General features: G+C 39.8%; 5 protein-coding genes, 1 long non-coding RNA gene and 2 pseudogenes across 9 annotated transcripts; 5 read left to right on the forward strand and 3 right to left on the reverse strand.

Moving 5' to 3' along the window:
• The first annotated feature begins 621 nt into the window (after positions 1-621).
• LOC141411316 (uncharacterized) lies at positions 622-2,810 on the forward strand. Its single transcript, XR_012436087.1, has 3 exons — positions 622-723; positions 1,176-1,283; positions 2,755-2,810. It is a non-coding gene; the product is annotated as an uncharacterized lncRNA (long non-coding RNA).
• A 33,344-nt stretch (positions 2,811-36,154) lies between these two features.
• On the forward strand, positions 36,155-42,966 carry LOC141410448 (phosphatidylinositol 3,4,5-trisphosphate 3-phosphatase TPTE2-like). The gene is made up of 5 exons (XM_074042851.1): positions 36,155-36,684; positions 36,802-36,865; positions 37,617-37,681; positions 42,067-42,200; positions 42,918-42,966. Exons 1-5 carry the CDS (start codon positions 36,481-36,483, stop codon positions 42,964-42,966), a joined length of 516 nt encoding a protein of 171 aa, XP_073898952.1. The 5' UTR covers positions 36,155-36,480.
• Positions 42,967-59,678: 16,712 nt separating this feature from the next.
• On the forward strand, positions 59,679-81,497 carry LOC109693353 (phosphatidylinositol 3,4,5-trisphosphate 3-phosphatase TPTE2). Its single transcript, XM_074043493.1, has 7 exons — positions 59,679-59,844; positions 61,369-61,446; positions 65,185-65,290; positions 70,404-70,483; positions 73,525-73,617; positions 76,178-76,248; positions 81,222-81,497. The coding sequence occupies exons 1-7, from the start codon at positions 59,761-59,763 to the stop codon at positions 81,400-81,402; spliced, it is 693 nt and encodes a 230-aa protein (XP_073899594.1). The 5' UTR covers positions 59,679-59,760; the 3' UTR covers positions 81,403-81,497.
• LOC141411471 (Y-box-binding protein 1 pseudogene) lies at positions 78,505-79,917 on the reverse strand (annotated as a pseudogene).
• A 3,756-nt stretch (positions 81,498-85,253) lies between the features above and the next one.
• Slc25a15 (solute carrier family 25 member 15) lies at positions 85,254-102,913 on the reverse strand. Of its 3 annotated transcripts, none has more exons than XM_020174623.2 (7): positions 102,796-102,913; positions 100,352-100,467; positions 96,049-96,307; positions 91,304-91,441; positions 89,880-90,049; positions 88,660-88,818; positions 85,254-87,659 (listed from the first exon to the last, which is right to left on the reverse strand). In XM_020174623.2, exons 2-7 carry the CDS (start codon positions 100,404-100,406, stop codon positions 87,535-87,537), a joined length of 906 nt encoding a protein of 301 aa, XP_020030212.1. In that variant the 5' UTR covers positions 100,407-100,467; positions 102,796-102,913; the 3' UTR covers positions 85,254-87,534. The 3 variants fall into 3 exon arrangements, with proteins under 3 accessions (XP_020030212.1, XP_073899593.1, XP_020030213.1); XM_074043492.1 differs by lacking the exon at positions 102,796-102,913 and adding an exon at positions 102,220-102,348; XM_020174624.2 differs by lacking the exon at positions 102,796-102,913 and having other exon boundaries at positions 100,352-102,211.
• Positions 102,914-129,384: 26,471 nt separating this feature from the next.
• Positions 129,385-151,062, forward strand: Mrps31 (mitochondrial ribosomal protein S31). Of its 2 annotated transcripts, XM_074043494.1 has the most exons (7): positions 129,386-129,593; positions 134,252-134,539; positions 141,131-141,289; positions 142,760-142,900; positions 145,507-145,586; positions 146,863-147,006; positions 150,767-151,062. In XM_074043494.1, exons 1-7 carry the CDS (start codon positions 129,466-129,468, stop codon positions 150,994-150,996), a joined length of 1,170 nt encoding a protein of 389 aa, XP_073899595.1. In that variant the 5' UTR covers positions 129,386-129,465; the 3' UTR covers positions 150,997-151,062. The 2 variants fall into 2 exon arrangements, with proteins under 2 accessions (XP_020023103.2, XP_073899595.1); XM_020167514.2 differs by lacking the exon at positions 134,252-134,539 and having other exon boundaries at positions 129,385-129,593.
• Positions 151,063-170,609: 19,547 nt separating this feature from the next.
• LOC109688922 (tRNA dimethylallyltransferase pseudogene) lies at positions 170,610-171,833 on the reverse strand (annotated as a pseudogene).
• A 20,564-nt stretch (positions 171,834-192,397) lies between these two features.
• Foxo1 (forkhead box O1) lies at positions 192,398-283,906 on the forward strand. Its single transcript, XM_020167516.2, has 3 exons — positions 192,398-193,475; positions 278,847-280,195; positions 280,669-283,906. The coding sequence occupies exons 1-2, from the start codon at positions 192,855-192,857 to the stop codon at positions 280,179-280,181; spliced, it is 1,956 nt and encodes a 651-aa protein (XP_020023105.2). The 5' UTR covers positions 192,398-192,854; the 3' UTR covers positions 280,182-280,195; positions 280,669-283,906.
• The last annotated feature ends 4,452 nt before the right edge of the window (positions 283,907-288,358 follow it).

Genomic DNA, 288,358 nt, shown 5'->3' on the forward strand with positions numbered 1-288,358 from the left:
CCTCTGAATGAGCTCCCTCTAAATGCCACAAGTAAGCAGGCCTTCGCTTGTTTCTTTCTACTGAACACAGCAATGCCCATTGGTACTGCTGAAGCAGAATCACATCTTAGGTTGGTACTTCTCCAAGTAAAGAACCTGTTTGAAATTGAATGCTCCCCTTCTTTTTGGTCTTACAAATGCCAGTGCATCATTTTTATTAGACCTGAAGCTTTATATGCTAGTAATGAATATATTAAGCTCACATAGTTACCCTTCCAGGTTCAGGAATAGTTCTTTAGTTTTAACTTAGTTCCAGTGAATGGCACCCATCTGTGGTTTCACTGCTCTGAATTTAAATTAGTTTGTAGGTACACAAAGTATGATTCTCAAGTCCCTCCATCATTTTGTATTTTCATCCATCATTTGTGTCTTTTCTATCCATCAGATAGGGTTACTTCACTGCAGGCTTGAGTCTGGGTTCTCTCAAACATGGTGGCCAGGGTTGGATTTGGTTTTGAGACTCTAGCCTTGCTTGGTGACAGAGCTCTGCATTGTGAATGACACATCTTGGCTGCATCGGCTCAGGCCATTTCTGCTGAGGAGTCCACTGCTCTTACTCTGGTGCTATCTTCTCTTTGCCACAGGTAGAGTCCTCTCTAATTAAGCCAATGGACTGCCTCTGTACTTCTATCCACCCTCAAGGCTGTCTTTCTACCTATGGGATAAGATGAAGTATCTGCAGAGGTAAGGCAGGGGCTGTGAAGGCTGAAAGACCCATCTAAGACAATTCTCTCCATTCATTTCTGCTGAAGTCTCCTCTGCTCTCTGACCACTGTTACCTCATCCTTGCTCCAAACAGGATTGTCTTGTCCTTTTACCCAATCTAGTAAAATCTCTTACACAGGCATTCTGAAAAAAGAAAGAGAAAAAAAAGCAGTGGCATATATATATATATATATATATATATATATATATATATATATATATATATATATATTATGATCCAAGTGGTTTCTAGTCTTTACTGGTGATGGGGTCTTCATGTTAGTTTCTTTTCCTCAAAGCCCTGATCTAATATTAGGCAAAGGAACCAAGAGCCTTTTGTTTTGGTAAATTAGTGGGGAAATGGCATTTGAAGAAAAGTCTGCCATAGAACTTAACTGAGAGTATAATATTCTCTTTCCCAACTAATGAAGCTGAGTGGGTATCCCAGAAACTTGTTTTCTGAAGAGGACGACTCCAGGTCATCACTAAAGATGTGTTCAGGCAGAGAATTCGCACACTTCCTACAAACTGTAGAATTGGTGAGTTATAGCACGATTCTGACTTTCTGCCTAACGATGTCAGAGAATGCTGATAGCTTCCAATTGTTTTAGGACTTATTTGTAGTCTGAGTTTTCAGAAACAGTCAAAAGAGTAACAGCAAATTCACAGTATTTTCGTCTTGAAAACTGCCTGTGGTGTTTACTTTCTAAACTGCTCCTGTATGTACAGTTCAGTTTAGCCACCAATTGCCTTGTTATTTCCTTACTAGGTTCTGTTTGTGAAAAAAAAAATCGCTGGTTCAGAACCACCAATGCCTAGTGTGTGTCCACAGGCTGTAACAGGGTAGGAGAGAAGTCAAGCAATACAGTGAGCAGCAAAGGGATTGTGCTGCTTGTGGAGGGATGTGGTAGATTTTTGCAGATTGTCTTCTGGGCTCAATGTGCTCATCTAGAAAAGCTGTTTTTCTCACTTGTAGAAGGTAGCTATAACCAGACCTCAAAGCAAGTGGAGGGCCATCCATATGCCTAAATGCACTCTTTTCTCCTAACTGTTACATACTTCCAGTGCCCTGCTCTACAGCCCAAATAAAGGGTTATAGTCATCCATCTGTGTAGAGCCACAGTTTCCCATTTTTTAGCATCAGCTAGGCTGGTAGGAATGGACTGGGACCTTGTCTCCCAGTGATAATAGAACCTCAGACATTGGCTGGCTATGTGAACTGCCTATTTCTTATTGCCGGAGTTGTTTTGATTTTGACTAAATGCCAATCTATAGATTCTCTCTTCCCTCATCCCAGAAAATGAAAAATAATGCCTTTGACATTGTTTCTAGAATTTTAAACTAAAAATGATGGTACTATCCAAAGTTCTTTTACTTCACAACATGACAAAAGATTCCTTCCACATAGACTCAGGATTAGAACATCTTACCCTCTAAGTTTACTTAGACTGTTGACTCCAAGGTTTCTGATCAATAGCATCAGAGGGTTTTCCTTTTGACCTGCTCCACATCGTGTGGTACGGCGGTGTTTGGTGCACACCCGTGTGTGCACACAGTGCCCTACAGTCCCAGTGCCTGCCTAATTTAGGAGGATTACATTCCTGGCTCTGTGGGAGGAGAGCGGTATAGAATGCAACATGAAACAGTAGCCCTCATTTTGTTTTAAATGACAAATTAATGTTAATTGTTCTCAGAGCTGGATTTTATTCTTAAAATTAAAACAATTTTTCTCCTTTGGATTTAATGAAGTATTGTGAGTGGAAGCCAGTGTGACATGGTGAATGATGTCAGACTAATGAAAGGTGTGCAGCCTAATTTAAAACCAAACCTGAACTCTTTTAAAGAGCAAGAAACATATTGTACATGCAAAAAAATGATGCACTAAATCCACACGGCAATATGCACATGAACAGTTAAAGACAAACAGGTTCATATCTACAGTAACTAACATTTGACACAAAAAGCTAAAATTGTGTTTCCATCTGATTTTATACTTTTTAAATCCCTTAGGTTGTTCGTGAAAGAAGTGACAAAATTACCTCCTGTGGAAACTACCAGTGAAACGTGAGTTTAAAACAAAATTAAAGCTATTTATACATATATATGTAATATGCATATATACACAATATATAATACTTCTATCAAAACACCCACATGTGTACAAATAGACACTGAAATTTAAAGAAAATAAGAGCTGGTCATGGTGGAAACGGTAGGGTACTCATGTAATTACAACTACAGGGAAGGCAGAGACTGAGAGGGTCAAAGTTGAAAGCGATCCTGTGTAAACAGTTAAAGAGACCCCATCTCACCAAACAAGCCAAGTCGGGTATGGTTATACACTACCCTAATGCCAGTTACCCTGAGGCATAGCTAATAGAATCATATTTGAGGCTGGTCCCAGGTAAAAACAGGACAACCAATATAAAACAAAGAAAGTGTGGGAACCCTGGTTCAAGTCTGTTAAGTGCCTGCATTGGGAGGCCCTCAGATCAAGCTCTTGTACTGCTATAAAAGATCCCCATCCCAAGAAAAACCCATAAAAAAGTAAGGTCATACAAGGAAAGAAAAAAGAGGCTGAGATTTATAAAAATTTATCCTCTGGATCTAGATCTTTTTACTGAGAGATCTCTTGAAAACTGAAAACTTCCATCTTGTTTAGATCAAATTGTACAAGAAAGGAACAGGTCATGAAAGTATGCATCTTCTAGTCCATGTATAGGTGATCTTAGTCACAATCTCAGGAAACTCAGGATTCCTATTTATGCGTCTTTATGGAGCAGATCAAAAGAGAGACGCCTGTATGGAGCAAAGACAAGGAGAAAGCACGAGTGCCTTCATCATAAAAGATCAGAGATCATGGGTGTGGTCCTTATTATCCAGAGCTCTGTCACCACGTGAGGCTGGTTCCCAACCCAAACACACAATGCACTGATCAGAGCACCTGCCTCAGGCCTGCTGCTATTGACTTCTTGTTCATGCAGAGAAGAAATTTATGATGGAGAAAGTAAGGAGTGGATGCAGGGACTTGAAATCAGGAACTTAGGGCAGAAGGAGTCCTTCCTAGAAACCTCACTTGAATTAGAAAAAAAAAGAAGCTGACACTTTGCTTATATTTAATTGTAAATATCTAAACAGAAATCTTGAGTTGTTGAACTGTTTGCCCCCAAATATTTTGATTACAAGTACATAAAATGATAGACGAATTTTAAAATAACTGATTTATGGACTGGGGGCTTGGCTCAAGTAGTAGAGGGCCTAGCAAGCTGGAGGCCTTGAGGTTAAACCCCAGTATTGCAAAATAATTTAATCAATTAATAGTAACTGATTTAAATCTGAATAAAAGTCTACTAGTTTATAAGCTGCAGGCAATTTGAGGCAGAATGTGAAGTCATGTGCTGTCTGACTAAACGTATTTTTATTTTTATTTATTTTTTTTCTCAGTGGTTTTGGTTTGTAAAACATTTCTTTTTTTTTTTCATTTTTCTTTTATTATTCATATGTGCATACAAGGCTTGGTTCATTTCTCCCCCCTGCCCCCACCCCCTCCCTTACCACCCACGCCACCCCCTCCCGCTCCCCCCCACCAATACCCAGCAGAAACTATTTTGCCCTTATCTCTAATTTTGTTATAGAGAGAGTATAAGCAATAATAGGAAGGAACAAGGGGTTTTGCTGGTTGAGATAAGGATAGCTATACAGGGCATTGACTCACATTGATTTCCTGTGCGTGGGTGTTACCTTCTAGGTTAATTCTTTTTGATCTAACCTTTTCTCTAGTTCCTGGTCCCCTTTTCCTATTGGCCTCAGTTGCTTTAAGGTATCTGCTTTAGTTTCTCTGCATTAAGGGCAACAAATGTTAGCTAGTTTTTTAGGTGTCTTACCTATCCTCACACCTCCCTTGTGTGCTCTCGCTTTTATCATGTGCTCATAGTCCAATCCCCTTGTTGTGTTTGCCCTTGATCTAATGTCCACATATGAGGGAGAACATACGATTTTTGGTCTTTTGGGCCAGGCTAACCTCACTCAGAATGATGTTCTCCAGTTCCATCCATTTACCAGCGAATGATAACATTTCGTTCTTCTTCATGACTGCATAAAATTCCATTGTGTATAGATACCACATTTTCTTAATCCATTCGTCAGTGCTGGGGCATCTTGGCTGTTGCCATAACTTGGCTATTGTGAATAGTGCCGCAATAAACATGGATGTGCAGGTGCCTCTGGAGTAACAGTCTTTTGGGTATATCCCCAAGAGCGGTATTGCTGGATCAAATGGTAGATCGATGTCCAGCTTTTTAAGTAGCCTCCAAATTTTTTTCCAGAGTGGTTGTACTAGTCTACATTCCCACCAACAGTGTAAGAGGGTTCCTTTTTCCCCGCATCCTCGCCAACACCTGTTGTTGGTGGTGTTGCTGATGATGGCTATTCTAACAGGGGTGAGGTGGAATCTTAGTGTGGTTTTAATTTGCATTTCCTTTATTGCTAGAGATGATGAGCATTTTTTCATGTGTTTTCTGGCCATTTGAATTTCTTCTTTTGAGAAAGTTCTGTTTAGTTCACATGCCCATTTCTTTATTGGTTCATTAGTTTTGGGAGAATTTAGTTTTTTAAGTTCCCTGTATATTCTGGTTATCAGTCCTTTGTCTGATGTATAGTTGGCAAATATTTTCTCCCACTCTGTGGGTGTTCTCTTCAGTTTAGAGACCATTTCTTTTGATGAACAGAAGCTTTTTAGTTTTATGAGGTCCCATTTATCTATGCTATCTCTTAGTTGCTGTGCTGCTGGGGTTTCATTGAGAAAGTTCTTACCTATACCTACTAACTCCAGAGTATTTCCTACTCTTTCTTGTATCAACTTAAGAGTTTGGGGTCTGATATTAAGATCCTTGATCCATTTTGAGTTAATCTTGGTATAGGGTGATATACATGGATCTAGTTTCAGTTTTTTGCAGACTGCTAACCAGTTTTCCCAGCAGTTTTTGCTAAACGTATTTTTAAATCCTATAGCACTTAACCCATATGAAATTTCATTTGTATGTGGTGATGGATGAAATGTGAGATATAAATATGCCCATAAGATACATGGGTAGACATGTATGGATAGATGTAAATTTATGCTAATTACGTGTACACATACATGAGCACAGATACATGGATACACACACACACACAGAGGAAGGTGGATGTTGTGATTTGGGATGCTCATGAGCAGGAACTGGTGCAATACAGAATGTCATTGTCAGTGCTTCTGAGTAGCCTCGTGGTAGCATGTGGTAGCACCTTGCTACCTTTTTGGATGAATTTGGATAAAAGAGGAACATGTTATAAGTGGTATACTTCTTTCTCTTGGTTCATTGAAAAAAATATTTCATTGATAATTGACACATGGTAAAAATTCACATTCGTAGTGTTTAGTACAACATTTCAAAACATGTATATCATGTGTGATAATTATATTGGATAATTAGCATTTCTCATACCTCAGACTTGTATCATGTATTTATGCTGTAAACATTCAATACTCTTTCTACTAGCTATTTTTAAAATAGTCAATTAATTATCATCAATCATAGGTATCTTATGGTACTGCAGAACTTTAGGAGTTATTCCTGATGAATGAGCTGCACCTCTGTGCTCTTTTACCATGCCCTGTCCATTCCTTCTCTCCCATACTATTCCTAGGCGGTGGTAGCCACTATTCTCTCGTGTATTTCTTTGAGATCAACTTGTAGCTTCCTCATCTAAGTATATTCAGAATATTGCTCTCATTTTCACTTCTTTCAAGAATTTTTTGCTTTCTCTTATAAGTGTCTTGATGCTCTTCTCTTACTGTTGTTAGAATTCTCTTCCTCTTGTACTTTTGATAGTGAGACTATAATATGCCTCGGTGAATATCTTTCTGATTGAATCAATTGGGAACCTTTGGATGTTTGTATCTTTGCCAAGATTTGAACGTTCTCAGCAATTGTTTAATTGCTTTCTCTTTTTCTGAAATCCTCATGTTGGAAATATTTGCTTGCTTAATGGTTTCCCATACATGCCATGTTCCCATACATGTTTTTTCTTTTAAAACATCTGACTGAGTTATTTCAAAAAACTTATCTCGAAAATCAGAAATTCTTTCTTCTGCTGATGAATTCCCCTGTTGAGGTTACACTATGCTTTAAATTTTCATTTCTGAGCACCTTAGTTCCAGTACTAATCAGTTCCTTACTTATTGGTTATTTTAATGATCTTTCAAACCATGAATTATCTTCCTAATTTTGTTGAATGTCTGTCTGAGTCCCTTGTATCTTAGTTTCTTTGAAAGCATTCTTTTAAGTTCTTCCTCAGGCAGTTTGTTGGTTTTCTTGTCTTTGGGGTCTGTTATTAGAGAGATTGTGTTACATTATATGTATCATGTTACTGTATTTTATGCTCTTTGAGTCCCTACATTGAAAATTAGGCATCTTCATGGATCAGTTGCCTCTATCAATTTTATAGGGTGACTTTTACAGTAAAAGTCTTCTGCTGCTGATGAGTTCTAGAGTATTGGTTGAATAAGCTGTATTGGCTTTGGTTACAGAAGGTTACAGCTGTGGTGTTCACTCAACTTCTTCAGATATACTCACTGATGGAGATGTCTGCATTTGTCTAGTGGCCTGAGCTGCGTGAGATTTCACTACTTGTGTTCACTATTCAAGTTCACTGGCAGCTCTAAGCTCAGTGTGCCCAGATATGGGCATGGGACAACCATGTGTTTTCTCAGGACCTGGGAAGGTGGGGCACACCAAAGACATAGATGGGTGTGGGTAGCATGCCTGGTAATGGGGTGAGGAGTCTATTAGCATCTGAGGAACACATAATGTTAGGTTGTACCACAGGGCCAAGAGAGGCCTTCTTTCAGTGTCTTAGGACTGCACATGTGACTTTGGAGGGTCTCTGTGCTGACATATTCAGGGAGGTCAGCCCAGCTGCTTCCCGGAGTTAAGGGTTGGCAGGTGGGGCAGACCGTCTTTCTCAGGACCTCAGTGGATAGGTCCAAGAGCTGGCAATTCAAGTGTTTGTTCGGAGGATGACTAGGACCACCCAGTTGCTTCCTAGGCTGGCAGAGCCACCCAGGAAAGGATTTTCATCTGCTTCTCTGGACCTCTGGGAACCAAGCTTTTTTGGGAAGCCTTCCTGGCTATACTCTGGGGCAAAGTGTGGAGGAGCAGGTCCACTTACCCTCAGTAGTCTAGGTCATTCAGGACTGGTTGTGCAACTGCCTCCTCTCTTGAGACTATATAAGCATGGTATTGGCATCGCTTTGGGAGTTGTGGAAAAATAGGCAGGACACTTGACTATTTTCTCTAGGCCTCTGTAGGCTGAACTGCTCAGGGTGGGCAGTGTGGGTGCTTTTCAGGGAAATGGGAAGGTAGATAGAGCCTACTGATTGGTTTCCAGGTTTAGGAGAGGAGGTGATGCTGAGGGTTGTTGCCTTATTCCTTTACAGAACCTGGGAGGGTGGATTGTCAAGATAGCTCTTGGTAGTAAGAGCATATGTGGGGGAGGGCACCTCAAGGGTTGGCTTTTTCTCTGAGGCAATACAGAAGGGTGGTAAACTAAGAGTTCTGAAAACTGTAGTCAGGCCATTCATAGGATGCAAGATTCTTCAGCAGTAAGTACACAGACACCCACCCATCTGTGGCATGAGTAAGGACTCCTGGAGGCTTCTTGCTTACTCTTTCCTTGTTAAGTGAAATCCCTCTTGTTCCAAGGTTAAATATCAGAGACCAGATGTTCTGGTGTGTTTAGTTCCCAGCAGTAAAAGGCCATCATTTGTCTCCATGCTCTGTGATATTCCCATTGGCACCAATGTTCTTCCTCTAGTACACCAGTGAAAAACCTGTTCTTGTTTCCTTCTTACCATCCTTTGGTGTGCAGGGAGGCATGAAATCTACCTCTAGTTACCTGCTACATGTTGGAGTTAAGTTAATGGCTATTAAACAAGGATGTATCATGTTTGTTTTTTTCAGAATCTTAAGATATTCTTTACCACCACATGAAGACTCATTTCCAATTTAAACAAATACTGTATTTGAATTTGTGATGCACACATGAATAGTCAAAGATTAAGTCGTACATAACTCATTGAATAAATGTAGTTATTTGACACAAAAAGCTAGTTATATTTACACATGTAGCTTTAGAACGTACTGGCATCAATCAACAACACCCACCTATGATGGAGCCATCAAAGAGAGGTGAAGTATAAATTAATTTAAAAAGATAAATACCTACTTGTTTATATAATGAAAATGCACATTGATATACACACATGCACATATACATATTCTATATGTACATATTTATATGCAAAAATACATCTAGCAACACACACATACACATACTCACACCCCTCAGATTTCCACAAACACATAAAACCATGAAAATAAAGAAAGGTAGAGCTCTGTAAAAATCTACTCTCGGGAGTATCCTCAGCAAGAGGACTCTACCTGTGGCAAAGAGAAGATAGTAGCAGACTAAGAACAGTGGATCCCTCAGCAGAAATGGCCTGAGCTGATGCAGTCAAGATGTGGTGTTCACAATGCAGAGCTCTGTCACCAAGTGAGGCTAGAGTCTCAAAACCAGACCCACTCCTAGCCATCATTTTTGAGAAATCCCAGACTCAAGCCTGCAGAGAACTAACCCTATCTGATGGGTAGAAAAGACATACATAATGGGTGAAATAAGGAAGTGATGGAGGGGACTGTGGATGTAGCTCATGTGGTACAGTGACTGTTTTGCAGCATGAGTTCAAACTTCAGTCCCACCAGAAAAAGAAATCAGGAAGTAATGGATGGACTTGAGAATCAGAACTTTGGGTAGGGTGCTGGCACCTACAAACCGAAGTTGACTTTGAGACAAATGCACCACTAAAGGCTGTCCTCACTGGGATTAAGGTAGAAACTTAAGAATTGTTCCCAAATCTGGAAGTGTTACTATTTACACATGCTTAAAATAAACATAGACAAGCATAGAAGGGCCTTGGTTCTAATAAAAACTGACACACTAACTTCACCTGGCAGTATGCCCAAGAACAGTTAATGATCAACCTGTTCTGTCTATAATAACTAGATATTGACCAAGATAATGTGCTAAAATTATGTGTCAATCTGACTATATGTTTTTATAATCCTTTAGCTTGCACATGAAAGAAGTGACAAAATTATCTGTGGAACCTACTAGTGAAATATAAGTAAAAGAAAAAAGAAATCTATACATATATGTATAAATACGCATATATTGCAATACATACATATATCTATCATGAAAAATATACACAATGCATACACAAACGGACACAGAAATGTTAACAAAGATTGAGGGTATGTCTTTTCGGGGTGTAGAACACCTGCCTAACAAGCATAAGTCCCAGAGTTCAAACTCCAATAACATCAAAAAAATAAAAGAAATTTTAAACAAGAGGGAGTGGACATGGTGTTGCACACCTATAATGCCAGCTGTATGGGAGGCAGAGATTGAGAGGGTCATAGTTGGAGGCCAGCCTGGGCAAAAAGCTAAGGAGGGACCCTCATCTCAAACAACATGCCAGATGTGATGGCTTATAATTATAATTCCAGCTACTGGGAGGCATAAGTATGAGGATTGTGGTATGAGGCTGGTCCTAGGAAAAAATGAAAACCCATATCCAAAAATATAACTAAAGCAGAAAAGGGTTGGGACCAAGTCTCAAATGGTAGACAGCTTGGCTACCAAGCAAGAGGTCCTGAGTTCAAATCCTAGTACAGACAAAAGAAAAAAGTCAAACAAGGAAAGAAAAAAAATAGAGGTAGAGATTTGTACAAATTATCCTCGGGGGTCCCTCAGCAACTTTGACTCTGGCTCTAGATCTTTTCCCTGAGAGATCTATAGATAAATTCTGTCTTGTTTAGATCAACTTGAGTTAGAGAGGAACAGGTCATTAACTGTATGTATCTTGTAGTCAGTTAGTATATAGGTGATCCTTAGTCACAGACAATCTCTTAGGGAAACTCAGGATTCCTGTTTATGAGTCTCTAGTGTGGAGTAGACCAAAGGGGAGAATCCTGTATGGAGCAAAGAGAAAGAAGTAGTGGATAGGAGGACCCTCATCATAAAAGATCAGAGGTCATGGGTATATCCCTCACTATCCAGAGCTCTGTCCCATGTGAAGCTGATTCCCCAGAGCACCTGTTTTGGGGGTTTGTGTTAGAACAGGAAAGACATTTATGATATACATTTATGATGGAGAAAGTAAAGAGTGGATGCAGAGACTTGAGAATCAGGAACTTAGATAGGTTAGAAGGGACTCCTACCCAGAAACTATGGTTGAATTTGATAAAAACAAACAAACAACAAAAGCTAACAGTCTTTGGTATTTAGTTTTAAAGACTTGAACACACATCTTGAGTTGTTAAAGTTTTTACCAGGTCAATTATATCTATTACAAATACAAAAAACTCATTTCTATGGAAAAATTATATACAAGTTTCAAAATAACTTATTTACATGTGAATAAAAGTCCACCAGCTTATAAGCTGCAGAATAATTTGAACCAGAATGTGAAGTGTAGGAAGTCATATGATGTCTGACTATATGTGTTTTTAAATCCTATAGCTCTTCCCTATACGAACTCTTATCAGTGCCTCATGATGGATCTTTCCATGAAAAGTAAGATATAAATATGCCATAAGATATATGGATAGATATGAAAGAATAGATATAAATTTATGCTAATTACATATATATACATAAATATATGTACATGGACATTTACACACACACAGAAAGATTGATACTGAGATTTGAAAAGTTCATAGTGATGAGTAGTACAGTACAAAATGTCATTGTGAATGTTTCTAGTAGTCCTATTGAAATGTGATATATATATATTTATCAGTAATGAGTTATAGATAAATAGATGCAAATACATATAAAACACATATCATTATGTTCACCCACCCATACATACTTAGCATGAGCACCCATACATATACACGCAGAGAAAAGAGAGATTAAAACATGGGAAATTCAGAGTCTGGAGCATCCATGGCATACAGAGCACCTCAGACAGTGTTCCTAAGTGATCATTAGAATACATAAAAGGGATGTGCAACAAGAAACAAGGTTGAATTTAAAATAAACAACTATGCAAAAGACTGTTAAGTATTGATTCAGGTTCAGTAGCAAGTAACTGCTCCTAAATCTTGAGTCATCCTTTTTCCTTCCTTTCTTTCTTTCTTCCTCCCTCTGTCCTTCTCTTCCTTCCTTCCTTCCTCCTCTCCCCCTCCCCTTTCTCTCTCTATCTTTTCTTTCTTTCCTTCAACAGACTCTCATTATATGGCCCAGAATGACCTCAAACTGCCAATATTCTTCATTCAGATTTCATAGTGCTGGGATTAGAGTACCCCTAGGTGAATTCACCAATGAGGCATAAGATATAGATGAAAATATTTATATGTGTATGTATATATACATGCACATGTATGTAAGTTTACACACAGCATACAGACAGATTGAGATATAGTATAGTCACTACCTGAGCATCCATGTGTATACAAACACTCCTCAGTACTCTTTCAAATGCCCTATCATGGAGAACTTTTTTATGGAAGTTCTTTTATTTAAGGTAGAAAAGAGGTAAGAACCCATGGAGGTATTTAAGATGGACAAGCTCCTAGGTCCAATCCCTAGAACCAAAAAAAATGTCATTGTTCTTACGCCTGGAATTTGTCCTCCTTAGTTTTTGCAGATGAGACCCTCAAGTCACTGAGGGAGTGGAGAATCCTATTTGGAGGCAAGAGGAGGTGGAAGTGGGTAGGGAACAGAGGAACCTTAAGCACACAAAGTGAAACTCAGAGTTCTGGAAGTGTTTCTCACTTTCTAGGAGTACTGCCACCATGTGAGGCTTGATGGGACTCCTGCCTGAGATCATACTTTTCTGATACTGTGTGAGAACAGAAGAGACAACTTTGAAGGTGGAAGTGAGGAATGTATGGAGGGACTTGAGAATCAGGAATCTAGGTGTTTTAAAGGGATTTGCACCCAAAAACTGAAGCTGGATTTAAAATAAGTCAAAGAAACAACAACAAACAGTCTTTAGATTCAATTGTGAAAACCAGAGCATAAATCTTTAGTCATTAAACATGTACAGAGGTCAAGATATTAGTTAAAAACATCAGGAATCATATCCACAAAGAATAGACAAATAAGCTTCCAAATAACTGATTTAGAGACAAGTTAAGGGTCAACCTGTTTATGAGCTGTACAGAAATTGTAGCTTATTTGAACCTAAAATTTAAGATTAGTAAATTAATATGTTTTAAATTCTCTAGAACTTCTGCATATGAGCTTGTAGAAATACCATCTGATGAAGCCACCAGAAAACTGTGAGATATAAATATATAAAGATATATCAGTATTAATTGTAAATACACATACCCACCTATACATCTAACAATTCATGCACCCTGCACATATACTCAGAGAAAAGAGAAATTAAAACATGAGCAGTTCATAGTCTGGATCATCCATCCATGGCCAAAGGGAGCATCTTTGATAATGTTTCTAAATGGTTATTAGGTCTGATAAGAAGGATGTGTAGCAACAAACTGAAGTTGAATCCATAATAAATTACAACACATAATTTATGCACAATACAATTTACACATTGATTCAGATTCCATAGAAGTGAGTGCAGTTAAATCTTAAGTCATTCCATTTCAGGACTAAAATGTTTATGAGAATCATATTCTAAGGAATATGACATGTCAGAATCCAAGTAACGGAGTTACATGTGAAGTTCTAAAGAGCAATCAGTTAGTGTGTTGAAGAGTAATTATAACTAATTTGAGTCAAAATGTCATATCTTACCATGTACCTTTTAGTCCTTTAGCAAGGTTCCATATGAAATAAAAACACAATCCTTGGGTGAATTCACCAATGAAATGTAAGGTAAATGAAAGAATGTTTATATGTACATATACACACACGCACACACACACTCACATGCACACATGCATGTATGCGAGCCTACATATATAGCACATCAACAGATTGAGATAGGGGATAGTCACTGCCTGAACGTCCATGTGTATACAAACCCTTCTTGAAACTGTTTCAAATGCCCTATCATGGTGAACTTCTTTATGAAATATTCTTGTCTTTCAACTTGAGGCAGAAAAGAGGTAAGAACCCATGGAGGTGTTTAAGATGGGCAAGCTCCTAGGTCCAATCTCTGGTACAGAAAAAAAAGAAAAAGGTCATTGTTCTTACTCCTGGACTTTGTTCCCCTTTGTATTTGCCACACACACACAGAGAAAAGACAGATGAAAACATGACAAGTTCATAGTCTGGAGCATCCAAGACAAAACAGAGCATCTTGATATTATTTCTAAGTGTTCATTAGATGGGATAAGAGGGAGGCATACCAATAAACTGAAGGTGAGTTTAAAATAACAAAAGGCTGTTAGTATTGTTTCAGCTTCCATAGTAAAGGAATATAGTTAAATCTTGAGTCATTCCATTTTTTCCTTTCCCTTCCTTTTCTTTTCTTTTAAATTTGAGACAAGACCTCACTATGTAGCCCAGGTCATCCTTGAACTATTGATTCTCTTGCTTCAGCCTCTCAACTATTGGGATTATAGACATGCCCCATTATACCCAGCATGAATAATTATATTTTCCACAGGACTAAAATGTTTATTAGAATCATATTTTAGGGAATATGACTTGTCAAATTTCAAATAACTGAGCTACATGTGAAGTTTTTAAAAAACAGTTTATAAGCTGAAGACTAATTTGAACCAAAATGTCACACAATATCTTACTATGTACCTTTCAATCCTTTAGCAAGTTTCCATCTGAAGTTAAAACAGTACTCCCAGGTGAATTCATCAATGAAACATAAATTATACGTGAAAAATGCTTATATGTGTGTGTATATATACATATGTACAGGTATGCAAGCATCCACCCATAGCCTTCTACCCATAGCATATGGGTAGATCAAGATACAGGATTTTTAGCTGCAGAAGCATCTGTAGAATACAGACTTCCCTTGATACCATTTCTAAAGTCCTCTCATAGCAAACTTCTGTTTGGAATATTCTTTGTCTTTTAACTTGGATTATAAAGAGGTAAGAAAAGAATTAGGGATTACATACCTTTTAATAATAACTCTGGTGTTAATGATATCAATTCTCTAATCAAAAGACACAGATTGGCAGATTGGGTTAAAAAACAAGACCCCACCATTTTTGCCCACTAGAAATGCACTTTACTGTCAAAGACAAACACAGGCTTAAAGAGAGAAGATGGAAAAAGATACTCCAAGAAAATGGGGCCTGAAAGCCCAGGAATAGCTATAGTCATACATGACAATGTAGACTTCAAAATTAGTTAGAAGAGATAAAAAGGTCTTCATATTGATAGCAGGTACAATCCATCAAAAGGAGATAACAATTGTAAACATACATGCACCAAACTTCAGCACACTCAATTTCATAAAATAAACACCACTGGACATAAAAACACAAATAGATCCCAACACAATAATAGTGGGTGAGTTTATACCCACTCTCACTAATAGATTGCCCAGACAAAAAAAATCAATAAGGAAACTTCAGGATTAAATGACAGTATAAATCAAATGGAGTTAACAGACATCTATAGAATATTCCATCCAACAGCTGCAGAATAAAATTTATCTCATCAGCCCATAGAAATTTCTCCAAAATAGATTATATTTTGGGACATAAATACTTTTTATTTTTCTTTTTCTGCTGTTTTCTTCTTTTCTTTTTTCCTCTTTTTTGTTAGTGTATAGTAATCATACAAATGGGTTTTATTGTAGGATATAAAGGAAGTCTTAACAAATATAAGAAAGTTGAAATGACTTTCTATATTTTATCAGGCCACAGTGGAATAAAACAAAAAATAAACAGCAAGATAAACTATAGAAAATATTCAAAAACATGGAGACTGAATGATCAGGGGGTCACTGAAGAAATAAGAGGGGAAATAGATATGATCATGTTGAATCTACACACAAAGACATATACACAGAAAAAAAAAAGATTGAGATCTGGGAAATACATTAGGTGACAAGAGTGTCTTTGACATTATTTTCCAAATTTTTCTTAGTGTAATATCTGTAGGTACCTTTCTCTCTTAGTTGTATAAAGTTGGAAAATGTCTTAAGTACACTTCTGAGCTGGAGGTATGGCTCAAGAGGTAGAGTGCTTGCTTAACAAGTGTAAAACTCTGAGTTCAAACTCAAGTATCACCAAAGAAATCCAGAATGTTTCTTACTCCTTAGTTAGTAAAAGCCAAAAAAAAAAAAATGCTAGGAGAGTATGTAATGTCTTATGATACTACAGTAGGCAAGAGAGGAGAGAATCCTATTTGGAGCTAGAAGAAAGTAATAATATATAGCACAGGGAGAAGTGGAATCCTCAATAGTAAGAATGGGATTAATAGACCTTGAATCTATCTGTCACCCTCCTGAACTCTGCCACCATGTGAGACTAGTGCTTCAAACCCAAATTCACTATCACATTGAATGAAGTCCTTGTCTCTCCCCCCATCCAAGGCAGGGAAAAGACACCTGTGATATGTGAAAACTACAGGGTGGTGAAAGGACTTGTGACTCAGGAAATTAGAAAGGACATGATTTATGAGTGCTTACAAACTCAAGTTGAATTTCAAAATAAGTTTAACACATTAAACTTATTTTGATTAGTTGCAGTAATAAAAAATTGCCATTCACACTGAATAAAAATAACTTCAACCCTAGGATACTCTACCCAGCAAAACTATCATTCAAAATAGATGGAGCAATAAAAGTCTTCCATGATAAGCAGAAAGTAAAACAATATATGACCACCAAGCCACCACTACAAAAGATTCTTTAAGGAATTCTGCACAAAATACCAAACAGCAGGAGAAGAAAAGGCAGGAAAGTAGAGAGTAACATAGATCCAGCTGCTTAACACCCACTATCACCAATAGATAAGTCATCCAAGCAAAAAATCAATAAAGAAATTCTAGAACTAAATCACACCATAGATCAAATGGACCTAGCTGATGTCAACAGCATATTTCATCCAACTTCTTCACAATATAAATTCTTCTCAGCAGCCCATGGAACCTTCTTCAAAATTGATCATATCTTAGGGCACAAACCAAGCCTCAGCAAATATAAGAAAATAGAAATAATCCCATGCATTCTATCTGATCACAATGCATTAAAACTAGAACTCAACAACAAAAACAACAATAAAAAATATACAAACAATTGGAAGCTGAACAACACATTGCTCAATGATCAATGGGTCATTGATGAAATAAAAGAAAAATTAAAAGGTTTCTGGAAGTTAATGAACATGAAAACATGACCTACCAGAACCTATGGGACACAGCAAAAGCAGTCCTAAGAGGAAAGTTTATAGCCATGAGTGCATATATTAAAAGGACATAAAGATCTCAAATCAATGACCTAATGCTACATCTTAAGCTCCTAGAAAAACAAGAACAAGCAAATCCCAAAACAAGCAGGAGAGAAATAATAAAATCAATGAAATAGAAAGAAAAACCCATACAAAGAATCAATGAAACAAAAAAGCATGTTCTTTGAAAAATAAATAAGACTGACAGACCCCTGGCAAACCTGACTAAAATGAGGAGAGAAAAAAACCCAAATTGGTAGAATCAGAAATGCAAAAGCGGAGATAACAACAAACACCACGGAAATCCAGAAATCGTCAGAGACTACTTTGAGAACCTATATTCTAATAAATTTGGAAATCTTGAAGAAATGGGCAGATTTCTAGATACTTATGACCATCCAAAATTGAACTAAGAGGATATTAATCACCTGAATAGATCTATAACACAAAATGAAATTGAAGCAGCAATAAAGAATCTCCCAAAAAAGAAAAGTCCAGGACCTGATGGATTCTCTGCTGAATTCTATCAGACCTTTAAAGAAGAGCTTATACCAACCACCCTTAAACTGCTCCATGAAATAGAAAGGGAAGGAACACTGCTTAACTCATTTTATGAAGCCAGTATTACACTCATCCGAAAACCAGACAAAGACACCTTCAAAAAGGAGAACTATAGGCCAATCTCCTTAATGAACATTGATGCAAAAATCCTCAATAAAATAATGGCAAACCAAATCCAACAACACATCAGAAAGATCATTCACCACAACCAAGTCAGCTTCATCCCAGGGATGCAGGGGTGGTTCAACATATGCAAATCTATAAATGTAATACAGCACATTAATAGAAGCAAAGACAAAAACCACTTGATCACCTCAATAGATGCAGAAAAAGCCTTCAACAAGATTCAACACCACTTCATGATTAAAAACTCTAAGAAAACTAGGAATAGAAGGAAAGTACCTCAACATTATAAATGCTACATATGACAAACCTACAGCCAACATCATACTTAATGGTGAAAAACTGAAACCATTTCCCTGAAAATCAGGAACAAGGGTGCCCACTATCTCCACTCCTATTCAGCATAGTACTGGAATTCCTAGCCAGAGCAATTAGGCAAGAAGAAGAAATAAAAGGATACAAATTGGTAAAGAAACTATCAAAATATCCCTATTTGCAGATTATATGATCCTATACCTTCAAGACCCAAAAACTCTTAGACACCATAAACAGCTTCAGCAATGTGCCAAGATACAAAATCAACTTACAAAAATCATTAGCTTTTTTATATACCAATAGCAAACAAACTGAGAAAGAATATATGGAAACAACTCCATTTACAGTAGCCAGGTGGACTGATTCTCTGTCCTCATGGATTGGTAGAATCAACATAATAAAAATGGCTATACTACCAAAAGCGATCTACATGTTTAATGCAATTCCCAATGACATTCATCACAGAGATTGAAAAATCTACCTTAAAGTTCATTTGGAAACACAAGAGACTGCTAATAGCCAAAGCAATACTCAGTAAAAAGAGAAATGCTGGAGGTATCACAGTACCTGACTTCAAACTATATTACAAAGCAATAGCAGTAAAACCAGCATGGTACTGGCACAAAAACAGACATGAAGACCAGTGGAACAGAATATGGACCTGGATATGAATCCACACAGCTATGCCCACCTTATTTTTGACAAAGGCACCAAAAACATATGATGGAGAAAAGACAGCCTCTTCAACAATTGTTGCTGGGAAAAGTGGTTATCCATCTGCAAAAAACTGAAACTAGGTTCATGCCTATCACCCTGTACCAGTATCAACTCAAAATGGATCAAGGACCTTAGTATCAGACCCAAAACTCTGAAGTTAGTACAGGAAAGAGCAGAGAATACTTTGGAATAATAGGTTTAGGCAAGGATTTCCTCAACAGAACCCCAGTAGCTCAGCAACTAAGAGAAAAGATGGACAAATGGGACTTCATAAAACTAAAAAGCTTCTGCATAGCAAAAGAAATGGTCTCTACTCTGAAGAGACAACTCACAGAATGGGAGAAAATATTTGCCAGCCTTACATCAGACAAGGGACTGATAACCAGAATATATAGGGAACTTAAAAAACAAAACTCTCCCAAAATCAATGAACCAATAAAGAAATGGGCAAGTGAACTAACCAGAACTTTCTCAAAAGAAGAAATTCAAATGACCAAAAAACACATGAAAAAATGCTCACCATCTCTAGCTATAAAGGCAAAACCACACTAAGATTCCACCTCAGCCCTGTTACAATAGCCATCATCAAAAACACCACTAACAACAGGTGTTTGGCGAGGATGTGGGGGAAAAGGAGCCCTGGTACACTGCTGGTGGAATGCAAGCTAGTGCAACCACTCTGGAAAACAATATGGAGGCTTCTTAGAAAACTAAACATAGATCTGCCATATGGTCAAGCGATCCCATTCTTGGGGATATACCCAAAGGAATGCGACACAGGTTACTCCAGAGGCACCTACACACCCATGTTTATTGCAGTGCTATTCACAATAGTCAAGTTATGGAAACAGCCAAGATGCCTCACTACTGACAAATGGATTAAGAAAATGTGGTTTTTATACTCAGTTGAGTTTTACTCAGCCATGAAGAAGAATGAAATCTTATCATTTGCAAGTAGATGGATGGATCTGGAGAACATCATTCTGAGCGAGGTTAGCCAGGCTCAGAAGACCAAAAATCATATGTTCTCCCTTATATGCGGACTTTAGATCTAGGACAAATACAGCAATGTTGTTGGACTTGGGTCACATGATAAGGGGAGAGCACATACGTGAGGTAGGGGATAGGTAAGAAACCCAAAATATGAAGGTGTTTGATGTCCCCACTGCAGAGGAACTAATACAGAAACCTTAAAGCAACAGAGGTGAATATGGGAAGGTGGTCAAGAACTACTGAAAAGGTCAGGTAGAGATGAATCAACTTGGGTTGTAACACACATGTTCATGGAAGCAATGCTAGGAATCTCTCTGTATAGCTATCCTTATCTCAACTAGCAAAAACGCTTTGTCTTCCTTATTATGCTTATGTCTTCTCTTCAACAAAATTAGAGAAAAGGGCAGAACAGGTTCTGCCTGGAAGAGAGAGGGGTGGGGGAGATAGGGAGGGAGCGGGAGGCAGTGGGGAGAAATGGCCCAAACAATGTATGCACATGTGAATAAATGAATAAAAAATTTTTAAATAGCCCTTCAGTCTTGATTTACTAGGTTATAACAGAGTGACAGCTCAAATGAGGCTGAAGATCATCTTTACATCAGATGAGGCTTAATTTTAAGTAAAAATGACAGGCAAGTTCCCAGATAACTAAGTGTATATAAGTGTTTAGAGTTCAACCAATTTATAAACTATAGAGTAATTATACATAATTTGACCCCAAAAAAGTTAGTCTCTGAAGCCACTTAGCATTCTCTCTAATACTGATTGAATAAAATTATATCAATAGTCTTTATCTACCTTGATAGATCTTTGATATATCATCTCTCAATGATGACATCATCAAAGACCAGTGATATGTGTGGCTGTGTGTACATGCATATATAGAGTCAGAAACAGAGTAGACACAGAGGGACACAAAGAGAGACAGAGAGAGAAGTTTGCACAATTAAGTCTTGGAATGATCCATGGGAAAACAGTTTTCTGGACAATGATTCTAAAATTCTTTCTAAAATGTTATACACTTTAGATTTCGGGAATTCTTCTTTAAATAATTTCTCCCATTGCTGTTCAATATAGCAAATCTGTAATGATGTATTTTTGCATTTGTCGGTGGTTAAAGTATGCTGGAACACCTTTCAAAGATTGATGATGGTGATGAATATGTTGACTTCCACACATTTCAGTAAGTCTTTTACCTTTGGAAAACAGAGTTATTACTGAAGCAAAAAGAAAAACTATAGAAAGATACAAAATGTATGGAGAATGTATAATAATGACTAACTGAATTTGCAAATGTATTTTTCAAATATTTCCATGTATTCACAAATAATTTGTTTGTAGTTTGAAAGTTCACATCATTCACGGATAGTAATGTTACTATAATTTTCTTAACAGAAGCATAGAATGCTACTTATTTCTAAATGCCAGTTCTTTCTCAGTTTTCCTGGATACCATCTGATTCCCGTTTTGTAGATTTTTGTCTATGAGCAAATGGGACTGACAGCACACTCAGTGAGATTTTATTAATTTTGACTTGTTTTTGAGTAATCTTACCTGGGGTACTTCTATTGCTCTGATCTGATTGCATTTTAAATATACTCATTATCATAAAGCAATATTCTTAAAATCACTTGTGTCTGAATCTCAGATATATTCAGATTTTACTTTTGTTTCTCTCTTGACCAGTTATTCAACTACTCATAAACTTGTCAGTACTGCCAAAAAGGAAATTAGCTAGACAAAGATTACAAGGGAAACAAAGAGCCAACTTGGGAAATAAATAATTCTTTCAATAACCTTGAATTTCCATTTTCTATAACTTTTATTCAAGGACTATAAATGAAGAGTTCACACTGCCACTTTGTCATATTACATGTCTGTATATTAGCTATATATTTTCTGTAATAGAGCTGTCCAGGACTCTGGCAAATTTTGAACAGATTGAGCAAAGCAAGCATTTCCTTCTTCTTACACTACCTGAAAAAAATAAAGTGGTTTTTTAAGTGCAAAAGCTTATTGCATAGATATAGGAGAAATCTGCAATAATTCCATAGAGAAACACTGGTGCTTCAGACAAAGGGAATGGTCTTGGATTTGGAGAAAGGACTGGAATCAGTTCAAGTCTACCATCTCATATTCACTTGAGACCCAGCAAATCTTTAGATTTTTCAAATGTAAACTGGTAATAATGATATCTATGATATCTAGCTCCTTATATAATAAAAATTAATAACTTCATTATTTGTGAAACAATATTTATGAAAATATAACTACATCATATTTATGAAAGCATAATTACAAATAACAATGCTTTGAAAACTCTAAAGTTCTCTTTTTAGGTTTTCTTCTAAAAACCAAAAAGAGCATAATGAAATTCATTATAGAGATTAGGAATTCATGATTTTCAAAGTGCACTTACTCATTTAAAATTAGGCCACTTATGTCTGTTATTGGATTGAAATGTTATTTCTTCTGTATAAAATCCAAGTAATTTCCCCAGGTTATTTCATTTTGATGGGGAGAGAGATAGTCCCTCTAACTTCCTTAATTCTGGTATTGATTCTTTGCCTAGATCTAGAAACCCAATTAATAAATAGCTTATTTACAAGAGAAGCATAAGTTTTATTAAATTATATGTACATCTTCATGAGAGAGCATTCTAAAGAAATGACGAAGACATGATGCTTTTATACATTTTAGATGAGAACCAGCAGATTTGTGATGGAATGACAGGATAAATGGATTTCTTAGCCAAGTTAGCAAGTTGTAGGGATCTTGCCAGCAGATGTATGGGGGTGGGAAATGTAGAAGGTAGTAGAAGATGAGGATTACATCAGAGGTTATTTATTCTGGTTCATTGTTCCCTAATTACCAGTATGTTGATCAAGGCTATTTTTCTACCCTTGGCATAGGACATACATCCCTCCCAAAAGAATCTTTATGGCTTGTTGCATGTATAAAAGACAGGCCAAATTGCCCTTTTTGAAGTTACATTCCTCAAGTGCTTCAGATTGAAATAATCAATATACAAATTCAGCATATTTTGAGATGGTCTTCTTTAACGAAGTTCCTTTTTCACTATATGGAAATTTATAATGTTCATATAATCAAATATGTCTTACTTTATGATTTATGCCACTAATATCACACTTATAAGTCCTCTCTACCACCAAAATTGTTTAAAAATTTTTACTAGTATATAATAATCGTAAGGGTTGGGGGGAGGATGCTTACGGTGACATTTCCATGTATGCTTCAGTGTACCTCGGTTGATGAGGTCCATCGTCACCATCATCCCCCCTCATCCCCTTCCCCCTTCCCTTCCCCCTTCTTAAAATGATTTTGGCAGTTTTCAATGTTAGATCTTTAAACACATATAGAAAGTGCATCAACCGTATTTGCACTCTTTTACTGTCTCCATTCACCGTCTTCCTCCCACTGGCACCCTCCCCTTAACAGGACCTGTTTTTCATTCCTTTCCTTCATTGTTTAAGTATAATGTTCATTGTTCAATGGGAATTTTCCTTAGTATTTCACCTATGAATATGTTATACTTTAAGCAATCTAACTCCCTCCATTACTCTTCCTTACCCTTTCCTCCTACTCCATATTATTCAACAGCTTTCAGTGTGTTTTGTTTTGCCTTATTCCTACACAGATGTGATGTATTTTGATATTACTCATTTTGTATCACTCTTATTTTCCTGTCCCTCCTCCTCCTAGTCTCCTCAAACAGTCCCACTATTGGAAATATGTTCCCTGTATATATATATGTGTGTGTGTGTACATATATGATCATATTTATATTTATGTATACATTTATCATTTGTATCTTACACATATGAGAGAAAACATACAACCTCTATTTTTCTGAACCTGTTTTACTTCACTTAGCATGATCCAGTTTCATCCATTTACCTGCAAATGAAATCATTTAATCTTCTTTTTGGTTAAATAATATTCCATTACACACACACACACACACACACACACACACGTATGTCACATTTTCTTAATTCATTCATCAGTTGTAGGACATCTGGCTGTTTTCATATCTTGGCTACTGTAAATAGTGATTTAATAAACATGGGTGTGCAAGTGTCTTTATTGTATTCTGACTTATTATTTCTTCAGACATATGCCCAGGAGTGGTGTTGCTGGGTCATATGGTAGTTCTGTTTTCAGTTTTGTGAGGAATCTCCATACTTATTTCCATAGTGTGTGTACTAATTTACATTCCCACCAACAGTGCATAAGGATTCATTTTTCCCCACATCTTCACCAACATTTGTTTCTTGATGATAGCCATTCTGACTGGAGTGAGGTAAAAATATTGATGTCATTTTGATTTGCATTTCCTTTATGGTAGGGATGTGGAGCATTTCTTCATGTACTTTTTGGCCATTTGTACTTCTTCCTTTGAAAAATTTCTGTTCAGTCCTACGTTAAGATCTTTGATACACTTTGAATTGATATTAGTACAGCATGAAAGACAGGGGTCTAGTTTCAGTCTCCTACATTTCTACATGCAGACATTCAGTTTTCCCACCAACATTTATTGAAAAGCCTGTCTTTTCTCCAAATTATATTTTGGGCCCCTTTGTCAAAAATCAGATGACTGTAGCTATGCAGATTTATATCTGGGTCTTCTGTTCAATTGATGTTTATGCCTGTTTTTGTACCAGTAGCATGTGGTTTCTGTGGCTGTGTAGTGTAGTTTCAAGTGAGGTATTCTCATATTTACAGCATTGCTCTTTTTGCTCAGTTTTGCCTTAGATATTTGAGGGTTTTTGTGCTTCCACCTGAAATTTAGGATTGGTTTTTCCCTCTTTCTGAAGAATATCATTGGAATTTTGATACAGATTGAATTAAACATAAGTTGTTTTGGTAGGATAACCATTTTTACAATATTAATTCTGCTGATCCATGAACATAGGAGATCTTTCCATCTTCTTATGTGTTCTTCAGTTTCTTTCTTTGTGATTTATAGTTTTCATTGTAGAGGTCTTTCACTTTCTTGGGCTTTTTTTTTTTCTTGAGACCACTATAAATGGGATTGTTTACCTAAATTCTTTCTCAGTCTGTTCACTGTTGGTATATAGGAATGCTACTGACTTTTACATAATGATTTTGTACCTGTGGTGGAGTTTTTAGAGCCTCTTAGTTATAAGACCATATCATTTGCAAATAAAGATAATTTGACTTCTTTCTTCCCTGTTTAAATACTTTTTATTTATGTCTCCTGTTTTATTGCCCTGAGTGGATACTCCTGTCTCTCTCATTCCTGATTTTAGAGGAGATGGCTTTAGTTTTTCCCTATTTAGTATGATGTTGGCTATAGATTTGTTATATATAATCCTTATTATATTGAAGTATAATAGTTCTTAGTTTCTGAAGAGCTTTTATCAAGAAAGGATGTTGAGTTTTGTCATAGGCTTTTTCTGCACCTATGAAATTGTCATGTAATTTTTTTCCTTGCTTCTATTTAAATGTAATATAATAATTATTAATTTGTGTGTTTTGAACCATCCCTGCACCCCTGGAATGAAACTGAGTTGATCATGGTGTATAATCTTTTCAATGTATCATTGAATTCAGGTTGCCAGTATTTTATTAAGAATTTTTTCATGTATGTTCATTAAAGAGATTGAATGATAATTGTCTTTTTGTGGTATCCTTTCCAGTTTGGGGATTAGTGTAATACTGGATTCATAGAATGAGTTTGATAGTGTTATTTTCCTTTCTAGTTCATGGAACAGTTTGAGAAGTGTTAATATTAGTTCTTCTTTAAAGGTCTGATAGAATTCAGCAGTGAATCCATTAGGTCCTGAGCTTTTCTTTTTTGGGACACTCTTTTATTACTGCTTCAATTCCATTGCTTATACAGATCTGTTTAGGTGATTTGTATCCTCTTGGTTCATTTTTGGTTGGTCAAATGCATCTATAAGTTTATCCATTTCTTCTAGATTTTTCAGTTTATTTAAGTGTAGGTTTTCAAGGGATTCTTTAATGAAATCCTCTGGATTTCATTGGTATTTGTTGTGATATCCCCTTTTTCATCTCTAGTTTTATTAATTTGGGTCTTTCCCACCTCCTACTGTTCAGTCTCCATGTGTTTGAATATTTTCCGTAGTTTCTTTTGTTGTTGAATTCTATTTTTATTCCATTGTGATCTGGCAGGATACAGAAGTTATTTCCATTTTCTTGTATTTGTTAAGACTTGCTTTATGTCCTAAAATATGATCTGTTTTGTAGAAAGTTCCATCAGCTGCTGAGAGAAATGTATATTCTGCTGGTGCTGGATAAAATACTCTGCAGATGTCTAAGTCCATTTGGTCTATGTCATTTAATTCTGATGTTTCATTGTTGATTTTTTTGTCTCAATGACCTATCTATTGGTGACAGTGAGTTATTGAAGTTTCCCACTATTATTGTGCTGGGGTCTATCTGTGCTTTAAAATCCAGTAGTGTTTGTTTAAGGAAGTTGGGTATGCCAACATTGGCCACATATAAGTTAACAATTGTTATTTCCTCTTGATGTATTGTTCTTGTATGTGACCTTCTTTGTCTCTTCTGACTGACTTAGGTTTGATGTGTGTTTTATCATATATAAGTACATCTACTCCTGCCTATTTTCTGGTTCATTTTCTTGGAAAGTCTTTTTTCATTCTTTTACCCTAAGCCAATATTTGTTTTTGTCAGTGAGATGCATTTTTTTGTAGGCAGCAAATTGTAGGGTCTTTTTAATACAGCTTGCCAATCTATGTCATTTGATGAGAGTCAAAATCATTAGCATTCAGTGTTTAATATAAAGAAGTATGCGGTAATTCCTGCAATTTTGTTGCTTGTGTGTGTGTGTGTGTGTGCGCGCATAACTGATTCTTTTCTACTCTTCATTTGCTTATCTGCTCATCTCATGAGACTTACTTATTCCCATACTTTCATGGATACATTTATCATCTTCTGTGTATAAGATTCCTTTGAGTATCTTCTAGAGGGTTGGTTTAGTGGTCATAAATTGCTTTAGTTTCTATTTATCATGGAAAGTTTTATTTCTCCTTCAATTGTGAATGATAGCTTTGCTGGGTAGAGTAATCTAGGTTTGAAATTATTTCCCTTCAATGCTTAAAATACATCATTCTATGCCCCTCTTGCTTTTAATGTTTCTGTTAAGAAATCTGCTGTTATTCTGATTTTTTTTTCTTGCCTTTATGGGTAATCTAGTGTTTCTCCCTGGCAGATTCCAGTATTTTTCCCTTGTTTTCTGTACTTAATGTTTATAATATGCCACAGAGAGGTTGTTTTTTAGTCATGTCTGTTTGGTGTTCCAGAGGCCTTTTGAACCTGGATGGGCCTCTTTTTCTCAAGATTTGGGAGGTTTTCTGCTATTGTTTTGTTCATATGTTTCCTTTGCCTTTTGGATTGTACTTTTCCTTCTTTGATACCCATGATTCATAGGTTATAGAGTTGCAGAGTTCTTGCATATTCCATTAACATTTTTTCGTTCTTTTTTCTATTTATTCATCTGCTTTTTATATTGTATCTACTTTGTCTTTAAGTCCTGAACTTCTGTTTTCCACTTGTTTCAGTCTGCTGGAGTGGCTTTCAAGTGTATCTTTTATTGGACTTATGGAGTTTTTATTTCCAGAGTTTCCATTAGGGTTTTTTTTTTTTTGAGAGTTTCTATCTTTATTAAGTTCCCCTTTCATATCTTGTATTGTCTTCCTTATTTAATTTGTCTGCTTTTTTGTCTTCCTAGAATTCATTCAAATGCTTGTTTGTGTCCTCTTTTAGTTCATTTACTTATTCTTTGCCTTCTCATTAATTCATTTAGCAGTCTATTCATATCCTTTTGGATTTTGTTGATATGTTTTGACATGACTACTTTAAACCCCTTAGTCACTCTTATTATCATTCTTTTGAGCTCTGAAATTAAGGTTTCATCACCTGAACTATCCTTCAGATCCTTTGTTATGTGATTGTTCACTTTTTGAGGAGTCGTGTTCACCTGCCTTTTCCTATTTCTCATGCTTGTATTTTGAGATTTGCTCATCTTTGGTTGATTAGTTGTTTGGGGGTTTTAGTCACCAGAAGTCTTTCCCTTGAATTAATTTCTATGTTCTGGAAGGATTGGTTATTGGCTAGGTGGTACATATAACCATAGTCTGTTTCTTTTTATTGCTTGATATTTTTTCATGATATGAATATGTAAAATTTTCATATACATTCACTCATTGATGAACACTGGACTATTCCCACTTTGAGCCTATTACAAATAATGTAGCTGCAAGTCTTTGTGTACACATTTGTATCCATATCTTTGTATCCAATACAAGCTTTGTTTATTTTTGACCAATTCTGAGGAATAGGATGGCTGGATCTTATGTTAAAAGAAAGTTTCCAAATTGATTATACCATTTCACATTCCCACCAGCAACAATTTATGAGGGTTCTGGTTGGTCTGCATCCTTACCTGAACTTGGTATTACACTGTTATGTTTTGTTTTGCTTTGCTTTGGTTAAGCATTGCAATAGATGAGTAGAAGTAGCTTTTAATAATGACTAATGATCTTGAGCATTTTTTCTTGTACTTATTGGATACCTATAAATTTTCTTTGGTGGAATATCTATTCAAATCATCTGACCAGGCTGGTCGCTGGTGGCTCACACTTGCAATCTTACCTACTTAGGAGGCAGAGATCAGGAAGACATAGTGCAAATCCAGCCTGGGTGCACAATTCATAAGACCCTATCTTGAAAATAGCCAACACAAAACAGTGCTAGTGGAGTGGCTCAAGTGGTAGCATGCCTGCCTAGCAGTACTTCCAAAAAATTTAAGGAAAAAAATCACCTGACCATTTTTAAAAATTGGTTTTCCTTATTGTTGAGTTTCAACAGTTCTTCATATAATCTGGATGTAAGTTCTTTATCAGATAAATGTTTTTCAAATATTTTTCCCAATCTATAACTTGTTTTCATTATCTGAACAGTACCTTTTCCACAGCAGAAACTTTTACTTTTCATGAGGTACAATTTACCTATTTCTTCATTCATGTTTTTGGGATCTCATCTAAGAAAACTCTGCCTAACCCAAGGTCACAAATATTTTCTCCTGTGTTTTCTTCTAGATATTTTATAGTTTTAGGTTTTACATTGGTCTGTTTTTATTTAACATTTGTTTGTGTGCTTGATGATATAGGTTGAGGCACATTCATTGTGCATATGGAGGCCCAATAAATCCACTACGATTTCTTGTAAGATCATCTTTTCTCCTTCAAATTGCCTTTACACCTTGTTGAAAATCAGCCGACTATATAGGAAGGTCTGTTTCAGTTCTTTGTTCTGTTTACCTGATTTATATGTCACTCTTTATTCTACATCACATTGTCTTGATTATTTAGCTATGCTTTTTTGTGGGACTGGGGTTTGAACTCAAGACCTCAAGTTTGTTAGGCAGGCACTCTACCACTTGAGCCACTCCACCAGCCTGATTATTTAGCTTTATAGTAAGTCTTTAATATCCGGATTCTAGGTGGGTTTGAGAATTGGCCTCTTAACAATTTTTAAATCTATGAATGTGGTGTACATCTTATCTTCAGATCATGTTTTATAATTTTCAGCCACCCTAATGTTTTAACTATAATATGCATTGGTGAGGTTTTTTTCTGGTCTTAATCTGTTTGGAGTCTTAAAGGCCTCATATAACTGGTGACCATGTCTTTCTCAAGATTTGGGGAGTTTCTGCTATTTATTTAATATGTTTTCTATGCCTTTAGCTTGCACCTCTTCTCCCCCTTCTGTGCCCATGATTCATAGGCTTAGTCTTTTATGATGTCCCAGAGGACTTACATGTTATGCTTATATTTCATTATCTTTTTATAAATATTCTAAATACCTACCTTGTCTTCAAACTCTGATATGCTGTCTTCTACTTGATCCAGTCTACTAAGACTTTCAACTGAATTTTTATCTAACTTGTTGAGCTTTTCATTTCCAGAATTTCAATGTGATTTGTTTTGAGAATTTCTATATTTTGATTGAATTCCTCTTTCATATCCTATATTGTCTTCCTTGTTTTACTCAGCCATTTATTTGCATTTATTTTTATTCTCTTGGAATTCAACCAGATGTTTATTCATGTACCTTTTAATTTCATTGATCATTATTATAATCATTCTTTTGAGTTCTTTGTCTGAGATTTCTTCCACTTCACTATCATTAGTGTTTCTTATTGTGGAGTTGCTGACTTTTGGTCAAGTTGTATTGTCTTGTTTTTTCATAGTTTTTATGTTTCTGCACTGAGATTTTCATATCTGAGACCAAGTCATTGGTTGAAAGTTTTAATTACCTGTAGACTTTCAGCTGACATATTCTTAATACTCAGGCAGGATAATGTAGTGGTAGGGTTGAGATGCTATTTTCCACCACTGGACTGGTTAAGAAATAGTTCAATAGCCAAGCATATGTCCTCATGCTCAGGGCACTAGGTCTGATCCCTATCCTGCTCAGATTGAGGTAAACTAGCTGGAGTCTCTTGTAGAAGGGTTGATTGTGCTCTTCTGGGCTGCTTTTCCTATTGAAGTTTCCCTTCTTTGTGTCTAGAATCTACTGTTGGCTGAGGGAGATTCAGAGCCCCTGGACCAAACAGATTCCCACTTGTTCTACAACCTCCCTTTTTGCATTCTCAGGAACAGCCAGTGTCCAAGCCTATAGATGTCTCCCAAATGTGGGGGTGGGGGTAGGGGAGGCAAACAGAGCACTGAAAGGGGGAGAACTTACCTCTTGTCTCAGTGCCTTCAGATCCTACCCAGAAGTTCACCTCCCTATGGTGAGGAGGAGGCTAGGGAAATCATGTGATTCAGAGGGTCTAGGCTCCAGACTCTTAATCCCACCTGGCAGCAAATACACACTGGCATGGAGATCCCAGAGGTTGGTCTCAGTGTTTTCACATCCCACCCAACAGGTTACCACCTTATTGGGAGAGGAAACTGTGGGAATTGTGTGTTGTGTAGGGCCTAATGATAATTTGAAGAACACTGAAAGAGATTTGGGGGGTGGGGCTAAAGCCACCTTGAGCCACTCCTTTGTGCCTCCATGATTCTGTATGGTCATTTAGTCAGGCAAGTTCAGATTTGTTATAACACTTTTTCACTACCCAGATATCCATCATATGTGTGGGATCAGAAGGTACTTGTAGTAAGAGAATGGCAGCAATGGGTGAAGAATTCACATCATTAGTCAATTGTTCCCCATCCACATCACCTAGTTCACCAAGTCTGGTTGGAGGTGAAAGATGCGGGTGAGGAGGGGAAGATTAGATTTGGGAATTCCTTTATATTTCAAGTTAACAGTATTCAACCATAACCTACTTTAGCAATGCCTCAGTTCTGCTCAATATCTATCCTCTCCATTTTCCAGTTTGGGCCATAGGTTATGAGCATTGTCTTGAGATTTATCCTATGTTGGAGGCTTTAGCAGGGCAAGAAATGGCTCCTCAATGGCTGCCATATGGCAAAATGAGCCATTACTGTCCAGTAACCAACAGCTCTCCTTCCTTTGCTTGATGGGAAAAGTCCAGGCTTTAAGGTATTTTTTCTTTGAAATAAATCTCACTAAAATTCCTTACCTCAAAAGTTCATTTGCAACCCCAAATGAAACTCTCATTAATTTATATTCACTGAGTTTCTAGTTTCAAGAGATGCATAGAAAAGGACAAGAGAGTCATTTTCTGCCTATGCCCATCCCTGAAATCCCTTGTGCTATTGCTGTGGAAACTGAGATCTGGACAAAGTTTGTTGACTTGCCCAGGATCCCAGTTTTTTACTGTAAGAACTGGAATTGGAATGCAGTTCTCTTCTACTAGTCTCTTCCATCTCCATACCATGTTGCTCTAGTTGATTACCCCAAGTTCAGTATTACCATAAAGCTGGTTTTGGAACTTCACATATGAGGGAAATGTTACTAAATACCTAGTTCAGTGTTTTATTTACATGTATTCTAGATAGGAATGTGAAAAACTCATGAAGCAGAAATTAAAAAAAAATTAGTTATTGGTAAAAAGCATTGTGTTATCCTTTTGAGGAATTTTCTTTTAAATTTGTAGTTAAAAGGTCTTTGATTTTTTTGTTAAATCCATAATGTGTATTAGAGAAAATATGTGATTGTTTTATTTTTACTAATTTTTATAGTGGCAAGATAAGGAAAATTTTGATTTCAATTGCATCATCCATTACATTCAGGTACGTGAAACTCTAGACATTGAAGTAATTAAATACTTATGACATTTAATATAAATATTTTTAATGAAAAGAATCTGAAAAAGCAAAATGAAGAACATTTCCACTGTCAATATGTTGCTACATTGTTCATGTGCCCACATTTAATGTAATCTAACTTATCTTGGAATTTTGGTTTAAGCTGGACATTTAAACTTGCAAAAAAATAACATTTGCCCAAGTCTAAATAGTGGTATATTAATTTTTTCTACCTATGAAAATAAAAATAACAAAGCATGCATTTTAAAATTCTGTAGTTATAGGTTAAGTGTTCTATTAAAAACCTTAATACATTTATAATTACTCCTTAATTCTGGACATATTTTACTTAGGCTTCTTCTCTGCTTGAAAGATTTTATACTATGATTTAGACTTACACAAGGTAATTTCTTCCTTTAAAATTAGTAGTATTTTAATTTGAGTTGCAATTATAAAACAGCACTTTGCAGTATAATTGATTCATTTTCATGCAAATAATTCACTAAAAAATTATGAATTTTTTTATGTAGGAGAAAGTTTTAGAAGGCACTTAAGAGTTCCATCATGTAAATATTTATGGAATTGAATTCTTTATCATGTGCCTATCACTATATTAGAAACACACATGAATATATAATCATATATTTGTTGGAATTCTCACTGATTAAATAAAGAAAATCTTACTGGTCAAAGTGATTTTTTAAGGGCTTATGTTAGTCATGGCTTCACTTGTTTTTTATTACTAAATTCTTAAAAATTATTCTAATGAGATTTTATCTATTATAAGAAAATGATAGACAATCTTCATAAAATTCTCAAAAATTAAGAATTTACACACATGGACTTGTCATTTTAATTCAGTTATCTTGTTCTACCTTGGAGTATTAATCTGATGTATATACTGTAGGAGAGCATAATATGACATTCTCTGCAATGGTTTGGTGGGAATATTATGAAAACTAAGTAATTTTTTGAGATTCTAAGGCACCACAGTTCTTACTACCACTGGACAGTTTACGCTTAAATAATGACATTTTGGTGTCTGATCAATGGTTTTAATGTTGTCTAACCATGAGGCAAACCCCTCATTATCTTTATTTATTTATTTTAGAATATTTGGAATTTTGCTGGTCTTTGTGGATATGTCTCTCGTCATTACAGACCTAATTATCACTGAGAGCAAATTTTATATTCCTTTGGAATATCGTTCAGTTTCTTTAGCCATTGCTTTATTTTTTGTCATGGATGTTCTTCTTCGAATATATGTAGAAGGGTAAGTTCGACTTTTTTCCTAAGCCTAAAAAAGCCATTTTGTGCTGTTATAAGAAGTTTCCTGAAATAATTAGCAGGTCAATCCAACTAAACGTGTCTGTCTTCATCAAAATTATTCCCCTTAAAGTCATGGTCCACAAAAAACAACCAAAACTTAGTTTTTCATAGATTGACTTTAATAATTTTATTGTTGCAACTGGCACCCAGTTTTCCACAATGTATTCTAGATGGCTCCCTTAATAGATGAAACTTATAGGGACTTCAGAAGGGGCCAATCAACCAATGTGTCTACATGTACATTAATAACAGGACCGTGTATGTGACTTGAACCCTAAATGAGATTTGATAGTAGATTAAATGTTAAATAATAGATTATGAATAAATCAAAATCCATGAAAATGAACTTTGGATAAGGTGCAGAGGACATCAGTGATACTTGGTAGAAAGACAGCAGCAGATTTTTTGCGTTTGCTGGTTTTCTGAGAAGGTAGGTGGGAGAGCCAAGCCTTGGGGCTGAACTGCTGTGGGAGTCAGGGACTAAGTCTCCCAGCCTTGCTTTTTCCAGAGCTTCTCAGAAAGCAGCTTGTCTCCTTTTCTGGTGATTTTTTTTATCCTCATCCTTTGATCTAAGAACATTGTCCATTTCCAAGTTACTCAGAGCCTGAAAGAGGCTGCCCCAAAATAAGAAGCTTTCTCTGGAGGACCAATGCCCTTGTCTGAAGGAACCAGTGTTGGGGAGGATGGTGTGGTGGATAGAAGTCTTCCTTTGCCCCAGGGAGGCCATACCAGCTCACTGGGATTCCAGTATGGGTGCAAGGCCAGAACATGAATTCAAAATAATTTGTTCTCCCTCTCATAAGCTCCGTATACATTCTCACAGTCCCATTTGCTCTAAGGCTGTGACATATTCAGCTTCTGTTACCCAACAGTACTGCACCGCATCCCACTTTCCTTCTTCCACTAGCACAGAGAAGGCAATGCTTACCTCTTGTTCAGTAGTTGGGTTATATCTCTTACTTACTAAACTTGAATTGTCACACCATATTTATGTACATATGTTATATATATACATATATATAGTGAATATAAATTCACTAGTTGAAAACTTCCCATTAGTGTTATAGTTTCCCTTAGTCTAAACAAAGTGTTTTGAATGATCTATTAAAGTAGAATTACTAATGAAGATTCAAATGACTTGTATTCTTAAAATATTCCTATCTCCTCTTGAAGAGGATAAACACATTTTTTTATTTTAAATTACAGGACAAGGCATTATTTTTCTAATTTACTTAACATCTTAGATGCCATCATCATTGTGGTCATTCTGCTGGTGGACGTTGTTTACATATTTTATGATGCTAAGTTTCTTAGAGAAATCCCCAGGTAGGAAACATATAACTTACCTCTCAAAGTTTCTCTGTTCTTTCTTTCTTGTATTCTTCTTTTTTGTATTTTCCATGGCATTAATTTTATGTAATATTTTAACTTTGAAAGTTCTGGTTCTATACCAAATAAGCTACTTCAAAATAAAATATTTAGATAAACTTTCATACATTCCGAAACTAAAAGATGGTGGTGTTTAGGGGCTAGTGAAGAGTGTATATACTAAGTAATTTTAGTTGAAGAAAGAAAATGGAGGGCTGGCGGAGTGGCTGAAGCAGTAAGAGTGCCTGCCTAGCAAGTGTGAGGCTCTGAGTTCAAATCCCAGTGCCACAAAAAATAAATGAATAAGTAAAATAAAGCATCCAGTGAAGAAACTGGGACCTGGACCTCTTCTACTAACTTTAATTTTGAAATTAAACATTAATATTGAACATTAATATTTTGAAATTCTGCCTAAATTTCCATTTGTGCTTCAATCACAAATGCATTACACATGAAATTCTATCTATCTGGGGTTTTCCTATAACCAAGAGAGTATTGATTTAAACACATGCAAAATTTGAGTGACTCCAATTACCATTCCCTAAAAAGTAACAAATAGAACAGGAAATCAGGAGGTGACATGTATAGCCACACAGTGAAACAGTTTGCATTACAGTCGTGGAAATGAAGGAAGCTGAGGTAAACTTAGAATTGTCAAGTATTAGGAAAGTAAAATGTGTATGAGATCGATCTCTCTCTCGAGAAAGAAGAAAAGAGGACATGATATGAGAACATAGATATTGCGGGGGTTGCTAGGTTTATTCATCAGTCAGATAACTAGTTTCTTTCTGTACTCTAGTTTCCCAGGGCTCAAAATCAGGACCCAACTAAATGTGTTACATTATGGGCTTTTTGTGTTTGAAAATAACCTGAGCCAATGTGGCCCTTCAACTGGCAACCTCAGCATCACTTGAGAGTTTGCTGTGAATGCAAGGAAAACACCTCAAGTTCCAGCCTAGATCTCTTAATGAGTATCTCTGGAGCATGCAAACTGTAGTTTACCATGCTCTTCCAGATGACTTTTTTGCACATGTTCAGACTAGAGATGCTCTAGTCTGGTCCAGCAGTTCTCTGCTATGGTGTTTCTGATGGTTGGAAAGTATCTCAGTCTGCTGCCTGCTGATAAACATTTAGCAGTTGTAGTAAACCTCTGTTACTGGTAGGAATAACACAGGTGAACAAGAACCTGCAGCTCATTTTGACAGGGGAATAATGAAAACTGCTGGTCTTAAACCACAAAAGTTAAATCTATAAAATCTAAGAATCTGTCTTATTCCTATTTCTCTAGACCAGACTTTCTCAACCTTAACATTATTGACATTATTTCATATGGAGAAGGGCATTAACATTTTGAAATTCTCCTTAAGTTCCCATTTGTTGTAGAGTTTAGCAGCATTCCTGAGTCTATGCACCAGATCTGAGGCACACCCCATCCACACAACAATTATGACAACCAAAAGTGTCTCCACACATTGCCAAGTATCCTCGGGGGAAAGGGATGAGGCAAGCTAAGAACCACTGCTCTAAACTTAACCCAGGCTGGGGATATAGCTCAGTGGAAGAGCACTTGCCTAGCATGCCCTGGGTTTTCTCACCAGCAACACACACACACACACATATGCATGCACGTATGCACACATATGTATAAAAGCTTAATCCATATTGACAAACTTCTATTTCTGAAGCAGAAATGGGTCCTTTTATATTCATCTATAAATTTATTTAGATTAACAGTTTTATTTCGACCTCTACGACTTATCATTCTGGGAAGAGTTTTTCAACTGGCTTATCAAAAGAGACATCTTGAAAAGCTGACTAGAAGGCTGGTGAGTGGGCAAAATATGTTTGTGTTTCATGAAATACTAGAAAAGTGGTGTATATATAATGTTCTTTATTTTTGTGGTGATTTATGTTTTACAAATTAATGATTTTTAAACTCCCAGGTTTCAGGAAACAAAAGGCGATACAAGAAAGATGGATTTGACCTGGACCTTACTTATGTTACTGGTTTGTGAAGCTTAACTTTGACTTAGCATATTAATTTCACACTTTTCTTATAATTATAGTTTTTTGGTTTTGCCGTACCTAAGCCGTGTTCTTTTTTTAAAAAGCCATACTCCTTCAAAGTATTCTTCATACATGAAGACATATGCTAGATGGTACTGTGACGTATTTGTAGGTTAGCCCTGCAATGGAAAATTTCATGTCATACCAAATCCAGGCTACTTAGTTGCAGTATAGGATGTGGAATGGATTTTCAGATGATTACATCTGAATTTCATTTAGAACTTACTCATTTCTGGTAGTTATCATAGATCAGAAGTATCCCAGAGAGACCTCTTATCTTCCTAGAACCCCAGAAAATGAGGTCACAACTTTGTAGTTCTTGGGTTTTCTAAGCCAAGAGGGTTGGAAAGCACTCTGGGAGTTCCCATCACCAGTGGAGCCCAGATGTTTCCTTTAGTATATTTAAGATAAGAAATCAATTCCAAACACAGGGAGAGGAGCGCCAACACAAATCTGTGGCATGTGGATAGAACCAATTGAGTCTAAGGAACACCATGCCAGTTTCATGGTTATTATATTGGATGATTTAATATATCATCTTGGTTAGCCTGAGAATGTTACTTTTTTCTGTCAATCTCTATCTTGAAAGTTCATTTCTATAAAGAAGAATCTGATTATATGTAGATTCAATTTTTGTATATTGTTTCACATCTATAATGATACTCATAATAGTGATTATTTTGACTTTCAGATCGTATTATTGCCATGTCATTTCCATCTTCTGGAAAGCGGTCTTTCTATAGGAATCCAATTTCGGTAAGAATATTCATGTAACAAGTATACATTTCTCAGTGAGCATATACTGTGGAGCAACAAGTGTAATACTGGCCCAGAGGTGGCATTATTCTAAAAGCATATTCTTGCAGGTGAAAAATCATAATGAATTTGAATCAATTTGCTTTGGTCATTTACAAACCACTCCAAATCTTACTGGTTTATAACAGCAACTATTTATTTAGCTCATGACACTGAGCTGGGTGGTTCTAGTGATCAGGAAAAGGACTAGCTATCTAATCTGTGCTCATCTGGGCATCTATGGACAGCTACCAAGTCATGTGAGGACAAGATTTAGCTAGTTGGATCTATATGGTGTCATGTCTTTAAGCATGCTAGTTCACTCTGTTCATGTGATGCCAATGGCAAGGATCCCATGAACAGTAAGCAAAAGAATGCAATTAGGTTAAGATGCAGGCTCAGGACTAGTATGATGTGGTATCTGACTCATTCTATTGGACAAAGCAAATTACAAAGGCAGTCTGGATTCAAGGAATCCAAGAAAATGGACTCCATTTCCTTATGGGAGGAATTGCAAAAAACTGTGGCCATTATTTGGAAGAAGGAAGGAGATGCTGATTGGGATGCTAAATTATAGTGGAGGAATAATGTTTTAGGCTCTGTGGACAAGTAAATTAATTTCAAACATACAAAGCTGTTTACTATGAAATCTCAACTAAAGGTCATTGCTTAAGAAGCTAGCATATATGTGTACATGTACATTAGTACAATTTACAGTATTCACTATGCCTCCATAAAAGTTTAATTATATATCTGTTTATGTATGCCTATACACAAGCGCAGTCATGTGTCACTTAATGATGGGATGCATTTTGTTGGGTGATTTTTATCATTGTGTGAGCATCATTAAGCTCCATGGCCACTAGACAACTAATAGGACCTCTACTGCATAAGTTTTCTGTCATTGATAAAAAACATCATTATGTCTAAATATTCATTCCTCAAAATAAGACATAAATGGCCCACAGATATGTGAAAAATTCTCAACATCAGTAATTATTAGGGAAATGCAAAATCCAAACCCCAATGAGATATCACTACATTACCAGAAAGACAAAAGATAACAAACACTGGCAAGGAAACACATACACATTGTTGGTAGGAATGTAAACTAGTACAGTCATTGTGGAAAACAACATGGAGGTTCCTAAAAAATCAAAATAGAACTACAATATGATCCAGTAATTACACTTCTGGATTTTTATGCAAAAGAAATGAAATCAGTATGTCAAAGAGACAGCTGCACTCCCATGTTTATTGCAGCACTGTTCACAACAGCCAAAAAATGAAAACAACTAAGTGTCTATAAACAAATGAATGGATAAAGAAAATGTGGTACATATATGCAATGGAATACTATTCAGCCATAAAAAGAATGGAATCTTGTCTTTTGCAACAATGCTGATAGAACTAGAAGTCATTATGTTAAGTGAAATAAGGCAGGCACCAAAAGACAATTACCACAGGCTCTCACTCATGTGAAATATAAAATTGTTGATCTTAAAGAAGTTGAGAGTAGAATGGTGATTACCAAACACTGAAGAAAGTAAAGGAGAGAGAAAGTTGGGGAAGGGTTGATTAAATGAGTAATAGATCAGAGTTAAATAGGAGTAAAATGTCCTGGTGTTCTATTTAACAATAGGATAATTATAGATAATAATTATGTACTGTGTATTACAAAAAGAAGAAAAGATTTTGAATGTTTTCACCAGAAATAAATGAGATACATTTGACTTGATTTAAACATTATACAATGCATATGTGTAAAAAACCTCTCATGGTAACCCACTAATAATACAATTTTACATTCCCAAAATCAATAAAAATGTAATTTCAAAAACATCACTATGTGGCACATGCTTACACACATATTCCTCCATACAATTATGCTTTTATCAAGGGATGCTGTAAATTTTGTGCATCGTGAAGTGCAAGTATACATGTGTATAGTTGACCCCTGTCAACGTACTGGACATTTCTTAACCCTTTCCAGTCATACCTCAACATACCAGAAGCAGTTGCTATTTTTCACTTCTGTCACAACACATTAGTCTTACTTTTTCTCAAATTTCACATAGTAGAATCATATAGTAAAACTTTTATGACTAGCTTTTTAGCCTCAAAATAAATTCTGTCAGATTCATTCTACATTGTTTTGTGTACTGGTAGATCATTTTAAACTAACATCAATATTTATTGCTTTATTAAAAACTCAGGCATTTACACACTGAAATTGTACAAATAGATGCCGCTTTGAAAAGTCAATCCACTTTTCAGAAATTAAAAATTCTAAATATTAAAAAGAATAGCTATGAAAGAGGAGGTGTAAATTTGGAAGTCACAAAATTTGACAGGGAAATTGCAGCTCACATGATTTTAAATATATAAATTTGAAAATATTCAGTTTAGAATATTCACTGTGCTTTGTGTTGATCTATTTATAACACTGGTTGTCCAAGAAATATTTAATTCACTTCCCAAATTGCCATAATTTATCTTTATGGGTAAAGCTTCCCTAGATTGCTAATACTGTTTTTCAGTACCTTGAGCTGATGGGGAGTTAATTATAGCTTACCTAAATCTTATTTTTATGCTTTGGTGATGATAAATATCAATTAGGAATATTTAATATTAGCTGGAATGTTCTTTAAAAGTCAAAACCTTCATTTAACATGTGAAGACATAACTTTTGACTTCTGGAGTGACCTCTAGACTTTTGGTTTCTGTCAGTTATTCAACTGTTATCTCCTTGAGGTACTGACAATAAGTCATTGATCCCTTTACCATTGTAAAGTATCCAAAAACAAATGATCTGCTTTCATAAAATCTACAAATCACAAACCACCCCAAGCATACCTGCTGGCTGAATTAATGTTTAGTCTTTCATCTTTGCCATAGTGCAGGCTCAAGAAAAAACTTGTAGTTCAGCTACTCAGGAAGATTGGGAATTAGGCCATGAAGCTGCTTCCGTGGTGGCATGTTCAGTGAGAACAGCATGTCCTGCACAAGGGAAGCCTCTGTCATTTCATAGATAAGAACGATCTGCAAACTATTTTAAGTCAAGGTTGACCAAAGGGGCAAGATTCATATGTGAGCATACTTAACTCCTAAGATCTGCTCTGCAGTAATGTGGTTCCCTTTATTCTTAAAAGGAAGAATATTTCAGGATTATATTTTGAACAGCACTGAATACATAATGCAGAGGCCAAAATTTCATGAGCAGGAAATTTACCAGCAGAAAAGTGTTAAACACTGCCTTGAAATAGCAAAATTTGTACAGATGTGGGACTCATGTTTGTGGGGAAATAAGCGCAATGCCTCTACTGCCACCTCATGCAAGTAGAGAGAATGTATCTTTGTCTCTAAATCAAGCAATGTGCTACAATGGGCAGAGAGAAGCACTTGGAGGATTTAGGAAAGCTCAAAGCTAAAGCTTGTGGCAAGAAGGCTTTCAAAGAAGTAGACAGCATTTTCCACTTTTCGCATCCCAAGGAAGAGTTTCGGGGATGGCGAATCTAGTAAGCCTGTGCAAAAGCTGAGAAAATTCAGCTATGTCTTACCTACAGTCCTAAAATTTTAGCTGTCTTTAATTTTTGGCCTTGGTACAATTAAATATACTTTATTCTGGCCAAAGGCAGAAACTGTCTATCTGGTAACAGATTGTAACTATTTTAGATTCTTTATGTCCATCTCCTGCTAATTTGGCTAGTAAGTATTTGAAGTCATCAGGTAAACTACTTTGGAAACACAGCAGCAAAGCAGCTACAGGTTAAGGGTGTATGTGTACACATGCATATACTTGCATATATAAGCATATATATACACAAATGTAATCATTTTTAAACATAAGAAAAGACATATGAGCTAAAAAGTCTCCATATTACCATAATTTATCTAAAATTTATCTTTTTTCTATCATGTGTACCACACACAATTATATATTTTCACTTTTATTTATTTATGTGGTGCTTAGGTAGACTGTGATATCCAAGTAATATAAAAGACATCTATTGAGACTTAGACTTAACAACCATATATTACTTACTGTGAATTAATGATTTGTAAGAAATTTACTTAAACTAGTTAGACAGCTAATTTCCTTCTCCAGTAGCATTAAACAGTATAGAAGCTAATTTGAGTAGCCAAGCATATTTAGGGGGTTATTTGAAAACCAACAGGTTACATGTGATTTGGAATGCACCTACTCTTATATTCCTTGAATTTCCCCTATAAGGTGCCAATGAGAGACAAGTGAAAAAAACGGTAATAGCCATGTTAGGTTACTCCTGGTAACTCCAAGGTTGTTCTTGAGTTGTGATGGATAAGACATGTGTCTGTCTTTTTAGGAGGTAGTGCGATTTCTAGAAACCAAGCATCCAGACCACTATCAAGTCTACAATCTCTGCAGTACGTACATGACTCAATACTTTCCTACTATAGATAGGAAACAACTCTTCATTTATGTTTCATTTAATCATAAGTATTCAGTGGAGGGAGTTAAATCAAAAATTCTCTCTTGTGCTGGCCCTGTTAGGTAGGAAAACTTAGCTAAACAGTTCCCTAAGAGAGAGGCAGACCGGTGGGACCAAAGAGGCAGAGTAGAGATGAAGGATTTCAAGGAGCACTAGTGGTATTGAGCTTAGGAAAATCTTTGTTTTTCCTGCTTCGCATTGAAGACATAGACAATTCAACAAGTATGTTCTCTAACCCACCAGGAATGGGTTGTGACGAGAACAGAAAACTTGATGGGAACCAACAACAGTAACAAAAACCCCAACCCTGTAGAAAACAGGTTAAGCCCCAGTTCACTGCTGTGTCTCTCTTGGTTTTCTTTGTCCCCGAACATTTTCAGGGCACAAGCATTTTGGACAGACACATTGACCTCTGCTCCTTGGTACAATGAGCAGTCTCCTAGAAAGTTAAATGTGAGGTCTAGTAAAGAAAAATAAGTCGAATTCAGATTACCTGAGGTGCATAAGTCACTATTACCCTTAGGTTTTTGAAACTCTTAATGATTATTTTGGAGCAGAAGGAGCCACTCAGAAAGCTCCTTTTGAAGGAGGATAAGGAGTTTCTAAGAGAACAGTTTAACTTATTCATAACTTCATTACTTTCTATGTTATTAGGCACAGGATATGACATATGTATCATTTCTTTTAGGTGAAAGAGCTTATGATCCTAAACACTTCCATTATAGGGTCCGGAGAATCAAGATTGATGATCACAATGTACCCACACTTGAGTAAGTTTCATGCCATACTAACTGTCAGAAGAAGGCTAAATATACTGGGCTTGACTTTTTGGAATTGGGGGTGGGGAATATTTTAATTCAACTAAAATATTAATTCAACTAATATATATATGTGTGTGTGTGTGTGTGTGTGTGTGTGTGTGTGTGTGTATTCAACATATATATATGAGAGAAAAAGACTGGTGTTTGGACTCAGGGCTTCACACTTGCAAAGCAGGCACTCTTCTGCTTGAGCCCCACCTCAAGTCCATTTTGCTCTGGTCATTTTGGAGATGGGGGGTGTCTCATGAACTATTTGCCCAGGCTGGCCTTGAACTGTGAACTTCCTGATCTCAGCTTCCCCCCAAAAAAATTTTATATTTGCAATCAGGGAAATGCTGTTATTCTCCAAGGAAGTAGAGGAATGGATGGCTAAAGATCCTGAAAACATCATTGTGATTCACTGTAAGGGAGGCAAAGGTAATAATGCTTTTCTTTTTTATTTCTTTCTTTTCTAAAGACATTCAAAAGAAATACTGAAGTACAAGAACAGGATACATACTGCTATTACTTAGTATTAATAGTTAACTTTTTAAAAAATATTGGCTTTAAGACTGAAGTAAGGTATGGAAGAAGGATGGGGAGGAGAAAGGGAGAGAATAATGAAGGGAAGAAGGAAAAAAGAGCTAAGGAAGGTTGAACATTTTTTTTCTTGATTACTGATGATTTGAGTTTCTTCATTTTTTATTTTCTAGTTTATATCCACCAAAATGAATGTGTTTAACTTCAGAATAGCAGAGCATATTTATTTAAGGATTTTTTAAATTTCTTTTTCAACTGACAAAATTTATGATGTACATGATGTTTTGAGATTCAAATACATTGTGGAATGACTAACACAAGCTAATTAACACACATGTTATCTTACATTCTTTTCTCATTGTGTTTTCAGTTTGCTTTTCTCTGATGATTATTGATGTTGAGCATTGTTTTATATACCTGTTGGTCAGTTGCATGTCTTCTTTTGAGAAATGTCTTTCTAAGTCCTTTACTTCACCCTACCTTTTTATTTATTTATTTATGGCTTTTTGAGACAGTATTTTGTTATGAAGCCCAGGTAAGTCTTGAACTCCCTCTGCAGCTCAGGCTTTCCTCCCTGAAGGCTGTGATTACAGGCATGGCCACCATACCTAGCTCACTACCCTGTTTTTTTTAAAAAGGTAATTTGTTCTCTTGCTATTATGTTGATTGAGTTCCTTATATTTTTTGGATCTTCTTCCATTCCATAAGTCATATCTTCACTCTATTGATTATTTCATTTGCTATGCAGGTATATTTTGCTTTGATGCAATCCCATTTGTCTATTTTTGCTTTTGTTGCCTATGCTTTTCAGCTTATATCCAAAGAATGTTTGCCCTAGACCAATCTTATAAAGCATTTCCATTGTTTTCTTCTAGTAGTTCTGCAGTTACAGGTCTTAAATTTGTCATTCACAAGTAAATGGACAGAACTGGAGAACATCGTCTTAAGCAAAGTTAGCCAGGCTCAGAAGGCCCAAAATGATATGTTCTCCCTCATATGTGGATTATAGACTTAAAACAAATGCAGTAATATTATTGGACATGGGTCACACACTAAGGGGAGAACACATACAGGAGGAATAGGGAAAGGGAAGGAAACCTAAAACTTGAAAGTGTTTGATATCCCCACAGTAGAAGAGTGAATAAAGTAATCTTAAAATGACAGAGGTCACTGTGGGAAGGGGACCAGCAAGTAGTGAACAGGTCTGGTAGAGATGAACCAATGCAGGTTGTAATACACATGTGCATGGAAGCAATGCTAGGAATCTCTCTGTATAGCTATTTTTATCTCAAGCTAGCAAAAATGCTATGTCTTTCTTATTTCTTATTAATTTCTTCTTGATTTTCCAGTTTTCTGGAGTATAAGTTTTCAAAATATTCCCTTATAATCTGAATTTCATTGGTGTCTGTTGTAGTATCCCCTTTTTCATCTTTTATTTTATTAAATTTGGTCTCCATTTCATTAATTTGTGCCTTTTTTTTTTTTGCTGCACTGGGGTTTGAACTCAGGGCTTTGTGCTTGCTAGGCAGGTGGTACTCTACTACTTGAGCCATTTCACCAGCCCAGAGCCCTAATTTTTATGATTTCTTTCCATCTACTACTTTTGGGATTGGCTTGTTATTTTTTTCAAGAGTTTCAGGTTATATGAAATCGCTCTAATTTTCTTATATGAACACTTATGGCTATAAATTTTCCTCTTTTGATCACATCCCAGAATTCTTATATGTTGCAATCACAGGTATTCTTTTTTTTTTTAATTTGTGATCATCTGAGTACAATAGCCCCTGATCTTGTCCTCCAACTCTGATATTCTTTCTTTCTACCTTGTCTATTGATAATATTATCCATAGTGGGGTTTATTTTATTTATTCAGATTTTAACTTCTAACATTTCTAGCTTTTTTCTTAGTTTCCATATCCTTACTGAATTTCTCATTTATGTTGCTGACTCTCTTATCTAGATCTTGAATTGATTTCCTAATTTTATTTATCTGTTTATTTAAATCCTCTTTGAAGCCATTCATTATTTTTAAAAGTAGGATTCTGAATTCTTTCTCTGCCACTTCAGCCAATGAGTTGTCTTTGGACTCAACTATTGAGTTGTTTTGAGGTTTTAGAAGTGTCATTCTCTTGCTTGTTCATAATTGTGTTTCTGCACTGTGATTCGTACATCTGTTGAGATGAGTTTCCGTTTTATGTCCTCTATGATGGGAGAAAACAGACTGCAGTATCAAAGTCTGCAATTGAACAGTAAACCAAAGAGTTGAACAAAGTAAGAATCAAGGAGAAACATCAACTACCTCCCCATTACGGTTGTCTCAGAATGAGACTTGAGTTGTTAGGGGATTGTTGAGGAGCTTAACAATAGGTGTGAACCATTGTACCCCAGCTGATAACAGTGTTATTGAGTTGTGAATATTTTTCTTTCCTATTACTATCTAAAATAATTTATAAAAGACAGGAAGTATTACTTTCTTATACACTTGATAAAAATCTCATCTTGTCTTTTTGAGAGGTAGGTGGTGAGAACACTAATTATAAACATAATATTTTGGCAATAATAAATATTTTTTTGAATGTAATTTAATGCAATTTGCTGCTCTATTTAAGCTTGGTATTCTTTAGCCAATTTTAATAGATTTTTTCATTTAAGTTTTAAAAAATGATTAGCATACTTATTCTTGTAGTGTTTTAAAGAATGAAGTTTTAAGGATTGTTGTAAAATATCATAAAAACTGCTAAGAGGAGATAAAAATTTTGCTTTTGCCTTTTTAGGATTTTTCATCTGGGCCTGAGAATTAAATTGGCATAAGATAGATCAATAGAAGAAAAGCATATAAATTTATTTAAAGCAAGTTTTAGATGACATGGGATCTCTCATAAAGAAATGGAGGCTAACATGCAGTTAGAGATGAACACTATTCCATTTATGTGCTATATTACATTTGTTGATTTGCAAATGTTGAGCCAACCTTGTATCCCATGACCGAAACCAACTTGATCATCATGTATGGCATTATTAATGTGTTGTGTAATTCTGGCTTCAAAAAAATTTTTTTGGAGGTGCTGGGATTTGAACTCAGGACATGACACTACTGCTTGAGCCATTCTGCCAGCCATTTTTTGGATAAGTATTTTCAAGATAGGGTCTCACGAACTATTTACCTGAGCTGGCTTCAAACCATGATCCTCCTGATCTCTGCCTCCCAAGTAGCTAGGTCTACAGGCATAAGCCACTGATGCTTGGCTGTCTTCAAATATATTTTATTGAGAATGTTTGCATCTATGTTCATGAGGGAATTGCTATATAATTTTCTTTTTTGTTATGTACTTATCTGGTTTTTGTTTCAGGGTAATGCCTGGAATGAATTTAACAGCATTCTTTCCCTTTCTATTTTTTGGAATAGTTTGTGGAGCATTGGTGTTATCACTTCTTTAAGGTCTTGCACAATTCAACAGTCAATTCATCCAGTCTTGGGCTTTTCTTTGTTGGGAGACCCTTGATTACTTCTTTAATTTCATTGCTTGTTATGGATTTGTTTGGGTGGTTTTATCCTCATGATCCAATTTTGGTGGGTCATATGCATCTAGAAAATTATCAATTTCCTCTATATTATCCATTTTATTAGAATGTAAGTTTCCAAATATTACCTAATGATCCTTTGGATTTCATTGGTATTTGTTGTGATGTCCCCTTTATCATCTCTAACTTTATTAATTTGGGTCTTCTCCCTCTTTCTTTTGGTTAGTTTTGTTAAGGGTTTGTCAATCTTATTTATCATTTTAAAGGACCAACTTTTGTTTCATTGATTCTTTGTATGGTTCCTTTAGTTTCCATTTTGTTAATTTTTCCCTGATCACCATTATTTCTTTCCATCTACTGCTTTTGAGTTTGCTTGTTCTTGTTTTTCTAAGAGGTTGAGGTGCATCATAAGGTTGTTTACTTGGGATCTCTGGTTTATTTTAATGTAGGCAGTATTAGCTATAAACTGCTCTCTTAGCACTGCCTTTGCTGTGTCCCCAAATTTTTGGTTTTAAGAATTTTTTATTTCCCACCTTATTTCTTCAGTGACCTCCAATAACTGAAGAGTGAATTGTGTTTTCTATAGTTTCTCTTGCTGCTGATTTCTAGTTTTATTCCATTGTGATCTAATAAAATTTAGGAAATTCTATTTCCTTCTATTTGTTAACATTTGCTTATATGCTAAGATATGATCTCTTTTGGGGAATATTTTGGGGCTTCTGAGAAGAATGTGTATACAGCAGTTGTTGGGCAGAATATTCTATAGATGTCTGTTAATTGCATTTGATCTGTAGCATCATTTAATTCTGAAGTTTCCTTATTGAGTTTTTTGTCTGGATGACACAGCTATTGGTGAGAATGGGGTGTTAAAGATACTCGATATTATTTTGTTAGAGGGTCTATCCTTGTTTTTATGTCCAGTAGTATTTGCTTTATGAAATCGGGTGCATACACATTTGCTGTGTATGTGTTTACCATTTTTACTTCTTCAAGCTGGATTGTCCCATTAATCAGTATGAAATGACATTGTTTGTCTCTTTTTACAATTTTTGTTTGAAGTCTGCTCTGCCTAATATAAGTATAGCTACTCCTGCTTGCTTTTGGGTTCCATTTGCTTGGAAATTTTTTCCCCATCTTTTCATTCTAAGCCTATGTTTGTCTTAGCCAATGAAGTATGTTTCTTGTCAGCAAACAATGGTCAAGTTTTGTTTTTAAATCCAAAACATCATTCTGTGTCTTTTAATTGGAGCATTGAGACCATTAACATTCAGAGTTATTATTGAGGGATATGTAGTAATTCCTGTTATTTTATTGGTTTTAGAGTACTTGATTCTTCCCTTCTCCTCATTGTTTATCTACTTGTCTAGTGAGATTTATTCTTTCTTATATTTTCATGGTTGCATTTATTTTCCTCTTCTGTCTGTAGGATTCCTTTAAGTGTCTTTTACAGTGCTGGTTTAATGGTCATAAATTGATTTTGTTTTTATCATGGAAAGTTCTTATTTCTCCTTCAATTATGAAGGACAGCTTTGCTGGATACTGTAATCTAGGTTAGCAGTTATTTTCTTTCATGGTTTGAAATACATCATTCCATGCCCTCCTCACTTTTAAAGTTTCTGTTGAGAAATCTACTGTTATTATGATGTCTTTGCGTTTATACTTGATGTGGTGCTTCCCTCTTGCAGCTTTCACAACTCTTTCTTGCTCTGTATGCCTAATGTTTTGACTACAATATTATACGGGAAGATTCATTTCTGGTCTTGTCTGTTTCGAATCTAAAAGCCTCCTATAACCAGTTGACTATCTCTTTCTCAAAGTTTAGGAAGTTTAATACTATTATTTCACTTAATATGTTTTCAGTGCCTTTAGCTTGCACCTCTGCTTCTATGCTCATGATTCATAGGTTTTGTACCCCAGAGGTCTTGCATCATCCATTTGTACTTCTTTAGTTTTGTTTATCTGCACATTTGCTAATACATTTGTTTATTCTCCAAGCTCTAAAATTCTGTCTACAATTTGATCCAGTCTACTGGAGAGACTTTCAACTGAGTTTTTTTTTTTTCATCATTCATATGTGCATACAAGGCTTGGGTCATTTCTCCCCCCTGCCCCCACCCCCTCCCTTACCACCCACTTTGCCCCCTCCCTCTCCCCACACCCCCTCAATACCCAGCAGAAACTATTTTGCCCTTATTTCTAATTTTGTTGTAGAGAGAGTATAAGCAATAATAGAAAGGAACAAGGGTTTTTGCTGGTTGAGATAAGGATAGCTATACAAGGAGTTCACACACATTAATTTCCCATGCATGTGTGTTACCTTCTAGGTTAATTCTTTTTGATCTAACCTTTTCTCTAGTTCCTGGTCCTCTTTTTCTATTGGCCTCAGTTGCTTTTAAGGTATCTGCTTTAGTTTCTCTGCGTTAAGGGCAACAAATACTAGCTAATTTTTTAGGTGTCTTACCTATCCTCACCCCTCCCTTGTGTGCTCTCGCTTTTATCATGTGCTCAAAGTCCAATCACCTTGTTGTGTTTGCCCTTGATCTAATGTCCACATATGAGGGAGAACATATGATTTTTGGTCTTTTGGGCCAGGCTAACCTCACTCAGAATGATGTTCTCCAATTCCATCCATTTACCAGCAAATAATAACATTTCGTTCTTCTTCATGGCTACATAAAATTCCATTGTGTATAGATACCACATTTTCTTAATCCATTCGTCAGTGGTGGGGCATCTTGGCTGTTTCTATAACTTGGCTATTGTGAATAGTGCCGCAATAAACATGGGTGTGCAGGTGCCTCTGGAGTAACCTGTGTCACAGTCTTTTGGGTATATCCCCAAGAGTGGTATTGCTGGATCAAATGGTAGATCAATGTCTAGCTTTTTAAGTAGCCTCCAAATTTATTTCCAGAGTGGTTGTACTAGTTTACATTCCCACCAACAGTGTAAGAGGGTTCCTTTTTCCCCACATCCTTGCCAACACCTGTTGTTGGTGGTGTTGCTAATGATGGCTATTCTAACAGGGGTGAGGTGGAATCTTAGTGTGCTTTTAATTTGCATTTCCTTTATTGCTAGAGATGGTGAGCATTTTTTCATGTGTTTCTTAGCCATTTGAATTTCTTCTTTTGAGAAAGTTCTGTTTAGTTCACTTGCCCATTTCTTTATTGGTTCATTAGTTTTGGGAGAATTTAGTTTTTTAAGTTCCCTATATATTCTGGTTATCAGTCCTTTGATAGATGTGTAGCTGGCAAATATTTTCTCCGACTCTGTGGGTGTTCTCTTCAGTTTAGAGACCATTTCTTTTGATGAACAGAAGCTTTTTAGTTTTATGAGGTCCCATTTATCTATGCTATCTCTTAGTTGCTGTGCTGCTGGGGTTTCATTGAGAAAGTTCTTACCTATACCTACTAACTCCAGAGTATTTCCTACTCTTTCTTGTATCAACTTAAGAGTTTGGGGTCTGATATTAAGATCCTTGATCCATTTTGAGTTAATATTGGTAGAGGGCATGGATCTAGTTTCAGTTTTTTGCAGACTGCTACCAGTTTTCCCAGCAGTTTTTGTTGAAGAGGCTGCTATTTCTCCATCGTATATTTTTAGCTCCTTTGTCAAAGACAAGTTGGTTAGAGTTGTGTGGCTTCATATCTAGGTCCTCTATTCTGTTCCACTGGTCTTCATGTCTGTTTTTGTGCCAGTACCATGCTGTTTTTATTGTTATTGCTTTGTAATATAGTTTGAAGTCGGGTATTGTGATACCTACTGCATTGTTCTTTTGACTGAGTATTGCCTTGGCTATTCGTGGCCTCTTGTGTTTCCAAATAAATTTAACGGTAGATTTTTCAATCTCTTTAATGAATGTCATTGGAATTTTGATGGGAATTGCATTAAATATGTAGATTACTTTTGGGAGTATCGACATTTTTACTATGTTGATTCTACCAATCCATGAGCATGGGAGATCTCTCCACTTTCTATAGTCTTCCTCAATCTCTTTCTTCAGAAGTTTATAGTTTTCCTTGTAGAGGTCATTCACATCTTTTGTTAAGTTTACACCTAGGTATTTGATTTTTTTTTGAGGCTATTGTAACTGGAATTGTTTTCATACATTCTTTTTCAGTTTGCTCATTGTTAGTGTATAGTAATGCTAATGATTTTTCTATGTTGATTTTGTATCCTGCTACCTTGCTGTAGCTATTGATGATGTCTAGGAGCTTCTGAGTAGAGTTTTTTGGGTCTTCAAGGTATAGGATCATGTCATCTGCAAATAGGGATATTTTGACAGTTTCTTTACCTATTTGTATTCCTTTTATTCCTTCTTCTTTCTAATTGCTCTGGCTAGGAATTCCAGTACTATGTTGAATAGGAGTGGAGATAGTGGATGACCTATCTATTGATGATAATGGGGTGTTGAAGTCTCCCACAACCACTGTGTTGGCGTTTATATATGCTTTTAGGTCTTTCAGGGTATGTTTGATGAAATTGGGTGCGTTGACATTGGGTGCGTACAGGTTGATAATTATTATTTCCTTTTGGTCTATTTCCCCTTTTATTAGTATGGAATGTCCTTCTTTATCTCGTTTGATCAATGTAGGTTTGAAGTCTACTTTGTCATAGATAAGTATTGCTACTCCTGCTTGTTTTCGGGGGCCATTGGCTTGGTAAATCTTCTTCCAGACTTTCATCCTAAGCCTGTGCTTATTTCTGTCGGTGAGATGGGTCTCCTGTAAGCAACAAATTGTTGGATCTTCCCTTTTAATCCATTTCATCAAGTGGTGCCTTTTGATGGGTGAATTAAGTCCGTTAACATTAAGCATTAGTACTGATAAGTATGTGGTGATTCCTGTCATTTAGTTGTCTTAGTTCTTTGAAGGTTTGATTGTGTGTACCTAAGTTGAGGTTACTGTCTACTGTCTTGCTTTTTCTTTTCCTGTGGTTTGGTGCTGCCTGTCTTTTCATGGTTAAGTTGGGTTTCACTTTCTGTGTGCAGAATCTCTTGAAGAATCCTTTGTAGTGGTGGCTTTGTGGTCACATATTGTTTTAGTTTCTTCTTATCATGGAAGACTTTTATTGCTCCATCTATTTTGAATGATAGTTTTGCTGGGTAGAGTATCCTGGGGTTGAAGTTATTTTCATTCAGTGCTCGAAAGATATCACCCCACGCTCTTCTTGCTTTTAATGTTTCTGTTGAGAAGTCTGCTGTGATTTTGATGGGTTTACCTTTGTATGTTACTTGTTTTTTCTCTCTTACAGCCTTCAATATTCTTTCCTTAGTTTCTGAACTTGTTGTTTTAATGATATGTCGTGGGGTAGTTCTATTTTGATCTGGTCTGTTTGGTGTCCTGCAGACCTCTTGCATCTGTATGGGAATATCTTTCTCTAGATTTGGGAAATTTTTCGTTATTATTTTGTTGAATATATTATGCATTCCCTTCGCTTGCACCTCTTCTCCTTCTTTGCTGCCCATGATTCTCAAGTTTGATTTTTTGATGGAGTCAGTGAGTTCTTGCATTTTCTTTTCACAGGTCTTGAGTTGTTTAATTAATAGTTCTTTGGTTTTTCCTTTAATTACCATTTCATCTTCAAGTTCTGAGATTCTGTCTTCTGTTTGTTCTATTCTGCTGGATTGGCCTTCTGTTTTGTTTTGCAGTTCTGTTTCATTCTTTTTTCTGAGGTTTTCCATATCCTGGGTGGTTTCCTCTTTAATGTTGTCTATTTTTGTCCTGAGTTCATTTATCTGTTTATTCATCATGTTCTCTGTTTCACTTTGGTGTTTATACAGTGCTTCTGTGGTTTCCTTTATTTCTTCTTTTGCTTTTTCAAATTCTCTATTTTTGTTGTCTTGGAATTTCTTGAGTGTCTCCTGTACATTTTGGTTGACCTTATCCAGTATCATCTCTATAAAATTCCCATTGAGTACCTGTAGTATGTCTTCTTTTAAATTATTCTTGTGGGATTCATTGGGTTCTTTGGCATAGTTTATCTTCATTTTGTTGGAGTCTGGATCTGAGTATCTGTTTTCTTCATTCCCCTCTGGTTCCTGTACTAATTTTTTGCTGTGGGGAAACTGTTTTCTCTGTTTTTTCTGTCTTCCCGTCATTGTCTTTGGTGTTGTTACTGTCCCTGTACTGTGTGCAATTAAGTATTTTCTAGCTTGTAATAATAACAATGGTAATATTTAGAATGGAAGGGTGAGCAGAGATGGAAAGCAAGAAGTTAAAGAAAAGGGAAAAACAAATAAACAGACAAGAAGGAGAAAACAGAACAAGGAATCAGACAAGAAAGTTTCAAAGGTATAAACAGGGAGCATTAGTGTACTATTAGACAGTAAGCTGAACAGGCATTAGAGAGACAGAGAGAGGATTGAAAATAAAAAATAAAAAAAAAGATAAGAATAAAAATAAAAAGTAAATGAAAGAAATATCTATATAAAAAAATAAAATAAAATAAAATGAAAAATAGAAAATTTTAAAAAAGCCAAAAAACCAAAAAACCAAAAAACCTCCAAATTCAAATGCAATGAAGTTTCAGTCTTAATAATTTGGGTGTCTGTCTCAGTTTCCAATCCTGGAATGGTGCCTCAGATGTTGTTCTGTAGTTGTCTCATCAAAAGGGACACATAAAGTAGAACAAAACTACACACACACACACACACACACACACAAAAACCCCACCAAGTGTCCCAAGTTCAAATGCAATACAATTTCAGTAAGTTTTTCAGCATGCAGGTGTAATTCAGTTGTTCTCTCATCAAAGGTAGGGAGAAAAAGAGGAAAAAAAAAGTCTGGAGACAGTTCTGAGAATGGTATCTGCAGCTGTGGCTTGCCTGCCCTCTGCTGTCAGCCTGCTGTTGCTGGAGGCATTATTTATGCAGATCTCTGGGGTAAGCTTAGCACTCACCTGGCCCTGCAGGCTTTGTTTACTCAGAGTTCTCCTGTGCGTGAGCCTCTGCTACAAGCTTTCCCCTTTCCAAGCACACTGGGAAAGGTGACACTGCCCCCACTTTCTCAGGCCTGCGTGTTTATTTACAGTTCATGTGGGAAGTGGGTCTGCCCCCCTTTCCTGTGCAGTTTTCCTCCCACTGCCACTCTTACAAGCTTTCCCGCTCCTGGCTGCTGGGCGCATGCCCCCGCTCCCGCCAGAGCCTTTTCTGCCCGCCCAGCTTGTTTTTTTACAGTTCCGGGAAGGATTCTCTTCCCCCAATCTTTGGCATTGAGTGCACCCCACTCTCTTTCCCGTGTGTCTTTATTGTTCTTATTGCTTATTAGTGAGTTTCTCTTTTTCCCCCAGGTGGCGGTCAGTCTGTCCAGGGGGCTATGCTGCTCTGGCCCAGGGTTGTCTGTGGGAGTACCGTGGTACCGTGAAGCTCACCTTGTTCGCGTCTTCCCAAGCCATCTGGGCATGGGCGACTGGCGACCAGGGGGCCTTCCTTGTTTCTCTGTTTAACGTGAAGTGGAGATTCTCTGCGTGGGCTGGAGGTGTGGAGGGGTCAAAATTTTGCCTCTTCTCGGTGATTTTGCTTGCCAAGTGTGTCTCCAGTGTCTCTCCAAGATTTCACTATAGGAGGCTCACTTTCTGCTTCCTCCCTCTAGCTGCCATCTTGGAATCTTCTCCACACTTACTTTTTTTTAAAAGCAACAGAATGGTTTCATGAGATGAAATGTTTTCAGAAGCCTAATCCTGCCTCTTCCCATGGCTTGTCTTGAGCATGTAATAAATCTTGCTCTGTCACACTTAGGGCAAACAGCTCAGCTGGTGTCTCTTCAATTCATCGTCCACTGGAAAAGGTTTTCCTAAAATCTCAGGTTTCCTCATGCTCTTCTGTACTTATTACATAAGCAACAGATGAAAGAGCTTTGGCTAATTGACTAGAAAAAAAAAAGGATTAACTTGGGGAGGTGAAGTAGCAAGAGCTGTAGACAAGGTGAGACTAGGTCTGGACCAGGAACATCAGCACCTCAACTGAGTTTTTATTTGACTTACTGAGCTCTGCATTTCTAGAGTTTCAATTTGATTTTTCATAATTTCTATGTCTTTCTTCTTTCATGTCCTGCATTGTCTCCTTTATTTTATTCAGCTCTAGAGAGCTGAATTATTTCTTAGAAATAATTCAGGCATTTATTTGTGTCCTCTTTAATTTCATGATCATTCTTAAAATCATTTTTTTGAATTCTTTGAAATTTCATCCACTTCATCATTATTTTGACACTGCGTGGTTATTGAGTTTAAGAACAATCATGTGGCCTTATTTTCTCACATATCTTGTGTTTCTGAATTGGGATTTGTGCACCTGAGTCCAAGTCATTTTTTGGAAGTTTTAATCACCTAGTCTTTCAGTTGATGTATTCTCAGGAAGGTCAGTGTAGTGGCTGGGTTGAGGTGCTATTTCTCACTACTAGACTGGAGATATGGCTTAGTACCCAAGCATCAACACAGTGCTTGGGGCACTGGGCCTAATCCCTAGCACTGCTGAGACTGAGATAAACTAGCTAGAGTCTCTTGTAGAAGGGTTGGTTGTTCACTTCTGAACTGCTTGTACTGAGGAAGCTTCCATTATTGTTTTTTTTTTTCATTTTTCTTTTATTATTCATATGTGCATACAAGGCTTGGTTCATTTCTCCCCACTGCTCCCACCCCCTCCCTCTCCCCCCCCAATACCCAGCAGAAACTATTTTGCCCTTATTTCTAATTTTGTTGTAGAGAGAGTATAAGCAATAATAGGAAGGAACAAGGGTTTTTGCTGGTTGAGATAAGGATAGCTATACAGGGCATTGACTCACATTGATTTCCTGTGCGTGGGTGTTACCTTCTAGGTTAATTCTTTTTGATCTAACCTTTTCTCTAGTACCTGTTCCCCTTTTCCTATTGGCCTCAGTTGCTTTAAGGTATCTGCTTTAGTTTCTCTGCGTTAAGGGCAACAAATGCTAGCTAGTTTTTTAGGTGTCTTACCTATCCTCACCCCTCCCTTGTGTGCTCTCGCTTTTATCATGTGCTCAAAGTCCAATCCCCTTGTTGTGTTTGCCCTTGATCTAATGTCCGAATATGAGGGAGAACATATGATTTTTGGTTTTTTGAGCCAGGCTAACCTCACTCAGAATGATGTTCTCCAATTCCATCCATTTACCGGTGAATGATAACATTTCGTTCTTCTTCATGGCTGCATAAAATTCCATTGTGTATAGATACCACATTTTCTTAATCCATTCGTCAGTGCTGGGGCATCTTGGCTGTTTCCATAACTTGGCTATTGTGAATAGTGCCGCAATAAACAGCTTCCATTATTCTTTGTTTACTGGGATAAGCTACTTCTTTCAGGGAGTTTTAGAGTCTGTGGGCCAGGCAGATTCCTACTTGCTTCACAACCTCCTCTCTCCCACCCCATTTTATGTCCCAGGAGAAGACAGCATCCATGCCTCAGTGTAAACCCTGAATTCATCCAACAGTGGGAGGAGCAAATAGAACACTGAGTTCTGCCATGGCTGGGAGAGAACTGAGGGACCTAGGTGGTCTTCCTGTTGCTCTCAGTGTTTACAGACCCCATCCAGCAGTTCACCTGCCTGTGGTGAAGAAGAGGCTGTGCAGTCTCATGATTCAGAGAGTCGAGACTCAGACACTCAGTCCTGGTTGGCAGCAAACACACACCAAATACAGTTCCTGGAGATGGCCCTTTCAGACCCTGCCCAGCAATTCATCTCCCTATGGATGTGGTGGAGGAGGCTGTGGATATCATATGATTTGGAAAGTCTGGAATCAGAGTCCTCTGACCTACCTAGCAGCTACTAGCCTATTGGCTAGTAGGCAGGCCCTGGAAGCCAAATACTATGCACAGCCACAGGCTTAGCACTGTGACCCTCGGTGATGAGACTTGTTCCTAGCCCCCTTGGTGTGTGGGGGGGAGGATTCCCCAATGACCTTATCCTTTGCTGCCATATCTCCTCACTGCTTGTGGGACCTCGTAATATCCTCTCCCTCCCTATGATCACCTCCTGAGATCATCTCCCACCCAGACCCTGTGGCAGGATGTCCTAAGACTCCCTGTGCAGTGATTGTCCTTTGTTTTCAAACCCCCAGTGTTTCTCTGTTTCAAACAATATTCCCTTTCAAAATGTCTCTCAAGATGGCATCTTGCTATAACTCTCAAAGAAGAGGGGAGCAACAAAATGTCTTTCTTCACTAAAGCTAGATTCCACACTGAAGCAGTCACTGTCTCACCAACCCCCCCGCCCCTACTGAGTTTAAGGCTTGTGGCAGGTGGTTTTTGTGCAGCTAGAATTGCCAGTCTGTCTATAAGGCCATCTGGTTTGCCTTGTTACTGTTACTTCAGCTTCCCCACCCTCACTTCTCTGCCCAGGGATCCCAGAATAACTTGGAACTGTTTTCTGCTTTTCTCTGTTGCCTGTGTTTCTCCATGCTTTTCTGCTGTCCTGCTGCTTCTTTCTTGATTCTAAATACTCTTTCTCTCTTCATAATATAGTCTCTTTTGTAATAATTGACTTCTCATTAGAGTCAAAATGGTGGATGCTTCTAATCTGCCACCTTGTCCCCTGTTTCCAGAGTGATCTTGGATCTTCTATTTTTCAAGTTCTCTTAACTTAAAATAATAAATATTACAGAGTGATATAGTTTTAACTTCTCACTGGCATTAAGAGATCTTACTATATTTGACTAAGTGAAAGTTCTTAAACCTGTAGAACCTGGGTTTCTTCTTCCTAATGCCAAGATTATGTGAGATCTATGAGTCAATGGGAAAATGTTAGTTATTATCATTGTAAAGGCCAAAAATTATATTATATATAGAGATACACCATGGTTCTGTAAACTTTAGGATAACAGAAGCTGTCTTACTGATGTCAATCTAATCAACTTAGTAGATTATCTGATGTTTTCCATTCCCTTTATAAACATGTTGATTTGTCTTCATTGGCATGACAAAAACTTACTGTTACTAAACTTCTCCTTAGTATACCTATGTGTTTTTGCTTCCATTAGTGTCTGAAATTTCTATTCATTATCATAATCATGTCAAATAATGAAATGTTATGTAAATCTGAATAATGTCAAAGTGAACCAAAAAAATTTTAATTTTATGATGATTAAGTTGAGTGTTTCAGGAAGATTCAATGAAGTTAAGTGGCTATAACCAAAATTATAGCTGAATTCAATCCAACTATGACCAGTATAAAACACTGGTAGAAAGCTTTTATTAAGAAAAATCTAAAAGGATTCTGCACCTAGATTTCTCTAAATAATCTGAAATAATAAATTATAGGTAATGCAATGGTCTTTATACAATGGACCTGACTTTTCCAAGAAAAAAACTCCAGTTGGAAACTTAAAAAGTTGAAGCTTTTGTCTAATATCAGTGAATGAATGTATATTTATGATGTAAAAATAAAATACTTCAGGCAAGTATGTAGCACTTTATGGTTCCCCACTTCACCTGGATGAGAGGACACCTACTGTCTTTACAGTTGTACTTATCCATAGTCCCAAGGACATGAATCTGCCCAAGGTTTATCCATAACTGGTGAAGGAGCTTTCCAAATGTTTCTTTCAAATAGTAAAAAGTCAGTTACAGAGACCCAAAGATGTCTTCTAAAACTGAATAGTTGAGATACCTGAGAGATAGGTGGTTACAGAGACCCAAAGATGTCTTCTAAAACTGAATAGTTGAGATACCTGAGAGATAGGTGGTTAATGGTCAGTAACCTCTTTTAATAGGAAGCTTTTATTTAGCATAACAAGACATGATATAATCTTCCCTTTGGAAGTACTTGGCTTAGAATAGTGTTCTTCAGACTTATAGGCAGCAAAGTTAGGTTAGTGGTTCATTAAAAAAATAATGGATAGAACAGAAAATGTTGTGCTTTTCAGGTGAAAGGGTATGTTTGAAATTTAAAAAAATAAGTTCTGTATATACCAGGTAAACCAAAAGCTACAGATTACTGTAGACATAATAAAGAAGCAACATATTTTCTGAAACCTAAATTTTGTTTGACAGGACAAAAATATAAACTGGAATAAAATGTAAAAGATTTTGAGGATGAAGAGACATTAAGCATGAAGTCAAGGGTGAAGAGACATTAAGCATGAAGTCAAGGGTTTAGTTTAAAATACTTCAGCAGAAGAAAAGAAAGGGAGGAGAGAAGGAAGAAGGCAGGAAAGTGAATGGTGGAAATTAAATAAGTTCCATAAAGTATTGATGATTATAGAATCTGGGCAATGGATATATGAGTATTCATGATACTGTTCTCTCTATATATGTCCAAAATCATTTCTAATAGAATTAAAAACTCTAACTAAAATGGGAGGAATAATAGGTATTACAAATGCTAGATGGTGTTTTGGTTTACACCATGTTTTAACTTTTATAGGCTCTTGTTTATGTTAGTTACAAAAACAGGGTGTATAATTAGTTCACAAATAAGTAGCACTGTAGCTAGCACAGAGCTGATACTTGTGCCTTTACTGCAATGCCCAGCACTAATGATTGAAGAGAAGTATATATGAGCACACGTGCATCATGCCTGCAGTAGGACACCATGTTCCAGGTACAGCCACAGAGCAGTGAAACATCTCTGGCTATTTCAGAATAAGAAATTTGGGACAATCACATTCAGAATGAAAGAAAACTAATACAAAATGCATTCTTTGAGTAGTTCTGAGTATATTTTTACACCAAGCACTACAATGAATAAAGGTTTCTTGGATGAAATTCTTTTCTCTTCTAGGAAGAACTGGAACTATGATTTGTGCCTGTCTTATTGCCAGTGAAGTATTTTTAACTGCAAAGGTATGAAATATGTTACTGTACTTTCTGTTATACTGATTGAATATACTGGCTTCGAAACATCACTGGTAAAATGTTAAGATGATTCTTTGAGTCATGGTAATTAAGTGAAACAAGAGGTGGTATTTAGAAAGCCTGATTTGGGTACTTCCTTGTTTAATGTTCAGTTAGTAACTGACCTAAGTTACCTCTTGTTCTGGGCCACAACTAGGGTGAGGTCAGTGAGCCACAAAATTTAAGGGAATGCCAAAAAGCACAGTAATTAAGATAAGTAATATTTTGTGCAATACTTTTAAAAATGAATGCAAAGAAATGTATGACATATACAATATCAGCATTTTATATAGAGATAAGACCTGGTAGGTGCAGGATTAAAGTAAGATGAGTAAAGCCAAGATATGCAAATGCACGAACCTTCAGCTGGGTGTACACATTGTGATCCCAGCTCTCAGGAGGCTGAGGGAAGAGGGGCTCATGCCTCCTGACAAACAAACAAACCTTCAATAATCAAGATGCTCCCCTCACCTCATCACAAGAATAATACCAAGATTAATGATGTAAGTTCACCAAAGGCTCTTGACCATCCTTCGCATTACTTAGTAAGTTATCACATTCCAACTCAGAACATAGCCGCTCTTGTACATTGTTATTTCTGCATAGTCAATATATAAGGAGTCTGTGACCTTTGGAAATTTCTGAGAAGGCAGATGGGCTGTTTCCACTTCTTAAAGCCTGGTTCTCAATCATTTTACTACCATGACCCTGATAGGAAATTACCCACTTACAGAACAGACCCCAACAATTGTGCTCATCTCTTAGCCTACAGTCTAGAGAAGAAAAGCTGAGAATTCTGCACCATGTCCAGCTCTCTAAGCTCACCACCTTCTGTTTTAGTAACTTGAGACATGCAGATTTTGAAAATGGGTGTTCTAGGACAGTGTTTTTTAACTTACAGATCGTAATTGATGAGTTATAAAATCAACTTATTGGATTGTGACCAACATTTTTTCTAACTAAAAAACAATAGACCAGAATAGAAAATATCAAGATAAGTACTGGCATGTATGTGAGCATGTGTGTGTGTGTGTGTGTGTGTGTGTGTGTGTGTGTGTCCTAAATTTATTAATGTGTAATGTGGCTTGGCTTTAAAATAAAATATTTAATAGCCATTAAATCCAGAGTCATCAAATGGGAGCCAGGGATCTATGCCACAGGCTCTGCTGCCTCTAACTGGCTGTAACACATGTCACTTAGCTTTTTTTTGGCCTCAATCTTCTCATTTGTAAAATGGAAGGTAGAAGAAAAGGTTGGGCCAGATGATTTCTAAGGGCTTTCCATCTCTAAAATTCCATGTCTTTATGAGTCTTTGAGTAGGGAAGTACTTGGTATAGCTTTATTAATTTTGTTGTTTTGGGTAACCACTGCCCAAAGACTGCTGGCTTAAGGAAATTAGAAACTTTAAGAATGCCTAACATAGGAAAGAAAGAATACATGTGAAACATGGTTTCATTGCTCCCTTTTCTGCAGGACAGCCTTTCTTATTTTGGGGACCGACGAACAGAGAACAGCAACAGAGAATTTCAAGGAGTTGAAACTCCTTCTCAGGTAAGTTTTCTTTTTACAAAAGGGGACTTCTTTGTGGGCAGTGGGTTAAGCACCTATGATTTGGCTTCATCTTGAACTCTTCTCTGATGATCGGGTAGTTACACTTGTGTGCTGCTTGAAAGGCCTAAGAGCCATGCCATAGGTGCTGCCTGTGCTTGGTGAGTGAGTGTTATGGTCTCTCCAGAGCATTCTATTTTCCATTGTATATTTATTATTATTTACATTTTTCAGGAGTTGATTAATTGCCCTCCCCAAATAAGAATATCCAATTCCTAAGAAGATTATCTAAAGTCCACCAACCTTTGAGTTCCCTGTAAAGGGAAATGAGTGTTTCACAAACCCTTGAATTTGACCTCTGTAGACCCCTGTTTCTGAATGACTCCCAGGTATACGTGTAAGTGAGCAAGGGGGTTGTTTGAAAGAGAATGAAAAGCCTGGTTCTTAGTCCTTTTACTGCCATGACTTTGCTAGGAAGTTACCACTAACAGGACAGACCCCAACACCTGTGCTCATCTCTTGCCCTACAATCCTGAAAAAAGAAGTTGTGGGTTCTGTGTCATGTCCAGCTTTCTAATCCCATCACTTTCTGTTTTTCTAACTTGAGTCAAGCAGGTTTTGAAAATATGTTTCAAAAGTACTACTACATAGCAGATACTATTGTACTTTTTCATAATTCTCTCTTAATACTTACAACACCCGTGTTTCCCTATTTTCCCTTTTAAAAATGTTTTATTATGAAAATTTCCAAACATACTATGTTAGTCAGCCTTTTCATCACTGTGACAAATACCTGAGAAAACAACTTAAAGGGAGGAAAGATTTATTTTGGCTCACAGTTTAAGGGCTTTAGTTCATGGTCACTTGGTCCCATTGGTTTAGACTTCAGGTGAGGTTGAATATCATGGCATGGTGGAACAGAGCTGCTCACCTCGTGCTGGCCAGGAAGCAAAGAGAGACTCAGGGAGGGGCAGGGAACAAGTTAGATCCTTCAAAAGCACACTCCCAGTGACCTGCTTCTTTAACTAGGCCTTACCTCCTAACAGTTCTACCACCTCTCATTAAGGTCATCAAATTAAGAATCCATCAATTGATTAGTCCATTGATAAACTGAGAGCCCTCATGAGCCAATCACTTCCCAACAGCCTCACCTCTGAACACTGCTTCATTGGAAACCAAGCCTTCAACACATAAGCTTTTTGGGGACACACTTCATACCCAAACCATAACACATATACAAAAGTAGAATCCTACAATAAATCCCTTACCATACCACTTCAACAGTCATTTTAACTATAACCAACATGCTTCATTCATTACCTCCCTACTCTCCTCAATCCCTGAATACCACTCTCTACTCTCTTTCCCTAAACCATGATTATTTTGAAGGAAATTCCAGTCATCATTTCATTTTAGCCCACAAAAATTTTGGTATGACATACAACAGAAGGACTCTTTAAAAAGAAAAACACTTAATGCAATTTATCATGTCCAAAAATGTTGTATTTTAATAATGCCTATATAATATCAAATTTCTAGCTTACGTCTAAATTTTCATAATTTATCTTAAATGCCTTTTCAATTTAGTTTATTTTCATCAGGATCCAAATAAGATCCACACATTTAATATGACTGCTGCAGCTTTATCTCTATGTTTATAGGTTTTCTACCTCTTTTTTATTTCTTATAACTTATTCACTAAAGAAATCATGATATTTATCCTATAGAGTTTACAACAATCTAGACTTTGTTGAATTGTGTTAAGAACTTTCTATTCATTATCTCATGTAATATTCTCTCTAACTCTATGAATGGGCACTATTCTAATTCCCATTATACATTTTGGGAATTTGAAGTTCAGAGAAATTACCTTTTGGAACCAAGAACTCAAGTCGAGATCTATTAGACTCTTCAGCCCATTATTTCCCAAGCTGTGTGCAGCTTCTCATCTATATTGCCTTTCTTATGATGCCCTTTGAATCAAGTGAGAGCTGGTTGCAATTTATTGAGTATGGATGTGGCTATGAAAGAGTTTTTCTTTCAGTAAAGTTATGGACGTTAAACAGGAACTCTTGGCCTTGTTAGTAGAACACTGCAATTACTGGTATTTAGTTTGAGCAAAAGGACTCAGCCTTATCCACCAATATTTTTCTCCCATATCCAAGTCCTCCCACACAAAATGGCCATAGACCCTAGGCTAAAAGTAATATATAATCTTACCAAAGTCTATCATGCCATTTCCATGCTCAAAATGCATATTGGCTCCCTGCTGCCAATGGCAACAAACTAAATGTTTTAAGCTGGCACTCTAGGTCTTCTACAGTTTGATTTTTCCAATCCTTTCTCCCACTATGCACTAAAGCATATCCCATGCTCTAACACATTTAGATGTTTTGCTGTTTCCCAGCCTGCCAACACATTATGCACTCATGCCATTGCTCATGTGGACCATTTGCTGGTCCCTTTCCCTTCCCAACATGAAGTATTCTCTTCCGTTTTCATTTCTTAGATCTCTTGTGTTTCTTTTAGGGACTAAATCACTTTATTCCCTACTTGTTTCAACTGGTGACTTTTGTATCCCTTTTAAAGGTAAGGCCCATGTCTTACCAATCTTTCCATCCTTTGCATTCCAAAGTGCCTTGCCTGTTTCATTATATCATCATCTAGTTGTAGTGAGGGATTACTGTCAGTTCTGTTAACTTGTGTTACAAGCCCTTGTTGCTTTGAGCTGCTGCAGAAGAAGGAATTTGAGAGCAAAAGCAGTTTGAGGATTCTTGAGTGGAAGGCGGAGCTTCTGTTGGCAGGAGCCAAGCTGCTGTTAAATGTATCTCCTTTGACAGCCCTCCCCAAACATCTCCCCTTCACCTCTTCAGTCATGCTGGGTTTCCCTAACTTTAGTCCAGAACTGGCACACCGTATGTCATAATGGCATCTTTTTGAGTCACTGAGATAACAGTGGAGGTTAGAGAGCTGTGTTGGCAAGGTCACAGAACAGAGTCCCTTCTGTTGGGTGGTCCTTCTTAGACCCTGACACATTGTTCTATTCTACTGACACATCCACCCCAGAGTTAGGAACCTGGAGGAGCCTTTCTCATGACTGCCCATTCTAATGGAAAGTGTGGCAGTTAATTTGATTAGCACTTCCTAGTTTGTTCAGCACCAGAACTCTTCAACTCCATGAAGAAATTTCCAAGAAAAGGAAAACTCTTGTGAGCAACTTGCTGTAGGGGAAGGATGAAGCTAAGAGAAATCCAAGAATTCTTGCAAAACAAAATTAGGAAAATGGAACGTGAAGGAACTCTTGCCAGCAGGGACAGAAAGAATAATATGCAATCTACTGCTGATGTATGGGGGTCTTCCTGTGGAGTGTTCCCATTCTCCATGACCAGGGAGTACTTTCTACCCAACCATAATCCTTCTGTTAACTCAGATACAAATAAGCTTCTTCCTCCACACTGAACTTCCCTGGCTGCTCTGGTGTTGGTCCTGATTAAATGTCCTATAAGCAACAACTAGCTCCTTTCATGTTACCTTCCCAGAGTGCTGAATTCATTGCTGTCCCCATGGTAGGTATTCAATCATGGGCAACATTCACAAAAATGCCTAGCCATGCAATGGCATGCTGTAGATGTTTCCTTAATTTCTTACTGCTCTTAACAAACTTGTTGCAAAAACAAAAAAGAAAGGGGGGGCAACTTTAGACTTTCTTCCCCACTTACACAGGCTTCTGTTGCTTTGCAGAACAGATATGTTAAATATTTTGAAAAACTGAAAATTTTCTACAACTGTTCTCTCCCTCCAAGGAAAGTACTCACAATAAAACGATTCATTATTTATTCAATTCATGGTAAGTGCTTTACTAATAACTGAAGGATTGGGCAGAAGGACGAGTGTTCCCACTATAGGGGGGTGGGAGGGGTTGCTCATAGCTACGCCTTTGTAAGTTTCATTACGCATGAACTCATTGCTGTGGAATTCGACTGGTCAGGCAATGTGTGGCCATGTTGATAGCTCTTAGATGTTCCTTTCCTTCCCTTTCCCATCACCAGTTGTGGAGAGGGCTCCAGCCCCTTGCCTTCTGTTCTCATTACTCCTCTGGCCTCAGCACAGGGTAGAGCTTCTAGGATGGAACCTCTGGTGGAGAAGAGAAGGACTTGTGAGCCCTCAAGACGGCTTCTTTCCTATACCCTCTTCTAGCTCAGCATTCATCTTGCAGAGGCATCCCATATCATTTTCTCATCTACTCCTTTCAGAGACACTTTTTGCTCATCACACTCATCACTCTCTCTCCCTCTTTCCTCCTCCTCTAACCCTCTCCCACCCAGCATCTCCATTAAGATGCCTTAAGTTAAGTCAGCAAATGTTTTACTTTGTTACTGAGTGCCTAGTCACACCAGGCCTTGTGGTAGTGTCCCCTGCTTTTAAAGTCCCTGGGTAATCAGCAGAGGAGAGAAGTAAGTACACAGATAAAAAACTGACCACAGTGTTGGAGCACAAAGAGTTGGGGGCTAAAGAAAAGCTTCCTAAGAAGTATCACCTGGGTTCCCTCTACCTGAATCTACATGAAGATGAAAAGGGTTGGGAGAAAAATGAGGCTTCCATCCCTTTAGCTGCTACCAAGTATTACTAGTAATAAAAATCCTTACTAATGTCCAAAGAGTTGACTGTTTGTTTCTAGAATGTCAGGAGAGAGAAGAAGCTGTGACTGAGATTCACTTCACCCGGGAATGCAGAAAAATTGGTCAGATTGTCCATCTCTGGGACATGAGAAAAAAAGGAAACAAGGACATCTATCCTATGTGTGTTTCTCCATCAACCACTGTGCTAGTCTCAGGGGAGGTGGAAAAGCAGAGATATCTCAGCTGAAGGGATGGGGCCTCACCTCTTCCACTGTCATAGAGGCAATCAGGGAACAGTGCTTCTGAACCTTTGAAGCAAAATTCTTGTATCAGCAAGGTCATGGCCCGTGGGGAGGTGCTGACTGCTGAGCACGATGAGTGCAATGGTGCCAGAGCACTAGTGTCCACCCAGACAACCCAGGATGTCTAGCCTCCTGAGGAATCACACAAAACAAGATCTATACATATTTTCTTTGATATTTTGTCCAATTAAAAGGAAACTTTCACAATATAAATAAAAAACGCCTTTTCTAAATTATTTACATAGGCTTAATTTCCTCTAGAAATTTTAATGGATTACCACAGAATTATCTAGGTTTCTGGCTTTTGTAAATAAACATTAACCCATTGAACCCATTGTTTTTGTGGGAAATTTTGATCTAGATTTCCAAAAGAGCAAGACTTGTTTGCAAATCTGTGCAAGCAGACACTTCAAATTCAGCCTGTCCTAGCAAGAGATTGCCAGGGTATATAAATGATCAACTGTTTGTGAAAAGGCTTTGTAGACTTAAAGGTAGGTCCTCTACAAAATCCAGTGGCTGACCTCAACTAGAACTCCAGCTGTGGACATCTCAGGAGGAGAGATACCATGCTTGTCCTACAGGTGGTAGAAGGTTGGGGATAACAGCGACTCATTTCGCTTTCCTTTCCAGACTCAGTGGGGCCCAGACTCCACCCCCAAATCCATTCTGCTATATTCCACACCTTGAGAGGCAACCATTTTGCTGTTGAAGCACTTTCTTACACTAAGAAATGCAAAACCAAGTTTAAAACCAATTTGATGATGTGACAGCTTATATTATACCTGAGCCTGTATTCTGCCTCTGTTTCCTTTCTGTTCACAATAGATATAACAGCATCTGTGCAAACCTCTGCAAATACTAAACTATTCCACACAGCAAGAGCCACTTTAATGAAGTTTTTTTTTCTTTTATTATTCATATGTGCATAGAAGGCTTGGGTCACAGCACTGACGAATGGATTAAGAAAATGTGGTATCTATACACAATGGAATTTTATGCAGCCATGAAGAAGAACAAAATGTTATCATTCGCTGGTAAATGGATGGAATTGGAGAACATCATTCTGAGTGAGGTTAGCCTGGCTCAAAAAACCAAAAATCGTATGTTCTCCCTCATATGTGGACATTAGATCAAGGGCAAACACAACAAGGGGATTGGACTTTGAGCACATGATAAAAGCGAGACACACAAGGGAGGGGTGAGGATAGGTAAGACACCTAAAAAACTAGCTAGCATTTGTTGCCCTTAACACAGAGAAACTAAAGCAGATACCTTAAAGCAACTGAGGCCAATAGGAAAAGGGGAACAGGTACTAGAGAAAAGGTTAGATCAAAAAGAATTAACCTAGAAGGTAACACCCACGCACAGGAAATCAATGTGAGTCAATGCCCTGTATAGCTATCCTTATCTCAACCAGCAAAAACCCTTGTTCCTTCCTATTATTGCTTATACTCTCTCTACAACAAAATTAGAAATAAGGGCAAAATAGTTTCTGCTGGGTATTGAGGGGGGGAGAGGGAGGGGGCGGAGTGGGTGGTAAGGGAGGGGGTGGGGGCAGGGGGGAGAAATGAACCAAGCCTTGTATGCACATATGAATAATAAAAGAAAAATGAAAAAAAAAAAAAGAAAGTCTGATTTGGACCACCATAGACAGGAAAACCCTTAGCAAGCAGTCAAGGTTGCTGTGTGCCTTGAGGATTATCATGATCAATCCCAATAAATGTTCATTTATTGTTAAAAAAAAAAAAAAAAGAAGGCTTGGGTCATTTCTCCCCCCTGCCCCCACCCCCTCCCTTACCACCCACTCTGCCCTCTCCCTCTCCCCCCCACCCCCTCAATACCCAGCAGGAACAAGGGTTTTTGCTGGTTGAGATAAGGATAGCTATACAGGGCATTGACTCACATTGATTTCCTGTGCGTGGGTGTTACCTTCTAGGTTAATTCTTTTTGATCTAACCTTTTCTCTAGTTCCTGGTCCCTTTTTCCTATTGGCCTCAGTTGCTTTTAAGGTATCTGCTTTAGTTTCTCTGCGTTAAGGGCAAAAATGCTAGCTAGTTTTTTAGGTGTCTTACCTATCCTCACCCCTCCCTTGTGTGCTCTCGCTTTTATCATGTGCTCAAAGTCCAATCCCATTGTTGTGTTTGCCCTTGATCCAATGTCCACATATGAGGGAAAACATACGATTTTTGGTCTTTTGGGCCAGGTTAACCTCACTCAGAATGATGTTCTCCAATTCCATCCATTTACCAGTGAATGATAACATTTCGTTCTTCTTCATGGCTGCATAAAATTCCATTGTGTATAGATACCACATTTTCTTAATCCATTCGTCAGTGCTGGGGCATCTTGGCTGTTTCCATAACTTGGCTATTGTGAATAGTGCCGCAATAAACATGGGTGTGCAGGTGCCTCTGGAGTAGCCTGTGTCACAGTCTTTTGGGTATATCCCCAAGAGTGGGATTGCTAGACCAAATGGTAGATCAATGTTTAGCTTTTTAAGTAGCCTCCAAATTTTTTTCCAGAGTGGTTGTACTAGTTTACATTACCAACAGTGTAAGAGGGTTCCTTTTTCACACACACCCCCCCCCACCCCCCCCCACCCCCCCCCCCGCATCCTCGCGAACACCTGTTGTTGGTGGTGTTGCTGATGATGGCTATTCTAACAGGGGTGAGGTGGAATCTTAGTGTGGTTTTAATTTGCATTTCCTTTATTGCTAGAGATGGTGAGCATTCTTTCATGTGTTTCTTGGCCATTTGAATTTCTTCTTTTGAGAAAGTTCTGTTTAGTTCACTTGCCCATTTCTTTATTGGTTCAGAATGAAGTTTTAATATGAATAATGAGGATAGAAATAGTTTCTCAAAATTCTAAGCTTACATTTTTTTTTTTTTTTTGGTGATACTGGGGTGTGAACTCAAGGCTTCACACTTGCTAGGCATGTGCTCTACCCCATGAGCCACACCTCCAGCCCAAGATAAAGACTTTACACTTCATTTTCTTTTTTATGATTTAAATTTCTTTTGAGTGTGGGGAATTTAAGTGTTTACATCAATACTATTTCCTTGCCATTGTCATATAAGTACTTGACTTAGTTTCGATCTACATTTTATTAGTTTCTTTACCCATAAATAGAAAGCATTTCTGCAACTGGAATGGGACAGAGGGAAGTGAGCTGAGAAACTATGTTTCCTTATGGAAATTAATAACAGAATGTTAGCTAAACAGACTTAAATGAAAACAGAATTTAAGATGAGACATCAAGAATGATTAAGATATTACTATTAGAATCTTAGTGCATATTGGTGAAATATACAGGGTTGAAAGGAAAGAAAAAAGTTAACTGGAGGCTTCTGAAGCAGGTCTTTGAGAAAATGCTAAAGGAAGTGGGGTCTTTTGAACTGAAAAAGGGGCACAAGACCATTTGTCTGAAATGTATACTGAACACCACAAGAATGTATGGATTTGGGCTGTCTTGTATTTTCACAGAGATTGCTTTAGGGACTGGACTTAAGTTGAGTAAGAAGAATTTAGACTACTTATTTTAAAATACCACAATTAGAAGTCCAAAGAAAGCAACATGTCAGCAAGAAGGCCTGCAAGTCACCATCCCTAATTTGTGAAGGGTTTTTCTTTGAGATAGGGTCTTGCGAACTGTTTCCCCAGGTTGGCTTCGAACTGCGATCCTCCTGATCTCTGCTTCCTGAGTAGCTAGGATTATAGGCGTGAGCCACTGGTACCCAGCTATCCCTAATTTTTTTTAAAGGTAAAGCAGTGGGTTTCTATCTCAAAGAAGCTGAACTACACGAATTTTTTTTTCTCTTTCTCTCCAGTCTTATAAATTACAATTTAGGAGACAGATTTGGGCTTGAGGCTTTGTCTTTCAAAGACAAAAAGTCATGCAAGACCAAATAATTATATTTTACCCCATTGTTAGCTGGGATAGCTTTCTCTCCTTTTAATCCATAATGTTAATTTGCAAGACATTTTTGATCTTTGCTCTAACAAGTATGTCTTTTTAATTTTATTTAGGCGTTGGAAAAGGTGATGGAAGTGATCTAAAAGTGCAAATAATAATGCAGCACAATATTGTCTTTTCCTGTTCTTCTTGCAAAAACTGTATGGTAAGAGATGGCATATGAACTGAAAATTTTGGTGTTTGTTTTAAAACATGTTGACCTCCCCCAAACCATCGCTCGCCACAAAGAGATGCCATGTTGCTTTGTGATATTGCTTGGTTTAGTTGTGAACCAGAGCTAAATTTACCTTATTGTTCAAAATAATTTCTGCAAGACATTTTCCAGAATAGGCTTCAGTTAAGTCTTGCTTGGTCTTCAGTTTCTCACAAATGCTGAGCATGTAACCAGGAATCTGGAGGTTTTAAATTGATGTATCTGGTCAGTTTTGCCATATTATCTTCTTGGTCATTTTTATCTTTTATTATCATACAGCACTGAATCTCAAAATTTAGTCTTCATGAATATCACCTAGGAGCTGATAAAGGGTATTTAGTGTACTAGGTTGTATCCCCAAAGTATGATTGAGGAAATCTGGAATGGGGCCTTGAAATCTGTACACTTAGCAATGTTCTAGGTGGTTCCAACTCATGTTCTGTGAGATGACACACTGAGACACGATGGAAGAGCACATGGATTGGGGAGAAACCTCTTTACCCAAAGCAATGAGGACACAGAGGCAAGGTTTAGCTAAAACATTGAAGAAATGATTAAGACTATAGACCTCTTCTGAAATAATAAGAAAGTTTCCTTCATGGCTCTGAGAATTTTTAATCTAAGGTTTTAGAATTCTCTCCCAGGTTCTTTTGGGGAGTACTGAGGTTTGAACTTAGGGCCTCACGCTTACTAGGCAGGCACTCTACCACATGAGCCACTCCTCCAGCCTGCCTTCCAGGTTCGTGTTTCAAGTTCTCTTTTACCAAACTATACCTACACACACACACACACACACACACACACACACACAATTTTTTAAAAATATTCATTCATTCATTCATTCTTGTCCTTCTCTAGCTAAGAGCATTTGTCTAGACCTGATCCTTGGCTTTCTGTTCTTACCTTTGCAGATACTCTGTTCTTGGTTATGCTCATCCATTCCCACCTGTAAACTAGCATTTGTTCTTCCGGTCATTGAACAGCTACTAAGGTACCCACTGTGTGGAAGATTGTGAACTAGCAGTGGGCATTCTGCACTCCAATAATTCAAACACATTAGCACATCCTAATTTGTCAAATAAGATTTGACAAATGACTTCTGCAAATGACCAGTATTCTCCCACTCTGGATTTAAAAATTGATATTGTCTTTGATTCTTTCTTTGTCTTGGTTCCTAAATCTAGTTAACTACCAGTTCCTATTGACTACGTCTTTGAAATTTCTCTTCGCTGTTTCTTATGTTCCCAATACTATCTCATTCAGGGCTTTTTTTTTTTGCTCCTATGGAGGTTTCTACAATAGTCTCTTCACTTGTCTTTCTCCTTATAAGACGCAGTGTGTGGAGTCCTGTGTATGCATCCTGAAATATTGCTCTTGCTGTGAGCAGAAGGTAGAACAGAAGACACACTGTCCATGGTCAAAGCCAGTAACCATCTTTGGCTTAACATTCTTTTCTGTAAAATAAAGATCACATCTCAGATGTTGTGAGAATTAGATAGTGTGTGTGTGTGTGTGTGTGTGTGTGTGTGTGAAGTTACTTTATAAACTATAAATTACTAAATGCTATAGGTAATAATTATCCAGCCACGTTGTCATATAGGAAATGTTTCACCATTTCACTCTTATTTGCTGGCTCTCAGACTCTCAAGATATAATAGCTGTTACACACCTGAGCTTATTTCCATGAGTGTAACTTTACCTACACTCTCCATTCAGGTAGAAGGGATCATCCCTCTGCCTCTTGGAACACAACTCTAATTTCTAGTTAGTGGTTAGCTGGCTTTTTTTCCCTGTCTGGACTAGTCTTCATTTATCCAGATTCTTTCATGCCCAACTTCAGTTCTACTTCCTAGATGAAGTTTTCCTATTCAGCTGCTGGTGTTAACATCCCCTGCTCTGCCGTGCATAACAGCACACTCTGTCTTTATCACAGAGTTTGACAATTATATTTCATTCTACTATTGTTCCTTAGGTATAAAACTCGCTGAAGAGACTGGAGAAATCTGAGCCATCTTTTGTGTTTTCACAGGACCTAGCAGAGCTGTTCTCTTTGTGGGTGCTATTATATAAGTTGGTAAATCAATAACAAAGAAATGCTTAGCATAGCTTTAAAGATGCTTATCCCAGAAACTTGACCTATTTTTGTTCACTTCATTCAGCAGCCTGCAGTTGAAAAGGCTAAATGATCCCATTGACAACATAAGATTTTGATAAAACATGATCAGTTATGCATTTTTTTAGCAAAAACAATAGCAAAGTTTATTAGGAGAGAAATTTAGTATAGGATAAAAGTGAGGAGAAATGGAGGGAAAAAAGAAACATTTCCTACTCCACATACAGAAAGTAGTACTAGAGGCTCAAAATGGTGGCCCCCATCTCTTAGTCTTATACTAGAGAACTGGGAAAATACATGTGGTCAAAGACAATGGATCTAGGTGGCTGAGGTAGCTGTTAAAACAAAGAGGGGTCATCCTGGCCCACCCAATATACATTGCTTTTTTTAATGTCAATACAAGCTTCAAAATTGAGCTTCCTGAATCATTCTTAAAAGAGACTCCAACAGGGACTGGGGGGTGTAGTTCAAGTGGTAGAGCAACTGCCTAGCAAGCTTAAGGTTCTGAGTTCAATCCCTACTACCACAAAAAATAAAAGAGAGAGACAAAAACAGAGAGAGGAGAGACAGAGAGAGAGAAACACAAAAGTCAGATGACTCATTATTAATTAGTAATGTTTACTTGGTTAAACATTTGTAAAAAATTTAATACTTTGCTCTTCAATGGTGTCCCACTGTAGCCTTCAAACATGTATGATTACTTTAAACAACAGTATTACAACTTTGTAGAAAAGAATATTAATATTTACTTATATATGAAATGACTAGGCTGAGACCAAGAAAATGTGATAAATGTGCTTAGGTAAGTGAAAATTAACTTCACTATTATACTTATCATCAGCTAGGTTTATAGTTCTTAATTCCATGTGTTTATTCACAGATATTTCATGACATTGAAATAGACAAAGCAATAATTAATTTAGTCAATTGTCCAGAACTGTATGATGATGTGAAAGTGAAATTCCTCTCTAAGGTAAGTAATCAAGAAAACTCTGCCATTGTTACTGTCTTTACTTTGAATGATTTGAAAATTCCTTGGCTGTAATTCCCAACAAGAGAAGGGAATGTTAAGCCAGAGAAGGGAGAAAAACAACAAATCAAAGCTATAACAATGGGTTTTTTAAAAAAGAAGAACATATGAGATTTAAAGATTTTTGTTCACAATTTTCATATAAAAAATACAAAAACCAAGATGCTTTAAAACAAAGGTGCATGTTCCTGTACAGCAGTGATATTTTTATTTTGTATATTTAAAATGCAGTGCTATCAATAAGTTACAAAATAAAGTGAAGAAGATTTTACTTTCCTCTGAATTGGTACATGTTATGAATAGTATTTATCTAGTGTTTACTTTATGAAAAAATAGAATGCCTGCTATTGTTATTACTTTGAATATCATGAGTGCATAATTTTTACTGATCAGTTGTAAACTGAGTATTTTCTGTATAAATTCCGTAACAAATTTCTAAACCTAAGTAGTTTCATTTTCCTATTAAATTATCAACCAGAACTACCTACAAGTATCTGTGTTGGTAAACTTAAATTTTATTTTCAGTGCCTTCCTTCATTACCTGCTTACTCTGCTGAAAGAGAATCTAGTAGGTATGGAAATGATCAATGTGTTGAAGCAAGTGACTTGGGTAGTTCCCATCTTGGAAGGTTGCCCCTTGAATAACGGAGACACTCTGAATTCTTGCCACACAGTGGTCTCTAAGCAGAAACCATGGTGTAAAAGATTACTGGCCCAGGGACAATGGGAATATCCTTTCTTTGTGATTATCAAGAGCTATGACATGAAAGTACTTTCAAAAAATTAAGCTATGTCTGTGACATCAGTTTGGATGGCTAACTATTCCTGAGGTCTCTCTCTGGAGAGTGGCTATATATCCTAGCCTTGCTGACAGGGCTCTAGGTGCAGTGATGTGTCTTTGACAGGATAATTCTTTATCCTGGTGGACAACCTAATACCCATGTGCCCCACTGGTGACCAGGTGTCCCTCTCACCATCTTGTTTATACAAGCAGAGGCCCTATGCCTCTTGTCTAACCTGTTGTGTTTCCAGTTTATTCCTATCAAGATGGATACGCCTAGGAAAGCCCTGAGAGGAGAGCTAGGTCTGGGTGCGCTGGTCATATAAGGCACAGAAAAGGCTACACAACAAAGCACATGAAATAACAGAAGCAGTTTTTTATTACTTACAACCCCAGAGAGAGAGAGAAGCAGCATACCGCACAGAGTCATGGGGAAGAGAAAGCCATCCAGCAAATGTACACTCATCCAGTGGTGGGGATGAGCTCACACTGTAGCTGAGAGGTAGTCACTGTGACATATCCACACAGGTTCCCTGGGTATGGCGGTCAGGAGGGGCAAGTCAAGTAGTTGTATCTGCTGTACCATAGGAAGGCGATCACTAGAAGGTGGGTACACCAGGCAGATATGTGGATCGATCACATTGAGGAACTGGAAGAGGCAGAGGAGGGGACACTGTGTCAAGGTGACTGAGCCCTACTTCTAGTATGATACTGTGCAACTTCCATTCAAAATGGATGCCAAGGCAGTATAACATTGTAAGAATTCACTACAGTATGTTTGATTACAAATGGGCATAGGTCTTTAATACATTCTGTTTAGCACTATGTAAACCAGATTAAAAGACCAATGTCTATATGTATAAATCTATCACGGAAAAAACACTTTTCTAGAAGTGGAACTGCTGTCATATGGTAATTCTATGTTTGCCTTATTGACAGAGTGGTTGTGTCATGTCACATTCCCACCAGGAATATATGAGAGACTCCAATTTTCTGCATCCCCACTGACACTTTTCTTCTCTGTTTTTGCTTATTTTTGTATGGTAATCCTAATAGATATGAAGTGGTATCATTGTGACTAAGAATTTTTTTATGTGGTTGCTGGTCATTTGGATATATTCTCTGGAGAAAAGTCTGTACAAGTCCTTTGAGAATTTTTTAATGTGGCTTGTCTTTTGTGGTTGAATTGTAAGAGTTCTTTATATATTCTGGATAAAAGACCCTCATCACATGATTTGCAAATATTTCCTCCATTATCTTTTCACTCTGTTGATAGTGCCCTTTTCAATGCATGAAAATATTAATGAACTATAATTTACTTATGTTTTCTATTTCATTGCACTATTTTTTACCTTTATATTTTAGTTGAAAACACCAATTAAATAAAGAGATACATTTTCAACACTTAAACACATTTCTGGGCTGGAGGCATAGTTTGAGCAGTAGAGCACCTGCCTATCATGAGTTAAGCCCTGATTTCAAACCCCAGTACCACCAAGAAAAATAAATTCCTTGGAATTTTTGATAGAAAAAGCAACAGAAAACAATAGCATTCTCTTAAATGCTTCCTTTGTGTCTTGATTGTATTGTTACAAACTGTAGAGTTCTGCATAGTTAATACAATTGTTTGATAAATATATAAAGGAATAAAGGAAGGAATCAGTCATTGTTTATATCAATTTTATTATGGAAATAACCTTTTTATTTAACCATGTATTTTAGGCTCTTCCTGCTTACTATGATGACTGCCCTTTTTTCTTTTGGTTTCATACATCTTTTATACAATATAACAGGTAAGGGTAGAAAGTAATCCAATAGGAACAACTTAATCTTCTGTGTAAGGTATAATGGAAAGTTTTTTTGTCCTCTGTCCTAAGTTCAATTCATAGAAACCAAAGGGCTGGAGCTATGGCTCCAGTGGTAGAGCACCTGCCTAGCAAGTGCAAGGTCCTATATGGGAGCTATCAAATTAACGATTTCTAGGTCTTTTAATACTTTCAGGTCTAATAACTTCTGCCCTAGATGTAGGTGTGCCGATCAGTTTCTAATCCAGCCAAAGCCTCCCTTGATTGCACCATACTTTGGTGTACAATTTGGTGGTTGGCCATCAATAAATCCACACTGACTGAGTACCTGCTGCATTCACAGTACTGAGCAGATGAATATTAAACTTCCACGGGAGGATTTATCACACTCAAGACTTGAGTATAATGCATTTTAACTTAGGACACAGTCCTATGATATGGACCTTAAGGCTAGTACAACAGTGAGTTTCCAGAACAACTGTATTTTTAAAATAACCACATTAAGATGAATAAGGCAATGAAATGGTCACTCATTCAAGGATTTTTTGGTTTCTATGTCTTTTTTTTTTTTGATGGACTGAGGTTTGAACTTAGGGCTTTGTGCTTGCAAAGTGGATGTTTCTTAACCTCACCTTTAGGTTTTTTTAACCTTCTAGAAATATTTTATTTGGGATTCTTTTTATTTTATAATTTTTACATTTACTTACATTTGTATACATTATTTAGGCCACCTCCCCCTACCCCCAAACAGGTTCTGACCTCTCATTCTCTGATTTTGTTGAAAACATAAGACATAATAAGAAAGACAGCATTTTTACTAGTTTGAGATAAAGATAGCTATACAGAGAGATTCCTAGTATCGCTTCCATGCACAAGTGTATTACAACCCACATTGGTTCATCTACTTCCCGGTCCCCTTCCCACTGTGGCCTCTGCCAGTTTAAGATTACTATATTCACTCTTCTACAGTGAGCACAACAACCACATTCAAATCTTAGGTTTCCTTCCCTTTCCCTATTCCTCCCGTGCACGTTCTCCCCTTAGCATGTGACCCATGTCTAATAATATTACTGCATTTTTGGGGAGTCTACAATCTGCATGTGAGGAAGAATGTGCGATTTTTGGCCTTCTGGAGCCTGGCTAACTTCGATTAAGATGATGTTCTCCAGTTCCATCCATTTACTTGTGAATGACAAAATTTCATCCTTCTTTGTGGCTGAGTAAAATTCCATTGTATATAAATATCACATTTTCTTAATCCATTCATCAGTAGTGGGGCATCTTGACTGTTTCCATCACTTGGCTATTATGAATAGTGCTGCAATAAACATGGGTGTGCAGGTGTCTTTGTAATAACCTGAGTCGTATTCCTTCAGGTATATCCCTAGGAGTGGGATCACTGGATCATATGGCAGATCTATGTTTAGTTTTTTAAGAAGCCTCCATATTGTTTTCCAGAGTGGTTGCACTAGCTTACATTCCCACCAGCAGTGTATGAGGGTTCCTTTTTTCCCACATCCTCGCCAACATTTGTTGGTGGTGGTGTTCTTGATAGTAGCAATTTTAACAGGTGTGAGGTGGAATGTTAGTGTAGTTTTGATTTGCATTTCCTTTATTGCCAGGAATGGTGAGCATTTCTTCATGTGCTTTTTGGTCATTTGGACTTCCTCCTTTGAAAAAGTTCTGTTTACTGCAGTTGCCCACTTCTTTATTGGCTCTTTGATTTGGGGAAGTTTAGTTTTTTGAGCTCCCTGTATATTCTGGTTATCAGTCCCTTGTCTGATGTATTGGGGGGGGGGAGTGTTTTTTCACTCCCTCCTTTTTTAGAATGAGCTTTCTCTCTTGCTCCTGGTTATTACCAAACCTAACTGGGCTTAACTGGGGACAACTGGAGATTCAGAAAAGACAGGATAGACAGAAAGTGGGGCCAGGTGTGTTCGGCACTCGGATGAAGATGCCCAACCCTCATTGCTTCTTTTCTCTATGTTTATTCTTTAAGGCCTTACTCCTTGCTGCTCTTTTTTTTTTTTTTTTTTTTTATTATTTAAGACCTTTATTAACAGGTGCTTGCAGTTTGTTGACTTTTTTGAAAAAATCAAGTTGTAAACTTTTATTACAAATTAAAAATGAAGTTCTTAAAAATCTCAACTTGACCAGATATGAAACAATTTCAAAACCTTTAAAGGTGTATTGAGAAAAACCAGGCTTTTCTTTTTTTTAAAAAACACGTTTGTCATTACCAAAAAGAGACGTCTTTAGGTAAAAATAATAAAAACCCCATGCTGCATAGATAATGCAGATAGTTCTAGTTATCTGGTCAACGGGCAAAAAGCAAGCACTTAAGGTCTTCAGCTCCAATCTTTTGTTCATTTCTTATTGCTGGAATTTCATATTCATTTCTTCTTGTTGGATGACTAAACCGGATGATGGTAGAGATGGTAAGCCGGCATTTACTCAGCCCCGCCCTGCTCAGCCTCGGGAGCGGACGAATTCTCAGCTGGTGGATCGGCTGCTTTTGTCTCTTTGCCATCTTGTGGTTTAGGGTTTTCTGGGCGTCTGCGTCGGTAATTGAAGTTGCGGCGGTACCGACGTTGAGGTGGCTGCTGACCTTGGGTATCATCTCTTTGGTTTTCCTTATCCTCTTCGTTGCCATCCTCTCTAGGCTGTCTTTGGCGAGGAGGGCCCCTGCGGAATCGTGGTCTATAACCCCGATACATATTCTGTCTCACCGGTCTACCTTGTTCTCCTGCACCCTGGTTGTCAGCACCCTCCATCACTTCTCCTTGCACAGGAGGGTTGGAATACTGTGGTCAACGCCCATAGGGTCTCCGCATATAGTAAGGTGGGAACCTTCGCCTGCGGTAGGGCCGGCGTTGTTGGGCCTGGCCTTCGGGAGCGCTCTCCGATCCCTCATTCTTTTCCCCACTCTCACTATTCTGGTAATTCTGCTGGTAATTGCGTGGAGGACCCCTACGACGTGGATAGCGTCTGTAATGGTTACGGTCTGCTGCATATTTACTGCCTTGAACTGGAACTCCACCAGGGCCTGTAACGTTTGCTGCCTCCGCACCCTTTTCTCCTTCAACAACATCAAACTCCACAGTCTCTCCATCTCCTACACTGCGAAGGTACTTCCTGGGGTTATTCTTCTTTATGGCAGTCTGGTGTACAAATACATCTTCCTTGGTGTCATTCCTGTTGATGAAACCATATCCGTTTCTTACATTGAACCATTTTACTGTTCCCAAAACCTTCGTTGCGATGACCTTCTTGTCCCCGCCGGCAGGCGCCGCCGATGTGAGGCCGCCCGGGCCGCCGCTCCCTGCGCCGCTGCCCGTGGTGCCGGGCTTGGTGTCGGCAGCGCTGAGGGCGGGGGCGGCGGGGGCGGCGGGGGCGGCGGGTGCGGGCAGCGGGCGGCTGCTGGGTCTCGGCCTCGCTGCTCATGGTTGCGGTGATGGTGACTGGGGCCGGCTGCGGCAGCTGCGGCTCCTCCCGGGGTGTGATGGTAACTAGGCCGGCGGCGGCGGTGGGGCTGCTCAGGGCTCTCTGGGGTCCGCTCTCCGCTCCCGCTACCGATCGAACTCCTTGCTGCTCTTTAAAACCTTGCTTAAAACCTCTTTCCTGAGACTCACACTGTCCCATGTTTTCTCTTAGCTTATCTTTAGCCTAATTGCTCCTAATTTGCCCCAAGGCTTGCAGCTTTTCTTAAGCATTCTCTCTTTAGCTTTCTTAAAGCCTCAGAGCTCAGACTTGTGAACAACAGCCACACCTAACAAACTGCATAAGCATAAAGTTCCTTCTTTGGCTTTGCTTTTCTAAGGCCTACGTTAAAGTTCTCAGTGCAGGCTTTCTATCAACCCCTCTTTACCTATTCTTTTCCCTTCAGCAATTTCCCTTTAGCAATTTTTTTCTCTTCCAAAAGCTTCCCACACCAAGAAGCCCAAAGCAAAAGAACCAAGCCAAAACCCAAACCAAAGCCCTGCCCCCTTTCGGGGTCATTTTATACCCAGTGGTAAACAGGGTGGAGCAGAGACTCTTGGGGAGGGGTGTGACATTGCAACAGGAGAAACCTACGTTCCTGCTTCTCTGAACAGAAACAACTTAGGAGAAATAGCTGTTCAGCTATTGGCTATGCCAATCTTGGAAAAGCAGGTGAGCTGCATTTTGACTTGCTTGTGTCCAGTTCTCATAGGCTTTAATCTGCTCTCCACAATGTATAGCTAGCAAAGATTTCCTCCCATTCTGTGGGTGGTCTCTTCAATTTAGAGGTCATTTCTTTTGTTGTGCAGAAGATATTTGTGACATTTAAGTTTATATACTACTTAGTAAAGCTGCTTTATAATTATGAGATTGTTTAGCCAAAAATACCAACTGTATCACTTACAATGACACAGTATTTTATTACTGGGTTTTATTACACAGCTAGTCTTTGGTTCATTTCTTTCACCCATCTATTTAGATATTTCATTAAACATGAATATCACTAATTCCAGAAGAGGCAATGTTAAAATAATCAGTAACCTGTTGTTACTAATATGTTTGTTACTGAAGATTAAGGTATTTTATGTCATATCAGAGAGGTGGTAGGAGCCAATTAACACACACAAAAGGGGGAAAAGAGGGTGCCAGTGGCTCACGCCCGTAATCCTAGCTACTTAGAAGAGAGCGATCAGGAAGATTGCAGTTCAAGCCAGCCCCAAGCAAACAGTTTGGAGAATCTATCTCAAAAATACTCAACACAAAAAAGGGCTGGTGGAGTGGCTCAAGCAGTAAGAGCACCTGCCTAGCAGGTGAAGCCCTGAGTTCAAACCTCAGTGCAACCAAAAAAAAAAAAGGCAGGAGTGGGGGTGCTGAGGTTCTAATTGCAACAAATCTGTTTGTAAAGCTGCAACAAGGGTGCTTTTTTGGATGACTTTTCTGTTAGCTCTAAAATAAAATGTATTTTTTTTTCCTATCCGTAGGCTTTATCTGCCAAGACATGAGTTGGACAATCTCCATAAACCAAAAACATGGAAAATTTACCCTACAGAGTTTGCAGTAGAGGTACAGTTTGATGAGATAAGCCAGAGTTCTACTGCAACTAGTACCCAACTAAGTAGAGTTTCCCTTGTTGGACAGAAAGATGCTGTTGGAAGTCCCTGATGCATACTTATGTCTTGTAAACCTACACCCTTGCTCTGGTGGATCTATATTTTTATATATTTGTACATATGTTCCTGAGAAATCAATTAAATATATACAGGTAAAATGTAAATGGTGATTTCTTTTTTGAAGGTATATACTCCACACAGTTTCCCTCTGATATTTGGGTAAATTTGGAACACACAGTACATGGGAATAATAAGGAACCATTTTTAAAGAACTTTGAAATAACTTTCATATCAAAATAATTGAGCTATCTATAAATTGTGATCCTACCAATATCCATATACTTACATGTTTTGGAATAAGTATTTGTTCCCTACTTTGCTATACATTTGTCATTTCAGATTAGAAAATGAATTCCTGTTTTCTGCCTCTGTTTGATTCACAACTGTTAATACATCAACTTGGCAGCAAAGTTTTAAAGCCAGAGGAGAGAAATGTTTCACACCCTAGTTCATGCTTCTCTCTTGTTCTAGGCCTTCGTAGGTAGCCTATACGACAAGCTGTCTTTAATTACACACACATACAGGGTGGGTCAAAGGATATTGATAAACATGAAGGATAAAAATCTTCAGTAACTTTTGCTTTAGAGTAACATCATAAATGAAGTTGAAAGAAATATTGAGTAATCTAGGTTTAATATTTTAAAACCCACAACCTCAACCAACTTTGCCTAAGCTTGGAAAGCTCTGTGAAGGAAAGTCACCTTTCATTATAAACACACACTGGCTATTTTCTTTTTGGTACTCAGTGGAACTTGATTCCAAGTACCTTCACTGCCACTGTATCTTAAAACCATGATTGGCCTTGAAAGGAGTTCTCTTTTGGCTTTATTAAAATTATTCTAACTTGAATGATTTTTTTTCATTGGCATTGCTTAACAGGGACACATTCCAAGAATTGTATCTTTAGGCAACTCCATCATTGTGCAAACATCATGTGTTAGTATAAACTAAAACAGCTACAGTGTCACCAGGCAATATAATCTTACAGGATCCTGGCCCCTCACTGACAGAAATGTTATGACGGCAAGGCTACACAACTCGTGTTCCTAAAACCCCCTGCACTCTGCAGAAAGCACATTCTGAAAACAAGTAATTCATGAAAATAAAAGGATTTGGGGGTTTGGACAAACCACTCAAACTAAGCAACTTTGTTACCACCACACTAACCACTTAAACACCAGTCAATAGGTCAGCAGTCTGGGAGTTGCCACAGTGGCTTTTTTAAATGGAACAGAGAAATGCTGTAGGTGCTTAAGTGACAAAGATGGAAGTAAAGGTCTGAGCCCCTGTGGGCATGGAAGATCAGCAATCTGCACAAAGCTGGTGGGCAGTCTAGCTCCCCACCCACAAATATCTCAAGTGTCACAACTGCCAGTGCAGCAGCCCAGCTAAAGGCATTTTCTTTCCTGTCCCTAATCTGGCTCCTCATGGAGGAAAAAAAAAAAAAAGATCAGCATGCTTTCAAATTCCTTCCAGTTACAGAAACATACACTGTGGTACAATAGGTGGTACACTATTGTAACAACAGTGAATATGCTGTAAAAATGGCAATGATCAGACAATGATGGCAGGCTTAGGTGGCCCATGGAAAAACAGCTGGTTCAGTGAACTCTTTTTCAAAACTGGCATCAAGGAGGAAAGGAAACTCCAACTTTTTTTGTTATTGTTTATACATTTATTCATATGTGTATACATTGTTTGGGCCATTTCTTCCCCTGCCCCACCCTCCATCCTACTCCACTTCCAGGCAGAACCTGTTCTGCCCTCTTTTCCAGTTTTGTTGAGGACAAAACATAAGAGATAATAAAGACATAGCATTTTTGCTAGCTTAACATAGTTATTTAGAGAGATTCCTAGCATTGCTTCCATGCACATGTGTATTGCAGCCCATACTGGTTCATCTCTGCCAGACCTCTTCACTACTTCCTGGTCACCTTCCCATAGTGGCCTCTGCCAGTTTAAGATTACTTTATTTGCTCCTCTACAGTGAGCACTTCAACCACATTCAAGTTTTAGGTTTCCTTCCCTTTCCCTATTCCTCCTGTGCACATTCTCCCCTTAGTGTGTCCATGTCCAATAATATTACTGCATTTGTTTTGGGTCTATAATCCACATATGAGGGAGGACATGCGATTTTTGGCCTTCTGAGCCTGGCTAACCTTGCTGAAGATGATGTTCTCCAGTTCCATCCATTTACTTGTGAATGACAAAATTTCATTCTTTGTAGCTAAATAAAATTCCACTATGTATAAATACATTTTCTTAATCCATTCATCAGTAGTGGGGCATCTTGGTTGTTTCCTTAGCTTGGCTATTGTGAATAGTGCTGCAATAAACATGGGTGTGCAAGTGCCTTTGGAGTAATCTGAGTTGCATTCCTTAGGGTATATCTCCAAGAGTGGGATCGCTGGATCATATGGCAGATCTATGTTTAGTTTTTAAAGAAGCCTCCATATTGTTTTCCAGAGTGGTTGTACTAGTTTACATTCCTACCAGCAGTGTAAGAGGGTTCCTTTTTCCCTGCATCCTTGCCAACACCTGTTGGTGGTGGTGTTGCTGATGATGGCTATTCTAACAGGGGTGAGGTGGAATCTTAGTGTGGTTTTGAGTTGCATTTCCTTTATTGCCAGGAATGGTGAGCATTTTTTGTGGTTTTTGGCCATTTGAATTTCTTCTTTTGAAAAAGTTCTGTTTAGTGCAGTTGCCCACTTCTTATTGGTTCATTGATTTGGGGGGAGCTTAGTTTTTTGAGCTCCCTGTATATTCTGGTTATTAGTTGCTGAGTTGCTGGAGTTCTACTAAGGAAGTCTTTGCCTATACCTGTTGCTTCCAGAGTATTCCCTGCTCTTTCCTGTACTAACTTCAGAATTTTGGGTCTGATATTAAGGTCCTTAACCCACTTTGAGTTGATACTAGTACAGGGTGATAGGCATGAATCTAGTTTCAGTTTTCTGCAGGCAGATAATCACTTTTCCCAGCAACATTTGTTGAAGAGGCTGTCTATTCTCCATCATATGTTTTTGGCACCTTTGTCAAAAATAAGGTGGGCATATCTGTGTGGATTCATATCCACGTCCTCTATTCTGTTCCACTGGTCTTCATGTCTGTTTTTGTGCCAGTACCATGCTGGTTTTTGTTATGGCTCTGTAGTATAGTTTGAAGTTGGATATTGTGATACCACCAGCATTGCTCTTTTTGCTAAGTATTGCCTTGGCTATTCACAGTCTCTTGTGGAAACTCTGACTTTTAAGAATATTTGTTTGGTGGTACCAGGGTTTGAACTCAGTGCCTTGTACTTGCTAGGCAGATGCTCCACCATTTGAGCCACACCACCAGCCCAGAATCTTGCTTTTTGAACTAAGAAGGATGAAGCTGTGGTTTCTCTATCCTAACCTTCAAGACTCAATTTCTCACTGATGATTTCTCACACTATTTTGGTTTTGCTCACAGAAAGAAAACTTAGACACTGCTTTCTTTGAACCCAAAGTGAATAATTCTTTGAACTGAGAAACTTACATCATATCAAAAGGGTAGTTGTTTTCTTAAACAGAACTTACTAACTTGAAATTGAATTATCCAAAACTTAATAGCAAGTAATTTAGCTATTTTTTAAAAAGAGTGAGAGGTAAAGTGAGTAATTCTGATGGGCAGTTTCATAACTTCAGGGTGTATAACCAACATGTGTTTTGTCAACTTGTTTATAGTGAAATCACATTCCAGCAGGAATCTTACTGATGAAAAATGCTTGTTGCAATAAAACCGCCTTGAGATATTACTAAGCATAACTAACATTTCTGATTATTGGTTCTTAGCATGGATGTGAAATACTTAAAACTCATCATAGACTCATAATAGGTAAATAATTTAATGACAATAGAGCACTCAATTTCTATAAACAAAATATTTCAAATTATATTTTTTGTCTGGAGTACAGATCTGAAATGGTACAAACTGTATCCAAATATTGAACAGATTAAGAAAACAATGAAAAAAAATTCAGACTTAAGTTTCCATTCCTTACTTTCATTTGCTTCAGTCTATTTGAAAATATTTAGCTAAATCTTTAATGGATGGCCTGTGAAAAAAATCTACCAACAGGTAAGTTGGTTTAACTCCCAGACACAGGGCAGCAGGACATGGACTCTCAGCAAGTCCCTTCCTGCAAAAGGCCAGAACCAATTTCTATTTTTATTTTAAAGCAGGCCTGCTCAGATGAAGCACCACTCATGACCATGAAATACGGGGAGAAAATTAAAGTAGAAAAATGGTTTTCTCATAAATAAAAAGCAAATGGAGGACCAGCTATGGCACCGAAGCAGATCAGCCATGACAGGAATCAACCCATTCCCCAAAGTCACAGCTCTGCCCGCCTGGTTTGGCAGCACCTTGCTTCCCTGACCCACCCTCATGCTCCCAGCACTATGGCTAAGAATTGCCAGAGGCTTGGAAATAGCAGAAAGCTTAGGGAGACTGAAGGTTTCGCCCAGTGTTTACATTCTGCCAACAGGGACAGATACACCAGGCGAGGATGGACGCATGAACACGGTCGCCTGCTTGCACCAGCTTTACAGGCTGTGTAAGAACACTTATACTGAGCGCACCCTGCAGGTCTTGGAGCAGCACAGAACACCGAGGCTTACTTGTGTAGTGACAAGAATGATCCTCTTACACCACATGACCAAAGAACTGCCCACTCCAAACCCAGGGGGATCAGAGGAACTGTGGGGTTTGCTTGCTTTTGAGGGTTGGTATGTATGTTAAACCTAGTTTTAAGAAATTGCTTTTCATACATTCCAGTGCTTTATAAAGTCATACTCCATCTACAGGCATTAAAATTCATGAACTGACTGCCAGCCCTAAATGTAGAAGGCTCCACCACTGAACAAGTATGACAAGGAGTTATGGGTCCTGCGGTAAACTTGAGGATAGGTCAGCCTGGACACCACACACTGCAAAGTATAAGCACTAAGTTCTTTCGAACTCAGAAGAGAGCTTCATCCATGAATTCTAGCACTCCATTACCAAACAGGGAGCCACAGCTTCTCTTGGCTTTGGCTTTCTGTTCCCTGCAAGGGCTTCTAATGGATGACGGTAGAGAGGACAATGAGTGGTCCAAAGCGGATCAACATCTCTGGACCAAGGGCCAAAAGAACTGACGTCCTACCCCTGCTAGGACCAAGAGATGGAATTAAGTAAGAGCTGCCATCAGCCACATGGGTCTTCACCAAATCACAGCCACGCAGCTCATCTCTAGCCCCTTCCTCAATCTGCAGCCCAGCGCAGAGGAAGCTCTTTGGGAAAGAAAAGGGAAAGTTGGATGAGGGTTGTGCTTCTTCCCAAAGACTTGATCCCTTGGTGGAGTGGCTCAAATGGCAGAGTGCTTGCCTTAAAAATGAGGCCCTGAGTTCAAGTCCCAGTACCGCCAAAGGCCTGATCTCCTGGATCACACCTAGCAATACAGTCAGAGTGTGGAATAACAGCACACTTAGAAAATGAATGGCACTATTTTAAGAGCAGAACATCTTGGGAAAATCCAGAATGCCTACCTGAAATTTCATCAAGAAAGTAGAAACCACACCAGTATGCAGGTATGTTCTCTTTAAAAATCTAGATATTCTAGTTTAAGAATCACATAAAAACTTTAACCTCTTTATGCACAGGTTCAACAGATTTTAAAGAGAACCCTACATCTAGAATAGGTTAAGCAGTCACGACATTTATAATGAAAAATGGTCACTCCTGGGTTTTCTGCTATTTGTCACTAAACATGGAACTAAGTCATGCTTCTCTCAACACATAACTATCCAAACTGCATGTTTACATACAGATTGTGCAGAAATCATGCCCTGACAGAACTGTATTCGCCCTTTTAACTTAGGGTCCCAACCAGTTACCTTATGCAGTCTATCAAGAGCAAGAGCAGCGATTTCTCTCTCTGAATATAATTTTAGGCAGAAATGATATTATGTAAAGTGAAGGTCCTTCCACATAAAGTTTAAGATTTGGGGTAGAAGATGAAATTCCCAAGAAATCAAGTAATTCCACATTGTTCTTGTAGTCCATGAAACCCTGAGATGAACAGTCCTCAAATGCCTGGGCTTGGATCCAGACCCACCACGACACTTCAGTAAGCTTCCAACTGACTCATCATCAACTTCCTGCTGTATTCATAGGCCAAAAATAGTGACCCATTGGCAGGGAATGCTCGAATCATAGTAGGTTTTAGTCCAGAATATAAGGCTGTTATTCCTAGAAGACAAAAGGGCAATCACAGATTGTGACAATCTCTTCCTTGGGCAGACCCATGCACAGAATAGGAATATTTGTACTTACAAATCCAGACAACAGCACTAAATCTTAACAAGTGATGGAAGAACTTACTTCCAGCCTCTTCTAAATAGAATAGGAACAAGACAAGTATCAGGTCACCTGGCAAAGCTGACTGATGCTCAGGTAACAGAAGCTAATTCCATGCCTGGACAACTCCTAGAACATGGATGGGACACAATGAGACCTTACACGGCTACCCAGAGGCAACCGTGGTGCTAGAGGCAACAGCAAGAACACAACATTGAAGTGAGAGAGCTGGTTCTAGAATTAGCACTACCCAGCACAGCTATGCAGACAGAATTAGCTAAGGAAAAGAAACATACTTTTGAAACTATAAAGCATTGTGCAAACTTACAGGAGGTTACTAGTAGTAATACACAAAATTTATGTGCTCTGCTTGGGATATGAATTAAACAACTTTGTCTCTGTGTTACTGTGCTCTCTTTTTTAAAATTAAAATAGTTCATAATCCAAGTTTCAGGATGTACAGTGGATGCTGGAAGAATAGGTACTTACAGATGCATAAATTGGCTTTATACAAATGCTACTTAGAAAGTCTTTATCCTCCTGCATAACTCTGAAAGGTGATAGCAAATCATCTTCAGAAGTTGTTCAGTCCATTTCTAATTCCAGAAATCTTACCATGAAGGATGTTGTGCATTCTTTTAATGCCCTTAGTAGTGCTGTTGGAGAGCATATTCTGACAGTACTATACTACCTAAAGCTGATGATGCTAACTTCAAAGCATTTGTCCCTTTAGTCAAAGTCCACATCTTAAAAATTCCCTCTAGGCTATTTAGAACAAAGGATCCTGCCAGGTAGCTGGCTCATGGGTGAAGAGTCAGATCAAGTCTCCAGAAGACCAGTGGTGAAGTGACAAGTCCACTGTCTACACACCTACTACATTCAGCAGACTCACCTTCAGTTTTCACAACACTAAGAAAGGTTCCAACAAATCCTGCCTGTTTGCCAGACATGGAAAGAACTTGGATCCTGGATTTGATACAATCCACTGGATATACAGCCAGCCATAGGCAAATTCCACCAACTCCACCACTTAGCATCAAAGGAACAGGGCCTAGAGAGGAAAAATAGCAAACAGTATTTTATCTTTCTTTTTTAACAATTCTTATTAGGATATATTTGTTGTACAGGGGGGATTCATTGTCACAATTCTGAACAGGCTTACATTGTACATTGGCTAGATCGCCCCCACCATCTGTCCCCATCAATCTCTTCCCACCCGGTATTTTATCTTAAGTGACATTTCCAGAGGTCACCTACCTATGGGTAGGTGAAAAACACTAATGCTAGAGAGCTCAATTCTTTGAGAAAACTGTTGAAACTAACCACCCAAGGTTCCATTTGGTAGTCAGGTCTGCTTTGGACCTCACCAGGAAAAGCAGCCCTAGTAAGGGTTGTGTTAAGCTGGTCACTAAGGTGCTGTGCCCTCATCTCTGGCCCTATCCTCCAGAGGGCCTGGCCCACCTAGAACCAGAGGGCTTCAGGGCATAGGGAACGAGAAGACAGGCCACTGAAATGCAGTCCATGTTTTCTTCAATGGTATTTTAATATTCAGCATCCCCAGTTTTTCCTTTGCCACAAAAAAATCAAAATTGGCTTATTAAACACATCAGTTAAGTCTGGGAGCTTGACTAACCACAGTACAAATCCAACACAGTGAAGTGAGATGCTAAAGAGGAATTAACTCATGCATGTGAGCCAAGCATTGCACACAGCTGTGTCAAGCAGTTCAAAAGAATAAATCAGAACTAGGCTTTTCCACATGGCTCTCAAAACACTACCAAGAATTATTTCCAGTAAGATGTATAGATGATTTCCTAATGGGGAAAATAATCTCTGCATTTCATCTCCCCCTAAAATGGACCAGGAATAATAAATGTTATTCCAATAAAGAAGTTTACAATTTACTGCTTCAACCCATACTGAGAAAATTACTCTCCCTTGGGAGGAAACCATTAGCAATTCCTGCTGCCATGTTACTTCCTGGCATCCAGACTTCCTAGTGCCAGGTAGATCCCCCACAAAGGGGCACATTAAGCAGGTAATACACAGGAACCATGCCACCAGAAAGTGGATGTCATCAGACCCAAATGCTGTCCACCCAGACTTATTTACCTAGTTCATCTTTTGACCTCCCTGATGCAAAAAATGACCGGCTCAGTTCATAGCCACCAAAGAAGAAGAAATAGCCTGGTACTTCTCGAAGTAAAGTGCTGGAGAGTCCATGGTAGAAGCCCAGGGGGCCATCCTTCCGAAGGATGCTCTTCACAACAGACCAAACTGTACTGGGAGGAGATGCAGAAGGCGAGAAGAAAGGAAAAGGGCATTCATACCCAATTAACAGACCAGCTGCACAAGTAAGAAGTAGCTGGTTTTGTAAATAGAGGAACCAGGAGTTCTAAGAATAAAAGGTGTCCTGTGGGAAGGAAAAATCTTAGAGAAGCAGGATCATCTATTATTGGCAAATTTTAAAATGAATGCATACATTTATAGAAGTCACATTATCAAAGACATAAAAAGAGCTACTACCCATTTTTTTCAATAGTAAATAGGTGAAACCTAGAATTACAATAAGAAATCATCAAAAAAAAGATGGCGCTGTTATCTGCCCAGCAGCTTGTCTCCCTTGATTCTTGGTTCAGTCCTTCTGGTGTGTTTTATGAGAATTTGCTCAGGTGGTTACCCACTGTTTTGTTTTGTTAGTACAGGGAAATGAGCAAAGGAGTAAATATTACCTGAGGGCAAGACAAAGGAATTCTGAGGGCTGAGCCACAGCTTCCATGATAAGAACAGCACCCAGAACTGAGTTGCTGGAGTGGCAGGACCACAGCGGACTCCTTTCTGAGATTAGAGTCCTGCTCCTAGAGCAGCCAGGGACACTTTGGCCCACACTCTCATCAGGATGCTGTGCACTGAGAACGGAAGGAAACCATGCACTCATACCAGCTCAGTGTATCCCTCTCCTCACTTTGCCATCAAGAGAGCAGGGGACTCAGCTCTGGGAGATGATCAAGCCCCAAGGTGCCAAAGGCCTCAGCCAATGGCTTTCCTTCTGAGAGCTTTGGAAGGCTCCATCAAGCCCTTACTGCAGCACTGCTCCTTCCACATACAAATGTGATCCCAGGTGCCAACACAGTTGGCCTGCCATCCAATCCAGGTCTCAGCCCAAGCTGCCACATAAGTCCTTTGCATATAATCATAATGATCTTTAAATTACCTTAAACAACTTCCAAGGCACGTGACGGTAACTTCCTTGGTGCTGTCAAGTTTCTATTTCTTAATCCAGGACTAATTGCACTCATGACTTCACTTCTGTTTACATAACTGCACACTTACGAAATGTGGGTGTATTCACAACACTGATGCTATAATTCAATAATAAAATGTTTTCAAGGCTTACACTTTTGGACTTCCAAGCAATGAATAACAGATTTGAGTCGGCTGGAATGAATTGAAGGATGCAGAAAACAGGGCACTGTTACAAACCCCATTCATGTAGGGAGCACGTGGGTAGCTGAAAATGACCAAATGGTGCTTACTTCTGGCTTTTGGCTATCCTTCCCGATGTCTCCATTTCATACATGGTCTGGAGCCTGCACTTCACGAGCTCGGTGGGGCAGAGCACCAGCGCGGCAAAGGCAGAGGCGAAGGACCCAGCAGCTGCATTCTGCAGATCACTAAAAACAGAGATGACCACTTACCATCAGCTTCCTCACTCCTCCAGGTCTCACCTCGCCAGAAGGGAGTGTAGGATAAGAGCAGGGAACTTGCATGAGTTGTCACATCTAAGGATCCCATGACCCTGTGAGGCAACAGCAATACCCCAGATCCAATATGGGGAAATGATACTTAGAGATGACACACAACATGCCCAAATTCACACAGCAGTGCTAGCAATCAAATCCAGGTCTGTCCAACTGCAACATCCACGTTGGATTTTTTTCTTAATTGTTGGGTTTTGTTGGTGGTGTTCTAGCTCTGGAACCCAGGGCCTCATGCCTGCTGAGCAAGTGCTCTACCACTGAGCCACACCCCAGCCCTGTGCTGTCTTTAGACATAGTGCTACGGACTGAATGCTCATGTCCCCACCCAAACTCGTATGTTGGAGGCCTAACCCCCAATGTTATGGCAGTTGGACAAGGTATCTTTCAGCATCAATTATGCATAGACGAGGTGATGACAGTAAGATTAGTGTCCTTATAAAAGGGGACCAGAGAGGACCAGTGAGGATACAGCAAGAAAGGACCAAATCTGCCATCACCTTGATCTTGGACTTTCCAGTCTCCAGAATTATGAGCAATGTTTGTTATTTATACTTCCCAGTCTATGGTATTTTGTTATAGTACCCCAAGCTAGAACACATGGTGACATATAAAGAAAAAAACCCAAAAAACACAAAGGAGAGGGGGAAAAAATTACCCACAGTTCCCATCGCCCAAAACATGCATTTTCAGTGTATTTTCTACTAACTTTAAATAAAGTTAGAGTCTGAGGCATTTCTTCCTGCCCAAAATAAGTACCACAGATGAAAACCCAGAATAAATTTTTAACCAAAAGTTCCTACATGGCAAAAAGATTTCCCAATTTGGCTGATGACCTCCTGCTGTGGTTTGATATGGCTTGTGTGGTCCCCCCAAAGTTTGTGTGCTGGAGCATGGTCCCCACTGTGATAGTGTGGAGGTAGTTACAGAGGTGGGGGTTAGTAGAAGGGGGTTGGGTCGCCAGGGGCACTGCTACCCTCAAAAGGGATTAATGTTCTCACAGGGCTCTAGTTTGTTCTCACAAGGACAGAATGTTATAAACAGAAGACACCTCACCTCTAAATCTCTCTGGCTTCCTGCCTGGCATGTGATCTCTCCCTCTCACACACACCATGTCATCCACCATGTTGTGATGTAGCCAGAGGAGCCCACCAGAGCTGAAGAGATGACTGTGTCATGATCCTGACCCTGCAGAACCATGAGCTAAATAAACCTCTTTTTTTATACCTCACTCAGCCTCAGGTATAGCAACAGAAAATGGATTAAAACACCTCTTCAGCCTCAGCAACACAGAAGGAAGGAGGAGCAGGCAATGGGACCCAGAGGTGAGTGAAATCAGTACAAGCCTGCATAGCCAGTAGTTTTAGGTGGAAAGGCTAAGCTGGAAATCCAAACTAGACAGGGGATGAATGCATACAGGTACAAAGATAGAAGCATTCCTCTCCTCTTATATAGGCCCAGTCCCACCAGCCACAGTCACCACAGGGTTGGGAAACTAGAACCCAAAAAGAGGGGGAAAGTATGAGCAACTTTTCTCAGGAGTCAGGAAGACTCCTCAGAGTTTGGGGAGGAGAGGGGTCAGAAGAGACCTCTTGCAGCCCCCAAGAAAATGTTTGGGTGGCACAATCCTTCACTGGGCAGGAAAGACTGAATTAGTCCCCCAACTCACCCATTTAGTTTTGGAAGCCCTCACAGATTTCCAAAAGTGCCTGAGGGGAGTCCCCTCTCCTGACTGCCCCTGATCCCCTAATAATTTCTCTCCAGACTGTGAGCAAAAGCACAGTGGATCTACCACATTCAAGGCTAAAGTTTCGCCGGTGTAAACGTTAGTATAAAAACCAAGGGCACCTCCTGCCTTGGCCCTGGTTTCCAATTTCCTGTGGTCTAGCTTCCACACAAGGGGGTGTCAAGTGCTGAGCTGGCCTCTCATACCTGGTCTCAGAAAAGCTGGCTGGAGTGGGTTTGCTTTCAGGAGGCCACTCCTTGCAGTATGGACTTTCTTTTGAACTCAGAACTAACTGCAGGCCCATGAACGGAGGAGAGCCAGCCAGGGACACAAATGTCCTTGCACATAGCCTCTGGTATGTAGAAACTGTCAGGTATGTTCAGGTCACTCTTTGCTCCTCACAACACTCCTTGGCTCGTTTGTTGAAAACCAAAGCTTTCAATGGTTTTTGCTGTCTTTCAGCCAAACTGCAGATCCGTACTTGGCGTCCCTCAGGGACTCTCTATCAACCTGCTGACAGGCAACCGTCAGTTGGCGTCATTACCCAACTTTGCTGGAACAAAGGTAGCAGTCAATAAATGTGGCAGTCAGTTCAGCCTCAGACGCAGTGATGGCCCAGATGTCTTATCGAGCACAAAGCACCTTAGAGTGCAAGGACAGGCCAAATGAGATTGGCTGTGGACTTTGGCTTTCTAATAAATACCATCATCTACCAGTGTAAAAATGAGGCAACTGGCCCCAGGTCCTGCGTCTGGTATAAGCGTGTAGAACTGGAATTGAAAGGGCAATAGGTGTAGGATAGGGGTTTTGAAGAATCAACTGTTTGTCATCTGTTCAACAAAAAGCACCTGAATACTCCCACTGTGCAAGAGCCTGCCTGGCCAGAGGTCAAAGCTGACTCTGGGTCATGTTCAAACCTGGAACAGACAAATATTTACAATATGATTGCAGAACTTCACAGCAGGCTCTCACAAGCAGTTCTTTCCTTTCACTGCTCTTGAAATATGTCACCCCCCTCCATGAAGTTATTTCAGACCTCGACTGGTCCAACATGAGACTGGCGGGGAGGGGCTTAGAACACAAGGGCTGAGTCCTTGGTCTGGCGATTGGGAGCGGTGAACATCTGCACCTCACTTTCCCCATCTGTAAGACAGATGACAGCATCTGCTTTGGATCATGGTGAAGGACACATGAACACATGTGTCATAGCTTGGTCAAGAATCCAGGCAGCATTTCCTCAATAAGTAACAGAGTGGAACAAAAAAGACCCAACATCAGGAGACTCTAGTGTTGCATTAGACCACATTAAACAGGTCGTCTCTTCACTGAGGAACGTCTAAGGATCCTTAAACTAAATGCCATGTGTTCTACCCAGAGCCCACACGAGAGATGCACTGAAGTATTTCCCAACCCTTTCTTGGGGATGTCAACAGGGCTTCTGGGGACAGTGTGGGGAATGGTAGCCATATGGCATGGATTCACCCTTTACCAGAAAAACACTATGCTTATACGTCTTCACTTTGTTCACAGCTAAGAAAGGGGCAAAGTGGGGAAGGGTACACAGAGCCACATCTCTAATGGCTTTGCTCTTGTGGGAAGGTGAAAGTCACTGCTGAGCCAAAGGAACTGCACAGTTCTTCCACAAGACCCTCTATTTCCCTGGCTTCTCTCCCATGGTGTCCTTTGCTAAGAAGGCTGAGGGAAAGCTAAACCCACGTCTCCTCAAGTAGTACATCTCTCCCTCAGCTGGGAGAAAGCTAAAGTCATCAATCATTTTGCTTCTGTCCAGCCTTCCCCGTGGTGTGCCATGCTTTCCTCGTTTGCTCTCTGCTTCATCTCTCCTTCCTGCCCTTTCTGTGCTGGAGGATCAGAGCTCAGCCCTCTCTATCCTACGCTGTCTCTTTGGACCATCTCATCTAGTTCCAAACCTTTAAAGTACAAGTTCCACCCATCACAACAGAATTCCTACCTAAAGAGGGACTCATCCAAGTCCTCTAGACACTTCCAGAGAACGCTTCCGTTCCCATGGAAATGGCTTTAGTCACGTGGGATGTACAGTTGAATTGTGGTTCCAATTCCTACTAAAACAGTCAGCAAAACTGTCTCTTGAAAGCAGGCAGATGTAATCATTCTAAGTCATTTCAAATAAATCCGCGTTCCGAGGATGGCTGAACATCCCAGTGGTTTCCTAATTCTCTGTATGATAAAAATCCTGGAGAAGACCAAATATGAGCCAAAGTCAGATGTCTGAGGAAGACTTGGCCGAAGAAAGGTGGGTCATGGGCTGGTGAAGTGGCTCAAGCAATAAGAGTGTGTCCCTAGCAAGTGTGGGGCCCTGAGTTCAAACCCCAGTGCCATCCAAATAAAAAAAAAAAAAGTGGGTTCCTCTGTCTCTGCCTTCTCACACATTTCAAACCCTTCCTCAAGCTCCACATTTCTCCTCAAACCTACTTAGCTTGGGCAACTTCCGCCAACACTTCCGTTGATGAAGGGGAACCTAAAGCTTGGGTCCCCAACAGCACCTATGGTTTTAAATGGACACTTCAGCCCATGTGAAAAGCACCCTCCTGAAGAGACCAAAATGCAGGGTGTTTCATTCCCAGTGATGGGCTACAGGCAGTCATCCTTTATGAAATGCACACGCATGGTTTGTACCCTGACAGTGTGTGGCATCAGAATCAAAAAGAAGGTAGATATTTTCTAAAAGGAAATGTTCTTTCCACTAAACCTTACTGAAGTCAAGGCCATGCAACAGCAATAGTTTTAAAAAGCACACAGTGCCAGCGTCCCAACTCACCTCAGCTTTGCCCCCTTGTCCAATCCAAGCAGTCTCCGCACCACCTGCTGGCAGAAGCCGTAGCACATGAAGAGTACAGAGTTCTCAGCGATGTTGGCGATCAGGGCTGGGCTGGTGCCCTTGTAAAAGCCCCGGAGGCCCACCTGGGAGTAGGTCTTCAAGCAGCAGTTGGTGAAGCCTCGGTACAAATGGGGGAACGTCTGCATTTTCACCTTCATTGTGTCGAAGGGCTGCCCGGTCAGTACGCATGCTGTGCCTCCTGGAAGCAGGACACGCAGCATGAGTCTGCGATGTGTTCAGCTGTCCAGGGATGTGAGGGACAGGTGGCCTGCCCTGTGGCTGACCTCCATTTCAGTTCCTTCCCTCTTCCCCCCAAAACCTTCTAGTTGAGTCCAGTAAACAACATTCAGTGGGTCACTACAGTGAAGCCCACCTTAAGGGGCTCAGGCTCCCAGGGAGACACGTGTACACCACAAAGTCCCAGGCTGTGTGTGGGGGGGGGGGGGTTGACGTGTGTGTGGGGGGGGGGGGTTGACATGTGTTTAGGGACCTGGGCTGGGCTGGCTTTGCTGTGGTATTCTGGACAGGAGACACACCTCAGCCTCTGTTCCTCATCTATGCCCACCTCACAGGCTTAGTGCAAGGCTAAATAAAAAATGGAGGAGAGGGCTTAGCACATGGTGGCCACACAGTGGTTACTACAGAGCAGGTACTTTGTGTAGGAGACAGGAGCCACAGAGAGAAGGGAGAACCTGGGAGGAGGTAACCATGCCTCTTCACCTAATGCCTGGAAGTATGTTAATGATAACAGCATGCTAGGCACCAAAGAAAAAAAGAAGCCTGGCTAATTAGTCCCCAAAGAACAGAGCATCCAACCCTCCCATGGAAAACCTCATCCACAATGATGACTCTAGCAATTATGATTCACATTTACTGAAATTTGCCTTTGCTGAGACACATGGACTGAAGTTTACCTGTGCTTAGCCTAAGTCCCCGTGTGTATCTGGTTTTACACTTTAAGAATAGCAAAGGCACCAAGTCTAAATTGCATTAGATTGCTTCGGTAAGAATTCTGAACAGAAGGAAAGGAATGAACCAAAACCACCCTGTAAGATCTCCAGACCTTAGACTGGGGGCATCTTAGGAACTGTCACTGGTCAATGTTCACCACCCCTTCACTAGGCAGATCTCCAACATCTGCCACATGGTGAGGCTACGAAAGCTTTATGAAAATTGGAGAGAAGGCCAAGGCCAGGTGCAGTGGCTCACACTTGTAATCCCAACTACTCAGGAGGCAGAGCTCTGGAAGTCTGAGGTTAAAGGCCAGCCTCAGCAAAGTTAGTGAAATCCCACCTCAACAAACAAGTCAGGCATAGTGGTTCATGCCTATAATCCCAAATATGCAGGAGGCATAGGTAGGAGAACTACTGTCTGAGGTTTGGTAGTAGGCAAAAAGCATAAGATTCTATCTGAAAAACAAAAAGTAAAAAGGGGCTAGAGACTTGGCTCATGTGGTAAAGTGAGGCCTGGAATTAAGAAATGCAATTTCACAGCTTTGTCATTATACAAGGTTACTCCACCTAAATTGTAGAGATGGGAGAATGCCACTGAGGAAGACTCGTTTATTGGCAGGTAAACTAACATTTCTGAAGAGTCTGAGAACTGCTTGGTCTCCTCTTAAAACAACTAAAAGTATCATCTATGTGATTCCCTCACTACCATTTGCTGTTTCTGGGGGAAACATGGCACACTTCCATTTTGCCTTACAAAATTATCTGAATTAGCAGAATATAATTTTATAGGATTTTTAGAGCCAGGGATGGTAGTACACGCCTATCATCCCAGTTAAACTACTGACTCAAACTACTGCCCAGGCTTCCCCTTAAAGTCATTTAATTTTCTGAATCCTCATGGCCTCAGTTCAATAACTATCCAATTATCTTTAACGCCTGTCTGCCCAGGGCTCCAGATCCTTTCCTGGAACTTCTATAGCGAGTGTAGACAGGGACAATGATAACTTTTTGGCACTTTAAAAGAGATGAGCTGGATGGAAAACCTGTTGAGTGGGAAAAGCTTTTTTTTTTTTTTAAGAAAAAAGGAGACACACAAAGAATACCACATTTATGCTGCACTCATGACCCCCTTGGACCACAGCTGGCTCTGCACTTACAGGTGAATCCCTTCTATGGGTGAGCTGTGACCGTGAGGTGCTAGGGGTCTTCTGCTTCTAGCAGAAAACTCTCAAATCCCAGACTCAGGATAGCAAAGGCACCAAACTATCCCTCACCGCTGGGAAGGCTGCTGCCACGTTAGGCAGCAGTAAAACAAAGACAACAACAACAGAATGGTATGAGGAACAAGGAAACCAAGGTTCTGAACTGTGCACACCACCCAACTGAGTAACCCTGAACCAGTCCACACTCCCTCTCTTGGACTCTTCCTATATGAATAGTGAGCATCAAAGTGAACAGTCCCTGAAGGTCCATCTAAGCCCCACTCTGCTTTCCATCTGCATACCAGGTGCCTCCCAGTAGAATGGAGGTTCTTGTGTCACTGGTGGGCACCTCCTCTGCCCAGCCCCCCCACTTGCAGAGCCCCTGCATCTGCCAAGGAGTTTGCTGTCCTAGGCAGTTGTGGACCCCAGCAGCTCTGCATCAGAGAGGCAGCCCTGTGTTGCTAAGCACAGGGAGAAACTCCCTGCCATCAGCAGGGACACTAAGTGTCAATATGTAGAAGGGCCCTAAATATGTTTTTATCATTGTTAAACACGCCCACTAGCAAATGTCCTCTATGCCAGGCTCTCAACAACACTGTTGCAATTTACATTAAAAACTGACAAATACCTGAATGCACAAAAAACAGGAAAGGTAAGCTTTTTAATAAAAATAGATCTCAGCTCTCTGGTAAGACTAAAGGATACAAAGTGTCCAAAGCTGAGAATCTCTGGTGTGGTTACATGCCCTCCTACTGAGAGACAAGAGCTGTGCCCAAAGCATTTGCATGATGCTAACAGGGGACAAGAGGCCAGCGGAGCAGTGCCATTCTCAGTCAGCATCCTCCACAGCGTGGCATGGGGAGGTGGGGAAAAAGGTGCCTAGAGGCCTGGGGAGCTGAAGCTCCCTTCCACAGAGTGCGAGGGTAGTGCTCCACAGGCATGCGGTGGGCAAGAGCTTGCCGGAGAACAATCCAGCCAGCTGTCCTCCAGCCAGCTGTTAGACCTGCTCATTGGGCTGGAACACTCCTTGTGGTCTCTAACCTGGAGAGGTGTCCTTGCCCAGGGATCCTTATCAGTGTCTACAAATGCTGTCTCCAGCCTTCCTCATTAACTATTTTGACAGACCTTTGATTGATGGGAAAAACTTTGTTCTTCTCTGAACAAGGATTGGTTTTTTTTTTTTTTTTTTTTACAGTTGGGCAAAGGACAGTGTGAGGTGGTGCGTACCCGCCTTCTCCCCCCAACTACACTTGATCTGTTGACCCAGGAGGTCCCACTGGATAAGAGCTCATTGAGCAACACACTCCTCTGGCTTCCACAGCCCAGTAACTGCAGCCATTATGACAGTCAGTGTGGGAGGCCAAGGTAGAGCAGGGGTCTGCTGAGGAAACATGAGCAAAGCTGCACTCCTCTGGCCCTCAGGTAGCACAGGGACTCTGGAAAACCAAGCAATCAGCATGGGTGCCCAGTCTCATCATTGCCTCAGGCTGAGCTTCCACTATGCCTGCATCTTAAAGGTGATCTTTCTACTGAGTGGCCTGATGTCAATAGTGCTGGCTCCAGTCTGCCCTTGGGCTCAGGCCCCAAGCATCAGTTTTAGCTGCTAGTTTCCACCAAATCCTAGGACCTCTTTTAAGGCACAGTGAAATGTCAGTCTCATTTTAATAGGGGACTCTCCTTCCTTTCCCAATACCAATAGGAACAGTACTTGGTGCTTCTGGAGAGGTGGCATGGTATTTTTGTACTACAAAGAATCTGAAGATTGCCAAGCTTGGGGCAGAAGTCCAATGTCACCTCCATACCCTAGCCATGAGACAATGAACATGTGACTTCATCTCTGAGCTGTTTTCTGGCAGTATTGGGGACATTCCTACCCTTCACCCTGACTCAAAGTTTTAGTCCAACAGATACTACTCTACCTTCTGCCTTGCTCTGCACAATATCACACCTCCATTAAATGGATTCATTCCAAGGCTACAGCACATTACTTCTAGGGAGACAAAAGGATTATTTTCAAACCACTTTCACTCAATCTCGCTGAGAAGCTACTTACAAAAATACAGAGGACAGAGTCTGCTCTGGGATTACCTGCGGCCCCTGCCGTGAGGTCGATGGCAGCTTGGATGGCAGGATTGGACTTCATTATGCAGCTGGGTTCCTCGGAAGGCAACTCTCCACCAGCCTATGACAGGCACCACATATCCCTAGGACGAGGCAAGGGCCCACAGTTAGCTCAACCCCTACAGCCCTCATTCTCACACCTGCTGCCCTGGCTTAGTGCTAAGTTTGGAGAGCAATCTGTGCCATGAGCCCAAGAGGCCTGGAAAGACACATGTGGCAGATGTCAGGAGCCCTGCAGTCACCCACACCTGGACACAACTGGGAGGTCCTCATCTGCACAAGGTGAATTATAGAAATATAACATAAAGGCAAAATTTACAAAAAAAAAAAAAAAAAGCACGTGGGACCGAAGCATCACCCATCCTCAGAACAAGCCCCAGCATGGAGCGCCAATCCTGCTCTTGTCACCATCATCCACTTCAGCATTTCTCAACAGTAAATGTGTAGATTCACCTGTGGGATTGTTGCAGTGTGGATTCTGATTCAACAGGCTGCAGGGGGACCAGAAATGCTAAAGATTTAAGCAAACCGGTGAGGCTAACAATGCAGGCCTACCATCCACACTTTGAGGCACAACACCTGTACCACTGAGTCCCAAATTTGCTTGATCAGATCACCTGGGGGCACATTTTAACTATTCAAATTACCAGTTCTCTCTCCAGGAAATCTTAATTCAGTTTATTTGGGTTGGAGCCTAGGGAGCTTGGGAAAACTCCACCTTCATAAATACTATCTACAAAAAGGGGGCTCCTTAACATATAAGATTAAAATACCAATTCTGTATAGTTTTCAAACTATGGAATCACTTAGTCATGAATAAAAAGGGACACTTTTCATTCCTTATCACACTGAGGAGAATGGTGCAATGGACTTGAGGCCAAGGTCCTTTCAAATACCATCATCAGCAGGAAACAATGGCAGCCAATGAGAGTCTTTTAAATCACTTGAAGAAGTTTGCTGATACACAAACTCCAAGACTCTTTACCCAAAAAAAAAAAAAAAAAAAACTTTAGACCAGCAACACTAGTTAATAAACAAACAAATAAACAAAAAAAACCTAAGTTCCAAGGACAAGACAATGATTCCATAGTACTGACAGACCTGGAGAGAGAGTTAACTACTAGGTTGGTAAGAGGTAGCTGTTAGGGTCCTATCATTCTCCTCCTTTTCCAGAAGAAAAACTAAGGCCAGAAGGAGACAAAGTCTTCTCCAAGGGAATGAAACTAATCAGTAGCAGAGATGATTCAATGATTCAATTTTAAAAAGTCCATTTTCACATCTGTGTACAAACCCATACCTAATTCCAGGGTATTTCAACCTGCCCAATACAAACCTGATACACCCATACACCCAACCCTGCATTTTGCCAGGAGGGAGGCGGGGAAGAGATACACGGATGTGACATATTAAGGTGGCCCCTCAGATAAGCCTCTGAGTCGATTGCTTTTGATGTGGACACATTTAATTTGGAACGAAAGAAAAGCACGTCAGATTATACTACTTCATCGGTGCAAATTCAACCCTTTACATATACCAAATTTAAATGCATTAAATCCGACAAATAACTTGTAGAGCTATAGAAAACTGTGATAGGTACTAACAGGTGAACCCATAGCATGGCTATGGCTTGGAGAAGTCGCACAAGAGACAAGTCAGCACAAATTTAGGAACTTGCGGCAACTTGGAATAGAAAAGCTGAATCCCCTCAGCATCCCATAGTCCCTGTCAAACTACATTGGGGTCCAAGCAGACAGAAACAACAGTGCCAATCCCACTTCTTCCTTGGGGAAGTTAATTTTTCGGGTGGGAGACTCGCAGAAGGCCGCATTTCCCACCAGGGCAGGAAGATGCCAGCTCCACGCAGAAGCTGGGCGGCAGAAGGCCGCTGGTCCCCAGCCATCGGAGCCTCTAAGGCGGGCGCAGGGCTCTGCGATGCAAACCAGTTCTGCAGCCGAGGAGCCCGGCAGGGCGAGTCCTCCTCCAGGCCTGGCGAGCAGCGCAGGGGACCAGGCCAACTCTCTCTGTCCAAGCTGTCCGCCCGCTGACCCTGCTCGCAGCCCACCCGGTAGCCTGAGGGCCTCCCATTCACAGGCACGTCCCTCCCCGCTCCCCGACGCAGGCGCAGGCAGCGCGGAGGCGGGAAACCAGGTGACACGACTCGGGGGCAAAGGGGGACAAGGTTTTCCAGCAGGCGGGACCTGCGGGAAGGAGGCCGAGCAGCACGGGAGGCTCCGCCAGCCCCGGCCAGCCACCGTGGCATTGCGCGGGTCCCGTTGCACGTGTACCGGCCACTTCCCTGGCCTCCCGGGAAGGTCACGCTGCCCCGCGCCAAGGCCCGCTCCACGCCTGGCGCCCCGCTCCCTCCTCCGGCGGGCTCCCCGAGGCCGCGGGGCCGCGCTGGCTGTGCTCACCGACGAGCTGGTGTGGCCGCGTCCGGCTCCCGCTCCGCTGCCTGCTCTGCAATCCCACTGGGCGGCCCCGGCCGCTGCTTAACACTGGCTTGGGCCACAGCCAGCCCTCCGCCCCGCCCCCGCAAGCCCCGCCCCCCGCAAACCCCGCCCCGCTCTCCCGCAAGCCCCGCCCACCCCTCTCCTCCGCCCCGCCCTCCCGTGAGCTCAGCCTCGCCCCCGTGGCTCAGGAACGCGGCTGCGGCGGGGAGCGGCGCGCGCCGAGAAGGCGGAAGTCTGCGCGGGTCCTCCGCGCGCTCTGCGGCCCCCGCCCGCCGTGGAGATGGACGGACTGGCTGCCAGGACTCACTGCGGATCTTAAGTCGTCATCCTGCCTGGGAGGCTATGGTTTAATGTTAAATTATAAGCGATTACGAAAATACTGCGATCGTTGGGAGGAAAAGCAAATTCGTTTCTTGCGTGTTAAAAAAAAATTTTTTTCCAATCTCCCTCCCCCAAGGAAATCCATCTCCAGTGACATTTCAGAAAATGCACGGATGAAAACTCTAAGCCGGCCGGAATGATCTTGTAGTTCCCAATGAATTAGCATATGTATCTATGGTTCAAGGAAGCTGTTGTAAAGCGGAGTGAAGAGATTTTATTTAGAGCTAGCACTTACTTAACAGGAAGGGTCTTGCTCTTTGGACACGTATGCGATGTGACATTCAGCCACCGTCTTCCCCTTGCTTTGCTTCAGCCTTCTTAGATTTATTTTCATTTTCTATGGGTTTTTTCTGCTATTGTTTTTGTTTGAGTCAGGATCTTGCTAGGTAGCCTTGAACTCAGATCCTGTCACTCCTGCAGGCGAATACACACGTGCTCCACCATGCCTGGCCATATCTGCTTCCTTAAAACATTAAACTTTAAGCCTTAGTATTGGATTGTTGCCTATTAATTTAAATGATTTGGGGCATGGGTCAGTGATTTAAATATTTGACATGATGTGTATTAGTGCTAAACTTGAGTGCACAAACAAATAGACCTTCCTGGCCCTGGTATATGCTATAAAGACATCAGAAAGCCAGATAAGTGGGGCCCTTGTCAACATCAGCACTTTAGAACTCAAAGTTACAGAACACATTTTTAATTACAGAAACAAGCCAGGAAGTTTGGATGGCTTGCCCAAAGTGACACGTAATCTAACAAGCTGGAACCTTCAAAAGCCTGGCAATGCTGCCTGGCCCAGTGGCTTTGCAGACTAGGAAAAGGAGGCCAAAGAAAACATAGTTAAGGACAGACCCAGATCTCCTGTTACAGATTAGAAAGAGCACTGGACTTGGAGCCAGGATGCTATATTGAAGTCTGTGTGTGACCTTTAGTGAGTCACTTGGCCTTCTGAAACCCCAGCCAGTGGGATGATTGCATAGCTGTCACTGACTGTTAAGTTCCTTTGCTCCATAGGGCAGCCAGAGCAATCCACCACATGGTGGCTGCTACTCCAGATAGGGTTTGCACATTTGCTGAGGCACCAGTCTCCAACTTAATACTTTGTCTTTTCTGCCTTCAGTACTTCCTGTCCTGTCTTCTTCACACTCCCAAGCCCAGCCTTTTACCTTTCTCCTCTCTTCCACGTCCCCTTGGGAACCCACAGCCTCAATCTCTTCTGCAAACTAAGAAACAAGCAGGATTTTGCTTAAAATTTTAACCCCTAATCTACAAAATTACCTTTGCTAGACAAATTCACACCCATGTGTCCTCTGGTTGGCTTGTGTGCTAAACCCTCATGCCTAGCAGAATGGCTGGTACAGATATGAACATCTAAGACTGAGAGGCACATGAAATCAGGTCACTTGCCTGATACAGAAGCTCCTTATACAGGATTCAACAAAGATCTGTCCAGCTCAAAAAGGCTGTACTCTAACTGCCACACTATGTGTGGTACCACCTCCAGGAAGGCTTCCTGTTCAAAGCAAGGGAGCTGCAGGAACTATTATTTTATAAAAATCACCCCAGTAGCTTCGAATTCCTCCCAACATTGGCCCTTTCTGCTATCTTTATTTTAGGAATAGAGAAGCAAATATAGAGATGTTCAAATGTTTAACATCCTTGGGAGCTCAGAGACTGACTGAATAATCGCCTGTCGATACTAAACCAAGAAAGGATCTGGGTAAGTTGTCTGAAGATAATTCCCTAGGAATCTTACAGCTTCTTGAGAGCAGTATTTTAGAAGTATGGATCACCACTGTCAGAATACATTGATCAGAGGTATTTCAGAGCTGAGTGCAAAACAGCAATTGAGGTAATGCACTGACCTCCGTGTTCCAGGAGGCTGTTGGCTACACTTAGAATTGTGCAATCCTGGGATAGCATGCAGTTGATCTGGCATGGGGGCAGATGTGACGCAGGTGGAAGGACAGATTGGTGACATGCAAAAGTAATGCTTTGCTAGTGCAACAGAATTTCACAATGTGCTGGTTAATGACAGCATTAGGAGAAAAAAATTAACAAAGTATGTTAACTGGAGTTGCAACTAAATCATAAACACAAGATATCTTGGACTGAAATGTACTTTTGGTTAATGACAAAGCAGAGAATAATGCTTTTAATTACACAATTTCAATGGCCATTAAATGTACTTGACTGCTAATACAACTTTTGTTGAAGAGTCCCTCGAGTACTTTTTCTTTGCAGTAGGAGGATTGAACCCAGGGCTTTGCCCTTGCTAGGCAATGCTACTCTACTACTTGAGCTATGTCCCCTGCCCAGTTCCTCGAGTCTTTTTTAGAATCAGATAGAATTTATATTTGAAATAAATAAACAAGGATTTGGATTTCTGTCTAACTGGAATGAAGATGTTTCCAATGGAATAGTTGTTAGAACTATGTTTTAAATAGGGAAATTTCTTTTATGTATCTTCCTTGGTAGATTTTTTTTTTTTTGGTGTTTGTCTTGTTTTGTTTTCATTTCATTTCTTTTTTTTTTTTCTTTTCTTTTGAGCAGGGTCTTACTATTTAACCCATACCGGCCTTGAACTCTACATAGCCCAGCTGGCCTTAAACTCACAACCCTCCTGCCTAGATCTCCAGATAGCTGGAATCACGGATATGTACCACTATCCCCAGCTTCCTTAGCTTTTTTATGATCTTGCAAAAAAAAAAAAAAAAAGATAGAATGAAAGTCACCTGATATACATATTCATGAGCCTTAGTTTATAAAGTATATGTAACTTACAATAGCAAAAAATTTAAGGTTAATGTTAATAAATGGTTACATTTTTAAGTTATCAATAACAGGAAATACTATGCCAACATTTAAAAAATGGTTTCCTCATATCTATGTTTTATGACAAATTTGGCTGTAATAGAGTGCCCAACTATCAGTATATTAATTTTGAAGATCAAAAGAAATTTAGAAGTAGGAAGGTCCAGGGTTAGTTTACCAACTACCAGCTCAACTGTTTGTGGGACATAAATTCTCTTGACTTCTCTTGAATTCTCCATAATTCTCTTGACTTTTTCTTTTCTTTTCTCCTCCCTCCCTTCCTTCCTTCTAGTCTTCCTGCCCCATCCTCCCTGACTGCTGGGCTTAAAGTCATGTGAACACCACCACACCAGGCCTAACACACCACTGTAATAATCCATCCCTCTGGGACCCATAGACAGTATCCAATTTTCCATGTGTCTCTTCACTTTTTTCTTTTGGTGCCATGGATCTAACCCAGAGCCTCACGCATGCTAGGCAAGTGCTCAGGCTGGGGATGTAACTCAGTGGTACAGCACTTGTCTAGCAAGTGCAGGGCCCTGGGTTGGATAACCAGCGCTGCAAAAAGAAAAAAAAAAGTTATAATCAATACACAATAAAATGCATCCATTGGGCTGAGGCTATAGCTCAGCAGCAAAGTGCTTGCCTAGTAGATGCAAGGCCCTGGGTTCAATCCCCAGCACCACAAAAAAAAAAAAAGTAGAAAGAGAAGAAGGAGGACGAGGAGAAAAGAAAAGGCAAGCACTCTATCACAGTACCCCGGCCCCTTCTTGGCTTTTTTCTTATGATTACAAGATGGCTGCCATAGCTCTGCCTATCACATGCTCACATGCAACATCCAAGCAGAAAGGAAGCATTATCTAATCTCAGCTTCAAGGAAGACAGAAGCAGAAAGATGGGGAGCTGGAAGCTAGCCCGGGCAAAGTTAGTTAGCAAGACCCTATGTTAAAAACACAAAATTTGAAAACAAAAGTCTAACATGAATAAGGCCCTGAGTTTGATCCCCAGTAGTGTGCACACACACACACACACACACACACACACAAACACACACACAAAGACATTCCCACATAACTTTCACATATCTCCTTTTCATCCGAGAAAAAAGCTCCTCCTTAGCAGGTCTCTGTCATACTTCCTTTGTGTTTCATTGGCTCAGACTGGGTCTTATTCCCCACACACACCCCCCCCCACAAAAAAAAAAGGTATGCTGGAAGGAGAATGGAGTTGCCATGATTGGTTTAGAACAGGGGACTGCAAAATTCTGAAAAGCACCAACTAGTGAGTATTTTAGTCTTTGCAGGGCATGCAATCTGTCTGGCACCTATCCATCTCTGCCACCATTGAGGCACAGCAGCTACAGCTATGCAATGAGTAAGTTGGCTGTGTTCCAATAAGACTTTGAACTCTGAAATTTCAATTCTATGGGATTTGGCTCTCTCACAAAATACTATTCTTCTTTCGATTTTTTTCAACTGTTTAAAACTATGGGGACAAGCATGATGGTTCACACCTGTAATCCCAGGTACTCAGGAGGCAGAAATAGAAGCATCCGGAAACAGACCAGGGAAAAGCTGGAAACTATCAGAGAAAACAAGCTAAAGCAAAAAGGGCTGGAGGTGTAGCTCAAGTGGTAGAATGTTTGCATAGCAAGTGGGAGGCCCTAAGTTCAAACCCCACTGTCTCACAAACACACACATACACACACACACACACACACACACACACACACACACACACACACACGAAAGAATCCTATTTAAAAAACAGCATTTTGTGTGGTTTGGGGCCATAAAAGCAGGTTTCAGGGCAGACTTGGCTAGCAGGATATGGTTTGTCGACCCCTGGTTTAGAACAGTTATGGTTTGTCCCTTGGGGATGTGGGCGAGGTCCACCTTCCCTTGACATCACCCAATCTTGAAAAGTCAGCACAAAGAGGGTCTGCTAGGCCACCAGGAGCACCTCTGCCGTGTATTAAGGATATGGGAAGCGCTCAGGAACATTAACAAGTTTTAGAAAGCAGATCACATGTCAGTGAGGACTAGAAACAGGGCATCCTCCCTTCCTGCCCATCACTAAGGGTCCTGGCTGACCCCCCTCCCTCCGAGACACAGGTTAATAGAGAAACGCACAAATTTATTCACGTGCATGACAGGCATAGGGTCATACAAAATGTCAAACTCCAAGGAGGGGCCCAGTGGCCAAAGTGCAAATGCCCTCTTCACAAGGAGGACTGCAGACACTTTTATTTATTTTTTTTTTTTTAATTTTGGGGGGTTTTTTCTTCCCCCTGCCACCTCCCTTTCCCCCCACCCCCTCGCTTCCAAGCAGAAACTGTTTTGCCTTATCTCTAATTTTATTGAAGAGAGAGTATAGACATTAATAGGGAGGACCAGGGGTTTTGCTAGTTGAGGTAAGGATAGCTCTATAGGGAGATTCCTAGTTTTGCTTCCATGTACATATGTGTTACTTTCTAAATTGATTCTTCTCAAACTGACCTTTTCTCTAGTTCCTGGTCTGCAGGCACTTTTAGAGGGGGAGTAAATGATTCTGAGGGGACAGAGTGAGCCTGGGGCACACTCAGTGGCCTGGCACAAGGTTCTCCTGGGATCTGGGTGTGGTGTTTGACTTTCAGTTTTCCTCTCTGATAAGAGTTAAATCTTCCCTGATTAATGAAATTTCAGGGAGAAGATCTGAAAGCAATTGTGTGTTCTTTGGAGCACCTGGTTTTGTTTTGTTTTGTTTTCAGTACTTGGTTTTGAACTCAGGGCCTCCTCTTGCTAGGCAGGTGCTCTACCACTTGAGTTCCCCTTCCTTTAGTTATTTTTCTTTGAACAGGGTCTTTCTCATACTTCTGCTGGGGTCAGCCTGGACAGCTATACGCCTATTTACGCCTCCACTTGGGATTACAGGCAGGCACCATCGCCATGAACAGATTTATTGGTTGAGATGTGCTCCTGATAACTTTTTGCCCAGGCTGGCCTGGAGCATCGTCTTTGGGTGATTAAGGGAAATTCAGGGAAGGCCCTTCCCTGCAGTTACTGCTCCATGGATGTTCTCAGTTTGACATCTAAAGTGGCATAACTTGGAATATTATTTTCTGAGCCCTGATAACCAGGTGAACAGGGCAATCTATATCAATTCTGTTTATAGAAACCTCTGCTATGCAACAAGACCTAAATTAGACACAGTGATCTGGTAACGTTTCTCTATCCCTGGTTCTTCATAAAAGTCAGAGCACTGCCTCCCGACAGAGACAAACTTTTCTTTAGCATCTGTCCCATGCTAGACATTATCTCAACCCAAGCTAAATGCCAGGAGTACAGAAATCTCAGTCCAAGCAGAGAAGGAAGAAATAAGTAATTATAATTCTGGGGGCATACAGCAAGAGGGGTAGGTAGGGTGGTGTCATCTTTCAGTCACTGTGACAAAATATCTGAGACAATCAACTTAAAAGAAGTTTCAATTCATGGCAAGTTGGCTCCATTGCATTTGAACCCATGGTGACGCAGAACATCATGCTGGGGAGTGTGTGGTGGAGCAAAGTGTCTCACCTCATGGCAGCCAGGAAGGAGGTGGGGGGCGGGGGGCAGTCCCAATATCCCCTTCAAGGGTTCTCAATAGTCCTATGACCTGACTTCCTTCCCCATCTCTTAAAGGTTCCACCACCTCCCTGAACATGATCAAAGTACATTATGTGCATATATAGAAATGTCATGTACAAATTAATACATGCCAACAAAAATAAAGACAATTGCAAGAAAATAAAAATAGGTCATTCTTTATCTGAAAATGATCAAAAAGTAAATAATAACAAAGGTTCCACTACCTCCCAATAGCACCATGGGCTAGAGACCAAGCCTCCAATCCATGAGCCTTTGAGGGTCATGTAAGATTCAAACCAGAACTGGCAGATCCCAGAGGGCATCAATGAAGGATGGAAAAGAGGGTCTCAGGGACCTACTGGAGACCGGGTGGAAGGGTGGCTTTTGGAAGGCAAATGGCCCTTCGTTAGAAGAATGAACTTGGATTGTCACATCATTTAGCTCTTAATTACAACCTCCAGAAGCTGACTCTGCTTGATGAGGCACAAAAGCAGTTGATTAGAGGGGTATTGGGTGACTCAGGATCGCTGGATTGCCCAGCAAAACTGGCCTGCCTTAATGCCTCTGCCAAGGCCCCTGAGAGCTCTGGACACTACAGTTCGTGCCACTGTCCTCTTTTGTGCTAGGACCTCAGCCTTGTAGCTGCTGTTCTTCCAAAGCTGGCCACTTCTGTTACCCACCTTACCTAATAAGCCACTCCCACACTGTGTCACTGCCTCATGGTGCTCATTTCCAAGTGACATCTCATGGAGATGGAGCCAGTAGATGGTGGCAGCCTGGGTCTTGAGCCTGTATCCTGTTCCATGAAGGGGGGTGGCAAGGTGGGATTTCTGGCTCCTGTTTCAGACAGGCAGGGCCACTCTGTGTTAGGAAATTCCCTGAATGTAGACAGGGTGTTTGTACAACGCAAAACAGCTAGAAAACATGACGCAAACTCTGGACCAGTGGAGCGTTAGGGATTGGGCGGGGTGGGGGCGGTGCAGCAAAGGAAAGAGCACAGGCAAAGGCAGGGTGGTGTGAAGCCTCCAGAGACCTTAGCAGTGTGGCTCAACAGGAGGACATAGCAGGAAGCTAAGAGCCACCTGCTCAACTGTCATGACCCTGTGGTTCCAACAAGAGCCAGTAACTACTTGTAGCCTACTCAACATCCCCTGCTAAGACTCAGAACTGTGACTCGCTCTTTTACCAGGCCCTGCCCTGGTGGGTTTTAGTCACTATCTGTCAAAATGAATCACTGCAAGAAATATGTTGGATTGCAACATTGTAGCGTTTACCAGTATGAAAGTTTCCTGTGTACAGTTCTCTCTCTTTCTCTCTCATTCTCTCTCTCTCTCTCTCTCTCTCTCTCTCATTCTCTCTCTATTGTTTTCCAGAGTCTCTTTTGCTTTAAACACAAGAAGTATAGAAGTAGTCGATGACTAACTCTTATGCTGAGGATTAAAGTTTAGGGGAAAAGTGCTAAATACCATGTGTTCTAAAGAAAACCACCACGAGTGAGCTAATAATGCCTTCTTCTAGGCTTTTTCAAAAGTGGCAGAATCTGCGCCCCCCCCCCCATCTGTCAGCCCAGCACTGGCTGCCCAGGCTCTCACCACCACCAGTCCATGGTTGGAGAGGAGCTGGGTGGGTGTGGGAGGTATGTGTCCTTAGTCAAAGGCAAGGTATGTGGAGAAGGGACAGTTAAGGACTATGTATTTACAAAATCCAGAGGGCCACCCAAAGATCAAAAGGGTACATTTAGTTCTCTCCCCAGCTGACACTTGAGTGGCCAAGCCTGTAACCTTCTGTAGGTATAGTTACTGTCTGACCAGAGCTGAGCACCAGAGGAAAATCCTGGGAGAAGATGTGGGGGTCTTGGGACTGCTGGAGTAAGGGGTCTTGTGGATGTAAGAACTGGTGCTTATGTCTCACAGAGAGATTTGTGAAGGTGGAAAGGCGTGAAGGTCCAGTGGCCTGGTAGACTGTAGCATCAGAGCTCTTGGTGGTTCCAACAGCTCCACATGAAGGAGAGAGTGTTGGTAAAAGAAGAGGGGAGCCCCGAACTGCCCAAGGATCCAAACAAAGTAGGTGGTACCCACCTGAGGAGGGGCCTGGGTGGGCTAAACGCTGCTCTTCCCTCAGCCATGGAGGGGCGGAGTGAACCTGCACACTACCCCCTGAAAAGCCTGCACCTCTGTCTCTGAGGAGCCCTCACCCTGGCCAACACTGCAGTGGCAGATGGACCCAGAGAAAGGCCAGGTGAAAAAGCAAGCCTCCTTTCCCAGCCCCCTGCCTGCCCCATCTTAGAGGAGCTGAACTCTGAAGAGAGGGCAGGAGGAAAGAGATTGGAGTTGAAACTATTACGCCAACTCACAAAAACCAAAGGGTCAGGAAGTTCTTAGCTTGGTCTGACCACTCTATTTTCAAGTGCAGCCTGGCCCCTCCTTACCCTATGTGCCTTTGCGCTTTTGGTAGCACTCTGCATGCTACATAATTTATTATCTATCACTTCTTGTTTATTGTCTACCTCTCCCCCTCTCCCTGCTACCTCCACTTCCACAGCTAATTCGCACCCAACTACATGTGGCTACTTAACTTTAACTTACAATAAAATAAAGCTTAAAACCAGTGTCTAATTGTGCTAGTTACATTTCAAGTGCTCAATATCCACACGTAGCTAGTGGCTATTATACTGAGCAGAACAGATATAGAATAACTTCATCATCACCAAAACTTCTGTTGATTATTACCGATCTAGAACAATGCTGGCATGTTGCAGCAATGGGTAGGTATTTGTAGAATGGAGGTTCTGGATTGTCTTTGAGATAAGATAGTCTAGTGGTTAAGAGAACAGAGGCAAATTGATCTTCTACTAGTGACTGTGTAACCTTAGGTAAATTGTAAATTGCTGTCTCTTTCTGTAGCTCTGTTTTCTTATCTACGGATTAAAAATAATAGTAGTGTGCCTATCATGAGGTCTCGTGAAGATTCATGAGTTAACAAATTTGAGAATATAGAGCAGTGCATTGCACAAGATGAATGCTCAATAATGGCTTTCTTTTTTTTTTCTTTTTGAGACAAATTTTCTCTATGTAGCACAGGCTGATCTGGTATGAATGACCCTCCCACCTCAGCCTCCCTAGTGCTGGGATTACATGTGTGAGTCACCACACCCAGCAAAGGGAAAGAGATATTAAATACAGAAAGGCTGAAAGCAATGACTGGGAAAAAATGAAAACCATTTTTGCTTTTCACTGAGTTGAAAGTCCTTAATAAGGTCATTACGAAAGGAAGAGATAGGAACAAAAATTTTTAGATGTTAGCATTAGCCCGGAAGTAACATTTATCTGATTCTATATTCTTTATGCAGTTTCAGTGTAACATGTCAATGAATTTATTGTTACTTCGGAACAAAAGTATGTCCAATCTATTTTTTTTTTTTGAGATTGGGTTTTGGAACTCTGCAGTTTCAAATTTCACAGTTCATCTAAGTGATCTGTTTGATTCAACAAATCAGTTTGTCGAGTGCTTGTTAGAGACAGGATCTGCACATGTAGATCACGCTGGCCTTGAGCTCACTATTCTCCTGCTTCCAGCTCCTGCCTCCACAGGAATAGTCTATTTTTTATTTATTGCCCTCCCAGGTAAGAGTCTCTTACACTTTGCTAAAGAGATGAACCATCCACCGTAACAACTTGTCAAGGGCTAGGTACCATGGCCAGGTACGGGCATATATATAAATCCAAATTATTATAACTCCACTTCAACTTTTGTTGCTGTTGTTTATTTGTTTTCTTTTTGAGACAGGGTCTTGCTACAAGCCCAGGTTGGCCTGAACTCGCAATGCTCCACCTCAGCCCCCAGAGTGCTGGGATTATAGGCATGTACCACTATGCTTATTTATAGGAGAATTTCACACATCCACTGTGTTCTATTCTGTCATTTTACTGAAAATGTTTCCTCCAGAAAACTAACTGGATTTAGATAGTTTGTGCTTAAATATATGTATGACACCCATTATTAGATACTTAGGTAACATGACAGACTAGAAGTTTCTGTGTGACTGTGAATAAGAAGAGGCAGGGTATAAAGGAAAGTCTATATTCTGAGGAGAGGACAAGAAGAGCACTGGAATAAAGAAAAGAGTGACAAGCTAGGCACGGTGGACAGAAGCTCATGCTTATATTCCCAGCTACTCAGGATGCAGAGAGTGAGAGGATCACGGTTCAAGGCCAGCCTTAACAAAAATGAACTGGGTGTGGTGGTGCATGTCTGTAATCCCAGCCATATGGCAGGAAATACACAGAAGGTTGGCCCCAGGCAAGATAATGAAAGCAAAGAGTTGGGGGCATGGTTCAAATGGTAGAGCGCCTGCCTAGCCAGTGTGAAGCCCTGAATCCAAAAATTCAAACTCCAGTACCACAAAAAAAAAAAAAAATGGAAATTCAGAGAAAAGCAGGAAACAGCCTGCAGCTCCAATCTTGGCTCCCTGGGACAGAGAAGAAGCTGAAGCCACAAACATTATGTAAGTCCTGGAGGAACAGGATGTTAGTCCTAGCAACAGGAGAAAGAGTAGTACAAGCCTTAAATCCAGTGCATGAATTTGGTGTGACAACTTCTCCTCCTGCATGGCAGGCTAGCTATTGGAGAAGAAATCCATTCACTCTGCATCTCTTGGAGTGCTAGAGCCAGGTGCCATTTTGGGAGAGGACCTATCTATCGTTTGAGACTAAACTACTCTGGGGATCTGAAAACCAGGGACAATCTCAGGTCAGGGAGCCTGGGGACACCTGCAACAGTATCAGGCTGGGAGACAGCCACAAGAGGCAGAAGAGATGGGAAGGGTCAGACTTGGACCCACTCAAGTTTAAGCAGTGGGGGATTTGGGCTGGTGGTCCTGCCTTCTGTCCCAAGGAGATGCTCCATCACCTGAGGATTACTGTGGAGGCTGAGAACTCATGGCTCATGGCGAGCAGATTACTCAGCCTCTGGTGTTGCCTCCCAGCAGTGTGTGGTTTGCTGCTGAGAGCTCTGAGCCCAGATCCAGCAGAGAACTGAAAACCCGCAGTCTCCTCCCTCCTGCAGCATGGTTCACTGCTGAGCCGGATCTGAGAGCCCTGAGACTAGCAGGCAGAGTGCAGGGTTACACAGAACTCAATGCTCTGTTTTTTTTCCCCAACTCTCCAACACACTCAGAGGACACCCCTTGGCTTGAACATTTGCCTCCTGTGGATAACACACTTGGGGTGGTTCTGGAGCAAGTGGGAACCTGTTGCAAGGTGGAGCCCACCAGGCATACTCTGGGGCCAACAAAATGTGAATGTTACTTGACTGGCCCTCAGCTGGCATGCAACCAGTATGGTAGGAACAGAGAGGAAATAAAACAGACACCAACTACCACCCACTTCCCACCCCACCACCAGACCTGGAGGATTCCAATAGTAGAGGACTCAGAAAGAAGCTTTGTCAGATCCTCTTTGTTTTAACTTTTTAAAAAAATGTTCAGGGCCCCTATATTTTAGTATTGTTTTTACTTTATTTTATTTTTTAGAATCTTTCATTTTTTTGTCCCTTCCTGCTATCTATTTTATGTCTTTGTCCTTATTTCATGATCAGTTTTTTGTCTCTTGCACCTTTCTCTTCCTTTTCTTCACATCTTCCTTCTGATTCTCTTTTATTTAACCTTATTCTTTCTGTTTCCCCTTTTCCTGCCCCATCTTTTACTTCATTCTGTTATTTTTACCTTTACCTTATCAATCTTTAACTTCACAGTTTATTCTACATTACTTTTGACATTTTATTTTCTATAGTTATCGGTGTTGTTGATGTTTTGAATTGATTTGTATTTTCTATATCTGTTTTGGTGTTGTTATTGTTACAGTACTTTGTACGATACTCTGACAGCACTAGGACTGAACCCTCAGGTGAAAGATGCTCACTAGGACAATCCCCATGTATAACCAAAGGAAATAATCGCAATAAGTATGCAAGTCACAATATAGACATATAAAAAATACATGAAAAGTCAAGGCAACCTGACTCCCCCAAAAGTGCATAACTCTTCAACAACTGAATCCAAAATATTGAAATGATTAAAATAGCAGACAAATAATTTAAAAGTCTAGTTTTAAAAATGATCAGCGGTCTCAAAGAGGATCCAAATAAACAGAAGAATGAAGTTAATGGAGTCAATTCAAGACTTCAGCAAGAAATTCAACAACTTGGATAAGAAATTCAGCAAACAGAGATTCTTAAAAAAAAAAAAAAGAAAGAAAGAAAGAAAGAAAAGAAAAAAAGCAGAAACCTTGAAAGGTAATAGCTCAATCAATCAAATTTAAAAACTGAGTGGAGGGCTGGGGGTGTAGCTCAGTAGTGGAGTGCTTTAGTAGCAAGCACAAGGCACTGGGCTTGGTCCCCAGAGCATCAAAAAACAAGAGAGAGAGAGAGATAACTCAATGGAAAGCATAATCAATACATAATACCAAGCCCAAGAAAGAATACCAAGGATTGAAGATAAGGTTGAGGAACATTAAATTCTGATAGAAGTAAGGAAAAAAAGCAATCATGACTACATGATTACTAGACCAAACCTACAAATCTATGGTGTAGAAGGGGGAACCAAGATGCAAACTAAAGACACAAAAAATCTATTCAATGAAATAGACAATTTCCCAAGCCTATGGAAAGAAGTAGACATCAAAGTACACAAGACATTTAGAAGGCCGAATCAACATGGCCAAGAAATAACTTCCTTATGCCATGGAAAGTTAAAATGCCATGAATACAGAACAAAGACAACTGGAAGCTGCTAGAGAGAAGTGCCAAGTTACTTACAAAAGTAACTTGTATACTTAAAATGTATCTGAATAGCAGTAGAGCTCTTAGCAGAAACACTAAAGGCCAGGAGAGCATGGACTGATGTATTTCAAGCCCTGAAACAAAATAACTGCCTGCCAAAATTGCTATGCTCAAGAAAGATATCCTTTAAACTGGGTGTGGTGGCACATGCCTATAATCCCAGCACCTGGGGGACTGGAGAATCAAAAGTCTGAGGCCAGCGTGGGCTACATGGCAAACTGTCTCAAAAAAAAAAAAAAAAAAAAACCCAAAAAAGCTATCCTTTAAAATCAAAGGAAAAATAAAGATCTTCATGAAGAAAAAAAAAAAAAAAATATATATATATATATATATATATATATAACCACAAGCACTCCATCCTAGTGCTGCTCAGAGTGTAGTACTGTAACAGTAACAATACCAAAACAGGTATGGAAAATACAAATCAATTAAAAACATCAATAACACCAGTAACTGTAAAAAATAACTATAGTGCTGGCGAAGTGTAAATCTCACCAGTAGGCTAGATTAATGAATGAGAATTAGGAAAGAAACATTACTTACTCAGTAAATCACTAAGACAAAGAAGGGGGAAATTAGTACCTACATTTCAATAAAAACTCTAAATGTAAATCATTTTAATTCTTCCTTTAAAAGATGCAGGCCAGCTGAAAGGATTAAAAAAACAAGATGCAACTGCTTTTCAGTCTGCAAGAAACTCACCTCATGGGCAAAGACACACAGAATGAAAGTCTTCCAAGCAAACAGAATCAGAAAGCAAGCAGAAAGAGAGAGAAATAAAAGGAATACAAATAGGAAAGAAAAATTCAAATTACCCTACTTGCAGATGATATAATCCTATACTTAGAGGACCCTAAAGATTCCACCAAAACAGTCTTAGGTCTGATAAACAATTTTAGCAAAGTAGCATGATACAAAATCAACAAAAATCAGTAGCTTTTTTATATACCAATAAATGAGCTTGCTGAGAAAGAAGTCAGGAAAACAATTCCATTCACAACGACCTCAAAAAATAAAAGTACTTCAAAATAAACCTAACCAAAGGAGGGAGGCAACCATCCCATTACAAGGAGATGAAGGAAGGCACAGCCACTCCATCTACTGCAGTGGCCCTGAGCAGGACAGGTGGAGAGTAAAGAAGGGAGGAACCTTGCAGGGGGAGGTGGGGTTGATATGTCTGCATTCTTCAGGCCTTGCTAAACAAATGCTGGGTTTATTTAGCGGGCGCTAGAGGGAGCCATTGAGTCATGTAGACTAAGGCTGTGTGCAGAGGTAGCAGGGATTGGAGGTGAAGGCTTGGAGTCTGGAACTGACTGTGTGGTGCTCTCAGCCCTGCTGTCCCACTTCACGACTTTGTGATGGTGGACAGCTAGGGTAAACTTCAAATTCCTTATCTTAAAGTAGGGAAAACATGTAGGACTGTAATCCAGTGGTTCAGTGCTTGCCTAGCATGTGTGAGTTCCTGGGTTCCATCCTTAGCCAAACAATAAAATACACAGATAATACTCATAAAGTACTTATTAAAGTGTCTGACACATACATAGTAAGTGGTCAATAAATGCTATATTATTATAATGAATAATTAAGAATTAGGTTTATTGTTTGTCTCATTTTTTACAGTTAAGTGATGGCTGAATGAATTAATCTTCTCACAGCAAAAGGAATTTTAAAAGTAATTTGTGTTTCCTAATAAAATACTTGGATTGAGGGTGTAGCTCAGAAGTAAGAGTGCTTACCTAACATGTGCCAGGCAGAGTTTGATCCCCAGCACCACAAATAAATAATTTTGTTAAGTATTAGCCTTTACACTGTCTAGACTCTGAGGATAAAGCCCTAAACCAGGCTGGCAAAAGTTCCTGCCCTCATACAGCTTCCATTCCATTGGGGAGGCTCACAATAAATAGTAAACAACTTGAATAACAAGATCTAGAAATTCTACCCTAATACATCCCAAGTCCACAGGACAGGACCTACTATTGGTCAGTCATATGAAGTGTTGAGTGAGTGGAAAGACGTGATTTCAGAGAGTGTTGAGTGCTAGGAAGACGAGGAAACGGGGAACAAGACAGAGTGGGAAGGTGGCTCTGCTAGATGTGGTGCCTGCCAAGAAAGGCACAGCAGAACTGAATGAGGCTATCACAATGGAGCCGATCACCCGATCACAGGGCAATCTTTGGGAAGGATATTCCCAAATTTGAAGGTCCAAAGGCAGGGCTGTATGTGCCTGTACAAAAGCATGAGGAAAGGACTGGCAGTGTGGCTCAAGTGGTAGAGTGCTTGCTTTGCAAGCCTGAAGCTCTGAGTTCAAATTCCAGTCCCACAAACAAACAAACAAACAAAAAAAGCAGGAGGAAGGCCCAAGCACTGAATTTAGTGAGCCAGAGGAGGAGGTCAGAGCAGCAGCAAAGCTTGGTCACTTCAGGTACATAGACCAGGGTAAGGGATTTTACTTTTGTTCTAAGTGCAACAGGGAGCTAGGATGGCATTATAAACAGGTGAAAAAGAGGATTTGATTTGAGTGTTTTTTTTTTTCTTGGAGTGCTGGGGATCAAACCCAGAGCCTTTTGCATGCTAGGCAAGCACTATACCACTGAGCTATATCCCTACCCCCTGATTAACATTTTAAAGATCACTGGCAGTTGGGTAGAGAAGGATTTGTAGGGAAGTGTAAATGGGTGTAAGGGAGCCAGTTGGCTGCTGGAAGAGTCAAACCTGGAGGGCAGAGTGGCCTAGACTGGAGTTCTAAAATGGTAGGTGATGGACAAATAGAATTCAGCAATGCAGGTACCATTTGTGAGCCATTAGCACACATGTGTGTATGTACAGACACACACACACGCATACATGATATGTCTATCATATAACATGAGATTATTTTTACCTCCAGAAGGCACTTGAATATTACAAATGCATGTACAGGTCAGCATGAATTCACAGTCAAGGCTGAGGAAGCAGTTCCCGAGGGCATAATTTATATAACAGCACAATGAACACAATTGCAGGGGAAGCTACAGCCTTTTCTTATTGAAATTTAGAAGGACCTCTTTCAAAAATGAAACTTTCTTTTTTAAAATGAAATTTTCTTGACATAGGATAATATTATAGCCTGCAACGTGGGCATTCATGCATTACTGTTAGTGAATTATCTATCTTTACTGGTGGGCAAGTGGAGAGAGGGTGCCAGGTGGTGGGGAGGATAATTCGGAGAAGAGCTTTTGGCCAGTGAGCCAGGCTTGAGTGAGAACTGATGCTCGGAGGCTCCAAGAATCCAGAAACTCAACATAGAGAAGGGCATCAGGGACAGGAGAGGATGAGGACAAATGGCAAGGACCAGGGCACCTTCCGATACTTCAGGATTTGCCATGAAGTTACTTCTGCCTCAAGACATTTCTGTCGTCTCCAAACAGCCTTTGCTCAGCATAGCTCTTTGTGAAATGATGTACGACTCATTAGCGTGACATAATCCTGGTCTTTGATGAACTTCAAACCCAAAGCCATTTTGCATATAAAGGTACTGAAAATGAGTCACCTTACGCAGAAGGGAAAAGACAAGTGTCTAGACAGCCCAATTTGAAGAGCTCTGAATCACTTCCTCCTCGGTCCCATTTCCTGGAAGTGCCTCTGCTTCAGAGTTCTCAGTGTCTCCCCCCTCCATTCTTTGGCTTTGGGTACTAAAGACATGTAAAGCACCTAATGTGGTCTTGGAGACTCCTTCATCTAGGTGAGACCTCTCTGGGTCCCCACAGGAGCCTGGGGGTGGAGGGTACATCTGCATTACATATCTTGCTACCTTACCTGTTACGTAACCAGTGCCTTCAAGCAGGGAAGTCATGCTTGACTATGTAGTCCAAGGGAATTAAAACTTCACTTTTCATGTAGTAAGGTGGTTATTATACTAATATCGGGTTTTAATTTTGTATGAACATGTTCTAGGATATGTGAGACATACTGCCACCCCCGTCCCTCCCCCAAGTCAGGAAACTTCATGACAGGCTGTGCCCAAGTGAGTCCTTTGGCCTCATTCTCTCCTTTGGAAAAATGTACATTATAATTTAGTATTTGTGCTAGTGTGGCCATAAGTAAATTGAAGTAGTTAGCTAAAACTACTGGATAAGCCAGGTACCAGTGGCTCATGCTTGTAATCCTAGCTACTTGGGAGGCTGAGGAAGGGGGGATCATGGTTTGAGGCCAGCCCGGGAAGATAGTTCACAAGAGCCCATCTCAAAAATAACCAGAACAAAATGGAGTAGAGGTGTGGCTTAAGCAATAGAATGCCAGCTTTGCAAATGCAAAGCTCTGAGTTCAAACTCCACTCCCATAAATAAATAAATAAAAACTGCCGAATAAATTAGTCTATTCCACTGGCTCACTTCACAAAGAGCAAACATCAAGGTATCAACACCTTTACTGGCCTAGCCAATTAGATTTCCAAATATTGACTGTTCCGGGCTCCTTGGTACAGGGCTGCTTCCATCTGCTGTGACACAGAATTATCATGTTAGATAATCCTGATGTCATCAAGAAAATACTGTGAGAGAAGGACATAAATTGCTCATTATGCAATTGTGGCATCTTGTGTTGTTATCATTACGACATTGCAGGGATCTATTATACCTCCAACCTTGATAGAAAAAAATTGTGGTTTTTTTTTTTTTTACATTGAGGTATTAAAAGTTAATTTAGAGTTGATTTTAGGGAAAAGGATTATTTTGCACATAAAGTGTATTAATTCTATGAAATGGAAATATGAAATCATAAATTCTGGCTGTGTAATAAGTCTATTCATCTTAGAAAAATATGAATCATTTAGTTAAAAAATACATTGTTATAAATAAATCCTGGCAAATAGATAACAAAGCAACATTTAGTGAAGATGTAGTCACACATACTGGTGACTCAGAAGCAATTCACAGTATAAATGAAATGTGATTGCCTATGGAAAGTGGACTAGAAGAGGCAAAATAGGATACATTTTGGTGAATGCATAAAAAGTAGCCCCAGTACCTATAAAATTCTCCTGTGCTGTGCCATGTGTGTCCCACTACCCTGCCGACAGGGAGAGTAGCTTCTTTGTTCACTGTATTTGGTCCACGAACTTGAATACAAATGGCAGATCAGCAGAATATTTCTAAGCTTTCCAGCATCTTTCTAGCCGCATTTTCATTTAGATTTGTCCAAGATGTACAATTCCTAAATTTAAAGCAGTTCTTGGGATTAGCATAGCATAGAGGTGGCAGAGACATGTTCTGAGAGCTGGATGGTTAGGTGGTTTCATCCTTGAAAGTGCATCACAGTGAACTTACACCAACATTCACGGCAGAAACTTCTACATACCTAGGCTTTATGATAGAACCTATTGCTTATAAGACAGCATGTTACTGTACTGAATACTATAGGCAATTGTAAAACAGTGGTATTTGTGTATATAAACATAGAAAATGTACAGTAGAAATTTGACATAAGAAATAAAAATCAGTGCATCCATTTAAGACACTTATCAAGAATTAGATATCAGCTTTCAATGATGATTTATTCATAGAGTGACTTGGAATCAGGTAGTACTTTGTGATGATAAATATAACTATCACTCTGGGCTTTAAATATTGGTCAGCATAGGCTTCAAATATTTCATTCTGGCAGCAGAGCCAAACTCCTCTTAGTGGTTCTTCTACCTGGGTATGGACCAGCAAAGGTATGTTTGATTCTTGGCAGTGATTGCTCCTGTCTGCCTGCTGTATTCAACCTAGCATGCTTGCCTACATCTCAAGTCAGGACCCTTCTTAAGCTCCTGTACTGGCCTCATGCAGACATACACTTAAGTAGAATATAGGGAAACTCTTCTCAGCATCCATTACTAAGAAAACACATTGCTTTATAGTAGAGTTGAATGCAAGGACCACACTACACTTAGATTTCTGCCTTTGATTCACAGATTCAAGAGATTGGAACACCATTAATTTATTGGAAATAATATTCTCATTATTTCTTAAAATTCTTCCATTTGCTTCAATACCTGCATGTAGTAATACAGTAACATATTTTTTAAAACATACATTAATAACCAGATTGCTGGCATATTCCTGTAATCCTAGCACTCAGGAGGCTGAGTGAGGAGGGTTGTAAGTTTCAGGCCAGCCTGGGCTACAAAGTGAGAGCCTGTCTCACAAAACAGACAAAAAGACAAACACATACATTAGTGAAGAGACTATCTCAGAAATCCAATTGAGACTACCTGCAATGTGATCTCAACCACATGAGAGACTCCAAGTAGGAACAGCTCAACCTTAGAACTATGAACCATAACAAATTGTTTGAGATAAGTTTTAGGGGTGATCCATATGTAATACTTGATCACTGGAATATAGGACGATTTTTGACTTTTCATTTTCATGGAAGGTTCATTGAATTAATTAATGTAGAATTTCATGAGACATCCTGGGGGAAAGTTGCTGATTCCTATCAGGTGTGATTTCAGCTGATTTGCTGCTTCTTGTCAAAAGTGCACTGTTTCTAGAAAGGTATTTCAAAGGGGCACTGGGAAGAAATGACTGGCGAAATGAACACCAGAATAGAAAGTGGGAGGAGGAAAAACATCTTCCACTTTCAGGCTTTCTTTTTGTCCTTCATAAATGATTGTTCTGGACAATTGCACAAGTTACAGTTTTTCAAAGGAAGGACTTTTGGAATTTATTGAAGTTCTTCTTGTGGTTTAATTTGTGGACAGTTAGAACTACCTCCATTAGTTATCATTTTGTTAGAGTCAGGTTTATTGAGATATAATTCATGTACAGTAAGAGTCACACTTTTTAGGTGTTCAAGGCTATGAAATTTAGTAAGTGTGAAAGGTCAGAGAATATGTCAATAACATCCAAAAGTCCCCCCATGCTCTTTCTTTGTCCATCTTCTCCTTTCATCCTTACCCACTCCTTGATTAATCACAGATCTGATTTCTTCCCTGCTGCTCTGTCCTGTTCACAATGTTATATAGAGGAACACACACTGTGTGATTTCATTGTATCTGGCTCCCTTCACTGAGAATACTGCTTGGGATTCATTCATGCTGTTCCACATTAGAACTTACAACTCTGTACCAACTGTAACTCTCTCCCTCTCTCTTTCTTTACTTTTCTTTCTTTCTTTTCTACTTCTTCTATTTTTTTTTTATTTTATGGTGCTGGGGATCAAACCAAGGGCCTCATACATGCTAGGAAGAAATCTACCAGTGACCTGTACCCTCCACCCTCAATTTTTCTTTCTGTATATTTTAAGAGTGTAAATGGGTATGAGAAACAGGCCATGTTTTTCAGAGCTGTGTCTGAGGCCCACCTGCAACAGAATCACCTTGCTAAGATCTATTAAGTTAGAGTGTCTGAGCTCCTCAGTAATGTGTGAACATACACCTTCCCACATGAATTTTAGGAGTGACTAAAGTTAAAGACCCTGAGGGAATCCAGAATAAATAAGAATATCAAAGTTAGATGGGCCTGAATTTAAATCTAATTATGCCATTTACTAAATGGATGAAATTGGGCAAGTTACATGATTTCTGTGAAAGCATATCTTCCTTTGTACTTAGAAATAATTGATTCACCAGTTATTTTTTGAGCATCTATTATATGCCTAGAATGGTTCTAGAATGAGAATTGCAGCAGCAAATAAGGCAAAGGCTATGCCTTCATATGAGGTAGGAAAATAGGGAAGTACAGTTTGGCCAAAAGGGTAAAAACTGACTAAATAAAATGTCATAAAAGTCCCTGCTAGGACATGCCCCCTTCAGGAGACAACTGGTTGGGAACATTCTTGAAAAAACCCCTTTCTATGGTTACCTCAATAGTTACTACATCATGATAAAAGAGGATATTTGTGCAGAAGGGAAAGTCCCAGAGTCAGACATGTGCCAAGGGCTGAGGAACCTGTCCTCAGATGACCTTTTAAGCCATTCCCTTACTTAAATTTTCATGTAGGTGGACTGAATCTCATGCATGTAATATAATAGGATGCATTATGGGTAGGGACACACACAGTCAAAATAACATCCTTCTGTTCATCAAAGTTGTCAATCATAAGAAGGATGCCCATTTAAACAAACAAACAAACAAACACCCTTTGGGATTAAATGACAACCCAGAGAATCAGGCCCTTGATCTTCTTCACTCAGGTCCACTCCCATCTGTGGGAGTATATTCCACTTTCAATAAATCTACACTTTGCTTGCTATCACTTTGTGTTTTATCCAAATCTTTGTTCAATTTGCCAAGAACCTGGAACATTCATAATCAAGAGGTGCCCAGACAGTATCATCTTGGCCAGCCAATCAGGAGGCAAGCCTCCCCAACCCCTCCCCCCCAGTGGTATTAGTTGTTTTCCTCCATCCATCATGCCTTCTGCCTTTTCTTCTCCCATCTTTTCTGCTGTTCTGGGGCTCACACATGAAAGTTTTCCTTCTTCACTTGGGAGAGTGGCAAACAGAACCTTGCTTTGCCTGTGCCCTCCAAACAACCCTTTTTTAGGCTCATAAAACAGAGGGAGGATTTACCCCAGGCTTGGATAAGTCTCACGAAGCTTTTTTTTTTGCCTGTCATTAATGTTATCAAAGTAACACTCCTTGAGTGGCCTTGGTACACAATAATGATTTAGACAGTTTGGAAACACACTATGGCTTTTTCTTTCTGGGGTGGAAAATTTGGGAGACACCATTGTCCCTTTATTGAGAATGACTGGATTTTTGTTTGCTTGAGTTTAGTAGGCAAGAAAAAAATTATAATTGGGTAGATGCCAAATATCAAGCCATTCATCTGGGGAATTTAAGATTAGAGGTGGAACATCACGTATGGAGGCCATTTTAGTCAATGGCTCATGCTTGTAATCTTAGTTACTTGGGAGGCTATGATAAGGAGGATGGTGGTTTGAAGCCAACTCAGGTAAATAGTTCGTGAAACCCCATCTCCAAAATAACCAGAGCAAAATGGACTGGAGTTGAGAATCAAAGTGATAGAGCACCGACTTTGCAAGTCCAAAGCCCTGAGTTCAAATCCCAGTCCCACCAAAAAAAACCTCAGCTCAAGTGGCATTGATGTCTACCATTAAGGGTCAGGGATGCCTGGCCACCTAAAAACAGGAATCATAGGGGAATGGTCCTAAACCCAAGATCTACACCACTGACTCCCTAGGGGGAGCTACTGGGTCCATTCTGGAGATAGCTAATGGGTCCTTTCTAGCCTCTGTAGAAATCTTCCTCCCTCCACTGATCACAATGGGAGGAACCCCTCTATCGCAGCATATTCTTCACTTGGGTGCATTCTCAACCACTAAGACTTTGAGCCTGCTAACTAAAAGAAAAAAAACCACTTCATTTTTCCTGTAATGTTGCCTGACCCCAAAATAAATTAAAAGACCAAGAACAGTGGCCCAATGAATGGAAGCTTATCCTAGAATACTATCCTACAGTTGAATTTATATTGTAGAAATCTGGTAAAATGGTCCAAGATCCCCTACATTCAAGCCTTTATTGCCTTATGTCAAAAATTCTCTCTGTGCAAGAGACTAAAGGAGCCCTCATTAAAAGAGAGCTTAAATGGGGATCCTACCATCATTTATAATCCTACCCTTGAGGGACTACCTCCTGTCTCTCAGGAAACCCCAAACTCCACCTTATCAAAATTTCCCTTCAACCCCCAAATCACAAAGTCTCCTGAGCCCACTTCACACACATAGGGGGACTTCCTACTACTCTATTCAGTGTCTTACCCTTGGGGAGGGAGGTAGCAGGAGCATCTTCTGTTCCACACACTGGCCTGTTTCCCCCAATTCTTCTTCCTCTTCTCTCCTGTGTCTAAAACGACCAAATAACTACCCATTGATTTGCCTTTTGTATCCTAAACTGCAACTATAAGGTTAACATGTAAAAATCCTGGGCTTTTTGTATATTTTTTTCTGCTGTTCAACATCACCTAGAAGTTTTGGTATCTTAGTGAATATAACATTCTGTAAATTTCATGTGAGACCAAAAGCGGGGAGGGAAGGAATGCATAAACTCACCCTTTAAAAAATCCAAGCAGCAGCTAGGTGCCAGTAACTGAAGCCTGTAACTCTAGCTTCTTGGGAGGCTGAGATTGGGAGGATCACAGTTCAAGGCCAGTCCTGGCAAATGGTTTGCAAGACCCCAACTCCAAAATAACAATAGCAAAGTAGACTGAAGGCATGGTTTAAGAGGTAGAGCACTTAGCAAATGTGTAAGTTCTGCGTTCAAACACCAATCCCACCAAAAAAAAAAAAACATTAAAAATCTAAGCAGTTACAAAGTTTGTATAATATCTGCAGCCATTTGGGGACAGGTGATAGTTACTTGTTTTATTTTGTCATAAATATGGTTTGGGTTAAAATGGTAAAGCAAAGAGGAACCAGTAAGTAAAAGACAAGGAGATATAAAAGTGTTATAAAGAAAAACAGCATTTTTTGGATGTAAAAGAATTCTTTATGTAAATAAGGGTTTGTCCTGAAAGCATAGGATTGTTCAAGGCAGGTAAGACAAAAATCACAAGCTAAAATCATGAAGGGTTTTGTTAGGGTTCATACTGAGATGCGATTGATGGAATATGGTAGGGTGTATAAAGGTGTTAAGAAAGTTATTAGAGGACATTCGCTGGATAAAAAGGTTTTTTGCATGGTAAAAATAGGATTTTTGTCTTAAAGTAAAGGATTGTTCCAAAGCGTAAATAGACAGAGACAGAACCAAGAGGAGGGATTCCTGATATGGATCATCTGGCTGTTTCTATGCCTTCTTCAGACTCATCTCTCAAACTCCACTATAAAATACCACTTTTGACTATAATCACTTTCCTTTTCATATACCAATGAGGATTCTTCACTCACACCCCAAGGTCCTCCAACCAATTTTCCCCAAATCAAATTGATTCTCTGATGGCAGTGGTTCTCTACACAATCACTGCTGCTCAAAGGGAACTTTTGCTATGCTTGGTGAAGACTCTTGCTTTTCTGTCAATAAATCAGGATAGGTCCAAACTAATATTCATAAATTAACCCACCATGCTTCTAATCTAAGGGATCAGGCTGGCTACCCAAGGGTGGCTTTCCTAGGAAAACACCTGGTCATGGTTGTAGTGGCTTCTCCCTTTTTGGAAGAAACCCTTTTTGATACAGTTAGTATCAAATTTTCTTCTTTCTCTTTTGGTCCTTGTGTCCCAAAGGCTCTAACCAGAGTTGTATCCTCTCACATCCAAGCTGTACAAATAGTGCTCTAACCTAAATACTGCTCCTGCCAACCTCCACCTAACTCCTTTTGGACTCACAGAACAAGCTCCAGTACCACCTGCTCCACAGGAGACCTTGTGGACACTAGATCAACTGAGACAGGACCTTTGGGATCTTTGACATGAAAACCATTCCTAGGATTAGGTTTGTCATCCTCTTGGCCAACCTAAGGAATAAGAACAGAGCTCCATGATCTGTGAGGAGGCAAGACTACACCTATATTCAACAATTTGAGAGAGAGAGAGAGAGAGAGAGAGAGAGAGAGGGAGAGAGAGAGAGAGAGAGAGAGATCTCCATCCCTATTCCCCAAAAGAGTTCAGGGATCTTGTCTCTTAGGGAGAAAATGAGGCAAGAAAATAGGGAAGTACAGTTTGGTCAAGTGGGGGTAAAGATTGACCAGATAAAATGTCACAAAAGTCCCACCTATGACATTTTCAAGTCCCTACTAGAACATGCCCCCTTCAGGAGATAACTGGTTGGGAACATCCTTGGAACTCCCTTTTTGAGGTTAACTCAAAAGCCACTACATCATGATAAAAAAGAGGATGTTTGTGCAGAAGGGAAAGTCCCAGAGTTAGTGCATGCACATCCCCCTACTTAAAGCTCCATATATATGGACTGAATCTCATGCATGTAATTATAACAGAATGCATTATGGGTAGGGCCATGCATAGTCAAAAATAAGTTGTATAGCATCCTCCTGTCCCTCAAAGCTGTCAACCATAAGCAGGACGCCCCTCTCCAACCCCCAACCCCAGCTCCAGTTTTGACCTTAAACTACAACACTGACAGAGAATTGACCCTTAAACATCTTCGCTCGGGCCTGCTCCCATCTGGTGAGAGTGTACGCCACTTCAATAAATCTATGCTTTGCTTGCTACTTCTGTGTGTTTTATCCAAATCTTTGTTCAATTTGCCAAAAACCTTGAACACTCACAACTGAGAGGTGCATGAGACACCTCCCCACAGATGGTATCAGTGGAGCATGTATTCTATCAATAAGCACTTAAACCACATAAATATGAGATAATTTCAGATAGTAATAAATACACTCGAGAAAATAAAACAGGGTTTCAGACAGAGGTAGTAAAAGACATAGGTGAGATGGCTCTGTCATCTTTATCTCTGCAATCTTTCATCTCTCAGCTCTCTAGGTGCTTTGGCTCCTAGCAACTTGTTTACATTCCAACTAGGAAGAAGGACAAAAAGGTTGTGGCAAACACGCACACATTTTTAAAGGGCACATGACTTCCATTATTGATTAGAACATAAACATAGAACATTTATGTTCTACTGATTTTTTTTTTTGTCGGTATTGGGGTTTGAACTCAAGGTCTCAATGCGCTCTACCACTTGAGCCACTCTGCCAGTCCTTCTTACAGTAATTTTTAAAATTTCTTTGGCAGCCAAAGTCATTTTGAAAATACGCATGCTGGGAATCCTTTCCCCCAAAAGCACACTAGCGCCGGTTCTCCGCTCCTTCTTGCTGGCTCCATACAACTGATCGCTCCACCTGCTCTCTCTGTTCTAGGAGCTGCACCGTATCTGAACTCAGATGGCAGCGGACGGGCCCGGAACGCAGTTTCCGGCCTCTGTTTCCTACCGGTATGCAAAGGAAGGGAACAAGGCAGGCAGCAGAACGGAAGCTAACGCGGGGGGCGTGTTTGGCTGAGTGACGCCGTGTTTCTGTAGCGTTCGTAGGGCGGCTCAGTTCTTCGCGATGTTCCCTAGGGTGCCCGTGTTTCTGCTACCTTTTCGTCCTTTCTCCTGCCGTCCTTTGTCCTCTGGAACCCCGGAGGCTTCGGTGGCTGCGATTGTGCCACTCGCTACTCCTCCTGGAACAGTCAGGTACCACTTTTCAATGGCGTTGGCCCCTCAGGACTTCAGGCAACCCCATCCCCTCCCGCACTTTTGGTAACTGCTCGTGGGTCCGTATTAATAACCTGAACGATCAAAGGCGCCATTGCGTTAAATCTGAGGAAAGAGAAATCCTGGAAAGCTAAGGTGTCCTACCCAAGGTCGCAGTGTGCGCGGAAACTGCTAGAATGACAAGCCTGGTCTGCTGTCCCGGGCTTTCTTCTCCATATCCCGCTCCTTGCCCCCCCCCCGCGCCACTTTCTTATCTCAGTCTATTCGGAAGTTATTTTCTTTCTTTGCTTCCCCATACTCTTTGGTCTCATTCCTCCTTCCTTCATTTATTCTTTTTTTTTTTTGGTACTGGGGTGTTTGAACTCAGGCCTGCTGGCTTGCTAGGCAGGCTCTCTACCACTTGAGCCACTCCGCCAGCCCTTCGTTTACTCTTTACTTCATTATTGAAAAGACTTGTAGTGTGCCGGTTACTGGTGCAAGCCCGGAATAAGACAGGCCTGCCATTCCGGAAGTATGTAATTCAAGCTTGGTGAGATAGTGTAGGTAAGCATAGAGTGCTCCAAGTTCACTAAGCAAACAGATGATTGCAAAGAGAGCAAACAGGACCACGTAACCATTGCAGGGAATCCTTTCTGGAAGGGAAATCTTTAAAATCGGAAGGAAGACCATCGGTTGGTGCTAGCCAGAAAAGAAAAGGAGTTGTGGCATACATGTTTTGGTATTTTTGCTCTAAGAACGTAATGAATATGAAAACCTAATTCCACTATGCGGTGGAATACTCCATGGAAAACTGGAACCAGTTCGATTTAGTACAGTGCTGAAGCAAGGTGACAGCAATGACGATGGGAAGGATCGCTGGGTGAGGAGGAAACTGCACAAGGTACAGTTAATAGGATGTGACATATGATAATGGTAGAGTTGTGAGAGAGGGCAAAGATTTCAGCTGACTACCTCGGAGGATTAGGAGATCATTAATGTTAGAAGAATGAGAAGCAAGTTTGAGAAAGACTCATAGTTGTTGGAATACAAAGTGATCTGTTTAATGGTAGGAGGCCCATTCAATACAGAGCATGAAAAATGGAAAAAACCAGTCTCAGAGGGAAGAGGATTTTTGTTGGTTTTTGGTGTTAAGAGATTAGAACCCAGGACCTCTTCCGTGCTAGGCAAGCACCCTGCCTCTCAGTTACATCTCCAGCCCATGTGGAGAAAGCTCTTGAATGTGATTTTGGATGTGTTGCATTTAAAATGTTGACATGTTCCTAGTGGAAACAAACTCAAGTGGGAGATTAGGGCTAAAGTTTTTGTTATTTTAGTATTACGGCGTTCACATGATTTTCCTACAGTAAATACAGATTGTTTTCTGAAACACTATAGCACTCTTGGAAGGAAACATGTGGTAAAGGTTTTCTGACTGCCACCTTCCTTTTAAAAAGTTAAAATACCTTTAATACTCTGTTACAGTACCCTTAATATTAACTTCCAGGTGTAAAATAATTATTAGAGCATTTTCCTAATTTGAATTGTGACATACATAAGGTGATATTATAAGGGTCCTGAGTACTGATCATGAAGATACCAGTTGTATAATTCACTTTTTATTTTAATTTCAAGTTCTCGTTGTGGTAAGCACTGACATTTTTGTAGTGTTTCAAATAGTTTCAGCATTTTAGGAAACTGCTATTTCTGTTTCACTTCAGTGTCCTTAGCCTAGCACTGCCATTTGTTAGCTGTGAGAACTTGGTATATTATTTAACCCAGGGTCTGATGCAGGGATCAGACTGCAGCAGGATCACTTAAGGTCTTAGTTAAAATGCAAATTGCCAAGCCCTCTTTCAAACTTACAAACTGAGAATCTCAGGACTCAATGTCTTATATCCTCTAGCAGTCAGAAGCACTAAACTTTTTGAGCAGCAGTTTCTTCTTTTGTAAAATGGGAATATTAATATCTGTCTGTAAGGATTAAATAGCTTAGCTACTCAAAGGAGGTCCTCTGGCTAGGAATGTGAGCATCATTTGGGAACTTGGTAGAAATGCACGTTTTCCTGTCCTTCCCTAAAGCTACCGAATCAGAATTTTTTGGTGGCACTAACACTGTGTTTTAGCAAGTAGCGTAGATAATTTCTGTGCACATTAAAGTTTGAGAAAGTGCTCTAACCTATTAGATTCCTAAATAGAGGGACCATTGTTACTGGACCCAAGTCTGGCTGCACAGAAGGCCAGTTAAGTAAAGAAACTAGGTGTTAGGGCAAGGAAGACCACTTTATTCAAAAAAGCCAGTTAATTGAGAAAATGGAAGACTCTTGTCCAAAGTCCATCTTGGTTGGGAAGCTGATTATAGGAGGTGGGTGATCAAAGGCAGGTGGTTGTCTTCTTGTAGGAGTTGTTTGTGGCCAAAAAGAGACAAACCTGATCCTCAGTCAAGAGATGCTTCAAGCACTACGACCTGAGTTCAAACCCCAGTCCCACTAGAGAGAGAGTGCAGTAGAGAGAGATGCTTTTCAGTTGTGCAAATCTCAAGAATAAAGATCATCACATCATTATTTATTTGGGCCTTTCTTGTCACTATCTTGCCCAGTGTAGTTCCTGGCTTGCTACCTAATGGACAGCCTACTGGGGGTGGCTTCCTTGAGGCCCTCTTGCTGATTGGCATACTCCATAATGAAAGAAAACATAGCTCACCTGATTATTGGAAGGCACTGGATAGGGGGAGGTTAAATAGGGAATCAGGCAGGAGATCTGGTCTCAGTGCTCTGCCTTACCATGAAATTCTCATTTACTAATATATTGGCAGTGCTTATTTATTCTGTGCTGGGCACTAAACTATCACTGTATTTAATGAATGACTTTTTATATGTTATACCTGTTTTCTATTTTTAAAGTTATTCAGCGGCAAATACCAAAAAAGAAGTTTTCAACCCCTAAGAGTCAAAGTAGATGCTTGAGTTATTTAAAAGTATAAAAGTAAAAAATAAGCATGAAGCCTTGGATTTCACCCTCAGCAGCACAAAAAAAAAAAAGAGAGAGAAAAGAAAAAAATCTTTGCATGGGTCCAAAATAGATGCAGTCATTTGTTTTCCTTTTCATAAATGGTCTAATAAAGAGAACAATGACAGTCAGTAGCCACTGAGTGTTCTTTTCTGTTTCACTTTTGCCTAGTGAAATGTGCAGGATTTGGATTGAGCACCTGCGCTGGGCCCAGCAGGTCAAACCAATAGAATTTAATCATAGTAACTGTACTCCGGTGGGTTGTAGGAGGCCTGTAGCAATTTAACTAAGGTGTAAACTAGTTAAGCTGTAACCACTTGACTGACTAAGCTATAGTCAGTTAAGTTCTTTTTTTAACCTCAGTTCTTTTTTTCTACAAATTCTATCTGATTACATTGTTGGATGGAGTTCTCAGAATCTGCTCTGATTCTGGGAGCTGCCCAATTTGTTTATTGGTTTGGTTTTGTTCTGCTCTGCTCAAACTCTACTAAATTTAATTGGTCTAAGGAATTTTCTTTTTAATATTATAAATAGTGATTGCTTAAACAGCATGTACTTTGGTGAGAAAGACGATGAGCTTAGAACAACTCCCAGTAGTTTTTGTAAGTAACCTTTTCTCATTAATAGGAATTTCCCTATTTTCATATAACTTGTGACATTTTAAAGAGGAACTATATCATGTTAAGAGTAAGGACCTGAAGCCGGGTGCTGGTGGTTCATGCTTGTAGTCCTAGCTACTTAGGAGGCAGAGATCAGGAGGATTGTGGTTTAAAACCAGCCTGGGCAAGTAGTTCGAGAGACCCTATCTGAAAAAAAAAAAAAAGAACCCTTCACAAAAAAGGGCTGGTGGAGTGCCTGAGTACTGTTTAAAAAAAAGGACCTGGCAGTCAGTCATACTTAATTTGAGAATAATAAATCATCATTCATTAACCATGTCAGTGTTTACCAACCTCTGTATGTCATGAAAACAGAAAATGGTATTTCTACTGAACCCTGGAGTAAATGGATGGTTATAGCCTGGGAAGCATCAGTCTCACCCAGCCTCTTCAAGGGCCAGGTGATCAGTATCTCAGTGCACCTGGACCTATATATGGTACACTATTTGGCTTAGGCCTAAGGAACTCTGAGCTGCATGGCCTTGGGTAAGTTACTTCTCTGATTTTCAGTTCCCTTATCTGCAGGTGAGGACTATGCCTACTTTGTGGAGTTGATACACACATATGAGAAAATGCACATAACTTGTATATACAAGGCAAGAGCCATGTATAATACATGGTAAACTGCTGATGTTGTGGTTGTTAATAATAATAAAAAGCAAAAGCAAATGAAAGGAGTTGAAAAATGCAAGCTGTGTGCAAGTGGCTCATGCCTGTAATCCTAGCTACTCAGGAGATAGAGATCAGGAGGATCGAGAGGCCAACCCTGGCAAAATAGTTTTAGAATCCCTATCTTGAAAATAACCAACACAAAAAAGGACTGTTGAGGTTCAGGAGGTAGGGTACCTGCCTAGCAAGTTTGAGGCCGTTAGTCAAACCCCAGTACCACCACCACCACCACCAACAAAAAATTCAGAAGCAGTTTTTTTTTTTTTTAGCTATTGCTTTATTTTGCATTGTGTTTTTCATTTTTTTTTCTTTAATACATTGTTCCAGAACAGAAAATAATATCCAAAGATATTTTGGCACCAGCAGCGTGATCTATAACAAGAAAGATGAGCAGTCTGTTCCAACTGGTGAAGTTTCCAAGACGACTTCAGAGAGGCAAGACAGAGTCAAGGATAAGATGAAAAAAGACTTGCTGGACATTATTAAGGATATGAAAGTTGAATTGAGCACAGTAAATGTTCAAACAACAAAGCCACCCAGCAGAAAACCTTATAAAAGTTTGGAGGCTATAGCTGGCAAGCTTCAAAGAGCTACAGAAGATGCTCCAAGGAAGGGGTAAATGAAATTGCAATTTGAATGTTCTTTGAAACCAGTTTTTGCCACTTCAGTAAGCCTTTTCTTTTATAATTAGTAAGGGATACTGAAGAATGTTACTGTTTTATATTTAACTAGCAGGATATTTGTATACAACCTAGAGAAGGAATTCCAGCATTCTCTTAATATATTCATCAGTGTTATTAATTGCCATTTAGTTGCCTCTTGAAATTGTTAATATCATGTACATCTTGTTTCGAATATTGCTTCATGACTGTAAAGGACTTGCTTTTTTGAAATTTTTTGTTTTAAAATTCCTTTTGGACTAGGCACTGGTGGTACCTGTCTATAATCCCAGCACCTTGGAGGCTGAGGCAGGAGGATCCTGAGTTTTAGGTCAGTCTGGCTACATAGTGAGACCTTGTCTCAAAAAACAAAAACAACAAAATTCCTTCTGGAATAGTTTAAACATGTTGATTACAACTTTAGCCAGGAGTTATCAGTGTTTTCAGCTTCCTTATGTGGTTTCCTAGGAGTTTTTTAATTGTATTTGCCAAAGAATATTATGTCTTAAGTGGTTCTGAGGACAATCAGTAGTAGTGTTGTATTATAGTTAAAATAACAGTGATACTTAAAATGGATGCATTCTACATTGATGAAGTCATCCATTCAAGTAATAAGGTTTGTAGCTTTAGATAGCCATCAACACTGAGCTGTCAGAACAAACATAATGTAGATTCCTGTGATCCAGAATGATTTAACATTTTTATGCAACTTCTTGGATTCTACATTGTATCAAAAGTACCCCTAGAATTTACAATTGAGTGAAGGACAGTAACGTGATTCAGTGAGTGCCCATGTATATTTCCTCCTTTTCCTTTTAGAAACAATTATATGTAAGTATTTAAAAACAAGTCATACATACAACCATGCACATATAAATACTTAACAAGTGTTACTTTTGGACTAGGCATGATAGTGCATACCTGTTAATCCTAGCATGCAGGAGTAGGAAGCAGGAGGATTATGAGTTTCAAGCCCTCCTGGGCTACATATCCAGACCCGGTCTCAAAACAAGAGCAACAAAAAGAGTGACTTTTATTCTTTTTTAGCTCCCAGGCCTGTTTGTGGCCTGCATTTATTATAATTGTGTAATTTATTACAGAAATGGCTAAAATGAGTCAAATGCTTTGAGGAGATTTGATAAAGGTATTTTTTAAAAATTGTTTTCTGATTAGGTATGAATGGAACTAATATAAAAATGTAGAATTCTGCACTCAGATTGCTTTGTAAGTCTTTATGTTCTTGCTCTACTTTTCCATTTTAAAGGGACTGAAATTAGAAATGTTAGACTATGTGCTTTGATGTGGTATATATAAAAGTTACGTCTTAGAACCTTCTGTCATTGGACCTGTGTTCAAAGAAAGACTGTGATCCTTCATCAAAAGGCTGATAAATGGGGTGCATTTGTTTTGAGTTTATTTTTAAAGTTATCTTTTAATGATTTTTTTTTTGCCTGTTTCTCCCCGCTTTTTTAAGGAATCACAGAATTGGATGAGTCACAGTATTTGCTTCATGGTGTATTGCCGTCAGTGTGCATATATGACCTACTTGTATTTTCTTTTCATTACAGATTGAAGCCCGTTGATATGGTTATATTACAGATTGTCCGAAAACATAACTGCATAAAAGAATCTTTTTTTTTTTTTTAACTCATGGATTCTGTGGGGCAACATTGGACAGCACACAGCAGAGCCAACTACTTTCTGCTCTGTGATATCTGAGGCCTTTAGAAGTCTCAGGGCTAGAATCATCCAAAGTCTGCTCCCTCATGGGTCTGACAGTTCATGCTGCCTGTCAGCTGAGACTTTAGCTCAAACTATTAGCAGAAACACCTATAGATGACCTCTTGTGGCTGGGCTTTTTCCCAGCATAGTGGCTAGGTCCCAGGGACAAGTGTTTCAAGGGAAAGTGAACCAAAAGGAAATTGTATTTTTAATGACCTAGCCTTAGAATCAGGTTGGACATCACCATCTCATCTTGTTCCACATTTATTTTTGCAGGGTACTTATTTTTTTTTAAACTGTTAAAAAAAATCCACCTTAACAAAGATGCACCATCGTAAGCAATCTTCAGTGAAAATTGAAGTACCCTGAGGTACTAACTCACCTGGGTATTTCTGTGAGTGGATTTCTCTGTAGTGCCCCAGAGTGCCTTGGGGCATGGTTTGGGAAGAAGGACCCAAGGGAGAATTTGTGACTGGGGTCTAGAATCATCTGAAGTTGTGCACCTACATTTCTAGTGGTTGATGGTGGCTGTTGGCTGAGACTATAGTTAGAGCTTTTGGTTGGTCCATTTAGCCATGACCTTTTTATGTGGCCTGGGCTTTGTCCAAAGACAAACATCTCAAGAGATCTTAGTGAAAGCTGAATTCCGTTGTGCAAACCTAGCCTCATAAGTCATGGTCTGTCACTTCTATCTCATTCTATTCATCAAGAAGTCACATAGTTTCCCTTGGGGAATTGAGAGAAGTATGGTAGTGTCTTGGAAGAGCAAGTGGGACCAGAAGTACTGTTCTCTCTTTCCTGAAAATACAATATACCACACCTGGTAATCTGACTTAGGAAGTCAGCTGTGTTGTAGGCAGTGTTATCAGGATAAAAATCAAACCCATTTGATAGATTATAAGATTATATCTGGCCAGAGAGAACTACACGTGCCTGGTAAGGACACCATACTTAGGAATTCCCAGTTACTTTTGTCACTGCATGTCCTTTACAGGGATCCTGGAAACTGCTCCTGGCCTTGTGACCCAACTCCTGTGGGTCCCTAAGCCAGGCAGCCCCTGGGCCTGCATGATGCAGACCTGTATCCTAACCCTTGCATGATTGTGTAGTGTCACCTGCATGAATGCTGCCAGGACTTTTGCTGAGGACAGTGGAAGCTGCCCTGTCAGCCTACTGTGGGCCTTTTATCTTCCTAATAGCCTGAGCCAAGTATGTCTGTGGCAGTCCTATGGATCTGAATGTTTGGTGGACTCTAACAAGACACCGGGTTGGTATAGCTTTTGCTTTAACTTTCTCAACCAAGCGACTACCTTCCCTAGTCATCCAGTAAAAGATTTCAGCTGTTATTCACTATTGCTATTAGTTGATTCCCTGCTTGAAATTTAAATTTCTGAGTTTTCACTCAGAAATAATGATGAAACGATGTTATGATTAACAATGTTCATTCAGCAACTTTCCTTTGCCATTATATCTCAGAGTCCAAAATGCTGGAGGTAGAAAAGCACAGTCTCTGCTTCCTCCATTAATGGGGGAGGCTAGGTGGTGGCACATCTTGTAATCCCAGCACTTGTTGGGAGGCTGAGACAGGAGGACTGAGAATCTGAAGACAGTCTGGGCTACATAGCAGTTTTCTCTCAAAAAACAACAACAACAAAAAACTGACTGGCAGCATGGCTCAAGTAGTAGAATGTCTGCCTAGTAAATATGAAGGCCTAATTCAAACCCCAGTATCACCCCCCGCTAAAAAAGGAGGGAGGGTATAGGTGAGGGGGATGTATATGTGCACACATATGTGTGTGTACGCACATGTTGTATCAGGTAGCGAAACATGAAGAAAAATAAGAACCATGGAGCTGGAGAGGTACTATTTCATGTATTTGTTTTCTTTAGACAAATACTTCTAGAAGTCAGATGACTTGGTCACAATACTTCCATGTTTTGTAAATTTTAGGCTTTGGCTTATGTTACTAAATTGCCTGCCAAAAGTTGTGCCAATTTAGATGTCTATTTAGTGCTCCCTGTTTTCTCATCTGAATTCCTTTTCTGAAATTGTATATCATGCGGTTTATTTTAAAGAAAGTACAGAAGACTATGAAAGGGAAAAGTATATTTATGAAATCTGAAATATAGGATAGAATTGTTAAGGTATTTTGACATGTTCTCATGTTAAAATAAATGTAGAAAGATCCTGTTCCATAAAAAATTATTTTTTCAATGACAAGCTATTTCATGAGTTTTTTTTTTAATTAGACTATTTCAAATTATAAGTTCAGAGGCTATGAGTACAAGGGAAACCATTCCTATAAAATGCCTTTTTTTTTTTTTTTTTTTTTTGGTGATGGTTCTGGGGCTTGAACTCAGGGCCCCACACTTGCTAGGCAGACACACTACCACTTGACACACACCTCTAGCTCAAATGCATGATTCTAGACAATGAATAGTCACCTTTGTTATTGTATATGCTGATCAAATATATATATATTAAAATTTGAAAATGTAGTTCACAGCTAGTTATGAAGGAAATCAGGAACTTGAGATGAGGTTTAAGCTTTATTCACAGATCAAAATTTTTTCTTTTTGACTAATTGTTGTATTTTCTTTTTTCACTTTTCTATTTTCTTCTAGTCTTATCTGATCCTTCATAGCTTAATAAATTCCTTATAATTTTTATCCAAATATTTCAGGAATTTTGAGACTTTAATTTGCATAGTAGGCAACATATATTACAAAAGGCCAAGTATAATAATATATTAATTTGGATCCTACTCATTGAGGTGGTAGTTCTCAGTGAGTTAGATAGACAGACAGATAGATATAGATAGATAATAATTTCTTTTTCTGGCATATTTTAATCCATTTAACTTACTCTAACTTACTTAGACGTAGTTTTGCACATGATAGGGATGCACTGAGCTATGCTTCCAACCCAGGATTAGCTTTTATTTTGAACCTTGTCTTATGAAAAATTTCAGACATGCAAAATAAACAAGATTATGTAATGAGGCTCTGTGTACCTATCATCCATCTTCAGCAGTGATCAATGCCTTACTGTTCTTGTATCATCTATACCTTTTCTTTTTTCTTTTACAGTGCTGGGGCTTGAACTCATGAACTGCACCTTGAGCTACTCCACCAGCCCTTTTTTTATGTTAGGTGTTTTCAAGAGAGGGTCTCATGGAACCATTTGCCTGGGTTGGCTTTGAACTGCCATCCTCCTGATCTCTGCCTCCTGAGTAGCTAGGATTATAGGCATGAACCACTGGCACCCAGCTACCTTTTCCTTTTCTATATCTTGTGTGATGATAATGATGGTTTATAGCTTTTTTTTTGGCTAGGATGGGGGAGATACTGCCTCATGCTTGCTAGGCAGGTAGTCTATCACTTAAGCCACTCCACCAGCCGCTCTCTATGGCTTTTTTTTTTTTTAAGCTTACAGCTCTTGGTATTCCCTTGCCATCTCCCATCCAAGTACTAACCAGTCCTGACCCTGCTTAGCAACCTAGATCAGACGTGTTCAGGGTGGTATGGCCATAGACCTATAGCTTTTTTTTTCCAGGTAAAATTCACACGTAGCCAGGTGTACAAATTTTAGCCGTAGAATTTTGACAAATGGATATGCCCCATTTGTAGCATTATCATGATACAGAGTTTCCCATTTTCATCTTTCTAGTCAGTAACCTTCTGTCCAGAACCACTGTTCTGATTTTTTCAACTCAGACTTTTTTGCTTGTTTTGAACTTAATATAAGTGAAATCATACAGTATGTTGGTTTTCTCTTAACATAGGGATAAATTTAATTAGCTATTAAATTTCTGATTAGTAAATATTAATTGTACGAAGAGGTGGGTCACCATGGTATGTCACATGTGCATGTATTATTCTTTGATTAGATTAACCTCCTCTATTCTCTTTTCCCTATTGTCCCCCACATTTTTGCCAACTTTCATTGAGTTTCCTGTGTCATCTTCATACATAGACACAATATATTTTGATATTATTCACCCTCCCATCATTGTTTCCCTTTTCCCACTCCCCATTATCCCCACCAAATGCTGTTGTGTCTAGTTTCTTCATTTGTTCTCATGTCTATGAGTTCATTCATGTTGTTGGTGGGAGCCAAGTACTGTTCCTAGCATGCACATATTACAATTTGTTTTATGCATTTGCCTGATGATAGACATTTGGATTGGTTCCAGTTTGGGGCTATTACAGGTAAAGCTTCTATGACAGATTTAATTTTATAATCGCTTGAAGTATATACTGGTTTTGAAATAATATTGCATGTGGTTAAATTCCATCAATTTTTATATGTATTTTATCTTTTGGTGGGACTGAAGTTTGAACACAGGGCTTTGCATTTGCAAAGCAGGTTCTCTACTGCTTGAGTCACATACCCAATCTGGCCTTGAACCATAATCCTCCCACTCTCAGCCTCCCAAGTAGCTAGGATTACATGTGTGAGTCACCAGTGCCCAGCTAATTTATAATTTTTGAGGTTTGAATTGTTAACTGTGCCTGAAAAAGTAACTAAAACTTTAGTGATTCAAAGTTATTTAAACCCAGTCTCTGAAGCTGAGTGTGGTGGCACACCAACCCTTTGGAGGCAGAGGCAGGAGGTCTATGAGTTCAAAGCCAGCCTGGGCAACGTAAAGAGACCCTGTCTCAAGTAAATGAATTAAATCGCGTAATTGATTTTGTCAGCAGTTGAATTGAATGATACTTGCAAAAGAGTTTTCCTCTTCACTTCATCTTAATTTTCACTTTAAACCAGCGGCACAAAGTCCACCGTTTTTCTCTCTCATTTCTTTTTCATGTTCTTTCCCAGGAATGAGTCACTGAGTCCTGAGCTGGTAGCAGCTGCATCTGCTATTGCAGAAGCTCTCCCTTTTGACAAGCAGACAACAAAGTCAGAACTACTCAGGCAGCTCCGGCAGCATGAAGAACACTCAAGGACACAGAAAGATGTAAAGAAACCTAAAATTAGGTCAGTGAGTAAAGTAGTTATATCAGTAGTGCTTATGTCTAAAAGTAGGCCATTTTCATGTGGCTGATGGTAGTACACATGGCATACCCATTTTACTCATAAGTATTACCTCAGAAAAAGAATTTTAGCAATTTTATTTTTTTAAAAAAACTTTCATCTTAGGTTATAACTTTAAAAAAAAAATCAAATGGTTATACTTTTAAGAGTTATAAAGTTTCTTGCTTTTAAAAAGGAAATAAGTTTAGTAATGTTATTAAAAATAAGTAAACAAACTACCTTTATGAACATGTTTTATATCCCATTTTAGGCCTATCCTTAATTTTTTTTTCATGTCTGCCTCAGAATGTTGAAGCTTTTTTTTTTAATTCACTTTTTATTTATTTTATTATTATTTTATTCATATGTGCGTACATTGTTTGGGTCATTTCACCCCCTCCCCTCCTCCCCCACCCTTTGCTCCATTCCCCGCTCAGTTCCAGGCAGGTCCTGTTCTGTCTAGGCCTATCCTTTAACATGAAATTCTGTACCTTCTTTTTGGCTTTTTCATCCTGAGATCTGAATCTACTTCCATAGTCTCAATTTTCCTGTTAGCTTTTTGTAAATGGTACACAAAGCCAACTTAGTTCAGTCTGATCATATTGGCCCTTCAGATGAAAAATACCTTTTCCTTTTCTGATTTGGTACTCAGTTTTAATCTACCCATGTCTTGTGAAAGTTACAATGTAGTCTAGATAGTTTATGGCATCTGGATTTCGTGGCGTTTTGTGTATAATGTGGTATTCACTTATTTATGTGACTAGATACTTTTCCTTTTTACTCAAAAAAAAAAAGCCTTGCCAATTTTACAGTTTTATCTCAAATATATAATGCTATTTTTTCCAAAATTGAAAAAATAAAAATAAGCAAATAAATAATGAAATAAGAGTTTATCTCAGAAACTGTTTTCCATTTGCTGGTTTTGTGCAGTGTGATACTCTTTAGACATGTTTCCTTCCCTTTCTCTTATGTTTAAGGGGAGTGATCTAAATCAGACATTCTCAGTGAACATTGTACTAGGTTCTTGAAGGAAGGTCAAAGCACTCATTTGGTGTTAACATATACAGTGCAACAAGGAAATAGAGCTATATTTCAGTTTTATTTTCATTATCGATATAGGTGACAGGTATACAGATATTGATTGTATTTTCCTATTTACTTCTTTGAATATGAATTATTCTTATGTAATACACTTTTAAATGAAGATTTCTTTCTGAAGAATATCTTTAAAAGATAGAAGTAGACATAAATCTTAATGGTCTGTAGTATGTGAATGTTAGCATGGAATGTATTTTTTTATTTAAACAAATCTTTATCCTTCATAAATGCACAAAAGTAAAATAAGAATTAGTGATATAATTGTCCTGTTTAAGAAAAGTTTACTACTATTGTGTAGCTAAGATTTGTAATATACTTGGCCTGCTGTTGTTCCAGCTTCAGTAGCATAATATCAGATATGAAAGTTGCCAGACCCTCTACAGCTCGAGTCAGCACAAGACCAGAGTATCAGATTCAGTTTGATGAAGGAGCTGATGATTGTCATGGCCAGGAGAAGACAGCCGATCGTAAAAAACGGTATTCAGGCTTTGCAGTCTATTGGGTTTTTTTGGTTTCTTTTTATATTAACTGTGGATTTATTTCACTCCTTATATAATTGCTGATAGTATCTGAGCATTTATATCTGTCTTCTTACCCTTGTGAACCATTTCCTGGAAAGGGAAAGATGTCCATAAATGAAAATGGGGCCAGGTGCCACTGGCTCATGCCTATAATCTGACTGCTTGGGAGACTGAGACCAGGAGAATAGTTCACAAGACCACCATCTCCAAAATAACCAGAGCAAAATGGACTGGAGGCATGGCTAAAGCAGTAGAGTGCCTGCTTTGCAAGCATGCAGTCCTGAGTTCAAACCCCAGTTCCACCAACAAAATAGAAAAAAATATTTGAAACAACTGTGCCTTGTGTAAACTGAAAGTTGTTACATATTTTCATAAAGCTTTTGTCTTTCTCTCCTTTAAGCCTAGTTGGAGAGAAGAAACCAGATATTTGCCATGGTCTGACAAAAACTAACTTGTCTTTAATAGCAAGATAATACTCAGAATTGAAATATCTACAGTATGTTGTACATTCCATAGATTTTAAGTAGAATCTCAAGAACTTGACTTAGCTCCTTCCAGGTGTTAAATTACTTTTTTGTGCAGGAAAATGAGAAAAGATGGTCACCATTTAACACAGGAAGTTCAAGATATTAGCAGTGACTTTGGATGATTATTTGAATTACTAAAGCAATTTGTTATCTGTGACATGTTATTGAACAAAGTGGAAAGTGTACTAAGGATTTTACTTAAAAATATTAACTAAGTCTTCTTTCCATTTTCAATGCAACTGCTTTGAATATCATAACTTTTATTTTTAGTACTGGGGATTAAACCCCAGGGCTTATGCTCATAACTTGATTTTTAATGTTGTTCTGCTGCCATTAAAAAGCTAGGGCTGGAGGTGTAGCTTAAGGGATAGAGTACCTGTCTGCTACGTGCCAAGCCCTGAGTTCAAACCCCGAATACCACTAAAAAATATAAATAAAAATAAAAAGGAGCCAGGCATGATAGCATATGCTTGGAGGATGGAGGCAGGAGGATTGCAAGTTCAAGGACAGTCAGGGCTACATAGTAAATTCAAAGGCAGCCTGGGCTATCTGGAGATACCCTGTCTCAGAAAAAAACAAGGCCTGGTGATATAGTTCAGTGGTGGAGCACTTGTCTTACATGCTCCAGTACCTGAGTTCAATTTAAATAAAATAAGCTTTAAAAATAAATAAAAAGCAGCAAGAGAGAAGCTTTAAAGGATAGGAAAGGAATTTCTGTGTATACAATAAGTTAAAAAGCTGACTAAAAGGGAATTGGGGAAATAAGGGGGAGAAACCAAGTTGTTTACCTTGCCATGACTTGGGCAGGATTTGAGGCAGCCTGAGAAAACCCACCTCTGAAATGATTCAGCTAGAGACAGGTGTGAGTCACAGAGCACTGGCTTTGGAGTCAACGGTGGCCTGCTCCAGATCTTGGCATTGCCACTGACTAGTCCTATGACTGGGCAACTTTTATAGCCTCCATCAGACTGTTGCCCTGCTTATGAAAGGTTGAAAGTGAAACCTAGCTTAAATGCCTGCCTTTTAAATGCATTTTCCACATAGGAAAAAATATGCATCAATTATGTAATGCATAATAGATGTCTTTTGTCAGTACCTTCCTATTAAATTCCTATACTTTACCAAGGCATTCCATTTTTACCATGAGTTACTTTAATCTCTTCTCCTGTTTACCTGACTTGCAAACGAGGAAATGTTGAATAGGGAAAAGGATGCAAGGTAGTAGTGAGGAGTGTTCTGGAGCAGAAAGGCCCATGTTTACAAATGCATGGGAACCTGCTAGAAGGAAGGTTACATGACTTGTCACTTTGCCTAATTTAAATAAACTAGTTGCATTTTTCCAATTTCAGTTAGTAGAGGTAATCGTTTTGATCCAGAAAAGAATTGAAAGTTATTTTTAAAACTCATGCTCCAGTATGTAAACTGGTCTTTAATCTGCCAGTATTTTTGTTCAAGTAAATATGTGAATTGATGCATAAAGTAGTTGATTAAAGTATACCAGAAATAGTTACCTAGTACCTCTCATTAATTAAAAATAGTTATGTAAAGAAAGTTAATTATTTTTAAACTGCAGATGATTACTTTATAAGAGAATGTTTTGATTTATCTGTGTAACATTTTATAAAGCACTGTAGTGTTTTCTGACTTTAAAGACAAATGTTGATTTTAACAGCTTCTATTTTTGCATATTTTTATATCTTTACAATAGTGAGTTTTCTAAAAATTTTTATATGAAAGGGATCAAATAAAAATCATGGCAGATAAGCAATCTTTTCATTTTCAATTAGGTATTTTGAAAATTAAACCATTTTAACTAGTTTGTCATGTTGTAAAGCAAAAATTTAAGGGCATATAGGGCATATGTTTCTGGTTTTTTTATGAGTCCTAAAAACATGGGCAATTTAATTTAAATGTCTGGTGTGGACAGTGACATTAATTTAATTTAATACAGAATATTTCATGTAATTTTTTTCCCATAATCAGTTTTGTTCACAATTTATAAACATGGTCACTAAAATATGTTTTCTGTTTTTAGTCTTAGGAAAAATTTATTCATGGGGAAAAGACTTAATATTTTTGACATTAAAGCATTTGCTGAAGAAGCACCTGAAACAGGTTTGTTAAGAATACTATTTCTCAAGTGTAGAAATGTTCATTCTTCCAAACATGTTCCTGGTGTTTTGGTTGCATAGTGGTTGTGTATTTTGATATTCCATCCTGTCATCACTGGATTCTGCTTATGAATGTCGCTGTTGATACTGCTAGTCTTGGTCATATTTACCCCTGAAAATGCTGCATTCTGTGGGACCCTGTGAGGTCAGTATTAGCAGCTGAATAATCCAGAAGTATAGACTGACTACTAATTTAGATTTAATAATCATCTGTCATTTCCAGTGCAACTCTATGCTCTTACATAAAGATAAATAGGCTATGGTTCCTGCTCTTGGGTGCTTACTATTTAGAACAGGAGAAAGCATTTGTAGAAGTAACTTGTTGAAATCCTTACTTGTTGTAAGGATTGTTCATGAGGTAGGAAGAAGAATATTCAGGTAATATGTACAGCAGATTTTTGTAGTGTTTTGTCTTAACACATTGTTAGTTTTCTCTGTTCTCCTGTTCTTTAAATAAAAGGTCAGATCTCAGCCAGGCAGCTGGCTTCTTCCTAGCTACTTGGGAGACTGAGATTAGGAGGGTCACTATTCCAGGCCAGCACACACAAATAATGGAGAGATCCCATCTCCAAAATAACCAGAGCAAAATGGACTGGACTTTTGGATCAAGTGTAGAGAAGTATGAAGCTCTGGGTTCGGTACCATCACCTGGCCTCCCCCAAAAAGATCAGTTAATGTGTTAAAAATATTATCACAGAATTAAGTGCTCAATGTAACATCCCTTAGTATTTTTCGTTAGCTTAACTTCTTTGATCTCAGTAGTAGTATTATATTAGTGGCTAATTTTTACAAACTAAAAATAATGTGTGGAGTTTAAAGATCAGAATCACATGTTTGCTGGTGGAATGGCTCAAGTGGTATAGCACCTAAGTTCAAACCCCAGCACCACAAAAAAAAAAAAAAAAATCACATATTTAGGAAAGATGTTCACATTCATAAAACTACCCTTAAAAAATACAAATTTTTTCCTTTGTGGTAGAGAAGACAGTAATTACCTGACATTGCAGTAATACAAAATTAAAGGTTTACCATTATTGTAATTACAGGTTTTACATATTATTATTTTTGCAATTTTAGCTCTCAGTAACTTTTTATTATATCCTGTTTAATTATGAATATTGAGGTCTGAAAACATTATCAATTTGAGTTGATTATAACACAACACTTAAGAAAGACATTTATATTGCTTTGTGCTTATTTAAAATATTTCTGTGATACAGAGACATCACCTTCTCTTTGGGAAATAGAATTTGCTAAGCAACTAGCCACAGTAAATAAACAGCCCTTTCAGAATGGGTTTGAGGAGATGATCCAGTGGACAAAAGAAGGGAAGTTGTGGGAGTTTCCCATTAACAATGAAGCAGGTAAGTGTTAATTTCAGAGGTTTATAGCATTCATTGATTAGATGTTATTTCTGGAAGATGTTCTGTTTTACAGTCTACATATTTATGTGAATCTCAAAACACCTTAGATATCTTTTTAAGTGTTAGAATTTTTTTTAATTATAGATATTTGGTAAGTAAAATAAGGAAGTAAAACTACATGACAAAAATGCATCATGAATTTCTGTGACAAAAAAATTGAGAACTACAAATAAGAGATTTCAAGCTTATAAACAAGACATTCCTTGGTGCATCTCAAATGCTGGATTTGATATTATAGTTAAACTGGGGAGAGCACTGCAACTCTTAAAGTCTTACACTGGTGTCTACTTCATAAACCAGTGTCTTCATGAGATGAAAGGTACTTACATAAGCTGCTCAAAACAAAAGTGTGAGGAGGCTTTAAAACCTTTGGCTGCATGATATAGATGCTATTGGAATACAGTCTGTTGTCCTGGATATTTTCTGGAGATACTATCTTCCTCAGTCAAAAGGAAAACAGTATCAGTATGCTGGGGTTTTTTGTTTTGTTTTTTTATTGCACCCATTTTGTCATCAGTTAAACATTCTCATTGAGTTTTTCTAGGTACAGTTTTAAATTAGAAGAGATCCACTTATTTTTATGATAAGATTAACTAGAAGTTGCAAACACCTAAGTCTTAAGAAATGTAGTCTAGGGCTGGGGACATGGCTCCAGTGGTAGAGAGCTTGCCTAGCAAGCCTGAGGCCCTGAATTCAAACTCCAGTACCACCAAGAAAGAAAGAAATGCACTCTATATTCTTACCTTTGTGGTGTTAATGTATCATTGTAACATCTTTCTTTTTGGAGGAGGGAGTGGACTGGGTTTTAACTCAAGGATTTATATTTGCAAAGCAGGCACTCTACCGCTTAAGCCACACCACCAGTTTGTAATGTCTTAATTTTTGTTAACTTGTCCTTTGTTTGAATTTGTAAGTAGAATGGAAGCTTAAATATCAGAAATAGTCTAGTTCTTATTCCTGAGATGCTGGGATCATACCCAGGGCATTGTGCGTGCTTGGCAAGTGCTCTATCACTGAGCCCATCCTCTAGCCCCAATACTTAGCCTTATATCTTCATAAAGTATTACTTTTTTTTCTTTTTTTTGATGATGCTGAGGATTGAACCCAGGACTTGTGCATACTAGGCAAGCATTTTATTACTGAGCTACATCCCCAGACCTAGTATTACTTTCTATTGGAAAACTTCAGAAACTTAAAAATTCTTCAACAATTTCTTAATATTTTGTATGTTCATATGGTATATGCAGCAACATAACAGTCTGTGTTTCACTATTATATAAAAAGTGTATTTCTTAAAGTATTACAATTTGTGTGTTCTGGAAAGTATCAGAGCAAGATAAAAAGAACAGACTTGAATTTTGCAAATTGAAGTACAAATATCAGGTGTCAGTTATTAGCCATTTACCTTTGAGTAAATTATTTAACTTCTGAGCCTCACTTTTCTCCTCTGCAAATTAAGGAGACCTAATTGGAAGAATGAGAACTTAACAAAGTTGCTGAAGTGCTCCACACAGTTTTGGCATATAATACATATGAATAAATGTCAGGTTCTTTCCCCTTTTTTTTTGATCATAGAATTTTAAAAGGAGCAAAAATGAAGAAAATACAATGTGTGATATTAAGGAAACATAGAATTTATTCTTAGAACATCTTTGGATTTCATTATTTGATGAACTTAGATTTCATTATTTTGATGAATCAAGTTCTCAGAAATATGAGTAAAAACACAGTATTAGCTGGACGCCAGTGGCTTACACCTGTAGTCTTAGGTACTCAGGAAGCAGAGATCAGGAGGATCAAGATTTGAAGCCAGCCAAGACCCCCATCTTGAAAATTCCCAAAACAAAAAAAAGGCTGGAAGAGTGGTTCAAGCACTAAGAGTGCCCGCCTAGCAAGTGCAGGGTCCTGAGCCTGAGTTCATACCCCAGGGCTACAAAATAAAAATAAATAAATAAACAAACAAACAAACAAACTAAAAACAGTATTGAGAGGTAACATGAATTTATTCTGGAGACACATGAAGCATAGTACTTAGGAGTTTAAGTTCCTGAGCCTTAGACTTACCTTTCCTTGCTTCCCTCATATCTAGCATGACGAGAATATTAATAAGACCAACTTTATAGAAGTCTTGTGATGAACAAGTGAAGTTATACAAATAAAATGTAAAGTATCCCAGTTTCTACAGACAGGTTTTGTTGGGTTTTTTTTTTGTTTGTTTTTGTGGTACTGGGATTTGAACTGAGGACTTTGCATTTGCTAGATAAAACTTTACTGCTTGAGCCATGCTTCCAGCTCTACAACAATATTGTAAGCAGATTTGCTACTATAACTGTTTTTAAATACTATATTTAAAATTATTTATAGTGTATCATTTTTAAATATTATAGCAAGAATATTATGGATTATCTAGGAACCACAAAATAAGATGACAGGAAAGCATGAATTGATAGTAAGAAACACTAAAGTCATCAAAATCTTGAGTGTCCAAACTTCAAAAGAATTTATCTTTAATTTGATCTGATTTTCGAGAAAGTTTAGTTTCTAAAGGAAAGAGACTTTTTGTAGTCAGGTTGGGGAAGTCAGTAGTTCAAGTATGCATCTACATTGTTCATGTTATTGGTGGATCATGGTTGAAAAGGGAAGTATCTCATTTCTAGCTCCTCAAGGTAGTTGTTATATCTGAAGGAAAACAAGCAAGGAACTGTGGAAATTCTCACCTGGGTTCCTTCTGTCAGCATGCACTTAGAAACTGAATACTTTGAGAGACTGGCATTGTAAACCTGGAACTTGATACCATTCTTTTATAGTTCTCACATTTAAATTTTAAAAATAATGAAATGTCCTGCTTTCATTGTAAGAATCAGCTTGATGAAAATTTATTTTTTGATGATTTTGGGGAGAGACATTTTTGTGGCTCCCAATATCAGATTTGGAACTTAATTCTGAAAATAACAAAATGGTATGTTCTATTTACATTTTACTTCCAAGTGTTGTGTTTTTCCATTACATAAAAAAATTAAGGTTTTTTGTTTTACCACTTAATGTATATAAACTACTTTTCAAATTTACAGTAGCTTTTTTCCTATTCTCTTTTTTCACTAAGTTTCTGAAAAGAAGCTTAGCTTACTGATTTGAGACCTTTCCTCTTCTAGTGTATGCATTTTTCTTGTCTTTTGATATATTTAGGCCATTTAAGTTTATAGTAATTGAAGATTTGTTAGTATTTAAGTCTTTCATTTTATTGTTTTCTATTCATTTTCTCTTTCTCATTGTCCTATTTGTCTTTTTTGTGCTACTTGAACATTTTTTTAGTCCATCTGGTTTGATTTACATATTTTTAAATATACTTTGTGTGGTTTTCTTAGTGGTTGCCCTAGATATTAAAATATTTTTTTTGCAACAGTTGCTTCTATACTTTGAAAACTTATTGAATGCTTTACATAATTTGTGTCTGTTTAATATTTCCCAAAATGCCACAAAGATGCTCCTTTCATCCTCATGCTATACTTGAGGAAACTAATGCTCAGAACTGTGGCTTTTTTTTGCCAAAAGCCACAGTTGTTACATTGGTGGTCAAACTTAGGTGTAACTCCAAAGTTCATGCCTTTAACAGTGTCTTGTTACATGATTGATACTAACTTTATGATGTATAAGCTTTACACCCAAAATTTTAATGTAATTTTTTTGTCTTATTTCCTAGGTTTTGATGATGATGGTTCAGAATTTCATGAACATATATTTCTGGATAAGTACCTGGAGGGTTTTCCAAAGCAAGGACCAATTCGCCACTTCATGGAGCTAGTGACTTGTGGCCTTTCCAAAAATCCATATCTGAGTGTTAAGCAGAAGGTTGAGCACATAGAATGGTTTAGAAATTATTTTAATGAAAAAAGGGACATTCTCAAAGAAAGTAATATACAGTTCAATTAACATGATAGAAATTTTTTATTTCGAACTGTTGGATATTGTAACTAAATAAAATAATTTTGCTACAAAGTTTTTCTGTTCATTATTATAGCTGATTTGCTTGGTATAAATGTTAAATTATATTTTTTAGTATAATGGTACCTGAAAAATATTTTTTTGTTGTTGTTGCTGTTGTTGATTTATTCACATGTGCATACATTGTTTGGGTTATTTCTCCACCCTGCCACCCTCCCAACCCCCCCCCCCACCAGTTTCAGGCAGGTCCCGTTCTGCCCTTGTGACTGATTTTGTTGAAGAAACGACATAAGCATAATAAGAAAGATAAAGCATTTTTGCTAGTTGAGTTAAGGATAGCTATACACATGTACCCATGTGTTATGACCCATGTTGATTCAACTCTAACTGATCTTTACATTGGTTCCTGATCCCCTGCTAGTGATAACCTGTCGTTTTAAGGTTTCTGTATTAGTTCCTCTGGAGTTGGGACATCATACGCTTTCATGTTTTGGGTTTCTTACCTATCCCAATACCTCCCGTATGTGCTCTCCCCTTAGCATGTGACCCAAGTCCAACAACATTGCTGTATTTGTCCTAGATCTAAAGTCTGCATATGAGGGAGAACATACGATTTTTGGTCTTCTGAGCCTGGCTAACCTTGCTCAGAATGATGTTCTCCAGTTCTTTCCATTTACTTGCAAATAATAAGATTTCATTCTTCTTCATGGCTGAGTAAAACTCCATTGAATATAAAAATCACATTTTCTTAATCCATTTATCAGTAGTGGGGCATCTTGGTTGTTTCCATAACTTGAGTATTGTGAATAGTGCTTCAATAAACATGGGAGTGCAGGTGTCTTTGTAATAACCTGTGTCACATTCCTTTGGGTATATCCCTAAGAGTGGGATTGCTGGACCATATGGCAGAGCTATGTTTAGTTTTCTAAGAAGCCTTCATATTATTTTCCAGAGTGGTTGCATTAGCTTGCATTCCACCAGCAGTGTACCAGGGCTCCTTTTCCCCCACATCCTCGCCAACACCTGTTGTTAGTGGTGTTTTTGATGATGGCTATTGTAACAGGGCTGAGGTGGAATCTTAGTGTGGTTTTGATTTGCATTTCCTTCATAGCTAGAGATGGTGAGCATTTTTTCATGTGTTTTTTGGCCATTTGAATTTCTTCTCTTGAGAAATTTCTGATGAGTTCACTTGCCCATTTCTTTATTGGTTCATTGATTTTGGGAGAGTTTAGTTTTTTAAGTTCCCTATATATTCTGGTTACCAGTCCTTTGTCTGATATATAGCTGGCAAATATTTTCTCCCATTCTGTGAGTGGTCTCTTCAGTTTAGAGACTATTTCTTTGGCTGTGCAGAAGCTTTTTAGTTTTATGAAGTCCCATTTGTCCATCCTTTCTCTTAGTTGCTGAGCTGCTGGGGTTCTATTGAGGAAATCCTTGCCTAAACCTATTATTCCAGAGTATTCCCTGCTCTTTCCTGTACTAACTTCAGAGTTTTGGGTCTGATACTAAGGTCCTTGATCCATTTTGAGTTGATACTAGTACAGGGTGATAGGCATGAATCTAGTTTCAGGTTTTTTGCAGACAGATAGCCACTTTTCCCAGCAACATTTGTTGAAGAGGCTGTCTTTTCTCCATCGTATGTTTTTGGTGCCTTTGTCAAAAATAAGGTGGGCATAGCTATGTGGATTCATATCCAGGTCCATATTCCGTTCCACTGGTCTTCATGTCTGTTTTTTGTGCCAGTGCTGTGCTGTTTTTATTGCTATTGCTTTGTAATATAGTTTGAAGTCAGGTATTGTGATACCTCCAGCATTTCTCTTTTTGCTGAGTATTGCCTTGGCTACTCGCAGTTTCTTGTGTTTCCAAACGAACTTTAGGGTAGATTTTTCAGTCTCTGTGATGAAAGTCATTGGGATTTTGATGGTAAGTGCATTAAACATGTAGATTGCTTTTGGTCATATAGCCATTTTTACTACGTTGATTCTACCGATCCATGAGCACGGGAGATCCTTCCATCTTCTGTAGTCTTCCTCAATCTCTTTCTTCAGGAGTTTGTAATTCTCCTTGTAGAGGTCATTCACATCCTTTGTTAAATTTACTCCTAGGTATTTGATTTTTTTTTTTTTTGAGGCTATTGTGAATGGAATTGTTTCCATGTGTTCCTTCTCAGTTTGTTCATTGTTGGTGTATAGAAAAGCTAATAAATTTTGTAGGTTGATTTTGTATCCTGCCACCTTACTGTAGCTCTTTATGTTGTCCAAGAGTTTTTGGGTAGAGTTTTTTGGGTCTTTAAGATATAGGATTATATCATCTACAAATTAGGATATTTTGACAGTTTCTTTACCTATTTGTATTCCTTTTATTCCTTCTTCTTGCCTAATTGCTCTGGCTAGAAATTCCAGTACTATGTTGAATAGGAGTGGGGAGAGTGGGCATGCTTGTTTCATTCCTGATTTTCAGGGAAATGGTTCCAGTTTTTCACCATTAAGTATGATGTTGGCTGTAGGTTTGTCATATATAGCCTTTACATTACTTCTATTCCTAGTTTTCTTAGAGCTTTTATCATGAAGTGGTGTTGGATCTTGTCTAAGGCTTTTTCTGCATCTATTGAGATGATCAAGTGGTTTTTGTCTTTGCTTCTATTGATGTGCTGTATTACATTTATAGATTTGCATATGTTGAACCACCCCTGCATCCCTGGGATGAAGCCAGCTTGGTCATGGTGAATGATCTTTCTGATGTGTTGTTGGATTCGGTTTGCCATTATTTTATTGAGGATTTTTGCATCGATGTTCATTAGGGAAATTGGCCTATAGTTCTTCTTTTTGGAGGTGTCTTTGTCTGGTTTTGGGATGAGAGTAATATTGGCTTCATAAAATGAGTTAGGCAGTGTTCCTTCCTGTTCTGTTTCATGGAACAGTTTAAGGAGGGCTGGTATTAGTTCTTCTTTAAAGGTCTGATAGAATTCAGCAGTGAATCGGTCAGGTCCTGGACTTTTCTTTTGTTGGGAGGCTCTTGATGGCAGCTTCAATTTCTTTTTTGTGTTATAGATCTATTCAGATGATTAATATCCTCTTGGTTCAGTTTTGGGTGGTTGTAAGTTTCTGGAAATCTGTCTATTTCTCAAGACTTTCAAATTTATTAGAGTATAGGCTCTTAAAGTAGTCGCTAATGATTTCCTGGATTTCTGTGGTGTTTGTTGTTATCTCTCCTTTTTTCTGATTTTACTGATTTGGGTTTTTTTCTCTCCTCATTTTAGTTAGGTTTGCCAGGGGTCTGTCAATCTTACTTTTTTCAAAGAATTAGCCTTTTGTTTCACTGAGTCTTTGAATGTTTTTTTGTTTGTTTGTTTCTATTTCATTGATTTCAGCCCTTGTCTTAATTATTTCTTTCCTTATGCTTGTTTTGGGGTTTGTTTGTTCTTGTTTTTCTAGGAGTTTCAGCTGTAGTGTTAGGTCATTGATTTGAGCTCTTTCTGTCCTTTTCATGTATGCATTCATGGCTATAAACTTTCCTCTTAAGACTGCCTTTGCTGTGTCCCATAAGTTCTGGTAGGTCGTATTTTCATTTTCATTAACTTCCAAGAATCTTTTAATTTCCTCTTTTATTTCATTAGTGACCCATTCATCGTTGAGTAATGTGTTGTTCAGCTTCCAATTGTTTGTGTGTTTTTTACTGCTGTTTTTGTTGTTGATTTCTAGTTTTAATGCATTGTGGTCAGACAGAATGCATGGGATTATTTCTATTTTCTTATATTTGCTGAGGCTTGCTTTGTGCCCTAAGATATGATCAATTTTGGAAAAGGTTCCATGGGCTGCTGAGAAGAATGTATATTGTGCAGAAGTTGGATGAAATATTCTGTTAACATCAGCTAGGTCCATTTGATCTATGATGTGATTTAGTTCTAGGATTTTATTGATTTTTTTTGTTTTGATGACCTATCTATTGGTGATAGGAGGTATTAAAGTCTCCCACTACCCTGTGTTGGGGTCTATATCTGCTTTTAGGCTCTTCAGAGTATGATTGGTGAAATTGAGTGCATTGACATTGGGTGCATATAGGTCGATAATTGTTATTTCATTTTTGGTGTATTTCCCCTTTTATTAGTATGGAGTGTCCTTCTTTTTCTCATTTGATCCGAGATCAAACAAGAAGTCTACTTTGTCCGAGATAAGTATTGCTACCCCTGCCTGTTTTCAGGGACCATTGGCTTGGTAAATCTTCTTCTAGCCTTTCACTCTCAGCCAGTGCTTATTTCTGTCGATGAGGTGGGTCTCCTGTAGGCAGCAGATTGTTGTATCTTCCTTTTTAATCCAGTTTGCCAAATGGTGTCTTTTGATGCCGGAATTTAGTCCATTAATATTCAGTGTTAGTATTGATAAATACATGGTGATCCCTGTCATGTAGTTGTTTTTGTTGATTAAGGGTTTGATTGTGTATAGCTGAATCAGTGTTACTCTTTGCTTTCTTGTCTTTTCTTCTGTGATTTGGTTTTGCCTGCCCTTTCATGGTTTTGTTTGCTTTCATTTTCTGTGTGCTGAATTCCTTGGAGAATCTTTTGTAGTGGTGGCTTGGTGGTCATATATTGTTTTAGTTTCTGCTTATCATAGAAGACTTTTATTGCTCCATCTATTTCAAATGATAGTTTTGCTGGGTAGGGTATGATAGGGTTGAAGTTATTTTCATTCAGTACCCAGAAGACCTCACCCCAAGCTCTTCTTGCTTTTAATCTTTTTGTTGAGAAGTCTGCTGTGATTTTGATGGGTTTGCCTTTGTAGTTGTTTGTTTTTTCTCTCTTACAGCCTTCAGTATTTTTTCTTTGGTCTCTGTACTTGTTTTAATGGCAATATGTTGTGGGGGTAGATATATTTTGGTCTGGTCTGTTTGGTGTTCTGGAGGCCTCTTGCATTTGTATGGGAATAGTTTTCTCTAGATTTGGGAAGTTTTCTGTTATTTTTTTGGTTGAATATATTACTCATTCCTTTTGCTTGCACCTATTCTTCTTCAATGCCCATGATTCTCAGGTTTGGTCTTTTGATGGAGTCAGTGAGTGCTTGCATTTTCTTTTCACAGGTGTTGAGTTGTTTAACTAATAGTTCTTCAGTTTTTCCTTTAATTGCCATTTCATCTTCAAGTTCTGAGATTCTGTCTTCTGTTTGTTCTATTCTGCTGGAATGGCCTTCCATTTTGTTTTGTATTTCTGTTTCATTCTTTTTTCTGAGGTTTTCCATATCTTGGGATACTTCCTCTTTAATATTGTCAATTTTTTACCTTAATTCATTTATCTCTCTGTTTGTTGTCTCAGTTGTAGTTTGGCATTTATTTAGGGCTTCTGTGATTTCACTTACTTGTTTTTGTGTTTTCTCATATTCTTTATTTTTGTCCTCTTGGAATTTCTTGAGTGCCTCCTGTATGTTTTGGTTGACCATGTCTAGTAACATCTCTATGAAATTCTCATGAATTACTTGTAGGATTTCTTGATTCAGGATGTTCTTGTGGGCTTCGTTGGTTTCCTTGGTATAGTTTATCTTTGTTTTGTTGGAGTCTGGGTCTGGGTATCTCTTTTCTTCATTTCACTCTAAATTCTGCAGTACTTTATTTTTGGGGGGAGAACAGTTTCCTTCCCTTTTTCTTCCCATATTTCCATTTCCACTAGGTAATGTTTCTATCCTTGAACCTGTGTAGTTTCGTATTAGCTGGGTAGCAATATTAATACTAACAAAACCAAGAGAGAAGGATAGAAAAGAGAGAGATGGAAAGATAAAAGGAATAGAGAGGAAAAGAGAAAAATAATGGTAGAGATGGTGGATGATCAAACAGTAAACCAGGCAGCAAATCCCTTAAAAAAGGGAGAAAAAAAAAAATCACCAGTTCTGGAGCAAAATTGCAGGCTTAGTTGTTCTGATGCTAGTTCTTTAGCATCCAGACCTGTCTGTGTGTGTCTCTTAGGTAGGTTTGGAGCCTTCCTGTGGCAAGTGGACAGTGGGTGGGGTCCCACAGGCCTTCAGGTGGAGGCCTTTAGCTGAGGTGAAGTAGTGGGCCTTTGGAGCGTGGGCTTGGCATGCCTAAAGGGTGCAGGCCAGTGGAGTGGAGATCCTGCATGTCTATGGATCCCTGGCTTGACAGGCTTGAGGACTTGGTGGAGCCGGAGGGGGGGTGTGTGTGTGTGTGTGTGTGTGTGTGTGTGTGTGTGTGTGTGTGTGTGTGTGTGTGTGTGTGTGTGTGTGTGTGTGTGTGTGTGTGTGTATAGAGGGGGTGGAGCAGAACGGAGATGGAGTGTGTGTGTGTGTGTGTGTGTGTGTGTGTATAGAGGGGGTGGAGCAGAACGGAGATGGAGTGTGTGTGTGTGTGTGTGTGTGTGTGTGTGTGTGTGTGTGTAGAGGGGGAGGTTCCCGGCTTGGCAGGCCTTAGGGGCACAGGCTTGCAGAGTGAATATTGTGCAGTGCTGTGCAGACTTTGGGGGCATGGCCAGCAAAGCAGAGAGAGTGCAGGGCTGGGGAGCACCGACCAGCAAAGCAGAGCTCCTGCAAAGCTATGCAGGCCTTGGGAGCCTGGCCAGCAAAGCAGAGATCGTGCAGGGCTGCGGAGCGCGGCCTAGGGAAACGGAGCTCCTGCAGGGCTGTGCAGGCCTGGGGGGCAGGGTGGGGCTTGGACTGGCGGAGATCGTAAATGTCTGTGGATCCCTGGCCTTAAGGGCTTCTCCACGGGAGATCCTGTGGGTCTGAGGGGTGGGAGTTTGGGGGAGCACAGTCCTGGTGGGACAAAAGAGCAGGACCGGAGGATCGATGGGAGATCCCACGCGTATGGAGCAGCGGTTCCGTGGGCCTATGCGGCGGGGCTTGGCGTGCAGCGCCTGCTGTTCTTTCAGTGTATGGTGGCGTGGAGAGGCCTCTCAGGAGCTAGGGGTTCACAGTGCTGATGTTTCAGCTCTCCCTGGTGTTTTACCTCATTTAAGCAAGTCTCCAGCTTCTTGTCAAAGTCCCTGGATCACAGAGGTCAGAAGGTCTGTGGCTGTGTTCTGGTCGGCATTTTAGATCAGCGCAAAAATATTAAGTAGAGAAAAATGAACAGCATTTATAGCTCAAAAGAGTATCTGAGGGACTGGGGATGTAGCTCAAGTGGTAAACCACTTGCCTAGCAAGTGTGAGGTCCTGGGTTCAATCCTCTGCACTGCCAAAAGAAAAAAAAATTACAATAATAACTCAGAATTAGTAATAGATGTAAAATAACTCCCCTAATTTTTTTCATTCAGTCACCCTACTTCTCTGAAATACAATTCAATTATTAGCCATATATCTGATGACATCAGCATGCTTACATTAGTCCACTTTTTGTTACACTAACAAAATACCTGTTGTAGGCTAACTTTTATAGAGATAAAAGGTTGCTGGACACCAGTAGCTCACGCGTGTAATGCTAGCTACTCAAGAAGCAGAGATCAGGAGACTCGAGGTTCAAAACCAGCTGGGGCAAACAGTTTGTAAGAATTTATCTTGAAAATACCCAACACAAAACAGCTGGCAGAGTGGCTCAAGTAGTAAAGTACCTGCCTAGCAAGCATGAACCTTAAGTTCAAACCTGAATTCTACTCTAAAAAAAAACAAGCCAAAGGGGTAGAGTCCCATAATCCTTTCTAGTAGCATACCCCAAATGACCATAGGACCATCCCCAACCAAGCCCCACTTCTTCAAGGTATACGTCTCCTACATTAAGGACCAAGCCTGTAACGCATGAGCCTTGGGAATGCTGTTGTAACAATTGAGAGGTGATTTATAGATTGATTTATGTACGTACTTATCTGTATGATGTGTAAGTCCTATTTACATATATACAGATATGTTTTTATCCATTTCACACTAAATTAGTCTCACCTAAGTTTAGCTCACTATAAAAAAAAAAAGCTTGTTCCAATCCCTTCTAGTACTTTTAAGTGTTCGTGCCAAAGTTAGAACTATTTTCCTTTTATGATACTCAGCAATGTGACTCTCCTTTCATACTCAAAAGATTATAAGAAATCTCAAAACAAGATTTTGTTTACATTGGCCCTGGGCTAGTTGTGTTTACAGGTGGTAGGACAAGTCCCCAGGACTCATATGGAAAAATTAACTATAATCCAGATTGCAAATTATACAACACACGAAGTACCATGAAAAAGAAAGTACTGTGAATGTGCACCAGAAGAAACAATACCAGACTCAGGCTCATATAACCTTCAAATACTGGGCTTAGATTCTGGATATAAAGTATGTGTAAGATGGAATAAATACTCCTAAATACAGTTTAGGAGTGGCCAAACCAGCTGGACATGGTGGTATATACTGTAATGCCAGCACTCAGAAGGCTGATGAAGAAGAATCATGAGTTCATGGCCAACTTGGGGTACACTTGGTGACCCTGTCAAAAAAAAAAATGTGATCAAGCAAATTTGAAAAAAATTTGATTAAAAAAATTTAAACTCCTTCACTAAATTTTAATTTAAAATTAACAGCAGATTAGACAGAAAAGAAATATGAAGTTTTTTGAAAAGTATTATCTGTGCAGGTTGCCAGAAGAAAAGGAAATTTAGCTCAGAGACTATCTTTGGATAACTAATGGGTAAGAATTTTTTTTTTTTACAATTAAATATCAATTCACAGTTAAAATGGTTATCTTTTGATTGTGTGTAGAAGCTGCTTTGTTGGAAGTAGTTCAGAATATATACTGATATATATATATATCCATATATCCATATGGAACACTTAAAAATTTTTATGAGTCAAATGTGGTGATTCACACCTATAATCCCGGCACTCAGAAGGCAAAGGTAAGGAGGATCAAGTGAGGCCAACCTGGCTACATAGCAAGATCTTTTGATCCTTCTGCCTCCACCTCCTGAGTGTTGTGATCACAGGCCTGCACCATCATACCCAGCCATTTATTACTATCTTAAAAGTCTATTTTGTGAACTTGTTTTTGCATGGAGGAAAATGGGAATAGTCAGAGACATTGAAACGGATTTGTTGTCTAATCTCTCTGTAGATAATCTAATACCCATAGCTTCAAAATCACTCCTAGGAAACAGAGAGAGCCCCAGGTATGTCCAAATGAGTGGATGCCCTTAATTTGCTAAGCATTTACTGAGCTGTACTGTTTTCAGCCTCACTAGACACCAAAATCTAAATACACCAATTGAGGCACTGCCTGGACTTGAGGTATCGTCTTAAATGTGATATCCGAAGAAGAGCCTCTCTCCCTGCTTTGAAAGTTACTCTTTATTGTACAACACAACACTGTTTCCTTTACAGTATTTCCTATCCTGATCTTAAAGCCAGGGTGGGGGGGAGGGGAAGTTCAGCTTCTGTCACCTCTGAGGTCCTGTACAAAAGACATAACATATTGCTAGCCCCCAAACAGGCATGCAGTAAAAGCAGTTAAGTAGCCAGGCATGGTGGGGCACACTTGTAATTTCAGCACTCAGGAGGCTGAGGCAGAAGAATCACAAGTTCAAGGCCAGCCTGGCCTACGTATCATGACCCTATCTCAAAAAAAGAGAGAGAAATTGCTGTAGAATGTAAGATACAATAAAATCACAATTGCCAAAAAGTAGAAACCCAAAAGTTCCTCAACAGATGAACAGATAAACAAAACATGGTACATATGTATAATTATTATTTAGCCTTTAAAAAATGAAATGTTGGTATGCTAGAACATGGATGAACCTTGAGTATATTGTGCTAAGTGTACAAGCCAGAGGGCTGGGAAGGTAGCTCAGTGGTAGAGGGCTTGCTTCACATGCATGAGGCCTTGAGTTCCATCCCCAGTACCATCAAAAAGATAAATGAGTTCTGGAGATGGATGGTGGTGGTGGTTGCACAGCTACTATATTTCTATACTTAACACTAAACTGTATATTTAAAAGTGATGAACATGGTACATTTTTATATATTTTACCCTGGGTTACAGCTAAGAGGTAGAGCAAATGCTTAGTATGTGCAAGGCCCTGGGCTCAGTACCCAGAAACTCCCCTACAATTAAGTATGCTAGGGCACAGATCATGTGTATAATAAAGATAGTCCAACCATGTGAGAGGGAGTTCTCAGTTCTCAAGCCAAAGAAAGGATCACACACAATCAGAGCAAAGAGCACATGCCGGCACAGAGTGTGAGAACATGGATGGGCTGGTGTTTGGCAGCTGGTGCAGGAGAGGTGAGGTGATTCTCCACTCATGACAGTCTGTGGGTTCTTAGCCTCAGCACCACCAGCATCATTGTCATCATCAACGTGGTCCTTCTCAGCAGACTGGCCCCATGCTGTGTACTTCATACACATTATCTCACAGAAGTTTTGAAACACCCTCAGGTAGGTAAAATTTCCATTTGTAGGAATTTAATAACTTTCCCAAGGTTGCTAAGTAAATAAGTAGGATTTAAGCTTGGACCAGCAGACTCCAAAAACTTAATACTTTTTCTAGTACACCTCAAGATTAGCTTTTAGGAGGGTAGGGGATGTAGCTCAGCAGTAGAGCATGCCTGAGGCTCTGGGTTCAATCCCCAACATAATCAAAAAAGAAAAAGAAAAAAATTAGGATCTAAAGAGTGGAATAACAATGCAATCAAAGATTTTCTAATGCTAATTTAATTCAGAAGGACTTTGGGGGGATGATTGGGAGAGAGTTAGAGATTAAAACCAGAAAGCTCCATGGAGCAACATCATAGTGGCCACAGTGAACAAAATGTAAAAATGAGATGGTAAGGGCAAGCTGCCCCTGAGAAGAAAGGTGATTTTCCCAGGATCGTTATGGGTGCCAAAAAAAAATAAGCTTGTTCAGTTTGTAATAATCCAGGGATTGGTGCTTTAGGTCACTGGTGTCTGACTTAAGTATACCTTAGACCTTTACCAAGAGGTCTAGAAAAAAAAAAGGGGGTGTTGGGTGGGGAGAGATTGCTAAAATGGGAAGAGTTAGAAATGTTGTACTAGGGTTGGAGGCATGGCTCAGGTGGTAGAATTCCTGCCTAGCAGGCATGAGGCCCTGATTTCAAACCCTAGCACTGAAGAAAATAAAAAAAAGATAGCAAATGTTCTAAAGTGAATTTTCTGAAATGCATGGATTGAATTTCACCAGGAACTTGCTGCTATTCATTTCTGTATAAACACAAGAGATTTAAGTGAAATTAAGATCTTCATTTAACTTTCTGAGATCTTAAAATTAAGAATCCAGTTACTTTTGGATTTACTTCAATTAGTGAGCTGACTTGCTGAGCCACAAACCAGCACACACTCTGGCCACTTCACCACAGCTGTGAGCCTAACTTGAGGGTGCAGGCCAAGCTAAAAGGAGGCAGGAATTTTACTAAGCACAAAGCCTCAAATCTCAACACTGAGAAAGATAAATATCTTTTTCAAACTCTCTTGTCCTATAGGTATGGAAAATTAAGGCCCAGGGAGAGGAACTTGCTAGCAATATCATAGTTCATTTATGGCAAAGTTGAAGACTCCAAGTCTCAGATTTCCATTTTATTATATTTCTCATAAATCAGTTAGTTATGCAGGTAAGAATTATTTTCTGAATGAGCAACAGTAAGTAAATTTAAGATGAAAGAAGAGAAGCAGAATGCAAACTGTTTTGAAAATATTTTAGCATTTGGTGAAAGCACACTGTTTTAAAATGAAAAGCAGAACAGTATTAAGGGAAATTCTGAATAGGAGTCAAGTCTTCAGCTCATTTTTAATGAGCACCATGCAAATTGCTCTTCAGACAAAGCTTACTATTTTAACTTTATGTTTTATTTGATTGAATTTTATGTATTTTGACAGGTTTATTGAAGCAACGTTGACATATAAAAATTATATATGAGGTGTACAATTTGATGTTTTGGTGTACATGCACATTGTGAAATAATCACAGCCCAGCTAATCACCATATTCACCACCTCTACATAGATAACCATTTTTATGTGTATATTTAATTTTTAAAATAATTTTAGACTTACAGAAAAGTTGCAAAAATAATACAGTTCACATCTACCCTCCATCCACCATTCCCTCATATTCACAACTTCCATAACCATCAATAATCAAAATCGGGAAATTAACTTTGACACAATACTATTCATTAAACTACAGACCTTTGAAGCTCACCATTTTTCCCCTAATGTGCTGCTAGCATTCCAGGATATGATCCAAGATCCCACATGTCATTTGTTTCTATGTCTCCTTAAGTTTCCTTCAATCTGTGACAGTTCCGTGGTCGTTCCTTGCCTCTACTGAACTGTTTTGATGAAAACCTGTCAGTGATTTTCTGTTTTTCTCCTGAGTAGATTGAGGTGACAGATTTGGAGGAAAAAGATGGCAAGATGAAATGCTCTCCTCATTCCTTCACCTCGGGGACAGGAGGGCAACAGAATGTTTAGCTTGATCCCTTCCTTAGGGCAGTATTGCTCAGTTTCTTCACCCTAAAACTACTGTTCTCCCTCTGTCATTGATAAGCATCTTGGAGAGACACTTTTGCCCCCTGATTTTCCCATCCACCGGTGGGTCTTGTTGACAACAGTCACTCCTGTGGTGTTCTAATGTGGATTTTTTATCTTCCTATTCCTTCTACATTTATAATCAGAATTCTTCTGTAAGAAAGAGTCAATCCTTATCCCCCACACTAATTCATTCAGTTACTTATGTGTGTCAGTATGGGCTTAGGATATTTATTTTGTTCTATGGGATATAATCTAATAATATTTTGATATAATCTAATATTTATTTTGTTGCTCAAGTTGTTCCAGCTTTAGCCACTGGAATATTTTTCAGGTTGCTTTCTTGTCCCTCAAACATACGTCCATCTCTTTAGGGCACTTCCTAGTTGTCTGGCACCACAGGATGTTCTAGCTCCATCTTATCTCTGCCCTTGCCCTGAAATTAACCACTTCTCCAAGAAGCCACAGTTTCTTTTATTGGATAATAATATTTAGAGACCAAGATGTGGGTGCTAGGTGCAAGCTTATTCTTTGTTGGTTATAAAACTTGTGTGTCAGAAAATTAACCAAAATAGGATCTTGAAACATATTCAGTAATAATTCTGAAACAGAACAGCCAATACTATGCGTTAGCGTTAGGCATGATTTAAAATGTTCTGTTTGTGATTAATATGCCTTAGGCACAAGTGCAGTTTATAGCAATGTTGTAAAAGTACTTTTCCTTTCCACAATGTTCCTTTATTCTTTAGCAGGAATATTAATTTTCTTCTCTTTTTATCCTCACATTCTTCTATCCACGGCAAGCTAACCACATCTTATATTTTAAATAATAGAATGACAAAATGTTCAATTCTACTGATAATCAAAGATACGCATACTTAGCAATGAGATTGTTGTTATCTTATGAAAATATTATCAATTTTTTTGAGACAGGATTTCACTATGTAGCCCAGACTGGCCTCATACTTGACAGCCTCATGCCTTAGCTTCCCAAGTGCTAGAATTACAGGCTATACCACCATACCAGGTTCAACAAATGTTTGAAAGATTGATCATAGTCTGAGAACACAAACCCTTTATCTCACACCAATGGGTAGTATTGATTTGGATGTAAAATGCACATTTTGTCTTAGCAATTTTACTTCTAGAAATTAACCTATCAGATATATAAGTGCAGGGGCTGATGGAGTGTCTCAAGTGGTAGAGCACTGCCTAGCAAGCGTGAGGCCCTGAGTTCAAACTCCAGTGCCACCAAAAAAATAAATAAATAAATAAGTACAAGTACCCAAAAGTGTGTGTGAATGTGCATGTGTGTGTTACTGCATCACTGGTAATGATGAAAAACAAGAGAACTTGTCACCAAGGAAAGGCTGGTTAAATATATTGAAGTCCTGTATCATGAAGCTGGGGGAGAGCCATAGAAGGGTTCCTAGAAGAAGTGATGTTTACACTGTGAATTAAAGGGAATGTAGGAAAGAACTATATGAGTGTGTATTGGGATGAGGAGCAGACATCCAAGAAAAGCTGTAACACCTCAGTGGTACTGAGGCCAGAAAGATGGTGTGTTTAAGATAGAGTAGAGAGAGTGATGGAGTAGCTGAGGAAGAGGCTGGAGAAGGAGGTGGGGATGGACCAGGCAGAGACTTGAATGGCATGTTGTGCTTCATGAGGCAGACATGGGAAAAGCTCTTCAGAGTGTAGCCCACAGGACTTCCATTGTGGACCATAGACTAAGATCCAAGTTCACTTTGACCTCAAGTCACTTGCTTGTTTCAGGCGTTATCATTCCCAAAGACTGTTGTCCCTCCTCTGGACTCCTGAATTCACTGAGCTTTCATTGCATCTGCTATATTGAATTGCACTATCCATTTATGTACCAGTCTCCCTAACTTAAGTGTGGGCTCCCTGCAGCCTACTTATCCTTGAACCTTCATGTCTAGCATAGACCAGTGCTACTACATAGTTGTTGAATGAATTACAGAATTCAATCAACTTTCCCTAGAACTAGGTTCTTAACCTAAGGTCCAGGGTCCCCTGGTGGGAAGAGATCTTGTAAATAAAGTTTGGGGCTGGGGATGTCTGTGAACTTGGATAGGAAAAATATTACTTATTTCCACTCACCTCTAACTACAAATTAATACTTCCTTCCATAATGAATGTATACAACAAAACACAGTCCTATTAGCAGTTCCTATGACTTTGTCACCCAGAGCAGTCACAGTGATTTTGATATCACATTAGAGTTGTTGTAGACAACTCAAAATATAGTTCACACTCATTACTACTTCAAAATTACAGTGATTATTATGCCTACTACTAGAGCTTGTTACTTAATGTGTCAGCAAAAGAACAACTTTTATTGTTGTATCACATTAAAAATATTTTGATAACTGTATCTCAACCTAATTGACTTCTTTTGTAATCCTGTGTTTTTTCTTTTATGCATTGGAGAACATTATTCTGAAGCTAAGAATAGTGCATACATAACTGCAATCTCAGCACTTGAAAGATTGAGGCAATAGGATTGTGGGTTTGAGGCCAACCTGGGCTACATAGCAGGTTCCAGGACAGCCTGGGCCATATAGTGAGACCTGTTCAAAAACAGAAAAAAATGCTGGTGTGGTGGCTCACACCTATAATCCAAGCTACTTGGGAGGCAGAGATCAGGAGGATAATGGTTCAAGGACAGCCCAGGCAAAAAGTTCACAAGACTCCTCAACCAACAACTGAACACAGTGGTACATGCCTATCATCCCAGCTATACAGGAAGCATACATAGGAGGAGCATGGCTCCATCCTGCCCAGGCATAAATGCCAGACCTTATCTCAAAAATAACCAAAGTAAAAAGGGCTGGGAGTGAGGGAGGCATGGTTCAAGTGGTGGAGCATCTGGCTAGCAAGTACAAGGCCCTGAGTTCAAAACCCAGTACTGCCAAAACAACAAAAGAAGAAGGAAAAAAGAAAAGAAAAAAATTGCAATTACTATAAAAGGGAGTCCACAGATTTCTTTAGACTACCAAAAGAGTCTATGGTACAGTTAAGAACCGTGCCCAAGCTGGGTACCTGTAATCCTAGCTACTTGGGAGGCTTAGATTGGGAGGATTTCAGTTTGAGGCCAGCCAGGGCAAATAGTTTGTGAGACCCCATCTCTAAAATAACCAGAGCAAAATGGACTAGAGATGTAGTTCAAACAGTAGAGCATCTGCTTTGCAAGTCTAAATCACTGACTTCAAACTCCACTCCTTCCAAAAAAACCCAAAAGAATAGCAGATAGAACGCAGATATATATAACAGTATCTTTTCCCCCACTCTCCATGATGAAGTGCTGTAATATCTGCAGGTGTCAGGGCCCAACTCTCATTGTGTGTCACCTTTTCCTTTCTCCACCCCTGAACTTAAGTCATTTTGTTCTCTTTCCATGCTCAGTGGAGAATTCTCTTGTACTGCTTTCAATTCTTATTTCCATAAGAACAACTGTCAAGTATGCAGCCTGACCTCCCTCTAAGCCAAACTGCATACTAACAACCACCTATATTTCTTGTGCATTCAATGCCATCTCCAGTTCTCCATCTTTCTCCATGAATCACCTCTTTTTCCTGAAAGCTCTCTTCTCTTACTCTCTCATGAGCAAAACAGCTATCATCTCTTGAGTGCTATCTCTTAAGCTTCTGCTAGTCAGACAAAACCCATTCATTCTCCTCGACCTCTGAGTTTCACAGTGTTAGATGGTCTGTATGGTGATTTTTTTTTAACTACTTTAGTGTGAACAGTGCCCTATGTATGTGTGTATAGATTAATTTTAATCTACACTCTAGGGGCAGTTCACACTTGAAGTGCCCTAATTAGGAACTCACACTCAGGGGTGAATTGCTTAGCATTTGAAGTACACTAATTAGATATTCATTCTCTGGACTTCAGATTCACTATTGATTTACAAATGAAATGATATGAAGTCTGGGATTTGCTTCAGATAATCTAGGAGGAAGGGAAAAGGGCAGAGATATGGACGAAATAAGATTGGCCAGGAATAGTAACTGTTGAAACTGGGTGGTGGGTAATATGGGGGTGGGGGGGTTGCATTAACATTCTCTGTATTTTGTATATCTTTGAAACTTTCCATAAGAAACATTTTTGACAGACTGTCATTATTGTAAACTACACCAGAGTTTCTGTCTAAAGATAACAGATTGAATACATGCCATCTACTTCATTTACTCAAATGACAGTAAAAACTTTTGGAAGCTGGATAGATGATGAGTTAATAATAAGAAAGTCATAGACCATAAAAAAAATGGGACTAGCCTGTTTCATACCACAGAATGCTCCTGCCCCTGCTTTCCCTCTGCAAAGAAAGGGAAGGAAGGGAGGGAGAGAGGCAGGGGGAAGGAATAGAGGGGGTAGGGACGGAGGGAGGGAGGAAGGAAGATCAGTAAAATTGATTATACCAGATTCCCCTGGAAGTGAGAGTAGAAGGATATAGATAAAATAGGAGAGACAGCTACATCCCCTTATCCTATTCTGACCAAAGATTGGAGGTTTGTTCTGGAGAGAAAAACAAAAGATTTGGACTGGAAGATACAGGGGCACTCTTAAGTGGTATTGAATTGGGTTGTAGCTCAGGGGAAGGGCATTTGCCTAGCATGTGCAAGGCTCTGGGTTCAATCCCCAGCACTGGAGAAAAAAAAAACAAAAAGTAAATGCTGCTTATTCTTCCTCAATCAGATTCTGATTTCAGAACGTCCTAGGTGAGCCTTGGAAATCTGAAACTTTCACATGTTTCCTTCCCAGTGTGATGCAGTGATATAGCTGGGAGATCAATGTTTCAATAAACAGCACTGTCAGCTAACAACTAACTTTTAACGTTCATCACTGGTTCTGACATCTATGTTGAAGATACTCTGTGCTGTTTACAAACCCACCATTGAAGAGAGGTGTAAGTAAGTCATCATCCCTAGCAATAGCAGCTTCAGCCTGGAATGAGAGACAGCACACTCAACCAGAAGACACTGCTCATCAAAGGGCAGTACATCTGATTCAGTCACATTAGATATCTTTCACTTGATTATTGATTTCATCTCACATATTTTTATTGAGTGCTTGTATTGTGCTAGGTATTATGTAGATTGAACACTTGACACTCACTCAAATCTCTATATGAATTTGGGGAACATGAATAGATTTTTTGGTGATTTAATTACAAAACAATCTGAATCATAATTTTTATAAGAAGAGAGACATCCAACAGGCTTTGCTTCAGCCTCACCTTTTAGTAAAATAAATGTATTATAAGAGTTTACAGATCATCTCAGAATTACAGAAAAGATTCCTAAGGAGTTTCTCAGGAATTTGAAGGAGCAAATGTAAAGTGAGAGACTGGCCTAGTCTACTTTTATTTTAATTTAGTATGTAAATGTAGTTCTTCTATTAAGAAGAACCATGTGTGGACTTCACTCACACATGACTATGTAGCAGGCACTTTACTTCTTGAACCACACCTTCGGGTATTTTGTTTTTATTATTTTTATTATTATTGTGCTGGATAGAGGTATTGTGGCATTTATAAAGGTTCTTACAATATATCATACTTGAATTCACCCCCTCCACCATTCTCCTTTAGCCCCTTTTCCCCCATTCCTGGAATAGTTTCAGCAGGTATCATTTTTCCATTTACATTCATGTGTTCACAGTATTTGCACTATATTCACCTTCCCACCCTTTTCCCACCTCCTCCTCCATCCTACTGGTACCAACCCCCCACCCAGGACCTGTTCCACCCTCCTGTCCTCTGATTTTGCAAAAGAGAGAAAAAAGAAATGACATTTTTGCTTGTTTAAGATGGCTACACAGGGAGTTTGCTTGTGGCACTTCCATGTATATGTGTATCATGACCCAGTTTGGTTCATCTCTATTTTTCTTCTTCCTACTTGAGTCCTTTTTTTCTGGTTGTTTCACAGGCATTTTCTTATAGCAACAGAAAACAAACTAACACATCATCATCCACTGTTTCTGGGATGGTTGCTAGGTGTTAGTTACAAAAGAAACAAAGACTCACTCAAACTTCTGTAAGAGAAATGGGTTTGTGGCAAGTTCACATGGAGTAGACCTGGATTTCAGGCTGCTCTAGGAGCTGGCTCCTTTGTTTGCATCTTATGGTCTTCATGTTCCTACAGCAGCTGCCCTGGCCTCATCTCCTACCAAATGGCCAACTTGTCTCATCCATATGTATTTAAAGTTGGGTTGAGCCTGGCTGGCTTAGTAATGACCATAGTTGCTATTGACTAGAGCTAGCAGGTCACTCTTGTTCATGGTTGACCCTGTCCCACACAGTCTAGGGCAGCTACCCTGAGGCAGGGGCTGTGGGCATGTCAGTTTCACCTAGAAGGGGAATGGGGTGTGGAAAGCCCTGGATCTCCCAGGCAGACATTAACTCTAAGATACATCTTTTAGGACTGAAGTTGAGTCATGGTACTTTGTCATCCATTATTTGTTCCTCAAGTCGCTGGGTTTTTCTACCCTTCACCTATGGTCATGGTTTCCAACTAGCAACACTCAAGCTATGATGCTCCTTGGTCCACAAATCACCACCAAGATAGGAGAATGAAGAGTAGATCCATGCCAGGAGTGACAGTGCACATATGTCAAACCTGCACTCAGGAAGCTGAGGCAAGAGGATTGTTACTTTGAGGCCGGCCTAGACTACATAGTGAGACCCTGTTTCAAAAAAACAAAACAAAAAAAAGCCACTAGTTTACTTTTTTTCTCCTTGCAAACATTTTGTTTAACTTTTAATAAAATATAGATTTCTACCTTATTAGAAAGATAGCAGTGATAGCAATTATCACAGAAGAGCAGCTCAATAGACTTCAAAATCTTTAGTCTTCAACTCTTAGGTCATAACTACCTGGGCCTGATTCCCTCCTTCTCTGTAGAATTCCAAGAACTGATCTGGCTCACTTAATCTTCTCAGTGAGACTGGTCTTTCCTGCTGTTCCCTCAAATCCAGAACTCCTGAACTTGTGGTTCACAATACTTCAGTCATCTCCTTTGCAAAGGCCATTGGACATGTGTCTTAAATGCTGGATGTCAGCTCTTCACGCTGCCCTGGGAATTCCTCTCCTTAAGTTCTGTGTCACAGTCAGGAAATAGGCTGGCTTTCTATGGTATTGAAAAAGCCAGTACCAATCTTCTTTCCTTTGATTGGTGCAAATGGGACTTTGATTTTATATGTGCTGTCCATGTGAGGTCCCCAGTGATGATTTGATCACAGAGGAGTCACACGCATGGCAGCAAATCTCATCAGTTTCATAGTGTAGCACCTTTCTTGGAGTGGTGGCAGGTTTGTGGCCTTGGATGAAACTTTGCACAGTATGGAGAGGAGGTTGGAAAAGAGATTCCTTCCACTTGAAGACAAGTGTGAAGATCAGACAAGTGTAAGCTATGGGCGGAGCCAGTGCAGGTGGGAGCAGGAGGAGGAAAGGCAAGGAAAGCATTTCTGCTTCCAGACTTAACTCTGTTACTTGTTTCAGAGTTTCCATACTTTTCTTTAGGAGCTCATTCCTAGGCTTGGTGACCAGGTATTTGTGAAATTCCTTGAAGCCAAGTGATTACAAAATAACCTGTTCGTACTCCTGCCTATTTTTGGAAATACTTTTGTGGTTATAGCATCTGTGGAAATCTTAGTTCCTCCAAGAGCCCAACAGCTTGGATGAGTGTTAGCCAAGCACTCATCTGGTCAACATGAAGCCAGAGGATGCAGTGGTTAGGGAACTCCAGAGCACCTCCACAGGGACCACCATCTTCTACATGTTGACCATGAAGAAACTCACCAGGAGAGATTCTTATTTCTCCAACACTGGTGAGCTCCTGGCCACTTTGCTCTTGTCATGTGGATGCAGCTTGGTGGCATATCTGGATCCACCTAGCTTAGTGTTTGGAAAGAACATGGCTGTCTTCCTTTTCAAGCTCTACTTTCTAGTCAACCATTTTCTCAGTGCCCATCTTCCAGTGCTTGGTATTAACAAGAACTTTCCAGAGCAGAGACTCAGTGTCATAACTGGTTCCTTCCAAGGCAACAGGAATTTTGTCTTGAGCAAATGTGTCTTGGATGAGAGCAGTTGCTTTGTTCCTGAAGCCTGCCACCATGTAACTGGTCACAGAGGATCCACAAAGCTAATCACGTGATGCTGGAAGGACCTCTGCTCTTGAGGAGAGGCCTTGTTGGTAATGATGTCTAGCCCTTCACAGTCCTGCATGGATTTAGCACTGACGATCTCACCAGAGCTGCTGGCCGAGCTGCAGTGCCAGGAACAACTTGGCAGTGGTTCCAAAAATCACTACAACAACACGTGTCTGTTGCAGGACCTGGAGCCCAGGGCCCATCTTGAAGACATGTTCTACTTTTTTTGGTTTTTTTTTTTTTTTGGAGGTACTGGGGTTTGAACCCAGGGCCTTGCTAGGCTTGTTAGGCAGATGCTCTACCACTTGAGCCACTCCATCTGTCCTGTATTGGGTTGGGTATTTTCCAGATAGGCTGAGCTGGTCTTGAACTGCAGTCCTCCTGATCTCTGCCTCCTGAGTAGATAGGATTACTGTGTGAGCCACAGATTACAGACATGAGCCACGGGCACCCAGCTTTTTTTTTTTTCTTTTTTAAGTAAAGCTTATAAAGTTCCCCAAACGTGTCATTTTCATTGGTTTGCATGCTGACTGGCTGGCAGAGTTGACATTCAATAAATAGAACAAAGCAGTAAGGTTTTCTTAAACTATCACAACACATGAAAGCTTCTACCTGCTTTCTTGTCCTAAATCTTCATTTCTTTGGGAAACCTTGCCAGCTCAGCTCCATTTGTTTTCCCTATCTTGTGCCCAAGCACAGGTGGAGATAGGATCAACCCCCAGATCTCTCTGGCAGCCCTCAAACATGAGCTCCACACCTACAAACACTGCTCAGCCCTCTCAGGTTGGTGAGATCCACCTACAGTCTGTAAGCACAGATGGGACTAAATGCAGATTTACAGGAGAAGGGCTCTCCAGTGGAACATACTTACTGTAGTCCTACGAGAAGAAAACAGCACACACTTTGCTTCTCCTTCTGAGGCAACACATTTATGTCTCCCCCAAGAGCAGTGGGGATGAATTTGCTTATGTGAGCATCACCAGAAGAGCTCAAAATAAAACATAATTTTCTCCAGAGTGATTGGGATTGAGGGCCTGAATTCAAATCCCAGTACTGCCAAAAAAAAAAAAATGGGGGGGGAGAGGGAAGGGACAGGGGCAGGGAGGAGAAATGGCCCAAACAATGTATGCACATTTGAATAAATGAGTAAAGAAAAAAATATGATATATATAGTATGTCTTATATACACATACTTCCATATTTTCCCTGTATTTTAAAAGTATTTGTCGAATTTTCAAGTAATTTGTATGTTTTGTAAGGTACATATTATTTCTTGTACTGAAAAATTTAATTTTTTGGTTCCTATACATGTGTTAATAGAATCTCTTCAATTTTAAATCATATTATCTCATAATGGTAGTCTTTTCTTCTCTTTATTGTTTACTGTTCTTATTTTTGTACTTATTCTGCAATGATCTTTTATGAGAATTGTGGGAGAATATTTGAAGCTATTACTTGTTCATCATTAAAAAAACTGGTCAAAAAATATTTTGTGACATGAAAATGATATGGAATTCTGATTTCAGTGAACATAATAAAGTTTAAACAAAATAAATAAATAAATAAATTTCTCCAGAATGATTTATTTATTTTTCAGGGGTGGTGTACTGGGGTTTGAACAGGACTTTGCACTTGCTGACAGGTGCTCTACCCCTTGAGCCATGTCTCCAACCTCAGAGTGATCTTTTTTTTAAACACACTGTTGCCAGACCTGGCGTCACACACCTGTAACCCCAGCACTTGGGAGACTGAGGAGGCAGAATCTCAAGTTCCAGGCCAGACTGAGCTACATCACGACACCCTGTCATTATAAAACAAAACAAAACAAATCTGTCTAAAACACAGTGTTGATGAAAATCATTTATTTAAAAAATCCGACCCCCAAAGGCCTTCATAGCCCTGTATTGACTGAATGGCAAACATACACCTGTGCACCTTCCACGGGCTGTTCTCTCACCAACAGAACACCCCACCTTCCCTGGAAGAGAAGCTCTGCGTCACCCTTCCAAGACACAGCCTGGCAGTGGGCATCTCTTCCAGATGCTCTGGCCAGTGCTGGCCCTTGTCTTCCTCTTGTCCCCAGGACAGTGTGGCATAGCATCAGCCCCAGGGCACTTGAATTAGATGCTGACATGGCAAACCCAGTGCCACAGATAACTAGCTGTGTCACTGAGCATAAATTACTTAATGTCTTTTCACCTTCGTTTCCTCATTTTCATAGCAATTCTAAGACTTGTTCCTGCCCTGTAAGGTTACTGGGAGGTGTTGGCTAATGTGACTGAAGCGCTTAGCACAGCGTGTAGCACACAGCAAGCATGCTCTAGCTGTTAGCTTGGATTCTGTTCTCTACCAGAGCCTTTAACACGGTGTAAGCAAACTTCAGTGAATTTCTTACTGAATAACAGCGTAATCATAGACTTTTCTCTAAGTTAATGGTGGAACTCAGCAAAAAGAAAACCAGGGGCAGTTGCTTTTTAAATCAAGGGTTCCAATTTTTTCTACCTGTCAGGGTTGAGCCATTAACACAAAGAGCTCTTACCTTCCTACTGGACAAGTCTGCAAAAACTGTAATGTGTTTGTAGGTGACAGTCTACAAACTCTTCCTTCCTTCCTTCCTTCCTTCCTTCCTTCCTTCCTTCCTTCCTTCCTTCCTTCCGGTACTCAGGGCTTAGCCTAACTTTGCTAGGCAGCATCTTGAACCATGCTCCCAGCCCTTTTTGCTCTGATTATTTTTGAGATTAGGTTTCCCTTTATGCCCAAGCCAGCCTGCCATGATTCCCTTATTTTAAGTTTCACCATTGCTGGGATGACAGATGTGTGCCAGCCAGCTTTTTACCATTGAGATGGGGGTCTCTTGAGCTATTTGCATGGGCTAGCCTTGAACTACAATCTTGATCTCAGCCCCCCAAGTAGCTTAAGATGGCAGGTGCTTACCACTGCCCTCAGCTGTTGTTTGAGATGGAGTTTCTTGAACTTTTTTGCTTGATCTGACCTCAAACCTCAATCCTCCTTATCTCAGCCTCCCAAGAAGCTAGGATGACAGGTGTGGGTACCATGCCCAGATTTTTATTTTTTCTTTGAACCAGTTATTTTAGTAAAGCTATGGAATGCAGTAAGAATGGAACCCCCACATCTTAAAACATTTTAGTGCTGAACTATACTCCCAGCCCAGTGATTTGCACTTTTTAAATAGGTTTGGCTATAAAAAGTTTTTTTTTTTTTTTTTTTTTTTTTGTTTGCAGCACTGGATTTTGAACTCACACTTGCTAGGCAGGTGCTATACCATTTGAACCACTCCACCAGCCCTTTTTTGTGATGAGTTTTTTCGAGATAGGGTCTCATGAACTGTTTGCCCAGGGCTGGCCTCAAACTGTGATCCTCCAGATCTCTGCCTCCTGAGTAGCTAGGATTACAGGTGTGAGCCACCAGCACCTGACTACAAAAAGTATTTTTCTTGTGTCTTCCCTTTCCCTAGTGCATGAGGTGAAACTTAAAATTGAGTCAAATTTACTTTGTGCTTCCAGCCTCACAAGAGAGAAACCAGGAGATGAGATTCATTTTCGAGCTGTCTAGCTTCTGTGAGATTATAATGTGTAGGTTTGATTTTAGAAAACTGTCAGTTGAGGCAGCTTTTTTATCCTTTAGTATGACTAGTAATGGTAGCTATTAAAATTGAAGTTAAAATACCTAGAATTAAGATTTTGTCAGAGCACACCAAGCCTTTCCATGGTTTTGGACATTTTAAGTATATGCCTTCATTAAATGTTCACTTCTCACTTAGCAGATTTTTAAAGCAATAGGTGGATATGAATGACAGGTAAGTTGTATGACAAATGTACTTCAAACACTTCTCCTCTACTGAATCTTAAAAGTAAAATTAGGACAAAGGGGAAAGGATTAGTGGGAGATCAAGCCTAAAGATCTGAAAACAGCTTAGAAAACCCTTAAGGAGCTAACAGAAGAGCATTTTAGGCCATTTGAATTTCCTGGGAAGCTTTGTGGGTTTTGAGGATATAATACATTGAGAGTGTTTTTCACTGTCAAGCTCATCTTTCAAGTCTGGCACAAGATTATAAGCGAACCGGTTTCACTTGGCACACTTCTGACATGAATCTGTATCTCTAGTTTCCCTCTGGCTTTGCAAAAACAGGCGTGCCCTTCCTTCACTGACTGAACTGGAAGCCACTGAGTCACTGAGATCTGATGTGTCCTCCCCTGGCCTCTGGGACAGTTCCCTAAGGGGAGACCGTACTTGGCATGGACACTACTTGGAGGTTTGCTTGCATTTTCTTCCCTTGCTCTGGCTGAGAGTGGACAGAGAGCTCTTGGCCAACCAGGGTCCCTTTTGCCCCGGCTGACTGTGCTTTCTGCCCACGTATAACAGAGAAAGATGGTTTCTTTGTGCAAATTGATGTTGCAAAATTATTTTACTGTCTGAGGCAGGGATTGCTTTATTAGGGACAAGGTCTTTCTCCACATTTAATTCATAATCATTCTAATTCCCGCTCTTACACCCCTCCCCATCACTGGCCTGTTTGCCTCAGCTGCCCTTCCAGTCACTGATCTGTGGCTGGATTCATTTGTCTATTATCCTTGATTTCAATAGCTATAATTGTTCATGAAAATTCCATCCAGCAAGGTGTTGTGGTACATGCCTGTAATTCCAGCTCTTGGGAGGCTGAGATAGAAGGATCAAAAATTCAAGGCCAGCCTGGGCTACAAATAAAACAAAAGAAAACAAATTAAAAAAAACTTGAGCTGTTCCCAATGTCCACTTCCTCCCTTTATCACAAGAAGATTCTATATTTAGATGAAACAAAGATGCTTCAGAGAGGGTATGAAGATATAAGATAAATTATCTCTTAATAATTATATTTGAAAAGTTCTCCCAGGGTTTGAGGTAGAGCTTTAGTGATATTTACCTAAGATTTGAGAGGTGCTGGGTTCCATCTCTAGCACCCTAAAAAAATGTGGGCTGGTGGAGTGGCTCAAATGGTAAATCATCTGCCTAACAGGTGTGACACCCCTCCCCAAATGTAACTCAAAGTTGGTGGGATTTTTTTTTTTTAGCAAAGCTAAATATTATTATTTTAAAATGTAGACAAGTCAGATGTTTTATGTTAAAATATGCCTTTGTAATGCACAGTGAAAATTGTATTTATTTATTTATTTAGCAGTACTGGAGTTTGAACTCAGGACTTCACCCTTGCTTGGCAGGTGCTCCTCCACTTGATCAACCTCACCAGCCTTTTTCTGTATTGGGTGCTTTTGAGATAGGGACTCCCTTTTTGCCTGGCTGGCTTTGAACTGAGATCTTCCTGATCTTTGCCTCCTGAATAGCTAGGATTACAGGCATGAACCACTGGCACTTGGTTGTGAAAATGATATTTAATACTCATCGTACATAAAATGAAGCTGGGTGTAGGTGGCTCACCCTGTAATCCTAGCTACTTGGAAGCTGAGACTGGGAGGAGGAATCCAGGTTCTACCACATCTCCATTAACCAGAGCAAAATGGACTGGAGATGACTCAAGTGGTAGAGTGCCTGCTTTAGGAACAGGAAGCTGTGAGTCCATAATCCCTAGTCCCAGCTTGATTTTTTTCTTTTTTTTTTTTTCAGTGAACCTGAAAAAAACATACTTCTGGCGTGTGAGGCTGTGCCATTTGAGCTAGACACTCCTAGCTATTTTGTTTGTATGTTTTTTTTTTTTGTTTTGGTGGTAATGGAGGTTTGTGTGTGTGTACTTGTGTGAGATACTGGGGCCTGAACTCAGGGCCTACACCTTGAGTTACTCCACTAGCCCTTTTGTGTGATGGGTGCTTTTCGGAGACAGGGGCTCTTCAACTGTGTGCCCAGGCTGGCTTCGAACCGTGATCCTCTTGATCTAAGTAGCTAGGATTACAGGTGTGAGCCACCAGAGCCAGGCTGTGGTGATGGAGTTTGAACTCAGGGCCTCAAGCTTGCTAGGCAGGAGCTCCACCCCTTGAGCCACTCCTCCAGCCCGTGTATTTCGTTTTTGAGACAGGTTTTCCCCAACCTTTGGCCAACGTGGGCCTGAAATTCACCATCTTCCTGCCCTCACTTCCCAAGTATCTGGGATTACAGACATGAACCACTACACTTGGATTAAAATGAAACAATTTTTAAGATACATAAAAGATCCTCTTTTAAAACTTTTTTGTGAATTTTATTACCTTGCCTCTAAAACTGGTTACTAATCTTATATACCAGTAGGGGGCGGCACAACATCGCTTTTAAAAGTTATTGAAAAATGCAAAGCTACCGGACAGTGAAAAAGGTTTTTCCGATAACTTTTCTTTTGCCCTTTCGAAAAAGAAAATGACAAAGACACTGGCGACAAAGAGAAGTAGTTCAATGAGAAGACCAAAACTAAGAGACACTCCTTAGTGAAAAAACAAAAAAACAAAGAGTGTGACGATTTTTATTATTGGTGAATGTGTCATGGACACAAAACTGCGTGCTGGCTCTCAAACACCCCACAACTTCTCTAGGAAATTACTTGTCCTCCACGCTGAAACAAATGTCACGCAATCTCCTACACATTTTGATGATTTACAATAGCTTCCAGACAGTTGTAGTTTGAACATAAATTATGCAGCCGTCCCCTTGAAGCGTGGCAGGAGTAGGGTGGGGAACGCCCAGGTGCATCTCGGGTGTGGGTGCTGTGATTTCCTGGACAGGCTCCAACACGGGCGGCCCTGCTCGTTAACTGACAGGGACAACCCTCTCCATCAGCCCGTGAGCATCTGCTCCTAAAGAGTCGAATGCTGTTTCTTGGATTGTTTATTTCCAAGAGAACGAGAAGGGAACGCCAGCCCGTGCATTTCCCGTTGGCCACGCCGTGGTACGGCTAGAATTTAGCTGTCTTGAATTTAGCCTGGCCTGGGGCTTTTTTTTTTTTTTATCATTTGTTTTGCAAATTTTAGTGGTATGGAAAGAAACCATCAGTACTGGAAAAACAAATCGTATGGCTCTGGATAGGTTTAGATTGGTATCAAATCCAGAGCCCAGCCCAGCCAGGCTCTAGTGGGGAGGCTGTGCACTGGGTTCCCGCCGAGGTGTTGGAAGCGCTGTCTTCGCGGTGATCCCTGCACGGGACACAGATGAACCAGTATAGACACGGCCCAGCCGCAGTAATGGGGGCGAACCGATGTGGATTTCAAAAGCGGATTCTCCAAGGACTGACTACTTCTCTCCTCGTGGAAGAGACCGGTGTCGTTATCAAACCTAGGAAGGGAGTTCAGTAAATGTCATCCTTTGCCCAAAAAGGAGAATGACAAAGGCAAGGACAACGCAGAGTTGAAGAACCAGAGATGGGGACGACAATTCATATTATCAGCTGTGATTGCACGGCCCGGGGGTGTGGCTCAGCGGTAGAGCCCTTTTGCCTATCAGGCCCCAGGCCCTGAGTTCCATCCCTCCTAACCCCCAAACAACAAAACAATTGTCATTCCAAGAGACCCAACTGCTGCGGGGCCTAAAGGAGCCAAAGCGCGGCTAGGGCGGAGTTTACAATCTGGTGGGACCGGATCCCGCGAGTCTGTCTGATCCACCTGGGCCAGCTCCAGGGAAGGCTGGTCTGGCATTTAGATGCCTTACCAAATCCTGAAGGACGATGAGTTTGAATTGCACTTTCATCTGTAGGTTTCTTTGCTTTTTGATAGTGCTGGGATTTGAACTTGAGCCTCAGGCTTGCTAGGCTCTACCACTTGAGCCACGCCCCCAGCCCATGGACTTGCTTTTGGATAAGCCTCCCCACCCCCCACGCCTCACCTTTCCATCCACTTTCTCTGGTTCCCAGAGTGGTTCACTGAGGCCAGGGGTAATGGCCCTGCATGGATACACAGGGTTTGAACGCATTGTAGACTCGAGACCAACTGAAAGGGGATATAAACCCTCAGTGGAACTAAGTCCGTGGTGGATTCCTTGGAAGCCTAGAGTTCTCTGAAAGCCAAAAAAAGGAGCTTCAGATTTGAGATAAAAGGACAGGTCAACAGGCCTGCACTGCCTGGGGCTAATCCCGCTGGCAAGCATTTTTATACCATTATCTCTGTGACAACCCCCCCCCACAGCAGGTGTGTTTTATCATGCCAGTTATTCAGATAAGGAAACTTCCTGGGGGAGTAAGAGTAGAGTTTGAATGTGAATTTAGGTCTTTGAGCTCCAAGTCTACTACATTTGCCACCACTCTCTGTGTACTGCCCAGTGTTTGGATGGCCAGGGAAGGGTTCTATTAGGTCTGCTAATTAAAGTAGTGTTGATTACTGGTTAAGAGCAAGGATGCACGGGTTTGCATTCCAGCTCTGACTTGCTAGTAACTCAACCCATCTGTGCCTCAATTTCTTTTCTTTTAAATATCTACTTTGCCTTGTTTTATTTCTATTATTATTATTATTATTATTATTATTATTGCAATGCTGGGGATCAAACCCAGCATTTGTACTTGCTAGTCAAGCTACAGTCCTAGCCCCCTCATTTTCTTCCTGCCTAAAATAATCCCCATTTGGGGTTTGTGGCACAGAGTAAGTACTGGGCACACGTCTGCAACGAGGAACATGATGTTTGTTAATCAGCCAGGTGCCAATGGCTCATGCCTACCAGCCAAGCTACTCAGGAGGCAGAAATCAGGAGGATCAAGGTTCAAAGCCAGCCTCAGGCAAATAGTTTGCAAACCCTATCTTGAAAAACCCCACCACAAAAAAGGGCTGGTGGAGTGGCTCAAATGGTAAGAGTGACTGCCTAGCAAGACTGAGGCCCTGAGTTCAAAAACAAACAAGTACAACTATGAGAGTGAGGACAGAGGGTTTGATTGCAATTTTAATGGTCAAATTAGTGTTTTATTTGTTTAACTGCCTTTCCAGATTAGGATCCTTTAGTTCCTCAATTGAATGTTAAAATCCAACCAGTTGATCATTTGGTCTGTGTATGAGTTTGTTAGGGCTGCCATAACAACAGCAAGAGACAGCATGGTTTAAATTACAGAGGTGGTTCAAGATCAAGCTGTCCGCAGCTTTGATTTCTCCATGGCCTCTCACCTTTGCTTGCAGATGGCCACCTGCTCCCTATGTCCCCACATGGCCTTTTCTCTGGGCAGGCACATCTCTGGGCTCTGTATCCACATTGCCTTTTCCTATAAAAGTCACCAGTCAGATTGGGGGAGGGACCACCCTAAAGGTCTCTTTTTAACTTTGTCACCTCCTTAGAGTCCTTATCTCCAGTTACCTTATGACTGAGGGCTAGGATTTCAACCTATGAATTTGGAGGGGTACAACTCAGCCTGGTGCCTTGAGCAAATCCCCTTAGATGTGTGGCATCAACCAAGGAGTGACAGGTGATTTTCCTCTTTTCCCCTTTTTTCGGTGCTGAGAATGAAACCTAGGACCTCACAGCATTTGAGGCAAACACTGGCAACAGGCCACACATGTGACTGGTACTATTTAAAGGAAGAACATGAGGGCTTGGGAGCAGTCCTGTCACTGGTGGATAGTGACAGTAGAGGGGTGCCACTACATGGTCATCAGTGCATACAGGGACCACAGCCTAATTAAATTGAGTAGGAAACCAGAATTTTAAAAATTTAAATCCAGGCACAGGTGGCTCACACCTGTAATCCTAGCTACTCAGTAGGCAGAGATCAGGAGGATCACGGTTCAAAACCAGGCTGGGCAAAATAGTTTGCAAGACCCTATTTTGAAAATACTTAATACAAAACAGGCCTGGTGGAGTGGCTCAAGTGGCTCCCTAGCAAGTAGGAGTTCAAGCACCAGTATGGTCAAAAGTAAAAAAAAAAAAAAAACAAAAAACAAAAACACAGCTTCTCTCTCCTACTCTTTTTTTTCTCTGCTGACTGCAGGGAAAATACTGAGCATTGCCTAAGGAGAGTTATTTCAGGGATGTCCCTCCACTGTGGTCCTACTCACGAAAGACCTGGAATCTCTCTGGGGAACAACAGTATCTTACCCACTAAGCCCATTTTCCTAATTTCTCCATTACAACTTCTTTAAAAAATAATTTTTCCTCGATGATCAGTTTAAGAATTTATTAGCAAAGGTATCGAAGAAGGTTGTTGCTGACCAAAACCAAAACCCAAACCAACAAATTAAAAAAAAAAAAAGATCTTGCACATCTTTAATGTTTTTTGGTAACAAGTGCAATACAAATTCTTACCTTGACTATGTAATTTAGCAACTTCTTTTGTTTCTTAATTTCAGGTCCTCCGGGTTCCTAATTTAAGATGTTTCCATGGATCTCACCAACTTTTGTTTATTAGTGACTAAAGCTGTTGTATATTTTAATTACACTGTGAAAGTAAGGTAGCCTTTACGACAGCTTTTAATAGAATCCTGGTATATACACACGTATAAACACAAGTTGACACCTGGTTTTACAGTACAACTGCCAAGAATAACCTGTCTAGGAATAGCTGCAGAATCTGATAATACAGGTGGAGTGCCTTGTTGGAAGTAATTTGTCTTCATGAGGAGACGTGGATCCCTTCTAATTTTAAAAATGAACTGTAAAATTAAGCCACTGCCTTCTCAGTATTTAACTAGTCTTAAAAAAAAAATCAAACATGGAAGAAAGGACTCAGGATTTAGAAGTTAGTATATTCTAATTCACTTCAAGTGGTACACTTTTTGTTGTTCCTGTCGTTCTGTGTGCTTTCTTTCTCTTGTCTTTTTTGTTGTGTCTGAGAGTTGATTTTGTAACAGGTTTTCCTTGTTGCTTTGTTTTGTTTACATAGGGTAGACTCATTTCCAATTTTTATGTGTCTTAGAGACAACAGCAAACTCCTACAAAATATGTCATCAAACTCTTACAAAATATGTTGGGGTGACAGTTGGCTGAGTTTAAAAATTTTTTTACCCCAAGAAAGAACCAGAGAAAATCCAAGAACACATTGCCTCCATTCTCTTTGGCAATTGCTTTACAGAAATCTCCATGGTTGAAGTTGTGTTGCTTTCTAAGATAACGTTATTTATTAGTTTGAAGCCACAGTATCATCATCAGCTGAACTCCTGCAATGAGTCAGCTCATTGTATTTTTAACTACTTTTTCATTGCCTGCTGAGACTATCAAAAAATAACATAAGGATTTAAAAAGCTTTTATAGCAAAATTTTCCTCTATCAGACCATATAAAGAGGCAAAGCAAAGATTCAGAATTCTTAGCTAATTTCCAGGTAGTTTTTTTCTTTTAAAACTCCTATATGGCCAGGCATGGTGGTACATACCTATAATCCCAGCTACTCTAAAGACAATGGTGAGAGATTGCTTGAGCTCAGGAGTTCTGGGCTAATCTGAGCAACAGTGAGACTCTACACAACAAATAAAACTCACAGCTGGGTTTGGGATGTAACCTACTGCTAGCGTGTTTGCCAAGCATGCTGGGAGGACTGAGATTCTACCCCCAGCACTGAGAAGAAAAGAAACAAAAAGCCCCTCATAAGTATAGTGCATGCATAGATAGTAAAAGTCCCCGAGACTGGGTTTTTGACAACATGCCTACCATGTGACGATGAAGGAGCTGTAGTATGATTCAGAACAAATGCCAGTGATTTAGAAATCGTGTATTTACCTAAGTTAATGTAATTTGGATAGTAGCAAAAACCTACCCACGAGGATGTACCAGTGTCAAAGAACAATCTTTTCATGCCTGTTTCAAGCACTTTAAGACATTATTCTAATCCTACAATACTTATTTGAAGTCTGTAGGTGGATAATCACACAAGATAAAAATTGGTAATGAGAATAAATGGAACACTACTTGGGGAACAAAGAGCTTCTGGTTGCTCATGCTTTGTTGATTTTCTGCTCTTCTTGAAAGATCCATTTGTGATTTTGCTTTCCCCTAGTTTGCATAGAAGATAAACATCATGGCATACACTTTTTTTCTCTTTTGAGACTTGGTCTCACTATGTAGCCCAGGCAGGCCTTAAACTCATGATCCTCCTGCTTCTACCTCCCAAGTGCTGGGATCCAGATGTATGCCACAATGGTTGACGCCATCCTGGCATACTTGATACAGGGCTAGCATAATGTGTAAAGAGCCACAGCTCTCTACTCAGCTGAGTTTCAGCAGTTTGCAGTAAGAGCAAATTAATGTATGTCCACAGCTTTCTACTTACATCTGCCTGGGCCAGAGATTATTGGGGGACATAACCATATCTATTTTTTTGACAGTACTAGGACTGGAATTCAGAGCCTTGCACTTGCTAGGCAGGCACTCTTCTTCTGCTTGAGGCACTCCGACAGCCCTTTTTTGTGTTGGGTATTTCCGAGATAGGGTCTCGAGAACTATTTACCCTGGCTGGCTTTGAACTGTGAACTTCCTGATCTCTGCCTCCTGAGAAGCTAGGATTACAGGCGTGAGACACCAGCACCCAGTTCTGTCATATCTATGGGCCATTTCATTCCTTTTGTAGCTTTGTCAAACTTCAAATATGGCGGGGTCCACAATGAAAAGTGAAAAAGTAAATCAAGAATCAGACACATAGATATTAAAGAAGAGAGTTAACATAGTTGGATAACTAAGTGATTTTGCTTTACTTGGTTATCATACAAAAAGTTGGCATTAATCTTCAATCCCTGCTCATGTTTCACAGCAGCTGCATGCATTGACCAATGTTTGATGGGTCAATAAAATTAGGTCATCTAGGACTGGAGGTGTAGCTCACTGGAAGAGCACTTGCCTAGCATGTATAATGTCCTGGGTTCCATTTCCAGCACTGTGACTTGGCTATTCAGTGTTCCCAGCAGATACACTCTCCTGATGAGTACTGGCCCTTAGTCTGTGGCTGGTACAGGCTGCCTGCACTCTCAGGCTGAAGAAGACACATCTTCCACAGAAAGGAAGTCTAACAAGGTGTTTTACTGATGTACTTAGAGAGTCATTTCTCCACCTTCTTGCTGAGATCAAGTGTACTGATTTACTTAGATAACACGCATCAATGTTCAAGTTAAACAGAAAGCCATTCATTGCTGTTTTTCAATAATCAGTTTGTTTTTTTCTTAATCTAATCACCCTAGCTGAACTCTTAGCTGAAATGACATTTTAGTGCTAGTGACTAGGATACTTAATCCCACCCCATACCCACAGTAAATTTTTCTAAAGGTGGTTTTAAAACAGCTCTGATATCATATGTGCACTGGGCAGTAGAGGGGACACTCTTCAATTCACTTGGAAGCCAATATCAAAATAGAAAGGAGCACAGAGTTTTACTTTTAATTTTCTTTATTGCTTCATGAAAGTGCACCTTATGGTTCTGACCCATTCCCAGTAAGTACAGCAATAGAGCTGACTTTATTATTGGAATAAGGCCTACCGTTTGAGCCGTTAAAAAAAAACAAGGCAATCATATGTTCTAACTTTTTTTAAGTTTCTGAAGCACTCTTTGGTGTGAACAGAGCTCAGTGTGGCTGTTGAACTTGGTTTGATATGCATTTATTCGGGATGAGGAAAGCTATGGAAAGAGCTCCAGATAAGCCAACCATTCCGGAAGGACTGGTTGCTCTTCTCTGTTGTCTGTGGCTGATCATTTAAATAAGCAAGTGCTAATGGCTCAGAATCCCCTACCTCATTTGTGTCTTACAAATGCAAACATCACCATTATTATTGTCACTTATGTTGTCTCTAGGCTTTCATTTACATAAACTGAACTAGTTTTAGGCAGAGATGATCCCCAACAATGATCCAAAATGATAAAGAAAATTTCAAATGTCAGTTTTCTGGGAAAAAAAAAAATGAATCATCCAATCTGCCTCTGGTTAATTTCTAGCTCTTTATGGAATCCCAACATCTTATGGAGGTTCAAAGTATAGTATTAAACAAGTGATGAGTTCTGAATTTGGATAATGGTCAATTCAAGTGTAATAATAATCAGATAAGCTTCTAAGATAAGCTTAGGTAAATTCCTTAGCTTTTTGTACCTGAGTTTTAATTTCTGTAAAAGGTGAAACATACTCTTTCATTACTGGGTGGATTGAAGGGCTGATTCAGAAAATAGCTGTGAAGTGCTTGGTTCATAGTTACTGTTGAAAAAGTAGCAGTTTTTACTAACACTGAAGCTTAAAGAAAATAAATTTTATTTGTACATTACTTTGGTTTTTTTCTTGCTATTTGGGAGGGCCTCCTGCCAGGCAAGTGTGCAGAGCTACACCCCCAGCCCCTTGTGTGTATACTGATTCTGGGTAAAAGAAATTGTGTGTATATTCTGATTGTGGTTTAGAACTGAGAATGTTTTCAAACAAGCTGTGTATACATAGAGATACATTCACTTTCTTTTTCTTGTTTTTTGGTGCTGGGGGTTGAACACAGGGCCTCACCCCACTGAGCTACATCGTCAGCTACATCATGTATGTTATCTTATTTCAGATGACATTTAAATTTGAAAACAGTAGGGAGAGATCTTTTGGAGCCTAGTCTTAGGTTGTGGAGAGTTTTTCAGGTTGGAATCTTCTGAAACTCTTTTGCAACGTAACTGTCAAATGATCTGTTTTCAGTTTGCTGTTGAAACAAAATTATTTAGAGTATATGAGACAAATCATTTTTTCCAGCACTACCATATCAGTCAGTGATCAGCTAATTAGAAATTCCATTTTAAAATATTAAACCTTAGCACATAGACTATTTCATGTGCTTTCAAGGCTGTATGTATCACAAAACAGATACCTGATATCCTAGAGAAATACTCACCATTCATCTGTGTTTACTTTCTGGCAAAGGAGACTTTGCATATGGGTGGGCCCTCTGAGTCAGCCAAATCTGAAATTTGATAAACTCTTAACTCCTGTTTTTACACCCCAACTGACAGTCAGTTTATCATATTAAAAACACATGCACTCTAACTACACAGTGATTACCTCTTGTTACTGATTTTTATCGACAAATGACAAGCAACATGCTTAGTTACTGTAAAATGCTAGCAGTTTTTTCTCCCCTCATACTTTTATTACTATCCTGTACTCTCTTAGTCAATTGTTTATAATCACATTTGACTTTCTTTCCCTGTTACAACGTTATGGAAATAGGGTGATTAGATTGGAAAAAAAATTGAACCAAATATTGTAAAACAGCAATTAATTTCTTACTGCTTCACTTGAACGTTCGTGCACATTAGTTTTCAAAGTAAATCAGTAAAACGCCTTGTTAAACTTCCTTTCTGCCAAAAATGCATTACCATCTGCGTTCTTCGTGGCAGCGTTTTCTTATTTAATACATATGTCCCCCTTTTTGGGAAAGCATGTTAAGAGCTTTAATATGACAAGAAACAGAAATAAAATAGTGAAAACACATCATGTTTCAAACATGAACGCAAAGTTCAGATTTATGACACTCACAGTATTTGGAGTTTCTTATACCATCCATTAATTTTATAGAAAAGCTGAGTCCTCAATGTTAGAAAAAAATGTTGATTGTAACACGTATGCAGTTTGGAGGTTGGGAGTTATTGGATTGTTTTGAAGATAGTTAAAGAATTAGTGTTTAAAATAGGTTGAATTTCATTAAACAGTCTGAAAACTTATAGTGGGAAAAAGGTAATGTCACAAAAAGCAACGTAATGGAATGCAACTTGTTTTGACCCAAATATTGGGAGACCTGAATTTTGGTCCCAGCACTACTAACTGTATAGCCTTTGAGCAAATCACTTAAACTCTCAGGGTTCCCATTACCTATAAAATGAAGAGTTTCTGTTAGATTAATAACAATCATAGCATTTTATTTATTTTTTGTGGTACTGGGGCTTGAACTCAGGGCATTCCCCTTGAGCCACTCTACCAGCCCTATTTTTGTGAAGGGTTTTTCGAGATAAGGTCTCACAAACTATTTCTCCAGGCTGGCTTTGAACTGCGATCCTCCTGATCTCTGCCTCCTGAGTAGCTAGGATTACATACGTGACCAGTACCCAACAATCATAACATTTAAAATGTTGTTCCACCAGCACTCACTCTGTGGATGTCATCGAAAACTCTTTGTCAACAATTTTATTAAAAAAAATTTTTTTTTGTGGGGCTAAGCATGGAAACCAGGGTCTCACACATACTAGGCAAGCACTTTACCACTGAGCTACTTTCCCAGACCAACAATTTTATTTTATCCACTTATTTTTTTTTCCCCAGCAACTGTATTTTAGATGATTGCCTAAGACTCTACCTTTTAGGAGCTGAGGTTTGCTCAGTGGTAGAGCATGTCTTAAGCATTCACAAGGGCCTGGGTTAAGTCCCCAGAACCAAAAGAACAACCACCACAATAAAAAAGACTACCTTACAGACATGACGTTACTTGTTTGACCATTCTCCATTGTTGGTCAGCCTGATTATGTACAGGAAGGTAGGGTAGCATTCAGTGGTGGAGTGCTTGTCTAGCATGTGCAAGGCCCTGAGTGTGATGCCTTGCACCAATAAAACAAAGAAAAACAAAGAACAACAAACAAACAAAAACAAAATATGTTTTAGCATTCTTGCAGAGATGCATAACTAGAGTCTCACTGACAGGGTTTTGCTATACAGCCCAGGCTGGCCTTGGACTCCTGATCCTCCTGCCATAAAACAATGGATTCTAAGATGCATAGTACTGGTACTCTGTGAACATTTGTAGCATGAAAGACAAAATCCAAAGGAAATTGTGCCAGCTTCCAGGATATTGGTTTAGACACTCCCCACCATGCACTTTTTAATTATTACTTTGTCTGAAGAAAGTCTGTTTTAGGTTGGTGGCAGTACCTCCTACTAATTCAGATGAAATATTTGGAAAGATCAATTGTTGAAGAAGGAATGGCAGTGTGAATCCAAGCACCACAACTGAAAAATAAACATCCAAGCTTTTCAGTTACTTAGTAAATTGAACTTAAATGACCTATTTTGAGAAGTAAGCATTTAAACCAGAAATGAGTGTACTGGTGGTGTATGTGTTGGGGGTGGGGAGGAGGGTGGTAAGTGCAGAAGTTTCTGCCTGGAAATTGATCCGGGGAATCATCCTTTGGTCTTCCTGTTAAAGATGATGCAATAGTTACCCTGAACACCCTGCATCCAAAGGATTATCATGCTGGTTTGTAGCATGAACTTTGTGAGGATACATTTTCCTTTGCATTTTAATTGTCTTTACCTGGCTTGAAACATTTTTCTTTCCTATTTTCTTACCAGTTTGGTCACATGTAGTTAACTACTAAGTGATAATTGTTAGAAAAAGACTTCAAAGCAAACAGCAAGCACAAAAACCATTGAAGGAAAAAAGAACTTTTCCTTCTCACCAGAAATATTTAGGGTTTCCCCTAAATATTTTGGCACCCTTCAGAGAGAGAAAACTTTACATTTTTTACTAAAAACCCTAATCACTTATTTTGTAATTTCCTTCTTTTGTTATTTTACTGTCACCATCACTTGTTTTTAATCTGCTTTCTTAATTTTGTTTTTTTTTGGTTGGACTGTGGTTTGAACTCAGGGCTTCCTGCTTGCAAAGCAGACAGTCTATTGCTTGAGCCACACCCCCAGTTCATTCTTGCTTTGGTTATTCTGGGGATGGGGGTCTCTTGAATTATTTGCCTGGGCTGGCTTTAAACCTTCATCCTCTGGATTTCAGCTTCCCAAGTAAGTAGGATTACAGTTACTTCTTAATTTTTTAAATGAAACCTTCATTCAGTTCAATGGAGCACATCTGACTAAAATTCCTGAGATCTGGGGGGTTGACTCAAGGAAATGTACCACAAAGTTGCAGTGATTATCAATATATTGGTACAGTAGGATTATTTATAATTTTCCATCAGTGTTATTGACAAGGTTATTGATGGGAAAGTAAGAAATTGGAGCTCTAGCCTGGGCACTTACCACTCTTCTTGTGTGCTTCTGTTTTTTTGTGTGTGGGTATAAACTTAAGTGGGTTGTAGGTGTTTGCCAAATTTACATTTTTGTTGTTGTTGTTTGTTTTTTTTAATTGCAGTACCAGGGTTTGAACTCAGGGTCTACACCTGAATCCACTCTGCCAGCCCTATTTTGTGTTGGGTATTTTTGAGATAGGATCTCACAAACTATTTGCCTGGGCTGGCTTCTAACAGCGATCATCCAGATCTCTGCCTCCTGAGTAGCTAGGATTACAGGCGTGAGCCACCTGCACCAGGCACCAAGCTTACTTGCAACTTTAACATTCTGTAGGGCTACCTGAAAAGAAAATTTAGCATGATACAACCACAGCAATTTGGCTGTGACTTTCAAAATTATAAAAGCACATACTTGCTGTCTCAGATACTCCCTTATTTGTAAATTCCTGCCATATACTTGCTTAGATGTAAAATGACAGTTTTACAGAACTGTAAGGAATAGTAGCTATTCCTTACAGAACTAGTTTGTGATCCCTAAAGGTGGGAAATAAGTCAAATATGCACCAACACCTTATGGTTCAGTAAATTGATATTTAGACATAACAATATAAAAAAACTTTTAATATGTATGTTTAATTTTTTTGACCTGTGTCAGGGACACTGGTGCTTCAGGTTCTCTGAGCCTGCTTCAAGTCAAATTATTTTAAAAGACCCAATAAAAGCAAAATATAACTTTAAAAGCAATTAGTATTTTTTCCCCTATGGTGCTGTGGATTGAACCCAGGGCCTCCACACGTTAAGCAGGTATTCCACCACTGAGTCTCACCTCTAGCCCACACTACCACACTTAAGGAAGCAACTAGGCAGGATAGCCTCAGGGATTGCAAAGATTTGGGGAAAGTCTGTAGGAAAACTCCCTTCACCAAATACTCTCAGATTGAGGCCCTGAAAAACCGGACTAGAAATGAAGACAAGGCTAAATTCGCAGTTGGCTTCCTTTGCCAAGAATGATCCACTGGGGCACCGCCTATTTGTAGGGTGCGGCTGTGTGAATGGGGGAGCTGCTTCTGCAGAGTGTGATTGGAAAGGCTGGGAGAACCAAGAGTTGTACTTTGTGGTCTTTATTTGAGATCATCATCTGGGTTACTGAGGTCCCCTAGCGGCTGGCAGAGGACCACCAACCTGTCCAAATTTGACAGTAAATGTGAAGACACCTAAGGAAAGAAAGAGGTGGCAACCAACTCCTATCCCCAGAGTATCCGGTTCAGGGTTCCCACCCCACTCTCCCCCTAACCCGTAGAAGCTGTGATGACGAAATAAGGACCCGGACCTGTATTACGGAGATGACAGAATGTAAAGGAAAAAAATAAATCTCTAAATCTTTTAAACTTTTGTAAGAGGCCTAATTTTCTTTACATGGCACTTTTTAAAATGAAAAATTACTTACAAGAAAGAAAAGAGATTTTTTAAATAGGGGGGGGCTATCCTTTCGGATAGGATGTTCAAAACCTTTCTATGTCCATCTTCCATCCTAAGTTATCCCATCCCTCTAAAAGGAAATGCCTTCCATATTCTTCCTAAAAAAACCAAAACCAAACCAAAACAAAACTTGAAAACTTTTTCTCCGCTCCATGAGACACAGGGCCATTGTCTTCCTACCTTTGGCCCCACTGATCCTGTACAGAACGTCCCGGACCAGGGAGCCCAGGTAGGGTGGGGGTGGGGGGTTGGCTGATTCACACAGCAGACAGCTTAAAGGAACCTGGGTGTGGGGCAGATTGTACCCCAAGACTTATCTCTTCTTGCATTTTCACTTAACACCTCATTACTTCGAGTCTAAGTAAAAAAAGAAGTAACAAGCAACCTGTTAAACTTAATTAGAGGTAATAAAGGGACAAGGTTGTCACCAAATACTCTTCGTTAACCCCTTCGCCACCACCCCGATTCCCGGTGGACGGAGCGAGGTTCCCGCGCTGGGAAAGAGGTTCCCACAGAGGGCACGAGGTCTAGGGTGCCTTTGGATCTGCGTGTGCGTGCGCAACACGAGTACCTTCTCCCCGAACCAAGCCCCCTGTCCTTGTTTCTAGCCTCTCAGGTCAAAAATGCAGTGCATCCGGCCGGTGGCTGCTGGGCTGGGCGACCGTCCCCGCTCAGAACCGAGTGGCGGAGGCTCAACTCCAGGGTGGGGACAGGTGGGACTGTGCGCGGCGGAGGCGGGGAGCGCGCCCTCCGCGCGGACTTGACCTCATGGGCTGCGGCGCCCCGGGGCAGGTGTGGGCGCGCGGGGGCCGGAGGACTTGACAGATCGCAGTGAAAGAAAACATTCCACAGAAACAAACCCCGCCGACTTCCCCAGGTTGTTCTGCAAAGACACCGTGGGTGGAGCCGAGAGGGGGCGATTGAGTGGAATTCCGTGAGGCCGCCTCCACCCGCCCACACTGCGCCCCCGGAGCGCGCAGCCTCCCCGACTCCACCCATCCTGTCCCGGTTCGGGCTCCGAGCGGAGGTCGGGCAGAGCGGGCACCTTGTCCCACTAGGGCTTCCAGAGTACTCGGCTTCGGCTCGTCTGTAGTAAACAAAAGTGTCGCCGCCTCCACGTTGGTTTGCCTCATAGCAATCAAAACACTGAGAGGGCGAGGGACTCACAGAAACACTCGAGAATTACCAGAAAATAATAGCAAATCCAAAAAAAAAAAAAGGAGAGAGAGAGAGAGGGAGAGAGAGAGAGAGAAAAAGAGAGAGAGTGCGTATAAGCGAAAGAGAAAAACACCCCACTACCCCCCACCAACCCACTGCCGCCTCCCGGTGGAAAACCGGCCCCCGCCCAGGTGCACGCTCACTGGTTGCCTGGGTGGCGGTACGGCACGCCCATTGGTTATCCCGCTTGTCTGTCAAGGGCGGGTCGGCGCGCGCGCCGCCGCGGGCGGGGGGCGGCGGCAGATCCCGTAAGTCGGGCGACCGCGTAGTCGCTGCAGCCGCCGCCGCCGCCGCCGCCGCCACATTCAACAGGCAGCAGCGCTGCGGTCGCGAGGCCGCGAAGAGCAAGCGGCCCTCGCGGTCTGTCGTCCTTCCGTCCTTCCGTCCGCGGCCTTGTCAGCAGAAGCACGGCACCCGCTCTGCCCAGCCCCGCGGCTTCGGCCCGCCGTCCAGTTCGCGCAGCAAACCCGGAGGAGCCTGGATGTTGATGGACCCGCGAAGTTAAGTTCTGGTCTCGCTCTTCCACTCCGCCGTGCCTTCCTCTTGGTTTGCGTCCGCTAGCGACACCAACCTCGATCCCCCAAATCTCAGACCGGCTCTTGGCACCCCCTTCGCTTCTGTCCTTCCCCCCCCTCCGGTGCTACGTCTCCCCTTTCTTGGCGCTCCAGCGGCTGGGGGAGGGGCGGGGGTCACCATGGCCGAAGCGCCCCAGGTGGTGGAGATCGACCCGGACTTCGAGCCGCTGCCCCGGCCGCGCTCGTGCACCTGGCCACTGCCCAGGCCGGAGTTTAGCCAGTCCAACTCGGCCACCTCCAGCCCGGCGCCGTCGGGCGGCGCGGCCGCGAACCCCGACGCCCCAGCGGGCTTGCCCTCGGCTTCAGTGGCCGCTGTCAGTACCGACTTCATGAGCAACCTGAGCCTGCTGGAGGAGAGCGAGGACTTCCCGCAGGCTCCCGGCTCAGTGGCGGCGGTGGTGGCGGCGGCTGCGGCTGCCGCCACCGGGGGACTGTGCGGGGACTTCCAGGGCCCGGAGACGGGCTGCCTGCACCCGGCGCCCCCGCAGCCCCCGCCGCCCGGACCGCTGCCGCAGCATCCACCCGTACCCCCCGCCGGACCACTCGCGGGACAGCCACGCAAGAGCAGTTCGTCCCGCCGCAACGCGTGGGGTAACCTGTCCTATGCCGACCTCATCACCAAGGCCATCGAGAGCTCGGCGGAGAAGAGACTAACACTGTCGCAGATCTACGAGTGGATGGTCAAGAGTGTGCCCTATTTCAAAGATAAGGGCGATAGCAACAGTTCGGCGGGCTGGAAGGTGAGCGGCCTCGGGGCGCGTGGCCAGACCTTCCGGGCGCAGTGGGGCAGGTGAGGGGGCGGTTGTGTAGGTTTGTTCCGCCTGAAAGCGCAGGGCAGGAGGGCAGCGCGTGTCACAAAAAGTGGCGACAGGTGGCTGGGGTGTGTGTGGAGGGGGCTTGCCTGGAATTAGCCCGGGCATTAGAATAGGTGTGTGCACGCGCGCAAGTGAGTTCAAGTGGGACCGGGTAAAGGGCTTGCTTGGGAACTAAGGAGTGGAGAAAGTACGCCAAGAAGTGGACGTCCGAGCGGGCAGAAAAGTTTGCCAGTAGCACGAGAAAAAGGGTTCACTCGGAGAGGCTGCCTCCTTCCCTCCCGGACCTGCGAGGGGGGAGGGCGACTCCTCTTCACCCCAGCGGCCCAGGTTCCTCTAGCTTCCGCCGCGCCTGACCCACGAGGGCGCGATCAGGGGCAGGGTAGACCCGCCACCTGGGGCCCTGATTGCAGGTTGGGGAGACAGGCAGGCGCACCCAGCCGGGGACCGTACGGGCCGACCGCGCAGGATTTGGAGGCCGGTGCACATTTTGCTTTGTTTTGGTTTTATCCAAAGTGGCCTGTATTGTACGGGGGCGGACGGGCCGAGGCAGTGTCTCCGACACGTGCGAAGGGGCGGCCACCGCCTGTGCAGCGCGGGCGTCCAGCCGCGCCGGTCGGCCTAAAGTTCAAGTGTGACCCTCGGCGGGGGCGGAGGCAGGCAGCGGCGAGGGAGGGGCCGCGGGCGCAGGAAGCGGGCGCCTTTAAAGGGCCAGTACGTCCGGCCCGCGGGGCCAGCACTTTTCCACGTGGGGAAGCGCCCCCGAACTTGGTTTTGGCTTTGGTACGATGCTTTTAATTCCGAGGCTGCTCCGGGTGACCGGGGCTCAGACTTGTGTGTGTGTGTGCGCGCTTTCTTTTTGTCTTGCCACCTCTGTGTTGCCGAGCAAAGAGGTGCAGACGAGGACTAGGACAAGGACGTATGTTTTGGGGAAGTCAAAGTGGAGGTGCTGCTTAGAAAACTGGCAAGGAATCTCCTGTCTTGTTGGAGGATTGCACATTTGTAGACGAGGCGCCTCGGGCCATTTTGGCTCTTCCGAGCGGGAAGGGCAGAGAGTTTGGGTGAGACTCCGGGTCAGGGCTGGGACATACTGCCCAGTGCGTGGCAGGCCCCGGGTCCCTTGGTGGAGGCGCTGGGGGGCTTACCCGGAGGTTCACTTGCTGTGCCGCCTCTCAAGCTGTTAACTTTCTCACTGTCACAGGGCTCTCCAGTTGAACAGACACCTTTCTCATTTCTCACTCCTCATCTTGATTGGTACAGCACTATAAAGATCAGTCTTTGCCTCTCAGTTGCTACACCAAGGTGGTTTTACATAAAACACTGTCATCTTTGTGGTTAATGTGTGTCAAAAAGGTCAAGTTACTCATGGAAGTTCCTGGAGAAGGAGCCAAGAGTTATTTTATTTTTTCCAGTGTGTTTTAGAGTAAAAGTATCACTTATAGCTCGTTAGGCATTATATGCAATTTTACTAAGTGTTTGAAAAAGTAAAAAGCCTCCTTACTTTAAACTTGACCTGTTATTTATATATTCTAAGTTACAAAATAGGGATCGTTTGCCAAATTAACATTTGAGTTTAAGTACTTGACTGACTTGCTCATCTATCAATCCTACTTAAGTGGTTATAAAAGCATTTGCCACACACACACAAAAAAAAGCCATTTTTTTGGCATTCAAAGTACAGTGTTTACTTACACCATTCTTTTAAGTCCTTGGAAATACATAGAACCTACTTAAGCTTGCTGGAGTGCCTTTAAAGATAAAGGCAATGTTTTGGGTTATTTTTAGTTTTACCTCTTAAATGGCATTGTCAGGGTATTCGTAAACTAGTAATGTAACTTAATTTTTTTAGATTTTTTTTTTAAAACATATTACATAAACAAGAACCATTTTATTAGGTTCTTGTTTTGACTTTTTAAATGCAAGTGTAATTTATTTTTAAAGATTTTGCTCACTGGAGCTAGGAGAGCACTATGAAGTGTTAAGACTGTCAGAATTGGAGGCCCGGCTGCAGCTCTCAGTGCCTCTTTTGGGGCTTGGGAGGGAGGAGGCTGCCTTTCTCAAAGAAGTTTGTTTTCAGGTGTAATGAGAGTCAGTTGGTGCAAGTCAGATTACAGCAAGTACGTTTTCAGTTTGAGTAGAAGGGTTATTTTAAAAAGAAACAACCTGAACTGTTCTAACTCATCACTAGTCTTTTGGTTAGAGTTTTCATAAAAATGAGTTACTTGTTAAAACCAAGTTTCACTCTCAGATCTGAAAGACTCTTAGTCTGAAAATTCACAAAGGGAGAAATTTTACTGTGACTTTTAAACTTACAAAATCCAGTTCTAAAATGCAAATCAACCTGAACTTAACTGTTTTAGGACGAGGAGAGACTGCTTTGGAACCAAATATTTCCTGTGATTTACTGCTGGGAATTCGACTGAATCTTCAATTAAACAGTTTCTTGTGCTCTATTTCCTGGGGCCTGCCTGAGAATTTGAAAGTCTTTTGCATAGGACAGAATAGTTGGAAAGCTGTTAGTGTCTGCAAACTTCTTTTAAAGTAATTCCTTAGTTAAGCACTGGGATATCTTTTCATGTTTCATGTTTGTGGACAACTGTTTACACTTGTTTTAATATTGGCCAGAACGGTCATAAGTTACAGGAAAAGCGGAACCTAACTCTTGTGGAAAACCCGGGATCTTTTAAACCTAGCGCAGTATTTATAAATAGTGAAACTTGATTTCCATGACCTGTTTTCTCACATAGAACTTTCTAATTTTTTTTAATGGCAGTTTTGAGTAACTGTTGCATTTTGTTTCGGTATTATTTGGGATACAGTTAAGAGAATGCTTTGACTTTAACATTTACGATTTATTAGAGATTTTTAGATTGTTTTATTCTGAATATCTTGTGTATTTAATTTAGAACGAAGTTTTCTTAATTTGGCCTGTGAAAATATAGTACATTTCCTAATATTTAAAAGTGTATCTCTGTTCTATAATTTTGGCTTTGAATCCTCTGCAGGTGAATAGCTGGAAGAAATCCCATTAGGAAGATGGCTGTTTTCTTGCAGACAGTCACCTTTGACTTAAAACATTCCTGCACAGATTGATTTAGAGGACCTCAGGCACCTTTTGTACTTGTGGTTTATTTGTTCCTGAAATTACCTTAAGGAAAACCATTTTTATAGTTAGGTAAAGAATTCAATATAGTATTTGGGGAAGAGTGAGTGAAGAACAAGAATTAAAAGTGGGTAGGAGTTTTATGCAGCCAACTGTGATGTCTCACTTGTTAAAGGCTGAAGGTTACCTGAGTCTGCTGTGAGCATGTTGTATGGCTGAAACATTGTGTTCAGAAATTTGAGGCACATGTTGTAATCTCAGCACTCAGGAGTCCAAGGCAAGAGGATTATGAGTTTGAGGCCAGCCTGAGCTGTACAGTGAGTCCTGGTCTGGAAAAAAAAAAGAAAGAAAAGAATATAGATGCCAAATGTATGAATGCCTTATTTGAAACACACAAGAACTTTATTTTTTACTTTTCACCTATAGTTTTGTACAAATCTTGGTTGGGAGATGATAGGAAGGGTAATTGTCAGCTTCTTTTTTTTTGAGTCAGGATCTTAATATGTAGGCCAAGATGGACTCAAACTCACCATCCTTCCCTTCTCCCTTAGTCTCCTAGTACTGGGATTATAGACATGAGCCATAAGGACCATCTTTCAGCATTTTTTTTTTAAAGTGGCAAGCATTTGCATATTGAAAAGGAGGTATTTTGATTGAAGAAGAGTTCAAGTTCTTTGAGACCTGTCAGTTGCCAGCAGACAAATATCACTGGGTTTCATGCTCAGCACAGGGGATCTTCTTGGTGGTTACATGAAATAGGGATGAAGGCAAAGGATATTCTGTGCTCAGTTAAAAGTCCCAGGTAGGCCACAAATGTTCTTCCTTTCCTGTGTGTGCCTCTCACCTCTTCTAAACTGCAATTTTGTATGAGGACTTTCTAAGAGAGCAGCTCTGCATTTGCCTGGAATTTCTTTGGGAGAGCCAAAGTGTTATTGGAACACTCTGCTCTTAGAAACTATAGAAACTATGCGCAGTACCCTGGCATTATGGGAATTTACTCAGCTTTTTTTTTTTTTTTTTTTTGTGGGGGGTAATATGTATGATGTAGCTTTGGGGCTTCCTAGAATATTCTTGCAAAGACTGGTATAAGCCTCATAATGATTAGGCAGGGCAAAGAGTTTTGCCCTGCTGAGTTTTCAGTTGCATGGAGGACAGTAGGTTTGTCCCTTCTTTCCTGCAGCGCAAGGCTTACTTTGGTCTTTATAGCTACAACTTGTAGAGACTTGCCCAAAGCCCCAGAACCTCCCTTGGGTCAGATAGCCACCTTTTCTTGGTGCATACAAAATTCTGAAGTGCATGGTGTTATTCCTCAGTTGTAAGACAGAGGACAAGATGAACTTGAAAAAATGTTCATTTTGATGTCTAAGGGATGAAGGCTTGTATTCTGATGGATATGCTATGTACAGACATTCAGATGTAGAAGAATTCTTCACACTGACAAGGACCAATAAAAATCAAGTCAGTGGCATAGAAACATTCTTTACAGAGAATACATGTTATTTATCTTCTAGGAAACATATGAAACAGGAAAACACATTTTTGTACATCAGTAATTTTGTATGGTTCAACCTTTAAACAAACAAACAAACACACTCCCCCCCCCATCAATCAGTCTGTGGTTTATCAACTTTTGAGTAGAACACTGCAAATATTGAATCTTGGTTTGATTATTCTTGTCATTTGAGAGACATTTGGGCCACCTTTTTCTCTTTTTATCCATCCTTGTGTAGTTTTGATAAAAACTAAAAAAATCAAAATAGAAAAGCAAACCCTTTCCAGTATGTCATTTAGTGAATTTTTACCTTCCCACATTACTTATATAATGGCATACATTTAGCCATATATGAGTGGTGGTACACTCATATAATCACAGTACTCTGGAGGCTGAGGCAGAGGGATTGTGAGTTTGAGGTCAGCCTGGGCTACATAGCAAGATCATATCTCAAATAAAGTGTGTATGGGGCATAAATTCAATATATGTTCTTTATTTTAGTCTAGATTTAGTACTGGAGAGAAAATAAAAAACAGTGAAAGACATGCCTGTGATAGCCTCTGTAGCCCCAGTCTGGTCTTCATTATGGTGATTGTTAAGCTGCTGCATGCAGTAATCACTAGGCCTGTGTTTGTGTACAGGATTGTGAATCTAAACCCTCCCTTTCTCTTTCTCATCTTGGATTCTGCTATGTTGTACTGTCCTTCCCTCAATCTGGCTTTTGCCATTGGTTCACTTATTTTTCTTTTTCTTACATCTCAGGACTACTTGTGGACTGTTCCTCTGGTCTTATTCTACCTCCTTTATTACCCTCTGCTTTCACTTACCAGAAGACTATAAATGTCCCATTTGGACCTCAGATTCAGCATGTCTACACCTAAACATGCTATATTCCTACTTATCTCAGATGAAGTTTCTGTCTCGAGACTCCAATTGGGAATGGTCTAGTTAGCCCTTGTCCTAGTTTTCAAACTTTTTTTTCTTTAGCACTCTCATGGTTTTTACTATCTCCAAGTCTGTTAACTCTTTTTTTTCCTCAGGGCCTCTTGAGACTTAAAGTTCCTAGCCCATAGTCATTCCCCACATGCTAAGTCATATTATTTCAGGCCTAGACCCTCCTGTCCTCAGAGAATTTGGATCATCTTGTGTCCCTTTTGGAAATTTTGCACTTCTTGCTAGGTCAGCAAGGCTCAAGTCAGTTCCTTAACTTCTAGTCTTGGCTGCCTGCTCAGAGAAATTTTTCTTCTCTGAGAGAATGCCTAGTAATCTCTTAATTCATGCTGCTGTGTATTATAATTTAACTTTAATGCCTGCATGTTTTGGCTCTGCAGTTATATTGTAAATATATAGTTAGGGAAAAAAAAGTCTTCCTCGAAATCTTTCATATTTCTTTGAAAACAGTGTCTGTGTTGTGTGGCCCAGGCTGGCCATGTACTAGTGATCCTCCTGCCCCAGCCTCCCTAGTGCTGGGATTATAGATGTGTAACTACTGCACCTAGCTTATATTTCAGCTTCCTGTGTATTCAAGATTGTCACAGTCTGCATCATGTGAGATTCGTTTTAAGTAGTGTATTAACCAAAGACCAGTGATTATTTAACTTCAGTAGTTGGTCAAAGTATTTTTTCCCATTCATTTGTTGAATGGTTACTTGGTACAAAATGTACTTGGTACATTTGAATGATAGAAAAATGACTCAAATGTAGATCCAGTAGGGAGACTACAGTGACATTCATAAAGCACAGCAGGAAGGGTTAAGTGTCTTAGAGTAAGGCCCATTGAACTGGGCCTTGAAAATGGAAGGGTATTACCCCAAGTTGAAAGAGTTCTATATTCAACATTCAAATTCCTAGCACCTAGCTTTTACTGTCACTGTTTCATTGTACTGTATCATGTGAGTGCACATCCATTCTTCATCAGTTCATCTTGTTTTGGGGATTAAGGTCTCATTCATGAAAGCATGAAAGTGGGAGAGATGTTAGTTTCTCTGAATGATGGATGTGTGAAATACACAGAGTCTGACAAATGAAGGATCTCTGTTGTCCGATTGAGCTGGAATTATACACATAATATGAAAATAATTTTACATTATAGACCAGATTTTTCTAACAAATTGTATCTGTGGTTTTGCAATATAAGAAATTCTCGAAATAACCTGGGCACTGGTGGCTCACACCTGTAATCCTAGCTACTTAGGAGGCTGAGATTGACAGGATTGCAGTTTGAGGCCAGTCCTGGCAAATAGTTTGAGAGACCCTCATCTTCAAAATAACTAGAGCAAAATGGACTGGAAGTGTGTCTCAAGCGGTAGAGTGCCTGCTTTGCAAGTGTGAAGCTCTGAGTTGAAACCCTAGTTCTACCAAAAAAAACCAAAACCAAAAACAAAAACCCAAACAAAAACAAAAGAAAGAAATTATTGAACTAAGATGGCATTTTCAGTTTTTTAAAATGAAACCTTCCATTTCTTCCATTCACAGTCCCACCCCATAGGACTGGGCATCAAACCCAGGGCCTTGTGTATGCTAGGCAAGTGCTCTACCTCTGAGTTACATTCCTCTAAGGAAATTCAGAGACCAGTGGAGTAGAATTTAAAGCTTATATACTGCATTTGATTTTAAAACTAACATACAGAGTTTGGTAATACATGGAACAAATTACATAATTGATCTGATAAAAATGATCTTATTAAAATATTTATCCTTATAAAAATATGTATCCTTTTGCTCAATTTATTCTTTAAAGTTAACTTTTATGCCCAGTGTCCTGGTAGCAGAGTAATTCAAAGAAAAGGGGAATTCTGAATTGAAGTTAGCAACTTCAAAGTATACTTAAGGCAATAGTGAGGAAGTTATGTTGGGTTAAAGAAATGCTTCAAAATGTAAAAGTCAGCTCTTGTATTGCATTAGCTGAATGTTAGGTATTCTTGATCGCTTTCTAATTGTCGTATATCATTGTCCGCTAATCCAAGTATAGGAATGAAAATTAGAATGAGATGTTTCAGTGGATCCAGAACCTGTAAAGTTTGGATGGGACCAAACCCCAAATTGATGCCAGATAGGCAGACACACTGAGTGAATGTAAATAGCTGGGAGTGAGTCCTGAATAGCTCATGATGAACCAAAATTTCAGCAATAAAAACTTTATTATGGCATGTTGAAAGGCACAAATGCAGATTTATTAAAATTTAGCAGCCCTTCTAGAAGTAACAAGCGTTGAAAGCTGTTTTACCAATATGTTTATACCTATAGTAGCAGATACTACTTTATTTGAAAAATACCCTGTGGAGGGGTGGAAGACAGTTCAAAATAGACTGAAAAGCCCACCACTGTGTGGTTTTATTAAATGGGTACGTTACCTTTCACATGGAGAAAATAACTTGTCAGCACATGCCAGATATCACACTTGTATGATTGTTTATGATGCCAAGCTAACCTAGTCAAAATCAGCTAGGAAACAATAGGGAATTGGGCAATCTAATTTTAAAAATAAAATTAAAGTTTGTAAATCCAGTGACATTCAAAATCACAGCCTGTATTGGTATTTTAATTTTGTAAATAGATCTAATATAAAATATCTTCATCCTTGAACTTGTGTCTCATCTGTGTTCTTATGTGGAAGGGAAAAAGTATAGGGTCATATCTCCCTCCAGAAGAAGTCACTTCATAGACTTTTTCTTTCAAGATCTCTGTCACTCTTGTCTGATCAGTTCTTGGGGTGGAGGCATCTCTACTTTGGCCCAGGAGAGTGCTACCTCTAGTGTGGTGTCTCATTGGTCTACATGCAGCACCCTTGTGTCCAGTAAGTCTGACTTCTCTTACATACACCCAGCCAGTCACCCATGGAGATCCTGAGGCTGCCACCTTTCTCAGAGTGAGGTGGTTCCACCAAGAACCAAGATCTTTGAAATTTACAAAGAAAATCTCTTTTTTTTTACCTTGATGCATAACATTTGTTTTAACTATAGCATTATTCTTTGTGTGGCTTTAAGTTACAGATCAGGTCTTAATGACATACCCTGTGACCTTAATAGCCATGGAGGTACTGCCCTGCTGCATCTGATTAAAGTGAAGTTGTGATGAGGATGGGAAGAGAGGGGCAACCTGTTTTGGTGGTGCTTTTGTTTGATTAAAAACATTTTTGGCTAAACAGATTTTTCTCAATTGCTGTTCCTCACAAATCTGGAAAATAGGTCATGGTTTTGTGAACCTCTGCTTTTATTAAGCCAGAAATTTGATAAGCATCTAATTTGACAAAAAAATGTTTTTCTGTTTACAACCATGGTTCCCCCATCTTGAAGTTGTTACGGTACTATCTTGGCCTAGCTTGTGAGGGGCCTTCATTATTGGTTTGCTCAGTTAAAAATCTGAAAGTAGCTAAATGAACCTGGAAGGAAGGGATCTCAATGGTTGCATTTTGTAGGTGCAGTAAAAAAGCCAAAACTCTGGTTAATCCTGTAAGTCACCTTCTGGTCTTAACTCAGAGAGTAGCCAAAGGAAGGAAAGGGGAAGAGGAAAGTGGTTGGGAAGATCTGTTCAGTGGCCTGGTGTTTTGAAGGCACTGAGCTTTCCCTCCTTAGTGTTTCTCCCTTTCTTTCTTTTTTTTTTTCTTTTTGGCTGAACTGGGGCTTGATAGGCAGGTGCTCTACCACTTGAGCCACTCTGCTAGCCCTCCCTCTTAAACTTCAGTTCTCTTTGAATCTAGAAAATTAGTGCACAACCCCCCCTTCCCCCACAGGAGCCATGCCCAGAAGCAGATGGACCAGGGGAAGACATTCTCCTTGTCTGAGAAATCTTCACACATAGAGAGGGTCTTTATCGTTTTAGGGGTGGCAAGGGGAAGAATGGAAAGACACTCTGTGATATCTATGTGAGAAGAAAGGCATTTAGATTTCAAATCTAATTTGGAAACATTATAATTATAACTTAATCACTTTATTTGCAGTCTTGTAAATATTGTGTATCCTTCTGTGCTTGAAAACAAAAACTACATAAATATTTGGGAATGTTCTGTGTAAGTGTCAGATACTTGAGACAGTTTGGTTGCTTACAAAAGCAAGGTCAAAGGAAAATGGTTTGTATATGGTTTAACCAGAGACCTTATTTTGGCAGATTCTTGACGTAGTACTGGTCAAGATGTGGATTTTATTGTTCTAGTTTGACATGAAAAAAAGTTAATCTATAACCTTAAGAGTGGGATTGAATAAATAACATTAAGGTAGATGTAGTCAGTCACTATAATTTTGTATCAAAGATGTAGTTTCAGACTCTAGGTGCAAGGCTTAATTTGCAGAATCATCAATTTGTCACACCAGTGAGGGTTTAGTGTCAGGCTTCACTCCTCCATTGTGCTTTGAATACAGAAAAACCAGGTACCTTAAGGCAAGAGTTACAGTTACCCCTGTGCCTGCTGCACCTGGGAGCTCCTCTGCAGAGTGGCCAGCTCCTAGGGGGGCAGAGGAGTGGGGGAGCTGCAGAACTTGTAAATAACAACTGAGGTTGTTTGTGTACTGGTATCAAATGGAAACATTTTCTCTCTGGATAGCTAGATCTGCAGCTTTATGGAAAGTGAATACAAAAGCTTTCTGTGCACCATTTTACAGTTTTTCTGTAATTTGTATGGCTGAATTGGTCTTGCTTTCTTCAACCTTTTAGAATTCTTTAGTGGCCCATTATGACATTTGCATACATTGAATATGAAAGATTCCTGTACTCTGTTCTGTTCCCTATGTGTTTGTAACAGTTTCTTGAATTTGTGAAATTGGTAAAGTAGAATGAATTCTGCAGGTTCTAGATTTATATTTACTGTATGCATTTCTATTCCCACAAGGCTTTCAGATTATAATAACACTAATGTTAAACACTTAGTATTTGATGTCTTTACATTTTAGAGGTGAACAAAATGCTTAATTGCTTTTTTGTTATTGTTTTCTCTTGAAGTTTTTGGTAAAATTGAAATACCGATGATTGAGCATATTTTGATGTGATTGGATCTTCATTTTTGGTTGTGCAGTTGATACTTCCCTAGCTGTGACCATACTACTTTGTCAACAGTCCTTCTGTAGTATTCTGGTATTCCTGGGATGCTTCTTTAAGGTGCTTTGCATTTATTGAAATGCCATTTTGACACCTCTGATGGTATGAGTTATACTGAGAACATACGTGAAAAATAAAAAAAAACATAGCAGAAAGGTTATTCAGATAAAAATTTAAAAACATGAATGTCACAAGCTTCAAGACTTATCTTGCCTGTTTTTAAAGTGTTGAGGGGAATGAATGGGCACTAGAGGAGTGGTCTCCCAAGGTCAGTTGCCACTGATCAGAGACTTCCTCTCCACAATCAGTTAAGCCTGAAATTCTCACCATGGTGCCTTACTCAGAAGTAAATGCTGGTGGAGCATTTACTCTCCAGCTTTTTTCTGATTTTCTGTTTAATAAGTAGTTTGAATGTTAAAAGTTTGGGCTTTTTTAGTGTGATTGCTTTGTTTTTAGCCAAAAGTGGAGGGTGTGAGAGAGATAGAAATGGAGAAAATATTGATGTAGATGTAGCTGTTTTTCTCTAGACTATCAGAAGGATGCATGTTTAAGTCAGTTTCTAAATTCATTACCATTTGATTGCATGCCTGATAAATTATATTTCTAAGAAAAAAACATTGAAACTAATAGTTATTGTGCCATGTGATGTCATTGAAGAATGTAGTTGATTTTTGGTTATATCAAATGTTTACCATATTTAAGAAGAACCAGTCGTACTCTGGTGGCTCACCCCTGTAATCCTAGCTACTCAGGAGGTAAAGATCAGGAGAATCTCAGGTGAAAACCAACCCTGGGCAAATAGTTTGGGAGATCCTATCTTGAAAAAAACTCATCACAAAAAAAGGGCTGGTGGAGTGGCTCAAGTGGTAAGAGTACCTGTCTAAGTGTGAGGCTCTGAGTTCAAACCCAGTGCTCCCAAAAAAAGAAGAACCAGGGCTGGTGATATAGCTGTGTAGAGCACTTGCCTAACATGTTTGATACCATGGGTTTGAGCCCTAGCAACACATACACAGAACCCTACTTAATTTCACTAACATGAAAGTATGGATTTTTTTTTTTTTTTGAGGTACGGTCTTGCTGTATAGCCCAGGCTAGCTTCAGACTCATGATCTTTCTGCCTGAACCTATAAACCTGGGATTTTAGGTATGAACCACCATATCCAGGTAAAAATATGTAGACATTTTAATGAAAGACAAGCTGTTGATGGTTGCTCACTAACTATAACTTCTGTCTGTGTTTATATAAAGGAGACCAGAAGGGAAAAAGGAAAGTTTTCAATCCTGGAAGTGATGAACTGAGATCCCATTCTGTGGGGACTATTTCCGGCTTCCAATTAAACCTCCTTTAAACTTTGTATTCCAATTTGTATTTCAAATAACTCATTTTAAGGCGTTCTAGAAGGAAGAAGAAAGTCAGGGATAAAATGAAAACTTGTAACATTTCAGATTCTGTGGTAATGCACTAGAAGGATTCTTTTACTGACTGAGTTTTTTGTGGTCCCTAACTGTGTGAGTATACCCTTGGTACTTCAAATGGAGATAATCCCTGTCTTCCCTTAGTAGCATCCCTTGTTACTTATGTGGTTGGTTGAGATTATTTAAGGACTCTCTTAACAACAGTGATTGAGCTGGGGGAATAGATCAGTAGCAGAGTCTTTGCCAAGGATGTGAGGGGTATGAGGTACCACCTTATTAAGCAAACTTTCCAAGCTGTAAGGATCCTTTTCCAGAAAAGCTATCCTCTCTTGGGGAACTGTCCGTGCTTGCTCAGGTTGCTGTCTTGTTGCGGTGGTCTGAAACAAGTTAGCAGCCACCTTCCTGCTTCCTGCAGGGCACATTGCATCAATGGCCCATTGGATCAGAGGAAAATGACTTGGGAGATCACTATAACATATCAGGTAGACATGGGAAATTTAGTTTGCTATCCCTTCTATTTTTCATCAGAATAATTTTTTTGGATTTATAGTACTCATTCTGGCCATAAATATATTAGTAGTTTGGTCCAAATATGGGGCATGACTTTTGACATCCTGCTTGGCTATGCTTGACATCCTTCAATTTAGATGGAATTCCCTTGTTTTGTTTCCTGTGATAGTGGGGAAATACACATCTTGGCTCTTTCAGCCAGAGGTAGAGCAAGACAGGAAAAAAGTAAAATTAGAATGCATAAAGAAGGTATTAATGACTTTATTTCTGCTGGGTGTGGTTGGATTGCATACTTTTATAGAAGTCTGAGACAATGAAGTATTTCATTAGTACAGAATCCTAAGAAAATACTTTAATGTTTCATTTTTATTTTCTTTTGATTTGGATTGATTTTTTTTTTTTTGACTGGCCATTTTGGGGTCTTCAAATTATTTTTCATTTAGGTATACATGGTAGTAAGCACTGGAATATGTCTTTTTGTTGCTTTTACCCACCCCTCCTATACCATCACCAGCTGAAAAGAGCTGCAAAAGGAAATCATTTATATTTCTTTCTGAGAAGGGGGAATGTTTTACTGCTACTAAGTAAAAGTTTGTCTGTGATTCTGTTTTCTGAATGTAATCAGAACCAGCAGCAATAGTTATTCCTTTTGAATTGTAGATTTCAAATATTGAAAAGCATTGAAGCTAGTTATATTTTCCTTTTAAAGACCACAAAAGTCATCTTTTACTTAAAGTGCTTTAAACAGAAGACCATGGTTCCCCCACATCCCTAAATAGTTTATTAATAAGCTTGCTTTTTGTTCATTACTTTTTTCCATTTCTCATATAAACCAATTGAAAATATAAGTTTCAGAAAGTCTGCTTTGTTCTCAGTTATCTTCTAAATGCAGAATACCACATGTAGTCTACTGGGTTTGGAAGGTACAAATCTAAATGGCTTATATTAAACAGGTTCTTCTCTACTTCTTTCTCCCTTCTTTTTCATCACTTCTTGGCTTTCTTTCTCATTTAAAAATTTGATTTGAATAAATTTCTCAAATCTTATTAATGTTAAATTAAGTGAAAAGTTTCTTGAAAGGTCATTGCTGGTGGTTGCTTCTGTGAGTTTTATATTCACTACAACCCCACTGTATTTACTGCTGCCTTTAGAAATGGTCATTAAGTTATTAATAGAACTGATCCTGATCAGAGATATTTATTTGCAAGTAGAAAACTTAATGTTTGACACATTATCTGTGGAGTTCTCTTAAAGCATTGACATTGTCATTTGTTTCCTAGTTCTTGGGTTTGTGCTCAAGGTCTTCCACATTGATTGAACTGTATAATAAAAGGTATGAAGAATCATGGAGTCTTTAGTTTGACAGATTTTAAAATTGAGCCTATGATTTCTCCTTAAATTTTTCTTAAATTTCTCCTTTCCCATCACTCCTCTTGTTCTAGATTTAGGTGCTACATTGAATTATTACTTTATTTTCCCTTTATATATGTGAAATCAATTCCTTAAGTATTCTTTTCTCAGCAGACCAGCCCTAACTTACTAACAAGCTCCTCCAAGGACTTACATTTCTATCCTTGAATATCATCATCAAAATGTGGGACCCCAAACTGAGACTTCTGGATGCAGAATAAGCAACAAAGAATGCAGTGGGGTTGATAGTGCCTATATGCAGGGACACCAAGCTGCTGGTAGGTTGGCTTGAGAAAGCTTGCACCAGCTTTTGGTTGCTGCGTCACACTTTGATACAGAAGAGAGGTAAAAATATACAGGACTTAGAGGCCAGTGTTTATTCTAACCAGTGTTTGGAGGATGGTGGTAATGTTCTTCACACTGGGCATGAACAGGCTCAGGCCATACATTAAGTAAAGCCTGGAAAGAGGAAATCCACAAGGAGAACAGCTTAGGAGAATGAGCTAAATTGAAGCAACTCTGCATATATTAGCCTGAGGAGATTTTTTTGTTATTGTTGTCATTGTTAGTGAAATTAGGAAAGCAATTTTGTATAACAGGATAAAAGTGGGGGAAAGGGAGAAACATTTCCTGCTTCCTATGCTGGAAATGGGAGTAAACTCTGTTTTAGAGATTCAAGGCCCTACTCCTTGAGCCAGTTCCACCAGCCCTTTTTTGTGATGGATTTTTTTTTTTTTTTGAGATAGGGTCTCGCAGAACTATTTGCCTTTGGTGGCTTTGAACCACGATCCTCCTGATATCTGCCTCCTGAGTAGCAAGGATTACAGGTGTGAGCCGCTGGCACCTGACTTGCTTTAGAGATTTTTGAGAATCCACTACTTCCTAAAAATCTGCAGATATGTTTGTCTTAAGTATTTTTGCTAACTTCAGTTTGTTCTGGTAAATAGGACTTTTAAATGAGTGGGAAAGGGAAAGAATCACCTTTTGCATCTGATAATCTGGATGTATTGATACGAATTCTACTGAATGTATTTAATCTGTCCCATTCTGTGACATACTTGACTTTTAAGAGAAGGGAGCCACAACATTTTCTTGCAAAGTAGGTAATCACAGACATTTCAGTATTGTTCTAGGTGTGTGTTGTCATTGAAGCACTGGTCACCAGCTGCTGTTACCAGCTATTCTCATTGAGCTAATAAGTATGTATGCTAGTCAGTGGCAAGTCTTTTTTTTTTTTTTTTTTTTTTTTTTTGTGGTACTGGGACTCAAACTCAGGGGGTACACCTTGAGCCACTCCGCCAGCCCTTTTTTGTGAAGGGTTTTTTTCGAAATAAGGTCTTGTAGAGCCATTTGCCCGGCTGGCTTCAAACTGCAATCCTCATGATTTCTGCCTCCTGAATAGCTAGGATTACAGTTGTGTACCACCAGTACCCAGAAGCAAGTCTTATACTTTGAAAGTACAACCATGCCTGTTGGCTTGTGAAATGAGCCCTCCTGCCACACTGGGCCTCTCCTGATGGCTCATCCCTTTGGCCACCCTGTCCCCAAATACAAGGATCCCCAGCCAGACTCCCTCCTCCAGGTGTCAAAGGTGAACCAAGTCCAGTATTACCTGAATGTCATTGTGCTGCCACCACAGCATGGTCAGCCCATGGTGTTTGTGACTTTTGCTACAACATGGTGAGATGAGAACTTGCCACAGCAGGATTGGCTTTCCCTTTTCTGTTTGCACACACCCCTCTTACTGTACTGTAAATAGATATTTTCGAGATTTATTTTTAAATAAATACTCAAGTTGCAAAAAAAAAGAAAGTACAGCCATAGGCTAGTTTAGCAAATGCTGCAAACTTCCCACCTCATCTGTGCTGAATGCAAAAAATTACAAATTTCAAGATGCGTGGTGGTACCTACCTTCACATTTTGAAGTTCTGAATTTTAATTCCTGGTCTAGAGATTATGAAACCTTACACTAGAGAAGTTTCTTACGTCATTAAAAATTTTCAGAGTGGTTTGATTTTTGTGCCTGGATGAGAATGGGAGACAATGCTGCCTCTGTGCTTTGGGTGAATAACTGCATAGACATTTTATATGTTGAGACTACAGAAGTTTGGTGCAATCAAACCTGGCTTTGTGTAATTGGGATCTCCAATGCCAAAGGCTCTCTGCTCCTGTAGATTTCTGTGAAAGTGATTGAGCCAGCACTATCTGTGTGACCTGGTGTATGTTTCTCATGGGACTCCCCTGCACATTTTTCTAACCTCATAAGATTCCTCCAATTCCAGTTGGATTTGGCTCTCATGCTTTCTGGCTTCTAATCAGCTCTTATTTCACGTCCTTCTCTCCCCCCATTTCTGTGTGAGGCTCCACAGTCCTCACTGTCAGTCCACAGGAGAGCTTTGCCTGTCAGGTGTCCTTGGGGTGGGGTCAGTTGGGAGAGGAAGTCTAGTCCTGTCTTAGTCACAGATTGTTGAGAATGTGTTTCAATCACCTATCTCGGTTTCCTTACCTATAATTTTGAACAGTGATAATTGACCATCCAGTGTCAATATTTACAAAGCATGCTTGGAGATGCTTAGGCTAAAGATGCTGGTTAGATGGATTTTCTAGAACATCTTGGGAGAATGTCTTTAGATCACCAGAGTGTTGTTCTGAAACCCATGTTGGGAGTCACTTCAGAACTATCACAGTTCCCTCTAGAATTTGCTTTTTATAAAGCCCTCATGAGCCTAACCCAGATCTATAATTTTGTAGTAAATATTAGGAGCCTTAGTTTCTGTTTCTAGATTGCTAACCAGATAAGTCATATTTAGACATGTCACATCACTGCTGTGCTACCTTCCTCATCTGTAAAGAGGGGTTAATAATACTGCTGGGAAGTACCAGTAGGACCAGTTTAGGTGCTCCAACAAGGAACTGTATAATTATACCATGTTACATATTTTACCATTAGCCAAAATACTTGGGTTTGAAAGTCAGAGGAGCTGAGAGTCAGAGGCTTTCATTTTTTATTTACTGGCTTCATGATTATGCGGAATACTTTAAAATAAAAACATATCAAAACTAAAAAAAGAACTGGAAACACTTAATGTAGATGCATCTTTTCTCATAATTCTGTTTCAGTGTTTTTTGGTGGCACTGGGGTTTGAACTCAGAGCTTCACGGTTGCTAGGCTAAGGTACACTACCACTTGAGCCACTGCACCAGCCCTTTCCCTCATAATTCTGTAGCAAGTTTGATATGGGTGCTCTGGGAGACTTGCTTTTGGGTTTTGGAAGCATTCATGGAATGGGGGAAATACTTGGCAGCATGAAAGAGCAGAATATAAGGTTGTATGTAAGATGTGTGACACATGTGCTCATAGTCCCAGCCACTTGGGGAGGCGGAAGCAGGAGGATCCTTTGAGCCTGGGAGTAAGTGTATAAACTGATCACAGTTGTGTGAAGTATCTTGGCTTTGTATAACTATATCTATAAGGAAATACACCCTAATGTTAGTAGTGGGCTATATTTATATTATAGAAGTGTGGTTAAGTTATTCTTTCTTTATAATTTTTCCTCATTTTGCACTTTTTGCTGGGGAGGAGGCTCACTGTGTAATCCAAGCTGTCCTCAAACTTTAGTCCTTCTGCTTTAGTTTCTTCAGTACTGGGCTTATAGGCATGTACCACCATACCCAGCTGTTTCGCATGTTTTAACCAACAGCTTTTCACAATGAAAAGTACTTTGTGACTGTGATTGGAGACTGCAATTCCAGCACTTGGGAGATAGAGACAAGAGGATGGCAAGTTTGAGGCCGGCCTGGGCTACATAAGGAAGACTCTGTCTCCTAAAAATAAAAACATCAGCAACAAAGAAAATGCAGTTTGTGGTTTTCAGGCTCTCCTTGAATAGTGGATTTAAGCAAGTGTTGAGTGTAGAGATCAGTTTTGTTAAAGGCAGGAGACATGGGCTGCAGTTAAACTTGTGGGTCTTTTGTGTGGTAGCCAGTGACTGTGTTAGGATTCTAAACAAAAGTTTGTTGATTCATGCATGGGGGTGGGCATGAGAGAAAGCCAAAGTTGACTGACCATGGCTGAGGGAAATACACTGTACACCATACTCATACATTAAGGGCATTTCCTGACTGTATCTAGGTTGGGTTTTTGTCACATTTGCTACACATCCCAGCAATTGTTAGGAATATGCAAAAATAAAATCTACAGAATTTTACCTGTTTTTCAGTGAAGTTATAACAGGTATAAAAACAGCTAATATTTATTTATTTGCTTGCAATGCTGGGTATTGAACCTAGGGCTTTGTGCTTGGTAGGTAAGTGCTCTCAAGTCCCTGAATAGCCAATATATAATTTTATTTATTAGGCTAGGTATGGCTGTAAATGGTTTTTATGTATTATTTAATCATATAAGCATATAAGGTAGATATTATTTCTGTCTCCAGTTTGTAGATGAGAAAATGGAGACCAAGTTAAGCAGTTTGTGCAGAGTCAAGGAGCAAGTGATAGAACCAAGATGACAGTGAGTTTATAAACCAGGTTTCTCCCTCTTAACCACTTTGTTGGTACAATAGAGAGAAGAAACTATCTTTCTGATCGTGAAGGGAAAAAAGAAGACTTAATTTGAAATGGGAAATTCTAAAATAAGATAAAATTAAGGGATTTATAATCAGTTAACTAACAGAATCTAAGCAGTACACATATTGACTGTTGGATAATAGTTTTTCTGGTTTCTCCTATTAGGTAAGTAGACTATTTATTTAGTTTCTGGGGATCAAACCCAGGTCTTGTGTACATGCTGAGCAGTTGTACCACTGAGCTCTCTCCTCAGCCCTTAACTAGACTCTTAAAGATGGAAAAGTACTGTGATACAGTCAGACTTTAGATTAGGGAGTTTTTCTTCTGAGGAGAGAAATTCAAGGGTATTTGTGGTAAAAAGAGTGGTTAAAGGGCCGGCAGAGTGACTCCAGTGGTAAAGCATCTGCCTGGCAAGTGTGAGGCCCTGAGTTCAAGTCTTAGTACCTCTTAAAAAAAATGGTTAGAAGGAGTGACCAAAAGGCCCAGTTGAGGCTCACAGTGTGGTAAAAGAGGTGTCTCTCCATGGCTTCTTCATCAAATGAATGGAAGAGGGCTGTTTTGGGCTACACTGCCTCTGTTACTCCCTCCAACACTGCTTAGAGGTATGGCAAAAGTATTTCTTCTCACAGGGAGATGCTGCAGCATTGAGAAATAGAAATAATACTGTCTTACATGGACACAAGGATTTGTTCTTTGGATGAGCTTAACTTCAGGAAGGCCATGAAGCCTTCTTTTAAAGGGCAAGAACAAAAAAATCATTCAAGCTGTCAGCCACATGTGGCATTTTACTAAGTGCCGGCAGTCTTCCTCACCATTTGGTACCATCTCTGTTGCATTGAGAGGAAACTGGGACCAAAAGAGGCTGAGTGCCCTGCTTCTGACCCCTCCTGGAACTGGTAGGCTGAGACTTAGGGCTATGGGGTTCCAAAGTTGTCCCTCCTCCTTGTTTTTTTCTTATTTTTTACTAGACCAATAGTTGTCCTATATAACCCTCAGGAATCCCCTTATTGAGAAAATCGCTTGCTTTTTCTTTGGGACTGCGTGCAGAGAGAGTAGTGTGTGATTTAGAGGCAATAATAGCTTGGGCATCAGAGTCACATCTGGGTTGGCATAGGACTCTGCTTTCCAGTAATGCTCAACCTCAGTCTTTTTCATATTGACCCTACAAAAATCATGGCAGATCACAGGGATCCATTCTTTCGAATCCTTTTATGTTCATTGCTTATATGAAATAGTGGTGCATTAGCTTTTTATTGAGCATTTGTCTCTAATAGATGCACAGGATTTGTGCCAGTTAACTTAGAATCCTCTAGAGGGTTATTGCTATTTGCTAATTAAAATAATAGAATTTCTGGTTACTTAAGTAAAAGGGTTCCTTTTGCAGAAGTCCTATAATATTTAGAACCATGGGTATCATCACCAAATCCATGAAGCTTGTTGAGCTTAAGCTTGGGTAAGTTAACATCTAAGTATAGGTTTACTGATGTGTAAAATGAGATTGGATCTGCTACATAAGACAATACTGTCTCCCTGTCCTGGGTCATTTTATTTGTGGTGATGTTTCAGAAAAATTCTATTTCTTCATTCTTTTTGTACAAAAGACTGGGCCAGTGGATCTCAACTTTGTTTGTTTCCTCCCTCTGGAACATTTGGCAATCTAGGAAACATTTTTGGCTGGCATAATGTGTGTGGGGGTGTTTGCTACTAGCATCTAGTGATTAGAGATCAGAGATGCTGCTAAATATCCCACAGTGTGCAGGACAGACCTCCCCTAACTCACAGGACCGACCTCCCACAAGAAAGAATTTACTTGGTCCCAGATGTTAAAGGTGTTGAGATTGAGAAGCCCCCCTCTAAGGCAAAGTTATTTTCTTTTTAACTCAAGGCCTCGAACTTGTAAGGCAGGTGTAATCCATTCCCTTTGATGAATTTGCATCCATAATAAACCTTTTGACAGAAAGATTCTTATGCAGCATGATATATTACATTCACATCAGTTTTTAAAAAGCACTTGCCACGTTCTGTGCCTGCTTTCTCTCAGGCCTTTTTTCCCTTCTCATTTCCATCATCACCTTAGGGGAATCTTTGAGCTGCTCACCTGGGTGGAGCTGGTGGCCCTTGAAGATCTCCCCCCACCCCCAACCCCCTGCCCTTCCAGGGCTCCCTCTCCCTGCCTGCCTGAACCTACCCACCTAAATCCCTTTTGATTTACCCTCAGGGCCTTGTCACTCCTCTTCTTTTGATTCAAAACTTCCCTTGAAGTCTCTTGTGCCCTCTGGGTCCCCAGCCTGCCATGAATATAGTTTGCTTCACTTTTCATCACTGTCCTAAGAGGGAATGTGTCCTCTAGTAAAACCATTGCCACCTTCAGAAAACCCGAGGTCCCCAGTATCTGTTGTCAAAGTACTCAGTTGAGCCCATCCTCACTTCTTTAAGTAGTGAGCTGCTCCTGCCTTTCCTGGGTTATCTCCTCCCAGCATTCCTCTTGCCTCTGCCTCCTTCAGAAAGCTTGTGTTGATCTCCATAACAGGTATGCTCTCCCAGGGTACTTCTCATGGGTTGGTTAGTCTTCTGCACTGTTTCTCAATGAAGAATCCTAAACTCTCCTTTTTCTTGGTCCTTGAAAGCACCTGAGTCTAGTTCCTGGCACATAATTGGCATGAAACAGACACTTACAATACAACAGAGCACGGTTTTGATGGATGGGGGAGATACAAATACTTTATTCTTTTGTATTATATCCTTTTTACCTGAATTACATTCCATTATTATATCCTTCTTACATGAATATTCCTCTATAAGTTATCTCATCATGATGGTGCCACAGGTTCTTGTCTGATTTGACGTGTTCTTCTAGTGCAACCTTTAGATTACTAGATCCTTAAATTATCTGTTCATTGTTGTCATTGTCCTAAACTAACCCTAAACCCAGCCTTAGTGTTAACTTTAGAAAAAGAAAGAACTTTTCTCATTATTTTAGCCTTCTCTGCCACTGAAGTACACTGACAAAAAAATAAATTTCAAGTTGTATATTTGTGTGTATATGTGTTCTTGAGACAGTGTCTCACTATGTAGCTCAGTCTGGCCTTGAACTCACAATTCAACTGCCTCAGCCTCACAAGTGCTGGGATTATAGGCATGTACCACTATGGCCTTGCTTTCAAGAATTTTTTAAAATGCAAAACATACAAAGTGAGTGGGCATAATTATTGTTACCTAAATACTGAATTATTTATGGTAAAAATGTATACTGCAGTGTGGAAATCACCCTAAGAATGGTAATTCCAAAAGTTTAGTCTCACCTGTAACTCAGATTAACAGATAAGTGAATGTTTTTTGAAACTCTATAGTTTGGGTTATATGACTCATTTTGATAATTCTTCCTATAAAGCTACTAGTTCCTGAGGAAGTCAGTACACTGGAGTGGTTAAGAGTTTGTGTTTTGTGAGTCTGGCACTGGTGGCTCACATCTGTAATCCTAGCTACTTGGGGAGGCTACTCATTGGGAGGATCGAGGTTCCAGGTCAGCATGGGCAAATAATTCACAAGACCCCATCTCCAAAACAACCAGAGCAAAATGAACTGGACATGGCTCAAGGGCTCAAACAGTAGAGCTTTGCATGTGTGAAGTCCTGAGTTTAAACCCCAACCTCCCCCCACCCCAAGGAAAAAAAGTCACAGTGTTCAGGCAGTTGACCTCCCTTCATTGCACTTTTCTTATCTCATATGTTGTGAGACTTGAGTAAAATATGAAATGTGTTGTAGAGCATTGTTGTTACGTAGGAAGTGTTTTTATAAATGGTAGCTATTATCATTACTTTAGCATAGAACAGAGTGTATATATAGTAGGTGGAAAATAGGCTGAATTTTTTGAGTTGGTTAAATTTATAGGAACACTAAGGTCAAGTGTGAAATCCCAATTGGGACTTGTAGGCTTTTGCACTAGGATCATTAGCCACTGCTTACTGCTATCTGCATGGAGCTGGGGAATCTTTCTGCCTGATTTTGAATCCAGATGTCTTCTACTTGTAAATGAAGTTATCAGTCTTTATGCTTTACTTCCTCCTTTATAAATTGGGCTAATAATAAGTGGAGGGTTGTTGTGAGAATTGTATGAGTTAACACGCCTAATATGCTTCAAGAACAGTGCCTGGCACACAGTCAATGTTTGGAATTGTCATTGTTTTTAAGTACTGTCCTGTATTCAGCATATACTTGGGGCCAGGTGTTGTGGTAGGCTTGTTGTAGATGTTCTTTCATTCTCACATCCACCTTTCAAGGTAATTGTTACTATTCCCATTTCACAGGACCGGAAGTAGAGCCCTAGAGAGTTTGAAAACCTTGTCCAAGGTTGTATGGCTTTTTATGGCAGAGGTTAGCTGCTTTTTCTATGGACTGTAGGCCTGTGACATGCATGCTTTGGGTGCCCAGGGTGGGGATAGCAATGACAGTACAGCTGATCCTCATACCAAGGGACCATTCTCAGGTCCTGAGAGTGGGCACTGGGTCCCCAGTGGAGGGAAACAAACAGCTATCATCAGAGGGCATACCTGAAGGCCTGCAGGCCCAGAAGGAACCAACTGGTCCAGTTGTCCTCAGAAACCCAACTTCTTAGGTTTATTTTAGTTTATTTAATGCAGGACTGGTTATTTGTCAGTGTCTAAGCAAGGTTTGTTATTACCTATATACAATTGTGTCTGCTTGTTATATAGTCTTGTACACTGGATCCAGTTAATCTGTTGAGAATCCTCTGTTGCAAATGACCCAACACAAAGCAGGACTGTGTTGTCACTCGGAAAACTCTAAAGGGACTTTGTTATAGACAACTTTGTTAGAAAAGTGAAACTTCCTTAAGTTTTGCTGTAAAATTACATAGCTGTGGAATCTCAAGTTTTGGTGTTCTGTCACATAACCATAACGCAGGCTAGCAGTTTGATGTTCAAGAACTGTCCTCAAGTCTTAGATTGTAAAATAGCTCATTGAGAGAAGGTGTGAAACTTCAAAAATTAAGCTTCTCACCTTGGTACTAAGTGCCTTATTTCATATAGTACTCTGTAACTTTATTTGTATGATCCTGTGTGCTTGAAAGAATACACAGATTGTGTTTTACTACTGATGTGTACTTGTGTGGGGGAAGTTGAGTTTTTGTCATTGTAGAGATTTGCAAATGCTTTCCTTTGCCATGCAGAGAGTTACTGTGACTAGGTGTCATTTAGGTGTGGAATGGAGAATGCCACCTATTCATATTTTTTTCATAACATTTTATTGCGATATTCATATAGCGTACAACTCATTCATTTAAATGTATAATTCAGTGGTTTTTAGTATATTGATAGAATTGTGAGGTCTTCACTATAGTCAGTTTTTGAATGCTTTCATTATTATCCATAGAAACTTGTACGTATTACTAGTTACCCCCCTCCCCCAAGCCCATGGCAATCACTTGCTTTCTGTGTTAATGGATTTGCCTGTTCTGGACACTTCATATAAATGACATCATATACATACTCTTTTCTGGCTGACTTCTTTCACTTAGTGTAACATTTTCAAAATAGATGCTCTATTGCTTGAGCCACATCTCCAGTTTGTTTTGCTCTGGTTGGTTTGGTGATGGGGCTCATAACCTGTTTCCTTAGGCTGGCCTCGAATTACAATCCTGATCTCAGCTTCCCATGTAGCTAGTATTATAGGCCACTGGCCTGGCTAGCCTAACGTTTTCAAGGCTCGTTCATGTCTTATATATGCCAATGTTTCATTCCTTTTTATTACTAAATTATTTTCCACTGTATGGAAATACTTTGTTTTATCCATCTACGTATTAGTTGAGGGACAATTTAGTTGGCTACTGCTTGGAAGTACTGCTATTGGGAGTAATGTTGCTGTGATTATTCCTGTGTAGGTTTTCTTTGTGTGTGCATGTGTTTTCATTTCTTGGGTTGGGTATACACTTAGGAGTGACATGGCTGGGTCATATACTACCATATGTTTAGCCTTTAGAGGAACTACCAAGCTGTTGCAAAGCAGCTGCACCATTATATACACAGGGTATGAGAAGTGTAATTTTTCCACATCCTCGACACTACTTATTTTTTATATTGTAGCTGTCCTGGTGAGTGTGAAGCGATGTCATGTGATGGTTTTATTTAACTTTTTTCTGATGACTAATGAGGAGGAGCATCTTTTCAATGCTTATTGGCTATTTCTTTTTGGAGAAACATGCATTCAGATCAGCTGCAAATTGTGTTAGTTGTGTTTTTATTATTGAGTTTTAAGAGTTCTTAATTCTTGGTACAAGCGCCCCTCATCACATACATGATTTGCAAACAACTTTTCCGGTTCTGTGAGATGTCTTTGTTTTTTTGGTGATGCTGTCCTTTTTAAAAAACTGTGGTTAAATACGCATAATGTAAAATATATCATCTTAACTATTTTTAATTGTGCTGTTCAGTAGCTTTAAGTGCTTTTCACATTGTGCACAACCACGATCACATCTCTAGAACTCTTTTCATCTTGGGAAACTGAGACACTGTACCCATTAAATGGGAAATTCCTATTTTCCCTTCCCAGCTACCATTCTCCTGTCTATCTGACTTGCCTTCTCTAGATACTTTCTATGAATGACTTATTTTACTTAGCATAATATTAGTCTTCAAGCTTTACCCATGTTGTGGCATGTATTGCATTTCATTGTTTGTGTAGATCCTGTTTTGCTCATCCATTTATTTTTGGTGGTCACTTGGGTTGCTTCACCTTTTGGCTATTGTGACTAATGCTGTTTATGACTATGGTTGTACAAATACATAGTGGTGATGTCCTTTGAAGCACAAAAGCTTTTAATTTTGATGAAGTCCAATTTATCTATTTTTTTCCTTCTGTTGCTTACGCTTTTGGTGTCACGTGTAAGAACGTATTGCCTAATCCAAGGTCACAAAGATTTATGTCTGTGTTTTCTTCTAATAGTTTTTAGTAATGGGTCTTACATTTGGGTCTTTCATCCTTTTGAGTTAATTTTGGCATATGCTGTGGGATCATAGTCATACTTAGTGGATGATGGTTCTGAGATTGAACTGCAGTCATTCTGACTACTTTGGCTATGCTGAAAATTTGTAGCATAAAATCTTGACAGGGAACGTCTCCTCTAGGACATTGTCACTCTTATCACCTTGCAGGAGACCACTTCAGGTCTCTCTTGGTCCTGCAAGAGTGACAACTCTGGATCAGACTTTGGCAATAATTATTTTACATCAGTTCCATTTTTATTTTCTGTAATGGCTTCATTCCTTTTTACTTACCTATTCCCATAACATGATTTACGTTAGGCAGAAAGGTTCTTCCTCCACCTCAGTAAGCTTCTTTGGGATGCTTAAGTGACACCTATGTGGAGGCATCACCCCTTCCTTGCTTGTCTTGGCCACATTCCAGCAGAGTGTTGTCCCAAAGGGAATCTTAGTAGTGTACTCAGGGGACTTCCCTCCCATTGAAGAAATTAGGAAGGTTTAAACAAAGAAAATGAGAGAACAATGTTGCTAAAGCATGCAGTCTTCACAATACTTCAAGGGAAAAGTACTGTCAGGCTCTCTTGTTTCCCAGACCAGTCATTAAAGGGCAAGCCTTTCCTGGTTTTTCCAATGTTGACAATTTTTGCTTTGCTGTAGGAACAAATAGACAAAACAGCCCCAGACGGTTTTGAAGGATTCCCCCTAGCTTGCATATGTATAAATGACACCCAGATTTTCTGTATAATCAGATTCTCAGGGTTTCAGTTCCTCTTGCTGTTTAACAGTAGTTGAATTCCTAGAACAAAATGCTTAGCATTGTGGCAGATTTGAGTTCCTGATTTAGTTACTGACATTTTAAGCTCCTTTCCCTTATTTTTTGGAGGTAGAAAGGTAGAAGATACTATCAGTATTTTTTTTTTAAGTAGTGGACATTATTTCATAAGTTAATACTAAACATGATATAATTTCTTACCAGCTGAATGCTGGTAGCTCACACCTATAATCCTAGCTACTTGAGAGGCTGAGATTGATAGAGTGAAGGTTTGAGGCCAGTCCAAGCAAATAGTTCATGAGATCTCCAAACTGGACTGGAGGTGTGGCTCAAGTGGCAGAGAGAGCATCTGCTTTTGCAAGTGTGAAGCCCTGAGTTCAAACTCCAGTCCTGCCAAAACAAAGAACAACAACAAAAGGTTCTTACCAAACCATATGTTGATGGACTTGAGTGCTGAGCAAGAAAGCATAAATGTATTTACTCTGTCCAGAACTTTCCTAACTCTGGTTCCCATCTGCATTCTAGGTCATCTGGTTTCAGAATGATTTATACTCAACTTCACTGGCTCATATTTACTACCCCTGAACTCTTATCATCAGTAGCTTCCTCCCACAGAACCCAGCACCCAGAAGGGAAACCTTGCATCTGTGGTCTCCTCCCAGGTTTTGGCTGAGGCTCACAACAGCGTGTATGAAGGGTAGGCCCACATTCATATTCCACATTTCTCTCTGCAGGTTGTGAAGTCTTAGCAGTTCATCTTTTAACTTCTCATTGCCATTTGTTGGCTGGCTTCTGCAACTATTTTGATCTAATTATAGTTCAACATGTTATTGAATTTAAACATTGGGCTCTTATGATGAGCAAGACTTTGGACTGGCACATAAAAGATGAGGCACACACAGAATCTGCTCTTGGGAAGTTTGCATAAAATAAAATAATACATTCATGGGTGAACGTGGTAGCCCAAATGTGGCCTCACCAGAGTATCTGTAGTAGTGCTATGTGAATTCAGGGAAGTGTGAAAGGAATCTTTTTCAGAGGAGGCACCAGGGTCACAACTTTGGAAAGAAGGTTGGTGGGTGGAAAGAACATTCAACATTGTTTTGTATTGTTTTCATTTACAAAGAACAGACTGAGCATCTCTAACCCAAATATCTGAAACCTGAAACTACTGCCACCACCCTTTAAAGTTTCAGATTTTGAAGCATTTCAGATAAGGTATACTCATCCTCTACTTCATACCTTCTACCTCTGTGCATTGACCCACAGCCACCTTGCTCTTCTCTTCTGATCTTATCAGTAGGTGGCCATGTCCCCATTTCACACATGAGGAAACTGAGTCTTAAACTGAGCATGTGACCTGGTACAACTGGGATTTCAGTCTCGATCATGTGAGTCCAAATTCCACTGTGGCTTTTCCAGGAAGTGGTAGGAGCATGGATGAAAAAGCAGAGAGTTCAAGCACGTGCAGACAGCACAGGGAGTATGAAGGGGAAAAAGGGGGAAACATGCAGAAAAGGACAAGAGGGCCAACATGGTGACAAGCCTACTGAGACAAGTTGTGAGAGCACCCAGGAGGATTGTGTGCTGCATGTGTGTGAGTGAGAGAGAGAGTATAATTTATTTAGGAATAACCGACATATAACCTCTATATAATTAAAGTATACAATTTGGTAAGTTTCGACTTAGGCACATTTACTGAAACATCACCACAATCAAGAAGAATCCTGTCACCTGAACTTCACCCTGAAGTTTCTTAATGCTGTCACCTCAGAGGGCTTAAAAAAACCTTTTACTTTAAAATCCTTGAAAATAAGATTAAAAAATAATAAAAAGAACTTTCATACACCCTTTATCTAGATTCACCATTTTTTAACCTTTTGCCACACTTGCTTGTATTTTTATGCATGAGTATGCTATCTGCACACACATATGGATGTGAACATGCACTTTCACACATCTTCCCCATCCTGTTCAAGAGTACCTTATATAAGTGGTGCTACAGCATTCCTTAACACTTCATGTATATTTCCAAAGAACAAGAGTGATCTCTTTGGATCTGTAATACGGCTATCACAATCAGAAAATTTATTGTTAATACAGTATTTTTATGTATATTTCAGTTTTTTCAGCTTCCCAGTAATGTCCTTAACAGCAACTTTTTTCTCTGTGCACAGAATTCAGTCTAGGATCACACAGTGCATTTAATCATTACTTTTCTTTAGTTGCCTTTAATTTAAATGATTTGTTTGTTAGCTTTTCTTAATTTTTCATGCCATTGACCACCTGGAAGAATCCAGATCAGCTTTCTTGCAGAGTGTGTAAGAGTTTTGAGCAGCTGGGTGAACGTGATCCATCTGGGCTTAGGGGGGAACAGGGTGAACTTGGGTGGTGGGAGGAGGCTCATGGGCAGCGGCCTTGTGCTGACTCTGGCCTCAGTAGGGGAAGGTGCAGGGGAGGAAGTGTTGCTAAGATTGCTTGGCTCTGGCTAGGGCTGCAGAAGGAGTAGAGGTGATGGCAGGGCTCTAGTGCTCATGACCTGGAAAACTTAAGAAATAAAGTAAAAGGGAGATGTAAAGATAAAAATGGGAAAGAGGGATTTATGTCTGGGAATTATGTGGGTATACTTCTTTGGAGACATCATGACACCCTGCTTAGAAAAGAGGTGGTGACATTTTAGTTTTAGATTGAAGCTTCTTGCAGGTAGGGCATTTGCCTGTGGAGTCTCCCTGGGTCACATGTCGATAGCCTTAGGTGGAGGAAAGTTTGTCTTTAGTTCTTTAGTTAGAAGGAATTGAGGCTGATGTCATGGGGCAGAATCTGGTGGCCCTAGGTTAGGGAACTTTATGGGCGGGTGTCTGCAAGTGAAACTAAGCATCTTTCCTCAAGCTGAGAACACAGACTTCCTTGAGGACAGAATTTGAAGGGGAGGTTGTTGATGAGGGTTCTTCAGCTTTGTTACGTAGCCTAGTTATTTTTATTTCTCTGTGTGTTTAAAACAGTTCATCAAGTGCAAGGAATTACTTCTAGACCTTCTATACAGGATGGTAGAGTCAAGAAGATGTAGACATTTTCAGTGACATGGAATTCTGTTTAGTGTGTTTACACTTTTGCTAAGTATGAGCAGAAAACATTTTCAGGGTGTGGGGCAGGAGCTCTTTGATTGGTAGGACAGAATTAAGAAGGTATTATGTTTAATTTTATGAACTTTTTATTACTTCAGTTGTCATAATGCTTGAGACCAGTGCTTGCATCTGGTTTCTTTGTCAGGAGACTTGAAAATATCACGTCCTTCAACATTTTTGCAATGTTTTGTGAAGTGGGATTGGTCAAAAATATATTCAATTTCCAGAAAGTCTGCTAGTTAGGATTTTTTGTCTGTTAAACTGTCTAATAGAATATGTCATATAGCAGGCATTTTTCTAAAGTGGTTATAGACTTTAAAATAAAAAGTGTGGTAAAGATGAAAAAGACTTTCCTTCTTGGTCCCTGGTTAGGTACATCATTTAAACTCTGCTGTTTCAGCATCTATAAAATAGGGATTATTATACTGTCTTGGATTGCTTTTGACAATGTACACACCTAAGACATGTCCTTAAATGGTGACAGGAAGGTTGATATTTATATAAAGTTTCAAATCAAGCCACATTTTCCTTTAATTTGCAATTATATGTAATATTATAAAATTACCACAAGATCACCTAACTACTTTTCTTGTGGACTGTTTTAAAACCACATTTAGGCTAATGGAGGTTTGAGTATTATAAAAAACTCTGTTTTATAGCTGAATTTTCTGTGAGCTACATGCAGATTTTTCCACTCTTGTGGTCCTTAGTGTTAATGGCGAGAAATTTTGGACACTTACTGAGCAATACTTAGAATTTGCAGGAAAAGCAATCTGTTAGTATTGGAAACTGCAAACACTGTAAATAAAAACCCATATTTATTTAGGTGGAGAAAGAGACCTTGAAGTTCAAGTTTTTTAGTGCTTGATCATTAGTACATTGTCCTGCATCAGATTAGTTCTAGTTCATAATAAACAACTTACATTTCACATGCATGGTAGTGTTTTTATTCTCTCCCCTCCTCCAGAGTCCAGATTAATGTAGTTGTCTGTCTTTCAGTTCAGTGAGGTAATTACTTGCATTCAAGCTTTAAGCTATTTTGCCTTTACTTATTATCTACTTAATATCACAATGAAAGTATTTAAATCATTTCTATAGACTTAAATGAGTCAGTAAAAAAAACTGTACATCATTAGTCTTCTCTCTTGTCCTGTCCCATCTTTTTTTTTTGGCGGGGGGGGGGGGGGGTTAATTTTTTTTTTTTTTTTGAGAAGAGTCTTGCTATGTAGCCCAGACTGGCCTGAAACTTTTGATGCCTCTGCCTTCTGAGTGCTCACATTATAGGCATGCACTAGTATGCCTGACCTAGACATTTTTTGTTGTTTTTTCAACTACCATATGAAACCAAGGCTTTAGAACACAAATCTTAATACTGAAGTTGATACTGTTAAAATTTCTACCTGTTGGATTTCTAGAAATGTTCTTTACTATATATGTAAAGCAAATCTATGTAGAATTCTCAATGTGGTCATAATTTCTTCCATTACTGAATGCTCAACTAAAAGTTGAAAAAAAAAAAAAAAACTTCACAAAAAAAAGCCAGTGGAGTGGCTCAAGGTTAGGCCCTGAGTTCAAACCCCAGTACCACAAAAAACAAAAACAAAAACCTTCAAAATATGTCATGGATTTAACTGTAAGATGTAAATGCATAAAACTTTTAGAAAAAAATCATAGAAAAAAATTTAGAGGGCAAGTTCTGCACTTAACCTTAAGCACAATTCATAAGGAAAAAAAAGGAAAAAATTTGATACATTGGGCTTCATCAAAATTAAAATCTTTTACTTTGTAAAAAAGAAATTAAGAAGGGAGAAAGACAAGCTACAGATTGAGAGAAACTACCTGCATAGCATGCAATATTTAATCAATGTGGAGAACATAGTGTGCTCAAAACCCAACAGTAAAAACAGCCAGCTAGAAAAGGAGCAAAAATCATGAACAGGCATTTCACCAAAGAGAACATACGGACAGCAAGTAATCACATGAAAGTGATCCCTGGACATAAGTCATAGGAGCTGCAAATTAAAACCACTATAAGTTACAATTTATGAGAAAGAGGAAATAGTGAAAAGGCCAAATGTTATTAAGAATACAAAATAGATTTCTCATATGTTGATATGAATGAATGTAAAGCAGTACATCTGCTGTGGAGAAGAGTTTGGAAACTTCTTAAGAAGTTTAACCGTACACTCACCCTATAACCCAACGTTATTCTCCTGGACGTTTATCCCAGAGAAATGAAAACCTGTGTTGCTACGAAAACTCTATCCAAAAATTTTCATAGCAGCTCTATTTGTAATAACCCAAAACTGGAAATAGCCCAGGTGTCTTGGAATAGGTAAGTGGCTAAACAAATCATTCCTACCTGGAATACTCCTCTGTAATAAAAAGGCACAGGCTGTAATACATGCAACTTGGATGGACCATGGGATATTAGCAAATTAAAAAACCCAATCTCTAAAAGTCACATAGTGTATGATTATATAACATTATTGAAATTTTTAAATTAACAGATTAATGGCTACCAGGGACAGGATCTAGATGGGGTATGGCACATGTATGACTGTGAGGATGAAACAAGGAGTTCCTTTGTGCTGATGGAATAGTTTTGCATCTTGATCGTAGTGTTGAGTACGTGAATCGATACCTGAGCTAAAATTGTACAGATCTGTATATACACAAATGTAAATAAAATCTGCTGAAACTGAATGAAGTTTGTACTCTATTTAGTGGTATTATACCATTGTCACTGTCTTGATTTTGAAGTTGTACTATAATTATGGAGGACCTTACCACTGGGGGGAACTGTGCAAAGGGTACATGGAATTCTGTACAGTTTTGAGATTTCCTGTATGTCTATAATTACTACAAAATAAAAACTTGTAAGTTTTAAATAAACGAAGTCTTAAACTCCTATTTAGTGTCACCCCTAAACTTTAGTGCCAAGTTGTCTGACTAACCACTTTGAATTTTATGATGATTTAGGTAGTCTGGGCTTGGGATTCCTTTTAGTCAGAATGCTGTTCCCATAGTGTGACGTGAATCATACGAATGTTCTAAGCGATAGAGTAGGGTATGCAATATGTGGCTAGTGATACTTAGATACTCTTCTTTGGCAGATAGTTTTTAGACATTATAAAGCAAAGCATTTTTGGCAGGTTGTATTTTTTTTTTTTTTAAATGAAGCTCCTGTAGTACAATATCTTTATGTGCTCTTAGGAATTTCTGAGTGTTGTATTTTTCAGTAATGTTAGGTACTAACATCTTGGATCACAGTCTGCTGCCCTGTTTACTTTTGGTAGTACTATCAAACAGACTCTAACATGCTAACAGTTCCCATGTACATTAATCTTAGAATGAGTCTAGGTCACACATCCCTCTCAGCTCTTCCTGCAGAGAGGCTCACCTAGTCTTTTATCTCCAGGGTTGGGGAGCTTCTTTGACCATAGTTTCCAGAACTGTCCTCCATTCTCTTTCAGTGTCTTTAAAGTGTGCTAATAAAGAGCTCACCTACTCCTTTAGACACAGCATGACCAGTTCCACACAGGGCTATAACTTCCTGGATCTGGAAATTGTACTTTGGTTAAAGTGGCCCAAGGCCACAATACCCTTTTCAGTATTTCGTCTGGTTTTTTGAGTCAGGGTTTGGTGGTTCATGTTAGGGAAGGTTACAGCCATGAAACAAGTCACAGACATTTGCCTCAGTTTCTCACATTCTTTTAAAAATTTCTGTTGAATTTCCAAATTTATATTGACTTTTATTGTTTTGCTTTACTTTTTGTTTTTTGGTGGCACTGAGGTTTGAACTCAGGGCCTCATGTTTTCTAAGTAGGTGCTCTGTCACTTGAGCCACTCTACCAGCTGTTTTGACTTTTAAGTGCAGTACTCTAATTTGTATAATTTCATTCTGTTGTTGATTTTATTGCTTATTTCCTTTTATATTGAGATCACTGATCTGTCTTCTGAGTTAATGGTATCATACAGATACAGCAACAGTAATAGCTAATAGCCCATGTGGTCCTCAGAATAGCCAGTGAGTAAATGTTTTATGGCACTGAGCCCATGTCATTGCCCCATCTCTTGTTGTTTTGAGATAGGGTCTTGATATGTAGCTCACGTTGGGCTTGAACTTCAGATTCTGCTTCCTCTACCATGTGCTGGGATTATAGGTGTGCACCACCATGCCTGGCATATTTTTGATAGTTGGAGAAATGCATATCAACATAATGGCTTTTACTTTTCAGAAATAAGTTTTTTGTTTCCTCTGTTCTTCTTCCCCTTTAACTTTAAAAAAAACTTTACATAGGAGAACTTAGAAGAGAGATGAAGAAATGCTAATTAGTTTTTTTTTTTTTAATGCTGGGGATGAAACCCAAGGGCTTGTACATGTTAAAGACATGAGCTACCACTGAGCTACACCTCCAGCCCTTGGTGATCTTGTTTTGATCTAGAGTAATCTTTAGCAAAAAGTATTATTTCAGCTGGTGATCTATATAAATGTGTTGCCATAGCAGACAAGTCATAAAATGGATTGTCATGGCTTACATCTTTGAGTTACACCCTTGAAACAGATTAATACCTTGGAGAATCTCTCGCTCACTGAGTAGAGCAGCCTTCCTTTTCCAGGCTGACTTACAGCTCTGGTAGTTTTTAGTTGGTGTGTAGTATAGGAACAAACAGAAAAATAATTTTTAAAGAATTGAAATTTATCACTAATAATAATTTATAGTTGCAGTAATGAAATTACAGAAGGTTTGGTGATATTGTGTGAGGTGCTTTTTGTTAGAAAAGAAACTCTTTGAATGAGCCAGCACTTCCCAGAGTCTTATTGCCACTCACCCTGTACAATTGAAGGAGTTAGCAGTGGTGATTGGTTCATAATATGCTTTCTAGAAGTCTTGCTCTTGGGAAATTTGAGGCTTTTATTTTAGGATGAGAGGTAAGTCTTTAATGGAATATAAGCTGATAATTATGTAAGTGTGAATGTCAAACTCCTTAATTAGGGAAAGTTATGCAAATCTTATGTAATTCTACATATAAATATTATGCAATGCTGAAGAATGACATTATTCCATCATATCTTTTGAGTAGCCTCCAAATCCAGGCGACAGTAACTCCTGAAGCACTTAGAGTGCTGAGGAGTGGGAAGAGCTTTGCTTTTGTACTGCTTTCTGCTGCTGGAATGCCATGAAAATAGAAATTTGTAGATAGGGGAATGAGATAGCTTACCTTTTACTGAGTATCAGATGGTAGAAGCAGATCTAATTTTAATTCTTATTACATCTACATAGGTAGAAATGCTGTTATTTCTCTCCCTCAAAAAAGATTAGATATTTTAGGTAGAGCACATAGTTTCATAAAAGGTACAACCCAGAATCAAATCCAGGTCTGTCTCCAAGGTTCTTAGTTTCGCTGTTGTGCTATTCCAGGTTTTCTAAGTCTGCTATTGAATAAAATGACAGTTACTGTCTTCTCTACCATCACCACTCAGCTTGGCCTAATGGGCCACCAACATATTATCCTATAACATAGAACACAGGTTTGAGAGCTAGGAAGAAGAAACACAAGTGGATATCCTAGTCTAAATTGGTATTATACATGTACATTTCTTGTTCTTAAGTCTTGAATTACTCTGGAAGTAGTTTACCCTCTTGTGCTGCTTCACTGCCATTTGGAATCCCCTAACACTCATCCATCACCTGTATCCAGAACAGCAGGTGATGGCATTTGGCAGGCTTGTGATTTCTGTTTTGCAGGTGAAGGGAGGAGGTTAGAAGTGTGTTTGAAAGATGATCTAGGCTGCTCCACTTTTTTTTCTTTTTGGTGGCACTGGGGTCTCATGCTTGCTAGGCAGGCCTTCTTACAACTTGAGCCACTCTGCCAACCCTGTTTTTTCTTTATACTTACTCTTTTCAGAGAATGCCATGTGTACTACATCTCATTTGTTGTGCCTGTGCTTTAATTGCTTGGGAAACTCTGAAGTTGAGAGAAATTCTGTTTATTTTTGCTTAATTCTTACTGTCTAGCATTGTAACTTGAATCTTTCTGTTTTCAGATCATGATTCCACACCCCTCCCCCAAACAACTCATTTGATGTTTTTCCTCTTCTCCTGTCCCTTCACCACATAGAAGTTAGGGAAGAAGGAACACTAGCCTCTTGAGGCTGTATATATAGTATGGCTCTGTGGGCTGAATTCCCTTTCTTGTCCATAGTGCTTTGCCTGCTCTTTTTGTCATAAGAGTCGAGCTCTGAAACATTCTTAATGACCTTTCATCTTTCCTATTCATTAGGGGTGGATTGTTTTCTAGACTGCTGTTTTTCTTCCTATCATCCCAATTTGAAATCCATGCACAAATGAATACTTGTTTTTGTGCCAGTGGCTCTCTCCTGTAATCCTAGCTACTTGGGAGGCTGAGATCAGTAGGTTTGCAGTTCCAGGCCAGCCTGGGCAAATAGTTTGAGAGACCCCCCCCTCCAAAATAACCAGAGCAAAATGGACTGGAGGTATGGCTCAGTGGTAGAGGCCTGCTTTGCAAGTTTGAAGCCCTCAGTTTAAACCCGTCTCACCGAAAAGCAAAACAGAAAAGAATACTTTGTTATCATTATTTTAAAATGTTCGTTGTTTTATTTATAAAGTAGGGATTCACAGGGTAGGTGTTTGCATGTTGAAGTGAGGGCTCTGGAGCAGAAGGGAATTTCAGTTGAAGAAAGCACACCTGGGAAGTCGGGGGTGTGAGAATCCACCATTATGAACTAACTGCATTCCTTTAGGTTAGGTGCAAGATAACCTTGCTGCCTGTTCCCATGTCTTATCTTCACCAATCCCTTTCCCTCTGGCTCTGGATCTAGATCACTTTGTAGTGTTTGGTTTATTCTCATTGCTTGGGTCTCCTTCATGTCTTAGTTTTATTGTGCCTTCTTCTTGCCATACCCCCTTGCACACAGCTTCATCTCCCTCCTGTATCACACTCACCTTGGCCTGGCCATCTCCTTCCTGGGAGTTGACAGGCAGACCAATTCGCTGTGCATTTTGCCATCTGTGTACCTCTTCATCTGGTATCCTTTCTCCATCCTTTTACCACACCTACATTGTCTCATTCTTTTAAGACTCATTTCCTCCACAGAACTTTCGAGAGGTACCTGGTTCTTCTCTTAATTGCTTTTTTGTTTTGGTGCTAGGTGTCAAGCCCAGGGCCTGGTGAATGCTAGACAAGTATTTTACCACTGAGCTACATGCCCAACTCCATTTTCTTTACTTTTTTCTCTCTCCTTATATTATTTTCAAGCATTAGCTGCTCTGCAGGGTGCTCTTTTTTCATTTTTTCATTGGGTATGAGAGTTGTAGTATTCTTGTCTCAGCTAAAGAAATTTATTTTTCAGTACTGTAGTGACTAAATATTCCAAAATTACTAAAACCATTTCCCAAAGTTTCTCTTTTTTTTTTCTATCCCATATCCAATTTATCAGCAAGCTCTTACCATGTTACCTTTAGAATCCAGTGGTAAATGGCTTAATGACAGGGATATGTTCTAAGAAATGCCCTTTTACACTTCAGAGTATACGTACACAAACTAATAGTGCTAAGTTGTCACTGGGACATATGTAATCTTGTGGGCACAACTTCGCGTATGTGCCTGTCATTGACTGAGGTAGGGTTATGGGGCATAGAACTGTATATCCAGATTCCTCCATTTTTGTCTCTTCCACAGAAGACGCCCCTGTTCCACCACTGTAATTGCCACATTGGTAGATTACTATGTCTCCTGATCTGCCTTCCTGCTTCTGCTGTTTTCTAGGAGCCTGTTCTCAGCAGGGCCAAGGAGATCCCCTGCTTCAGGCCTTTTTTTGCTGCCTAGCCTAGGAGCCCTAAAACTGAGGGGGTCCCTTCATTGGCCTACAAGGCTCTCCAGGATCCAACGCCAGCTATTTCTCTGACTTTATTTCCCTCCCCTACATATCCTTCCAGTCACATCTACCTCCTTTTAGGTCAGCCATCCTCCTGTGTCAGAACTTTGGCACTTTGCGTCTGTCTGAAATACTGCTTGGCTGACTTCGGTCACCTCACCTAGCTTACTCACATGTCTTCCCTGACCACTCTATTCATTACAAGCTCCACCACACTGTCAGTGTCCACCCTCCTCTCTGCTTTATTTTTGGTTGCAGTTGTGGCCATCCATCTTCTGTGGGAATTCTTTTGTCTGTCTGCTTTGTCCATTTCTTGAACTTAGGACATAGTAGTTGCCCAGGAACTGGGCATGAATGGATTTTTCACCCACCAGTGTTCACTGTAAATCCTGACTTGACTGGGGTGCTCAATGGGCCACTGCGAATGTCAGCTTTTTTACTTTCCACTTGTACATAGTGCTTTAGTGTTGGAGATACCTCTTCACACCGCATCAGTGGGCCTCCCAACTACTTAAACATGGTTTTTAAGTTAGGAAAGGACCAGCTTCCCAGGAGTAGCTAAGTAATGAAATGTGTTAAATAGCTGACCTTATTTCGTGCACCGTTCCAATCCAGCAGGTCTGAATGGGGATCTGAGAGGGTCTCTGTAGTTCTGTGGATTTGTTCTCAGTCCTGACGTGGCTCATATTTGTTCCGATTCTTAAATGTTTTGTGAATGGCTCAGGTGGTTGGAAGCCTGGCCACCAGGTAGGACAGGTATTGCTGTACTGTGCTTTCTTCTCTGTAGGGCACAGAACCTGGCTCTCTGTTACTGTGCAGCACCGAGAAGCTTCTAGCATCATTTCTCATAACAAAACCTTCTACAGAAACACTTGTCCTCTTGTTCTTCGCTGTTTCTATTTAAAAATGAGATAGGTCTTTTACAACTCCCATGACCTTGAGTTGTGTAGGCCTCTCTCTGGGTAGTATTTTCTAATGAACTGCCTGTGGTGCCATCAAGTTGTAGGATCATATTTTTAAAATGAATTGGGATGGGGTGGGGTCCTATTTCCTGCAGTGCTCTTACCTTTCAGAAATGAACTGAACTTATGGTCAGCACATATCCTGGTGAGTAAATGTACTTAGCCTTAAAATTCCAGCCACCAGAGAAGACTGGGAAAGTAGGAATCAAGCATACAAACTGTATGCACAGTAAACTGTGCAAGGCTGGGTGGACTTGATCTATTAACAACAAGTTAGTTCTTTGGGACTTTACCAACAGCCGTCTCTGGATTGAATTTTGTTCTTATTTCTTAAGCAGAAAGGCTACTGAAACCAGGAACTAGAACTGCTGGAAAATACCTTTGGAAACTTACTACTGTGTTGCAAGGTAGAGAAAAGGTAACTGCCGGATCAAATGCTGGACTAGATGCTAGGGTTTTTTTGTTTATCTGTTTGGTTTTTTTCCTCCATTTTTTCTCTTCAAAAGGGGCCTGATTTACTTTTTCTTTGGCCTGTTAAAGCTCTTCATGGGCTTTTAGAAAAATGAGCCATTTGTTGGTACCAGCCATAAGGGTCCAAGAATATCTGGTAAAAGCTGTCCTAGAGTTCTGATGGATGAGTACAGTTGGATGGATGGGGCTGCCATGCTGTCAGTAAGATGATCTGGTGTGGCCCCCATCTGTATTGGTTCAAGTGACCTGAATGAGCTTCTTCTTTGGGGACCTGCTTTAAACACATCAGATTCTAACGCCCCATAATTATCTGCTAGACTGAACCAAGTGAGAGTCAGGAAATTCACATTCATAGTGTAGTGAGTGCCTGTGACTTGGCTGCACTGCCCACACGCATATCAGGCTCTTAAATCAGAGAGACTGCCATACACACTGACGATGAAACTGCACACGGGAGTCTAGTCGCTGTTGCTGTGGGAACTGCAACTTTGAAGTTCCAGACTTTGATGTGATTAAAGTCTCTGTGTGTGGTAACTTTTTTTTTTTTAAACACCAAACTGAAAATAAAAATTGATTTAGATTGGGGATGGCTTGCAGAAGCAGATCGTAAAGGGAGAAGGCCTGTTGCAAACCACATCTAACTGTGTCTACAAAAGAGACAGATGACAGTGACCTTTTCACTATAGCTCTGTACTGCCAGCTGCTCTCTTAACAGACCCTGTGCTCATCACACATGCCACCCCAAGAAGAGGTGCATGATTGCCATGCATGGTTGATCAGGTGGTAATCTCGATGGAAGAAGAGGGTTTTTTTCTATCCACATTCCCAAGGCTCAAATTCTTGGGTTCATCCCACAGTCACCTTAAAATGTGGGGAGGGAGATAGCAGGACTCATGAGTGCAGAGATTCTGCTTTTTTAAAACTCACGCATACTTGAAAACATTTCTACCTCTAAGCCCCCAATCCAGCTTATTTGTGGTCTTTCCCTGACATTCCATTCATGCTGAGGGTACAAGAAGAGTCAGGTGAGCAGGGACTGGATGGGTTAAGTGAAAGTCCTCTAGCAGGGTTTTCTCCCAACAGCACTATTTCCTGGAAGTGGGTGGGATGGAATCACAGCTCAACTCTTTCAGTGTAATAATTCAGCAGAAGGTAAAGATTGTCTTCATATGTGTCACATGCCAAGAACCATATTTATGAATCCAAATTTATTAGTTAAATCCTAAAATATACACTATGTATACACCTAATATTGGCTACAGTGACAGTGTCTTAAGTTTTTTTTTTTTAATAATATGCTGACCCCATTGTAGTAACACTATATAATTTTGAACAGTAAATAAGTTTGCTTTCTGTAGTGGTGTCGAAAATGACTTTTACAACCCACAAGGTCATGCAGAATGTGGATTTTTCTCCTCTTTTACATTTTTAGTGTATATTGTAAAAAATAATGGGTTTCATTACTATATTTTCATTACATATATTTGTGTACTTTGATTGTACACAATCAAAGAGACTCTCCTCCCTGGTCTCTTCTCTTGTTCCTTCCTTTTCTTGCTGCTCCTCTTCCCCTTCCCAAATAGTCCCCCCTCCACTATCTTGTAGGTTGTTTTTTAATCTAGTTTCTGCATATAAGAGAAAATACTATTTGTCTTTCTGAGAGTCTGGCCTCTATCAGTTACTTCAGTTCTATCAATTTTCCTTCAAATTATAAAATTTTATTCTTTATGGCTGAATAACACTCACTGTGCATATATACCACATTTTCTTTCTTCATTCATCTGTTGGGCACTTAGGCTGATTCCACAACTTGTGAGTAGTGCCACGATAAACATGGGTGTGCAGGTTTCTCTAGTGTGTACTGACTTAGATTTCTTTGGGAATATACCAGGAGTGGTATAGCAGGATGATACTGTAGTTCTGTTTTTAGTTTTTTGAAGAAGCTTCATACTTACAAATGCAGTGGCTAGACAAATTTACATCTTCACCAATATTTTGTTGTGGTTAAGGTCTGAACTCAGCCTCACATTTGCTAGGCAAGTACTTGGTCGAGCTGTGGCTCCACCCCTTTTTTGTTTTAGTTGTTTTTCCAGAAGGGTCTCACAGTTTTTGCCTGGGCCATCCTGACCACAGTCCTTCTATTTATGCTACCCATGTAGCTGGGATGACAGGTGCTCACCACTATGCCCAGCTCTTTATTGGTTGAGATGGGGTCTCCCTAACTTTTTGCCCAGACTGGCTTTGAACCTTGGTTCTGGGATTACAGGTATGAGCCATGGTGTCTACATTATTGTTTTCTTGATAGTCATACTGACTAGGGTGAGATAGTATCTCAGTGTACTTTTGATTTGCATTTCCCTGAAGGCTAAGGATGTTGAACATTTTTTATGTATTTATTGGCCATTTTTACTTTTTTTGAGAACGGTATGTTAATTCATTTGTCCATTTATTGATTGGATTATTTGGGTTTTGGGCGTTTAATTATTTAGGTTCTATATATTCTTGATATTAGTCCTTTGTCAGATGAATAGCTGGCAAAGATTTTCTTCCATTGTGTAGGCGGTTGCTGGTTCTTATTAATTTTGCTGTGCAGAAACTTTTAAATTTGATGCAATCACATTTGTCAATTCTTGCTATTTCCTGAGCTATCAGAGTCCTGTCCACAAAGTCATTGTCTATGCTTATATCTTGAAGTGCTTTTGTGTTCTCTATGTTTTCCTTTAGTAGTTACAAGGATGCAGGTATTACATTGAAGAGTTCATCTTCTCCAACTTACGCTTTTAGCACCTTTGTTGAGAATCAAATGGCTGGAGGACTGTGGTCCTCTATTTTATCCTATTAAATGTCTGTTTTTGTGCCAGTGCCACGCTGTTTTTGATACTAAGGCTCTACAGTATAATTTTAAATCAGGTATTGTATATCTCTAACATTGTTCATGTCATTTGATGGGCATTTTACTGATCAGCGGATCATTTTCATTAATACAACTATTTTTACATTATTAATTCTGCTGACCCATGGACATGGGTGGTTTAATTCATTGTTTTATAGTTTTCATTGTAGAGGTCTTTTAGCTCTTTGGTATGGCTTACTCCTAGGGCCTTTTGTTTCCTCTTCTGCACCACAGTTTTATAGGTTTGATCTCTTAATTCTGTTTTAGTGGTCTTGAATGTTGTCATGATTGCTGCTTTGTTTTCTTTTATTGCTGTCTAAATGTGATAATCTTCAACCTTGTCTTCAATCCCCGATATTCTTTATTTTGCCTGGTCTAGTCTATTGGTGATGATTTTCATGAGTTTTTTCTTTTGGTTTTTGGGTTTTTTTAGTGGGACTGAAGTTTGGTTCAGGCTTCACTCTTATAAAGCAAGTGCTCTACTGCTTGAGCCACATCTCCAGTCCTCTTGTCCAGGTCTTGAGTTGAGTCCCTCATCTGTTTGAGCCCTGTTTGAGTTTACTGATCATTAAAAAAACCAGACTTTAATTTCATCCATTTCAGTAGCTTTGGATTCAGTTATTGAAGAGTTGTGAACTTTTCTGAGGAGTCATGTTGCCTTGAGTTTTCATGTTTCGTGTTTGTAATTTTTGGTTTGTGCATCTGTTGGGATGGATATCTCTTCCAGTTTTGTGGCGGGGGGGGGGGAGGTAAGGAAGTGGGAATGTGTGATCTTCTTAGTGAGCAGTCTTTTTTTGAGGTCTCAGTCTGCAGTACCACTCAGAGAAGAGCACATAAAGCACCTGTGGTTTGACTTGACTTTCCCTCTGCTCCAGGGAGCCAGGGTTGGAGGTGCAGACAACTGTCTACGTTTCTGTGCTTCTCTGAAATGTTTCTTCACCCTCTTCAGCTGTACTGCCACCTTTTTTTGTGATTCCTGATATTTCTCTCTTTCTCTGTTTGGAATGTGTTTTAATAACAGAATAGAACAAAACTCACTGTAAGATATTGCTCATTCACTTGTTATTCTATCTCTAGATATGGTAAGTTTTATAATCTATATGCAGTAGAGGTGTCACTGAGTAAGCTGAAAGAGAGAATGCCTTGCTATGTAAGCTTGGGCTGGCCTTGAACTCTTCTTGCCTCAGCCTTTTGAGTGCTGGAATTACTGGCATGTATCAGCAAGCTGAGTGAGCATTTGTTTTTGATCAAGATAAAGCTTCCCCTCTAACATCTCATTGAGAGGTTGCAACAACTAAGACTTATTCTAGAACTTAGGTATATGCTTGTTTATAAATTTGTGTAGTTTTATAAACTTTTCAGTCTTTTTGAGTGATGGTAAAAGATATTGGCTGCTTTTTAATAGCATTACCTTGTGGCCGACCATTTAAATAAGTAGTTCTTTATCTTGATGAAGTGAATGTATTTGCTTAGTTACCTTGGCAAATCCAGGTGTTTGTTGATCACAGACTTAATTTTCTGAGTGTTTATATTATTTTTCCTTCTAGATTTGTGTGTGCTATTTTTTATAGCTTATATTGAAAACATACTTTTTATTTTCAGGATGGATTATAGTATAGAGCTTTATTAATGAAAATTAAAATCAAAATGGTAAGGCAGAATGACTTGGTTATTTATATATTTTCTTGCAAATACAGCCCCTGTTAAGTGAGCTGCAATGAGCCATGATGTATTTGCTCCATCAGGATGGAAAATAAGCCATTTATTGTTTCAGGTCTGACTCACAGTGAACCTGCTGACACTGGGATGTTTTAAAATCATAATCATAAGGAACAGGTTAGGGCAGAAACTTGGAAGCTGGGCCTAGGATTACCTGCTTATTACAATGTTTTACAACTTGAATACTTCAAGTTTTCTGGCAAGATGTCCTAAACCTCACACACTAAACATCCCCTTGTTGTACAATTACTGCTTGCTGGTTTTAGATGGTGCCAAATAGATGCCTCATCATAATTATCATTTTAAATTTTACTGTCACAGACACACACATGTATGTGTATATGTACATATATGTTGTCATTTCTTCTCTAGTACACTCCTTTTCCTCCCTACAAAAAGAACTCTTGATGTTCCTAGTTCCTAAGGATGGGCAGCTGAAGAGTAGAGGACACTTAGGTGGATGTAGTACATCCTCAATGTTATGTGGGATCACAAAGAAAATCATATCATATACAGTTATCAAAATTACCACGTGACAATAAATTTGTTTTATTATTGATACATTACATAGTCGGGGACTTAGTGGTGGGTTACCATAATTATGAGGTGATACATAAACAGTACTTTGAGTTGTGTGTGTGGTGTGTGATGCTTGGGTTTGAACCCAGGGCCTGGCACATGCTAGGCAGGTGCTCTACTATTGAGCCACACCCCCAGCTAATATTTTGAATTTTTAACAGCTACTGTAATGTAAAGATCTTTTGGTATTAAAAGATACCAGATATCTTTTGGTATCAGACTCATACATACTGTAAGTACTTACTATGAAGTGTTGCCAGTACTCATAATTAAAAGGAAAATTACAAATCAAAAATTTTTTCTTCCTGTTGAAGAATACTCATCCCAAGTTCTATCCTTGGGCTTCAAGTTAAACAGTGTTCTTGATGGATTTGTTTTTCTTCTGATGAATTGTTTTAGACAGTAGTTTGGAAATATGCAAATCCAGTTTTGTATGGAGACAGTGTCATTCTACTGGTCTTGATTCAAAACTAGGAAGGAATGTTTGTGTTTTTCTGGACAAATTCTAACTATGTATCCCCAAATGGAAAAATTAGCTTTCATCTTTCAAATTTGATGTCAAAAGTAAATGCTTTCAAACAAGTGCTTTTTTTTGTGGTGCTGTGAAAGTGGACATACATTTCCAAGTACTTACACATCATTCCGCATGTTCCAAGTATGTAATATGTGTGTGTGTAATGTGGAAGTTACAGCCTTTCCAAACAAAATGCACCTATGCCATTTCTTAAGGGTAAAGAAAGGAAACAAATTCTTCTGGCCAGCAGAAGGCAAAAGGAGAGGTATGTTCCCAGTTTGGTATTCTATCCCTCCGCCATGACTTTATTGCATAGTATGTTTATCATCCAAGTGTAATTTTATTTCAAGTCTACTGAGCTTCAAAATTTGCAAATGATTCTGGCAATTAAGTTTGAGTAACATTGAGCTGTGTACTAGAATAAGGAAACTGCAAAACTGAAGGACATTTACATTGGTGTCATTCTTTAATGTTACTCTGATTTGGAGGCTCTTTAAAAATACCAGAAGTCAGTGCATTTTAACATTTTTCCAGTTGAGGGTTTCAAAACAACCTTTTAAAAATCCTTAGTTCCTACAATGAATGATACATGTACTCCCTCCCCACCTATCTGTAGGATCTATCATATGAACTGAAAATTATCTTTAATAAATTAACTGTGGTCGTGACAAATCTTATTGCTTTGAATTGAGAAGGAGGCACTTCCTGAGGTGATACTGAAAGAGTAAGTTTCTCACACCCTCTTGCATAATACCTCCTTTAAGAATCAGGAAAATACTTGGAGTTAGGTTCTTTTTGAAGAAAATTTGAGTAAACGATGGCCTACAGAAATTAGTGAAATGGAAATAAAAAAGAGTAAGTGATTGCTGCCTTAACAGAGAGCTGACATTCCAGGGGAGCAGCAGGGACAGAAGGGCAGAAGCATGAGTTTTTTATTTGAAGGATAAGTAAGACATTGTATTAGTCAGTTGTTGCTGTGTAACAACCACAACTACAAAATCTCATTGGCACAAGCTATAAGCATGTATTTTTTGGTATGATGTTGGCTGGAACAACCTACTTCTTTTGTCTTGTTTTGAGTTCCTTAAGTTCTCCTCATGATGGTGTCACATGTGCAAGAGCACAAATCTTGCTGCACAAGTATGTTTCAATGAGTGGGTTGTAAACTTCTTGTTAGCCTAAGTGGCTGAAATCAAGAAGTAGAGAAGAAGTGTACTTCACCCACCAAGAAGCAATGGAAGTATAACTACCAGGGAGTGAGATACTGGGAACAATTAGTCTATCTTATCATAGATGCTAAAAATATTAGCAGTTGAGGGTAGCATTCAGTTATGAAATTATAGATACTACCATATCATGATAATTTTTCTGCCATAAGAAACATCTGTTCCGTTTTACAGATGGCTATAGACTGAGCTTACCACACCACCGGGGATACAGTGTTGTCACGCAAGGGGGAAGAGTGGGGGAAGAACACTGATCTAAGACCTAAAAGATCTGTGTTCTAAGTCTGGTTCAGCTGCAGACCTGTGGGGTATCTCCATGCTGGTCACATAACCTGTCTTTACCTTGAGCCTCTTTTTTTGTAAAGTGAAGGCATTGGACCACTCCATCTCCTTAGTTCCTTCTACCAGTAGAACTGAAATTGATATCCTGTCTGTAAATGCAGGTTTCATTTATTGGTACCTCTGGTCCCACTTTTATATTGCCCTGTTTAGGAAGTGTGTAAAGTTTGGTGAAGGCCCAAAGTCAACAGAAATGACCTCAGTTGCCAAGTGGGATTTTATATAGTGGAGAAGAATAAAAATGTTAAGTGTATCAAGACTTACTACTTATATATACTATATTAAATAGTATGGAATATTGACATTTCTTTCTTCCAATTTTATTTTTTTGATACAGGGTCTTACTGTGTAGCCCAGGCTGGCCTCAAGCTTGCAATTCTCCTGCCTTAGCCTCCTGAATGCTGCGATTACAGGTGTATACTATCACACCCAGGTTGGAATTGATTTGAATGCCATGTTTGGGGTTATAGAATCCTGCAGTAGGTTCTAAGTTCCCTGAAAACCTCATTTTTCATTCATTCAATCAGCCATTCATTTATCCATAGTACTTCATGGAGTTCTTCACTCAAAATAGAATACACTTGGAACAAATGAATAAAGCAGAAATTCCCAAGTGGGAACTTTCTTGAGGGAACAGTTCTCTAGCCCAAAAGTGTCTCCAAGAAGAATGTTGGTTTTCTGTCCACAGTTAGTGAGGAGGATGGACAGCTCTCTGCTCCTGGGGATTTAGAGTGTTATGGTACTCCAACTATTGAAACATTTTGAAGACATTTGACCCCTTGCTGTGTCTTTAGCATTTTGCTACACTAAGTGTATAGTACAAGGAAACAATGTTGCTTCCCTGTTGTTTTTGTCTGGAAAGCAGATGTGTAAACAGTTGTAGCACTTTATGCACTCCCCCACCCCCCTCCCCCACACACATACATATATACACACTCTCAGACCATGCAGGAGGAATAAGGAGACCTCACTTAGAGGAGAGTTGGGCGTGGTCTCCAGGTTTCTATTGAGTATCAGAAAGATGGCGGCCAGACCAAATGTTAATGGAGAGCCTTGTGGGAAGTGTGATGGAGCAGTGTTTTGGGAGCCCAAGTACAGTCTACAGGAGAGGCATGGTTATATCTGAGAGCCTTGCATGAACTTGATCTTCACCTGTGGAAAGAGAAAGTCACTTTTAAGCAGGGACTAGAAAAAGCAGTGAGGAAGTTGAGGGTGCAGGACTCTCAGACTACAGTGTGGATTCGGAAACATGAAGGGGTTGCCACACTGACACCCAGAAGGTAGCATCTACTATGGACATCAAGATTCTACAGTCTTCCTCAGTCCCTTTTGGCATTCTGCCTCTTCCTCTTCCCCTCTATAGAAGAGAACATGATGTTCTGACACTTAAAACCCTCTTTTCATTAGCTGACAAGCTGGGCCACCTCTGTAATGGTGTGCTTTAAACTAGGTGACTCCAGGTGACAGGATTGATGTGATGTGGTCTTGAAGAATTGTAGAATGGAAACCTGTCAGTTTGGTATGTTTGAAAATTATGGCTGTTATTTTGATTTTTTTTTTAATTTGCTTTAACTTGGTTCATAGTATCTGCAAAACTCATTTTTATGGTATTTTGGTTAAGTAGAACATGCCTTTCAGTAAATTCTACTGCTATTGTGCATATATCAGAATATCTTTCATGTTGTCCCATATTTGTTGATATATACTATTGCTTTGTCTATGTATATTTTCTAGATTAGTATGCTTGTACTTACTGGCTTTAAATGGTTGCCAACAGATATTCAGAGGCATCTCTTAATAGTTAGTGTCAGCTGCAGTAATGGTATAATTTGTGGTATCCCTTCCATAAACTGTTTATTTTCATTAGCTGCACATCTGTATTGATCACCAGTGCAGCCAATGATGACAGCCTCTGCCTTAAGGGGCTGACCAGTCCAGGCTGTGGATTGGGTGGCAAGTGACAGGGGAGGACCTTTAGGCTAGCTAGGAAGGTCGTGCACCAGGAGAAACTACAGCCTGCACTTAGGATGAGCACTGAAGGGTAGCTACAATTTTAACAGGCTGAGGCTGCATTTGGGCTGAACTAAGGAGATTCAGGGTATTAGGAGCAGAATTGACAAGAGCAGTGTGGTTGGAAAAGGACTATTAGAGAGAAGGCTGGAAAAATGGTCTGTGCCCCCCATCATTGGCAATTGAGAGTAGGGAGCTAGTAAGCAGTAGTTTTTCTTTGCGTGCTGGTGACAGTGTTAAAGTTTAGTGGACTATGAAGCACTGGACCGCTTAAAATTGTAACAGCATCTGCAAACAGAATGGAATTGTTTAGTCCTGAATCAGGAAATACAATGATTATCATCAAGCATTTGAATTTAGAGTTTTATTTGGCTATTTAGTTATTTACTTCTGTAAACATTTACTAGTAACTAACTGTTTTGGTATTGCCTTTTTTTTTTCTATAGTGTGGAATGGACCACTGAGCTGTATCCCCACCTTTTTTTTTTTTTTAAAGAATATTTTGAGTTAACAATTTTGGGTACTTTAAAGAACTTTAACATAATTTAGTGTGATTTTCCTAAGAATGCCTATTCCTTTTCCTATAACAAAACTCAGTATAAATTCTGTTTTATTGGGCAGAGTGGCTCAAGTGGTAGAGTGCCTGCCTAGTAAGTGTGAGGCCCTGAGTTCAAACCCCAGTGCAGCCAAAAAACCCAAAATCTGTTTTATTTGTTTTTGTTTATTCTTTTTTGTGAGACAGGGTCTTTGCTGTGTTGCTCAGCCAGGCTTGGAACTCTTGATTCTCCTGCCTCCTCCTCCTGTGTTGGATTATAGTAGTATACTGTCATAAATTATTACGTTTAAAATGTTCAATCAGATTTCATTAAAGTCAGTGACAACGAACATCACTACCTAGTTTTATTTGTTTGATTCTTGGTAAATCAAGAAATAAGTACTAGTTTTTAAATTCACGAGACAAAGACCTCAGGTTTCTATGGCATTTCACAAAATGTAATTACTCCTAACAAAAACTGTATTCCTGAGGCAATTTAAGAACCAGAGGAAATAGTTTGGGTGAAAAAAGCAGTTGAATTTCAAAAATAAGTGTTAACATGTAGGTGTTTTGCCCTCTATAATGTTAGCTAAGTATGCTTTTGGTTTCTGTCTGGGGAAAAAAATAATGTCTCAACCTGGTGGCATGTGGTTTGTTCTTATACCAGACTTAATCAGGGATAATAGCAATATTTATGTGAGAACAAATGCCAAGCTTTCTGGTTTAGAGTCATTTTGCCTGTAATGGCATTTTCAAAGAAGGAAGCTTCCAGAAGAGAAAGGCTTGGGGTGAGTAAGTAGCATTTCCTTTCAGTTATCTGCAATATTGATTATGTAGGTCTGTCCATCCATGTTGGTGACCTGAGGTCCTGCTTGATACCAAGACACTGGGCTGAAGGCATCTGAATTGATTCCAGTAGAAGTGCAACTAGTACATGGAGAGATAAACTTGCTAAGAGAACCATATACAGACCATGCTGTGTCTTCCAAAGGAAAAGGAATTTAAAAAAATTATCTGGCATCAAGCTAATTATGAGATAATTGGGAGTTGCATGTGGTCATGTGTATATTAATTAACATGTATATACACATACACTATCAACATTCAGATTTTCTTAGAGATGGACTTGTAGGAACAGGTAGCATTCAGCTCACATACGTTTAAAGAGTTTGTATTAGTGCTTCTTGGGTGGCTTTTTTGACACATTCAGCAGAAATCACACATTTAAGAAATCATTCTAAAATCTTCTGTCTTTGCCCCATTTTGGTTCCTGTTTTTATCTCACCTGACAAAGTACCAGGTGAATCCCTGCACCCAGTTTCCTGGAGAACACACCTCTTGTGAATGGCTGGGTGACCTGAGCTCTTCTGCAGTTCTTTAGTTGCGTTCTAGCTTTCTTGGAACTCAGTTGTGTTTTTTCAGACATGTTTGTACAGTGGTGCTGTTTTCTTAATTAATAGAAATTAATTAAACATCAAATGAGCCAATTAAATGTATATGTGAAAATTATCTAAGCTGAGCCCTTTGAAAGCCTTAAATTGCTTATAAATTAGGTGTGGTCACTCCCCCCCCCCGCCGACCCCCCCCCCCCCCCCCGCTTTTGTGGCACTGGATTAAGTACCACTTAAAAAAAAAAGAGATTATTAAGACTTCTGTGGTTGATTTGCTAAGAGTTCAGTTGGATAGATCTCCCCTACGCTGTAAAGAAACTAAAATTGTAAATCTTTGACAATATCTTGTGAGCATAAGAAAGTCTGGAAGTCTAGCCAGAGCACCTTGATTCAAAGTAAAGCTTGCCTTACCTCAAGCACATTCATATGTATGTTTTGAAGGCAAATGTTTAAAGTGTATACACATACCATGTTTACATTCTATATTGAAACTCACCGTTGTTGTTCATTGATCAGTAGGGTTTTAATCTGGATTGGGTTGGATTGAGATTGAATAACATATTTTGGTACCCAATATTCAGTGTCACTAAGATCATCACTTGCCAAGAGCCATAGCTAACCTATTTTATTTGCATCCTGTTTCTCCTCATTTTTTAACAAAATAATAGGTTCATCTTAAGCATAGCTGAAAGATGCCTAAAATGCAAATAAAAGGCACAGGTATAGTAAGAAGTTGGAAGAGTTCTTAAGGACTACTTTGGTGCCCTAAATTAAAACTGATGAAATGGGCCTTCCAGGTCAAGATTTGAGTTAAAGTGGCATAGCTTGGTGGTGACTGAGGCAGTGAGTAGGTGTTTCTATCCATCCCTCATAAAGCTACCTCTGGGTTGGGACCTTGAACTCCACCCGTTATGGTAGCATAACTTGCAGAGATCTTTGCTTACGTTGTGAGCTTGTAGCGTGTTTTTTGTTTTGTTTTGTGTCTGGGGCCATCTTTTCATACGTCATCTAAGTAGGATGTGCTCTTAACCTACACACAAATCTCAGGCACAAATCCTGGAAAAGCCTTAAATGACTGTTGAGTAGTGGCTAAAGGTGGTGTGTTAGGGGCTTTGTAAATCATGCCTGCTAGACAGAATGCATTGTGTTGGGGTAAATTAAAATAGAAGGTGATTTGTTTATTTTTGATATAAGTGATCTTGTGTAGAAAAACAGGATCATCATAAAAGCTCTAGTAACAATTGAAGATTATTCATATTTATTGAAATAATATTTATTGCTTATGTGAGTTTCATTCTCTTTGACTTGAACAAACACATTGATAATGTAATCTCCCCTCCACCTTTAATCCTTTATGCTTTTGAATTTAACATTTTTCTTTATCCTCAGAAGTGAGACTGGGAGAAACAGAAAAGGAAGGCTTTTAAAATTTCCTTTGAAAGCTTTTTATTTTATGTATTTGTTGCTTTTGAAAATTTCTCTGTGTGTGCCAGGCTTTTTTTTTTTTTTTTTTTGCAAATGACTACTTTAAATGCCAAAGACCATCCACATGCACTCTCCTCAGTTGTTCATGCACAAGTCATTCACTCAGAGTCACGTTCAGAAAGTGGAAAGGAAGCATAATCTACCTAGACTTAGGTGAAGGTTGATTATAGAATTTGTAGACTAGTTTAAAAAGAGTAAAATTTTAACTAGTTTCTTCCTAATAAGACAGAACTGGAATATTAAAACAAAAACCAGTGCTTTAGTGTTGGGTAGGTTCATGTGAATTCAACTAATGCCTTTTGGTTCTGAAAGTTTTGTATATTAATTTTATTATTAAAATAACATAGATACCTCTCTAGAGGTATCTCTCTAGTTCCAGTACCTTGTTTTAAAAACTCTTAATATTTGAAGGTGTAAACACATATTCCGTTGTTTCAATTTTTACTCTTTAAAAGATTATTTGGTAGGACTGAGCTTGGGGATCAAATCCCCAGAGCTTTGCACCTTTTTAGACAAGTGTTTTGTCACTGAACTATACCTGTTTATATGAAGAGTCTTAGTTATTGCCATATATTTTTCAAAAGACTAGCAAAGCAGGAATATCATCTTTGGTACGTGCTGTGAAAAAAGTTGTCAATCTGACAACAAAGCCATTTTAGCCACCAAGAATTTCAATAGGAATTTAAAATTTTCATTATGTTGAAGTATCAATGTTTAGCATATTGAGCAGTTCAAAAAGATTGATTTGCTCTAAGATTTGCTTGGGGACTTGGACAAGTTTTCCTTTAAATTTATATGTGTAATTTAAAATCTAAAAAGTAGGGAAAAGGCCACATCTAAAAAATTAAAACTACTGTCAATGTTTTAGTAGTGCTTTCGTTTTCTTCTCTATGCAGTCTTTTAAAAATCACTTAATAGTTTATATAAAACGTCAATTTGCCTTTGATGAATAGAATAAGTTCAGTCAGTGAATAATGTAAACTGTGATCATTGGCAACATAGGTAGACGTGATTAAGCAGGTAAAAAAATACTTGAGAAGCAAAAGCTAACTTTCTTTCTCATAATATCTTTTGTTCTCATTTAGAGAAAAGCAACACACCTCATCTCAGGTTCTCATTTAATATCTTCTAAAGACTGGGCTTTAATGAACAGATTAATCTTCCACGTAGGGAAATTGCTGTAGAAGAAGAAAGGGGAAGATAAATGCAAAAATCAGAAGACAGAGGTATTGGGTTAAACACATTGCATGATGTATTTACAAACACATTGTTACTTTTGCCAGTGTTGATCACAGGTCTTACTTGTGGATTTTCTGCTGGAGTACTGTTGATGTATTATAAATCATCTACGATTTATGATTAGGAAATCTAAATAAAAATCTGTTATAAAGTGTGACTTAGACAAAAGTTTGGACAGAAATATGAATGTACAATTTAGTGGATTTAACTCTTCACTAGTGATATGCAAATTAGGTTACAGTACTGCCTATCAAAAGCATCTAAGGAGTAAATTAGACAGTTTGGAAGCCACATTAACTCTTTCAGAGTACTAGGCTACTATTTAGTCTACTCAAACAGTAATTTGCTAAATTTAGCATGCCCAGACAGTAATTTGCAAAGTAATACCTTGAAGAGGCTGGGAAGAGTTAAAGAAGCTTCTGAAGTTCCTTGTGCTTTTTGTGAAAATCCAGAAGTAGCATTCACAGGAGTAGGACTTGACAACTAGCATCTTTAAGTTGAATACCTCTTAGGCAAAATTGTTGCCAAGTTTATGCTATAAATGGTGTTTTGGTTTTTATCCTTCTACCCTATTCCTGTCCAGCTGCATGCTTTTTTTTTTTTTCCTTATTTTATGCAAGTGTTCCCTAATGTTCAGTCCTGCATGGTTTCTTGGTAGTACTCTGTTCTCACTGGATTCAGTCCATCACTTTAACATGCACAGATGGTCTTTGGAGGCCTATGTAGTTCTAGCCCTCCTATTCTTCATCTCCCGTGTCCACATTGATTTATCTTTTCCAGAGCTTTGGTCTGATTTGTCAGTTCAACAGTGTCCAAATGTTAGCTTCCTAACTGCCTTAAACTTGTCTTCTCCCCCAAATTGGCTTTCTCCTCCTTCATTGGGTTTTGAATAGTACTCATCATTCTTTCTGTAATAATAGCTTTCAGTGCAAGATCCTCAGAAAAACTCCCAGTTCAACTCCTGTTTCATCAGTGGAACATCAAAATGTGGCTTCTTAAGAGTTTTACCTCATCCCTCTCCTTAACCTTGACCATTTTATCATTTCATACCTGGATCACTACCTTGGTCTTCCCATTGCTCACGGACTTCTTCATTCTCTTCTGGGTAAGCTGCTACATTAAACTTGAGATATCCCTTTAATTATACCATTCGTCTCCTCAAATATCTTTAGATAGTAGTACCTTGAGAATAAAATCAAAATCCTTTGCGTGGCATTGAAATCCACTCACCCTCTGAAAGGTCCACTTTGCTAGCTTCCTTTCTATAGCCTACCCTACTGCCATGCTCTGGGGCACTCTCCTACCTCTTAGATATCTTGCTCGTTCTGTCAACCAGGTAATACCCTTTCCTTCTCTACACAGCTCCTTCTAGAACCACTCAGTGAAAGAAGCCAGGCTCCAGAAGGCATGTGGTGCCCAGTCTCATTTGTCTGAATTTTAGTAAAAAGTAAAACTAGTATATGTTCTAGAATTCAGAATAGTGATTATCCATGGGGAAGGGTCTGCTCTCTGCAGTGTAGGGAGAAAATGATGGGTTGCTGAGAATGATCTGGGTGGTGGTTCCATGGCCTATATGAATGTAAAAGTTCATCCAGCTGTACATAGCACACTTGAGCTCTTGGTTGTGTGTAAATTAAATCTCAGTAAAACACCAGTGGGTAGTACCCCCTTTTGTAAGACTGTGGTGAGGCTTAAATATTATAGCATATATAAAATGCTGAACATAGTATAGTGACTGCCATATTGGGAAGAAAATACTACCTGCTTCTAATAGGTGGACATAGTCTTTGTTAGTCTGAAATGCATAGCTGATGTATTCCTTGAAAAAGACTAATTTTATATACAATTTGGCTTTTGAAATGTTATTCACTGGACTCTCACTGCTGTGCTTATTGCTCAATTATATTCTTCATTTAATGTGGAATTTTGCTTTTATTTTTGTTTGTTGTGTAAATGTTTGATCAACAATAGAAATAGTGACAGGCAATGTGCCATAATAGATTAAGGGAGCCCCACTGCACACTTCTAAAACAGAACTTTGGGTTTATTTTTAAAGTGTTTAACCCAACAAGCTTAAGATTTCTTTTCCCTAGTCTTCTAGTTAATAGGGAAGCACCCAATAAAGGAACTTACAGGTGGGCACAGTATGACTTACTATCAGCACAATGGTCTTAGCAGAGCTGTTAAAATGGCTTGAATGATTTTTAAGTAGTAAACCATCTCTTGAGATGGTACTTAAAAGTACCTGGAGCTACTCCCACATACTGCCAATGCTGCTGGTCTTGCAGCCACACTAGGAGCAGTAAGAGTTAGGGGTATATTCAAGCTTAGAGATATGACATTATGAAAGCAAAATAAGAATTTAGCTCATCAAAACCATCCCACAAATTTGGGATGAACAATGTGAACCAGTTATGTAAATATTCCCGGAAGAATCCATTCAAGAAAGTATTAACTCTAAATTTTAGTGGTGTGTGATTTTTTTTTTTTCATGCCCATGTCAGGACTAGTTGATTTCATTAGTTTGTTTTTGTTCATTGTTGCAAATAGTGTATCCCTAGAAAGTCTTATGAATTCAATCAGAATTTTTAGGGGAAGAAATTTAGAAATAACTTAGAATCATTTGTGGGAACACCCTTCAAAATTTTTTTTTAAAAAATGAAAACACCAAAAGCTAAAAAGTACCTTGCATACCTTGCCCATTTCTTACTGTACTCCATGCACGAAGTTTTACAAAATTGCCAGCAGTGAGCTCTGTTTCCATTTGCAGAGCCAGTTTCAAGACTTGGTGTCCTCCTGCCTACTGCAGGTGAGCTTCCATTCTTCTCCTGAACCAGGCTTCTCTCTATCATTCTGTTGTTCCCTTTTGCCTGTCAGTCTTAACTTGGCAAAGAATGTTTTCATGCCAGTCAGTCTTTAATCTCTAATTTGAAACTGAGAAAAATCCAAGTTACAAGTTGAAAACTAGATCATGACTCTGAAGTTTTTGGAAAGCACAGTGCTCTTAGGGAACCAGTCCCCAGTATAACCTGCTTATATAGGAACAGGTCAGCAGGAAGAGTGTTGCTCTGGCTCCTGGGCACATTCCTTTTTGTTTGGGGATTGAGGTGCCAGACATACAAATTATTAAATTACTTATGAAGATTTTGTAGCACACCTCTACTCTCTGAAAAGGCCCTTTTAGCCAGAGGGGTGTGTGGGCCTTGAGAGAGAGGCGCTTTCACACTGGTAAACAGGGCCCCATAGATGCCCTAGGGCTGGCTGTTTCTTTCTGCCCTGACCAGCAGAACAGACCTTTATAAACTCAAGGGAAGGTTCTGTAGGGGGTCCCTGGCACTCTGTGCTCATCAATGCTGGTTACATTCCAGTCCAGGAGACCTCATGTATTGTGTAGGCCATGAATAAGGCTGTCATTTTCAGGTCCTGATCAGTTACTGTAGAATAGCTCAGGAGTCTGTCAGAAATGTGTGTCATTGAATTACTACATAGGTGATTCTGGTAACAAAGATGCTTTTATGTTCCCACCACCCTCTTACTGGGAAGAGCTTACACTTGAAAGTCTGAGAGACCAGGTCCCAAGGCTGTGTGTCCAGGGAATCAATTCATATCAAACTGGTTGAGTCTTTGTCTTTATCTGTTGGGACGTTTATCTATTGTGATGGTGATAACAGTCCTGAATATGTCACAGGGTTAATATGTCAGTTAATTGGAATAATGTATAGGGAAAGACTGGATTTGAAAGCTTTAATTACATGCCACCATTTGTAAACAATGATATTGCAGACTTTTGCTTTCAGTAAATCACTTTCTCTATGTGATAAATGTAAACTGGCAGCAAAAGGTCAGTCCATTTCTTCTTACCATGCTTAAAGAGGTGAATTGCTGTTGGCTAAGGACACATTCTTCTTGATGTAGGGAGGGTCTGGGGGATAACGGAACCACTGTACTATTTTTTGGGCCACTGTGCTTTTCTCAACAAAAAGGATGAGAGGTGTTGGTGGGAAGGGAGGACGAATAACTGATAGCATTGGAGAGAGTGGAAGGAATAGTTGTGCATATGATTTATACTCTTTCTTTGAATACCACAGTACTTAGATGAGTACATAGAAATCAATTGTCAGTGATGTTCAAAAGGTTGATACTGTATGTGTTCCTGGCTTAGAATGTCAATTCATTGACAGCAGAACTTGTTTGGTGCCACATTCTTAGTACAATATGAATTGAAATTGGTTGTCTTAGTTGTGAAGGGTAGCCTGTGACAATCCCACTGTGAACACTGGCAGGACCACTGCTGGGCACTACACGTACATGATCTCACTGGAACTACACTCAGAGGCTTTTATCCTTATTTTATAGTTGAGGAACTCTAACAGAGTTAGAGAGCTCAGTAATTTGCCCACGGTCATGAATTGAGTTAGTGGCAGGTATTTAAGCCAAGATCAATAACTTGTCTTCCAGGACTCAGTTTTCCTCACCTTGGAAGTGAAGGAGTAGGAATCCAGCCAGCTCTTGAGGGACTCAGTACTACTTCTGCACCTGCTTTTGACACGACTTCTTCTTCTTCTTCTCCACCCTGACTGTGCTGCCTTCCGCCTCCTTCTACTCCCAAAGGCTGTCTTAACCTCCAGAAGAGTGTAGAAGTGATCAATGTGGGTCTTTTTGTACATTACTCGTTAATTCAAGGAAGGAGGTTCTGTGTTCAAGGAATAGGAGATAAAGTTGTGAATTTATTTCAGTTTATATTGTGCACTTGGTAATTGTATAGCTATCCTGGAATTGTGCAGCTGTATCTTCAAAGAAAAGATACCTCCTTAGGAAATACTACCTCTTCTCCCACTCCCCCCCAATTTTTAGAGAATAGAGTTTACTAAATCTATTTCAAATTTAGAGAAGTTAGAAAATCTTAGATGATTTTATATTAACTAATTGCGGATGGTGTCTCAAATCAGCCCTTGTCTAAGATGATCTCATTAGTCAGTGTTCTAGAATGATGACAGGATACCTTACAATGTCTAACTAAATGTAACTTATCTCAGAGCCAATAGTTGAGTTTCACTTGAAAGTCAGTGAAACATCTAATTAAGAACAGAAGGATTTGAGAGAAGGAGAAGGATTTGAGAGAAGGATCCAAAGTCCTGAATTTTTGTTTTATGGAAGTATAATTTACTGGATTCCTGAGGATTCTTTATAAAATCAGTTACCATTTGAAAAAAATAGCAAGCAGCAAAAACCTAAATTTTCTTTTCTCTTTACCTATGCATCAATATAGGCAGGCCATAGGCTGAGATGTCCCATAGTTTGTATTACTTACATATTACCAGAGGTCAAATTTGAACTTGAAATATTTTTTATTTTTTGTGGTACTGGGGTTTGAACTCGGCCTCAGGCTTGCCAGGCAGTCACTCTACTACTTGAGCCACACCCCCAGTCTTGAACTTGAAATATTTTTTTAAAACAAACTGCTCTGGTAATAACATCTCCATGCTCTAGTTTTGCATTACCTGAGTCCAAATCAGTAACATCTTAGAATGACTTCTGGAAGGGAGGAGATGATACCTTCCAGGCTGTTTACCCCATGTCACTTCTAAAACATGACCCTTTAGACTGACATTGAGACCATGGAGACAGTCAGCAAGGACTGTATTTCTTCTTGCCCCTTGAGGAAAGAGAAGAGGAGCTGATTTCCTAACTTTTCCATTCAGTTACTTAATCAAATATTAAATCCATTGCAGACAAACTGGGATTACCCAGACTAACAAATCAGTAAAATTACAAGCAGCTGGCCCTTTCTGGTTTTAAATGTTCTCACTTTGTGGCTCCGCAGAGTGTTTCTTCCATCACCTTCTGTTCTGTTGTCTGTCCTTCCCTGCCCTCTTGTGTGCTCTACCTGGTGGGCCAGCTGGGATTCCTGTTCCCTGCCTTGCTCTAATCTCTGAATTACTCTCTTCACTGCTCCAGGTCTCTTGGTCAAATTTGTGATTTCCTTCTACCTGGTCTGCAACTCACCTCCTTTGGCTGAAGCTCATTGTTGAGTTTTTGGGTTTTTTTTGGTGGTGGTGGGGGGCGGACAGTAGCATCTTGCCTTCTGAGCCACTTATCTGCCTGGACCTAGTCATGGTGCCATGTGTTCAGAAGGTGGGATTCCTCTAACTAGGAAGCTGACCACATCACTGCTCCCCTTCAGTGACAAGCTGGCAACTTCCCCTGTTCAAAATGTTTGCCACCCCACCCCCACCCTTCTGCTTGGTACTTTTTGGCAGGAAGGGCCTCCTTTTATCCCAGTAAATTTGCAGAGCAGCAGTGATGGCCCTTTGATGCACTTCTCCCAAGGCATCCTCTCCACCCAGCGTTGCCAGCTCCCTGGCCTCTGTACGTCCTTCATCCCTCCACCTCCACACCCCTTGCCCTAGGTCTTCCAGAACCTGAGTATTACAGTCTTTTTAGTGCCTGTTACCTTAAAAACCAGAAGGCGGAGGAGGGGTGGAGTGAAGAGTATAGATAATAAATAGGAAAGGATTTTGCTAGTCAACTTAAAAAGTAGAAATTTGATCAAAAATGTGTGATCTGAGCAATTCAGTGCTTTTCAAAGTCCAAATGCTACTGTGCCCAGCAAGAGGTTTGGTTACATGAAGTAGCATTTTAATTAACTTACTCTTTTAAAAAAGAGCTGCACAGAAGGTAGCAGTCCAATGTGGCTTATTATTTAAAACGAGTGGCACCTTAGAATGTCTCTCTCCTCCATTGTCCTCACTGAGCCTCCACCAATGCAAATCTGAGCCAGGAGAACAAGTTGGAGCCTTGAAGGCTGCTGCTGAGAAGGAGAACCCATCGGGTCTGTTGAATTTCTGGATTTGTGCTCATTTGGGTATCTTTGGCATTTCACAGTTCTTATTGGGTTGTCAGGGGAGTATGCAGAACATCCTTGGTCCCCGTTTCTTCCATTTGGTTGGATTACTGGGAAGGGCTCCTATTTCCCAGACTCATAGATGTTTGAAGGAGTTGGCGGGTCTTTCGAGGCCATCAGTTGCATAGAGGGGACTACAGCAGGCAGCTGGGCTGAGCCTCTTGGCTGCCAGCTCAGCGGCCTGTACAATACCTGATGTCTTTTTCCATTTGTGACATGCTAAAAGCAAATGGAAGACACTGTCTCTCCTTTGTACCCTTGATACATGGCAGCCTCTGGAAGGAGAGCACTTTAGGTAATGGTCACATTGGGAAGAAAGCTATTTGGGGGACAGTAGCTCCCCAGAGTCTTCAAGTAAGCAGGGAGCCTCTCCTCTCAGCCGGAGGGGTTATTCTGTTGCATTTAGCCCTTGGTATACAGCTCAGTCACATTTTTTCTTTGCATTTTGGTTTTAGATGTTATTAGATGTTAGTAGTCTAACCCAATTCCTTGTTTTGTAGAAATAGGTATTTTGTTTATCTGAGTAGCAAAACTGATCTTTGTCAGTATCCTGGAGTAGTCATTTTTGGACAGAAATGATATTTTAAATCTGTTAAGTTAAGACTTGCTCTCAGGGTTGTAAAATAAGACTCTTGTTACTGAGAGGAGTTGGTAGAGCCCCTATACAGAAGGGAGAGATAGGAGAGGGGCTGCCATGCAGCAAACTTGTGGACTTTGAGCAAAACTTTGTTTTTGATTGTACTTTTGGCAAAAGAGCAAGGCCTTGGTAACTCAGGGCATTCCTACACTAGAATTTGTCCCTCACACTGTTGTTGCAAGTGCTCCTTACACATCTGTTGCTTCTGTTCCTGTCCAGTCATGCTCAAGTGGCCAGCCTCAGAGGCCTCACAGCTCTTCCTGTCCCAACTCATGCCAGCCCAGAGCAGCAGGTCTCCTGAAAGCTGCTCTGCTGTTGACATGCCCGTTTCCTGTTTCTTAACCTTCCGAAAGGCTGGCTGTGGTGGCTTTGAAATTTGTTCTGAAGGATTCTGTTAATCTATTCTGATTTATTTAGGAGGCAGCAGCATTCATTATTTGACTTATGTTACTGGTTAATTAACCAAACTAGAACATGTTTCCTCTTTACAAATTGAATGCTGAGAAAATAACAAAGACCAAATATTTTACAACACAGATCTTTTGAATTTTACTCTGAAATAGTAGATTTTATTGTACAGTAACTTCCTGTTTTAGTGACACTTAAATACTTTGTCTATTATTAGGAAGTTTTGAATTTTAATATATCAGAATTGAAACAAAAATTATTTCTAAAAATAATATGTACTGTTTATTTTAATTCTGTGTCTTGTTGGTGAGGAAGGCCTCCTTTAGGGAGAAAAATGTAAATTTTGTGCCAGTTTCTTGTTTTAGATTGGCAAGAGTTGTATTGAACTATTTATGAGAATAAAAGAAATACTGAATTTTCTTTTAATGTATATTCTTACAGTCATTCCTTTTAAAATTTTAATTGATACATAAAAAGTATACATATTTGTGAGATATAGTGTGATGTTTCCATACTTGTACACACTGTGTAATGGTCCAATCAGGATAAACATGTTTACTTTTTTTTGTTTTTTTGTGGTACTGGGCTTGAAGTCAGGGCCTACACCTTGAGCCACTCCACCAGCCCTTTTATTATTATTAATTTTTTTTTTTTTTTTAAGATAGGGTCTCAAAGTGTTTGCCTGGGTTGGCTTCAAACCATGATCCTGCTGATCTCTGCCTCCTGAGTAGCTAGGATTATAGGCATGAGCCACCAGCGCCCGGCTTCTTCTAGCTTTTTTGAATGCACAGCAAATTATCTTTATAGGAAACCTACCATGTGATTGAACACCAGAATTTATTTCTTCTAATTGTAACTTAGTTACCCTTTGACCAACATCCCCTCCTCTACTCTCCCAGGCCTCTGGTAGCCACTAGTCTCTAAGATGAAGTTTTTTGGATTCCACATGAGTAAGTTTGGGTGATGTATTTCACTTAATATAATGTCCTCCAGTTCCACTCATGATGTTGCAAACCACAGGATACTGTCCTTTTTATGGCTAAATAATATTCCATTGTGTGTACATGTGACATTTTTCGTATCCATTTAGCAGTTAATGGGCACGATTGTTTCTGAGTCACGGCTCTTGTCAGTAGTACCTTTTACAGCAATTTCTCAATGATCTACCTTGACTGTCTTATGGACAATGAACATCTGCAGTGCTTTTAAGTTGTTTGTGTTTTTGACTCCAGTTTTTGTTGACTTGGTGAGGGGCATGCTCTTTGTTCTCCCAAGAAAAGCTTCATATTTACTTACTCCAAATTCTTCAGAGAAGATTTGAGGATTATTTTAATTAGATTAGGATCTTTTGCTAGTGTGAGTTGAGAAGATGAGATATGGATAAATGGGAAATTATACTGCTTCCTAATCCTTTCAAATGGGGTCATTTTAGGGTGACTTTGGCTCAGAATAAATTTCCCTCCCTCCCAAATCTTAGTATGTGTTATATAAGGAAGTGAAGATGTGTCTTAGAGACTTACAATATTTTTTCCTGGTTGTTGGGATTCTGTGAGCATTGGTATGGTTTGGGTTAGTAGTGATTGTGGAAGGATTTAGCCACCCTCCTCTCATTTTCACTTTTTTTTTGTCTACTCCATGGAGAAGGAAAAGATAGGCTGAAATTTTGTTTTACTTGGGATGTCACTTGGTGTATTCGGAGTCAGAGGAAATTGGGGCTTGCTAATGAAAGCAGGTAGGTCCATTCTGCACATACACCCAGGCTTTCTGGACATGCAGTTCAGGGAATTTTATCCAGTCTGTCTGAGGAGTCTGTCCTGATCATTTGGAGAGGAAATAGACAAATGAGCTCAATTTCTTTAAATTAAATGCACATTTATTTAAATGGAGGATCCTGTTTGCCCAAATCCTTAACCTTTGTCAGTTAAGTTTAACCTTTGCTATCCAGAGTCTCATCCTGCACCAGATGTGGGGCTACGGAGCCTAACACAGTACTTTTGTATTCTGTGTTACGTAATTGGAGTATGATTTGAACAGCATCCCTCTCTATCCTGAAACAGTTAGTACCTTGGTTCTCTTTCCTATGGAAGACCCCATATTTACCCTAGGAAGTCAGCCTAGAGTTTCCATCACCTGTGCAAACCCTGAGGGGAGAGATATTGTGAATTTGAGAGATGCCACTTTAATTGAATGTGTTTCATAACTGATGTCTTCTTAAGTAAAGACTTGTGCTCTATTTGCCTTTCCAGACCATTTGGTAGGAATTACCAAGGAATGGTGCATTTCAGTTGAGTGACTTGGAAGCACCTCACGTGGTGCTCCTTCATTGAAAGGTGGCTATTTTCTCCAACCACTTGAAGGAGGTGCAGTTTTTGTCTAGGGACAGAGGACTTCTAGTGGACATCATGGCTAATACCAGCTTCTCTCTATTCTGGAGTCTCTCTTAGTAAAACTGACTTTTTATTTTACTCCTCAGCCAAGGGGTACCCAGCCTTGGAGAGTCATGAATGAAATTTGGATAACTTTAAATTTATTTAAAGGGGGAGAATTTAAACTCTAATACCTGTTTGGCTTATTTGGACTATTGGTCTCCACTGTGTGTTCCTTCCTCCTGTGGATAATCTGTTGATGCCTGTGGTGTCTTCTGCTCCTGTTTTCTTCTTCGTTTTGAGCCTTTCCCAGGCAGAGGAGGTCAGGCAGGCACACGTGCCTTTGGGAAGAAGGTGGTGGGGGGAAATATGGAATAATGAGCCCTCCTGTCTTTGGATTCAGCAATTTAACATTGGTGCAGTGGGTGGAGTTATTCTTGGAGCCCCAATTTGAAGACTGCTGTGCAGGAACCCATCTGTGCCGCTGGTTGCCAACATTTCTGGTACAAATATTGTCATTTGCTCTTGAGGCAATCTGCTATTTCAGTCCTAGATGCAGTTTTGTAATATACTGAGCAAAATAGCAGAGAAGAAAATATCTTAAGTGGTGGTATAATCTTCAGTTTAAAAACACTTCAGCAGTGTTTCCAGTAGAGGATTGTCCAATGTGTCTCCTCTGCTTAGCTGTAAACATAATATAAATTCAGTCTTTTTTCCTGCTTGCCTGGGCCCTGGTTCCCTTGTGCTGAATCTGTGCAGTAACTTCTGTACCCACCAAAAGGAAAGATAGTCTTTGTCCAGATGAAAGGCTTGCATAGTATTTTTTTTAAATTGTACACTATGGAGGTTGGTATGCCATGTTAATTTTGTTGATAAGCAAACAAGTTATTTCGTGTATGAGTCAGCATTTTATTACAGAAGCTATTTTATGAAGAAAGTAGGTTTATTTAGCACACAGTTTGAGAGGCTGAAATTGTAAACTGGCTCTGCAAGTGAGGGATGGGGGTTCCACCATGGCTGCGTTGCATCATGGGGGAACATGTGTTTATATCTGTGTGGTTGTATTCGTCCCCTTATAAAACTACCAGAAATCAGTCATGAGGTCACTAAACCAGTGATCTAATCACTTTCCAAAGGCCCCACCCCTCAATACTCTAATTTGATTGCATTAACGTAAGACTGGCAATTAAACTCCTGCATGAGTTAGGGAGATGTAGCCATATTTGAACCCTAGCACTTGGTTGCAAAAACTGTCAAATGTGGTGCTACACAGCTGTTTCCCACTCAGTACCCTTCCCTGTCCCAGACTATGAGAGTTACATCTTTCTCAGAGGCTACCAGGCATATTGGCAGAGGGTTCAGAGTGATCTGTGCAGAGTAGGTACTCCCAAAGGTACTGGGCTCTCTCCAGAAGCCTTGGGGATGAGGTTGTGCCTATGTTGAGCCTTTATCATTAAGCCTTTCTTAGAGAGAAAGCATATCCTGTAGGAAATCGTATGTTTCCTTCTGTTTCTGGGGCTTTCTCATTTTCTTCCCAGCCTGATGCATAGTGAGAAATCTGCTTTCCAGTATGACTCAGTGTACGTGTGCACACATACGATACCAGTGTTTTACAAAATTGTACTGTACTCACCCATTTATGTGAGATATGCTTGCTTTATTTTATTTATGTAAAAAAAATCACACGCCCAACTCTTTAAATTGATTTCATTTTTATGGACTGTGATCTAGACGTTTAGCTTGAGGGTTTTCTGGCATTCTTTCCCAATTTTCCTATCCTGGCAATAGCCCTAAAAGTAGGGAAGAGGAAGCTTCAGCCCTATGTGAAAGATTGGCCCACAGTCCAAGATTGGCCCACAGTCCACTGGAAGACACAACAAAGAATTTAGATGGAGCAGGTTGGTCTGAAACATGGGAGTAGTTACAAGTATGTCCTAAAATAAATAACCCTCAAAGACAGTGTCTTTCTCAAGTAGTATGTAGTTTGGCAGTTAGGTTTTGTAGTCAGTCATTGAATGCATGCATTTTTGGGTTGGGATACTTTCCTGGATGAGGTTTTCTGCTCCTTTCCTCAGGCTCACCTGACCTGCAGGCAGCTCTCTGCAGAAGCTCCCATCGCAGTCCACTTTTCATTTCTTTGGCACAGATAAATGTGAATTCTGCTTCTATTTGAAGTCACATGGGTTGTTAGAACTATAAGGAATTCTAGGCGATGTCAGTGCAAAGCTGAAGCAAGTGTAATCCAGCTGGCATAGGGCTGTCCTCTGGAATAGTGTTCCTGCCACCAAGGCTCTGGCTTTCCACAACTGTTTCGAAGCTACCAACTAGCAATGTGTGTGTTCAAGGAAACACAGAGAATTAAAGGGAAAGCGGGGGAGGAAAATTCCAGGAAATTGAAAGGTGAGGTTGACATTCCTCATTCACTAATGCCCCTTCTGTTCTTCTCTGAAAAACAATGATGACTTAAAAATTGGCCCCAGAACTAGCTGGCTTTTATCCATAACCTTATAGTTATATTTTGAAGATATTCTCTTCTAAGCATCTAATGAATTCTAATGAACCTCATTAGAATAAAATTCTAACTAGTTTTATTTGATGTTAATAACCACTAACCTTGGGTTTCTCAGACTTGACTACCACATGAGTTACTAGTTAGGAATATTCTGGAATTTCACCCTCTTCCTTTCAAAGCAGAATCTGTATGGAATAGCATGCCCTTTTTTTAAATTTCTTTTATTCATATGTGTATACAATGTTTGGGTCATTTCTCCCCCCTTTCCCCCACCCCCTTGCTACCAGGCAGAAACTATTTTGCCCTTATCTCTAATTTTGTTGAAGAGAGAGTATAAGCAATAATAGGAAGGACCAAGGGTTTTTGCTAGTTGAGATAAGGATAGCTATACAGGGAGTTTACTCGCATTGCTTTCCTGTACATATGTGTTACATTCTAAATTAATTCTTCTCGAACTAACCTTTTCTCTAATTCCTGGTTCCCTTCTCCTATTGGCCTCTGTCGCTTTAAAGTTTCTGCATTAGTTTCTCTGCATTGAGGACATCAAATGCTATCTTGGTTTTTTTTGGGTTTCTTGCCTATCCTTATACCTCCCTTGTGTGCTCGTCTCATAAAAGTCCAATCCCCTTGTTGTGTTTGCCCTTGATCTAATGTCCACATATGAGGGAGAATATACGATTTTTGGTCTTCTGGGCCTGGCTAACCTCGCTCGGGATGATGTTCTCCAGTTCCATCCATTTACCTGCAAATGATAAGGTTTCATGCTTCTTCATGGTTGAGTAATAGTCCATTGTGTATAAATACCACATTTTCTTAATCCATTCTTCAATAGTGGGGCATCTTGGCTGTTTCCATAACTTGGCTATTGTGAATAGTGCTGCAAAAAACATGGGTGTGCAGGTGCCTTTGGAGTAACCTGTGTCTCATTCCTTTGGGTATATCCCCAAGAGTGGTATTAATAGCATGCCTTTTCTCAGAAAAACTGAAAAGAATCTTGGACGTGAAGCAGCCCAAGTGTTCCCAAATCTATTTTAATGCAGATTCCTGGGTCCTACTTGCACCTATTAATCCTAATATATGATTCCTAATATAAGCATTCTAGAACATTTCAGCTCATTAGCCTGGAGTGGTAGCCACTCATTTATTCAGCTTCCAGAAAGGGAAATTAACTTGATGTGTTTGGTTATTGAGCTCCTTAATAGCAGTAGGAACAATCCTTTTATGGCTGGGGTATAGCTTAGTGACAGAGTTCTTACCTAGCATGTGTGAGGACCTGGGTTTGTGCTCCATCCCCACAAGCAGAATAAAATCCTCTTCTGATCTTTTGGTTCATTTAAATAATATTTACATCTCAGATACTGAGTAGGTAGGTTAGTACAGACAATTTCAAGATGAGCAAGCAGGGTCTCTACCTCAGAGGTTGTGAATTGTTGGCCAGTCTTTCTCAATGAAAAGTTTTGGAGGTAGCATTAGAATCATTTGGGGAACATTTTTAAAGCCATATACAGTGTTACCCCAGCTATAAGACATGTACCTAGTAAAGGGAGCCAGCTTGTGTTCTTCCCTTGTTGACAACCTTACGAAATATTCCAAACATCCAGAAAGGATCAGAAGCTAATACAATTAGTACCCGTTTTCTATCTCTCAATTTTGACAAATACCACCCATCTTACTATAAATAGCTTTCCTGCCTCCCCAGCTACTAATTCCAGAGTTGGTGTCCTGAGGGTGGCCTTTCCTTCCAGAAGCCTAGGCTGATGTGGGTCCATAAACTTTGTGTAAGATTCCCTTAAAGAAAACTTTACACAAATGATATTATTTAATGTGAATATCATTCTGCAACTTGATTTTCTTTAAAAAGTCAGGGTTATGTTTTTGAGATTTACTCATGGTTGTTGCATGACCTGACACGGCCTCATAACTTAATAGTAAAATCAGGAAATTGAAGCCAGACAGTTTGAAAACTTTAAAGGGAGGGGAAAAAAAATGCGAGGACTGGGTGGGAGAGAGTTTCCGTTGAAATTCTAATATAAAGCATTGTCATTTATGAGTAAATTATTGGTTGGGATTATGCATTATTTCAAGTAGCCCAATATTTACTTAATGAGAATTAATTGCATGTTGCAAGAAAAGTTAATTGTTTCTATTTAGTGTGGGTATAGTTGCTGCAGTTCAGTCCAAACAGGTGAAAGTTAAGATGTGGCATAAAACAGGAAGCAGATGGGGGCTAATTAAAGTTCTGTTGATGATAAAGGATGACTGATCAAGCAGCAGCTGGGTTCCCGATTTAAACATAGATTCGTACTGTTTGAGGACAGTCCTCTGCATGTTCTCATGTCTTTTCAGGGTGCAGTCATGTGTTTCGTCAAATGAGTGGAAGGCTGTTGTGGCACTGTTTGTGTTTACTGTTTGGCTTTCAAATAGTGTCTCCTCAGGCTTTATCCAGAAAAGAAAGGAAGGGGACCACAAACCTGCCATGATTTCCAGTGATGCTCCAAGCTGCTCTTGCATGCCTGTTATGACCTGGAATAACCGAAAGCCCCTTTGCATTCTTGAAGAATGCAAGAAAGTGCCAAGCGTTTGGTTTTCTGTGTGCTTTTTTCTTTTAAATTTAACTCTTCTCTTCTAGTGGCATTAAAAATGTTGGCACCCTGGCCATAATGCAAGAAGGCCAGTGTGTTTTAGCCAAAGTACCAAGTATGAATCATGTGAGTGCTGAGAGGTGCTCTGGAGACATTCTTGGAGCCTCACCTTATTCTGACATGTCTTTGAGCTTCTGGCCATGAGAAGTCAGGGCTTCCACACTTATTTTGCTTGAGTGTGCCCAGCATGACTTTCACCTGCAAATGACAAGTCTTTTATTTCTACTGCTAATGATGGTTGCATAAACATTGAGTATGTGTTCTGCATGTGTTTTGCTTGAAGAGTACACCAATATTGTGTTCTCTTATATGTGCAGGGAGATGACAAGAGTTCAGAGAAAGTTTGCCTTTCCTGGAGATGGGCTATACTTGGCTTGGAATTTTGTATCAGTACTGTCCAGTATTTTTAAGTGCTTTGTATGATCATCTCATTTTAATCCTTACAGAAACCCTTTGTGATGGCAACTGTCATCTCCATTTTGCAGATAGGAAGGTTGAAGCTTAATGAGGTAAAGTGAGTCAGTTGGGTCTAGCGTTCAGGTTTATTGGGCAAACCCATGTTCCTCACTACTATGCAAGTCTGTGTACAACTATTGAAATTTTTGTTTTTTCTTAGTCCTGCTTAAGGAAAGATCTCTTGTTTGTTGGAAAAATAAAAATCTTAGGAAATAGTTGCACAATGCAGCTTCTTACCTGGTTACGTAAGTATACATGTACACATGTCTCTATCCATCCATATATATCTCTCGGATGTGTTCCAAGTTGGTAGGAACTTTTGTTTTTATTTCCCAATGAAAAAGGAAAATGTACAGATTTTTTGTTTGTGGCTTCAGTGTCACTTTATTCTACCTATAAAAGATGTACATCTATTTTCTGTCACAGCAGCAAAGCAGACAAAGTGTGGCAAGGGTACTACAAAACAAAAACTCTCACTACATTTACCACCTCTGCTTCTTCATTGTACCCATCAAGATGGGCCTGTAAAGTAAATAATTGATCATGTAGAGATTGTATAATTGGTAACAATAACATCATTTATTTTAGTTTCACCTGGTATGCAGGTTTCAGCAGGTGACAAGACTGATGTCCATTGTCTACTGTATAGATACCTTCCAATCCCAGGCGATGTTTTTGCCGTTGGATTCTGTTATCATTCTGCTCCTTGTATACTACGTAAGAAAAGCCTGTGTTTAGGTCTCTTGTCCTTTAGGGTCAATCCCCATGACCCCAGAGGCTGTCGCTCATCTCTCACAGTTCTTAATGAGAGGAGGTGTGTGTGTGTGTTGTCCTGGAAAAGTCTCAGGATTCTTTTTTCTCACTCGGGTATCTTCTCAGCAAATCAGTCTTAAACTCTCCTTTCTTCCATGTCTTTTCTTGTTTCTTCCTTTATCTGGCTTGCCTTTCTTTCTTTCACAGGAGCATTTAAGGGAGCTAGAAGAGGGTTGGTCCATTCTCCCCTCATAACTCTGTATTGGGTATTGTTGAAGATATTGACTATTAGTGTTTTGAACTTGGGGAGGAGAGCTTGACTCTGTGTCCTGTGTAATACTGGAGTGGTGTGACCTGGCATGGAGCCATCCTTCAAAACACAAGAGGCACCATTGTATCATCGCTACCATTAAGACCTTCAGAATTCTCTGGGCTTTCTCAGGCACCCAGGACAGGCGTGTTCTTTGGCAGGAAGCTTGAGTAGCTCTGGGGCTTTCAGTTAAAGGACCCTGTACCCTGAGCATACTCACATATCTTACAAATATGTAGTACCTTATGACTTTTAAGTTGTATATTACAACTCCTCTGTGAGGCATTTTTCATTTTTAGAGATAAAGTCAAGACATGTAAGATGCAAAGTTTGTCCAAAATCATACAGAATGAGAATAAAGTCAGGATTAGCTCTTCTACCCCTTGACTATTATCTTGCTAGTCAACCAGCATTTTCCAAAGTGTATGCACTAAACACTGGTTTCATAATATAGCATGTCAAGGAATGTCAAGAAGTGCATCATGCTCTGTGTGTGTATTTGATTGTGTGCACACTTCTGCACCAGCATGTGCTTATGCAGATTATCCCTGCAAAGCAAAAAGTCTTCAAGCTAAGGGAGGATTTTACTTTGTTTTGTTGTCTTTACTTTTTTTGTATGTATTAACACAAAATTAATATATTAAAGACTTTCATAAAAACCCGCAGTTAGAAATCCTGTTTAAGTCTATACCTTGAATGTGTTTCCTTGATGGATTCCTTTTATCCCAAAAGGAACCATTATTTTATGGAGCACATGTTGAAGAAAGCTGAGCTAGGCCATAATGTGTTGCTTTGTCTTACAATTACCTGGAGATGCTAGAGGAGATCTGAGTGGTTAGAGGAAAATGTGTTATTTGGGGTACCTGCAGCAGAGAGGTCTAGGGGGGTGTCTTACATGGGTAGTGGTGGGAGATGCTTTGGCAATTGAGACTAGCCTGTAGGGTGGGGTTGGATGGGCAGTTACAGAAGGAATATTTGTCATCATGTCACTGTATAGCATCATGCCCCTCGTATGTCATACTGAGGAGGTTTTTAGCCAGAACGTACCAAAGTCCTCAGTCTATATGGTCAGTCTGTATGGCCAACATTCTAAGACCATTTGTCAGCTGTGTTAGGCTATAGTAAGTAATGGCACTTATGGATGGACTTAGGATATCTGGTCCCAGAACACAAGGATGAATTTTGTCCTTTTAGTGTGGTGTTTGCTGAGGTGTATTCCTTGTGAGGATTTCTGCATCAACCCTGCTTCCACTGCCCTTTAAAAAATGTTTAATATTCACCTTTACTTGAAATTGTTGGTCTTACTAGATTGTCACTTAATGGAGGTATAAGGACTAGGAGGGCAAATGGTACAGGTGCCAGTGGCAGACTTCACACTTACGTCATGAATTAGCTCTCCTACTTCCTTTCTGAAGAAGTAAAACTTAACAAAATTCTTGTTTTGAAGTAACTTTGTTCCAACCAGGCAGAAATGATAGAACTCTTAAACTGAGGTAGCAAATCCAGCATCTTAGAACTGATCATGGATGTCACACTTGATCAGCCGCCCCCCCCCACCTCCATTCCCCCACCCTGGCCAGGAGCTACACCTGCTTCTCATCCAAACAGAGTTATTCCATGTTTTTGAGTTATTGAGTTATTGAGTGTAGATCAAAAATTCACCTACAGTATTTTTAAATCCAAGAGAAAGAAACTCTAAATTAACTGAGGCGAATTGTTTGGTTTGGTGAGGAGAATAAACTTATGCTAGTTAGGAGGGTTGCCTGGAAGAAGTGCTGTGAAATAGGTGGGAACAGTTAATAACCTAAGGTGTGGTATTTCTTTCAGCAAATATTCCTCAACCATCTCTCATGAAGTGATTGAATAAAGTATTAGACTGTTTTGTAAAATATTTGAGCTATCTGTTGATGCGTTTGTTTGATAGTAACTTTGACTTTAGGTGAGATTAGAAGTTGCATAGCAATAACTTATTTTGTAATGGGAAGAAATAAAAGCAGTCAGAGGCCAGAGCCTCTGGTGGTGGAAGAGGAAAGGTGGATGGAATCTGCAGATGGTAAGGTTTATCACCATGATCATCTGTTTTTATAATTGAATTCTGATGGGGAGGGAACCCACCTTTAAAATCTTCTCCAGAATTTAGGGTGGGTGTGTGTATGTGTCTCTATAGTGCTTTTCACAAGGATGGGGTCTGGTGGGAGATTATGGGGTAGTTTATCCTCTTACCTCTGCAGGCCAGCCATGGGTCAGTCTTGGCCCTGGATCCTCTTAACACACCTCTCAGAGTATTGACTAAGTCATGAGTAATTTGTTGTCACTTTATGCATGTTTATATTGAATAAGTCATGGTTTCATTGTAGGGTATTGTTTCCTTTAATTTCCTTTTTGCTGTTCAAAACAACCTGAAAGATGTTATGGTCAAGCCTAGACAATGATCTCAAGAAACAAAAATAAACTATCAAAACGTAAGAACCGAATTGGTATGCCAAATGTTGAGAATGATGAATAAAATGTGTGAAAACACAGTGGACTTCATGGGGAGGGAGACTCTTAAATAAGTTTTCAAAACAAACGATCCTGCCCCCCACTATTTGCCCTCCTGACTGTGAAAAAAATCAGAGATAAGGCCATGAGTTTCAAAACAGCCAAGCATCATATAAATCATAAATGACAAACAGCTGCATACTATGAAGCCACATCATTTTCAGAGTTAGGAAGTCCTAAGGGTGACACTTGTGTCTAGAATTCCACTTGCTACTTAAGCTGTGGCAGCATTATGTTAAGAAAGGAACTGGTGATGCCTTCTGGATGGGGGAAGTACCATCCAGACAAAAAAGATAGCAGTCTATTTTGTGTTGCTAAAATGAAATAGTTGAGACTATGCAAGGTATTAAGAAAAAAGGCTTACTATTCTGGTAGCTAGAAATTCCAAATTTCATGGTACCAGTTTTTGGCAACATGGTGGATGCTGCTACACAACATGGGTAGCATCACGTGATAGGAATGCCTGCAAGAGTGGTGAGAGGGGTGGGATTTGGAAAAGGTCATATGGCAAGAGTGGAAGCAAGAGACACGGACCCAGACTTTTTCTTTTATAACAGTTCCATTTCTCTGGAGAGCTAATCCATTCCTATGAGACCAGCATTAATCTGTTTACCATGGTATTGAAGATCATTTCTGAAATGGTCCCATTTTTCAATACCAATACATTGGGGACCAAGCTTCCAGCACATGAAGCTTTGGGGGAACAAACCACATCCAAACCATAGCCCATGCTTTTACTTATCAAAAATATCTTCCCATGCTCCAAGCAGAGCCATAACTCTCCTCTGTCATCATCAGGGTGGGAAGATATTTTTGATGCTTTGTTCTAGGTTCTGTGTTCTAGCTTATTCCGTGCTATTTCCCTTGCTCTTCTGTGTGGTGAACATAGGGTGAAATACATGTTCCAGCTTATGTTTTAAGTCTCAGTCTCTCTCTATCTCCCCATCTCCCCCTATTTCCCTCCCCCGTCCTCTCCCCACACTTCCCTCCTTTCTCCTGTCTTCTCTTTCCTCCCCTGTGACTGAACTGAGATATAGCCATATTAACTTCTTCTGTCATCACCAAATATGCCTTGCTAGTGTTTTTTTAAAGCATTTTCTCCTCATAGATGCTAATAACTAATACTCACTGGGCATTTTATATACACTGAGCATTTAATTCATTGAATACTGTTAGTAATTTGGAACCAAGACTCAAAGATCTCAAGTTAGACATCCAGGATCACTCAGACATACATGGTGGTGACTGACCATATTGAAATCTAGGTCTGTGTGTTGATAGAACACATATTCTTGAGTACTACCTAATATGCTCATCAATTTTGATTCATTTTCTGCTCCCACGTCACAATTCCCCTTCACCTTTTACCCAGCAAGATAAATCCTGCCTTTCCTTTGTGTCCCACTTCCAGTTCAGAGTCTTGTCTTAGAGTATCCTCCACCTGATGTTTTTGTGTTGCCAGCCTTCCAATGTTTAGTAAGACTGTGGATGTGGAGCAGGCCTCATGCCTCTGCTGTTTCCACAGTGCCTGGTATATAGTAGGGGCTCAGTAAATACCTGTTGAATGACATTGCATTGATCAGTATAAATTTATCAATATCTTCAAATCATAATGTATGTTATTGAAACTTGGATGAAGATAAATTAATTTCCAAAATGCTCAGTGGATTGAAATAACTTAATTTGACCCACTTCAGTTAGGCTCTGCCCATGTTCTTGATTAACTTTGGATAGATTTCTGGATGATAAAAATGAAGGTAAAATGTTATATTTGAATTCCTAATAATAAGGAAGACCTAGTCAGGGTCCTGTGAGAGCAGTCTGCTTGGAGAGGACCAACCAGACATGTTCTGTTCCAGCCCAAGTTCTCCACATGCTCTTTCTGAATAATCAGGTGTGTGTGTATATATGTAATTAACCAGTGTGATAACCCAACCTAGAAAACCCTGTAAAGAAGATAAATATTGATTTAATAACTACTTTGAGGACAAAAATGGTTATCTAAAATATTGGTGTCTGTCTTCATAAATTAACCAGTAGAAATGTATAATAGCTATTAAAGTGATTAAAACAAAACCTCTCTTTTGGGGTAGGGTATAGATAGGGAGGGTCCCACTGAAGAATGATGTTTTAAATTTTGTTCAGTCACTAACAATTCTGAACCATCCATTATACTCTTAACAGAATTTGACTAAATTACTGTTCTCAGTAATAAAAATACAGAAAATAGAGTTGGGGGACATGGCGCAAGTGGTACAATGCCTGCCTAGCAAACGTGAGTTCAAGCCCCAGTACCCACCCCCCCAAAGTATAAATACAGAAAATAAATTGAAATACCAGAAAACGTGTTTGGAGAAAAGTGATCTTCTAGGAAGCTGAAATGTTGAAGGGATCTGGGAGATTGCTGTTACTGTCATGTCTAGTTTAAATATCTGTGACTGTGAGCGAACAACTCTAGAAAACATAGGAATTTTGTTTTAGAATGTCATGAATTTCTTGGAGTTTCTAACATACTTGAATTGTTAGTATTTTTACATTTATAATATGCTTTGTATTTTCCAAACATGTTCTCGTTTAGTCTTCATAATACACCTTTGGGTTATGTACTACTAAGGCATTAGGCCATCATATAATACAGACTCATATGCACAGTTAATGGTCTAACTGGGACGCAGATGTCCAGGCCCTTTCTACTGAACTATACTGGCAAATGTGTAATTTCAAGGAAAGTGAAGAGAAGCTCTCCCTGAATGTTTGTGTGCATAATGAGTCACACATATACATATACAGTGGGGGAAAACTATAATTGTAGTGTAGAGTATCCTTGAATATAGCTTAGAAAAGATTTTTAAAAATTGTGCCATGTGCAAGATTCCAGCCACAGTAGTAGCTTTTCAGTTTCCTTTTGGAGGAAATTCAAAGTGATAATACTGAACACAGTGAGGATTGCAATTCCAAAGAGGTGCTTAAAGTTTACCATCACTAATTTTCGAATTGGCTGAAACTTTCTCATTTTCCACTAGAAATTGTTTGTTCAACCTTTCTTTCATTCATTCTTCCTTTGATAGTTTTCTGCTTTTTTTTTTATTAGCATGTTATTGTTGTATTGGGGGTACATTGTGACATTTACAAATGTTTTACAATATATCATAGTTGAATTCACCCCCTCCATCATTTTCCTTTATCCTCCCTCCACCCCATTCCTGGAATAGTTTCAACAGGTTTCATTTATGAGTATACAATATTTCCACCACATTCACCTTCTTACCCTTTCCTTATCCACTAAGTTTTTAAGGTAGAGCTAACTATAAAGAATTCTCTTTGGGTTTTTTTGCTGATTATTTTGGAGATGCAGTCTTGCATGGTTGGCTGACTTCCAACCATGATCTTCCTGATCTTAGTCCCCCAACCAACAAGTATGTGTGGTCATTGCATTTTAGGAGATCAACACCTTCTTAAAAATGATATGCATAACTTGCAAAGGCAACTGTGAGGTTTTTATCTTTGGAGATGTATAAGAGTAGTCTTGTACTCTAAATTCATGCTGTAATATTGTTTATGTTTCCAAAATAAGACATGGGTTCAAGCTGCAGTGTTAAAATAAAAAGTTGGATAAAAGGAAACTGCCCAAATGGTAAGCTTTGCCAACCTCTTAAGTGGAGACCTGCAGGTGATTCAGAGATCCTTTTTGTCCGACCTGACATGCTCCCTTATCTCTAGAACCCAAAGAATTCACAGTGGGATGTCTCAGATCATCTGAATCTGGCCCACAGCCATCCTAGAGCCTTCTATGTACCCTTAGCTCAGGCATAGTCTTGGCAAAGCACCTTCTCCCGGGCTCTCTCTGCTTGACCTGAGACCAGCTTGAGGCTATACATCCTACTTTCTTCTTCAGTTTAGCTTTCAAACAGAGGTGAAAATGCTGCTTACAGCATGAGTGCTTACATTTGGGCAGAAAATAGGTCTTGCAAAGCTAGGTCTGTGCTTGTAGGGAGGCATGCTTTGGGGTGGACACATTATGGGGGCCCTTGCTTCTGTACGCCTTTGAGAAACTTAAAACACTTGTTTGCAGGTCTTTTGGAGTCCAAGAGGCGTGGGTTTCTATTGGTGCTGAGGGAGCAGCAGTTTGTGAGGAGGCTGTTAGTCTTTCTGCGCTATTCAGAAGGAGTTGTAGAGAGTGGGACTGTTGCAGACCTGTTGGATCTCAGAGTAGGATTGCCATCTACTTACTGGTATGGATCCCTGATGTCTGTTGGAGGCCTAGGAACAGCCCTGGCTTGGGTTCAGTGTCCCATGATTGGGGGTATTTTATTTTAGCACAATCCTGGGCCCAAAATTGTTGTGCTAGTGTTAGGTCAGTCAATGAGTTTTATTTGGGGAAAGTAGCAGCATCCCCCCACAAAACAAAAACAAAAACGTATCTACTTAACAGTCATGAGTCATTGTTGCCAGAAAAATAGGCAAGCTGATGTCAAGATTCTATATAAGCCTCACAGGAAAACCCTACATTGCAAATAATGTGTAATTCAGAGTGTTCTACTTTATAGCAGTTTGCTGCTTTTTTTGTAATGAGTATTATTATATCTGGGTCCCCAAATAGGAAAAAAAACCAGATGCACCTAGACTGTGTAGTTTATTCCACTTGCTAAGAGTTAGAAGTTCTTAAACAGACTGTGTTCAATGGAGTAAGTCTTTCCTAGACTTTTTCAGACAATAAGTATATTTAAGATAAAAAGCAATTCTAGACAGACATCAAATGAGTGGAATATTGTTCTAGAGATTTTAATCTGTCAGTTTCAGGTTTTTGTTTCTTTGGGTTCTTTGGTTATTATTGGAGTTTGAACTCAGGGACTATAGCAGTTAATGTACCATTAACTACTATAATAAACAAGTGGAATAAAAACTGCAGGAGGACTCAAACAGTCGAAGCTTTTTTTTTCTTTTTCTTTTTTTGTGGTACTATAGTTTGAACTGAGGGCCCCTTGCTTACTAGCCAGGTGCTCTACCACTTGAGCCACACCCCACCCCCTTCCATCAGATTTTTCATTGGCTTTTGTGAACAATTCAGGGCACACACTGTGAATAACACATTTCTCTAACATGAACAGGATGAATGGGCTCATCACTATAACTCTGACAAAATACTGTAAAATTCATTTTAGTCCTTCAAAATTTAGAGAACTTTAAAACTATTCTAAGTATTGATATGCTGTGCTTCCTTTTATGCCAAATTAAAGTTGTTCAGAAGAGAATAGATCCTAATGTGCTATTTGTTTTGGGGTTTTATTTTGTTTTGCCTTATTCTTGTTGTAGCCAAATAGATGAGGTAGTTAATTGCATTGTAATGCTGTGTGTTTATACAACCATTGCAAATTAGAAAAATGGTATGGCCTGTAAAATAGACAAAGATTTTCATTAGGAAACAGCAGAATCACTTTAGCAACAAATGAGTTTCCTCTTAATATTTTCCTAGGTAGGGTCTATATATCTGAGACAGCCATTTGGCAAGAGCAGCAAAAGGAGTCTGTATTCCGGGCAGTTAAATAAATTGAAGTTGTAGAAAGGAGGGGCTTCTTAGATCACCAGATGGATTGGGTGAGGGAATCGTGGTTGTCTGCTGTGGACTCGGCACTACCTGGCGTCTGTGCCTCCCCAAGGAGGAGGTGACTTAGTGCGTTAAAGTGCTGCCGGAGATACCTACATGCTCCATGGAACTGAATTAATCCCGGGAGAACAAGCTGCACTTTGAAATCCTTGGTAGACCCTAGATCCCTCAAAAAATAATAATAGGGAGGGAGTAGGGAGTAGAGATCAAGGCATTTAAAAGATTTTATTTAGATAAGTGAAATTTAGTCTCTGGGTAACTGTCACTGGAGCCTTATTAGCCAAGGTTGATGACACTCATGGAAAGTTGGCCTGCTGGCTTGTGTGGCAGTGTTAGGCCAAGCCTATGAAGTGTCAAGGGGCTTGTTTTCCAGTCTGTTTAAGCAACAGCAATTTAAAGGAAGATTATAGGAGGACAGTGATTAAGAAAAATGCCTGGTAGCTGGGTGTCAGTGGCTCACACCTATAATCCTAGCTTCTTGGGAAGCTGAGATTGGGAGGAATATGGTTTGAGGACAGACTGGGGAGGGTTTGCAAGATCCTCATCTCCAGAATAACCACAGCAAAATGGATTGGAGGTGTGGCTCAAGCAGTAGAGCACTTGCTTTGCAAGCCTTTAGCCCTGAATTCAAACTCAGTCCTACCTCCCACCCACCCCCATCCCCATAAAAAGGCGCGGTGATCTGGAATAGAGAGGAATGTTTTTGCATCAATTTCAACTTCACCTGGGTTGTTTTGGGATTTGTCTTTAGCGTACTTCATTTCTGATAGTGCATAGAACATATGACGTTGAATGATAGAGGAGATTTCCATTTTTACATTCTGAAAATAAAGTGTTGTGTCCTTTCACAAAACTGTAGCTTTCTTTGGTACAGGGCTTTCCTGTGGGATACAGTTAAATTTTATTGTAAAGAGAAAGGGCTGCACTTTTCTTTTTATTACTGCCTCCTGAGAAGTAAAAACTTGAAATAGTTAGTATCACTTAGTATGTTTTCTGTTTCATTCTGAAGGTTTTTCTTAAATTCTAAACATAAGATGTTAAGGGCTGAAATGCTCTTCTGTAATAGACTTTGACTAATAAGGTTCTGGCAAGCCTCAGAGCATCCTCTGCCTACTGCAGAGCTTCCTCCTAATTTTATAGGTCAGTGGTACCTCTATCTTCCATCTTGTTTCTTTATACCATGGACTCATTCACTTGCAACTCATCTCCTTACCAAACATTTTGTCCGACAATATATATGTTATTGAACTTCCTGTCCCTCCCCCCTCTAGGGGACTCTTTTAGCATTTGTTTTCATAAAGTAAATGGTCAAGGGTGCTAGTGTTTGGGAAGGAGCATCATTCTCATAATGGCCATCCCAGATGTGTTCTCTCATTAGTCCACTAGTGTGTCTCCCTCTCCTTGAACAACCTCACGGACATACTTGGTGCTGATGTAGGTCACCAAAAAGTTGACAGAATATGCTAAATATTCAGAACTTTAAATCTTCCCGTGGGGGAGAAAACACAATTTTTCTGTAAATGAAGGATTAACAGTTCAGCTGTGAGGACATGGAAATAAGCCTAGGGAAGCCTGTTAAACAGGAAGTTTGTGATGAATGACTTAATCAAGTTGGAACCATTCATGATGGCTTAAAAATTCCTGTTTATATATTACTTTACTTCCTATAACAAAATAGCCAGTGTTCATTGTATTAACCTAATGATGTACAAAGCCTTTCTGTGCATGCTACACCATCCAGACCCTTACAGTCCTCTGATGTGTCCATGGCTGATTACAGGTGTAAGAGCTGATGCGCCGTGAGATGACTGACTTACTCAGCTGGCAACTTGGGTCCTGTCTCAACAGGCATCTGTCACATACATGGCTTCTCATGACACTCATGAGTTCTTACCTGTGTCTTTTTGGCACTGTTTTACACGAGAGCATAATCTCTGCATTCTTTGCTCAATGAAGGCTGCTTTAATGTAGTCATATGTTCCTTTGTTGTGGGGGGAGCATGATTTGAGTCACAAAGCAGTTTTGAGTTAAATGTATATGTAGTGGTTTGAGAATCTACAGCTCCATATTGGATTGGCTAGGAAAGGACCTTGCTTAAGGGTGTTAGATCAGATGACCTTCAAAGTGGTTTTCAGTTTATGAGGCCACTGGTCTGTGTCCACAGGTCTAGAATCACTAGAGAAATGCTAGGACCTCAGTGCAAACATAGTGGCCTGCAGGATATTCACACAAGGCATGGATTTTGGGAAATAAATTCAACTTTAGGGAAGGACCTCAGTCATAAGTATGTATGTAGATTAGCTGTCCATAGCAGGTCTTCTGTTCTAACACCTCTTTAAGTCAAATTACATGCTGTCTGTTGACAATATGTGCCTATTGACATTACTTGTGAAAACAAAAATTGACTGAAAGTCACATGTTTTCCTCCTGTTTGTAAGCAGACTAGATTAATTTTTAAAGTTTTATTAGCAACTATAATGGGAACTCTGTGTTTGTTTTCACTTGTGGAAGTGTAGGAAGAGGTGGTGTAAAAGAGAAGAAGCAGGAGGAGGGAATCAAGGCCACCCGGGGAGTCTGCACACAATGAGAAAGTTCGTAGAAATTAGATAAATGCTTTGGAAAAAATCATTTGTATAGCATTTTAAAAGGATCCTAGAATGACTCCATTTAGTTACATATTCCAGTCTCTTAGTGTGAAGTTCTTTTTGTTGGGTCTGGTGGCTGTTGCCCACTCCCTTATGTGGGTGGTGGCAGTTCCAGGCAGCTGGGGGTCTCTGGGGACCTTTCCATTCTCCTTGTGAGTCCGCATAGCCTCTTTATAAACAGGCTTTCCCTGGGACAACGTGTGCATCTAAAATTCACACATCAGCTGCTATGGTTTCCTGACATAAAGAAGAACTCACTGGAATAAAAGCAAATCATGTATAAATTTATTACCCGTTAAGTTAGAAAATGAGTTTTGTAGACTCGCAAACAAAATTATTTTTTACTCCTTCAAGGTATAGACATGTAACTTCAGTCTTATGTGTGTTCTTTTGATTCTCCTTAACAATGGTGGATCCAAAAAGGTGGTTTGATCAGCCAACAGCAGTGTTGCAGGTAGAATCATATAACCATGCTTTGAGCTCTAACTGGAAAAATAATTTTCATGCTTCAGTTTCCTCATTTCTAAAATGGGGCTAAGAGCACCTGTTTCATAGGACTGTTCCAAGAATGGAATGAGATGAAGTAACAGTAGTAAACTGTGAAGTAAAAGGTAGGCGTTAGATAGAAAGGCCAGAGTTGCTTGAGCAGGATGTACTCAGCCAGAGTTGGTTTTATCGTATTTTTGGTTGAACATAAAAATCTAAGGTGTCTTAGGCCCACCAAGCGAAACCAGCCACAGTGGGAAGACCCCAGCTGATAGGTGGTGGTCTCCAGACAGGCTGAGGTTAGAAGACAGGATTCAGGGAAGCTCAGTGTGAACAGGGATGGTGAGGAACCAGATCTAGCTTAGCTCTCAGTGGTGGGGCAGACTGCTGTCATTGGGATCAGTTCATTTTTTCAACTCAGCCCTTAGGGGTATGGTTGGGGTAGTGGGAGGTACAAAAAGTTTTCTATACTTGATTCAGAGTTAGTTCTGTGCTCTTGATTTTCGTTGAGGCTTTCGGCTCCTAGAAGTCTACTAGTGGTTTCTAATTTTTTTTAAAATCACATACCCTTTTTGATGCAACAAATGTATTACATGTATTATTTAACACATTCTTTAATATGAGTTTTAAAAGACTGAAATGAAAATCTTAAAGTAAAAATATTAAAGATTTCCTGCTACACATAAGTGGCTGGTGATTGTTGCTTTAGACTGTGGGGTAAGAATATCCTGGGGAGGGCAGGTATAAAATGACCGTGTTCTGTATTTTCAGGGACAATCCTATGTGTCATTTGCTGTTCTTTTGAGTGTGTTTAGGTAGACTTGTTTTCTGCCTGGAGGGCAGGCTCTGTGGTTAATTCTTTCTTGTGTCCTTTCCTGCTCCTAGCACAAAATAGGTTCCAATGTATTTTGAATTGTCATGAATTGGTCCATGAATGGATGGATAAGAAGTATGTAGTATGTAAGACATCACATCTTCCTTGTGATGTTTTTTGTATGCCAGTAAACTTCATTAAATACATCTTGTATGTAGAACATCTGTTAGGGGATATGAGATTAGAAATTAAAAACAAGTTAAGGACTGGAAGAATGACTCAATCAGTAGAACACCTGCCTACCTACTAAGCACAAAGCCTTGAGTTCAAACCCAATACTGCCAAAATATTTTTTTTGAAAGTCTTCTTGCTCTTAAGGAGCTTGGAATCTAGTCTATAAAGGATATAGAATAGAATACTTAAGCAGAGCGTCAGAGCAGGTTAGACACATAATACACCAGGTCCATGTCCAGGGCACCCATCCCCCACCTGGAACTTGTTAGTTTAGGCTTCCAGAGAATGCACTGCACTGCCTGGGACGGCCAGGCACACAAGTGGCAGCAGGGATGTGTGCAGAGACTTATGAATGGGCCCAGAAACCAGCTCAGTGCCAGCAGAAAACCTGCAGTCTGCAGAGAAATGTGGCTAGTGGACAGGAGATTGGCTGACTTGGCTCTTTCTCTAATAGCATCATGCAGAAACACAGGAGTTGGGTAAGCGATTGACAGTGTAGGTAGGAGCTTTGGTCCTCACCCCCTGCCTCTTTCCTCATAGAGTAGTTGTTGGAACCTCAAGAGCCCCAGCAGTCACAGCTGCTCTGTTGCAGACCCACACATGACCAGCTCTCGTCTAGCCTCAGCAGAGAAGTGCAGATACAACATTGGTAATGGTGGCATGTATTTTCACAAATCACCTCTCCAAACCCTGCTACCCTTAGCAATCATAGCTTCTTTAATGTCCTGCTGGCCGTGTGAAAAACAGGAATTTATGTAACAAGTCCTGGACAGCAAAGCTTTTCCTGTCCAAAAAAAAAAAATTTTTTTTAATTGTTGGCAAAGTTAGTAGACAACTGTGTTACTCAAAGAGCGACCTGAAATGTCCTCTTAGAAAAATATGCAGTGTGATGTTTTGATAAGTAAGGGATTGCTGTGGCTTCCTTTTTTATTTTATTTCTTCTGTTTTTTAAGGGCTTAGTAGTGAGTGTATACCCCACCTCAGTTAGTGAACCTTTTCAAAGATTGCATTATTATGTCTCTGCAGTCTTGTTAAAAGTGCCCAGCAACTGTACTTGCCAGTGGTTTGACAGAATCATCTTGGGGATCATAGAACTGCACTCCCACCTGTCAGTGTAGGCAACCAGGAAGCTGCTTTCTGGGAAGAGCTTCCTCCCCCTTTATCATTAACTAATTGTGACAAGAACAGGAGCCAAGCTTCCTCTACTCCAGAGGATTCATTGGAGCTTATCTGTGTGTCTGTTGTGTTAAAAGAACGAAAATGTCATGATGGAATATTACACAAATGCCCAGCCATCCCAACATGTAGACAGTGTTACAGGGTGCAGGGTCACAGTGCTTGGCTGTATTCCAGCCCACCCCAGTTAGGTTGCTGCTTTAAAGGAAGAATTGAGAATTTGGGTTGCTGGTATTGGTAGGCACAACAGATGAGGCTGTGACTGTGCATGTGAAAGTGTGTGAGTGTGTGTGTGTGTGTGAGAGAGAGAGAGAGAGAGAGAGAAAACATAGACTTCTCCATAGAATTTTTGGAATCTCTTGGGAATGAAATAGAATATGAGAAGGAGGATCTTGTATGGAGTTCAAGCCCCCTATTCCTTCCTCATAGTATGCTTGGAGTTAGGAATAGATCGCCAGTGGGAAAGAAGTGGTTAGACTTGGAAACAGGAGACTTGCACTACCACATGACCACACACCTGCCCAGTATCCAACCAGAAACTCCTTTTGGGCATGTCTGACTGCTCTTGCGGTGCACTCTGTTGGAAGGCCTTGTCATATAGCAGCTGTGTTACAATCCTTGGGCGAATTGAGGGTCAGAGGGCATTTTGAAATGTGGCTCTCTCAGCTCTAACTCTTGGGCCTCTTTCTGACTTTTTTCTATCTCTTTTTAGAAGGTGAGATCTTCAGTCCACTCCTTTTCTGTTTTCTATCTCCTTTGAAGGAGAAAAGACATCTTAGGGTTGTCTGGGAGCTAAGCCCCATCCTGCTGTGCAGAGAGACTCTGCTCTAGTACAGTGGTTGGCACTTGAACATCTTTGTCCCAAGTCAGTAGCATGAGGATGTGGGCATTGTGGCTGCCTCCCTGGGTGACCACAAATCCAGCCAGAGCCTTTTTTGTGGTCCAAGAAGGGCCAAGGATGCCTGGGCAGCTGAATGAGCCTTACACCCAATTGACAGAGGAGGCCAAGAAGCCTTGGGGCCTTGAGCATAGCTCTGCTCCAGTCTTGGAATGAGGTCCCTGAAGACTGAGGCTGCCAAATGAATAGGTAGTGACTATACAGGCCAAAAACTCCTTCTTAGGAGTTCAGAGTATTTCCCACTTCTTTCCCAGCTTTGCATACCCCGACCTACTTCTCCCAAATGTCAGCAGTCTGCCCACATCTTGAGCGGGAGAATCAGATTAAGGCCTCCTTGCCTGCTGCAGAGGGCTAAGAAACTATGACCTCTTTCCCATGTACTTGCAGTTGTGGATTTGTACAGATAGCACCTCTAAGCTTCACACCCACCAAATAGGAGCAGAGAAGCACAACTTAAAATTATGTTTTCCACCCCTGCTTCCCCTCTGTGCTTGTCTTGGGACAGAGTGCAACTCCTCATCAATATCATGGAGTTAATTGGCATACTGCTGGTGATTGGGGTAGAGCAGTATTTTTTTTTAATTTAAATTTTTCCCTTTTTTTTTTTTGGCAGGTTAACTTTCTCAAAAAAAGAATAATTTTTCCTTATATTCATTTATGTTTGCCTAATTGTCTTTCAAGGTGTAAATGGATTTAGGTCTCACTAGTTTTCAATCTTTTTAGTCTTGAGTAGGAATATATCTTGCTTAATCTTGTTTTTTACCATAATCAGATGAGCTCAGTGATACAGAACCTTTTACTTTGTTTAAATGTTATATGTTTCATCTTAAGAGAATTTGCTCAGCTACAATACTATATCCATATCAAAACACCACCAGTGGAATTGGAAGAGTTTTTGGTGGCACTTTGATATGGATATAGTATTGTAGCTGAGCAAAATTTTAGTGCTTTTAAAACCAGTTCCTACAATTTCCCCATAAAATAGGGTATAAGTTATTTATAATCATGCTTGCTTAAAGATACAGATTTGTTTTTAAGATTTACTTTTTTCTACCCTTGTTTGAGATCTTTTGTGGTGAGTTTAGAACTATTATGACTGTTCAGATTGAAATCTGTACCATAACCATAAAAGGTTACCTATCTTTTATATAATACATATTGAATAATAAATTTTCCAAATGGAGAAGTATTGCACTTCTAACTTGGTATTTTGCTTTACAGAATTCAATTCGTCATAATTTGTCTCTACACAGCAAGTTCATTCGTGTGCAGAATGAAGGAACTGGAAAAAGTTCTTGGTGGATGCTTAATCCAGAGGGCGGCAAGAGTGGAAAATCTCCCAGGAGGAGAGCTGCATCCATGGACAACAACAGTAAATTTGCTAAGAGCCGAGGCCGAGCTGCCAAGAAAAAAGCATCCCTTCAGTCTGGCCAGGAGGGTGCCGGGGACAGCCCTGGATCTCAGTTTTCCAAATGGCCTGCGAGCCCTGGTTCTCACAGCAACGATGACTTTGATAACTGGAGTACATTTCGCCCTCGAACTAGCTCAAATGCTAGTACTATTAGTGGGAGACTTTCTCCCATTATGACGGAACAAGATGATCTGGGAGATGGGGATGTGCATTCTCTGGTGTACCCACCATCTGCTGCCAAGATGGCTTCTACTCTGCCCAGTCTGTCTGAGATAAGCAATCCTGAAAACATGGAAAACCTTTTGGATAATCTCAACCTTCTCTCATCCCCAACATCATTAACTGTTTCAACCCAGTCTTCACCTGGCAGCATGCTACAACAGACTCCATGCTACTCCTTTGCACCGCCAAACACCAGTCTGAATTCACCCAGTCCAAACTACCAAAAATACACATATGGCCAATCCAGTATGAGCCCTCTGCCCCAGATGCCTATGCAGACACTTCAGGACAGCAAATCAAGTTATAGACTGAATCAGTACAACTGTGCACCAGGACTCTTGAAGGAGTTACTTACTTCTGACTCTCCTCCCCATAATGACATTATGTCACCAGTTGATCCTGGGGTGGCCCAACCCAACAGCCGGGTCCTGGGCCAGAATGTGATGATGGGCCCTAATTCAGTCATGCCAACCTATGGCAACCAGGCATCTCATAACAAAATGATGAATCCCAGCTCCCATACCCACCCTGGCCATGCCCAGCAAACATCTGCGGTCAACGGGCGGGCCCTGCCCCACCCCGTGAACACCATGCCACACACCTCAGGTCTAAACCGCCTGACCCCAGTGAAGACACCTTTACAAGTGCCTCTGCCCCACCCCATGCAGATGAGCGCCCTGGGTGGCTATTCCTCAGTGAGCAGCTGCAATGGCTATGGCAGGACCGGCATCCTTCACCAGGAGAAGCTCCCAAGTGATTTGGACGGCATGTTTATTGAGCGCTTGGACTGTGACATGGAGTCCATTATTCGGAATGACCTCATGGATGGAGATACCTTGGATTTTAACTTTGACAATGTATTGCCCAACCAAAGCTTCCCGCACAGTGTCAAGACGACAACACATAGCTGGGTTTCAGGCTAAGAGTTAGCAAGCAGGTAAGCTCACCCTAATATCAAAAGGCCCTTTGAAAAATAGAACTTAAGTGAGGAACACAGTAATTTGCCTTGTTCCTTCCATGATTAGGCCTTTTTTTTTTTTTTTTAACATTGCCCAACTGCCCCTTACAGAAAGAAAGGGATCTTTTATCATTCATTCTCTGCTTTTTTTTTTAAGCAGCTTACCAATTTTCCTTTTGACTTAAATATAAAGAAGCTTCCAACTACTTTGTAGATTTTCTTTTAACAGTTTGATGGCTGCATCTTTTTAGTAGCTCTTTAGTAAATGAATGTGTTTGATACAAATCAAATACTGAAGGTTTTTTTTTTAAGTGGAGTTTTCCCTATTGAATGATTTTGAGCTATTTGAGAAAATTCTACCTTCCCCTAAATATGTCTGTCACTGTCTAGTTTGTTGATTTTAATTCAGCTATATTTTCATTATATATGTGTGTGTGTGTGTTTTTTCCTAGGCTACACTTAAGTACTTCAGTTTGTCGTGACAGCAGGAACTGAAAGAAGCAGTCCAAAGATGTCATTTACCCCTCCTTTTTAGTTTTCTTGACTTAAAAAAAAAAATTCTTCCTTTTTTCCTTTCGTCAGACTTGGCAGCAGAGACACTTTTCCTGTACAGGATGTTTGCCCAATGTTTGCAGGTTATGTGCTGCTGTAGATAAGGACTGTGCCATTGGAAATTTCATTACAATGAAGTGCCAAACTCACTACACCATGTAATTGCAGAAAAGACTTTCAGATCCTGGTGTGCTTTCAAGTTTTGTATATAAGCAGTAGCTACAGAATTGTATTTGTGTGTGTGTGTGTGTGTGTGTGTGTATTGTTTTTTTCTAAATATTCATTTGGTCCAAGGAAAGTTTATACTCTTTTGTAATAATACTGTGATGGTCTCATGTCTTGATAAGTTAAATTTTTCTTTGTACTACCTGCATTCTGCTGAAGTGACGAATCACAAAGAACTGAGCTCTCCATTGTGCGCCTCACTTGAAGCGGCTCTGGACCTGTTCACGTTGCCACAGGATTCACATGAGAACCAAGTAGCCTGTTATCAATCTGCTGAATTAATGGACTTTCAAACTTTTGGGGGAAAAAAAGGTTAAATGCCAGCCTTGTACAGGTCTTTTCTATTTTTTTGTCTGTTTATTTTGTTATTTGCAAATTTGTACAAATACTTATAATGGTTCTAATTTCCAGATAAATGATTTTTGATGTTATTGTTGGGACTTGAGATCATTTTTGGAATAGATGTCGAACTGTAATGTTTTCTTAAAACCAGAGTCTACTTTGTTACATTGTCAGCTTGTGAATTTGTGGAATCACAGGTATTTGGGGGCAGCATTCATAATTTTCATTTTGTATTTCTAACTGGATTAGTACTAATTTTATACGTGTTTAACTGGTTTGTACACTTTGGGATGCTACTTGGTGATGTTTCTGACTAATCTTAAATCATTGTAATTAGTACTTGGATACTCAACGTTTCTGGCCCTATTTGGGCAGGAAAGTGCTATATAGTTATGTACACTTTGCATTTCGTATTTAGAAGAACTTGATATGTTTTTATGTATGTATTTTTAAAAACTTTCACCTGCTTCTACTACCCTGTGAACTGTGTGCACCACATAGCGTCAAGTCTTCTGATAGATGCCTGTGTGTTGCGTTGTTAAAGTTATTCCTGGGAGGCCTCATAATGTTTGTTGTTTAGAAAGGGAGAGTCTCATCTAAAACTATTTTTCTGTCTAGTTGGGGGTTTTGATCATCTTAACCATTCTGAGTGGCTCTTTAGCAGAAGATTCTTTCATAAGTCTGTGTTACTATTTTGGTCCAGGTGTGTGTGGCGGTGGGACGTTCTGTAGCTCTACCATGAGGAGTCATGTCAGTCCTCAGTCTCCATCCCTCTACTTTTTGTCCTGCAAAGTTTAAATGAAGGAGAAGTTTAAAAATGGGACTCCAGAGTGCTTTGTGTTCATAAGTACAAATGGCCACCAAGTGAAATAGAAGTAGTTAAAAAAAATTGGGGCAGTTTGAAAATCAGCTATAGGTTGTACATTTGTTTTAAAAGCCTTAGCTTAAATTAAGAATTTGAGAATTTCTTCAACCTTTAGTACCTTAAACTATCACTGTGACCATTGTATCTTAATACTTTATAGTTACCTAATTGGCTTTGTCTCTGATTCCATCCATCAGTGTTTCCAAGTCATGTGCAATGCCAAAAGTCATCAAAGTGAGAACATAACAAAGCTCTTCTCAGCTTCCTGAGAAGGCGCTGATGTCTGTGCATACAGCCCTCATCATACTGACTGCTTCTTCTTAGATGTTAAGTCTGTCTCCATAAGCTTAGTTTTTCCTACATGTTAACAAGAACATGTGTTCCTAATAGAGTTCCCACAGTAGTCCAGCTATGCTATAAGCTTCTCACTGTGGCTTTTCCTATTTCACACATTTATTGAGTAGCCACCCCTCTAACCATCAGGGCTCATTTTTAAAAACCTTAGTTCCTCCCAGCAGTGCCTCCTGCATATGTAATAGAGCTTGCTGGCATTCTCGCACTCTTGTCTCACTTCTATTCCCACATCTTCTCACTTTCCTCCCTCTCACACTATTGCTTCACCATTATAGAAGGAGCCTCAGAACTCCTATTCACTCATTGTAGAGGTGGCTACAGCCAAAATCATTGTTAAAATTGTACTACTGCAAAGAGTGGCTTTTGAAAGATGTTTCGTCCCTGATTCTGTAAATCTCCCCCACCTCCATTTTTCTTTGTGTCAGAATTCTGCCATGAATCATGGATAGCTATATGGGGCACACTAAGTACAGGGAAAAGTGTCTTGTCTGATTTGAAAGCAAATATCATGTGGCCTCTGTGAGTTCTTTTGCTGTAAGAATACTGACTTTCTGGAGTAATTAGTATATTATTGTACATGATAGCTTTGTGAAAAGTGCAAATGATATCACCTATGCAGCCTTGTTTGATTTATTTCCTCTGGTTTGTACTGTTATTAAAAGCATATTGTATTATAGAGCTATTCAGATATTTTAAATATAAAGATGTATTGTTTCCGTAATATAGATGTATGGAATATATTTAGGTAATAGATGCATTACTTGGAAAGTTCTGCTTTGACAAACTGACAAAGTCTAGGTCAATTAGCAAATGTTGTATCCCAGTGAGCGGCAAATCAATGGAACACCCCGAGAAGAGGATAAGGACATTCAGATGGAAACAGTTCTCCAAAGGTTACAATTTGGACTTACTCAACTGCTGGATATGTTACCAGTATCCCCCAACCCCCCAAAACACTTGAAATTCTTAGTTTCAGCTCTTAAGAATTCTTAATTTATAACTGATTTTAAATGAGAAGTTTCTCTTGTAGTTTTAGTTGGGTGTAATCATTCAGTTAAAAAAAAAAAAAAAGTAATGTGGTTTATGCAAGCAAAGCAGCCTGGCATTACAGTCAGCCCTCCTCAAAGTGGGGCCCAGCCTGGCACTGTGGCCAGGGATGGCCTCATAAATCCCATCAGGATAGAGTCACACCCTCCCACGTTTTGCCACCTGAGTTTAGTAACAGTGCAGATTTTATGTCCCTGTTCCAATACTCTCTGAGAAGTGCCTGATGATGCTGATGTACTTACAGACACAAGAACAATCTTTGCTATAATGTATAAAGCCATAAATGTACATAAATTATCTTTAAATGCTTTCGTGTCTTTCTTTCCTAATTGTTCTGAATAAGCTCTTGATTAGGAATATTTTTTAACTTTTAATAAGTTACTTGAATTAAACCTTGCCAACCACAGTGCCATGGGTTTTTTTTTTTTCCAAATTTGGTATTTCCTTTGGAGGAAAGGAGCAACAGTTCCTATAGAACCAAACCATGGCCCCCTGAGATAAAGCAGTGCAGTCTCTGATAACAAATAGTCCTGGAGTGCTTTGGCTCTGGAATGTTGTCATTCCAAGTACTCAGGGCAGAAGCGCCATGAAGGCAGGAAATAGGGCCCTGGCAAGGCAGCTGCAGGGCAGGTGCTGAGCAGTGTGGAGGTGATGGCTTTCCCAGGCCAGAGGTTTTCCTGTCCCAACTGTATGTCTTACTGGAGGAGGAGGATTGGTCCTCTCAGTGATGAGGGATCAAGTTCACTCTTTTCAGAAAACACCTGAAGGTTGAGCTGGGATCCCAGTAAAGTGGTTACAACATGTTTTTGAACAAGGATGAAACCCAGTCTTTCTTCTTCTGACTCTGCCAGGCAAACGATTGGATGAGTTAAGAGTAACAAGGAAATAGGCTGTTCTCATGTTTATCTGTTTAGACGCCAGAAGGTCACTTGACTTTCAGGGTGTTTGTTTTCCCTCTTCCTGCAGCAGGACTCCCTTCTTTAAAGATACAGTGATCAAAAGCCCAGTGAATTGAAGGGACGAAAGCATCTGCTCCCAGATCCAGAGACTCATGCAGATCATCTTGAGAACTACTGATCTAGTCCAAATGTAAGAAAAAAATGCCTTGATTGTGCCTACTACCAGCACTCAAACCTGCTGGCTCCATTCCTGATGGTCAGTACATTTACACAAAAACATGCCTCTAGTGTCATTTCTTGAGACTAGTCCCCAAGTTTGACGTTACTTGATAAGTGGCAGCAAAACAGCAGGAAAGTCTCCCTGGCAGACACAGGGAGAAGCTTGGTGCTCAACTCTTTAGTGAGGAGACTTCCTTCCTTAGACAGTATCTAGGCCCCTGCTGTGGTCAGAGATGACAGAATCAGGATGTGTACCTAGGATTGTTTCTTGACCTGTGAACCAGCTCCACTGGAGAACTTTGCTTTGGCTATTGTTTCTCCATGTTTGAGATAACCTGTATGATGGTGCTAGTTAACCTTACAGTTGAGTAGGTGGAGGGCCAGAAGATTACTGACTGGCAGTCTTTGAAGGAGACACTGTCACGTATACATTGAGCCTCATGTCATTTGATAAGTGCTCATTACAGGCCCACGACCCTGCAACTGGTCTTTGGTTTCTAAAACATGGTTAGGTTCCTTATGGTAAGTCATTCCATTATTTTGGTGTAAAAAAATGCCCTGGTAATACACATACCCTTAATGGTGTTTTCAAGTTTAACCAGGAAATGACTAAAATTTCTGGTGGAGGGGAGGTAGTAGTGGGCAGTATATGTGAAATGGAGCTACACAGATAAGAGATGAAGGCCTGAGAATTCTTTGACTAGGGGAAGCTACAGAGCGTCATTGGGCATACAGAAGCTAAAAGAAAGCTTTTAGTTTTCTTTTGTTTAGAGACAAAATGTAGCCCAGGCTGCCTTCAAACCTGTGATTCTCCTGCCTCAGCTGCCTTAGTCCTGGAACTACAGGTGCGAGCTGCCACAACTGATGAACTTACAGTTTTGAAGCTAGCTGGGAGAGGGCATCTTCTGTCTGGGGCCTGGCTTTGGCAATATGGCAGTGCTAGGAGAGCCATACTGGGAAGATACTCCTCTGGTACAGGAAGAAGGGCAGAGAGACTCGGGCCAATATCCCTACACTTAGGCCACCTAAGCCCCGTTTATGGTAAACTACTCTCCTCCTGCCATCAATTATTTCCCGTGAGCGGCTGAAGAAAATTTTGGGCTATCACTTTTATTATGTTACATGTTCTAAAAAAGGAAGTACCATTTGCACTGGAAGCCACTTAAGTAGAGATTTGCATCCTTCATGGAGAAAAAAGCAACTTTGCAATAGCTTGCTACTCATTCTTTACATATTACTGACATAAGCTCCAGTCCCCCAAGCTTTCAGAATTCCCACAAAACTTAAAAGGTGCAGGTTGTAACATAGCTACCTTTTGGGTTCTTAGCTGCTGAACTTTCTACAAATATTCTTGGACTTGTAACTTCACTAAGATTGCTGCCCAAGTGAGAGGAGCTTAGAAATAACACAGCTGCTTAGAATAAGGCTCCTGGCAGCAATTTTAAACTAGGAGCCCTGGTTTTCTCCCTGATGAATTAGGATAGAGGAAGGTCCATCTGCATTTCAATGCTTGGTTCCAGAATAAGCCAGAGATGTTGGGGACATTTGGAGTGTGTGCAGAGTGGGAAGCTTCTCAATGCTTGGGCAGTGATTTCCTGCAGATAGGTTTAGTTGAGGATACCTTCTGCTACCTGCCTCACAGGTTAATGTGAGGATTAAAAGGTGAGGTAATGTCGGCGAGTGGGTTCCTGTATTGTATCAAGTCAGTGTCACCTTAGGTCATAGTAGGCCTTGGGAATGTTTCTGCAGTGGGGCTCCTGGACTGTCTATGTCTCTGTCAGGTAAGTGGGAGAGCTGCTTGGTTCACTTCCAGTGCTTCCCTACATTTTCATTTGCTGCTTCCATCTCAGCGAGGGAGTGTGAAGAGTTTACCAGAGCTGTGCTCCAGGATAGTTACTAGGCTTTTCTTAGAAACTCCAATTACTACTAGTCATAAAGTATAAACTTGTTACCTGAGCAATATGTAATAATAGTTGTCATATTTGTTTCCCAAGAAGCTCGTCACCATGGGTATTTGTCACTTAAGGACATTTGGAGAGAGCTTACTTGAGCCTGACCTCACCACACCTCTAGAGTAAAGTAGATAGTCTCCAATTCCATGTGCCCTTTCCTGGTTGCCCAATTGTAAGACAGGGATGAAAGAGGAGAGGAAAAGATGAATGTGAAGGGCGTCGCTGTGGAATTGCCTCCTTCCCAAGAACAGGTGGTAGTTAAACTTTTGGGAATTTTGTGAGCTGATTTTAGACACGTCTATCCATTATCAACAATTAGATAGCTTACTATTAAATCAGTTACAAGGGTAGTAAATACTCAACAGCTCTTAATGACTACTACATTTTACTCAGGTCTACTGTCTGACAAGGACACTGTATGTATAATGACGTGCTACTGCTGTTGTTTGACCAATGACTTGAATGAGGGTGAGTAGTTAAAAACAGTTAAATTGTACCCGATACGTTTATTGAAAAATCTGCTGATGGAAGAATTGGTAGATTGAGATGCAAGACCATTTGCCAAATCCTGGCCAAATTGCTACTATATGTTGGCTGCAGATAAAAGAGTTTGGCAAAAATCAACCAACGCATTCTTCAAAAATCAGTTGCCCTGATAGGATTTGCAATAAAGATTGTTAGTTATTATTTGTAAGTTCTTAGCTACATGTCCTTTGAATCATGATGTGTAATAAGTGTGTGTGTGTATAGGTAGACATGCCTGTTATCCCCACAGAGTGGATTGTTTAGCACTTACCTGCACACCACTGACCTGGAGTGTGAAGGCATTAAAGCACTTGTGATTCTGGGAGGGTGGCTCCCAGTGAATGAGAACAGGAAGTTGTGGGAGGGATGAGCTGTGAGATACAGGGCTGTAGAGTGGAAGGCGGGGTGGTACATCCTCAAGATTGGACTCAACAGGCAGGTTAGATGTCAGGACCAATCAGAAGGTCAGCAGGGCTTGGGGTGGAGAGGAAGTCTTCCATTCAGGCTCCAGAGCCAGAGCTTTTAAGTTGGGGTAGAAACTTGGAGGCAGTAAGAGGTGGATGATTGACTAGGAAGGGTAGACAGAGAGTAGCTGGATTCCGTAGTGCCCGCCCAGAGCTTTCAGTTGGAATATGGAAAAGGATGCCAGTTCTGCTTTTGAGAGCCATTGTTAAAGGTAATAACTTTGCTGCTTACTAGAGTTACTTATGAGTATTAAATGACCCATGTTAATCCCTGTCACAATGTCCAGCACTTAGCAAGGGCTGAAAAAAAAAAAAAATAGAGGTGAGGTGACCAAACATGGTTTGCCCAAGGCAGGCTGTCATCCCAGCACAATTGTTAGGAGCCCCTCTTGTCCCTCTCAGTGTTCAGGTTGAGATGGTTAATATATGTTCCCCTATCCAAAAACGAATGCCTGGATCTTGACTGAGGCCTAGAGCCCTCACCTCACAGTTGGTATACCTGGAGCCCCCAGGGGATAAGAAGATTAGGGTCCTTGGGAAGAAGTTGTGAGCTAGAGGGTTATTCTGTAGGAATGTTAGCCTGGTGTCTCAGCAGGATAAACTTTATCGCATATGCTACAGGTTTGAGTGTTTGTGACTCCCCAAATTTATATCTTGAAATCCTCAGCCCCAGTGTGATGATACTGAGAGGTGACAAG

This window comes from Castor canadensis, chromosome 10 (genome assembly GCF_047511655.1).
Source record: "Castor canadensis chromosome 10, mCasCan1.hap1v2, whole genome shotgun sequence".
Lineage (NCBI taxonomy): Eukaryota > Metazoa > Chordata > Mammalia > Rodentia > Castoridae > Castor > Castor canadensis.

What these genes read in the sequence shown, in the direction of transcription:
- Foxo1 (XM_020167516.2), top strand. Translation starts at nt 192,855, where the DNA reads ATGGCCGAAGCGCCCCAGGTGGTGGAGATCGACCCGGACTTCGAGCCG. An exon ending in ACAGTTCGGCGGGCTGGAAG is followed by an intron (nt 193,476 to 278,846) that starts GTGAGCGGCCTC and finishes TTTGCTTTACAG; the next exon opens with AATTCAATTCGTCATAATTT.
- Mrps31 (XM_074043494.1), top strand. Translation starts at nt 129,466, where the DNA reads ATGTTCCCTAGGGTGCCCGTGTTTCTGCTACCTTTTCGTCCTTTCTCC. An exon ending in GTAAAGAAACCTAAAATTAG is followed by an intron (nt 141,290 to 142,759) that starts GTCAGTGAGTAA and finishes CTGTTGTTCCAG; the next exon opens with CTTCAGTAGCATAATATCAG. An exon ending in TGAAGAAGCACCTGAAACAG is followed by an intron (nt 145,587 to 146,862) that starts GTTTGTTAAGAA and finishes TCTGTGATACAG; the next exon opens with AGACATCACCTTCTCTTTGG.
- Slc25a15 (XM_020174623.2), bottom strand. Translation starts at nt 100,406, where the DNA reads ATGAAGTCCAATCCTGCCATCCAAGCTGCCATCGACCTCACGGCAGGG. An exon ending in GACAAGGGGGCAAAGCTGAG is followed by an intron (nt 91,442 to 96,048) that starts GTGAGTTGGGAC and finishes CTCTGTTTTTAG; the next exon opens with TGATCTGCAGAATGCAGCTG. An exon ending in GAGGTCAAAAGATGAACTAG is followed by an intron (nt 88,819 to 89,879) that starts GTAAATAAGTCT and finishes TTTCCTCTCTAG; the next exon opens with GCCCTGTTCCTTTGATGCTA.
- LOC141410448 (XM_074042851.1), top strand. Translation starts at nt 36,481, where the DNA reads ATGCACGTATGCACACATATGTATAAAAGCTTAATCCATATTGACAAA. An exon ending in GGACCTTACTTATGTTACTG is followed by an intron (nt 36,866 to 37,616) that starts GTTTGTGAAGCT and finishes TTTGACTTTCAG; the next exon opens with ATCGTATTATTGCCATGTCA. An exon ending in TCTATAGGAATCCAATTTCG is followed by an intron (nt 37,682 to 42,066) that starts GTAAGAATATTC and finishes CTGTCTTTTTAG; the next exon opens with GAGGTAGTGCGATTTCTAGA.
- LOC109693353 (XM_074043493.1), top strand. Translation starts at nt 59,761, where the DNA reads ATGAAATTCTTTTCTCTTCTAGGAAGAACTGGAACTATGATTTGTGCC. An exon ending in GAGTTGAAACTCCTTCTCAG is followed by an intron (nt 61,447 to 65,184) that starts GTAAGTTTTCTT and finishes GTTGCTTTGCAG; the next exon opens with AACAGATATGTTAAATATTT. An exon ending in TCTTTTATACAATATAACAG is followed by an intron (nt 76,249 to 81,221) that starts GTAAGGGTAGAA and finishes TCCTATCCGTAG; the next exon opens with GCTTTATCTGCCAAGACATG.